Source organism: Theobroma cacao, chromosome 4 (assembly GCF_000208745.1).
Source record: "Theobroma cacao cultivar B97-61/B2 chromosome 4, Criollo_cocoa_genome_V2, whole genome shotgun sequence".
Taxonomy (NCBI): Eukaryota; Viridiplantae; Streptophyta; class Magnoliopsida; order Malvales; family Malvaceae; genus Theobroma; species Theobroma cacao.
In genome coordinates this window covers 27,886,841-28,093,642 of record NC_030853.1, presented here as the reverse complement: position 1 = coordinate 28,093,642, position 206,802 = coordinate 27,886,841, and the positions used below count along the sequence as shown (strand labels likewise).

Sequence of the window (206,802 nt, the reverse complement as noted above, 5' to 3'; positions counted from 1 at the left end):
TCGAGAATTGGAACTTGACTCTTTAGATAAAAATGTGTTACACGTACCGTAAGTTAGATTGCTTCTAGGATAAAGAAAATAGTTTGATCGCTAAAGCATGAGATGTAAGTGCTTCTTCTCAAACTCATGGACAACAAAGTGGATTGATGCATCAAAGCAACTTTCAAACCCTGAATAAATATAAGAACCTCTAGCTTGATATGTAAATCTCAAATTTTGTTTGTGTATTTATAAATTCAGACTTCCCAAATTGTGGAAAAACATTAAAAAGTTCCAATGGAAATGGACAAGCTAGGAGTGGATTGCATTGTGAGTCTGTAAGACAGACATCAGAAGAACAATTAAAGCCTCCATAACTACCACCAGGGCCATTAGATTTTGTTGTTGGGTGCAGTGCTTGCAGCTTCACAAAAACCGGTTGCTCTAGTGAGATAAGGAAAAAGATGGCACAATTTTGAAAACCTGCATATTCCAATCAAGAAATAAATGCTAACTAGAGAGTTTCATGGAGAGACAAGACTTTGAAATAGACAGGAACCTTATGATTTGATAGGCATTTTGGGAGGTGATATAATGCTTGGAGGTTTGAAAATTAGTGACCACCACATAGTTCACCACATAGTTGTCAACATGAGTGAGTGGTGAGTGTCTCTTCTGACCCATTTCTTCCTTTGTGAACTTATAATCATCTCATCACATCTACATCCACGTTTAGTTGTGTCATTAATACATATTGAATTTTTCTATTGGTTTCCCTTTCTTCGATCCCACAAAAACAAATCTGAGTATGTATAAATATTTCAAAATATAAATAAATAAAAAAATTAAAATGCTTCTACAAAACTCTTATACTGCTAATAAAGACAATGCCATGTTAATTAGACTCAAAACATTGGTTTACAACAAAAGGGGTATAACTCTTATTGACTAATTATTTTAGTGGTTAATAATTAAAATGAATTGGTCTATATAAGAATCAGATTTTTTTACTGTTTCCCACCTCAGAATCAATTTACATTACTTAAATTCTTCTGTTTTAGATTTAATTTTGTGGGTCCTCATGCAAACATTCCCTAAGTCTAGTTCTTGAGCCCAATTACCATGGCCAGTGGTTGCTAGACAGAGGAGCACTAATAAAATATTCCAAGTGGTCCATAAACATGAGAACTCATGTTAGAAGCCTATGACTCTTGGGTAATTTCTATGAATTATATTTGTTTAGAACAGTTACATGATTCAATAATAGCAGTATGAAAATCACTATTTTTTGAAAAAGGATTAAACAATAATCATTTCCTGTAACAACAGTGGCAAAACAGGGGAAAAAAAATAAAAACCTTGAAAAGAGAAACAAAAATGAATATAACATCACTTGGTCCAACATGTTTTTCTACTAATTATTACGAACTTTTCACACCAAGGGAAACAAATCGAAGATCTCTCAAAAGTGGGCTCATTAATTGTCACTACTTTGAACATCTGCATGCAATGGGCACAGTCTCATTCACATGTTGGCTTAATGCTTGAGATATCAGCACTCAACTCATGCACCAAACTATTGATTTCAACCCTTTTCTCATCTTGTTATCATTCATATATTTTTGGGTGGTGGGGGGAGGACTGGATGGCTAGTACATATAGAGCACTCAATGCACCTTTTGGTTCATGAATTTCCCTTGAAATCATTTAATGTGCATAGATTGTTAAATCTTCAAGAAGACGAATGTTGAGACCATCCAAAATTTCGCGATCCGAATACAATCCGACAAGATACGCTAAGAAAAAAAGAGATCCCTAAATTCAAATTTCGCATTGTAATCCATTAGTATCCCAGAAAATGAAGATGATTAGACAGATATTAGAGGGAGGGTACAACACAAACATGTAGTAGAATACAGGGTAGATCGTAGACATGGGAGATGCTTAAGAGGGTGTGACAGATGGTGAAGAAAGTGACATGTGAACGAAAAAGGGGTTTCGCAAGCAACAATTCGAAAATCAAAGTGCGAAACCAAACCATACCTCAAAAACGGATAAAAACCTTGGTAAAGAAAAAGCAAAGGGGGATTGGGGTCGATTCCAAGCCGAAAAAGCAGAGGGAGAACAACTGCTGCTGGCTGCCCTCCTTTGACTGCCTCGTAAATCTTACTAATAATTTGTTGAGACTTTAAGATTCACCAAGGAGGAGCTTGTCCGGGAGATGCGAAAAAGATAAAGCAAACCAAATCTTCATGCCCATTCTTTATTGTTTTTTTGACCCTTTATGTCTTATTTTACATGCAACATTTACTGCTCCATGGAATATTAATTTCTGGTATTTGAGTTACGCAATCTTACAGCTAAGCTGGCTTTTTGATGCTTTAATAATGTTAATGTTTTCAACTACCATCATATCATTTCATTTCATGTCAAATTGTCAATAAGGGTTTAATTAACTAAAAAAAAAGAATTGATGAAAAATATATGAATTATTTATGTAATTGTAAGTCGCGAACAAACCACGTTATTTTTATTGACATAAATTTAAAAAATAACTTCTTTTTTCAAATATAACTAAAAATTTAAGTAAAAGATGGATGAATGAATTTTTAGATATAAAATCAGAAACTTCATAATGTAAAATAAGTTAAGCGTGTAAATAGTAAGATATCAATTAATTTTGAGATATCCGTACTTGAATCCGATTATAAAATCTAATATACATATTCCACTTTATTTTAATTAACAATAACCTAATAAAACCTAAATTTATTTATTTAGTTAAAAAAGATGTAAATATCCGTTACAAAACTCGATTTGACCCGAATTCAATAATAAAAAATAAAATTTAATCTTTTTTTATATATTTTATTAGTAAAAATTAAATTATATAAATTGAATATAAGTTTTATATTTTAGAATAAATAATTTTATCAATTATAATACACTAAAAAATAATATAAACATTAAAATTTTTATTATCTTTAATTGATTTATCCTAAAATTATTACTTGCGCCTTATCCAAACTCATTTATAAAGTATCATAATCTTACTTAGACTAGATATACTTGTTTACATTCTACTTATTACCATCCTTAAAATAAACATTATATTCTAACTTATTAATTAAATTACATAATATATTCAAGATAATTTCCATCACCGACATACCGACACTTAAGCATCTAATGAAGAAGATTAGTAGTTGGTCATTAGTGGAAGAAATTAATTAAGTACATGTAATAGGATTACCTCATAATTTATTAATTTACAAAGAAAAAAGAAAAGATGATTGTTACTTTATAATTAATATATCCTACTTTGAACAAATCGGGAAAAAAACTGCCTAAATGTCAATGGCACAGTACTCTTTATGTGGCAAATTAAGCATGGAAAAAAAAATATCTATCATATGCAGAACCATGCATATGTCATAAAGACACCTGAACTATTATTACATATATATTAATTATTTCTATTTTTGTGTCTGTCTTCATATATCATACATATTTTGTTGTGCCCAAAGTTTCCAATGGAGGCAAGGATTCTTAAGTTTTGCAGTCCATCAATGATTTATATGGTTCAGGTGTTATTTGCATTTGATTTAAAGTCAAACTGACAATACTAAGATTCTCTTTCATGAGGTAACGTTTTTCATACTATTTTTCTCAGGCAAAAGATTTATTTGGGGAATCATGAACTGTTCAATAATGACTTTGTTGAATACATAAATTCTGTGTTTCCTTAGATACCCTATTGATGGAACTCATCTGAGAAGGGGGCTCCCTTAGCCTGCAAAATGGATGGAGATCCCAAAATCTTTGATTGCAAATGTAGGGTAGGGCTTCGCCTGGTTCAGCCATAGAGGTTTGCAAGTGCTACTTTCACAACAAAATTGGACCCATTCTTCTTTTACATGAATCACACAAAGATTCATTCAGCGAAGCTCAAGTGATGAATCCCTTGTTTATTATTCATTAAGACTTTCATGAATTTGATTTAAAATTTTTTATCTAATTCTGTAAAATATATTTCTTCTTTTATTTTTCCCAAGTTTTAAACATTGAAATTAATACGTATATGGGTATCTAATATTATCCGGTTAAATGATTATCTTTAACTAGTATATTCATTTGTACACAAACAAAGCAAATTAATGAAGAAAAGTGATACTAGTCAAATATTCCTTTTTGTCCTCCATACAATGAGGCAGGCAGAAAAAATGTGCATCCAACTTCCTCTTTCATCATGTTTTTCTTGAATCCAAAAGAAGCTGGTCTCTTAGATACCATCCTGGCATCTGGAAAGGAATAGATGGATCATCAAGCTCAAGTTGTCAATGTTAAAAAAAAAAAAAAAAAAAAGGAAAAGAAAAGAAAAAAGAATATTTCCAAAAGCAGGGTCACTTCCTTTGCCCTTTAGATATCCAAATACCAAAAACATGGCCCATTTTCCTTTGATACAAGTTTTCACTTTACAAGCCTCTTTGTATTATTCAATCTTTTACTTTTTCTCCTTATTGCTTCAAATGATTCCCAAAGAGACCCACATTAAAACAGGGCAAAACACCAAAACATGTTCTAAATTTCATAGAAAAAAAAGGGAAAAAAAAAAAAAACAAAACACATCACATCCCATTTCACGGAGGCAATTGATTTATGCTGATTAGATAACCTTTATTTGAAACAAATGGAAGTCCACTCATTATTCATGTTTAGAAAAAAAATTTGTGAGGTAGAGGCATTCTATGTGGCTCATTGCTAGTTGAAGATATAATTCTATATGTTTCTTTTTTCCTTTGACTATTTTTTTCGAAAAATTTGAGATAATTTGATAGCCGTGTGTTAATTTGGTTTCACATAAAAGGTTACATCAAAGCAGTATTTGTTTTAATATTTAATTTCACTTAATCTAAGTGTTTGTTTTGTTGACCTTTAGGTGTATTTACGTATATAATATAATTTTTGGATATACGAGGTTTTTAAACAAATTAAATAAAAAGTGATTAATTGGATAATGGGACTTTTGCTTTCATTTTCCATATTAATTGACAATTTATGTTTGATTTGGAGGTTGTTATATGTCAATTTTTTTCCATCCAAAAAAGAAAAAAAAAAAACCCACCTTGCTTCATCAAAGGTGACTAAGTTGAACCCTAAAAAACTTAATAAAGCCCTATTTAACTCCAAGTGATTTACCTTTTTTGGCAGGGGAGAGAAGGGATTAGAAACAAGTTTCAGTGGGTTATGGGACACCTGGGGCTATTCCTATTCTAGATAACCATGACCCTAGACACCTTTAAACAATCTCTTACTAATCCTTAATTGTGGGACAATTGGTCTATCATGCCAGAGAAGCCTTCACTATGAGGTTAGTGGAAGGGCTGATGAACAAGCTTTAAAGCATTTTTTTCCATTTGTGAATTGGGGATGACCCTTTTTATGGTGTCCCAACATGGAATGTTCCGCCGTCAGCTCAATAAAAAAAAAACATGCCCTTGAAAACATAGTATATGAAATTTTGATGCTAATCGATTGGCTTAGGCCCCAACAATCATGAGGCAGAGAAACAGGACAAAGGTTAACAGACAGCCCCCCTCTTTTTAATGGAGAAATGTATGTGCCAAGACTAGTCAAAATAGCGAAGCCATTTATTCTAAATCTGAGGAAGTTCAATTAGCCCATGGTTTGACTGCCTTTTTATGTTTAGATAGTTTTCAGGTTTTAGTCAAGGATTGTTGCAGGCCCGAGGGGCGAGCATGGACGGCGGAGGCTTTTGAATTAAGCATGCTTTCCCTAAGGAGAGGCTCCGCTCCCTCTCAACAAGCAGCCAAAATTTAAGAGAAAAAGGTTAAAAATCACATTAATCAATGTCATGGTCCAGTGCCAGAAAAGGAAGCTTGATATATAGCTTCTATGGACTAGGGTAGCGAAAAGAAGAAAGAACAATAACAACACCCTAAAGACGGGGGGCAGTTGCCCTTGTTCCCAAGGGCACTAGCCTAGATTGAATGGAAAAAGAGTCAGATTGGTTAACAAAATTCCCTACACCACCTCCCCATTCACCCTCTGTAATTAATCAATCTGCAGAGCCAATCTTGCACATGCTCATTGCTCCACATCTTCAAAAGTTGAGAAAAAGAAATTATTTCCGGGGAATCTTGGAAAACCTGGAGTTCTTGCAGAATCCTGAAGCTCTAAGCTACTGTATATAGGAGAAGAATGCCTTTTTGAATACACCAACACATACAAATACATTTTTCCAAGTTTTCATACCAAGAAAAGAATAAAATCCAAAAAAACAAATCAAAGAGAGAGAGAGAGAGAGAGAGAGAGAGAGAGAGAGATGAAAGAGACAGAAACAAAATGCAGTAGTAGTACTGCTACGCAACATCCCTCTTTATCTTTTTCCTTCTTTAACTGCTTTTTTACTTTGATGGAAGACCAAGAATTGGGAAGAGATTTTAGAGAAGGGAGGGAAGGGGGTACAAAGACAGCTGCCAGTGGGGGGCATACTAGATCTCTTACAACACCTTAAACACTTTGCTGACCGGGGCAGCCTTTCCCTTAACCTCACCTTGTCGTTTCAACAAACAATACATAGAATAAAACGACATTGCCACTATGCCCCCCTTGCCCCATCATGTTGGGACTGCCTTGAGATTTGAGGAACTAAAGCCTTTCAAGACTAAAGACTAAATCCCCTTCAAAATAAATTAAAAAAGACATAAAAATTACTATTCAGGAACCCAAAAAAAAAAAGGAGTAGACATTAGGGAGTCTGAGTGAGTGAGGCTTTCTCTCTCCGCTGCACTTTATTCTGTTCAAATTCGATACTTTGCTGTTTTACTGAGAACGAGGCTCTCTTTGTTTAACAAAGAAAGGGAGGGGGACTGCTTGGTCTCTTACGAGCTTTCTCTCTCTAGACTTTCATCTCTCTTTCTTTCTCTTTCTTTATGTCTGCCGCATTGTCTTGTTCTACTTCAAGAATCTCCCTTCTCATCTCACTTCCACGCATTAAAGTGCTGTCTCTATTTCTCTCTCTTTTTCTTGAGACGTTGTAGCTTCATATTTTCTGGGTTTTGGCTTCCTTCTTTGCTTTCATATACGTAGTAGCGCTAAAGAGAGGATACTAGGACAACCCCATTTCTTGTTTTCTTCTCCTTGATTCAACTTCAACCTTATTTTGAGCAAGCGAAGATAAATACATTTGCTTTTTTTAAGCTAGCTATCTGGGAACAAAGAACTCAGCTTGTTTTTACTCTAGTAAAAATTAAGCCCAGAAATTGGGGAAGGAGAGTCCTGCCTATGGGGTTCTGGTAGCAGTTTTTTTTTTTTTTTGGTGATTACAACCGAAGCTGGGAGTTTGGGGAACGGTAAAGTGTAACATTAGGAGCTGTATGAAGTAGAAGTCTAACAATGAGAGATGGGAAACCCAAGAAAAGCAAGGTTTTTTTATTTTTTTTCCTTCCTCTTTCTCTGTTTCTGGTTTTCTGTACTTAAATTTGTGGGAAAAAAACAAAAAGATTTGGAGGTTGTTAAAGTTAACTGATTAGTTTTCCTTTCTTGGGTGTTTGCTGTATTTTGGTGTAGCTCTCATGGTCCAAAAAAATGGTCAGAAAATGGTTCAATATCAAGAGCAAAACTGAGGACTTTCAAGCAGATGATCATGTTTATGGAGGTGGGTACTTGAGCCTTTTTCTGGGATTTCACAATGATTGCATAGTATTCGTCAAATACGGATATAGTTCTCAAGCTTTCATGCCAGAGAAGAAGGCTGGTTCTTTGCTGTGAAAAATGAAGGAAAGAGAATATTTTGTTGTGAAAAGAAAAGGAAAGAGAACAATCTCCCTCTATCCAATTAGAACATGCCAACTTGTCTTGGATAACTTGGTTAATCGAAGGGTTATCTTTTCCTGGATTCTGTTTATACTCAACAGTCAGATACCTTCTCCTTCCAATTTCTCATCAGCCACACAAGGCATCATTGAATATTCCGTTGCATCTTCTGTTTTTGTTTTGAACTTTTGTTCTGTTTCCTTTTTCTTTTGGGTGCAGATTTTTGCTTTGTTTCATAACTTGTATATATAACTTACTGATGTATTAACAGTGATTTTCTTTGTTTTTCAAATTTTAGGAGGTGAAGTGGAATACAGGACTAGCTTCTCAGAAAGAGAGCCATGCACGATTAAAAAGAGTAAAACAGGTTCCTTAGACCACCAGTTTTTGGGGATTTTTTTGGCTGTTTCTAAAAAGAAATTGTCCTTAGGACTTTATTATTATTATTCTTATTATTAATTTTCTAATGTGACTTTGATGTGCAGAAAAATTTAGTAAGAATACAGAGCAAAGCCGGCGAGGGAGAATGAATCTTGACCACCCTCGGATCATAGATGTCCAAAATTACAGGTATCTTTTATTTTAAAATTTCATAAAATATTATTTCATTATTTTTATTCCTTTGTGATGTATCGGTTCTAACTGCTCTTCTCTTTTCAATTGGAGCAGCATTTTTGTAGCTACATGGAATGTGGCTGGAAGATCTCCACCTAGCAATTTGAATCTAGAAGATTGGCTCCATGCTTCACCTCCCGCAGATATATATGTCCTTGGGTGTGTTTTGACAGTTTTGATCTTCATGTCTTGCTTACCAAACTCTGTTGTAGATCCATTGCTTATAGGATAATTTCTTTTTGTTTTCTTACAGGTTTCAAGAGATAGTTCCTTTGAATGCTGGGAATATTTTGGGGGCAGAAGACAATGGTCCTGCCAAAAAATGGTTGACTCTCATTAGAAAGACTCTAAATAATCTTCCTGGAACCAGTGGAGGAGGGGGGTGCTATACACCATCTCCTGTTCCTCAGCCCATTGTTGAGATGGATGCTGATTTTGAGGGGTCATCTAGGCAGAAAAATTCATCTTTCTTTCATCGCCGATCATTTCAGACAACCAGCAGCTGGAGAATGGACAATGACCCCTCGATTTCACAGCCACGACTTGACAGGCGATACAGCGTCTGTGATCGGGTAATATTTGGTCATAGGCCAAGTGACTATGACTCCAGTTATAGATGGGGTAATAGGCCTAGTGATTACTCCAGGCCCAGTGATTATTCCAGGCCTAGTGATTACTCCAGATGGGGCTCTTCAGATGATGATAATGGGATTGCAGATTCACCAAGTACTGTATTGTACTCTCCAATGTCTTATGGTGGATCAGCATCCAATGAACAAGGATATAGGATGCCTGGGCATTCAAGGTACTGCTTAGTGGCTAGTAAGCAAATGGTTGGCATATTTCTTACAATTTGGGTGAGAAGTGAATTAAGAGATCATGTTAAAAACATGAAAGTATCTTGTGTTGGCAGAGGATTGATGGGCTATCTGGGAAATAAGGTATTACTTGATTGTGTTATGGTAGTCTTTCACTTTATTTTTCATATAATTTACTTGTCTTCCCCTCAAGATCAAAACCACTTATTATTAGCCTATATGGCTTGATTTGTCAGGGTTCTATATCTGTCAGTATGTTGGTGCATCAAACAAGCTTTTGCTTCATCTGTAGTCATTTAACTTCGGGACAAAAGGAGGGTGATGAGCTAAGAAGGAACTCTGATGTCATGGAGATTCTTAAGAAGACGAGGTTTCCACGGGTTCATAATGCAGCTGATGAGAAGTCCCCTGAAACAATCCTTCAGCATGAGTAAGGCCTTTGCTAGTCTACCTTCATTTATTCTCTTTTTTTTCTTTAAATTACTTGAATGACTAAGAAATGCATAATACAAAAAATGGAATTTAAAAGTAGATCAAGAATAGATCTCAAACAACAGATAGAAATAAATTCTTTTATTATTTGATGATAAATTGAATTGGTTTATTATAACATTATTTATATTTGACTTAAAATGATTTGATTGTGCTTCAACTTCTTTTAATTGTCCATCTCCCTGCCTGACTGCTGCAATTTTAATTTTCAATGAACATATTTAACTCTAAAACTTGATAATAAAAATGGATCCATCTTGTATATGCAAAAACTATTAGTATTTTCTTGTTCTGGGTGATTGTGTTCTTCACCTGCTTTTTGTTTGCATGCACTGACTATTTATATAATAATCCAGTCGAATAATTTGGCTTGGGGATTTGAATTACCGTATTGCCCTCTCGTACCGATCTGCCAAGGCACTTGTTGAGATGCAGAACTGGAGGGCATTGTTAGAAAATGACCAGGTATGCTTTACTGTCCTGTTAAAGAACTCCGTAAGTTTCTTCACAGGTTTGAAATACACATCATAAGATTTTACTGTCAAATTTAATAAGAAAACCTTTCATTGATTATTTTCTTGGCAGTTAAGGATAGAGCAGAAAAGAGGGCGTGTTTTTGTGGGATGGAATGAAGGAAAGATTTACTTCCCACCAACATACAAGTATTCAACTAATTCAGACAGATATGCCGGGGATGAGATGCACCCAAAGGAGAAACGGCGAACTCCTGCCTGGTAAGAATTTGCTTCCTGCCTTATGTTCTTAAAGTTATAGCTTTGATGCAAAACAAAATGATAGTGTGATAAAGAAAATTGGGTTATTAAAAGTAGTTAGTCTCCCTTCTCCTGTCTCCTTTTTGGTGTTTGTTTTTTTTCTTAAATTTTAACCACTACTGACTTAATTTAACATTTTTCTACAAAGGTGTGACCGGATATTGTGGTATGGAGAAGGCCTCCACCAGTTATCTTATGTTCGTGGTGAATCTAGGTTCTCAGATCACAGACCAGTTTATGGTATATTTTGGGCTGAGGTTGAGTCAAGTCATGGCCGATTGAAGAAAAGCATGAGTTACTCTAGTTCAAGGATTGAGGTAGAGGAGCTTTTGCCATATGCGCATGGATACACAGAGCTAAATTTTTTCTGAAGGATGAGGGAATGGTTATGACCCACATTCTAAAGTATGCTCTCTCTCTCTAAGTTTACACATTCTTTGATGGTTCATAAACTTAGGCTTTAGTTGTCTTGTTTCAATATTGTCAAACTATTCTGTGAAGGAATGGTACGAATGCCTATTCTTATTTGCAAATATTTGTCTTTTCCCATTCCTAAGTGATTCCTATGGTTTACAACCAGGACTGTAAGTATCTTTTGGAGAGATTTCAACCTGCTTCTGCATATCAGCAATAATGTGCTTTCTGAGTCAATCAGGTAAATCCCTGTCGAGCTTTTTTTTTTAACATTTTTTTCTGTCTTGTGCATCAAGTTTGTCTAGGCTCCTTTGTGCTTGTGCTCCTTGGGCTTAACCATTGACTTCAATAGCTTTTAAGCAAGGAAGAGATACCCTCAACGTATCTTTCGAAAAACTGAATCAGGCCTCTAGCTTTTGGTCACTTAGCTAATGGATTATGTGAATCTATATGAAACCCAGCTCTGAAAAAGAAAATGTACCTGGCATATAGTGAAAGTGTTTGATATCTTTGTTCTCTTTCCCCATTGTAATTTTTCTCGAGAATAGCCAATGCCTTATTCTTAATTTTTAAGTAGAATTTTGGTCCCAATATGCAGGTAGGAATCTCTTTGAGGACATTCATTCTTAAGGGTGATGGAGACATTCCGTTGCCCACTAACCAAAAAAGGTTGGTCCTCCTCTCTTTTTTTCTTTACCTTTTTTATTTCTACTGTTTTTGCTACTTATGGTCTCTTCGACTAATCTTATGTCAATGTTTTCCTGATCAGGTGTAAATTTTGTAATTGATTGGTTAACTAACTCCACCCATCGACTAATTCCGCCTCCTCAATCATAACACTGTTAACTTTGCAACATACCAGTCTCAGAACAAGGCATAATTAAGTTAACTGTTTAACAAACACCCTCTTCTATGGCATCTCAAAGCTCCGTACGAGTATTGTTAATTCTTCACAATGATTAGGTACTATACTTTTCATAACTGGTGATTACTTCTTTACTTAAAAGTAAAAATTAGCTTACGTGATAATGGTAGAGCTTTTTTTGGGTTTTGCAGGCTGAACTTGCACTATCAGGAACTGCCAAAGTGGGTACTTGAAGATTGTTTTATTCATGATGATTCTTTTGTTAGTTTTAGGGAATTTTTTTGATGAGCTAAAGACAATGAAGTATGGTCAATATAATCATTAGGCTACTTACGTTTTGTTTTAAATGCAAAGAGAAGTAAAGGTTTGATGGATACTCATTACCAAAGTGATAGAGGAAATGTAAAAGAAAGAAGAACAAAAAAAAAGAGAAGAAGTTATAATAGAAACCAGGATGCTTCTTTTCTCCCACTGCTTTTGCTAATGATTTTACTGGAAAGAGGTTGTTTCCTTGATAATCTAGCAGCTGCACTGCCATTTACTTTTCTTTTTCTACTGTGGTGTGAGTAGCAAACCAGAAAAAGCAGCAGACAGTTTTGGCAGGCTTGGCAGGTTTTATGGAAGCCACGATTAAGAGACTTCTCTGTCGAAAGAGTTTTTTTTTTTATGTTCACCTTTGTCCTCTGATGCGTGCACCAGATCATTAGTTTGTTCTTACCTGTGTGGAATGCAGAGAAAGTAAAACAAGTGTGGGAATATTAGAATACGGCCTTCTTACCAAAAGAAAAAGTGGGAATATGGCTTATATAATCCCTTCAATAATACTTGTACGAAAACATGGACTCGCCTTCTTACCCTGCACGCCTTCACATTGTCCCCGGGGCAAAAGAGAAAGCTCCTGCCTCGGTCATCAAATGGAAATAGTATGCCTAGTAATAGAGGCATAACCTATATAATTGTCGTACTTTACTTTGCAAAAGCAGATTTAAGTTCCAACTTTAAATCCATAAAGCCCATAATGAGAGAATAAAATAAAGGAAGAGGGGCAAATGGTCTGCAAATGTATGTGCTCCCCATTCCAGATATGTGGTCAAAGAAGGGGGCCAAAAAAGAGTAAGAAAACAAGAGAAAGAAAAGATACGTTCAAAGCCACCAAAGCGGAACCTTATTAGTCATCACTTTGGCTGGACACAGTGCACTCAAGAATGAAGCGTTGCCTTCTGGTCTAACTCAAGCAACTTACCATCATTCCACCAGATTCTGGCCTCTGTTTCTTCAATAGAAAGCATTAATTCTATAGCTTTTTGGTGAAGCTCACTCAGCTTGGATCTTATAGTACAATTCAGATGGCTACGTGCATGACTTAGGACCATTTGGAAAATATATATAAATTACCAGAGACAAGCAAAGAGACCACAGAATGTGTTATACCTATATATTTTAGTGTGGAAAAGGACTAGCAAAACTTTTGCCTTTATTTCTCTGGCCATGGTAGACTTTCAGTTAGCTCAAAATTGTATTCTGGAGAGGACACCATATTAGCCGCCACTGATATATGCTGTCTCCCCATCATTCTGTGTAAATCTTAAGCAAAAGAGGGGGAAAAAATGAAGTGTATTAACTAGCTTTAATGGAGGGATGGATTCTTTAGGAAAGACATAATTGAAGCTTGAAACAAAGATACTTGATGATTCAAAGTTCAAAATACTTATCAATTGTCCCATTCTGACTGATATATGAAAAATCTAGGTTCGTTTTTTATGATTCAGTTATTAAAAGGTACTGATATATAATGGAAAATTAAGTCGCCTGGAATGGGAACGAAAAGGAGAGACTCATCATCCTTTTCTCTTTTTTGCTCACCCTTTTTCTTTTATCTATTCAGAGGCTCCTGGGACAGATTTGTTGTTGCCGTATAATAACTATAATTGTCACATAAAAATTCCAGTTTCTACTCCTTAAGCTGATATCTTGCTGGTGCCTCTGTTATTTGAGACTGGTCCCCAGTTTCAGGCAGGAATCACTCCAAAGAAACAATCCCTGGAAGAGTGATTGGGACATTTCTATAATACACAAATGGACACGGTTGGTCCTCTTTTTTACTTTTCTTGGTTTTGCTGTAATTCATTACACAACACCATTTTCTTGAATCTTGAATTTTTTTAGTCTAATCTGCTTATGTAAATTTCTCTGTTTGATTATGTACATTGTTCTTGGCTGCCTGCTAGGTGAACGCTTGCCAATCAAGCCTCTAATTTTCTTTTCTGTCCCAGTCGCATTAGTTTATGATAAAAGGGAATAATCTGCAGCTTTATAATTACTTATTGTTCAGCATGATGAACTGACTCAATCAAGCAGTCCCAACTGTTCATGTGCAACAATGAAGATGAAAAACCAGCATGTCTTTTAATTAAACTGAGAGGTAAACTTTGGTTCGGTGCACTGCAAATCATTGTTATAATATTCAAGCTTATGGTAAAGGATCAGAAGTCTGCAAGTCACATACTGAAAAAAAGTGGGTCCATTGCTCCTCCTTTTTCTCTGAGGTGAACAATATATTTGAAAAGAACATGACAGTTTACATATCTGACAATTACGTTGGCAAGTCATGATTTTGAGGCTCTTTTCCTTCTGAAGATATTGCTGTTCAGCTTGCATCTTTTGCTGTGTTTAAGCAACCGATTACAGTTTCTTGCTTTCCAAATCTTAAAGTATATAGCTATTAGTCTCGTTGTCCTGTTTTGCTGACTCGATTACTCTATATTTTAATCCTAGGTTGAGAAGTTAAAACATATATAATCTGCCATGGCTCAGACCATGTTATGGTTTGAATTTTTGGCTATAATCTGAAGTACCCTTTTGTGAGTGGGGAGTGAAAGCAACAATGGCTGGCAAAAGCATGTTCCTTTTTGTCTCTGCAATGCAGACCATACCAATGAATAGGTCTTATTCTTCTGCTATTAGGGAAGGTACTGCTATTCGGCTAGCAGACAAGGCTGCTAAATTTTGTCCAAGGCTCCTTTTATTTCATACAATTTCTTCTCGCTTAAAGGTATGTAAGATATATTTACTTCATCTGATACAAAACCTTACAAAGATTATAATCTCTCCAAAATCCTCTCCTCTTTTTCATGTGATGATTATGCGCACACACAAATCCCTAAAATCTCAACCAGCGTGAGCTCAGCAAGCATCTGAAAGAGTACAATGAGGTCAATAACATTAAGGCTGTTTTAAGCAAGCATGCCTTCATGAGATCATAAGTAGTGTATCTGACCTTATGTAGTTGTCTTTATGCATATCAGAAACTTTTGAAAAAGCAATACTAGTAAAACTTTTTTTTTTTTATAATTAGGAGAGGGGGAATTCGAACCCTGCTTTCTATGCAGGGGATCATGTATCAACCAATGAGCCAAATGCTCAAGTGCTAGTAAAATTTAATTAGAGTAAAGATGAAAATTACAAATGCCATGTTCCTCTATTACCGTAGGAGCTGAATGCCACAAATCCAACAGCCTTGCATCTCTGAAGTAAGCCAACAAACTTTTCTGATAACAAAATACATAGCAGCAGCAGCATTTGATCTGCCTTGAGGGTAAAATTTCTGCCTCAGAACCTCTTTGAGGGTACCATTCTTATTGGCACTTTCAAAGCCTCAGTGTCAATTCCGTCCAAAGCAGTCTGATCATCTCGGCAGTCAGGAGAGTAGAATGCGCCTAGATATCTGCATCAAACAAGTTTCATTGCAATCAGTATAAAATTCTATAATTTTTTGTGGTCCTTAAACAAATACAGAAAAAATGCTTATAATTAATGAAGCATTCCTGTCAACAGTGTGAGAGAAAACAGAGAAATAAGGTTCACTTCAATTTGTACATCTCATCTACTAGTCTCCCAACTTTTCTCACTTATGGTTAAGTAATTACAAATATATTATTCTCTCAGTAATTAACAATAGCGAAGATATAGAAGAATTGTGGTTGTTTTGATCGCCTCAGATACAGAAAGCAGCTGGCAATTTTATAAGCTGTACTTTTAGCGAGAGTTTTTGCATTTCCGGACATAAGAAGCCATGAAAAAGTTAGATTTGTTAAGTTGACTTGCTTATTAATGCGCTAGCTAGCCGGTGTTCATAGTCAGAAAGTAATGTTATCAGGTTATTTGTCTGCTGTAATCTGGGTTTGCTTAAGGTGTCTTTATATGCCAGCCTATCAGGTGCGGGCAATGGTGGTTTGTTGTTTTCACTATATGGCGTCTGTAATGTCTACCTCTGCGAATGATCTGGCTTTCTACCATTTTTTGGTGCTTAATATAATATATTAGCTGATTAAGCAAAAGAAATATATTGGACTTCCCCTAACTTTGTTGAAGCCTTTGTTCAATCAAAGGCAAGTCAAGATTGGCAGGTCTTGGAAGAGCGTTAAGAGACTGTAATGGGTATGTTATTGGTATTTTCTTCGGTTCGTTGGGTATCCAATACAACTTCGCAATACAATTGTTCGCCTCCTGCCTATTGGTAGGAACGAAAAGATTGATCCTCGAATCCGACTTCCAACATTATCTTGGGTTTGTGATGAAAAGTTAAGATCTTGAGATAAATGACACATCTTTAACAATACTGACAGCTTATGGATTCTTATTAAGGATAACGTTTTTGTAAACACATCTCGAGAAGCTGATATATATCCTCGAAGACGCTCTCACCAAGTTCGGAGTTAATATTTCAAAGATGTTCTTCACATATTGCTAATCTCTGCACACCTCGGGATGAATTGTTAGCAGGTTCCAGGTTTGTTTAAACCTGTTAAGTCTAATTTATTGGTGGAATCCCTTGATTGTTTCTGAATTAATTTGAGCTGGTTATATCTGTTCTGGCTGCTTCTGGATCTGTTGGTGGCTATGGCTTCTGGGTTTGTTAGAGCCTGCTTAGTTGTTCTGGAGACTTTGACATGACTTCCAGGCTTTATTTGAATACGCTCAAGACTGCAGTACTGATGATTGTAGCAGGTTCATGTTTCTTTGCTCGTTTCACAATTATGCTGTATCGGTCTGACTTTATCTGTCTGCTTCGAGGTGCTCTCACTCCTACATAAGAATCTGCTTCGGTTCAGCTCTGACTGTCCTCTTCTCTCTATTTCCTCTGGTGGCTGTTTTGCTGTGGTGGTTTGCTTTTTACTTTGTCTAAAACTGTTCCCTTGAAGGCTTGTTTTTGTTTGTTTCTAATCTGATATGCCCTTTGGTTGATCAGAAGCTGCACCAATCCTTGATACTCAATGAAATCTCCGGTTGACTATGCAAGGGAAGAAAAGGAATTTGTAAAACCACAAATTGTGCCAAAGTACACAGTCAAATTCAAGACACAGGAAAGGTCAATTATATATTTAAGGAGCAACAAATTAAGATGACAAGAGACACTCAAACAATCTTAAGGAATATGAAGAACATGAAAACAACCTTGAATTTTAAATTTAGGGTTTGAAAACAATCCAAAGTATTCTATATCGAAAACTGATCCTCAAGCATGAAGTAAGAAATGGAAACAGCATCATATTCCCATTTAGCAGGTATATTATTTTATATTTCTAAAACGACTTGTCTATTTTAATTTTTAATTTAATTAGGTTTTTGAGAAATTCAAACACCAAAGTGTTCTTCTTGCACAAGGAACAGGCAAGAAGAAAAACCCCAAACCCTTCATCTCTCTCTCCGGTGACCCCAACGTAAATATAATCCTCTTCCGTGGATGCTCCTTTCTCGGAACCGCCATTGCTGGCTGCTGCCCGGTGTTGCATATTCTATATAGGCATGACCCGATTAAAGAGACCCATTTTTTCTTCTTGGCTTGATGATAGAGCAAAACGTCTGAAGCCATTGCTTAAACAACTTTTAGGGTTATTTTCCTTTGAAAATGGGGTTGCTAGGATTTCTAGTGAAAAAATGTTAAAAGGAATAAAAGATCAAAGAAATTAACATTGTGTTTGGCAAGAAGGATAATTTAGAAACTACGGGTTTTTAACTTCATGGACTCTTGAAGAGAATGTTGAGACAAATGAGAGAGAAGAGATCAGCTATTTATTAGTGTTCTTATCCAAGTAGGCAATGGAATTCTCAGTTCTGGGTAAGAGTAGGATTTGGTTTACGTAGTGACTAATACAGTAACTAGCTAGAAGTTTCCCTGCCTTGTTGCATGCAGGGGTAATTTTTTTTTTTTATTGATTGTGTAAATATATCCTAATTTTTTAAAAAATTTATTATCTTTTTAATGGAAATATCATTTCCTCCTACCACTTGATCATCTCTTTAATGAAAATATCAAATTCATCAAGTATTCAAAACTAGTGCTACCACAAAAAAAAACAAGGGAAAATAATTAAGAAAAATAGCTTACTGATGTTGTTTTTTAAAAAGATTTGGATAAAGTTTCTTAAGTTAAATTTATATGGTTACTTATTGGAAATGATTACTTAAAAATTAAATTAGAAAAATTCAAACTGATTAATTGATAAACTTAGCTAAAACAAAATTTTAAATAATTTAAATAAGTTTTAATATTTTATTTTGATAAGTTTTTTTTTATATTAAAAGTATTTCCCTTTCCCCTGGTTATAATCCTACTAGTGCCTTTCTGTTTTTAGATATGTTTTAATATTTTATTTAGATGTGAAAAGTAGTGAGTTTGGGAGACTTGAAGGTGTTTTGTACACTTTGTTTTGCATTTTTTTGCATGTTCAAGTTGAAATGGCACTTCTTTTTTTCATATGAATTATTGCTGAAAATTGAGTCTTTTGAGCTATGTTCATTTGATGTATTTGGTAATTGAATATGTAGAAAGAAGAAAATATCTAGTGGCAATAATTAATTTAATTATTTCTCACCCTGAATTTAAATGCATGCTTGAGCAATTTATAAAGTCTTGATATCAAAATTCTATGTATAAAAGTTAGGATAATGTTAAATATTAGTCAATGTAGTAAATTAGGATAAAGTGTGTAAGAATTGAATAAGTAATTATTGTTAATAGGGCATTTTAAAAAGCAACCTTTAAAGATAAAAATGTTTTCAAAAATAGGTTTTTTATAGTTTTAATTATTTTTAATCAAGTTGAACAAAATTACTCTTAATAAAATCTCTTCATATTCAAGTACACATGATGTTATATGTAATATTGAAAAAATGTTATTGTTACATGTCATTAAAAAAGGTTGTTACTTTAAAAAAATATTATTGTTACATGTCATGTTGAAAAAATTATTATTATTATACGTTAAATTGAAAAAATATTGTCATTACATGTTTAAAAAGTTTTGTTACACTTTAATACTTAAAATGTTATTGTTATTTGCGAACCAAAACTTTAAATCCTCTCAACTACCTTCATTTTTTTTTATTTGACACAAATTTAAGTGTTTTTAATATGTTTTCATAAATTAAAACACAATTTTCTTTGTTTAAAATACCTGTTTCGGCTAAAAATCGAAAAAAATCTATTTGAAATCTTAGGTTTATAAATTTCAAATTCTTGAGTTTATTGGTATCTAGATTCCGAATTAATTCAATTAAAAACTACTTCAAACATATGTGATCATTTCTACCAATTTAGTTTCATCCATAAACATCTAAAAATCAAATTCCTTAAATAGCCACTCATTCCAAACGCATCAAAGCTATCATTCAGCATTCTAAAAGCGAGAGAGAGAAATTGAGAGCACAGTAGATGGATGACGAAGAAATAAATCGATAAAATTAGAGAGAGCTGTATGGTAAGAGAGAGAAATTGAAAGCATAGACAGAGATAGGAGAAATTGTGACGAATGATTTAACTTATTTGAAATAGTTTTAAGAGTATTTATTTTAGTTATGGTTAAATATAAGTAAAACAATTAATTTTATTTTGAGAGCTATTTTGAAATGAGTTATCAACATGACCATTTTTCATAATTTATCTTTAATTTTTTTATACGTCGGGAGGGAAATATCGAGAGATTAATTTACTAAAAATATATCTAAGGGCATTTTTTATCAATTTATTCCAAAATTAAAAAAAAAACAGTTACCTTTATATTTTAAGTTATTTTTAAACTCACTAGAGATTATTTTTCACAATTTTCTCCATTTAAATCGAGGAAAATAAAAAAAAAATTACGTCAAAATTTGTTCATATCATATCCTTGCAGCTCATCGCCATGCACGCCAACAGGTGTACAACATGAGCGGTAGATTCTGCAGAGTGCAGATCATTATCAACTCAATCTTAACTCGTGTTACGTCCAATCCAACTCAATGAAACGCATTCCTAATTCGCCTTAACACACACAATTCCCACTCTTTAACTCAACTAAGTTCACGCACAAGAACAAAATTAATCGAGCAGCTCTGCTGCCAAGCACCATCACTTCGCTACATCTAGTTGCAGATCCGACCAACAATTTCATGGTACCAATGCTTGTCCGGACCCTGCCCGTACCACGTGAAGGGATGTTGCGTCTCGATAGTTTCCCCATCTTAAGAAAAGGATTCAAAGTATTTGTCCTGTTAATTTGCACACTCGTCACCTTGCATGTCAATGTCTTCTACACGTAGATGGAGATTTGCATGCAAAAGCTTAGCCTCCGCCTTCTATAAATACGTTGCCTCTCTTTGCTCTTATCACCAAGAAGAAAACACAGATCAAAAGCATAGCAAATATGGTGATCAGTAAGTCTCCTTTCATAGTTTTGATCTTCTCTCTTCTCCTTTCTTTTGGGTTGCTTTGTTCCGGTGTCAGCGCCTATGGCAGAAAACAATATGAGCGTGATCCTCGACAGCAATACGAGCAATGCCAGAGGCGATGCGAGTCGGAAGCGACTGAAGAAAGGGAGCAAGAGCAGTGTGAACAACGCTGTGAAAGGGAGTACAAGGAGCAGCAGAGACAGCAAGAAGAAGAGCTTCAAAGGCAATACCAGCAATGTCAAGGGCGTTGTCAAGAGCAACAACAGGGGCAGAGAGAGCAGCAGCAGTGCCAGAGAAAATGCTGGGAGCAATATAAGGAACAAGAGAGAGGCGAGCACGAGAATTACCATAATCACAAAAAAAATAGGAGCGAAGAAGAAGAAGGGCAACAAAGAAACAATCCTTACTATTTTCCTAAAAGAAGATCATTCCAAACTCGATTCAGGGATGAAGAGGGCAACTTCAAGATCCTCCAGAGGTTTGCTGAGAACTCTCCTCCACTCAAGGGCATCAACGATTACCGCTTGGCCATGTTCGAAGCAAATCCCAACACTTTTATTCTTCCGCACCACTGTGATGCTGAGGCAATTTACTTCGTGACAAACGGTAATTCTCTTCCCTTTCGAACAAAATTTTGCGGCTTTTATCACCAAATCACCATTGATTGAAAACATAGTAAATTATTTCTGTGTCAGGAAAGGGGACAATTACGTTTGTGACTCATGAAAACAAAGAGTCCTATAATGTACAGCGTGGAACAGTAGTCAGCGTTCCTGCAGGAAGCACTGTTTACGTGGTTAGCCAAGACAACCAAGAGAAGCTAACCATAGCTGTGCTCGCCCTGCCTGTTAATTCTCCTGGCAAATATGAGGTTTTCTACTTTAACATTTATTTATTAGAAGTTTCTACATAACCTTGATGTCTTGGTTAGTCTATTGACCCTGTACTTATAATTGCTGCAGTTATTCTTCCCCGCTGGAAATAATAAACCTGAATCATATTACGGAGCCTTCAGCTATGAAGTTCTTGAGACCGTCTTCAATGTATATGGTTCTTTGACTAGCTATGAATCAATTTTTTGTTTTTACTTTCTCTTGTCTTTTACTTGTTTATTTATTTATTCATTTTTATCTTGTTTGTTAGACACAAAGAGAGAAGCTGGAGGAGATCTTGGAGGAACAGAGAGGGCAGATGAGGCAGCAGGGGCAGCAGGGTATGTTCCGGAAAGCCAAACCAGAGCAGATAAGAGCAATAAGCCAACAAGCTACTTCTCCAAGGCACAGAGGCGGGGAGAGACTTGCCATCAATCTATTGAGCCAATCGCCTGTCTACTCCAACCAAAACGGACGCTTCTTTGAGGCTTGTCCTGAGGACTTCAGTCAATTTCAGAACATGGATGTCGCTGTTTCAGCCTTCAAACTGAATCAGGTACTTAAAATCAAATGATTTTTTTCAATAATTTCATTAAAATTTTTCTCTTGTCTACTCATACGATTACTAGATTAGCTTCATGAATATAAGCTCATGAATCCTTTTGCAGGGAGCCATATTTGTGCCACACTACAATTCTAAGGCTACATTCGTGGTGTTTGTCACGGACGGATATGGGTACGCTCAAATGGCTTGCCCTCATCTCTCCAGACAGAGCCAGGGATCCCAAAGTGGAAGGCAAGACAGAAGAGAACAAGAAGAAGAGTCAGAAGAGGAGACATTTGGAGAATTCCAGCAGGTCAAAGCCCCATTGTCACCTGGTGACGTCTTTGTAGCCCCGGCAGGCCATGCAGTTACATTCTTTGCAACCAAAGACCAGCCCCTGAATGCAGTTGCGTTTGGACTCAACGCCCAGAACAACCAGAGAATTTTCCTTGCAGGTAGGCCTTTTTTTCTGAATCACAAGCAAAACACAAATGTCATCAAATTCACTGTAAAAGCCTCCGCTTATTAATTGATCAATTGGTTCTTGTTTGATTCTATAGGGAAAAAGAACTTGGTCAGACAAATGGATAGCGAGGCAAAGGAGTTATCATTTGGGGTACCATCGAAATTGGTAGATAATATATTCAACAACCCGGATGAGTCGTATTTCATGTCTTTCTCTCAACAGAGGCAGCGTGGAGATGAAAGGAGGGGCAATCCCTTGGCCTCAATTCTGGACTTTGCCCGCTTGTTCTAAGCAGCTGCTTCCACTTTTGTATCAGACATGCAGAGGCATGTAATGCAATAAATAAGTTGGCCTATGTAAAGAGGAGAGAGTTTGCTTTTGTCTTGTTCTAACCTTGTTTTTGAACTAGTAAACTTTCAATGTAATGAGAGTTGTTATCTTTCTAAGTTAATGAATAAAAGACCAGGGAATCTCCGTTTTCCTAATACAAGTTCTCCAATTATAAAACATCTTTTGTCCAACGTTCGATGGCTAGTGTCACAATGTTTAGCCAAAGTACCCGTTTAGATTGCTTAATTTTTGTAATCCTTTCTTTATGAATTAGAATTTCCTTTTTCTTTGTTCACTTGAACAAAGATGTCATACATAATGCATGAACAACTACATCAGCAATTCAATAGATGAAAGGCCTATTAGACGCAAATCATTTCATTTGGATGAGAAAGTTAATCAATTATTAAATGAAAATGCCCTTTCAATTGTAAAGAATCAAAAGTTGTGTATTTAAATGTATCCTCTGCAGGACTTTAATGCTAAGAGATTCTACAGATATAAGGGCCCATAAAAGAATATTGCTGTATTAATGGCCTTTCCAAACCTGGACAATTTCTTGAGCCAAAGACCAAAACTCTCCGCCTATAAATAAATGCACCAAAGTAAAAGCCTATTTCATATTAACTTCTCTTTCTCTTTTAACAGTTTGTTAAAAAAAAAGGAGCATGGCCAGACCCTCTGCTTCCTTGCACTTCCTTCTGGTACTCCTTATTTTCATTTCAGGTTTGTATACAAAAAAAAAAAAAAAAAGCAGTGAAAACTAAGCATTCAACTTTGTTTTTTACTCCTTGTTGATGTTGTTCTTTTTGGTTGTTGTTATGTGCAGTCAAAAACATGGTTCCAAAGGTGAATGGAGACTGTCAACTAGCTGTAAGGGGTGGTGGTTGTCCTGACAAGGATAAGTGCCTTGAAACATGCCGTCCCTGCTACCGTGGCATCGGCCAGATCACCGCCTTCTGCCGGCCTGCTGGTGGAGGGATTCCCTTTGACGAATGCGTCTGTTATCTCTCCCATGGTGCCCCTTGTAACCCACCACCTCCACCCCAATGTCCTGGTCGTCCTCCTCTTAATAGGACTATGACTCTTGTGTAAAACCTATGATTGCAACAATATTAATAAAAATTTATATAATTTGTTTAATCTCCATGCGTTCCCAAGGGTGCCAATTGTTTCTTGAGTTGGAGACTAGTTGTTTTAGGGCACTGACACCTGTCAAATTAATGCCATTAATGACTATTCAGTTTGTTTGGTAGAAAGGGTTCAATGGGTAATACTTTCCAGATGAATCTATCTTAAAAAATATCATTATTACTGTACTTTTTTACTCATAATCTATACCAACATTGTCAATACTTCATTTTCGTTTTAACTACCATGTTAAGTTTCAACCTCTGACAACCTTACTCCTTATCAAATTTAATTATCAGAACAATGATATTCAAGACAAGCTGCAAGGATTTCTTTGAAACATGCTCCTTCCAACAGCTCCCCAAATTCTTTCTTGCAGCTGTAGATGGCCAATTTCTTATTCTTCATTTTTCTCTTTATACTTCTAACATTCCATTTTTTTCAGCAGTAACTTTATTTGGTTAGAAAAATTTCTAATAATAAGCAGAGTCGGACCTCCTGGATTTATTGTTTTACATTTTCACCAGCTGAAATTCTAGTTTGTTAGCGTTATTATTGCTTCTGCTATGTGCAGACAAAGGGTATGACACCAAGGGTAAATGCAGACTGCGACCTAGCTATGAAGGGCATGTGTATCGCATAGCATTCGTTTTTCTCTCCCTGAGGAAAGCGTACAACTCTGTTCGCGGCAAAACAATTGTTTGTATTCATGGCATTAATTTGAGTGGTCACCAGGTTAAACCTTTATCAGAATGGACTGTTTCCAAGTATAATATATACTTCTGCAATATTGAAATAAATGTACGAGTATGTAACTCTAGCTAATTTTTTTTTCCCTTTGTTGATTTTAAGTTTAGGGAGACAAACTTTGAATCTTATTTAGATAGTTTAAGTTTGGGAAATTCCCTGATGCTTTAGTTCCTAATGTTACTCTTTTTTTCTCGAATGTAAACACAAATGTATGAATATGTACTTTTAACTCCTTTCAGAAATCAAGAGTACAATGAGGTGGAAAAGGATTGAAGGAAGAAGATCACTTGGTATATAGGGAGGTCATTACGTATAATAAAAAGATGATTTATACGAATCTTCCATCATTGTTGCTGCTGCAGGTGCTCTCTTTACAGGGAGAGCGCCAGCCATATCCACCAAGTATGCCTTGTTCAACCGTAGAGATTGTAAAGTTTTTCTGCAACAAATACAGATTCATTCAAGGATTAGTAATAGATATAAGCAAATGTGAAGGAACTTATGTTAAAGCATATAAAAAGAAGGTGAAATTTAAATTACCTGCAACACTCTTGTCGAAGCAATCGGTGTCACACTTCATCTCGCAGAAGGTACTGCTTCCTCCACCAGCTTGGCATTCCTTTTCGCAGTCGTGGAAAATGCGTCCTGGGCTGTGGCAGTAGGGAACCGGACGGCGGCAACAAGAACAAGGCACATGACCAACAATGCAGCTACTTTGTTCGCCATTGTCAAACAGGAGAATTTTTTGGTCGAAGTAACCTTCTTTTTTAACGGAGAAAGGGGCATTGTTAGGCCCTTAACAGCTTTCGATGGGTCATATTGGGCCGGCCACGGTCTTATAAATGACCCATGGTGGTGCGGCCCATTATGCAAGCTAAAAAGCCCAAAAATTCTTTCAATGACCAAATAGCCCTCACTCTTTTACCGAAATTCCTCATATTTCTACTTGAGAACAACTTCTTCCCCAAGACAGCTGCTACTTAGATACAGAGAACAGAGAAAATAAAAGAAAACAAAAGGAAAAACATCAAAAATCAAAGCAGAAGCAGATCAAGATAGGAATGGAGTGCGTGTTCGGTCTAGTAGGCAACGGCTTCGCCATAGTAGCGGCAGACACGTCGGCGGTTCACAGCATCCTCGTTCACAAATCCAACGAAGACAAGATCATGATCCTCGATTCTCACAAACTCATCGCCGCTAGCGGTGAATCCGGCGACAGGTTCCCCCTATCTTTTTTGAATCTCCGTATAATCTATGAATACATTTCCTTATTTTCACGTTCTAATAAAATTAAAAAAAAATTCATCAGAGTGCAATTCACGGAGTATATACAGAAAAACGTGGCTTTGTACCAGTTTCGAAACGGTATTCCCTTGACAACTGCGGCCGCCGCCAATTTCACTCGCGGTGAGCTTGCCACTGCCTTAAGGAAGGTATAAAGTTTATTCTTTTTATACAGTTTCAATTTAGGGTTTGACTGTTAATTAGGTTTTTATTAGTTTTGAAATTATAAATACTTTTACATTTCCCTTAATATTTGTTAAGTTGAAAATTTGTGGAATTTCTATAAAGCTTTTCAATTTCAATTTACTTGTTAAACTTTTAGCGGCAAAGAGGAAGATAAATCCATGTGGAACAAGAGTGTTATTTTAGAGTTGACACTGGTTAAAGGTTGACATTTTGTGTTGGAGTCGATATTAGCTATAAACTTTTTAGCTTTGCTTGATGTCTCACACGGTCATGTATATTTGAAGAACTGTTCAGCCTGTGACATTGATAACTTGTCCTGAAACCATTTTTCTAGAACAATGTCAAAATGGTTTGGTGGGTTTGATTAGAGTAAAACTTTACCAGGCTCTTAAGTATTCAAGGGTGGGTGTAGTCTATTATGATTTTATCCCCTTTTTTACCAGAATTTGTGGCAATCACTTTGCTCCGTTTACTGCATAATCCATTGTACTAGAGATAGCATTGTTAATGAGTGCTAAACTATGATGATCAAGCTGAAAGTCTTACGTGGAAAGAGGCAAACTCTTATCGTGCTTTTATTTAAAGCTGCATATGTTATAAAACTATAGCCCATTTTGAGGAGGTTCCTGGGTAATAGTAACTACTTTGCGGGACCAGTTGAGTTGAATCAAGTGCTTAGCTAAACAATAGGAAGTTCTGAACTTGCTGGGAAACCATTTTCTCTGCTTAACTAAACATTTAATGTTGAGCACTGTATTTTTTTATGATGCTTAAAGTTGTTGGATGCTGAATCACTGGAGTGGCTATCCTCTTCATTTTAATTCCCAAGTTTTGTTTGTCCATTGAGCTGTACATTTTTGGGATTTTATGTGACATATTAGAAGCATGTAAAAATGGTGTGGTTTCCCATTTTTATATGTTCTTGAATGAGATTTTTGTAAAGATATTTATTTGTCAGTGCAAAAAACAAAATACAATTAAACCTGGTATTATCTATGATTGATGTGGTTTTCGAGCTTGGTAATCAGAACATTTGCATCAAGGACATGTACTAAACAAGGCTAGGCAATTATTTCTTCAGTGTTCTGCAAGACAATCACCTGCGCTTGTTTATGCTAGAATCTTTAGAACTAGAAAGTTATAATACTGTATAAACTTAATTTAAGATTGAAAGTAGAGTTGATACTTGTATGGCATGAATCCATGACCCGCTGGTGCCTCACTTCAATTTAAATAGGATGTGGTTTCTGATGGAACATCTTGTCAAGCTTTGTGGCATTAATCCTTGTTTTTTTTGGTTTGGAAGATCATGTTAGAAAAGGGTTAAGGTTTTTCAGGTTACATGAAAATATTTCATTGCCTTTTCAGCTAGCATGATGACGCTGAGCCTATGTAATTCTTTTGCATGTCTTTGAGCCAAAAAAGAGAAAAAAAAAAAAAACCTTTTCATGTCTGAATTACTTTTATATCTGATCAGCTGCTTCGTGCTGGTGTTCAGTTCCTTATTGGTCTTTGTCGTCCTTGAATCTTGCAATGAAGAGAGTTCTTTCTTCAGTTGTCTCTATATACCTCTTACTCTTAGCAGTGAGGTTAATTTTCTGGCCTTTGAACAACCAAAATGAACTGACTAATTAATGAAGAAAAGGTAATGCAAAAGTATTTGCTCTTGAGCCTTGCTCTAGATAAGTCATCTGCTTTTACAACAATAAATTTATCCAATAAGACATGATTCAAAATTTGATCTGCAGTTTTAAGCAGTTGGCATTTGCTCTAGGTATATGTATTCTTGTTGCTTTTATAAGTACCTTTGAATGCACCTAAGATATATATCCATTCATGCATGGGACACACACTTTTTAATTCTGTTGTGTGCCATAGCAATGCCGAATTTCTTCTCCTGCTCACCTGCTTGTTCTTATTACTTCTGTTGTTAACGATAACTGATTTGGTCTTTCCAGAATCCATACTTTGTGAACATCCTTCTTGCTGGCTATGACAAAGAGACAGGCCCATCTTTGTACTATATCGACTACATTGCTACACTTCACAAGGTTGATAAGGGAGCATTTGGTTATGGATCCTATTTTTCTCTCGCTATGATGGACAGGCACTACCACAGTGGCATGACAGTGGAAGAAGCCATTGATTTAGTTGATAAATGCATAATGGAGATCAGATCAAGACTGGTTGTGGCACCACCAAACTTTGTTATCAAGATTGTCGACAAAGATGGAGCTAGGGAGTATGCCTGGCGTGAATCTGTCAAGGATGCTGAAGTTGCTTCAGCCTGACTATTTATCCTGGATTTTCTCTTCCATTCTGGGTGTTCAATTTGCATGTACTGATAGGAAACAATACGTTTGAGCAGCGAAAACTTAGTATCAAAAACTAGTTATCCACCCTCTGTTGCTTGAATCGATGACGTTCTGAAGTGCAAAAGTTTGGAAAATGTGATGATATTTTATTTTGAAGTGGAAACCATTTATGGGCAAATCTTGTATCGTGGGAGTTATTTTACTGAAATTTAACTAAAGAGCTCTGAATTAGGCATTTTAGCATCTTAATGCAGGAAGATGTGTTCCACTAGAGAAGAGAAGTTGAAAGCATATGAGCTTTTTTGAGTCTTGGCTCGTCTCCAGTTTTCCTCTAAAGTTTAGTCTGTCTTACCAAAGTTCACAAGTAGATGTGTGAAAAGGCAAATAAATGGTAGATTAAAAAAAAAAGGGATTGAACAAATCAACAGTATCAAATTCATGGGAGAGGATTCCGGTCCAAACTTCCCTGTTCTGTTTTTTCTAGCAATGGTACCCAGATGTGGTAGGAATACAAGTTTATAGTTTATTTCTTTTGTTTAAAGCTACAATCGGTACATCTCATGTTTGAGGTCGACCCAGTGTGGACGATGTAAATGCGTAGTTAATACCATGAGAGTGAAGCGAGAATGCCAACAGGATTGTCAGGTTAAACATTCTGGTTAGGCCAACGATATAAATAATTCTCTTGTTTAGAGAATTTAACTCAGGCAAGAATTTGATCCTTCAACAAACATACGAAACCTGTCAACGTTCCGTCAACTAGTGCTTCATTCATTCATTTATTAACCATTCTCCAAATACCAAAAGAGGAGGAACATTTCTTTTTCTTAAATAAGGTATTCAATGTAACCGGAATACCAAACTATAACGAATAATGCTATGTTGCCTCGACATTTTTAGCATGAAAGTTGTCAAACATTCATTTTTCGTTTTTATTCGAATAGTTTTAAAATTACAAATTTTTGCATACTTTGTCATTTCTCTTTAATTGTATATTCCTAGTAAAGAATCTAAGAGCCAAAAACAAAATCTAGTAGGGTAATAACTACGCAGAGGGGGAGCTGCGTAGGGGAAGCTCTACATCATCATCTCCCAGCCTGAACTAGAAAACCTGTTCAGCACTGACGTAGAGTGGATGTCATATTGCAAAATAGAAAAGTGCTGGCAAAGAGGCGATGGTACATGTCATATTGCCATAACATAAGCTCCCAACTTCTGCTCTTAACTGCTTGATATCTCTATCTCTCTCTCTCTCTCTCTCACACGCACACACACTCACACACGTATTTGAGTTAGCCAATAATATTGGTTTTTATGAGAGCCAAGGAAAGAAAAAGAGAGAACATGAAAGGTGAAGTTTGGCATGTGATAATATTGCCAAAAGGTTATACATGAGCAAGAAAGCTACAGCAGATCAATTGCTATTTTAGGAAAATAAATGAGTTGAATGAATTTGAGAGGTCTCATGGAGCTGATTCTTGTCAGGATCTGCTTCTAGAGATACCTGAAATTCTAGTTTAGCTGTTTCTACTGATTGTCAAGTATGGCTGGTTTTACCGCTCGAGTGTTTCAAGCTCCTGATTTGAGAATCATGGGCATCATCCCCGTTGGCCGTTTCCCACATCTTTGTGACGTTACGTTTGAATCAGGGCCAAAAAGGCTACTACTTAATTTTCAGACAAGGTCTGATATTTCTTTACATGAACAAATTCAAAAAGAAAGGAAAAGGAAAACATGGTAGTAATTTCACGCTTCTTGCTGCATTTGCAATTCAGAAAGGCAGAGTGCAAGAACAGATCATATAGGCCCCACTTGACTGGAGTCCTCCCCTCGAAATCCAAATTCATTGGATCCTTCCACATAGTAAAAACAATTGGCCCAAAGAATCAAACAAACCAAGGGGATTCAGCCACGTCAATCTCCTTCTCATGCTTGGACCAAAACTGGAATGGCTTTTTCTCTGCCACTTTGGCCTTTCATACCATATACCCTTTTGTCAAGAAAAAGAGCATATACGTATTCGCAGTTTGCAGGGTCAAACCTTCTGGTTGATGTGTCGTTATCTTCTTTTTCTTCTCACTCATTTCGTTTCCTTATATTTCTTTCCATTCCCTCTATTTTCTTTCCCACCAAACAGTAGTGTAAATGATTTCTCTTTCTTTCGATTTTGTTTAAAAAAAAATTATACAATGCCGCTAAATCCAAGGTTTTTTATGTTTCCAACAGCCCAAGAGTCCCTCAATACCCGGCATTATCTTTATCTGCATTGACCACTTTATCTTTTGTTGCCGTTTCTTTCACAGTATATTTGTTGCTTTGCTTTCTGCTGAAGTGGTTTTTTTTTTTCAAATCTCAGGGTGGGTTCTTTTTTTTTCAAATCTCAGGGTGGGTTTTTTTTTTCTTTTTTTCTCTCAGCACAAGCTTTCTTTCCTCATTGTTTTATACACTGACTCATGCTCACGTACTTCGTACATATTGAATTATATATTTGAAAAAGTTGGGTTTTTGTTTTCTGATAGATAACGGAAATCCTTGAACTTGATTATATTTCTGCTTTGATATTCCGTCTTCTTGCTAATTGTCGTTATCCTGTTTTTTTGGGTTACCTCGTTGCTGCTCATAAAGAACTCTGGTGATTGAAAAACTCTTAACTTCGTGGCTGTTTTTTTTTTTGGGATTTTTTGTTTTCTGATGATAATGGAAATGTTTAAACTTGTTTGTCTTTCCGCTTTGCCATTGTCCTGTTAATTTGTTTATTGGTTATTGCTCTTAAAAAAAAGGTTTATGCTTATAAAAACTTCAACTTTAAGGCCTTGCTTTTGCTTCAATCCTGAAGTGTACATGATTGTCATTGCTGATGATGCTGAAAATGGATTTTCATTCTTTGCAGTTGTAATGTACTTTGTTTTAAATGTATACGCCTGCTTTTGTAAGTGGCTAACGATTGTATATTCTGAATTTGATTTCAAATCAGTTTCCGGTTGGTGATGGGAATGACTGGTTACAAGTGGGATGATGAATATTCGGTCATTGGAGACAAAGGAGAAATTGATTTCATTGATTATGAGAACGATAACTCTGTGTGTAATTACAATCCACTTGAAGAGGGTCCTGTTGTAGTTTCTGCACCATTTTCTTTCATAGATGGGAAGCCTCAATCCGTCTTTGTGGGAGAAACTGCTTTTGATTCGATCACTATCAGAAACACAAGTGGTGATCCGATGGATTTGTGGACTAAAATTTATGCATCGACTCCTGAGGATTCCTTCACTCTTTCTTTGATGAAACCTCCATCAGCAAATTCTGAAGGAAATACAAGCCAAGGGTTCATTGAATTTTTTGATTTAGAGGACAGGATGATACAGCCTGGAGAGACTTTAACTATTTGGCTGTCTTGCAAAGCAAAGGAAATTGGCTTGCACACTACAGTTGTGCATTTTGATGTGGGGGGTGATAGATTAGAAAGAGTGGCCTTTCTCTTGGTCGAAGATAAGATCTCACAATCTTTGGCATCTAAGAAGCCATATTCTAGAGGTCAGAGAAAGAAGCAATTTGCTGTGGATGCATTTGTTACTGGATCACGCCCAGCAAGGGTAATGGACCGAGGTTTTAAAAACAGGCTTCCCCGCTATGACATTCCAAAGGATATCAGAGAGCTGGTTGAGAGTAAGCAGACTCCTGATGTTATTCATGCAGGTCTAACAAAGGATAATTATGCATCTTTCTTCAAACATCTTTTAATCTTGGAGGAGTTACAACTAGAGGTAACTCTAATCTTCAGTAAGAAAGAAGATTAATATTCGTGATTTGAAATTATTGTTTATTTTCTGCTGAGATTCTTCTATTTTTGTTGGCTTCAGGAAGACATGAGGGCCTATAACATGGAGAATATTAACATGAGGAAGAATGGAAAGTTTTTATCGCTTAAGGTCCCAGGGCTTGCTGAAAGAAGGCCTTCCCTTGTCCATGGAGATCATATTTTTGCTAAGCTCGCTTGTCCAGATGCAAGTGAAACAGCTAGAGTTTATCAGGTCGGTGTAAATAAAAATTACTATATGTTTCTCCTTTTAGCATTGAAGCACTTCCAGCCTCTTTGTGTGATATTTGAATGATTCTAGATGTCTGGGTACTGCCATGTCAATTAGGTCTATATGTGACTTGATGCTTAGATACTTACTTTACTCCTTTGAAGGTCAAGCATCAGGATCATTAAAAACAGAAGAGTAAGGTCTATCTTCATGTTTGATAGATAACACTGTAACACGTGTAATTCTGATACCACTCATCAACATAATCTGTTTTAACAGGAATGCATCTACCCATGACTTCTTAATACAAACTGGGTTGTCTTATTATGTGAATCTCTGTGTCTGTGTATTACGCATGTGGTATGGATTTTCTGATATTTCTCTAACCCTTTCCCTTTCCTTCAATTTCATTTTAGTCTTTAAAGTTCCCTGGCCTTTTTTTCTTTTGGAGAATCATCTGGACCTCACACTGTCACTGAATGTGGTGATTTGCAGGGTTTTATCCATAGGGTAGAAGCTGATGAAGTGTTTTTGAAGTTTGCACCAGAATTTCACTTGTCCCACGTAGATGAGAATCTTTATAATGTACAGTTCACGTATAACCGAATCAATATGCGGAGGTTATACCAAGCCATTGATGCTGCAGAAGGCTTAGAGTTAAATCTCCTTTTTCCATCTGAGTCCCCGGAAAGTAGGCTGATTGAAACCACTCCTCTGGTGCCCATATCTTGTACACTTAATGAGGAGCAGATGTGCTCAATTGAGATGATCCTTGGCTGCAAAGGAGGACCCCCTTATGTGATTTATGGGCCTCCAGGTACAGGGAAGACCATGACAGTAGTGGAGGCAATCCTCCAGCTCCACAAAACTCGAGATTGTTCTCGAATTCTTGTCTGTGCACCTTCAAATAGTGCTGCAGATTTGATACTAGAGAAACTCCTCAATGCAGAGTCTGTTGAGCTCAAAGAGAATGAAATATTCAGACTTAATGCAGCTACGCGTCCATACAATGATGTCAAGCCTGATTTTCTTCGGTTTTGCTTCTTTGATGAGCTTGTTTTCAAATGTCCTCCACTTAATGCTATCACCTGCTACAGAATCGTCATATCAACTTACATGAGTTCCTCCCTTCTCTATGCAGAAAGTGTTCCTAAAGGCCACTTCTCTCATATTTTCTTGGATGAGGCTGGTCAAGCTTCAGAGCCAGAAAGCATGGTCCCTATAGCCAACCTTTGCCAAAGAGACACAGTTGTCGTGCTTGCTGGAGACCCAATGCAATTAGGTCCAGTTATATACTCCAGAGAAGCAGAGACTCTCGGACTGGGGAAGTCGTACTTAGAAAGGCTATATGAATGTGAATTTTATTCTGAAGGGGATGAAAATTATGTAACAAAATTGGTTAGAAACTACCGTTGCGACCCAGAGATCCTATATCTCCCTTCATTGCTTTTCTACAATGGTGAATTGATCCCTTGTAAAGATTACAAAGGTTCATTCTTGAATTCAGTTAAGTTTCTTCCTAATAAGGAGTTCCCTGTCTTTTTCTTTGGCATCCAAGGCTTTGATGAGAGGGAAGGAAGTAATCCATCATGGTTCAATCGGATTGAAGCCAGCAAGGTTGTAGAGGTTGTTAAGAGTTTGACAGCAAGTGGCATTTTGGGCCAGGAAGATATTGGTGTTATAACCCCCTACAGGCAGCAAGTCCTCAAACTACAGAATGCCCTTGAGAATCTTGAAATGCCTGATATCAAGGTTGGAAGCGTTGAACAATTTCAAGGACAAGAAAGAAAAGTTATTATCATATCTACTGTCCGATCAACAGTCAAACACAATGAGTTTGACAGGACCCACTGTTTGGGATTTTTGAGCAATCCAAGAAGGTTTAATGTGGCCATTACCCGTGCAATATCTTTGCTTGTTATTATTGGGAATCCCCACATAATTTCCAAGGTATCAATTTTCACTTGAGGTTGTCATTTACTATCAAAAATGTTGCTACTCTTTTTCAACTTACCTGTGTTCAACCAAATAATGTCATTGCTGTAGAATCATCATAGGCATTTTATCATACCTACAGCCCAAAAATTCAGTTTTTTATGTTTAGCTGACTGTTTAATCTTCAATGCATGGCAGGACCCATACTGGAGCAGGCTTATATGGCGTTGTGCAGATAACAATTCTTATCAGGGCTGCGCTCTTCCTGAGAGGCAGGTGTATGTTGATGAAGTTTCAATTGAGGAGGATTGCTGGAACCATGATGAAAACACCCATGGTGAAAGTGGATGGGTTCAAGACACCATTCAAAGTGAAGTTCCCAAACCTGTTACAGATGAAGCTGAGTGGTCTGACGGTTGGAAATGAAACACTAATCCTGCACGGGTTGTTTCACTTTTTTTTGCCCATATTTTCGTGTGACCTTTTTGCCTGCTTTTGTTTGACAGTGACAAATGTGATGAATTATGTGTTCACTTCAAGTGATAATATGACATAATGGTAAAGCAAAAGTGAGATCTTCTTACACTATTACCATCTGGATTTCATAATGCTTTGCTGACAGAAAGTATTTTACAATATCAGTTTGCCGATTACAAAGTAATATATTGAATGAATTGGGAAATCTACATTACTGTCGGTCTACAACTGAATCTAGTTAAGCAGAAAAATCATCATCCCAAGTAGAAACCAACTGCTCTGCTCGTCAATCTGGGTTGTTGCAGAAGAAACAATGGCTGGTTCTGCTGATGAACTTGGTGGTGGTGGTGATCTTCCAGCAGATTCCGGGGGCGAGTATATTAAAGCAGATGAATCATTATCGGAACCTGTAGAACAATTTTCTTAATTTTTCTGCACCAATAACAGTTTAATGCTAAGGCTATAGACTTAATATACAATTGAAATCTTAACAGCTTTTGGTATCTGCCTATTTTCAGATTCTTAAGACTGGTAACAACCCTTTTCATTTCATAAAACAAGCCATGAACTGTCCTTTTAAATCTGGTCTTTTTCTCTTTTAAACAAAACCAGTAACATCTGGTCATCTATGTGTATTTCAAACAAATAATTTAGGCTTGCATTTGGTCAATTATACATGGAAAAATGAAAAAAAAAAAAAAAAGAGAGAGAGAGAGAAGAGAGTGTTGGGCTTGCTTACCAGAACTGGAAGGTTTCAGTCTCCCTGAATCTATGGTGCTAGGCAAAGGCGGCAACGCTGGTACACCTGATGCATAATCGTAATTAATAATGGCATACCATTACATTAATCAATCAAAAGATTAAAGGCCTGGAACCGTATTCATTCTAAATCAAGAACTTTATTTTGATATTTGGAGTCAAGATTACTATTTTTCTACTGAAGCAAAAGAAAAGATGATAAAGAAATCAGTGAACTAAACAATTAGGTAAAAAGAAAGAAATCAATGAATTGAATAATTGGGTAAAATGAAAAAGATGAAAACCTGAAGAGCAAAGCGAGTACAGAGAAGTGCGGTTCTTGGCCTTACAGAAAGAAGACAGTGAAGCGACCCTGGATTGGTTCAATGGGAACCCAAAGATCAACGGCTGCCGGAGGATGTAACAGAAACAGTAACTGTCGCCTGATTCGAAAGCTGAGGACCAGGCGTTGCAGCACTGTGGAGCGACAATGTCGGTCGCGTTGTTTGGCGGGGCTGACACATACGGGAGGCAGGGCGAGAAAGCCACCAGCTCCGCCACGCAGCCTGGCTGCTCAGGTGGTGGTGGCAGAGGCTGTGCCGCCACGGCAAGGAGGGTCAAGTGGAGGATCGCTATGAGGATGGTCGTAGCCATGGCATAGAGAGACAAAGAGAGAGAGAGGTTGTTAAAAATCTGTTATGCAGGAGGGCGTTTAGGTAAAATGGGAAGGAAAGTGGCGGGAATGGCCGTTAACCTTTAGCCGTTAGCCGTTAGCCGTTAGCCTTTAGGGGTCCAATAAAACATTTTGATTAATTATTTGGGAGAATTCTTTCAAAATTGAAACTCTTTTAAGGGCTTGGGCATTATTCTTCAAGCCCGGACATAGTTTGATTAACTTATTTTATTAAAAAATATTTATATTGTTATTAAAATTTAAATCTAAAATATGTTAAAAATATCAAAATATTTTTTTATTATTTTAATACGTGCAATTAAATGTGATCTACAAGAAGAAAGACTCAGGGGTGTATATTTTTGGAGTGTTAGCTTAAACAGATGTATATACATATATATATATATATATGTATATTATATGCTAATGTTCACTAGTGTAATCTGCATCTGCATGGCTTCGAAAAGCAAGATTGAAGTTTTAAGCTAATAAGATACATCCCTGAAGAGCCAAGGACAACAACAACGAAATTTGATGAGCCAACATCTTGGTTTTCTCCTTTCCATTTGATGTCCCGTTTCTCATATCAGACACGTACAATGCCGGGACTGAATTTTCAATTGAATGCGGCTTCCTTTGTTCTTCAGCGTGGTTGTTGTCCTCAGTCAAGTTCAAGGGAACCTGAATCTGATCCTGAGCTGGGGGAGCAAGAACATCTATAGAAGGCGCAGAAGGTAGAGTAAGATTTCTTTCCGGACTATCTGGTGGAAGCACCACTGGCATTGGAGCTAGAACTTCACATTAGAGAAAAAAGAAAGGAGATACGTTATGCTTAAGAAGGGAAGTGAGGTCATATCGGGAAAAGAGTATTGATATCTGACATTACCTCGACAAAGGGTCAAAGAAGGCACTGATATGTAACAATTTGACAATGGCAATGACAGTGGGGTGCTTGAAGGAGCAATAAACGATGACAACAGTGAGCACAGGCAATTATATCCGGTTTGGACGACTTGATTAAGGGCCTTGCAGCATGCAATCTCAATGGAAGAATTAATACCTTGATTGAAACACTGCCCAAGGTCTACATCCTGAACAGAGCAGCCCTGCATTTGGCTCTTAAACATCGGGGCAAGCTTGAAAAGCACAATTGCTAATAGCCAAGTAAACACCAGTGAAACTTGCAGTCCCCTTAAACCCATGGTGTAGTTGAAGAATTCTAGGTATATGTATAATGTGCCTTTTACGGGAGCAACATTGTTCCCATACTGACTTCAGCAGTACCTACCAGTTACTCCCTTTGCTATCTTTTGAAACAATGGCGAAGAAAATGCAGGGTGTTCTGTTTTTCTTTAACAGAGTGCTCTGAAAATGCCACAATCTCACAAACTTGTAATTAATTATAGGGGAAAAAAGGCTATATTTTAATGAAGTTTCCTTAGAACAGCATGCCAATTTTGATGGGTGGTCTGGTAAATCGAGATCAGTCACGCGCATTGTGAGAAGTAGGTGGGTGAATCAAACAATACTTCTCGTAACAAACTTTGAGGCTCTAATTTGATGACCAGAGCGTGAGTGAGGCATGAGAATGAACATGAATGCTGATCACGTTGATCAAGAGACACATTCAGCGTTACTGCCTTGTATGTTTGATTTCTTAGCTGATTTTACCAATCATTTATAGATTTTCTGTTTCCATTTCAAACATCAAATTAACCATTAGGCATGAAAAAATTGTCACTAGAGAGATAAACAAATCTTGTAATTTACTTATTAAGTAAAACTTACACTAATATCATTTTATTTAGGAACAATCACCCAATATAGCTGTCAAAACAATTGTGTCACTCACACCCCTAAAAGAATATACTTCTCAAACAAATGGATTAATACGTAGAAATAGGAGATATTGCCGCCTAGAAGCTCTTGAAAATCACAAATGCTAATGCGAACACCACAAGGAATGGTGAAAAACAGTAAGCGGGGTTGGCAGATGACGGGGTAAGAACAGGGCGGCTCCCTGTACTGGCTGTTGGGGCCTCAGAACCCACTGTTGAAGATGGCGGAGTTAGAGCCGGTGTGGTGTCGAATTCTGGCGCCTCGGCGGACGGTGTTGGTTCAGGCACAAGGGAACCTGTTCAGAAAAACAAACTTAACGAAATCAATATCAAACTGATAATTGGATAGGCTTTGTGGTAACTGAAATGCAATAGCTTTTACAATTGAGCTGAAAGAGCAGTTTTATTTACCCTTTGGGCTTAGAGTTGGTGAAGCTCCAGGAGACAGGGTGGGTGAAAGTGCGATTGGACCTGTCAAAGAATAACTAAACTGATAAGCACATATGGTTCAGTTTAAATTGACCTCATAAAACAAGAGAACGAACTCTGCAAATGTGCAGCTCCGGTCTGTTTGAAGTAGACTCTATTTGTCCCATATAAAATTTGAGTCAAATTAAAGCAATTTGTGATGGAATCCTATCATCATTTTGGAAAATATACCTGGAGCAGGAACAGGTACACCAGCGGCAGCTGCAAAACAAGAAAACTTTCATCTTAGTGATTTCATTCGATTAAAAGGACAAAAAATGTAGAAATGTGATCCTTAATGTTGTATAGGTTGAATATATTTCACCTTTGCATTGGACGGGGACACCAGGCATGTTACAAGCCCGGGGAAGAGAGATGGCAAGAGTTCGGTTGATTGGAATCTGGAAAGGGACACTTCCGGTCACAATGAGGCACAAACAGTCCCTGCCACCACTTGTGAGGGTCTGAAGAGACTTGCAACAATCTGCAGTTGGTGAAGTACCATTGGCAGTGCTATTCCTAAGGAAATTTATACAAGGGGTGAAGGTACTGAGCATCGATGGACTGCATGGAGTATTGATCTGGCCATAAACAGGCAACATCAATGCTGTCAAAGCTACGAACAGAACTGGTACAAGGCGGGAAGATGGCTTGGAGAAACCCATCATACTGTGGTTGGGACAGACTTTGGAGGAGTTGATTAAGAGGAACTTATGTTGGTCAAGAAAAAAACAATAGGTGATTGGATGTTGGAGTTTGGCGATGATTGGAAGGCAAAGGATGAGTGAATTTATAGATGAAGGGGTTTAGGTAAAGAGATGTGGAGGGAACGAAACAGGTGGGTTCGAAGTTGGTTTTGACGCTCAACTACCATAACCAATATTGGATTGAAACAGAGGAGATTGGTTTAGCCACGAAGTTAGTCTAATGGGAACCATTTTGACCTGAACCTGCCACGGGATGAAGTGCCAATCTTATCAATCGACAGGTCAATGAAGTCAAAAGTTACTAATCAATCAGGCCAATAGGAACCATTTGATGAATGTCCCACTGCAAGTTTTCACTGAATCTACAAAAGACGTGATAGAGAATCTTTAGTTAACTTGACGTAACCCACTATTCTTTAAGCAGTTGGCCGTCTATTGTTACTCAAACTACTTCCATTTCTTGTTTCGAGTCACCACAAATTATAGGCAATTTAATTGTTTAAGGAAGAAATTAATCTTCATTCTTTAACTCTTTCTGGATGGTTTAAACGTTTAATTTTGTTCACTACTTGAATATGATAGCAATTTTTTGTGATCGTATGAGCTACAATTCGAACCAATTAACATTGATAATTTAATTTTATCATTTTATCTAAATTTACAAATTTAACGACAAGTAATTTATAATAGCTAGCTTGCATTAAAAAAAATTAACATAGTACTTTAAAAATTGTTATATTATTTTGAAAAAAATTCAAATAAGATTTTAATTTTTTATTATGTTTAATTAAACACTTATAATTTTATTTTGAATTAAATAAACTCTTACAATTGATTAATTATTATTAATCAAAATGGCACTTATAATTCTTATGTCATATATTGTTGACATGGCATGTTAATATATGTTGATATAACATGATAACATGGTCATACCATCTACATCAACATCACCTAGACATAAAATTACAAATACCATTTTAACTACTAATAGTTAATCAAAGTTAATCATAAAAATATATTTGACTTAAAATAAAAATACATTAATTTGATAAAATAAAAATTTATTTAAAATTTCAAAAAATTTTAAAATATTATACTAAAAATTTTCATTCTATTAGGAAACACCGTCACGGTCTATGATCTTTTGTCATTAATTGACGGTAAATGAAGTTTCCCTTTTCTTATGTTTTAGTTTTATTTCCCACATTCCCCATGGTAATTTTGTTTGTATTAAACTCGGCATTCAATATATGGTGCGGTGCCTATTTTGCTTGAACACTTCCTTATAAAAATGAAGTTATCAGGACACTTGATCCATTTATCAATAAATAATGTTTTTTTTTATCTATTATCGATATCCATATCTATAATATAAATAGAAGTACGGATATGGAAACCTTTTTAATAGATAAAAATATCATATTTAGTTTTTATATTTAAAATATTTTTCTTAATTTTAATAGTAATAAATATTATAAAATTTCAATTATATATAATTGAAATATTAATTTTCTTTTATAAATAATTCAATTCAATTATAATTATGTTTGTCTATTAATTAACTTTTACATTTGAAAAATATTTAAAAGATATACACAATTATAATTGTTATTTAAAGATATATATAGTGACGTGGAATATATAATCATTTTGTGATATCCATTCTCTTTCTTCATTGGCATGTTACTCTCGACAAGTAGTTGTCGGCCAAGTGTCAAATCCTAATTAATCCTTAACGATGGTGTTAAATTTCTAGTATTAGGTTACCTGACTTCTTCAGTTAATTATCAAAAGGTCATTTTCAATTCATGCATTTGGGCCAGCGTACGCATCTTGAGTAAATACGGGCTTTAAACATATCATTTTAGCCTTTACGTATTCAATACCTCAAAACGACACATGTTACTACTTTCTTACGAGGATTATAGAGCTTACCTCAGATTGTATGTTTTAGTTTACCAACATGCCTTAATTCGAAAATTTAATACACATAATCCTAATTTACTAATTTTCTATATAAATCAGCCCCCTTCCCTGCACTAGAATCCAACCCAAACTACTCAATCTACAACTTCTGCTCAAGGTTCGTGCGGCACTTCGGCAGGCATCTGTTCTATTATAGTCAAATGGCCTCAAGGAAGATCACCCTGGGTCTAGTCCTGCTCCTGGTAGCCATGCTTTGGGCAAGAACCATGGCTCAATCAGATTGCACCAGTGTGCTAATCACCATGGCTCCATGCCTCAACTACGTGACAGGAAGCTCCTCAACCCCATCTGCTTCATGCTGCTCGCAGCTTGCTAATGTTGTTCAATCACAGCCGCAGTGCCTTTGCATGGTGCTCAACGGCGGCGGTGCGTCGCTGGGTGTGTCGATTAACCAGACACTTGCTCTAGCACTCCCTGCTCTTTGCAATGTGAAAACTCCACCCGTTAGCAAGTGCAATGGTAAAAGCCGATCGATATGTTCACTTTTTAGAAAATGTAGTACATTTTATAGTTCAGCTATGTAATTTAGAGTTTGATGCTTTAACTTTTGGGTAGCTGCTGATGGACCTGCAACCGCAATATCTCCTTCTGATTCTCCAGCGGGTTCTCCTCAAGGTTTATCAGGCGATTCAGATGACACCCCAAGCAGCGCATCAGCATCAGGTATTCTCATTGGTTCTATGCCTCTCAACATATTGATCATTCAGGCTTTAGCTAATTATATCAGCTTAAACTTTAGAGCTTCTGAGTTCAAATCTTATGTACTCTGTAAAATTAGGTCTAGCTAGGCTTCTATCTAGCACAAGGAGAAGCTAACAATAACATAAGCATAATTTGCTATTGTTAGATCCTTCCATTAACTCGAACTTAGACCAGTCCTGCTAAAAAAAAAGAGAAAAGGTTACACAAACTTTTGCTGCTAACCTATACTCTACCTTGGAAAATGCTTTCTTGGAAGCACAAAATGTGTGACTTAACAAAACCTAAGGAAAATTGATGTAAGAGCTTGGAACCACGCAAGAAATAACCTTAATAGTTTCAAAATCTCTAACTCCTTTGCTAAAACCTAAATTGTTGGTTTCAAATTTTACTAGTTTGAGGAAAAGTTTGAAACAAATTTCGACATCCACATGGAGGTCTTTGTCCATGAAGCAAACTATATCAATAGGGGTCTATTTGAAAATATAGTTCGGTTCAACTTTCACCATCACTATAAGTACATCAAAGCGGTTTCAATCATCTTTTTATTCTTTTATTGAATGGATGCAGGCGGGTCTAAAACAGTTCCAGCAACTTCCAGTGAAGTTATCATTAAGATGCCGATTCAGCTGATCCTGTTCTTGCTGCCTATAGCTTTATATGCTTCCATTTCCAGCAATTTCTAAGGCTGCTATGCGGGATATCTTCATGCTTCTATTACTGTTTATGATGCTATCTACTCGTGTTTTATTCAGCATTTCATTGTCGTTTGAACAAAAGTTTGTATGGTTTGGCTTTAATTACCTCTTATATAAAGCTTGTGTGGTTTGCTAAGTTCATGCATGAGAAATTCAAAAGGTTCTTCATGCTTCAACTGTAATGTCTTTCAATGATAAGAAACTTATCTTTTATATTTTGAGTAAATATCTTTGAATCCAGCAAACGAAAATAACTAGACCTTGGCCAGTTTTAAGCATGTTGCACATTTTATTTTTTGTTTTCTTTGATATTGGAAATCTTTGAATTTAGACAATTTTTAATAAGAGCATAATATACCTGAAAAAATTTTTAAATTGTTTAGAAAAATTTTAATAAGTCTTTATTCTTTTATTACGTTCAATTACATCCTTATATTTTTGTTTTAGATTAAATAAGTCTTTTATAAATAGTTGATTAACTGTAGTTAATCAAATCATCATTTATCATTTGATGCACGTGATGCTAACATAATGAATTAGCATGTCTAAGTAGATGGTGCTTATGTGATATGATGACATACATGATCACGTGACATTCTTATTTTTCTTATTAATGTCATGTCAATTTTATATGAGTAAAAAAATAATAAATAGTATTTTAATTAAAAACAGTCAGTCAATTGTTAATTATAAAAAATTATTTTACTAAACGTAATAAAAATAAAAAATTATTTAATTTTTTATATAAATAAAGACTTTTTTTAAAAAAATTGAAAGAAAGGAATTCAAATTTTATTTTTTAAATAGAAAATCATACATTAACTAATAGTTGAGGTGTACATCAAATATTTTTAAAAACATTATATCTTTAATAAATTTTTAGTACGATGCGGGCAAAGGATAAATTAGCTCTATTTCCATAATGTTTTCACTTTTCGTTTCTTTTAAGGGAAATACAAAAAGAGAAAAGGAAAAGAAAATTTGCAAATGCAAGATTTTCATTTTTGATTGGAGTAGGAAGAGAAGTGAACATGGCCAAGATGCCAACTAGCACTAGTTTCCAATGCCACGAAGGCACCAACAACTATCCCCCTCTTTTTACCCTTAAATAATTAGGGGACCTCCAGCAGGACCCTTAATGATTTCAAATCCTTCTCCACCCATGATTGATGGGGTCAGGAGCATCCTGCTCATGACCTAAGGATTTGGCTGGCCCAACTTCTTTTTGGAAGTCCTAGGTCTTAGCCAATGTGATCAATTCAAGCTCACGCTATAGCTTAGTTTACAGGCCAACGGGTGAGTAATTTGATCAGTTTTAAAGTGATTGAACAAAGCTAAAAAGGACAATTACGAAATAGGAATCATTTACATTGAATTAATTAGGAGTACAAAATTGACCTGTTAAGTCATATTAAAATTATGTAATCTTTCATAATTTTCTCCCACCTCTTTTTCCCATTTTTAATTCCTTAAAAGAATGGTTTTACTTCAGTTTCCAAAGCCCAATCCCACCTTGCATGTTACACACTTTCATTACGTCTATTCATTGATAAGAGAGAAGAGAAGAGGGCAGGGGGAAAAGTTAAAGAAATTGTAAGAGAGAAAATAGTTGAAGTGAAACCCAATTTTTCTCTTCTTGCCATGATAAAAGTAATAACGTGAAATCAATCCATGCACCTTGAAAATGCATCTAAACTTTCCATCGTGTCAGGTCTGCTAAAATTAACCCTTCAAACAAGCCTCCATGGAATTTAACAATGAAAATCACAAGCTCCAGAGGAATTGCCTGAACCTTTCAATCGAAATCTCCAAGGAATTTAAGCAAAAGAATAAAAAAAAAACGATAGAAAAAACCTGAACCAACGCAGGGGCACGCTGTCCTCTTTACCATGTCGATGACGACTGATTACAATTTTGTCTTTTCAATGTCTGCTCCTTGGTCCCTGAGACATGTGTCGTGTCCTAAATCATCAATGGGGGAAGTCAATTTTCTTTGGTCTGAAGCAAGAAAACAGAGTAGATGTCATTTTCAGAGGATGCCCGACCCAAACATCTAGAAGAAGCAAGCAAGCAACGACCTTCTCGAACACTCACAGTTTTGCCCAATGTCTTTTTGAACTTTGGAAGCGAATTTTTCTTCTTTTTAAAGCAGATTCAGATTCTTAAAAGAGAGTTTTACAAAGACAAATTCTGTAGAAAGGTGGAGTCAGACACACGTTATGCTTTCTTCATAGTTGGGGCTTCCAAGAGTGTTCAGGTTTGAACGTTTTAAACATCTATGCATCCTGCATCAAAGATTCATCAACAGAATATAAGGTTGGTCACCCACAAAACCGCCCTAAATAGGTTTTTTTATGCAAACCAAACAAATAGTAATAAGCCTGAAGCCTCCATCATTGAACACTTCAGAGATATAAGCTGTAGTTGACTGTTGAATCCCGTTAAAGAGTAGGAAAGTTGGTCACCCACAACTCTTTTTCCAGACTTGCTGTTATTTGTTCCTTCCACAGTCACCCTATAAAAACCAAACCAAACCATCCTGCCATCATTCCAAAGTTGCAGGAAATCAGCACAATCTTGCAGGAATTCTCAGCGATACCGTTCCAAGAGAACTAATGGCAAATGGGAAGATGGCAACATGTCTTGTCTTGGTCCTAGTAGCCATGCTTTGTGCAGGAGCTACAGCTCAGTCAAGTTGCACTAGCATATTGATCAGCCTGTCACCCTGCCTCAATTACATTACAGGGAACTCATCGACCCCATCCCAACAATGCTGCACACAGCTTGCAAATGTCGTACGTTCATCGCCACAATGCTTGTGTGAGGTCCTTAATGGTGGTGGTTCATCACTGGGGATCACCATCAACCAGACTCAAGCTTTGGCCTTACCTGGCTCATGCAATGTCCAGACTCCACCCATCAGCAGCTGTAATGGTAAGGATGCAATTAAATATTTCTTTCATATTTCAATCTTGAATAAATATCAGCAAAACTTATTGCTTAGGTTAAAAGTTCTTCAATTAAGAGGTAATTAGATTTTACTCAAAATTTTTCTGATATTCCACTAACACCGACTGCTTGTTATCAGCTGCTTCTCCAGCTCCAGCGGATTCACCTGTGGGATCACCAGAATCTGGGAGCATAATTCCTACAGGTACAAAATAGTTGTTGTCTTGTAGACTATTTCTTCCATCGCCAGGTTACTGCCTTGCTTAGGCATCTACTTTATACTGAATTTTTTCACTTACAAACAATCTCAATCAGTATGAAAACAAATGAGATATGTTCGCCCAAATCTTTTATATTTGTTCCTCAACTTTGTTCTCCTGGAGTAAATGTTTATAAAATGGGTGCAGGAGGTGGATCTAAAACCGTACCATCCACACAGGAAGATGGCTCATCAGATGGAAGCACCAACAAATTGTCACTCTCTCTTCTTATCTTCCTTCTATTGGCCACCTCATACAGTTCAATCTTCTCATCACATTGAATCTTCTCTAGTTTGCCCTACCTCTCATGACACCATCTTGTTAGTGAACATTTTATGGTATTCTTAATTTGTTACTTAGTTTCCCTTTAGTGAGGATACATGTAATATTTATACTTTTATCCCCTCCAAGGTCCATATGGTTTTGTATTGCTGAAGAGAGTTATGGCTTCTCTTCCCTTCTCAATAAAGATTCTATATGATTACTTACTGAATATATCTAATAGGGATTTATAAGCGTCTGGTACTTCTAAGCAACAAAAAGTCAAATAAACATCACAGCAAGAAGTTAATGATACATAGAAGTGAACAAAAGTTGAAGCTCAAAACATGTACAAGTCTATACACTCAGGAAAACAATATTGCAATTCTGGCACATATTGGGGTCAACCAACAGCTATAAAATAGGAGAATTGATAATCATAAGTTTGTAATTTCCTAATGCTGCTTTACCATTAACTCGCACGGAAGTATAAGGAGAAGCATCTGGAGAACCACCTTGCTCTGCATAAGTCAGTATTCCAATCAGAGAATTCCTTCTAGCAGAATTTTAAAAGGTCACAGTGATGGAAAGACCTTTGGTGTGCATTGGCACTCGATAAAAGAAAACCATTGGCCAAGAGTAACCATCTTCAATGATGTTCACTCACACAACTTAGTTCTCATATATCATCATAGTGATTCCATCTTCAATTCACACCTGTTCCAAAGAATAAATTAAGTTATGATTCAATTAAGCTATGAAAGGTTTTCACATGCTTTTAGGAAGTAATGTTTTGAAGCTAAAATTAGAAGGCTAAAAAAGACCACATCAAAGGAGAGAAATAGCAATCTAAAGAGTTCAATATGACCAAAACTTTGTCTTATGGTAACCAGACCAGATGAAAGATAATAGCAGGACAAACCCTTACACATGCTGTAGCCATATGTCCAGATATCATAAATCACTTCTCTCTAGTAATGTAGATAAAAGAGCAAGACAGGAAACAACACAATATATTTAACAACATGCCACAAGGAGATCCAGTTAAAGATGAAAAAAGGATCTAGAAACAGTCCCTTGATTTGCATAACACTTGCCGTGCATCCACCATACCTAAGCTAACAAAGCTTGAAAAGTTAAATGCCAGGGCAAGTATGAACCATGTGTAGCTTGTTCATGTTACATTTCTACACAAAAGAACAGTACCTGGACATTGGAAAGCAAAACAAAAAATCCATTTATAAATGTTTTACCTTAAAAACATTTAACCTAAATAGACCAGAAAATAACTCCACCCTAATGAATCCATCTACTTTGCCCCCAGATATCTGCCATAAATGGTTCAATCTAAAAAGTATATTTCACTATTACATTTGTTCCACAATTTACATTTATCAAAATCAAAAAGGTCAAGGGACATCCCCTGCTCTCTGCACGCATATCATCAATTGAAAACGATAATAATTCTGAAGCTGCAACCATATACTGCAGCTTGATCAGCATTGCACCCCTCACAAGAAAAAAGTATCGAGATTGCTAATTGTCATAATAAGATAATCAATATTCTTAAATACATTAACAAAATTCAAAGATACATCCAGGATGAAGGTCATAGCTCATGAACATCAAACACGTACATATAAATGTTTCCTAAAAGCTTCACAGTTCAGGAATGTGATCGTGATCGCACAAATTCTTCTAGTCTGTCCCAGACCTCCAGCGCTGCAGCCCTATCTTGGTGTCTCTTATTTTTGCTAATCTGCATAGTTGGGGCACATTGAGAAAAACAGAAGAAGAGAAATAAAGAGGATAAGAAAGAGGAAGAAGACTAGGTTCCACCAAAAGTTGCACTAAACTCATTAAGATGAAAATACCATAGCAACTGAGGAGGAAACAATCTTACCGAGATAATCTTCACATTCCATTGCTTCACAATCTTAGCAGACTCTACACTGTCATCTTCAAATCGCATAAAAAATCCAATAACTGCATAAAATTCAAGAATGAGTATTTATTTTAATCAAGAGTGCACAATAAAATAAGATAAATTCTCATCTTCCACCCACCCAAAATACTAATTCTAAAACACTGACAAGTAAAGACTACATGTTAAAACTATCAATTCTAAAACACAGAGCACAACCCCAAAACTTCATCATATCCATAATTTAATGCATTATACATATTAGACAAAATTCTCAGCTTCACATTTAACTTCTCACTCATGCTAACAAAGACCCCGCACATATTAAATAGTAAAACTCAAATAATAATCCAGCTAAAGCTCAAAAACCCCCACTTACTCTTGTTAAAAATCTCCACATGATCCTTGAAAGGCCAATCCTTGAACTGCCACTCTTTCCCCAACACAAATACTGCCACAACACGATCCCAATCTTCCGGCTTCAAAGCAGAAGGCTTATCCCTCACTTCATACGCCGTTACTACCCTATCTCTGTCCCTACTAAACTTCTTCTGCACAGTAACACACTCTGGTCTTGCCCCTTTCATCTGCTTCACTTTCACATCAGTAGGCACAAAAACCCCATCTTCCAAAAACTCCTTCACATTATAAATAGTAATCAAAGTCTGAAACGCACTCGGCACTAAAATAATAGGCACTCCTTCCCCAATTTTGCTCCCTTTCAAATGCATTTTCGGCTTCGAATCATATCCCACCATTTCATCCCCATAACTTAACCCCAATCGCCTCTCTTCAGCCCCCATTAATCTACTCTTAGCAACTAACCCATCTTTCCTCTGCTGAGACTCAAGTCTCTGCCTTTCTTCTTCCCTTTTCGTTGATGCAACAAGAACACTATAAAAATCCCTATTTTTACATTCCAGAATCCCTTCTCTATCCTTCAAAGGCTTCTCAATTGATCGAATTATTCCCATATAATCCGCAAGTTCTGTCTCTTTATCTTTAATATCGAAATGAATATCTCCAATTTCATCCAAAACAACATCATTGGTATTACCTTTGGGTTTACTGCTATCAGGATCGAACCCAGAGGGATCGGGTCGAAACTCGTCGGGGAACTTCGGTGGGTTCCAAACAATGGAATCGGAGGTGGAAACTTTTCCGGTAAGGTAATCAAGGAGGGGTTTACGGTCGGTGAAAGTGACGGCGGGGATGCGGAGAGAGAGGGAGTTGTGCATGTAATCCGTGTGCTTGAGATGGTGGTTTTGGATGTAGAAAACCAAGGTTTCGAGAGTGTAGAGGTTGCCTTGTTTGGAACGGTAGGCGGTCTCGCCGGAGCATGGGAAGGAATAGTCGGTGCCGAAGCGGAATTCGTCGTTGACTCGGACGATTTTGTCGAGCTCGCCCCGGATTGTGAAGTCGCGGAGGGCGGAGAGTGGGTCCATTGCTTTTCGAGGATTTCGATTCCAAGAAACGGAAACAGAAACAAAAGAAGGGAAATCTTTTAGAGAGCCGACGGTTTTAGCAGATACTTGTGGCGTTCAAGTGGATTTCGCAGTGATCTAAGGGAAACAAAGATCCTAGTCAGTGCTGCTGACCTCTTTTCCTCCTTTCCTGTTGGAACTTGAGGGGATATTATTTTTAAAAAAATGAGGGATTATATAATCATTATTGTTAGCTTTAATTTTTTTTATAACAAAAATAGAAATGAAATTTTTATGTTTGTATTAAATAAATATTATGAGCATCAGGCTATTATTCAAATAAAGATAATAAATTAATAATAGAGAAATATAGTGACAACTATCTTATTTCGTGTAGCTATGACTATCTTAACATCCCTTTTCCTCTAAGGATTTTAATTATTTCATACAATTGGTTGAAACCTGAAATGTTTTGCCATAGGCAGGGGCAGCTTGTCTAACTTGGCCTACAAATTTATTTACAATAATCAGGAAACAATTCATCAAATTTGAGGATCAGTAGAGACAAGGCTGAACATAACCATGTCTCTAGTTCTTCCCTTTCGGATGAAATACTTCCTTAAAACTCCTTCCTTTTGAAACCCAGCTTTCTCCAGCACCCTTTGAGACCCCACATTTTCTACATCAACCAGAGCTTCAAGTCTCTCCAAATGAGGCCATTCCACAAATATGGTCTTGGCCACCATTTTCACAGCTCTTGTTGCAATCCCTTTGCCCCAGTACTTGGATGCCAAAACATAGCCAAGTTCACCCCTGCATTTATCATTGCCTGAATTTGCTATGACTGAAATGGCACCAATCGGTCTGTTGTCAAGGCATATTGCCCTGAACCAAGGGTGAGGTAGAACTGTGTTTCTGATGAAGTTTAAGCCATCCTCTTTGTTTGTGTAAGGCTCCCAAGTGCAGAAACGAGCCACTTTCTCATCAGTAGCCCAGACCATGAAATCATCTATGTCTGAAAGATCCAATAGCCGAAGAGACAGATCGGAACATTCATCCTTGCCTTTGCTTGCATCTAATTGAACAGGACAGTTTTCTTCCATGCTTTCTTGTAACAAAATTAGTGTAGGTCTTATATGTAAAACGAAAATTTTAAGATAAGAAGCCAGCTTGGGAAGGGCGAGATGCAGATTTGCCTTGGCTATATACAACAAAAGGTAGTGGCCTTAAGAACTTGCTAGGAACCAAGGTCTGGTGGATTATTGATCCTTCCTTGGAGTGGGGGGGAAGGGCAAAGGGGTGCTTTGGATAGCCGCCCTGTTTGACTTTGTCTCGAGGCAACCAGTAAAAAACTCCTGCAAGCAAACTTCTTTTTTCTGAAAGTGACTAATGAGCCTTGGTAGGCAAAATCTAGAATATTTTCCATAGTAAATGAAATAGAAAAATAATCATAAGTTGCAATAAAGGACCAGTGGATAGCATCATCATAATACTAAATAGGACTTTCAAAATCTTTGGCTTGGCTTCAATGACCAGAAGAAAAAAATACTAGGGACCAAACCTGCTTAATTTTCCATTACTTGGGGTGGTGAGTACTGGATGCATGCATCAACTGGCAAACTTGTTTGTAACGTTTGCTTGTATTACGCCGCCCTCGGTTGACCACCTGCCGATTGAAGTAGCGCCCAAGTTTTTATCGAAAAGTGAAATCTGCGCATTGGAAAGAACTCTATTGAAGAAGGTATAGGTTTATAACAAATTACCACAAGCGTTTCTGGGTACATACTTTATTGGTGCAAAATGTTGAGAAATATGCTTAAAGTAGATATCATAAAGTGCAGATACAATTTATGTTACGCGAACTCTTGATTTCATCTTAATATATTCGTATCTGATATTTTTTAAATATTTTATTTTTATATAAATATGATATTTGAATTCTCAAAATTAACGTAAAACTTATAAAAAACGTGATATACTCATATTTGACATTTGATTCCATATTCATGTAACATAGGATGAAACCATGATTCGAATGGAAAACTATATAACAAACAGTTGCACTAAATAATGATGACTATAACCTTTACTTGTAAAAAATTGACTTACTTACCTGTTAAAAAAAGGAAGAAGAAGACTATTTTTACTTGCCTTTGAACAAGAATTCAAAGGTCCACTGATCCGGTTGGAAAGGCTAAAAGGTTTATGGGCAAATGGAATTGTGAACTGGTAGGCTAGGGTCCTCTGCTTGTATAAAATGGATGATAAAAGTGTTCCACTCGATAAGCTTAATCAACATTAGGCCAAAAACAAAAGGTTAAACTCAATTGAAGCCTTTGATACAAATACCAAGTACTAAAGTGCTCAAAAAGATCCAGAGCAACTAAGGTCCAAATATAATTATACCGATGGAAATCACGCTAAGGCCCTATGAACTATCAGATGTCGATGACTTCATGAAATGGTCGTGTGACGATAAAGTGATCAGTCGAACAAGATTGAGGTACTTCACTTCAAGAGAAGATGCATTGAGTTACTTAAAGGAAGTTGTCATTCCCCGCCCATGGTGCCGTGCTATTTGTTTGGAAGGCAAGCCAATTGGGTTCATAGCAGTCAAGCCATGTTCTGCCAATGAAAAATGCAGAGGATCAATCAGCTATGCTTTGGGCTCAAAATACTGGGGCAAAAGTATTGCCACAAAAGCTGTGAAAATGGTTGTTCCAATTGTGTTTAAGGAGTTTCCATATGTGGAGAGAGTGCAAGGTCTTGTCGATGTGGATAACAAGGCCTCACAGAGGGTATTGGAAAAGGCAGGGTTCCAAACGGAAGGTACCCTTAGGAAGTATCTCATTCTCAATGGAAAGACTTCTGATGTTTATGTATTTAGCCTATTGGTGACAGATCCAATGGCAAGTTGAAGGGTTTTGTTTGATTGTTTTCTGTACCCCATTTTCATACTACATATATTTGCATTAATTGTAATTCACAGCTTGTAAATGCAAAACCCCCTTGCCCCAGAGCTTGGAGGCTAAGAAAAAAGCAAGCCAATTTCACCTTAGATAAACAATTGTCTGGATTTGCGAGCACTGATATTAAGGTTCCCAAAGGAGAGCTAAAGGACACTCTATCAGTCCATATACAGCAGAAAATTGGCAATGCTTGCTGCAATATCAAATCAGAATTATCTATATGTTAACCAAAAAAAAGAAATCATTGAGACCTATGCTCAGCCACACAGGCCACAACTTTGATATTTCTCAGCAAAATAACTTATCTAGGGGATATTTGTATATCAATAACAAATAGCCTTTTGTTGGCAGTAAGGGAAGCTTTTTTACTCTTTTCAGCTTCAAGGTGGAGAAGCACTCATACAATGGTGGTCGAAAGTGACTCCAAGAATGCTGTCCAGTGGATTAATGCACCCGAAAAAGCCCCATGGAGGCTGAGAAAGTGGATCCTCCACATCGAGATGTTGAAAAGAAAAGTAGTCCAATGGGAGGTCCAACATATATTCAGGGAAGCCAACCAACAAGCTGACAACTTGGCGAAAACAGGGATAAGAAGGGTGGAAAACTTGCTCAACGTTCGCGAGGAGGCATCAAATAACAACTATAGAGCCTGATGAGAGCAGTTTCACTGTCCCACCCTTTCCTCCAGGTGTTGCTGCTGAGGATCTTTCTATAGGGGTGGCTACACCTTATCCTTTTTGGCTCCATGTGTTTGTCGGTTGAATAGACTTTTTGCAAAACTGGGGAACGGTTTTAATTTTTCCTGAGCCTTAGGACCTTGAGGAGGTGATTGGGTTATGCTAGTGTATTTATCTTTTGTTCAACTATGGCAGGTGTACAGGGTCTTTTTGCTGGTGTTGTTTTGATCACCTTGTTTGATGAGAAGGATTTTGTGTGGGTATACTCCTCTATCTTGTACGGGGCATAACTTGACAAAATCTTTGTAAAGAGGCGAACTATAGTTCCCTTTTATGAATACAAATGAAATTCCAAAAAAAAATAAAAATAAATAGCCTTTATAAGCATGAAATCCAAAACTATTTGTCAAACCAAAGAAAGTAATCTACCACTGTCACTTGTTTACGTCTAATCCCTTAAAGTCCGACTCTCCCATCACGAAAAAATTTCTCTCCAATGCCATTCATCTCTTTTCCCATCCAAATTCAACTTGCTAAAGGGAACAAATCTTCGCAGGTCACTTTCAGTCATACAATTCATGTCATGAAGTGGAGGAAAACTTCTAGCTAAAGGAATTCTACCGACAAAATGTAATGCTTTTTCTACTTTGTTTGGTATAGAAAATGGACTCTTTCATTGACTTGTGTGATATCTCAATTCCTGCAAAGGCCATGAGGAATGGGCACTTGGAAATTCTGGGATTTGAGGGAAGTATTAAAAGTTTGAACTAGAATCTATACATAGTTCTAGTTGCTTTCTTTAAGCTGATCTATCGCTTCCCACTGCCGCCCCTCTAATTCTTTATTTATTCAGCTTGTTTTTTGTACAGGGTCATATAAAAGTCAGGTAAGCAGATATTGACACCAAATGCTTTCAATCTGGAAGTACTAATTTTCTTTAATAAAAAAAAATCTAATGTTAGGATTAATAGAATATATTAAATATATGAGATAAAAATTGTGTTGCTCAAGGCCCAGTAAACTCCCAAATATGCCAAAACCCAGGCAATTAGAGCTACAAGTCTCTCAACTACTTTCTTTTTTTGAAAAGCAGAATTCATTCATCCAGTAACAAAGCTACATCCCAAAGGAGGAGAAAACCTCCAGAAAAAGCTGCACAATCACAAAAAATCAATTCTGCAGCAACAATACCAACTCCTGCCTTCCCCAAAAAAACAGCATATACATCCCCCATCAAACAAAAAGAGATTAGCAAACCTCAATCAAACAAAAAGAGGTGATCTTGTCAAACACAAAAACCAAAACCACCCACAGAACCAAAATTCGTACTAAAAATCAGCAAAAGAAAAGAATCTATACTGAACTCGCAAGTCAAGGTTTTCTTGTGCTGGACTCACAAGAAAATAAAGGATCTTATCCAAGTCTCTCAACTACTAATCTGTCTTCAAGCTGACCAACCAGTGTTTTGTTCCTTCATTTTTCTGTTTGTTTTCTTTTGGTATGGCATCTAACTTTGTTTTTATGTCCAACTAGAGGACATTGATTTATTTTACTTTCACTCTTCACTCGGCCCGCTCCTCTTTGTATCACTTGCTTATTCTTACAGCTGTAATTATAGAACGATCCTTCTTTTTGTACTTGATCTAGTTATTAGTTTAATTCTTCTAAATGGTTATACTATATGTTAATTATATATGTTTCTATGTACTTGGAGCTTTGGACTTGGATTCTTAGCGCCCAATCGATTGCCTGATACGAGGGTGGTTCGATGCAATGCACCAAACTCTAACATTATTTGACCAGGTTCGCGGAAGGGCATAAGAAAAGGAAGAAAAAAAATAAAAAAATAAATAGAAAGAGGCCGCGTGTAACGCACGGGCCATAGTCTAGTGTCTATTTATTTCAATCTATTTCGGGCTTTGCGAAGGATAAGACTAAACTCTTGGCCAACGCAAGAATACAGCCATCTCCAAAAGTTGCTTTTAACCATTTCAGCCTTCATTAATGGACCCATCAAGAATCTCCCTCCGTCGTTTCCTAATCTCCGACGTCGACGACTTCCTGAAATGGGCTAGTGATGATAAAGTAACCCGTTATCTCAGATGGAACACCATCACTTCCAGGGAAGAGGCCCTGTCATATCTTGAGAAGGTTGCTATACCCCAACCTTATCGTCGGTCCATATGTTTAGATGACCACTCGATCGGATACGTTTCAATCAAGCCAGGATCAGGCGATGATGAATGCAGAGCTCACCTTGGGTATGCAGTAAGTGCAGAGTACTGGGGACAAGGGATTGCTACAGCCGCGCTGAAGATGGCGGTTTCCAATGTGTTTAAAGAGTTTCCAGGCTTGGTAAGGCTTGAAGCTATTGTGTTGATAGAAAATCAGGGTTCCCAAAAGGTGTTGGAAAAGGTTGGGTTTTTGAAAGAGGGCCTGCTAAGGAAGTATGGGTTTTGCAAAGGTGAAATCAGAGTCGTGCTTGTCTACAGCTTCTTGTCAACAGATTTGATGAAGTGATTGCTCCAAGCCCAAAAAAGAAAAAAAGGTCCCTTCAAAGTTTCCGAGTTGATATTGTACTTTTGGCCACAATGAGATAACCCTCCCCACCAGCACAATTTGCAGAAGGCATTGAAATGCCTTAAGAAGGTCGCTTTGTCTCATACTTGCCTTAATTATTATGTATGTCTAACACAAAAGTAGTGCAGAAGGACCATTTGTACCATAATCTAGCACATTACATATTTACAATGTAAGGATGACCATGTATTCTCAAAGAAACATTTACAATTCATTTACTTTTTTTTCAAATGAAGAATATGCAGCGGGGTACTCCAATTTATTTCCTTGGTTCTCATTCTAGGAAATAAGAGTATGGACCATACTATTCACCCTCTGTTTTATCCGCAAAATGGTTTCTACACAGAGTTCACATATTGCATTTGATACCATAGAGAATCTTGCTTATAACATATGAACCTAAAAACATAAGAAAACTATATATAATTATTAACCATAGTTACTATTTACTTGTAAAATCTAGAGTTTCTTTTTGTAATTATCAACCCACAAGTGAGTAAAGATAAAAGCATGTAAACATATGTACTATATATCTTTGATACATCATAGAAGACAACATGATTGAGAACATTACATCTTGGTTTTTTTTTTTCCAACAAATGATGTCACCTAATTCAACATTCAAATAAAGTGATTGCTCACCTTTAGATTAGCAACAGTCCCAATTCTCTACCTCTAACAAATGACATTGTCTTTTCATACTAAGATTATTAGTGCAATCAAACTATAGTAAATTAATTAACTACATATATATTTATTGACAAAATTTAAGATTAGATAGGATGTTCAATCCAAATTAAGATAAGATGTGTCAATTTTTCAATGGATAATTAATGCCAATGAAGAAACTAAGGTAAGATGCAAATAAGAACTCACTTGTTTATTTATTTATTTTTGGTTAGTATGCTCAAGGTAGTAACAATTACACTTGTGCCATGCAGGTAAAATCATTTGTTGCGAAGATCACAAATAAACTTACCAATTGAATTAATCTCACGATGATAATTACTTAAAATGAAATATTGATAATTAATTGACAATATTTATGTTATTGTAAATATTTACCTATATATTTCATTAAAATAAAATAAAATAAAAAATCAAATTATTAAGGCCTATGTTTGAGCAAAAGGACCCAGTAACTTTTGGGTCGTCAAAACATTTGACCTAAATTTTCGATATCAACCTTCCGAAAATCAGATTTTGCCAACATCAACATCAGATGGTTATGACACACATGTGTACTGATTGAATTAAACTCTGAGGCCCCTGTGATCTTCCAATGTGGGACCACATGGCGGTTATTAGTTGCCCTTTTGATATCAGTTGTGATCACCATCCATTTCCCATAGGCCACAACACATTGTATGTATATGCAGATGAGAGACTGCCATAAAAAGGACGGCGATGATCAGTGCATGCAGTTAAATTCTGAGAACAGAAAAGGACCAAACTTGGGCTTGAGAAAAAAATCATTTTATGTTTTCCAAGGTCCCAATTAGGCCAATCAAAGTGCGCCACGTGGTATGCAGAACATGGGTGATAGAAAGAGGTGGCACACCTACCACTGCAATGGATTTTATCAGTGAACAAATTTTAAGTGACAGGAATTACCTTCACTTCGCTCCCAATTCAATCAAATATTCAAATGCTTTTAACTACAAATATCAATTAAAATGAATTAATTTAAAACTGTTATTTGCTCAGTTTTCACATTTTGGCAACCCCACAGATCTACTAATACCTTTTTGTGTTTTTGGGGTTGATAATGAGGAAATTAATAATCGTGATGAGGAGAAGGAACAGTGTTTCCTTGCTAGGTAACTTGTAGATGTACTTGCTTGGGAAAAGAACAGTGAATAAATGTGCCCTTTCATGGACAAAGACAAATCGAAACTTGCCCTTCTCTTTTCGATGCTTTTTCCAAAATTCCTACTTTGCTTCTTTAATACAATAACCCTTTTCATACCCAGCAACCCATCATTCTCTTCTCTTTCTTGTTCAATTCAATGAGTGATAATTCTTAGAAGGAAAAGGGGTTAATAATATCAGCCACATTTACATCTTTGAAGTCTCCATCAGTGCTTTTGTCATCACGAGGGGAATCCTTTCATATCCTTGTTTGTGTTTTCAATCCAACTCTTCTCTCTTTCATTTGCCTATCACATTTCACTTTCTAAGAGCTAGGGTATCTTCACCACCAACAACACTATACCCATTCTCTTCTTTTTTTTTTTTTCTTTTTTCTGGGTACTTGTATTAGGCTTTAATTGGTAGTCACTAGTCAGGGAACTTAATCAAAAGGAATGGGGTGGAATCGTTGAATGCACAATCCTAGTCGACCTTTTCACATATTGATCAAAACACTTCATTTAAGCAAACTTAATTTTTAGATGGTTTTTGTTCCAATTTTGTAGTACTATCAAGGGCTCAAGGAACTTTTAGCCTTCCTGTTGATCTTGCCTTCATCTAGTGCAATAGTTAGGGAACTACAACGACATTGGTCCCCTTCCTATTAAGAAAACATCTAAGCATGGAGGCATGCAAAATATGTGATGATTGCCGCGCAGAGAGTTTGGATAAAGCAAGACGTAATTGTCCCAAAAAGCTTAAAGGAAAGGAGAACTTGGGTGCCTAAGACAAGAATGTAATTTGGGCTCGGATATCGTTGTAGCTGGATGGATTATTACTAAATCTTTTCTGCTTCTTTCCCTTTATACCTCGATGTTCTTTCTGCAGGATAACTATATAGTTGTGATCAAAAATTTTGTCACATTACTTTTCACTTCTTTAAGGGATTTGGCCTTTTACTTAGGATACGCGGGGCCTTGCATAAGAATTAAGATACAATCATACAACAAAATTTAAGGGTTGTGTACTTGCATGGTTTTACACCAATTTCATGACCAGTTGACAATAAATTAACCCTTCCTATCTATTCTAATTAATGCATCAAAAACAGGAAATTATCTATATGTGCCTTCATACAAAAGTGAAAAACTGAATGGATTTCATCTTGATGGACTATGAAATTAAGACTGTCATTAAAGCCTAGCTAGCTATGTCTATATGCCTAAAAGGCAAATGGATGGAGTATATAGTTTTTACAATTATTTCAGAGGTCAGAAAGAAACAGCAAGAGTGTTAGTGCTAGTATAAAAGAAAAAAGAAAGCTGATGGTTAATGATTAGGGTAGGGTCACCAATCTCACTATATACTTAAAACTTATGAAAAAGGACATCTGAATAGGTTCGTGAATGGTCCTACCCACTAGGTTTTTCCATGTGAGCATTGAGGCCCCAAGGGAGCTGTGTCACCTACTTCTTTTACTAAGTTTCATTTTTGGTGAAACGTACGTGTCTTTGCATGTAAAGAATCTGTTCATCTAAGAACAGCTACAGGGTAAAACAAATTGGGGTCTCAACAAGGCGGAAGCTTTGCTCAATCATTGAACCTAAAACCCATTGCTCATGGCTGCCCTTTTCAGCTTTTCTTTTCTTTTTTGTTATGTTACTCTCCTCTCTGGGGGGGCTAGAGAGGGGTAGTATATGTACCTAGTAGAATGAAATCATGTCTTGCTTGACCTCCAGCAAGAGATCAAATAGTAGTATAGTATTAGTAGTAGTGATCCTTTTTAATAAAAATTGCATGGCATCATCATGATAGGAACAAATTTGAATCTATAGATATGTGGTTCTCCTTTTTCATTATCCTTTTGTTTGATTTGGTGAGGTCTAGTGTCCAGATTTGAGGTTCCACTACAGCTGGGATTTTTGCTTAAATTAAGTAACAGAAGACTGAGGAGTTGGGTTACTGAAATTGCCCTCTTTCGTTGGATAAGTAGCATCAACTCTAGGTTAGGAACATGATATAACTATAGAAAACCAACCATGGGTGCATGAACATTTGTTCTTAAGTGATGTCTTCTCTCTGGTCTTATCATAGCCTTTCTGTGGATTTACTTACTAAAGTTCTTCGCGCCTCTAACACTCCAGCATTAATAAATGCGACGCATTCAGGTGATCAAGTCAATGTAGGTCCCGTTGGCATGGAGCTTGATCAAGACTCGAGAGCTTTCCCATGACCCATTTTTTGGTTCAAAAGTCCTTTGAGAGGACATTTAATTAATTTCCACACGCAATTAGACAAGAAAAACCTTAAACAAAAGGAAAACATCACATTATTCACGTTCCTGCTTATGATTTGGGTAAATATGTATATATATATATATATATATATATATATATATATATATATGTCACATATTAATAATTCATACAACCTATTCTTATTTGAATTTATGAAATCTACCTATATTTCGATAACTAAAATTTAGAATGGTATAACCATTTTCTGGTCGCAAAGTCAATTTTACTCATAAAAAACCTTAATTAACAAATAAAAAAGGCAAGTATATATATGGGGTCCCTCTCTTTCAGTCTTAAACTATGGCATCGTCATAGAGATATTATCAAGATCATAAGTGCTTGCCCCTAGCTAGGGTTACATCATAAAGGAAAAGATTGATGCAATTCCCACTTGCTCCAACTATATATAGGGTTAGGTTTTTGATAACATGATGTGGACATTGTAGTCTTGCCATTTCATTTTCATCTTCTTTTTTCCTTACCATGAACATTGAAGATTATTATTATCCTTTTGATAAACATCGAAGAATATGATTACCGTAACCAGATTTTCATTTTATTTAATTAATCAATTGATAATTGAGTTACAATATATATAACATGAACGAATATTTGCAATATAGTGCTCTTATGTGGTGTTAAATGAAGTGATTATGCCCATATAATTTCTTATTATAAGTAATTGGATATATGAAAACTAGAATTAAAAATCCAAACTTCAAAACAGATATATAATTTTTATTCAATAATTATGAACGTAAAAAAAAATTTAAATTATTTTCACCAATTTTGATATATTATTCGATTTTAACTAAAAAAATTTCATTTCTATCGATACTTTTCGTGTACAATTAAATTTAAAAATTCATTAAATTTTGCTTTCGGCTTCCATTTTGTTATGTAACCATAATAATCCAAAACTTAATTACAACTTATTTCACTTAATTATTAGGGGCTCCACCTTTAACCTTCTCATTGACAAAGACATGTCCTCATTAAAAGCTTCTTCATTTTAAACAAAAAAAGCTTCAAGAAATTAGTCAAGAGATTACTCTACCGATTCATTACGAGGTCCTGAAAAGCATTTATGAATCACGTACCTGATAACTAAACTTGCTCCGATTTTATGCAACTGAAATCGATCCACAACTGTCGTATCGAATAAGAAAACAACTTGTTTCACAAGTTATACATAGTAGCAAATTAATATTAAAGAGTAATTAAGCCGATATGTTGCCCATCCTCCAAACTATACACAATTTAAATGATTGATCGTGCATAATTTTGTGAGAGATAAAGTACAAATTTTGTGTGCTATCTTTTGTAGGATCCTATAAGTTTGGCATTTTTATTTTATTTTTTCTATCTGTTTCAGATTGAGTCAATTAATTAGGACACATGAAGCTGGTTTAATTAGAATCTCAACGCATAAGGTAATGCTCTCTAAGGAGAACACTATTTTTTTTTTTGAGATTGCAAAACTATGTAATAAAACTTTTTAAGGTTTTTTTTTTTTGTAGTTGGAATAAGGGAGATTCGAAATCTACTCTTTAGGTAGGAAGTTCATGCACCAACCAATGAGCAAAATGCTCGAATGCTAATAAAACTTTTTAAAATTGTTTCATATGTTATTAGTATATTTAAATATAAGAGTAGCCCCGTATGATAAACCCTGTCGTTTCTTTAAAGCAATTAATGGTAGAAGAAAATGAGTTAAACAATATGCCACTTAGAAATAAATAATACTAGTAAATTGATCAACATTTTTTTTAAAACAAATATTAAATCTAATGATTGGATAATATATTAGAAATAAATAATACTAGCCCCCGTGAAAGAAGATTTGAATACTAGGATGGTATATTAGTAGAAATTTTAATTATAATCAAATAAGTTTCATATATATATATATATATAGATAGATATATATCACTTATTACAATTATGGAAAAAAATCAGTTGAATAAAATAATATAAAAATGAATTAAATTCACATGTAAAGAGACTTGAAGTTTCTACCTAAAAGTTCTAACGCTTTTGCTTTAAAAAAAGAAACGCGCTCATTAAGTAAATACGAGTTATAATTAATGCAATCACTATAAATGCTTTAAAAGTAATTAAATTAGCAAACCATTCTAATAATGATGATTTTGATTTGTATTAAAGTCAATTTAAGTCAATGATATATTATTTGTTAGATTCAAGAAATTATAACAAATACTAGAGACCTCATTTACTCTAACATGCACACAACAATTTTGAGCTATATCTCACTAAAAATTTAAATAGTTGCATGTTTTATAATTTTACTATATAAAAAACTGTATATTGCTTCAAAAAATGTGATTAAAATCAAAATTTATTATAGTGATGATTTGTATTTTATTATTTTATAAAAAATTAGATTTTGAACTCCGATTATTTGAATTGTAGATATATACACTTATCATAAATTCTTATTGAATAAAAGCTACTATTATAAAGAAAATAATTATTGTTTTTCCAACAATAAAAAAATTCCGACTACTCCTATAAATATAAAGATAATTAATAATAAATTTATAAATGCTTATTTCTTTTGTAAGTTAGACACATAACTTTTTTTTATATAAGAAATTAAAAAACTCGCTATACCTAAGTGAAATCACAGTGTTCATAGCAGCTGTTTTACGTACTTTGCTAGCGGCCAATATGTACGGTCCTAATCATTCGTTGAATAAATGTTCTTAGGTGGAAGATGACGCCAGCGCCTGTGGCCTAATGGATAAGGCGTCTGACTTCTAATCAGACGATTGTGGGTTCGAGTCCCACCAGGCGTGACCTGATATTTCTTTTCAATATTTTTTTTCTTTCCTAGAAGATTCACTTCAAAAGATTAATTGGGCTTCCCAAAACAAAACTGAAATTGTTATCATAAGCAGTAAAAAATCACCTCAGTTAATGTAACACTCATCAAGTTATAAAACAATGTAATCTCTTAATTCGTCATAATTTTTCATACCCATTTTAATCTTTATTTTATTTTCTTTAATAGCAAACGTCAAATTTATTCATCAATCTTCATTTTATTTTATATTTTAAGTTTGGATAAGTAGATTGCTTTTAAAACCTTCTTAATTTTGATATCACTTATCAGGTGTTTTTTTGTCAAAGTTGGAAGTTCCATGATTATTTGGTTAACTTATATATTTTATTAATGGCAAAATAATGTCACCTTAAGGATGATTGAGGCTTGGTAATATTCTATTTTTCTTTATTTTAGAAAAAGGAATCTAAAATCAAATACGTTATAAATATATACCAAAAATTTGGTAACTATCTTTTCATATATTGTTGAAGTGAAAAAAATAATAATGGGACAAGTCTACCTCTTTTTGTATAATTTCACGTAGTAATAAATGGATTTTACAACATTTATTGTTTTAATTTATTAAACATAATAAAACATATTAAGTATAGATTAGATATATCAACCTACACTAAACACAAATTTCATTTCATAACTAATTAATAAAATACAACACAAACACTGTTTTTTCATAAGTCAAATCTTGTTAACTATTGGTCGCGTTATTGGGTCATAACACAAGTTTTAGCTATAATAATAGAAAAGATCTTGGCTTAATGATTTAGACTTTATAATCAATAATAATGCACAAATATGATTGAATTTGAGACATGAAACTCCGTCAATTATCATTAATTTATTATACACATATTAGGACCAATCTCGTTCCCAAAAGTTTTCATGGAAAGCCATTTCTTCCCACAATCTTTTCTTTTCTTCTTTTTTTTTTTTTTGTTCTCCATTTGAAATTTCTCCTCCCTCTATATACACAGTACATACCACGTAGTGGCTCCTTGGCAGTCAGCCCCCCTCGCACCTGGGCTGAAACAATAGCGAAAGGGCTAAAAGTGGGGTGGCTCAAAAATTAACCAAAAACTGAAAAAAAAAAATAGGGGGGGGGGTCCAGCCTACGGCCTCGGAGTGGTTGGGTAAATCAAGGTATCCCATTAATTAAGCCTCTGGACAACCATCATTCTCTAAGGGGGTCCCTCCCAAGATTCTTCCCAATTGTGTCCCTGCCGTTAAAATCGATTCATCGTTTTCACAAGGGCGTTTCAGTAAAAACGGAATTAAAATAATTTAGCCCAGATTAATACTAAGTTGTTATTTATCAAACACGAATGCCCGATATCAGTGATGGGTGGGTCCGGGTCAGGAATCTCGAGTGTAGAACTGGGAGTTAAGTAGGACCTACTTTGAGGCCCATCCGGTGGACCTTGAGTATGATGATGATGATGGGTCCACCAGGGCGGTCCGTGATTTATTTATTATTTTCCAAATCCAAAATTGGTCCAAAAAGAAAAACTATGAAGGGCCCCACCTAGGGCACTGACGTGGGGATCAACTTAACCTGAGCTTATAGGTCAGTGTCCTTCACGTAATTTAAGTCCCAAGTGGATTTCTTATCACTACTTTGGTCAAGTTGTTCATTCGGCTAGCTCATCAAATTTCAGGCACTGTATTTTTCCAAAATTAATAATCTTTTATTAATTTAATTCCAACATTCAACAACTCTTAAGTCTTAAGCTTCAAGCCTGAAGAATCAAGACAGTATTCCAATTAAAGGACTAAAAAAAAAAGAAAGAGAAGACCCCAAACTCCAAAGCCATAAAAATGAGCCGAGCCAAGCCAAGAGCTGCAAAAACGAGTGCTGCTTTGGTTAAGCTAATAATTTACGGCTGGGCAGTCCCGTCAGCTTTCAATGCCTCGGTGCTTTTATAAATAGGCAGCCATTGATATTAACAGAGGCAGAGGAAAAGAAGAAAAAGCGAGTTTAGCAATCGAAATTCCACTGAGAAAAATCCATCAGCAGTTGTAGAAGAAAGCAGCCGAGGGTAAAAGAAAAAAAAGGAAAAGGGAAAACTGACGTGAAAAAACACATGCCATATTAGGAGACAGTGAGGGAGAGGTGGTTTTAGCCAAAAACTGCTGATTCTGATGCACACGCGTCTTTATATTCACCCCCAACAACTCCTCAATTGAACAAAAAGCTTTCTTTTTCTTTTTCTTTCTCTCTCTCTCTCTCTCTCTCACTTTCTTTTCTCTTTTTCTCTGTCTTTTCTCTGCAATTCCATGCTAATTTTTCAGCACTGATGATGGAGAAACTGCAATAGTGGGGTTTCAAATAAAAGAGCATAGAAAAAAAAAGATAAACCCAGTTAAGAAAGAGAGAGAAAAAAACTGATCACCCACAGTTCAGAATTCACTAATCTTGTTTTGTTTTCTTGTTGGGTTTTTTGTTTCTTTTATTGTAGTCCTCTTTAGGTATATTAAATTTTGTATTGTTTTTTTTTTCTTTCTTTCTTTTTGGGGGGTTGTGTGAAGGGGTTTTGTCTACATCTATTGAATCTTTTTAGTATGATATAGAAAAAACCAATTTCTTTTTTGAGAATTGGACTGCATTGAGGTGAGATAAAAGAAAGTGGAAGGTAGAAAAAAAGAAAAGGAGGAAGCAAAAGCCAAGCCCAAAAAGAAAGCTTTATTATATTATAGGAAACAAAAATACAAAACCTTCTTTCTTCTGATTCATTGCACGTCTGGTCTCTATGATGATGACCCGTGAGGGCCTCTATGCATGTCTGTTCTGAAGTCTCTCCAGATAGATTCTTACTGAGAAATTGAGGTAGCAATAGCCGAGAAATAAGGGAGATTAAAGCGAAATCTTTCTTCTTCTTTATTGTTCTTTTTTTTGTCATGGGTTTGTAATTAACTGTTCAGAAATGGAGGCCACAGAGTTGTAGCGGAGACAAGGAGAGGTGTTCCATGGGGCCTTCGGTTTTGTTTTCTGGTTTCTGGGTTTTGTAAAGATGGTGGTTTTGACTCTGTTGATATTGCCCTTGTTTTCCTCATTCGCTTATATTAACCTCAAAAGAGGAGAAAAAGAAAATTCCTTTTTTTTCTTATTTTTGAAGCTTAAAGTTGCCTTGAAAGGATAATTCTTTCAATCAACAACAGTTTCTTGGTAAAATCCCAATATTTTCAGGCGAGTCTCTCTCTTTTTCCTTTGTTAAATTGTTCTTCTCCATGTAATGCTTGGATTTTTCTTTAAAATTTTTCTTTGCCATGGTTGACAGGGCAAGAATAATACTACCAAATTTTCAATTGATGCTCTAAAAGAGATCAAGAGCAAGAATCAGAAAGCAAAGGTTTAGATTTTAATAATGGCAGACTGTGGCGCTACTCCTCCAAGTCCCACAGACAACAAGCAGCAAAAGAAGCCCACCTCATTTCCTAGGTTGTTCACTGGTTTTACTTTAAAAGCCTTTTCTGATAATACTGAGGTTGTTATGAGCCCAACTTCTATACTTGATAGCAAACCATTTTCAGCTTTCAGAAACCCATTTTGGTCTGAATCAAGCATCCCCAAAACCCCAGAACCTGAAACTAGACATAAACTTGAAACTAAAGGGGTTGGTCTTGGCATTGTTGATGCTCTCAAAGATGATGATTCTGACTCCAACTTGTCAAAATCTGTCCTGTTTGGTTCACAACTAAGGATCCAAATTCCATCTTTGCCCCCTGTTTTTTCTCCAGCAGAATCTCCTAGAACACCTCCCGAGTTTGGTATCAAGACAAGGAATTCTCAGTTGAGTTCATTTTCATCTGGCATGTCTCCTTCTCCAGTGAGGAAAAGCATTGAGACCTTGAATTCTCCTGGGGTCTTCGCTGGGAGTCTCTCAGCTACTGAGATGGAACTCTCAGAAGATTACACTTGTGTAATATCTCATGGGCCTAATCCAAGAACCACCCATATTTTTGATAATTGCATTGTTGAGAGCTGCTGTGGGGTTGTTGGGTTCTCTTCTTTGAAGAGGGAGAATGGATTTTTGGCTGATAGATCTAGTTACCAATCAGAGAGTTTTCTCAGCTTCTGTTACACTTGCAAGAAGAATCTTGGACAGGGAAAAGACATTTACATGTACAGGTTAGACTCAAGCTTTCCATTTTTGGAATTGTTTTCTGCTCTCTTCTGACATGATTACTTTTTTGGTATTACTCTATCTTCTTTTATTTTTCTCATAATTTTTTTCTGTTTTTTTCAGTTTTCAAGGTGAAAGAAAATGTTTTGATCTAGTATTTGATGAAAATTTGATCCAACTTCGATCAATTAATACCTTGAGCTTAATTTGAATTGTATTTTGCTTTTAAACAACCCTGTACTTTGTGGTTTCATTAGTCTCAGGACATATAATTTGAGCTTGGTTTTTTGTGTTAGTGGAATAATTTCAACTTTCTTAAACATCAAAGTTGCTTTTTTTTTTATCAATCCAAGTGATATCAAAATCTAGAATCTGATTGCTCTATTCTCTTTCAGAGGGGAGAAAGCATTTTGCAGCAGAGAATGCAGGTATCAAGAGATGATGCTAGAGGAAGGGATAGATAAACTGGAATCTGATGATGTCTTTGGGACTTGTTCTTGACGTTTGTTTTGATCTTCATCAGTCTTTTTCTTTCCCTTGAAGAGCTAGCCAAGAAAAAGTAAACCAACTCCACAACTTTGTTCACAGACTATCATAAAAGTATTGGTGGAAAGAAAAAAAAAAAACCAAGTACTGGATTATATATATCTTTGAGCATTTTAATCTGCTTAGATGTTTGAAATTGAACCTTGGTTTTACTCCTTACATCTCTCTCTACGGGTGGAGGGAGGGAGCAAAAGGCTCTGCTATTTGTAGAACTCATTTTCTTGCAAGTGATAATTGGGTGATTACTGTTGGGTTTCTGTCCTCGGTTTTTGGTTTTCAAAGTTGGTGGCAAATGGCAATGATGATCATGCTGATTTGTAACTTAAACGCATGTATTATCTTCGCTTATTTTTATCTACTAATCATCTTTTGATTAGGCACTAAGAGCCAATGACTTCAACTGAAGTAGATTCTTTTCTTTTCTTAAGTACGTCCTCTTTCTTCTTCTCCTGGTCATATTCATTATTCTAGCTTTTCTTTAGTGGATTATGCAGGTAGTTCTATATTTTTTTATACAACCCTGACGTAAGTCTACCATTTTCAAGGAACAGACTAGTGAATAATTCCAGGGAATAATTCTTCAGGACACCAAATTTTAAACAAATCAAATACGTAAGCTTGGTGAGCTGCCCAAGGGGACAGTTGCGTCTGGGGAATGAAGATTGCCCCTATGATTTTAAGATCTTTAACCTTATTTTAAAGTTGCTGGTTGAAACTTTTCATCAATTATGCATCATTCTCTCCTGTGAGCGGTAACATGAAGGAATGAGTTAAATGCCATTTTCTTTAAGCATAGCAGAGCAAAGACTTTAAGAAACCTGACATGCTCCCAACTTGTATGCTTTAAGTCCACATTATTCAATTCATGAGGTCAAGAATTGTAAGCTGAAAATTAATATACTCGAACTGAAAGGTAAACATCGAGATTGAAGTAACTGCTGTGAGACTACTAAAAAGAAAAGTGGCACATGCAGTTGTCAAGCTTTAGTAAAAACCTCAGCAGTCTTAAGCTAGTCAGGCTTGGTTTTGTTTGAGCCACAAACTCCATATAAATTAGTATTTGTCTCGTGATTCAGGGTATAATTTGAATCCAAATACGACTCAAAAAGCTGTTGGTTGTTTGTTGCTTTTGGGGTCTATGTGTTATTGCATCTGTAACTCAAAGAAGTAAAACTTGCTACTCAAAACTAGCATTGAGAAAGAGCATCAAAAAGGGGAGAGAAATGATCGTCGGGTCCAATTAAGGTGACCCAGGTTATCAAAATGCAGCAGGACAAAGGCAGGCAAGGGGGTCCTGGTCTGGCCTAAGCCTGCCCTGACAAAGAAGGGGTCCTGCCATGCCCGCCACAACCCTTTCACTATGGCGGATCTATTGGCTAGTAGCCATGTGCGAAAGATAGGGTTTAGGAATAGTAATAGCGGTTGGCACAGGGAGAGACCGGGCGTGAAAACAGAACAGAATTTGGGACCATTTCCACGTTAGAATCATCCCTTCTTTTTGGTTTTTCATTTTCCCTTCCACTGTTCCGTACTGTGCGCATGGTATTGGCACTGATGCTTCCGCCCTACGATATTTTATTTCGAGAGGGATATTTTGTTTTATTAGCAAAGGAAGTATTGAAAATTTATTCCTATAGTTTTAAGGATACGTTTTATTCGCGTAATGGAAGAGTATAATTTTTTTTGTGAAAATCGATAAAATTGGAATAATTATTTTATGTAATTTGATTCACGGAATGAAATAAAATAAAAATAGTTATAAGAAAAGATTAAGAATAAGAAAGGAATGGTTATTTTATTCTACCCAACCAAACATGTCATAAATTTCTTTAGACAAGAAAAAAAAAAGCTATTATGATTTATTTAAACATAAAATCTTGTTTCCAAGAGAATAATTCAAATGACAATTTCACTTAAATTTCTTTTATTGGTGACCAAAAATTATTACATTGTTAAACCCCATGAAAGTCCAGCCCAATCACGTCAGCTATAAAAACAAGCTGGCCCAAATAGTTTGAATAGTCCTTTGGGCTGAACCATAAAGTCACCCAGCTCATGCCTGGCTGCATATCAACCACATTTTCATAACTCATCTTCCTCCCCACAAAAACTTTTGGCAATAAAGGCTTGCTCCAAAGCAAATGTACACCGAACCAGACCGTTAAATGGTATTTAAATCCTCCCTAAGGACAGTTTTGTAATTTGATACACAACAATTCCTCTGAAATTTGTTGCTTTTCATTAAAAAATTAAGACAGCTTAAATTAATGGCTCCACATTCTCTTTCCTCAATCTCAATCTTACCCTCCCAAAACCTCATTTTGTCCTTCCTCTCCTCTTCTCCTCTCCCCTCTCACCATCAAAATCGCCGTCGTAAACCGATCGTTCCCGTCGCCGTCTCTCACCGCCGCAGGCTTCGCCGGAAACATCGTCGCAAAAGAAACGATATGTCCGTCACCATCCCGCTTACCTCCAGGGAAAAGGAACCGTTTTTAGATTCCAGAAATAGTAAGTTTCTTTTTCTTTTTTTCATTTCTTAAGAGAAGAAAGAAATGAAAGAGAAGAATTTGAATTTAATTTTAGTGTCTTCTTTTAGGTGCTGGAAATAGAGAAATGTTAGCGATGGAGGTGGAACAAGAGACAAGGACATCGACGAGTTCGAGGAAGAAGAACAGGTATTTCGGCGGCGGGGGCAGATTGAAATGCTTTGGCGTCGATTTGTCGCCGGACAATGTGGCGGTTGCTATGGTGTATTTCGTTCAAGGCGTCTTAGGCCTTTCGAGGCTTGCTGTTAGTTTTTACTTGAAAGATGATTTGCATCTTGATCCTGCAGAAGTATGTTTCCTTTTTTCTTGATTTTCAAGCTGTTTTTAGTGATAATTTGATATTTAGCACTTATTTTAAGTTAATTAAGGTATTTGGTTTAATTGGATAACGAAATGCATGATTTTATTATTTATATGAAATAATGATGGTAAAATAAGTATTACATTTTAGTCATTTGTTCATTTTAATCAAGTATGGTTTTGTTTTTGTTCAATTTGCTTTTGCTATATAGCAACTTACAAAGATGTTTGCTTTATGGCAGCTTTGAAAGGTGCAAATTGTTTTGATTGTTGCTTTTACAATTTGCATTTTGTTTTCTGCTTTTGGCTTGCTAAAAATTGTTAAGAAGTAAAAGCAATTAATTAAAAGTGAACAAATAACCAAAATGCAACACGTATTCTATTATAATTGTATAAAGAAACTCGTATATTTTTTTTTCCAAAAACTTGCATTTGTAATTTTGATCTTTTGTGAAATACTATTTGTTATTGTGCCCAACTTTGATTTGTTGGACTGAATTTAGTTATAAAAACAGAAATGTGGAGGATTTAAGCATTGGACTATGTGTCCCTAAAACCATAGTAAAGAATAGATGTAAACTTGAGAAGCAGGCAGCTTAAGAAGAGCATTTTAATGAGTTTTCATTGCATTTATTGCATATTTATCTTAGCATCTTTTTCAAGGACTGACAAGTTATACGTGGTTGACTAGACAGCAGTGATATCGGGTTTTTCAGCTCTGCCCTGGCTTGTTAAGCCACTTTATGGATTTATTAGGTGCGACTCTGTTAACTACCTCTTTGTGGACATCCTTGAGCATTTTGAAGTATTTATTTTGTTTCTGGATTTGTTTATAGCAACACTCTGTTTTTGCAGTGATTCAATCCCATTATTTGGTTATCGAAGAAGGTCATACTTGGTTCTATCAGGGCTTCTTGGTGCTCTCTCTTGGAGTTTGATGGCCACGTTTGTTGACAGCAAGTACAGTGCTGCATTTTGCATACTTCTTGGATCTCTTTCTGTTGCCTTTTCAGATGTTGTGAGTGTCTTCTGCTTGGCAGAATATTTTAAGTTATTCACTTGAAGATGACTGTTTCTTTCAAGGGCAGTTTAGACTTCTATGATTTCTTATAGCTGCACTGCTCTTGTGATGCATATTGCCCATGGTAATTTTGTCATGTAATGTAAGTTGGTTACATTTGAAGTCAAAACTATCGATACAACCAACATTGGAAAGAGAATTATTGCAGGATTTTCTGCCAATATTTAGCAACTTAATCATACATTGAAGTCAAGCTAAGTTGTGCTTAAGAATAAAATAGTAATTTAATCCTTTTACAAGTCTTAAGGAGCTGAGAGACTGAGACTTCCTCTGTGCATGCGATGCTCAGATGTAAAGTATATAATTCCATACAATCTTGTTTGAGCACATTCATCAAGCCAAACAGAAGATAATTTTCACAGCTTTTCAATTAGTTGGGTGTGCTTTATTTTAACAGATGCCATTTTTAGTGTATTTTCTCTCTATGGGCAACTCATACATGACTGCATGAGCATGTGCGCTTTACACTACTCTCAGAAGTTAAGTCTTAAAAATCTCTGTTCAGGTGTTCTCTTAGTCATATTTTAGTATTATGGTAGAAACTAATGCAAAGTGTAGGTTGTAGATTCCATGGTTGTGGAGAGGGCTCGTGGGGAGTCACAAAGCATGTCAGGATCTCTTCAGTCTCTATGCTGGGGATCTTCAGCTTTTGGTGGAATTGTAAGCTCCTATTTTAGTGGCTCTCTGGTGGATACTTATGGCGTAAGGTAGTTAAGGTGATTTTTTATGGATATAATTTGCAAGGACAAAAGACATTTCCAGCTAATCATGTTGTTACCAATTTAATGTCTCAGGTTTGTTTTTGGTGTCACTGCATTGCTACCACTGATAACATCTGCTGTTGCTGTTCTTGTAAAAGAACAGCGTTTGCTTGGCCCAGCAAGGGTGCAGAATGTTCTTTTGGGCAATCCTAGCTTTCTTGAAAGCTCAAGAGAGAGTATTATTCAGTTGTGGAATGCTGTCAGACAGCCCAATGTATTTCTTCCCACAGTTTTTATTTTCTTGTGGCAGGCAACACCGCAGTCGGACTCTGCCCTGTTTTACTTCACGTAAGTTCTGTTATTTTGTTTAAATTTCTTTGTTGTCACTTGATTTTTCTGTTAATTGGTTTCATATCTGCAACCAAAGGTTCTTTTCATTTCAGCACAAATAAACTTGGTTTTACCCCAGAATTTCTAGGACGTGTCAAGCTTGTTACTTCAGTTGCTTCATTGGTTGGAGTTGGACTGTATAATGGATTTCTAAAAAATGTTCCATTGCGCAAGATTTTTCTTGCCACAACAATTATTGGTACAGCTCTTGGAATGACTCAGGTTTGTGATTTGATTTTCTTTTGGTTGAAGTTGTTTAAAGATGGTTTGCATATTGTGTTTATAGGCATTTTTTATATCTTTTTTTTCTTCTTTGCTTAGGTCTTTCTTGTTACTGGATTGAACCGGCAGTTTGGAGTAAGTGATGAGTGGTTTGCAATCGGGGATTCCTTGATTCTAACTGTTCTTGGTCAGGTAATATACATTTACTTCTTCCTTTTTGCTATAATCTGTAATAGAAACGAATGGTCTCTGCCTATGGTGACCATTATCTCTAGTTGGACAGGCAGTAGTTTTGAGAATACTAGGTGAAATTGTGTGCTTTTTGAGTTACTGCCTGGTAGAAGATTTCTTTTAAGTCTTCCCTCTTTAAATAAAATTGATGTTATAGCATGAAAGGAGTTTCTTTAGGTACTGTTTCAAATGTGGCTACAACAATGTGCAGCCCTTTTCGGAAGTCTATTAACTCCAAAGTTAAAGAGTTTCTTTTACATTTTCTGGGAGGCCCTTTTCATCAATCTACTCTAGGCTTGTAATATCCAATATAGCAAGATAGTTATGATGTGATGGTCTCATGATATCTTCATAGCATTCACAGTTGCTCAACTATTTCTATTTATTTTATTTCAAGTCCTGCTGCTGATTTTGTCTGCACTTCACAATGCTGCAGGCTTCTTTCATGCCTGTTCTTGTACTTGCAGCAAAACTATGTCCAGAAGGAATGGAAGCAACACTTTTTGCGACTCTGATGTCCATATCAAATGGAGGCAGTGTCATAGGTGGTCTGATAGGTGCTGGTCTGACCCAGGTATTCGGTGTGACCAAGGATAAATTTGATAACTTAGCCACCTTGATAATCCTCTGCAATCTCAGTTCATTGTTGCCTTTGCCTCTACTTGGCCTCCTTCCTGGGGATGATTCTGACACTGTTTCTGAGGGGAATGTAGATATTGAGATGAAATCTAATTGAATACTGGCTGTTTGCGCCTCTGTGTGCAACATGTGTCTATCCTCTTCCATAAATTTCCCTCCTTTCCAAAATGTTTGAGCTTTTTGTTTGACTATAGATTACAGTTTAGAACACAGGGATGTAGAACGAGGGGGAGGGGAGAGCTCTGTACATATAACGGGACAGATTCAAAGCCCATGCTTTGCTTGATTGAAATGACTTATGACTTAAGAATTTGATTGTTCTCCGGTGATGCTACTTTCGATTACGTTGAAACAACCAATTAAGTAATTTTGATAATAAAAAAATGTAAAAACGATAAATTGTAGCATTACGACTTTTTCTCGTGATGGAGTTAATCGTCAATATGGGTAGTAGATCATTTGGTTAGCAAGCCTTATGAGTACTTATTTAGTTGTTTAAAAAAGCATATTTATAATGCATAACAAATGAAATTCCTTTCAATTTTATCAAACAAGAAGAAAATAGAAGAAGGGAAACTGTAATACATATTAAAGTGTAGCAAGTAGCTTGCCTAAGGCTGACTCAAGGCTCATCTCATGCTAGAGATGGGGATAAAGGCATAGCCAATAGCCCCATGGCGCAACAAATTGACGATAACAGTGCAATAGAAGATGTTCCAAATGCGGCAGGCCGATTTTTGTTCAGTGCACAAGGGCGGTCCTACAAAATTTTCCTTTGCCTTGTCATGTCCCCCGTGTCTGTCTGAACTTAAACCACGACCATTTTTCCTTTTTTAACCAAAAAAAAAAAAATCTAGGTCAATAGGTTGTTCTAATTTTTAATTACATTGGATAACACCGAGATAAATTATGGTAACTCAAATCTCTGTCCATGGTGTTCGCAACAGTTTTTGCCAAACACCGAGAAAACCCCACCACCAAGAACAAAAACTAGCAGTATGGATCTAACTTGATAAAAAGTTTTGAGGTTGTTCTCATGGAAATGATCAAACATTACATACCCCGCCTCCCCAGCCATAACCATTGTTCCTTACTCTTTCCTTTCCATTCATTTCGGTCGGAATGATACACCCTTGTGTTATAGAACTTGGTTGCGATATGTTGATGTTATCTGATCAAGTGAAAAGCAAGTAATTTCCCAGGATGAAAGCTAATACAACAGCTCTTGAGCCACTATCGAGTTACAGCATTTGAAAATTATTCCTAGTTTGAGCTCAAGACTGGCTCCTTTGGCTCGTTTATATTTCTGTGAATAAACCTCAGGAGCAGTTAATTTTGTGAACGAAATTTAGTTTATGGATCATGCTTGTTTACGTGCTCGCAAGCAAAACGCATTTGATGTTATCATTGAATTAATTTAGACATACATAAAGGTTTGAATCCCTATGATTCATAGGTTAGTTAGTTTAACTACATCTGTGCTGTTGGAATTCCATGTGGATGATTCGAGTGTATCTGCCAAATTATCTTACAGCAAAATGAGAATATTGGATCATGATATCATCCATCAACTTGGACGAATTGTACAAGGATAATATCAGGTAATGAATTATGCTCCTCCAAAATCAATCTATCAGAACCTTATTGATTTAAGAAATAGGGATTCTCATATTTATAAAATTCTCTGATTTGGTGTGTGAAATCTAAGCACTGAGACTCTTACAGAAACTCCTTGATTGGCCAGCTAGGCCAAAATATCAAAGTATTATATATATATATATATATATATATATATAAAGACTTCTGCAGTCTGCACTGTCCAAAATTAGAAATAACTGATGAGGCAAATCTGCTTTCCTGCATTAAATCCACTCTTCTGCTGAACTTGCAAATGAACAACATTTAACTTGCATGTTCTCAGTTCATCATTTTACACAGAGAAATAAGAGTTGGACATGGGAATTGCCAGATTAGATTCTTCAATTGCTCAATAATGGAAAAACAAGAACAGGATTCTTCATAGCTCAGACAGCAAAGACAACATCCCAAAAAGTTGGTGTTTTTTCTTTTTCTGAGATGGAAGAGAGAGTAGGAAGTTGAAATTGAAATAGTTGTTGAGGTCAGAAATGATTGAAGCTGATTTAATAACGAAAGGTCAAAATAACTAATTATAATATTGAAACAAAATGAAAACCCCACTTCATCATATACAACAAAAGCAACAGTTTCATAACCAATAATGATCACAGTTTCAGAAAAATAAACTTCAGAAAATTGTGGGTCCAAATTAATATCTATGTATTTTATTTTTCTCCTCAAAGGAATCCACAGTTTTGTGGGTGGAGAAGAACAATTGTTTTGGATCAGTCTGCTGTTTATTATAATGCTCCACGTATCCCCCCCCCCCCCCACAAAGAAAAAATGCTCCTAGTGATGTTTATTAAATTCTTTCTTATCTGAGATGCTTCTAGCTTGTATATATGTTGATGCTGTTTCTGTTTATCTCTGCTTGTTTTGGATGAAGGGATTTACTCACTTATCCAAAATAGAGAAAAGGAAATCATATTTGCTTTACCAAAATCCCTAGGACTACATATATGTATAACTTCTCTTGGCCATTGCCATGTTATTATTTGAAAGGTGAATGCTCTTGAGATGATGAAGTTAGTATTTGATTAAAACGGTTCCCAGTTATCATTAGATAATTGATAAGTGATTCTCATTATGCTTGTGGATATATTCATTATATATGATTGTGGATATATATGATCATATCTGGATGAGGCAACAATTATTACAGACAATGATAATGAAGCAAGGGTAAATCAGAGAGTACTAATGATGATTAACAAGAGCTTTAAGCACATCAGCTTATTGACAGATTTTGAATTCCCTAGCAGAAAATGATTAAAGAAAGCCAATGCTAGAAGTTCAGTTGCAAATGCCAAATGATTGATTGGGAAATGAGAGCTAGATATTGAATTAATTAGTTGGGGTTGGGGAGGGAAGGATCCTTGATTGGAAGTAAGGGCGAGAGGAATGCATGTGAATAGCCATGTGAAGGGCATTAACTTTTTTTTTAACAGACTCAACCTCCCATTAAATTTTTAGCATAACCAAACAAAGAAATCCATGTGAGAATCATTGACCCTCTCTCTGAGCCAATGGATGTAGAGCTAAAACCCAGGTAGCAAATGGTCATGCAGAACAAGGCTTAAAGACAAAATATTTTTCAAGAACGAGATATGGCTCTAATAACTAGACATCATCACAAGAAACACTACAAAATGCCATAGGAATATAAAGATTCACCCGACAAAGATTAAAACCAGGTGAATTGTTGTTTTCTTACTTTTGCAACTTTCTAAATGGCTTGGCTGGCTCCAAATGTATCTGTGAGCTGTTAAGCCGGTCTTGAATTAGATTAATTAACTCGGATGCAAGCCTTATTTGTATCTTGAAGAGTGAATGCAAATTAAGTTATAAGAAAGAAATACATTATCATGGCTACAATTCCCATCAAGATGTTTGGATTTCGGATTCCTATATAGTACAGTTAGGCCAATGAGGAACAAGTTTCCAATGAGAACACGTAGTTGTAAGATTATCTCCAACATATAGTGAATGACCACATGCCTGGTTCATGAATGTAGTTGGCTGCTATACCCAGCCAAACATGGGGAAAAAAATGAAAACAAAATTCAGAAGTAATTAAGGACATCCTTTTCTATATTTAGCTAAGCTTTATCTTCTTGTTCATACATGGTTTTGGCTAGGTATTACTCAAGGGAAACGGCTGGTGACTGCTCAAAGACATTGATTGGGAACACCATGGTGGCCATTGGAATTGCTGGACATCTACCGGGCAATTACTCGCATGTTAGGGGTGCTTGACATTGACCAAACTGAACGTGGCCAATGCCCAGATATGGCCCCAAGGGGGCCGGGCCAGGTGTGCTTCAGCCTGAGCAACCCCACATGCTCGGCCATGGCTTGTCTGTGGACCTGTAGAATAATATGGAGCACGCTCTCCTTTCTTCATTAAGGACAATATTTGACTGCAGTTTCGGAGTTCACATGGGGTCAGGACAAGGTCTAGGTACCCGATGCCTAAAGCTAACAAATGGGGTTCTCAGTCTCATCTTAAGAAAACTGGTCCAGGAAAAACCACTTTGCCTTCCATATATATATATATATATATATATATATATATATAATAAACNTATATATATATATATATATATATATATATATATATATAAAACAAAACATTTATGATGTTTAGTTAATCAGACTGTTTATCTTGGAAGAGCTTGGCAATTTGTCCTGACGTGGTTAATTTGTTGCTTGAATAAGTACTCTACTTTGAACCACCACAAAAGTTCTGCTACCAATCTTTTTGTTAGGATTGAACCTAATCAGAAAACTATCAATCTAGCAAGGTAGGTTGTTTTTACTAGCAATTAACATGTTCAACTAAAAGCCGAAAAACATGCTTGCTTGTCCCTCCTTTGAACAAAACGATTAAGCAATGACAAGATTCACTAAAGCAGGCCACAGATGCCCAGGCCTAGGCCCCTCATCCAAGCTCAAGTAAGAAGGCAATTGCTTGGGGAAAACTGGGGTGGGGGAGGGTGGGAGATCTATGGCTAAACTATGATTTGTGAAAGTTAAGCCTACAACTGATAGACATGCAAAAGAGCATTACAGAAAGATTTCATGTTGCCAATAATGTCAAATCAAATGGATCATTTGTAACCACCACATGTGTAGGATTCTTCGGACGTTGCTCATCAGCTCAATTCAAGTCTTGGTAATTGCTTAAAAACTGGCTAAACAACAGCATCATTGCTAATTGAATTTAGCATAAAAAAATGAAATTCTCTCATCCTTGACAGCATAAAAAAGTGCTTCACCTTTTGGGAATGTCCTGTCAAGTTAGTTCAGCAAAAAGAAAGAGGTCAAAGAGTGTTCATGACCCCTTTATGATTAGCGTAATAAACGTCCGTTTCCTCAACAAATCTTGGGTTATAGAGATAAAATCAATCCTTGTGATCAAAATCACGTGAGATTGAATTCTGAGGGAAGCGCATGCTCGACCTTTTCCCACATTATGTTTGCACTGATAAACCATTTAATGCCCCATTGTAGTGGATTGAATCAATCTTTCAATATCTGGGCCATCACTTGAGTGGAAATCATCCAAACAAGATCTTACAAATCCAAGCAAGTGGAGGGTAATCAAGGATTTAGGCCTATCATTTGAAACGCTTTGTCAATGTTTAAGAGTGTGATTATGCCTGTTTTAGTTGACTCTGAATCATGCATGTAAGAAACTTCTCTTTCAACTGTAAATGATAATTGCTCCCAACTTAATTGTATACTGATCTGATTTTGACATTGCTTCCATACCATAAATTTGGGCATGTTCTTGATTAAACAACAAGCTCTTTGGGGTAGTTTGCTTGGTAAGAAAGAATTATTACAACACATTCTTTTTATGAAGCTATACTGCAATATGACAGCCAACTTGGTTGGTTGCAACTACATTTAATTATGATGACCTAAATACTTTTCTTTATTTTATTCTTTTTTTGTACTGAAAATCACAAGGTGAAAAAGACTTCCACTCTCTGATTAAGGTTATGGTTTGAAGATTAATAATTGGTGTATTATGGAAAAGTTTAGCACCTTGTTTAGGGCACAAGACTTTGAAAAAACAGCTCCAGAAAGAGCTCTTTGACTGTACTTATGCAGTGTGACAGACATAGCTGAAGTCTTGAGAGGTTTCTTGGGGTTTCCCACTGATATTTCCATTGCAGTCACTCTTGCAGAAATTATGGGTACACTCCAACTAAAAAAATCATTAGGATGAATCGTTTCTTCATATAGTAACTAAATTGCCCAATTTTGGGTTCAGGGTAATTAAACTGACTAATTGTTCTTAGCCACATGTCCGAATCCGAGAAGCCTCTTGCCGAATTAAGTCAGCACGATTAGAAACTACAGTATAGGCGAAAGCAACCTTGTTCCATATAGGTGAAAGCTACCTCAAACCAACCACGAAAAATTATACATGTGAATCCTAAGAGCATCATCCGTCAATAATTGATAGTTTTCAATTTTTTTCCTTCTCTGGATTATTTAATAATTGACAGTTTCCCTTGAAATGATGCTAAGTTCATGTCAAGTGGAAAATCAAAGATGGGAAATGGGAAATGTTTCTCTTCTCAAAGATCACACACCACCATTAAGCTGCTTGAAAGCTACTACAAGCCTCTGATTTGTACTATTATCATTCTTGTATTTCTCAAGATTAATATTAAACTGTATTTATATATATATATATATATATATATATATATATATATTTGAGAATTCGATAAGCATATGTTCCATATAATGATAATGGCTCTTCATATTTAAACCAGGCAAAGAAGCTTGGATCTTGATGGTGAAGCTTTAATGACATAATGCAATCGGCAATTGCAAAGCGAATGGGGGGAAGAAAAAATTGGAGGAGATGATGTGATTGGGCAGAACACATGGAGCATATAGCATGTCAAATTTGACTACACTCAAAATGACCATACCTTCTCCATTGAAAGGGAAAAGAAAAAATTATGTTTCAAGTGTTCTAATCATGCCAAAAAGTTGTTAGCATTATTGCAAGCCAATGTAGAAAGCAAACTTCATGGTCATGTTGTCATTTTTCCTGTTAGGTCATATTCACTGACTTGTCTTTAAGGCCTAATGAAATTTATATGTTACTATCACCAATTAAGCAGGATTCTAACTGGTTCTTGATCAGATAGAAACATTCAAGTGACCATCTTTGTTAATAAAACTAAAACAACCCTTTTCCCACTTCTTTTTCTACAATGAATCCTTAGTGGGAAAGATGAGATTAATGCAAAAAAGTGAAAGAATTATGTGTAAGATGGATGAAAGGGGGAGATAGAAAAAGGATTGGTTTGTTTTATGTCATCTAGGCCTTGATAAAAACAGAAAATTTCATTAACAATTTCAATGCAAATTAACTTCACAACTGTCTGATAGATCATTGGCTGTTGAACCACCTAAGGCCAATTGGTCAATAGATTATGGAAGCAATGTTGACCTTATTGCAATAGTATGGTCGATCAGTCAAGACAATGCATGGAATTAGAATATAAACAAACAAACAAACAAACGAAAGAACAAAGCCCAAGCCCCAAGCCTCAAGCTTCAGCCAAAAGGTTCATGAGGCAGTAAATAGCCAGGTCAAGCTTTAAGCCAAGGGCTAGCCAATTCCCCTGACACCAACCGAAAGTAACTGTCAATCATACAAAAAGAAAAACTACCGTAAAAAAAAAAAACAAAGAAAAACCCACCCTGGTGGAGTTTTAAATGCTAGAAAGGGCCACGATCTTGAGGCCCCCCTCCGACCATATTGTCTCAATTTCCACTGCCCCATGTCCCTTAGAACATGGAGTAAATTATGGAAGCTTTCCCCTACTCTAAACTCCAAAGTCCTCACATCCCTCTAATCTCAGACCAACCATATAAGCTCTCATGCAAACGCCAAACATTTTCTTACACTTCTTGTACCAACAAAAACCATCAATTCCAAGGGAGAAACTAAGGCAAAAGAAAAAAGATAAGAAAGCCCACTTTCTATTTTATCATTGCAATCAAATCCAACTATAAAAGTAGCCATTCTACCAGCAGCACTTTGTTTTATCATTTTCCTGGAATCCCCTTAAAACTTGGGGAGAACAAAAACTTCCAGTCCATCCTTCTTCAACCTTGAAGCAAAAGCGAAAAAGAAAAAGGGATAAGGGAAAAAAAAAACGATATGGAAATTGAATCAGTTAGATGTGAGTGTTGTGGTTTGAAAGAAGATTGCACCCAAGATTATATCAATGATGTTAAGGCCAAATTTGATGGCAAATGGCTATGTGGGTTATGCTCAGAAGCTGTCAGAGATGAGGTGAGTAGAAGCAAGAAGCAATTTGGTGTTGAAGAAGCTGTTAAAGCTCACATGTCATTTTGTGGCAAATTCAAATCCAATCCAGCCGTTCGAGTAGCTGATGGTATGAGGCAGATGCTGAGAAGAAGGTCGGGAGACTTGGCAAATACGCGTAATTCACCTTCTTCTTCTAAGAAGTTCGCAAGATCGGCTAGCACAAAACTGTACTAATTGGCCAAAAAACAAAGGAAAGGGAGGAAAGGCCTTTACCTTAGTTGGAATAATATTGATAGCTAAGCCTTTTTCCGGCTAAGTTTTCAACTTGTCTTGTACAGGAGATGTTATTTCAATGGAGGCTTCTTCCTGTTTTTGTTTTTCTTTACCCCCACTTGATATGGTATGCATTTTTTTTCCCATCTTTTTCTTTTCCTGTTTGAAGAGACCAAAGCTTTTCAAGATCTTTAGTTTTAACTTTTTCTTATCTCCAAATAACAATGTTTCATGGAAAAAACAGTTTTGCTTTCTCTTTTCCCAATTTTCAAAACCAAAGGCTATGAGGTTCCATTTCATTTTCCCCTAATATTTTTCCTCAAGAAAATCCTAACCATGGACAGCATGAAATTATTCTAAATTTACTACTGCTTTTCCCTTTCATTTGAATGACATCTCTGTTTATGATGTTCTTCCAATATGCTGAATGTTGGAAGGTTGAAATTATAAAAAGAAAAGCGGTGGGGGTGCGGGTGGAATGGTTTTTACCTTTCCGAAAAGGTCAAATGACTTTAAACTGAAGTGGGAAGTAAGGGCAGAGTTATTGGTTTTTCTTAGCCGGGCTGATATATTATTGTCTAAAGAACAAGGAGTTTGACAGTGGAGAGTAGAGAGTTATCGGTCCTTGATCTGCAAGATATTTACCCCGACTGGCTCAGTGGATTCTCAAAGACAAAGAAAATCAGTAACAAATCTAGACTTTTTCAATATTATAATACAGCCGTAAAGGTCAACTTTCCACTACCATAGAAAGGACTAAACCAACACTATGCCATATGTTTCAATGATTTGAGCTAAATTATGGTTATTTCCCACTATTAGCAGTAGTTGATGATGAAAACTTCCTGATTCCTTTATAATAGCTGCGTAAGTACTGTTACTAAGCAATACTTAGATGCAAAGCCGTTGGATTAAGCTCGAAGCTAATCTGACTTGCATAGAAATATATATGAAACAAGTACATTTCATACGTCTTCTTGTAAGCTTTTCCTTATATTTGAAGACTTCAAGCTTGTACCATATCATTTTGGGATGTTCCATATGTTATCAACACGAGTACTCAGGAGTTGAAATAACCTGAGTTACAACTGTGGAATCTGGGGAGATCAGCTGGTAGGCCATCTGATTAAATCTTTCCCCTTTCCCTCCTTTTCAAGTTTGGTCTACCAAAAGCCAACTTTTCTGTTGCTGAACTTACCAATTCATGTTGATTAAGACAACTTTTCTATCCACTAGGCAGCAGCAGGTCCCCGCATTAGGCTATCAATGTGTACAGATGGTAACACCAACCACAACTTGTAACATCAAAAAAAAAAAAAAACTTGCACATGTTCCTTGAGAAATATGTCAGAGAAAAATCTTCAATGTCAGCGGTCCACGATCATTTGCTTAATTAATCACCAAATTTAAGCATCCTAAGCAGGCATCCTCAACCTGTTTCGGTACTAATTAATCATGTTCCATGTGATTAGTTAAATTACTTATAGATAGGTCAACCATTGTTTATTGATAATTGGTATCAGTATATTTGGTTTCTAGAGATGCCGTGTCTGATTTGAATCGTTAATGCTTATAATTTTGTGACATCTCGAATCAAATTTTAGACATGCACGAAAAGAAAAAACATATCAGTATTTTCTCACAGTTTTCAACCATAAATTATCAAGTACTTTCTGATGAAGGGATCATAAGACGGAATTGCTTATGTCCTAAGATTTGAAAGTTAGTGCTGGCATTGCAAGCATCAATCTTCAAGTAGCATCTATTGGGGCGTATCAAGTTATCTTAAGAAAGTTTCACATGAGAAACACTTGTTATGCTTGGATGATTTTGCACCGTAGAGTAATTAATAAATCAATAAATAGCAACTGCTGTAAGAGATTCCTGTAAAAAAAGCAGAAGTCACATATATTCCTGGGGAGCAATTAGAAATGGTGGTTATGGAAGAGTGACAAAGAAGCATAGGTCTTAGTCTAAACCTAAGCATCATATCCAGTTCCTCATTGACGAGCATCTCTTCCTTGGTCTGCAGCCATGTAAATATCAATAACGTGTCCGGTAGAAGGAGCTCATCTACAAAGGGGAATATCAGTCCAGAACCTTGATTCTTCATTGATAGATTGAGACTAAGATCATTACTTTTTGAAAACTATTAATCCACAATTTCCGAACGTGTTATGTGCCTTATGAATTGAAAATCGTTTTTGTTTGTTATGTCAATTAGTTTTAGAACTTGTAAATTAATGTGCATACATGGTGGAGACTATTGAACATGACTTTCTTGAGAACTTATACAGAGATTTCAACAGATGTAAAGACATGCTGTCTGATATTTATAGGCTTTCAAAACCAAATTTTAGGCATAAAAGGAACACAAACTAGCAAATAGGAAGACCTTGTGATAGCTGCTGCTACTGAGTTAGAAAGAAGATGCCAACTGCCACAGTGAAATTTGTTTTCAATTTCACAATGGGTATATGGCTATCGTTTTAGCTTATCTCATCCTAGCCGATATCCAATTGTCATTTCCTTATAAGTGTTTCCATTGATTTTTCAGCGTTTTCCCTTGTTTGGCACTCTATAATTATCTTATTGATGAGTCATTGTTTTCAGCAATGGATAACTTGAAAGTATCTAATGATAGGGCAAAGTAATGATAGTTAATGGCTTGAAAGTACTCATAGTGAGGATATGCATATGAATGTAAATATGTCATTACTTATTGGAAAAAGGTTTGCACCAAATATACACCGGGATCATACAAATCTATCGAGGGATGTACATCAAAATATACAGAGGTGTTCATCAATCTTATGAATAAGATCTCTTACAAGATAGTTCATTAATTTTCCCTCTGAAAATATCACTCTCTTCTTCTGTCTAACTACTTTGTATTTCATAGGCATCCCGTCCCCTTTTCTTGCCATTCCTGGATTAATCTTAGCATAAAACCAGTTCTACTGAAAGAATAACAACAGGACAAGAGGATATCAATGTAACACAGGTTTCTAAAATCATGTTGAGGACAACTTGTGCAGGCCCCCTGACCATGTTCTCATCCTTTCACTCCTAATAAATACAATCTCTAATCACAAACAATTCTTAATACATTTCCAATTATATATGTTATTACAGAATTTCTCTATTTAGGATCAAACAGCTGACTAAAGTCTCAAGAAAAGTCACCAATAGTCTTTACAAGAACAAAGTCCATCTTTATAATGATGGAACCTTGTCCTATCCCTGACAACAATCTCCCTCCCATACAACTTTGAGACTAACTTCATAAAGGTATGGCAGTCCTCACAAACTCTAAGATTCTTAACTATCCGAATGCATGAATCTTTTCCCCCATTAATGAGTCCATAACAAAGTGCTAACTTCTCACTATGCCATAAAACCACCTCCCTTTTCTCTTCCTCTTCTAAATCAACCAGAACACTACGGGTATTAGGAAAATAGCCAACCAGCTTCAATTGACTAATCACCTCATCCAACTTTTCATAGATCTTATCTGCCTGTTTGTGATTCCTATCTGCCATTAAAAACTCATGCACCTCATTGTTCAATTCTATCCTACTACATCCCTTCTCCTTAGATATGCCTCTTTCTTTCATTAAGTGCCTCAACTCCCCAACATCTTGCCACTTTTTCTCTTTGGCATAAATATTTGATAACAACACAAGAGCCCCATCATGATCTGGCTCCAGCTCAAGTAGCCTTTTGGCAGCAAATTCTCCTAATTCAGTCTCACCGTGAATTTGACAAGCAGCCATGAGGGATCCCCAAATGACAACATTGGGTGCTAAGGGCATTGTCTCTACAATCTCAAGAGCTTCTCTTAAGAGATTAGCACGGCCAAAGAGGTCAACCATGCAACCATAATGTTCATGTTTAGGAGCAATCTTGTGTTCATTGATCATGGATGCAAAGATTCTTTGGCCCTCGTCAACCAGCCCCGCATGGCTACAAGCATAAAGCACACCCACAAATGTAACTCCATTGGGCTCAACATGTGCCTCTTTCATTTTATGAAAGAAGCTTAGAGCATTATTGGCATCCCCATGTATGGCAAATGCATTGATCATACTGGTCCAAGATATTACATTTCTTCTAGTCATTTTCTCAAAAACCCCTCTTGCTCTTTCCAAACTTCCACATTTGGCATACATATCAATAAGAGCATTATTAATAGGCAAAGCTCCTCCAAAACCATTCTTATCAGCATATACATGTATCCATTTGGCTTTCTCTAGTACACCAAGATGCGCACAAGCTGATATAACACTCAGCATTGTCACCTGGTCAGGTCTCATTCCCAGAGATTGCAGTTCATTAAACAATCTTAGAGCTTCTTGAGGTTGATCACTCTCAGCATAACCAGATATCATCGCGCTCCAACACACCAAGTCCTTCTCTACCATTTGGTCAAAAATCAATCGAGCATCCTCAATTCGTCTATGTCTTGAATACCCAGAAACCATCGCTGTAGAAACAACCAAGTTCTTTGGTGCCATCTGATTAAACAATTTCTGAGCCATCTCCATGCAACCACAACTTGCATACATAGTCATGAGAGCACTCTGTAAATGAGAATCAACCACAAGATTTTTTTCAATAATGTAGTCGTGTATTGCCTTCCCGTGATTTAGATTCCCAACACGACCACAAGCAGAAAGAATACTGGAAAGTATAAACTTATCCACCTCAATATTAGCCCTCTTCATCTCCTCAAAAAGCTCCAATGCATCATCAAAAAGTCCACTCAGACAGTAGCTGTTAACAACTAAATTCATTAGACAAACCAGCATGGGTTTCATCACCAAAAAAAGAAAAAAGAAAAAACCTTTTTTTAATTACTTACTCCTTTTGATACTATTGTTTTTTACTTTCTCATAAATTGCTAAACGGAACAAAAACTAATACCAATAGAAAATACAACATCATATCATATTCAATTAAAAATGAATAAATAACTAAATACAGATTTAACTTAAACACAGAAATATCATACATTTCGCTATTCACAAAATTTTACAAGTATTTAATATCTAATTACTCAATAAGCAGTTTGATCCAATAGTAAGTGTAGAAAGAAATTTGAATCACCAATCACCCTTCCTCAAATTTATACCTTTGCTTAGAAAAAACTATTCTTTGGGTTTGTACTCAAAATCATTTTTTTATCTAAATCAAGGTGAACTTCAGATTAGCAAAACTCATACCCATCTATCATAATACTCCATGCAACAATATCCCGGTAAGACATTTTATCGAACACCAACCGAGCCTCCAAAACTCGCCCACATGCCAAATACATACCCACAAGACCCGTCTGCACAAACGGGTCCGAGTCAAGACCCAACTTGAATCCAAACCCATGAATCTCTTTCCCTTCAGCCAACCCCTCAACCCTCGCAACTGCTTTTAAAAGCGGAGGAAAAGTGAATCGGTCAATTTTTATTCCTTCATTCCTCAGCCTTAGGTAAACGAATAAAGCGAATTCGGGTCTGGAGCTACGGGAGAGGTGGCGTACGAAGCGAGTGGAAAGGGAAGGGAGAGGGTGAGGGAGGTGGGAAAAGATGGAGAGAGAGTAAGGGAGGGAAGGGGAGAACAGGAGGAGTTTGAGGATGAGGGTATGTGAGTGGGAGTGGTTGGAGCGGAGGATTTGGGCGTGGATTTGTTTGAGGTGGGTGAGGGAGGGGGAAGAAGAGAGGGTTTTGAGAAGGGTTTTGGGGGTTGGGAGGGATTTGAGGTTGGGGGAAACGAGAGAAATGGTGGGTTGGGGAAGCGCTGACATGTGGAAGGGGTTTTTGAGGGGTTTAAGGTTTTTGCCCTTTTTTGAAGTGAAAAGTCTTTAAGAATGTGGAGGGAAAGTTAACTAGTTAAAGTGGGTTGTGTTCCTGGAATCCTAGTCCGAGAGATGTTTGATACAGAGTTAAAAGACAAACTTCTGGGTTTTGATTTTTGGGGACTGTTACAATATGCGGGGAAAATAAACTTAAAAGATTTGCTATTTTTGGAGGAAGGCCGATGGCCCAGTAGTCTACAGGTGAGACCGTGAGAGTGAGAGGCATAACTAGAAGCTTGGAACCATAGACCTAACCCATCAACGTCACTGGGCCACGGCCCAAGAACAGGCACCAGTTTCCTTGTGTGAAGTTTCGACTCACAACTCTCGACCCTCAGTCCCTCCTCAGTCATCATCAGAGAAAAGGCGGCTGATTTTGGAGGAGAATGGGTGAAGTTTTGTTGGAGCTTGAACAAAATCTCAGGTCGGGAAAGGTACCCTTCATTTCTTTTTGTTCCTATGGCTTCTAACTCTCCATTTCCACTCACTTTTCATCTTTTAAGTATCTTTCATTTATTAATCCGGGACGCAATTTATTTGCTTTTGGGATCGATGAGAATAGAACAGGAAGACAGGTGCTTTCTTTTCAGAAATAACAATTAAACAATAGTAAAACAATAAAAATTGTTTCAAAAATTTAAATTTGTGTAGAACTGTGTCTGGTAATACTAAAAGCTTGTTGGCAGTGGCATCAGTTATTTCTGTAGCCTTATTACCTTGTAATGTGTGTTCTTTTCTTAGGAGCAATTGACCCTACAAGAGCAAGATTTTTTTCATAGATGTAAGTCCAAGGCTGTTAGGCAGTTCTCTGCTGGTGTAATTGCTGGAGGTGGGCTTGCCTGGACTGGTATTTTCGTTTTCACCGGCATTGCTGCTCATTTGTTGTATTTGAATATGCATCCATAGTTTTGGATATAGTATAGAAAGCAGAAGTCCAAAACTGATTGGGGTTGATGTATCCGGTATCTACTGGTGCTTCAAGATACTTGGTCTTTTTCTACTTTTAATATTTAGAAGATTTAGTTCTTTTGCGATGAATAATGATCTGTATAGCTATGCTTATTATTGATCTTTGTTTTTCAACGTCCATTTAGAAAGTGGCTTTCTTTAAATTTGAATTTTTGTTGCATGTTGCAGTCTAGATTCATAATTCTGGTCTTCAAAGCTTAAAGTTTCTCGTACTTTATAATCTGTGATCTCAGGAGTCAAGACTATGAACCTGATGTATTCTATATAGTGGCTTAGCTTTCGTTTGCTATAATATAGGTACCAGACCTAACAATGCTATGTTAGTGTTTAATTCTTTTTGCCCCTAGACATAATTAGAAAGGAGATTGCAACACAATTGCCTTACAGCGAATGCTTCATTAACTTTTTCAGACCAATTTTTCATTACAAGTAATATCCTAGGAACTATGCCATTGACTTCATCTTTTGTAGTTCCCGAAAATTTTGAATAAGCTCTCTTGAGTTGGCTAAGGAGTGTTTAATTTGATCATTATTCTAATTTTGAACTGCTTTTTCAAAAATGATTTCTTGTCCAAGCTTCAACTTGAACTTTGGTAAGTACCTGTCTGTAAGATGGTCTTTTTCCTGATTGTTGTCCAACAAGTTCTTTCTACTTTTTAGTAATTTGAACATTAAAATACTTATGAACATAAGTTCTCTGTTGACTCCATACTCTAGCAGTATATTTTCCCTTTAGTATTGTTGCTGCCGGTCTATTTAGATATTTTTATTCATTTTGTAAAAATTATCTCATTATCTCTCAAATCATTTTGGTAATAACCAGGTCTCTTTTTTTTCCAACTTATTCTAACCACTGTGTTGGATATTCTATTTTTAGCAGTTTCTGATAATTCCTAACCCTCTCTTGCAGCAACGTGGAAGCTGAATATGTTAGTTCGGCTAAACGTCTCAGTGGGTAACTCTCTGTGATGCACACCTACTCATGCTCACCAATAGACATGCTTAGACATGCAGAAGCACTCATTAGAACTATTGTTTATAATAACAATTGAGTCTTTACTTTATGCAGGAGCTGCCACTATATTTGGATTGTGGAGATTTGGTAGCTCACTAGAGTCGTGTGTTGACGATGTTCTTGCATTAGATGGAAGTCGGATGCAGAGAGAATTAGCAGATATGTATGTACCATTTGCTACTTTTTGATAAAATTTTCCAGTTTAAATAATGTGAAAAAAAAGAAGATGTTTTATGGGGTTCATGGACATATCAGAAACATGTTGACAAAAATGCTTGCTTGGATCCAATAAAAAGTTGACAAGCTTAACTTTCCTCGGATTTATTGTTCATGTGTTGCCTTTAAAGTTGAAATAACAGGATTTATGTCTGTCTTTTGCTTTCTGAAATTCTGGAGACTCAGAAGCTTCAGATCAAGAATAAGTGTTAATTCTACAGCTGATTAAAGAAACAAGTAAACTAAATGTCATTTTCTTGGATTTATCATTGTACATTGTCGTAGCTATGGGTGAATATTTCTTTTGCAAAACAAAAATATTTTTGGGTGTGTTGTATGCATTCTTGAAGATAATATCGGTAAATGTGTTGATTATCAGGAAGTCATCTTTTATTTTCTTCAAGTTAAGCTCAAGGTTAATGCCAAAGAGTAAACAGATATCCTGATTCAATTTTCAAAAAAAAAAGATATCCTGATTTAAGTTTTGTAACTTTTACTGTATTTGTAAATGGTCAAGGCCTAGTCTGATATTTTGTTCTGTATTATGTTCGTGGCGTCTGCTTATACATTCTACTGGTGCATGTTAGTAGTAAATATCTGTATACAGTTGCTTTTGCTTAAGTTTCCTATTCATAAGCTGAAAGTCAAATAACAGAATAGTGAAGAAATATCGGGATGATCCTTTGAAGATGCGACTTATCTCTAAACATTTCTATTCCGAGGAAGTATTTGATGATTTAACGTCAGAGCCAAGATTAAGGTGGCGTTATCGAAATTTCTATAGTGATAATATCAGTCATGATCAAGGAACTCATGATCATTCCCAGAATGACTCCCATAATGCCACCCCCAGTGATTTCCACGATAACTCTGCCAGCAAAAAGACTGATTTGAGGTCTAAGCAAATTCCTGTAAGTGCACTTAGTTTCTTTCGCATTGTCACAACATTGTTGTAAAGTTATAATGAAGTTGTACAAGAGGTGCATTTAGATGTAGAACATAGACTTCTAGACCTAGTTTTATTGCTATTGAGAACATAAATGAACTTCGTTTCTTTTCATTTGTTTTGCTTGCTAGTTATGACATTCAAAATCAATGTTAGGTGATTATCCTGTATATGCTGTCAATGCAAAGTAGGATATTCTAGGATTAACAGTTGTTTGATATCAACTCAGAATAAATTCCGAACTTCTTTTTTTCACCTTAAATAAGTTATGGAATTATCTGTCAGTTATCAGGTCTATAACTATTATAGTATGTCTCACCAAAAACAGTATTTGACAGGTTTGGGCGTGGGACAAGCTTGTTATTCTGCATGTGCGTTCCTGCTTATATTAAAATGATATTAAATTTTAGAAAAAGAAAATAACATTTTGTAATTTGCTGATCCAGCCCAATAGATCCTCTGCATAAATCCATTTATTGCCTTTCCCCAGGCCTTGCCATATTTTTCATGGGATCTGGATTCTGTTCCTTGTTTCCTGACCATCTTGTTATTTTAGGTGAACTCTGGTATCGATCTGATGGCAGACCCGCTAGATTGTGTTTTTGGTTATACGGAAACAGCAGAGGAGATTCATCACTCTAGCACCTCAAATGTGCCAAGCAGAGCACAGAGTCATGCCCATAAGAGAGCTCACCGTAGGCATCGATTGCGTCATCAGGAAGGTTCTTTGGGCTCTCATGATGAGTAATGTATATTGGGAAGGAAATCAGAGAAGAGTGTTAATATAAATTGGATTTCTACAGGATTATTTGAGGGTTTGAAAGCATGAATATTGTGAAGTGCATTTGCATCATGAAAGTCATACTGTTGACATGGAATTGATAAATAAAATGGATTGAAGGTCTCAGTATCCGTTTTAGATAATGTCTGGTTGTGTTACCTAATGCACCGGTTAAAATTTTGGGTCTGATACATATTAGAAGCAATTTAGCTATTTTCCTGAGCCTACATATCAATGGTGATTGAGGTATGCTTGGTGACATTCTGGATGACTTGCTGGGTCATAATGTTGGCAACAAGAAGGCTGATAGAGGAGTAACTAGCACCAGAACAGAGAAAATAGATGACTAGATTCCCTTCAGCCTTGAGGTTTAGCAAAAGCACCTGAGTATCAACAAGTTCAACAAACTGTTCGGTCCAGGTGGCCCTTACCTTTGGTACGGCTAGAAGTTTTTTGATTTTGTGACCTATATCACTTCCCAATGCAGGCCAGGGCCCCCTCCTCCTCGCTTCCTCAATGGCTGGCCGTTTTACTGCTACAAAAATGGAAAGGCATTAAGCGAAATCTGGCTTCGCTTGAGAATCAAATCATATCTTAGGGGATGTTAGGGTAATGTCGAACTCTCTTTATCACTAGTTTAAAGTATGCTATTCCTTCTCAACTCAACTCGACTCTGGGTGCTCCCAAATCCAGCTTAAAGCCTAAAAAACAACTTATGAATTCTAATGATGCTGTAAATGTGATTAAACTGTTAATTCCATCCATAATTATAAAACTTGAGAAACATGACATCTTTGTTGATTGTCCTGCTTTCGGAGGTTTTCTTTCTGCCCCCATCCTTTAAAAATGCTTGTTTTTGTTATAGAAGGGGCTAAAAGTCACCCATCATGGCAAAGGAAAAGAATGGGGAAAAAAGTATGCAATCTGTCACCTATGGGACCCTGCGTTTCCCCGTCCCCGTACCCTACCACACGCATTTGGCCAAAATTGAAGGGAAAGACAAAGCTTACACCAAACCAAATAAAAAATCCATATATATGTAAAAGAAAAAGATAAAAAAGGGGTTCACAATAAAACCTACAGCACATCATTTCCAGGAAGGATCATGGCACCTTCATTCCTCGTCTTTCCACGCCAAAAAGCACCTTCTTAAGTATTACGGAATGTTTGCAACACAAAGTGTTCAATTGGATTCTCAATATATTATTTGGGTGCTTTTGTCAGCATCCACGTTTTCCTTTTAGCTCAATGCTAGAATGCTCTCGGTGAACGTTTCTTCTTGTTCTATTTGATTAATTCAAGGTGGGGAAAAAATCAAGAAATTTAAGGATATTGCATTTTTTGTGCTTACAAGTTGAAACCCATTGTTCTATCCAAAGAATAATCAATCATAGAATGGGATTAGGCAAACAATTTAAGGATGATTAACACCTACTATTAGGAGTTGGGTAGGGTATTATCTTTACTAGTATTCAATGATTTGTGGATGAACAATTTGTCAATCATGGACTCCACAGTTTTAGATTTAATCCCAATTAAGCACCTACTTTCTTATAAAAGTATATTAAGATTGAGTTTTATGGAACAAAAAATTTTCTTATTTCACAAAATTTATTCGTTTTTAAATCAGAATTTAAATAAAAAAACTTTCAAATTTAAGCCGTTAGATGTTCTCCAAAACTAATTTAATCCTAATTTACATGTAACCTTCCTCTTCCATCTATAAGTTAACAAAAAAATAAAATAAAATGTCTTTTGCAAATGAGTTGATGATGCCACAAATTTATTAAACTTTCATTACACAAGGAAAAAAAAAACATAATTTTCTTAAAAATATATCATCAAATTTTTTTCTTTTTTTTAAAGTTTTATTACACAAACCCAAAGTAGTTAATGACTTGATGTTGAATTTTAGAAAAAAAAAATTATATTTTTAATTATTGATTTGTCCCCATCAATCAATTTATAGCATGAAATGAGAACTCAGAAACATTTTGCAATTAATATTTTGGACGCAATGGAATTCAATATTTGACTAGTCTTACATCAACCGGATCAAATTACTAAATATTTATTGCTAGTTATCTAATTTCAAATATACTTAGTTATTTTTTTTCTTAGATATAGACACATATTTTGATAAGTAAATTAACAATTAATTATCTGTGGTTACTCAAAAAACAAGCCAATTCATCATTAATTGGTCACACTTGACATGTAAGTACCATGCATACAATTATTGTTAGCATCCGGCAATGTATGTGCATGATGGATCTACCCTGCCACCATCATCTTTATTTTCACATACAAGCTATTAAATTTTTATGACCATCATTAAAAAAATACATATTTATTACTATTTACAGAAGAAACATTACAAAAAAATAAATTAAATTAATGAAAGAAATAAATAATTAAATTTTTATGTCATGTAGAAGCACAATTTTCCAACATGAAGTTCCACAAAAAAAAAAAAAAAAACAACTCCAATAATTAATGATGGGGTGACCACATTTAATATTCTCATAACCATCTTTAACTTTTGGTCCTTTTCTTTGTAATAATGATAGCACTCTCCAAAACAAATTGGCTAAAATCACATCAGAGGGGACCAATATTTGAACCACTATGCATACGTGATCAATCATCTTTACAAAAATTTATCTATTTTTGTACTTTAAAAATTTTCAATGTGAACCCAATAAATTTTAATTTTTTATATTATAAATTCATCTAAATATAAGAATTTAATTGAATATAATAATAAAATTTTAAATAATTATAAAATTTTTTAGATATTATATCTTTTATTTTTCAATAACCATATTATTATTATTATTATCTTCTTATGTCACCTTCCTGATTGATCAATATAAATTCTTCACAACTCTTCTTCTTCTTTCTTTTTTTTGGAACTTTTTCTTATTAAATTTAACAATATTATGAAATTTATCAAAGAAATTCATTTCATAATTGATTTCAATTCTCTTTCTTTTTTGTCTAATAATGCTAAAAATCTCTCTGTTGTCCTTCTTAATCATTAATTAATTAAATTAAAGTGTGCTCAAATAAGTTATAAAAAAGTGGTAATCAATAATACTGATAATTTAAAAAAATAAAAGAAATGGTAACCTTATAGGTAAAATTAATGGAAGTTGAGGGGCATTAACAAAGCCTTGTCTTGTTTACCTGTTCAAGTGATTCCCCTGTAGCGTTGAGCTTTCTGCACACCATAAGAAAAGGCAGAGATCATAGAATTTTCATTGACAACCTTTCTTTCACCACTCAAACAATTTTCCCATTCTTTATAGAAAGGAAAATCTAAATCACAAAATCTATTTTCCCTTTTCAACACTCAATCTCAAACAACAATTTTCAAAATCCTTCCTTCCATTCCAATTTTTCCATATCCGGTTTCCTTATCAAAATCTAAAAAAAAAAAAAAAACAAGAAAAAAGAGAAAAGGAAAGAAAGTTTTAGAGAATTGACACCATTGCTTTATGATTTCACCTTTTCCATCCCACAACTTGATCAAGATTTCGATTCCTATCCAAATTTCTTCTTCACTTTTCTTCACCAAAGCATCTTTCCTCTTAATATTAATCTTGTTCCAAGCCTTCTCCTTGCCTTCCACTTCTTCGCAATTCACCGCCAAAAGATCAATTCTTTGTGACAAAAACCAAAAACCCAAATCTCAAATACCGTCAAAAAACATAATGAGAATCCACCCATTGCCCAGGAAAAGAAACATCACTATCCAATATGAGATGAACCCAAGAACAACGAGGTCCCAAGCTGAGAGCTTGTTGAGCGGTGGGTCCCACAAAAAGCTCCGGAGGCTGCCCCACATCTTCAGCCGCGTCCTGGAACTGCCTTTCAGGTCGGATGCCGACGTGGCGGTGGAGGAAAGCCCCGACTGTTTCAAGTTCGTCGCCGAAACGGATGGGAGAATCGGCGACGTTGTGAGGGCTCATACGGTGGAAATCCATCCTGGGGTTACTAAGATTGTGATAAGGTCGAATAGTTTGGTGGATTTTAGTTTGTTGGATGATTTGGAGCTTGACATGTGGCGGTTTAGGCTGCCAGAGACGACGCGGCCGGAGCTGGCGAGTGCTGTTTATGAAGATGGGGAGCTAATTGTGACGGTGCCTAAGGGAGGCGAAGTGGAGAATTTGGAGGAAGGAGGTGGTGGAGGGGAAGCTGAAGGGAATGGGGAGATTAGAGGAGGTATGGGAAATGGTAATACTAATAATAGGCTTGTTCTTGTACAGTAAAAAAAAAAATCTCTTGCTTTGGTTTTTAATTGCATGTTATTTTGATTTTAGTTTTTGAAGGGCGTTGGTGAAGCTTAGCCTTTTCTTCTTTCTTTTTTTTTGTATGGTTACTTTTTATTAATGAATCAAATCAAGAATTGTTCTTCTCAAGCATGCTGGGCATAATGGTAATGGTAATTTCGATTTGATATTGTTTTCTTGGCATGAATTTTATGATTTTTGTTGCGGAATTTAGATGATTTCCTTGGCATGTTCTTGATGAGCTTTATTGGAGGATTTAGCTGGGCTAATAACTTTGAATAGAATAGTTGTTTTATGAGCTTGTTTTTGTATTTTAGGCTGGTTGGGGTGCATTTTGTTTTCTGAGGTCAAGAAAAGGTCTAGGATTTTGGTATGTTCATAGGAATGTACATGCTTAGCATAAGTTCTTGACTATGAGGAAAATGATCATAAACATGCTTGTGGATGTTTTTTGTTCTTATGTTTTTTCTACAGAAGTGGAATTTGACATTGACTGGTCTAAATATGTGCTTGATTGAAGGTGGGTTCTTTTCCATTTCTCATCCCATCATTGTGTGAATGGGAAGGGATGAATGGCCTTCCATAGGTGCATAGCAGAGTAGCTTCCCCAGTACCAGTGTTTTGGTTTCTTATTTTCAAAGCAATCTATTGTTTTGCCAAGAACTGATAATTTATTTTCAAAATAAAGACCAAAGATATACACAAGTTTTACTATCTTTTTGTCTTTCACATTTCCTGGTAATTAATCAAGGTGTTATATGTTAGCTGACATTCCTCGGTAAATAATTGCTTTTGAGTCTTGATCCTAGAGATTCATAGTGCTTTTACGTGTCTGCATTTTCTTTGTGTACATTCTTGGGTGAAAATCAACCTGAAACATTGTAAAGCAAAGTTATTTTTCATGTGTTGATGTTGAGAATTGGTTCTCTTCTTACTTTGTGGTTAAGAATCTATGCTTTTGGTCCACTTGGTTGGTTTAGGTAAGGCCATCGAATCTTGGACCTTAGACTTTCATTTTTTGGCCTTTTGATTTTGGTTATTTAAATATGCCGTCTAGTATATCAGGCTCATGCAAAGTAATGATAAACTACATTGTCTTATGAGGTCTTTTAGTCATTCATTTTCTTGTAATTATGATGAATCTTTTTGTTTACATCTTTCCGGTGATTCATAATGTCAAATATCCATCCTTATTGTTGCTTTATGGTTATCAGTAAAGTACATTGATTGAAATAGACAATTGGACATCTTTATCAGCTTATGTGGAAAATTTGCTTATCATATCTATTCATCTTGGTTCATACCAAAGACAGTGTCTAAGTTCAATTTTTATTGCAGTGTTCCATGTCTATGGTTGTCACTGCTTGCAGAGCCTGCATTCTCATCTTAATTTACTGCAATATTTTCCAAGAACATGACTTAGGATACATGACATCTTTCCCAAAATGAGATTAACTGTCTTTCTGGCCTCCCACAAGAGGTCGGTTCCCACTGATCAGGATATCATTTAGATGTGGGCATGCTGGTTCAGGCACCCAACTTTTAGGGTGAGAAGCTGTAGGTCCAAGGTTCAGTTTCCGTAGGTCCCCAAGCCCTTGGGATCCTGCCCATGAAATAAATAGAGAAAGAGTGGGGTTGGCGTGGGGGTGCTGAGAATGAGATTTGACCAGGGCAGGGTTGTTACTTTGCTAACCTTTAACTGCAAAACCTTTTCCTAGAAATTGAAACTCCTTTATTTGCTGTGGGAGGGGTTTCATTTGCTATCATTTTGCTTGCAATTGTGGTGTGACTAAAGCTGGATTCCTTCACAAATATTTTGATTTTAGAGAATGTCGCGTCCCCTCAGTCTCACCATATGCTTTAAACCATTATTATCATTGACGCCCACCACACTTGAAGAAACCAGACACAAGAATTTCCCCATCGTTGCTTCACTTCTTTTATATATAAATATATATAGAAAGATGCGAGAGAGGAATCCAAGTTATGAGGGTCAAAGAAATAATAATAATATAATGAATTAGTTGTCAAAGAAATCATACGATTCGTGTATCCCAATTTAACTTGGGACTAGTTGATTGTTTTAGCAAATTATTGCATTTTTCTTTATCTACTTTGTCAATGATTTATAGCACAAAGATTATTAAGATTATCAAAAGCAAGTATAAGTGTACGAGGGTCAAAGATAAAGAAGAGTAAAGAATAAAACTTTTTGAAGAGATCATTAAGAGAAAAAAGATATAATATACACAAAATTTTTAAAATTTTAGAAACTACAACCTCATAATTATGCAAAGCTCGGCCCCTGTTTATCCCTGTCTAAATTAACTTTTATCCTCTTATTAATGTCGCTCAACTCATTACAAGCTTTTTTATGCAATTTTCTTTAAATGCTTTGCGGCAAAGTCTACATCGAACTTGATACATTTATTTTAGCTTCCGCTATGCCTCTCTCCATCTGAAAATCAAAATCAGCTCCTCAGTCACTTGTTCGAGAGATATGTCCCTATTACCTTGATTGCTGCTAAAAATTGAAGAAAAATATTTTCAACAGAAATATAACTTAAACAATGACTTTTTATATCTTTTCTACCCAAATAGGACTTAGCAATTTTCTTTAATGCTCTGCCACAAAGCCTACCTTATTATATAACATTTGTAATTGTATTTGATGCTGAGTAGAATTTCAAGAAGTTGTCGAATCTGTCCTGTAGGTTTGACCGTCTGTGTATTTTTTACTGTTGCCTTTCTTTTTTTTTTGACTCTTGTCGGAATATCAAATTATGTAAGTATTAAATTAATTAGTTTACATCACTTTATCTAAGATTAATATTTTAACAAATCAATTACTAATAATAATAATAATAATAACAACAACAACAAAATCTCTACACGACAAAGTAATGACTGGCAAGCATTGGGGCAAATCATCCGCTCGCATTGCTACCGCGTGACTAACAATAGAGGCGATATAGATTGAACGTCATTTCCTTTGGAAAAATATTCAAGATCATATCTCGAGGATGGGAGTGGTATAATTTACTCTTGTAACTTGTAACAAAGTTAATCAAAGCAAACCATGAGACCTGTCGGGTTATGCGTAATTAATACCTAAATGCAACTTTCAAGATGGTTATAATGTTAAATATCTTAAACAAGATGGTCAATGCTAGAACCAGCGAAATGCAAACTTTGAATCTTCTCCATTAGAGAGAACAAAAATTCTCTGCACAAAGGCTGCTTTTGTTTCGCTGGGCCACAAATAACTCTAGTATCAAAAGGCATTATATCCAATCACAGAGCCCCCATTCTACTCATTAAAGTGAGAATGGTACGCAACTTTGTCCAGAGTCACAGGATTTTTTTGTGGCTTCTCTGACAGCGGTTCTACCAAATCATACCTAGAACAGATGAGTGATCCAACTTCCCTCTCTGCTAACAGTCAAGCTTCGCAACATATTTTCAATGAAATATACGACACTTGGAGAAAACTGATTAAACTGATAAAGCCAACAACCTTGTATGATCATATACTTGCCCTAGGGGCTGTGTTCAATTCCGATTTCTATACTGCAGTATTCCTTTAGTAACAGCCTTCACATGTCTTCTCCGAATCCTCTAGGAGGTTAGACCCACAATTCTTGGGGTGCATGGTATGACCTATTTTTGCATTATGCAACTTCACCGTCAAAGATGTAAAGGTAAGTTCAAAGGATGTGCTACAGTTCACAGCGAAATTTGGTGTACATCGGACAAATTAAGCCATTGTTATGCAAAATGATTTAGTCCTCAATTTCCAAACCAAAGTGTTCCTTCAGAGTACCTTTAGGAGTCCTTCCAAATCCATTGGACACTACTTCCATTTCCTTGAGTTTCATGACTTCTTTTTTTATCTGATCCACTCTGTTCAAGATAGCATTCAGCAATGCATCTGCTTTAGTTCCAGATGCCCGATGTGACAGTTCAGATCTCTCCTTGTCCAGTTGCTGATAAAGATTGCGAAGATAATTCTTCTGACCATAAAGCTTTTCTTCCGCAATTTTATATTCAGACTCCTGTGCCTTTCTCAGAGCCTGAAGAACCTGATCAATCTCATATTCGAGTTTTAGGTATTCACTCTGATAATCAGAAGAAATTGATTGAACTGACACTGAAAATGGTCTAATATCTAGAGAGTCCTGATGATTTGTTGGTTCAAGCTCTAAATTTCCATTATGGAAGACACCTGCAAATAAACCAAAATGATGATTTTATATCTAAGTTTTTAATGCACCATACAAGAGAGAGATGTTACAGAAATAACTATAAAAAGGTAATAAGGAAATAATAAACACAGTGAAATGCAATTACTCTTTCAGCTTACAGCTCAGCCTTTCTTCCAGACCTAGGGGACAAACTAAGAAATGTAATTTCATATCTTCAAGCTTAGATGGTTTAAATTCTCAAACTTCAATAAATCTATCCATGTTTAAATTCTGGAATTCTCTCTCCTATGTTGCTTAATATTACATGTCTGTATTTCGGTCCACCCTCAAAATACCAATCACATATCATTATATTTCTATACCATCTAAGGAAGAATTATGACTCTGATAAATATCATGAATACCCAAACGACGTGATTGAAGGCAATGGAAGGAAAAATTTTCCCACTGAAAGTCGAGTAAAAAGGGTTTAGCAATAGAATTCATATTCATATTCTTATGCACAGACAATCATCTGGATTTGCCAGGGTAATTTTCCAGAAAAACCACCGTGTGAGTGATATGCATTAACATCTAACTGATTGAAAGAAGACAAAATTACAAACAAACTGCCCATCTTACAAAGGAAAAGAGTGCGGTTATTTCTTAAACTCCTCAATTTCTAAATGTACAGCAAATATTTTGATGCAAGTTTAACATAATCAAATATTTCATGCATTACTAGCTAATGCAAAGTTGTGACTTTATTAATTTTTATATGCATGAGGCTATTCAAAAAAAAAATTTATATGCATGAGATTTACAGTTAAATTACCTGTTGAAATAGCACTTTCTTTCACTTTCCAGATATCTTCAAGAGAAGTCCCACATTTAAGCTGATGTAAATACCAAAATCTCTTACTAGTGTATTAAATAAAACCCCCAAAGTGCACAAAGAAAAATTTTTGCAAAAGCAAGAAATCTGTAAGCCTTGTAACTAGATTGTATTGGCTTTACCTTTGTGATAGCCAACTCAATACGATCCAGTAACTCCCTTGCATCGGTCTTCCCCGAACCACGTAAAATACAGAAACCAAAATTCAGAATCTTCTCAATGTCATCACAAGAATCAATGGATTCACAGGTTTTTAAAAGCATTGTCACATGTGGAACCAGTGATGTCTTTGCATCACAACGTCGGCAGTAGTACTCAGCATCCAACCCAATGCTACCTCCAACTGTCCCAGCCATGTAAGACCGAAGAGCACAGTTCAGATGAGCAACATGCCCACATATACAACCATCCACCGTTGCTTCACATTTGATATAACTATAGCCTCCATATTTCAAGTCTATAGTCTTGCTACAAAGAATACAGCAACAGTCACGGCAAAAATGAGGTTCACCACAGCAAAGATCACAAGGCAAGGGAACCAAAGAAGGGCTTTCTGCTTCAGCATATAAACTGTTGCACTTCTTATTTCCAGCCTTACAAGTCACACCATCAGACTGGGGGTCAGACACTGAAAGATCAGCTATCTCTTCAGGAGGTGGAGCAAAGAAAGTCCGTGTCACTGCATCCTCATAAAGCAGCAAAAGTTTGTTAGACAATGAAAACAAGTTCAAAGTTAAAACTAGACATCTTGAACAACTACCTTAAAATATTTGAGGACATTTTATAAGTGCTGTCTCAAGAAGAAGGCAATGTAGTAAGGATGCAGCCTTCGATAATACAAAGGGATAAAACACTAAGAGAACGAATTAAAAGCACAAGACCATTACCTATGAAATGCCATTATAAATATTCATAAGATTCGTGTTTTCAAGTTCATGGAACAAATAATAAATCATGTGGAAAAGAATACCATTAATAACTCAATGATCACACTGAAGAATATGATTGTCATACATAGAAGCTTGATTCTAATATTCAGCAGTAAGATGCTAATGGTTCACAAGAGTTATTTTGTCATCAGGGGCTAATGCTCTAAGATACATACGACGCATCTAGAATGCAGACAAGAAACTAACAGGTTAATCAGTTTAAACATAACTTTTATGAGAACATCAATCCTTTTGTTGGTCGCATTGGATATTTTCTTCGTTAATCAAAGTTAGATTAAACTATAAAAGCTGCATCCATACAATCAAAATTGTTTCAAGAATGGCTTTTAATTCCACAAAACAGTAGAACTAGAAATCAATAGCTTTTTTTTTCATTTTTCTCCTTCCTAAAACTCTTCATTTATCAAAGAACTAAAAACATGTGAAGTGACTGAAAACCTCAACCTGCACAAAGACTTAAAGCATTTCATGGTTCATAATCTAAGAAATCCAAAAAAGAAAGAATATAGAACAAAAACAGCCTTTGATTGAAACTGGAAGGAAAACATTCCTAACAAAATCCCATGATTGGTCCTTCAATACTCCCAGCACAAGGAAAGAGTAATCTTGTCAACAAGTCAAACATATACTTCAACCAAAAGGAGCTACCAAATATATCTGCGACCCAAAGATGTTGGTGAACAGTATCTTAACACTACAGTCTAAGTTGATTCAGAGAATCGTATTGTTAAGTGTAGTTTATGTCAAACAGTCAGACACAGGATTCAATGAATTTAGCACAGAACCATATATCCAACTAAAAGGCCAAATGACTTAAAGACTGATGCGGTTCATGTATATCGAGAAAGAATAACTACAACACTATACAGGTTAAAAAAAAAGCAGAAGTAAATCCAGCTACCATATAAATGAAAAAAAAACTCAAATGAGCACATGTAAACTGGAGAATAGAAAGAACAAAAGCACAATTATTGGGAGCTGACCATTTGTCAACGAATGCTTTTTAGCAGGGACTTTCCAGCTGAATGAAGCAAAAAATGCACTGATGTCTGCGCCAGGGAGTGCCGTTTGGAGAAATCGCTCAACTGAAAGCTTACTAGCCAAACCACGTTTCCTTCTAGTTGAGTTGTCAAGCTTGTGGAGGCGTTTTGGAGGGTAGAGGTATCTATCCAAGAAATGGCCAGTGATGGCAACTCTCCTCCCCACCTTCCAGCTCCATACATCACCCTTCTTAGGCCAATCCACAGGAGCATAAGGCAAGCCTACACCAGATGCCTCTGGCGAGACTGGCTTCAAATGAAGACCATTTTCCCTTTTCCTAGGCGTGCTTCTATTAGTTTCCTTAGTATTATCAAGCTCCATAAAATTCAAATTTAGCTGATAAGCAGCCAAGGGCTAGAACACCGCACTCACTGTCATTCAAAATTTTTTTGGATATGTTTAGCAATTGACAGACTACAAAACACTTCAGTTATCCCAACGCAACTAGCAAACACATCACCAAATCCATAACTCATTATCCAACTCCTATAGCAGTTGCAATTTAGTTCTTCTTGGAAAGCAAAGATTTGCCTAGCTAAATTTATAGTATTCAATTACAAAGCAAAGCTACCATTGAATTTCACATTGAACTAATCAACCGGTTCCAGAATACAGATCAATGACTCCAGTGAAGAAATAAAAGAATTCATAATCCAATGCATTATGCAAAAACTAACAAATAAATAAATCAATGTAGGTTCTTTTAGCATCCAATAAGCTATTCAAGAATCTCCTCGAACGATCCAAATTACGAGAAAGGTGTTCCGTGATTCAACATACATATGTAAGTTATTAACGTTAATTAATATCAAATTTTCATCTATTAACTCTTTGATTCAAGCGAAAAAGAGAGGGAAATGGAAGGAATAAAACGAAAAATCACCTGATTGTATTTTAAATTTCACGAGAGGGAGACGATCTCTGCATCTGCCAAAACTAAAATCATTTAAAAAAAAAAAGAGAATCAAACAATTTCGAGGTTTCAAGATAACAAAATATAAACCAAAAAAAAAGAAATCTGAGAAAAGAGAGATGACGAGCTTTCTAGGTGTAATTACAGGGAAAGAAAACAAAAAGAGTGTGAGAAATAAAATCTTTTTAACAGACTGAAGATCAAAACGAAGCCCTAGATAAACCCCAATAGGGAGTAGTGTGGGGAATCATGGACTCAGAGGCAAAATTTGTTTGCCGTCGTAGGAAAAATTTAACACATGAAGATAGAATGACTGTTTTACCCTTGTCGGGAGAGCAATTTTTTTTTTTTAACGAACGCCATTATTTTCACGCGCGAATTCTTACGAGGCTGTTAATTTTTTTTAGCACAGTTAATCTGTTATTAGTTAATCGAATCGGAAATCAACGTTAATCTAGGGTCATAAATATTTAATGGAAAGGTTAAAATTATCTGATAATCCTATTATTGGCAAAAAAATAACAGAGATTGTATTTTAAATCTGGCAAGTAAAATAAAGCATTTCATTCAAATGATAAGATAGTGATAAAATTTCTTAATAATTTGCATTGAAGACTGCATAGATACCCAATTTGCTAAAACTATTATTGCACGTTTGGTATAGAGAATAGGTATGCTATTCCTCTTCTATTTTCGGTCTTTTCCTATACCTTTATTTGGTATAAAATTGGAATACAAAATAACAATTTCATAAAAATAAAAATTCCATCAAATAGGCTAAAAGCTAGCTTTATCTATTCCCTTCTCCCCCGGTAATATCTATTCCATGAGATATGGAATAACTTTCAAATATATAATGATCAAAATACCTCTTATAATTAAAAAATATTATAACCCTAGATCTAAAAATACTTTTTTTCTCATTTTCTCTTTTATTTCTCTCTCTTCTCACATACTTTCCTCTCTCATTCTCTCTAATTAGAACTCAACACCGACGACGGCATTGGCGGAAGCGACAGCAACCGAATATGATCGAAAAGCGTCGATCTAGTCCTTTCTGACAACATTCAACTTAAATCCAGTCAGATCTGACACTCAACGGTCAGATCTGGCCTCGGGAAGCACCGGATCTGGTGCTTCCCGACCAGATCCCACGGTTGATCTAACACTCCACGGTAAGATCCAGTCATGGAGAAGCACTGATCTGGCACCGTAGTGGCTAGATCTGGCCACATGGTGCCCCAGATTGGCGTTTTGTTACATCGGTCGCCTTTTTGGAGACCGACCCATGAAAAAAAAAAGGAAAAAATAAAATAAAAAAGAATAAATTATTTGTAAATTTTAAAATATTAATATTTTATATATAATTTAAACATTATTAATATTAATATGATTAAATTATTAAAATATTAATATTTTAAACTATTAATGTTTTATTTATTAAATTATTAATATATTAAAATTTTAATGAGTATAAATAAAAATAAAATTTATTAATATTTTAATCAAAATAATATTAAATTATAAAAATATAATTAATTAAATATTAATAATTAAATTATATTAAAATATTAATATTTTAAATTATTAATTATTAATATTTTAATTAATTATAAATTATTAATATTTAAAAAATCAAATAAAAATAAATAATTATATATAATAAAGGGTATTTTTATCTTTTAATTTTCTATTCATTTCTTATTCTAAAACTATTGTTACCAATCAAATACTGTAATAAGTCATAATAATTATTCTTACTCTATTCCATTCATCATACCAAACTACGCAATACTTATTATATTATATTTTCACTTTATTTTATTCTCATGTAACAATTATTTTATTTTATTACTGTCTATTTCACGAACCAAACGTACCATTAGAGTGTGTCACAACAAACAAAACAAATGGACAAGAAACTAGCAGCCTCAACAATTGTTATAGAAATCAAAAGCATAGTCCCACGGCTATAATGTTTTAATGTTAGCAATCGTAGCAAAAAAGAAGTTTCGAGAAGATAATTTTTTTTATTAAGGAAATTGAAATTGATTAGTGAATTATACTCGAAAATTAAAGAGTGAAGCAGCTATGCAGTACAAGGAAGACTGAAGCTGTCGCATGCACATCACGAGCAGTTAAAATAATTATTTATAGGAATTTGGACTATTTGTTGATTTATTGATGTAAGTATGATTAGATGTTAGTTAATCATAGGTAGGACGTTAATTCTCTTGTATATAAAGTTTTTCGTAAACCATTTATTAGTTCAATCCACAAATAAATATTGTCAAATATTTTCTCTCTACTTCTAGAGTATTCTATTACGTTCTTTGTTTTATTTTTGAGTTTCTCTTTTCATAGAAAAATATTTCCCAGTACTTTCTCTTTGATTCCAGAGCATTCTATTGCATTCTTCAGTGTTCCTTTAATCTTTTAAAAGGAAAATCCTTTTAGAGGAGCAAACTTGACAAGTTTCATGTCTCTCTTGGTTTTCCTTCTTTTAACTTCCATTATGGAAAGGGGTTTGTTACCTGACTTTTGATTATAATTCAATTCATTTTAGTAAGCTCAGAAAGTTTTTCAACTTCACAAGTTGTTCAACAATAAGGATAGAAAATGAAGAAAGTTTCATTCGAGTTTCAGATCTTTTGTGACTATTAGAGAACTTGAGAAAAGGGTTTAGTCCATAACACAATGTATTATAGTTTAAATTTGGTCCTGATCCTTTAAACCACTCGTATCAGAACTTAATTTAATATTGTAGATCACTCCTGTATTAAAGTCTAAATTTATGGCCAAACTGAAGTTTTAGTTGGGCAAGCATGGTAAGTATGATATCCAAAAAATTAAATTTAGTATTTTAAACCAAGTATCAAAATTTAAATCTAACACCTTAGACCACTCGACCTAAGTTTAAATCTAGCACCTTAAACCACCCGGTCAAACTGAGATTTTTGTTGGGCAAGCATGGCAAGTATGTTATCCAAAAATTTGTGATAGTGATCAAATTTCAATAAATAAAGAAGAAACTAAAGCACGTAAAAATTGAAAACAAATACTTATTCATATTATGTTATTATTTTTTGTCTCTTTTTGTTTTTAAACAAATATTTATCCATTTTATGTTGTTATATTGGAATAGAATATTCATCACACAAAAGAAAAGTATTATAGTTAGAAGAGAAAATTTCAATCTATTGAATCTAATAGAAATCTTGTATTATGAAAATATACGTGTTAACAAGCAATGCATTTTCAACTACACATAAAAGAAAAGTATTATAGTTAGCAGAAAAGAAAATCTCAATTTATTGAATCTAATAAAAATCTAAAATTATAAAAATATAGGTATTAACAAGTAATACATTTTCAACTGCACGTAAAAAAAATATTATAATTATTCCTATAATATTATAATTCTAGTTTTTAAGTTAGAAAAAAGTCAGACCAAACAGGCTCTTAATCTCTTTTGTAATAATAATATGAAACGTTTCAACTTTTTCAAACCAAACAGGAAATAACTACAAAAGTAATAACAATTTTTATTTTGTCATTCACTTGTCTAATATATATTATATTTAGTTGTCAGTTTTGTACTTTTTTTGGATTAGTTTATTGTAAATTTTCAAAATATTGTTGTCGTTAATCAAAATGAGGAGTTTTCTTATTATGAAAGTTATGGATTGCGAAACTGTAAAATGAAGTATTGGAATAAAAATTTTGTATTATGAAATATTTATTTTTATAGAATAAGTTAAACGGTATATTTATATAACTAATTTTTTTTATAATCTAATTCTAATATTAGTTAATTAGAGTTAGGCAGATGAAATGCACTGTCCACCTTTGTTTTACCTTTTATGAGGATATATTTAAATGAAGGTTATTCTAGGGTAATAAATAGTTAATGGAAATGTTAAAATTATGTAAAAATCCTATCATTGGCCAAAAAAGTTAAATTAACGAAATTGTATTTTAAGTCCGATAGATATCAAAATATTTAAGCGCAAAAGGTAGACAGTACATGTCATTCAAATCCATAATAAGATAGTGGTCAGGCATCCCTGATAATTCACATTGAAAATTACACGGGGCACCTCCTGGTTGCTAAAGCTATTAAAATGTCACAACACGCAAAGCAATGCAAAAGAAAGTGGCGGTATCAGCTATTTTTCTAGAAATCAAAAGCATAGTCCCACAACTATCGTGTTTAAAATATTAGTACCGCAGCTGATAAAAAGGTTTCGGGAGGGGAAAGATAGTTCCTTTTAAAGAGAAAATCCTTTTAGAGGAGCAAACTTAGCAAGTATTTCAGCCTCACGTCTTTCTGCATTTTCCTTCTTTAGCTCCCATTCTGGCTTTCTGGCATTAGCAAGTTGGACCTCATGAACCACTTTAGGAATGGAGTTTGCCACCAACTTCTGATTATAAGTCAAATCGTCCCTATCTCTCTTCTTATGCTCTATTGTTCTAGTAAGCTCAGCGCGACGAGATTTAAGTTGTGCTATCTGATTGTCGATTTCTTCCACAGTCGATGTATTGGAATCCACTTCTGACTGCAGATGTGTTACTTGTTCTTTTAATTCGCTATACTCTTGCCTGAGTGATGTAACCTTGGCCTTATTGTCCTCGAGGGCGGTGAAGAACTTGTCTGCCTGCTCCATCACATCTCTATTTTCCAGAAAAACTTCACAAAATGATGGAATCTCTTCAATCAACTTCAACTTCACAAGTTGTTCGGCAGTAAGAGTAGGATCCTTCCGAAGTTTAGATGCTAGACTCGTGAGTTCATCAAGGTCTTTAAAGCAAATCAATGAAGGAAAATCCATATCAAGAAAGGACGAAAGTTTCCTTCGAGCTTCAAACATTTCTTCTTCAGCGGCAAAAGAATTAGGCATCAAAGGATGGGTAAATGGTTCTTCACATAGAGGCTTACCAAGCATGTCATCCAAAGAATTGAGATAGGTATCAAATTCCTCTACAAAGAAAGAAACAATATCATTTTCAGGAGAATCGTAAAAATTGAGAACAAATACTTGATCCCTTTAAAATAAATATTAATTTTCATATTCTCACCTCTTGTCTTTTCATCATCTAGAAAAGACATATCAAGACCGGCATTTGTCTCTTCATTTTCAGATGGTGCTGGGGCAGAATTTTTAAGATGTTGCCGAGTCTGTCGCCTAGGTCTGACTGATTCTGTAGTTGTCTTCTGCCTCTTTTTACTGTTGTCGGAATGACCGGAATGGGAAGTCTTCCTCTGGCTACTACGGCGAGTTTTTTTGTTACTTTCTTTTTCACCATCCTCCACTTCTATCGCTGGAGGGGGAGTGTTGGCTTCATCACACAAAAGAAAAGTATTATAGCTAAGCAATCAAGAGAAAGTAAACATAGTATAACTTAGAACACTAGGAAAACCAAATAAAAATATTATAACCTAGACTACTCCTTCAACAACTTCCCTATCTGAGATAAAAACAAGAATGAAGGGCAATAGATCAAGTTGGATTATTGCAATTTATATCAAACTTTATGCAATGAAATATGTACTAGATCTTTTTAAAGAATGTCTGCATGCCTGCATTAGATTATGTCAACTCCTCCCCATCTTCTGTAGACTTGGTTCAACAAACCTTCCCAACAGGTAATAGCGAGGAGGGAGAGAAACAGAGAGAGCAGAAGATCAGACTGTAGGGAGTATATGGTCACTTCCGCAAACATAAACATGGAAAAGGATGGAAAAATTACTAGTCTGAGCAGGCACATACATTGACAGACAGCAGGTAGCTAGACACCAATCTTAGAATTCTAATAGGGCCTTTCCAAAGCTATTAAAGCGTTATGGCAGGCAATAGAAGAACCTCTCTTTTGAAGCTCCTAGGGTGACAGTCATTACCATAATTTTTGACATAATATTCACTTTTCTGAAACAGATATAATACAGGAAAAGAGAAGTGGTAAGGATGTATAAGGTCAACTAGCAGTACTTAATATGAAATGGATTAATTCTTAATTTATAGATCTGTAAGGCCTGCATTTAACAATCTTTGACTAATATATCTGATGAGATTGCTATATTATTGGATAGTATCCATGCAACCAACTAAACTACATAAATCATCATTGTTTAGCAAAAGCAATTTCGAAAGCAATCAAAATCAATTGTTTATATTTTGGACAGAATCATATTCAATTGTATAGACATACAGTTACACAATATGGAAGCAACAAAAAAGGAACTCTTGCCTTCAAGTTTGTGCCCAAAAGAGTGAGCATCTGATAGTTAATCACTAAAGATTTGATTAATTTCAGAGTATAAACCAAAATTGAGGAAGAAGTTCTTGTGCAATAATAAGTTTTCACTGAAGATTATAATAACAAATAGTGGGGCAATGAAAGTTCCACCTAAGGTGCAGATATAATCTTGATTTCATTTACATATACTCTAAATCACAGGATGAAAGAAACAGTGGCGATACCAACCATCATCATGCTATACCCTAAATTATAACAGCTATATCATTTCAAAATGCTTACACCCAGAAGTGCCTTTAAGGATAGCAATCAGGTGGGATTATAACAGGCCAAGAGATCCCAATAGAAACACTTACTACCACCCTCTTATGACAATTACTTACCTTTAGTGGTGTTGGCAAGACAAGCCCAAGCTTCCATAACAAATGTTCCACATTATAAGCAGAGCAAAGTAAGGGAAATAAGCTCTTAGTTTGCGATATAAACATGACAAATATTAATGAAACTTACAGAAAATGCCTGGCAAAATCCAGGGAAATTTGCAAGAATTTTAAGCAGAAAGCTTACACCAATAGAAGCTTGTAAAAGGATCCCTAGACACACATGTAAAGAGAAAATGCAAAGCTAAACATGCTTAGTAAGTTTCTATATTTTAAGGCATCAGTAAAATGGCTTGTGAAGGTTTTGGCTGTGAAAAAGTCTCCAGACAAGTGTCCTCTTGGGTAGAGAATATATGTGCGTGAGCATCTGTCGATGTCTCTGTGTATTTTTCTCTGGACTACCTTCGTATTTCCATTAGTGGTGCTTTTTTCTTTCATTTCCCATGCATTTCAAACTTCTTAAGTTACTAGCATAAAATATAAAGACTTCACCCATCAGGTACCAATTCACCTCAAGTAAACCTTAATCAGTTAAGCCCATCTAATCAGGCTATGCTAACCCAATGAGATCACTCCAACTATAATTAGACACTAAAATCTTACATAAATCAAGATGCATTCTAATTTACTTCAGATGAAATAGGTTAGAAATTAAATTCCCTCACAAAATGAAAAAGGGCAGCAAGAAATAGAGAACTGTATATGTTTTTCAAACAACCTTTGGCAGGAGACTCCAAAATGGCAGGGATCTTCCAAATAAATGAGGCAAAGAATGCATCAATATCTGCATCTGGGAACTGTGATCGGAGAAAACGTTCAAGTGTTGGCTTGCTTGCAAACACTTTTGGATTATTTGGCTTTCGAAGACTTTTTGGAACAGTGAGAAATCTGTCATTGTAGAATCCAGAACTGCTGACCCTTTTACCCACTCTCCAGCTCCAAATATCACCAGGATTTGGCCAATCTATAGGGGCATATGGCAATCCTTCCCCACCAGTACAAGGTTGAACCGGCACAAGGAAATTATTCTCTTTAACTCCAGGAGCACAATCATTACTTCCATTAGGGATATCATTCCCCAAAGATTCTTCTTTTGGCTCAGATGGAATGGAAGCTGGTCCACCATAATAACTGCAATTGAGGTAAAATAGCATTCAAGCAAACATAATCATATACCATAAACTTGAGAAGATACATCTTCTAAAGTACCTTAAAATTCATATGGAATTCATTTGAACATTTGTTGAAGTTGCTATGCTCACTAATTGATATAAAAGCCATAACAACAACAAAAACATTGTTCTATAGTTGATGACTTCGGAGTGAGAATGATGGTCTATCCATGGGTTTAGAGATAGAAGGTTTTTCCGGTAGCTAATTACTATAAATGATATTTCCAATTGCAGGTAGTTTACATTATTAAAAATAGCTAAGAGTAATATGAAGTCCCTCTAGTTCGCAGCTTCGAAACAAAACAATCTGATGACGAAACAGATAAGACAATAAATTTTCCAAAGAAACATGCATCACCGTTAATTGGTAAAAAATACTGAACTAGAGATTTCCAGGCTCCCTCTACGCAAATGAACAATCACACCCCTAGGAAATAGAAGTAATAAATTCTTTAATTTACGGTAATCAGACCTTTTATTCATTACATGCAACATGTGCATTTTCAACTATTTAAAACATGAACTTCAAAAAAAAATTCTATGCAAAAATTTTCTGCATTCTAACACATTCTACTTTCCACATACTCGATTTCTCAGGATTATCAGCTTATATTCATCCCAATAGCAAACATGTAAGAAAATCAGCAAATAGAAACGAAAAAACAACAATTGCATGCGGGAAGGCATAGCAAACTTACTCCGGGAAGAGCTCCTGGCGGATATCTATGTGAGGAGGACTATCCATGTGAGGAGGGCTATCACTGTGAGGGGAAGTACCCATATGAGGAGGAGTACCCATATGGGAAGGTGAAGGAATTGACATCATTAGAACAAAATTTCCTTTTTGACTTGCAAAATTAAGGCAGCCCAAAGATGAAAGATAAAAAATTTGATCTTTTGACTCTCACTAAGAAAGAGATCTTTAATTGTGAGACATGGTAAGAAACTGAAGACAGCAAAGAGGAGAGCTTCTATTACAACACCAAAAACAAAAATTAAGTGCGTTTAACAAGTTCACAAAACTAGGATCACTGATCTGGGACTTCGAGAAATGATCCAGTAATTAACAAAAATAAATTGAAGAGAGAAAGTAAGTGCTTTATAGAACAGACCCCCAAAGTCATAAAATAATAAGCTAGTCTCGCCACTGATCCGTCACGAGGAGGAAGAATCTAACGGGGGACAGTGATGAGTGAAAAATGACTGTTGTACCCTTTCTGATTGTACTTCCCCATTTTTTGTTCGAAGGACATTGGATTCGGATGATGGGTTCTTTAACAGAAAAGAATTGATTTGTTTCATATTGGCCCACGCGTTTCTTTGGCCCGTTTTTCTCCCCACGAGCTTAAGCCGTCTTAGGACTAGGAGTATTACAATTTACTTAATTTATGTAAATTTTAGTTTCGTTTTTGGAATTCAATGGCAGTTTTGAATGCTTCTTTTTCCACTTGGATGTATTTGTTCTTTATTACCTCAGATTAAATATGCCAGGTGTAATGAATCCGATTGAATTGGTGGAATCCAAAATCTCTCTACCTGCTTGATCAGGGAAACTTTTGACACATGTCCTACGATTCTCAGGAAGCTAAAACTAAATTACTTACTACTTAATATGCCACAAGAAATTGCAGTTTAAATACGGAAAGGATCGTGTTTTGACAATCCAAGTCAGATTGCAGTAAGTTTTTGTCCATGATGAAGTTGCAGTAGTATGTTCATCGTGAGGCATTTAAGAATTTTTGGTTATGTGATAATTTCGTAATATTTTCAGGTTTTTTTGTTAATCATAAAGCACAAACACGGATAATACCTAGCGGTTATTCTCTGCTATAAAATGGCTGGCCTATCGACTCGTCCCGCAACCTCTTGGCAGATTGATCTAGGAACAGATATGTATGCTTTGCTGAACTTAATTGGAAGACAACATCAGTGAAGGAAAAGAAAAATCTATTATGGCACCATGTTTCACCAGTAACTCCATGCTCTTGCCTCTTTAGCCAAATAATACGATCCCCGGACAGACAAAAGGAAAGAAACTGATCTTGAACTACCTCGTTATCATCCACAATGATTCATCTGTCGGTAGTGATAACAAGAAAAGAAAAGGGAAATAACCACCCTGTAACCAAAATCTAACCGTTCATTGTAATCTTGATAACAGTAACTACACATAAGGCTTACGTTAACAGTTGCAAATATTGGAGGACAAGAAACATGGGGTTGAAATGTAAGCACGTGCCAATCAGCAGAAAAACATGTTTTTGGCACTCTGAATTCATTCCGGAATTGAACTCTTTTCCCCTATATGTGAACTACTCACTTGTGTCCTTTATTGATCTGGTCTGTTGAGCATTCACTCAATAAATATATATGTTTAATTTCTTACCAGAGCTCCATGTATATGCTGAATGCCATCTATCCTACCTGTTTAAAATGGTGAAGTATAATTCACTCATCAGTCAGACACGATTAATTTCTTTATGTGAATTAGTTGTTTCATCTTCTATTTTGTAATTTTTAACTTATCTTCTTGAAGTTAAAGATGTTTAGGACTTCTAAGAAAAAAGAATAGGCATTGTTGAGGGTGGAAAAAAGCAAGCTTGGAAAGAAGGAATTGCTCCAGATCATGCGAGTTAGTGAATGAAGAGGGGAATTTTAATATTCCATGGCAGCAACTCTGCTGTCACCTATCCGTAATATGGATCAAGCATCTGGGGCAGACTCTTCTTAGAGATTTCTTAATTATCTAATGATTTCCGTGCAGGTATTCTTCATGCATAATCATCAACTGTTCTGCTACCTGTAAAAACAATGAGAATAAAATCATCCTATCATTTACATCCAAAAGGATTGAATAAATAATAAGCAAAAGAACTGGAATTTTGGTTGAGCCAAACGACATGGAGAAACCAAGTTGGATAAAAGGGCATATGGTATATACCTCCTCAATGCTCCCATCCTCAATCTCTGTATTTAAAGATAGTAGCATGCTTTCATGAAGCAAATTTTCTAAATCTTCTATCTGAAGTGCTGCAAAATTAACACATAGTTCATTGTTTGTGTTCCTACGCGTATATACCTAACATCCAGCCTAAGAAATCTTCGAAATAACAATATCCATCAGAAACATGCTTAAAGAGCAGAAAAAATAACCTTTGGATTGAGAGAACCAAGAGAAGATATCAGCGGCAAGCTGTTGGGATTTCTGGAAGGAATCATGGCCACCCCATTGGTTTTGGACAGCCATTTGAAGGCCATGCCATCGGGAAAGAAGCAATGTGATTTCTTCCTGGAGATGAGAGGCAGCCTCAGGCTTTTGACGAGTAAAGGGAACGCCCGAATGGTTGTTCCCATTCAAGGATCCCATTTTCTAAGCCTCTTTTGTTCTGCTTTCTCTTCTCCTAAAGAATCCCAAAACGGTGAAAACATTTGGCTAGGGAGATTTATAGGGAGAGACTTCCTTTTGTCCCCTGGGGTTTCCTTGTTTTGTTGACAATACGAGTGCAATATAGAAAGAGCTGCGAAAAGCTGGGATCAGAGGAGAGAGAGTCGGTGAGAAAACATGACCGTCAGACAGATTTTGAACAGCCAGCTAGATTGAGCAACAGGGAAAAATGACGTTGAGCTCCCACTTTAGGTTCCAGTCTGATGCTCTCTTACGTATTTTTTCAAAAGAAATTAAGGCAATGACATAGTTTTATTGGGGAACGTCACTGGGGGTTTCACCTTAAATTTATCTGTCATGGAGATATAGAAATGAAATTTCAGAGGATGAATGAAAGACCAGGAACAAATAAGAAAAGAAATAACATACTTCAATAGTTAAATTCTAGAATAATGTTTAGTAATATTACTACAGTTCGAGGGATTTCAGTTCTATCTTTTCAAGAAATTAAAGATTCAGCCTTGTTAGGAGGGACCTCCCAGAGGAGAACGCCAACCACCATGTTCCTGCACTACATAATTAATGATAAATGCCATAATGATTAATTTTTTTGATAATGGCATAGTGAACCTAACTTCAAAAACAATCTTGTACACCATAGTGAGATCCACAAAACATTAAAACAAACCAACATTTCCACGGAAATCATCTGAAGCTGGCAACAGCTGAGATGAATACATCTCGAGTTTTACGAGCTTCTCTCTTTTCAAATCATTGAGCTCTATCTCCAATACCTCTATCTTTTTATCAATGCAGCTCAACTCGTTACAAGCTTTTCGATTCAGATAAGACTTTGCGATTTTCTTTAAATGCTCTGTCGCAAAGTCTACATTGAATTTGATGCGTTTAGCTTCAGCTATGCAGTCTCTCCATTTGAAAATCAACTCCTCAGTCACTTGTTCCAAAGATGTGTCCCCCATTTCTTGGATTGTGGCTAAAAACTGAAGCAATACATTTTCAGCAGAAAAAGAACTTAACAAAGAATTGCTTGTTATATCACCATAGGAAGTGATTATCTTTTCAAAAATAGGCTGCAAAACCAATGGAATCCTGTATCCTCGAACCTCTTGTTTCTCTCCTTGCAATAGTGTCTTGAAATCAGAATATGAAACGGTACTCCTCTCATCTCGTTCCAATTTTTCCATCAATGTTAAGCAGCAAGCAGGAGATAACTACAAAAAGTAATAGCAATTTTCATTTTGTCATATCACTTTAGATTTAACTTTTCGAACAAAAAAATAAAAATCACTTTAGATAAGATTTTATATTCTATTTGGTCGTGGTTTTTGCATTCTTTTTTAGTTTAGTTTCTTGTTATTTTTTTGTATTATTTAAGTCGAGTGGGTGGGTTTTAATATTTCAACAACAGCATTTTGTAAGGGATTCATTGTGTATTCATTTTCCTTTTTAAAGCAAGTCATAACAAAAATTAATTGGAGTCTTAATTATTCATTGTTATGTAGCACACAAGAAAGAGAATACCTGGGGGGGTGTGAGTACTTGATTTTCCTCCTGGGAGATCCCAGCATCAATCTGCACAACAGCTGAATAAGTTCTTTGGAAATAAGTTCTCGAAATTAATAAGCTCTTTGAATGTCGTTCCGCACAATCACCAAGACCAACTCCCCAAATGAATGCCAGAATATAATTGTGATCTCTTGTCTTCCTATTTTCAAACTATATTTTTCTACATATTATAGCTTTAAATTGTACAATGAAAGGTAATCGTCTCTTATTTTATAAATATTAGCTTTTCACTCTATTTTTTTTAAAAAAATATTTCATAGCTTTTTAACTATAGATGACGAAAAGCAATGACAACGAAGGGAAAGTTCTTTAATTCTACTGATAGCATCATCCTATAACAATAGTCAATAAATAAATTAATTTCTTAATCCCAATTTCCACAGTATGACCGGAGTAGAAGCATAAAGCATTTAAAATAATATGCGATCAACAGCTTCTAAATCTGTTTCGTAAAACTAATATATATCTACTTCAATTCCTTACTCCTGTAACGCCATGGTCAGATATTGCAATCTTCTTTCCAGAATGAGCCAAATAAAAGCATGTCTAGGAATGGTCTTTTTATGACCATAAAACTTTGGTCCAATGGAAGACTGTGCAAAGCATTTCTGACATGAGAATTTAACAATCAAAGAACAGGAGAATACCTGGAGGTAAGTCATTGGTTGGTTTTCCTCCAAGGAATGACTCTGAACATCATTATGCATAACAACAAGATCTCTGTAAGAAGCATCCTGCATAAGCATAACAAGGTTAAAAGCTCTCTTAAGTGTTATAAGAAAAATTAGTCATGCATTTTGAAGGGCTTGGGTAGAGATGAGCTGCTATACCATGGAAGCATTAATGATGAGTAAAGTGAGCCATCCATTCATTACTTAAAATTTACTGGAAAACAGGACTTCTAATCTATCAACATGGAGATCATTGACGAAAAATAAGTAATAACCATAGATCATCTAGTCCTAGAACGATGCTTTGTTAAATTAGGAACAACAAAAATTATTACAGTTGCAAGTCAACTATGCTTTGTCCAACAGAACTGAAATAACAGCTGGAGATTGCTTCTTTTTTTAAGCAAATAATGAAAGAAATTATACAACAACAGCCTTAAAACAAGGCATTTCAGGTCAGTGAGACGTGATACTCGTGAATTTCTCAATATAACATCTCAATAATATTTTCTATTTCTAATATATTTTAACCAATAGGAAAAATAGAGAATGCGATCAGTTCTTTACTTGCCTATTTGATATATATATTTTGCAATATGGATGGCCACAGTTTTTGGAATATATATTAAATTCACATGATAGGAGAATACCTGAGGATTAGTGGGTGATTGGTTTTCCTCCAAAATCCTTGGAGGTTGGTCCTCCACAACAACGGGAAGATCTCTGTCACTACCGAAGTCCTGCACCGGTCCATGAATACTTGGTGCCTCAGTTTCCTTTCCTTGTTCTGATGCTTGTAACATGCTTCTTAACATGTTAATCTCATCCTTCAGCTTTTCATTCTCGACCCTTTTGTTGTACCTATATTTGGCGTCATTTAGTCTCTTCCTTTCTCTTTTCTCCTCTTCACTTAGCACGGATCCTTTACGACGACCACCGCTTCCTGTTGAGTTTGTCTGAGAAACTGAAGACCGTTGATCAATCTGAGATTGGTTAATCACTTGGTTTTGTTCTAAGCCATGCAGCGGGATTACATGGCCTGCAGCTGCAGCTTGTTCACTTTGAAAACTGTTTTCTTGCTGTTGACCATCCAAGCCATCAAGCAGCGAAACTTGTTCTTCAAGTTCCTTAACATAGTCGTCCGTTGCGGATAAATACCGGACATACTGCCCGATATATACCCTTTTGGAGTTCTGGCACATGTATGTTCACTTGCACCCCGTTTAAAGTTTCCTACTAATTTATAGAACCGATCATATTGGCTGATTTGGATTTCAGTTGTTTCGCCTGGGAAATCATGCTCCTGCCAACAACGATTAATCTTCAATCTCTTCAATATAGATGAGAGAGAGCAACTACAGAAACAGACTAAGATAACGAACCAAAGAAATCAAACTTTGAGCAGCGTAAGAGAAGGGGAGAAAAAAGGACGTTGACTTTGAGAGGTAACACGTTACACACTTGTATTAGTTCTGTCCGCAACTTTGGCTGGTCGGAATGATTGCTGAAAAAATAATATTATAGTTATATATATATATATATATATATATATATATATGAAAAAATATGGATTAAAATAGGGAAAGATAATATTATAGTTATTGGCTTAAAAACACTTTATCGAATATGTGATATTGTTGAAATTATTTTTATGTATGAAAAGTTTTTATTATGAACATTAAATAGTTATAAAATATATTTAACTTTTTAAGTTTCATTTTATTATTAATTACATCACTTATTTTTTATTTTCTTTTTTTGATTTATTTTATAAAATAAATAAATAGTAAAAAAACGTAATTATTAAAAAGCAAATGCAAGTAAATTTAAATATTATGTTATTTATAAATTTTGAAATTATATAAATCTGCATTGGTGCTTCCACGTTGAAGGCTCGAAGCCTTTTTCTAGTAAATTGTAAGCATTAATGATGCTAGGTGGCATGAATGAAGCCGCCGTCATAAAGAAAAAGGGTATAGCCAGGGAAGAAGAAGAAAGAAGGAATAAAATCCAGCCAGTCGAAGAAGAAGAACCCAGTTGAAGAAAAAGATGACTCTCGATCAACAGAACAGAGGCCATTTTTCCGAATGAAGAAGAGCAAAAAATGGTAAATTAGTTTTTTTTTTTTTTTTATTTTGCTAAGTTGCAGTCTAAGATTGCATTTACATTATCTCCATTGATTATAACTTAATGATTACGATATAATGTTACATTGTATTAATTTTTTTCTTAACCAAAAGTTGCAATGCAATTTAAAAACTTACATTACAAGGACTATTGAAAAGATCCAAATGTCGTCTTAGAGATGTCAAGAAAGATTGGATCGGCAGGACTCGATCCGACAACTTAATCTTAAAGGTTGTATTTGATGTCTTACAATAATTAGTTATTATAGAGAATGTGATTGTTGCAAAGAAAACATTACATTTATGGGAATCCACATCTGATCATTTCCTTCGATGATTTTGAATCTTTGCAAAACAAAAACACAGTTTGCCAGTTCTTTTTGTCCCTCTGGGTTTCCTTGTTTTGTTGACAGTATGAATGTAAGATAGAAGGAGGCGTGAAAAGTTGGGATCAGAGACCGTCAGACAGATTTTGAATAGCCAGCTAGATTAAGCAACGGGGAAAAATGACGTTGAGCTCCCACTTCAGGTTCCAGACTCCAGTCTAATACTATCTTATGTATTTTTTTTTAAAAGAAAGAGACATGACATAGCTTCACTAGGGATTTTACCTTAAATTTATGTGTAATGGAAATATAGAATTGAAATTTCAGAGGATGAATGAAAGACCAGGAACAAAGAAGAACCGAAATAACATATTTAAAATGTTAAACTCTTCAGAGACTCATTGTTGTAAGGAGGGACTCCCCAGAGGAGATAGCCAACAGTGTTCTCACACTACATTATAATGATAAATGTCATAATGAACCCTTTTTTGGGTTGATAATGTCACAGTGAACCTAACTATAAAAACAATCTTGTACACCATGAAGTGAGATCCATAAAACATCAAAATAAGCCAACATTTCTATTGAAATCTTCTGAAGCAGCCAACAGATAAGGTGAACACGCCTCGAGCTTTTCAAACTTCTGTCTTTGTAGATCATTGAACTCTGTCTCCAATACCTCTATCCTCTTATCGATGTTATTCAAATCGTTTAAAGCTTTTCGACCCAAATAAGACTTAGCAACTTTCTTTAAATGCTCGGTCGCAAAGTCTACATTGAATTTGATGCGTTTAGCTTCAGCTATGCAATCTCTCCATCTGAAAATCAGCTCCTCAGTCACTTGTTCCAAAGTTGTGTCCCCCATTTCTTGGATTGTGGCTAAAAACTGAAGCAATACATTTTCAGCAGAAAAAGAACTTAACAAAGAATTGCTTGTGATATCACCGTAGGAAGTAACTATCTTTTCAAATATAGGCTGCAAAACCAATGGAATCCTGTATCCTCCAACTTCTTGTTTCTCCCCTTGCAATAATATCTCGAAATCAGAATATGAAACGGTACTCTTCTCATCTCGTTCCAATTTGTCCATAAATGTTAAGTAGTCAACAGCAAATAACTACAAAAAGTAATGGCAATTTTTATGTTGTCAATCACTTTAGATAAGTATTTATATTCTATTTGGTTGTTGTTTTTGCACTCTTTTTTTAGTTTAGTTTATTATTTTTTTAGTTATTTAAGTCAAGTTGGTGAATTTTAATATTTCAAACATATTGACTTAAGGGATTCATTGTGTATGTTTTTACTTTTCAAGGCAAGTCAACAACAAAAATTAGGCGGAGTCTTGGTATGTAGCACACAGGAAAGCAGAATACCTGGGGCTGAGTGAGTAATTGGTCTTCTTCCAGGGATTTCCAAGTATCATTCTGAGTGAGTAATTGGTTTTCTTCCAGGGATTTCCAAGTATCATTCTGCACAATAGCCGAAAGAGTTCTTTGAGAATAAGCTCTTTGAATGTCGTCCCAAACTTCTTTTCAGAATAAGCCTAATAAAAGCATATCCAGGAATGGTCCTTTTATGACCATAAAACTTTGGTCCATGGAAGACTCCGCAAAGCATTTCTGCCACGAGAATTTAACAATCAAATAACAGGAGAATACCTGGAGGTAATTGATTGGTTGGTTTTTTTCCAAGGATTGACTCTGAACATCATTATGCATAACAACCAAAAGATCTCTGTAAGAAGCATCCTGCATACGCATAACAAAGTTAAAAGCTCTCGTAAGTGTTATAAGAAAAGTCATGCATGTTGGAGGGCTCGGGTAGAGATGAGCTGCTCTATCATGGAAGCATTAATGATGAGTAAAGTGACCCATCCATTCATTACTTAAAGTTCCCTGGAAAACAGGATTTCTAAACTATAAACATGGAGATAATTAACGAAAATAAGTAATAACCATAGATCATCTAGTCCCACAACGATGCTTTGTTAAATCAGGACGATAACAATTATTACAGTTGCAAGTCAACTATGCTTTGTCCAACGGAACTGAAATAACAGCAAGACATTGCTGCTTTTTTTTTTTTTGAAGCAAATAAAGAAAGAAAATATACAACAGGCATTCCAGGTCAGTGAGAAGTGATACTCATGAATTTCTCAATATAACATCTCAATAATATTTTCTATTTCTAATCTATTATAACCAATAGGAAGAATAGAGAATGGTGACCATCGCAATATGAATGGCCACAGTTTTTGGAAAATTAAATTCACATGATAGGAGAATACCTGAGGATTAGTGGGTGATTCGTTTTCCTCCAAAATCCTTGAAGGTTCGTTCTCCACAACAACAGGAAGATCTCTGTCACAACCGAAGTCCTGCACCGGTCCATGAATACTTAGTGCCTCTGTTTCCTTTCCTTTTTCTGATGCTTGCAACATATTTCTTAACATGTTAATCTCATCCTTCAGCTTTTCATTCTCGACCCTTTTGTTGTACCTGTATTTGGCGTCATTCAGTCTCTTCCTTTCTCTTTTTTCCTCTTCACTTAGCACGGATGGTTTACGACGACCACCCCTTCCCGTTGAGTTTGTCTGAGAAAGTGAAGACCGCTGATCAATCTGAGATTGGTTTATCGCTTGGTATTGTTCCAAGCCATGCAGCGGGATTACATGGCCTGCAGCTGAAGCTTGTTCACTGTGAAAAGTGTTTTCTTGCTGTTGGCCATCCGAGCCATCGGGCAGCGAAATTTGTTGTTCAAGTTGCTTAACATAGTTGTCTGTTGCGGATATATACCGGACACACCGGCCGATATATACCCTTTTTTTGGGGATCTGGCACATGTATGCTCACTTGCACACAGTTTAACGTTTCCTACTAGTTTATAGAACCGATCATATTGGCTGATTTGGATTTCAGCTGATTCGCCAGGAAAATGATGCTCCTGCCAACACCGATTCTTCAATCTCTTCAAGATAGAGGAGAGAGGGCAACTACAAAGAGAAACTAAGATAACAAACCAAAGAAATCAAACTTTGAGCAGCGTAAGAGAACGAGTGAAGAGGGATTTAAGGAGAGAAAAGATGCTTAAGAACAAGGGCCATACGAGAACAAAACAGAAGAAAGAAAGGACATTGACTTTGCGCGCTAACATGTTAGACACCCTTACTAGTTCCAGCCAGAAATTTCAACTAAGGCGAGATGGTCAGGGCTTGACCAAACAACTTAAGCTCAAGTACCGTCGAACTTATCGGTTTCGATTCGTGGTGATTGTCCAATAAGAATCTTGATCGGTTTTATATTTATTTATCAATTAATTATGTTTTTCCCGACTCATTGCCATAGCATCTAATCCTTCATAATTTTACCCAAAACAGAAAAATCATGCATTTGTTAAACTAAAACCTCACAATCTTACTATTCTCCAATGGCCTTCGTCCACAAACTTACCCCTTTGATGCAGTTCATCAGGTCATAGGCTGATGTCATACGTTTACGTCACAAAGCCCCTAATAAGTTGGGCTTAAACCCAAAATCCTACCAATACATCGAAACCAAAAAGCCCAAAAAATAACGCTCTATAAATCTCCATCTTCAAAGCCTTTTGCCGCCACAATCTTCAACCATGGTCATCACACTCTCCACCACCAAAACCCATGCCATTCCTCACCGCAAACGAGCTAGGCTCCCTCTTGGTATCCGCCATCTCCACGCACTCCCTCCTCTTCGGCAGAGCCACCCATGCCCACATTCTCAAAAGTCTCCAAATCCCTTTCCCTTCTTTCCTCTCGAACCACCTTATCAACATGTACTCCAAATTCAACCTTCCCAACTCCGCGCACCTCGTCCTCTTACAAACCCCACCCGAGTCCCGTTCTGTCGTCACTTGGACGGCCCTCATTTCAGGTCACGTCCAAAACGGCCATTTCGCTTCCGCTCTCATCCATTTTTCCCACATGCGGAAAGACCTCATTTCTCCCAATGATTTCACCTTCCCTTGCGCCTTCAAGGCCTCCGCTGCGCTTCGATCACCTGTTGTGGGAAAACAACTTCATGCGCTGGCTTTGAAGTCTGCCCAGATTTTTGATTCCTTTGTTGGGTGTAGTTGCTTTGATATGTATTTGAAAACGGGGCTCAGAGGTGAAGCGAGGAACATGTTTGATGAAATGCCTGAGAGAAGCGTCGCAATGTGGAATGCGAATATTTCTAATGCGGTGCTCGACGGGAAACCTAGTATTGCGGTGGATGTTTTTATTAAGTTTAGAAGGGTTGGTGGGGAGCCTGATCCGATTACGTTTTGTGTCTTCCTTAATGCGTGTTCCGATGCTTTTTATTTGGAATTAGGGAGGCAGTTACATGGTTGTGTGATAAGAAGCGGTTTTGATGGGAATTTGTCAGTATGTAATGGGCTTGTTGATTTTTATGGGAAGTGTAAAGAGGTGGAATCTGCAAAGATGGTTTTTGATGGAATGGAGAAGAGAAATGCGGTTTCTTGGTGCTCATTGGTGTCTGCTTATGAGCAAAATTATGAGGAAGAGAATGCTTGTGAAGTGTTTTTGGCAGCAAGGAAAGAAGGGGTTGAGCCTACGGATTTTATGGTTTCGAGTGTTATCAGTGCTTGTGCAGGGATGTCAGGCCTTGAGTTCGGTAGGTCAGTTCACGGGCTTGCTGTTAAGGCTTGTGTTGAAGGGAATGCTTTTGTTGGGAGTGCACTCATTGATATGTATGGTAAATGTGGAAGCATTAAGGATGCCGAGCAAGCTTTTCATGAGATGCCTGAGAGGAATTTAGTTACTTGGAATTCAATGATAGGTGGATATGCACATCAAGGGTGTGCTGATATGGCTTTGCCATTGTTTCAAGACATGATGTCTTGTGGTGTTGTTCCAAATTATGTGACTTTGGTTTGCGTATTATCGGCTTGTAGCAGGGGAGGGGCAGTGAAGTTGGGAGTGGAGATTTTTGAATCAATGAACGAGAGGTTTCACATTGAACCAGGGGCAGAGCATTATGCTTGTGTTGTGGACTTGCTAGGGAGAGCTGGGATGGTGGAGCGTGCTTATGATTTTATAAAGAAAATGCCCATTGCTCCAACAATTTCTGTCTGGGGGGCTCTTTTAAACGCTTGTAGGGTGTATAAAAAACCAGAATTAGGGAGGATAGCTGCTTATAAACTATTTGAACTTGATCCTAAAGATTCTGGCAACCATGTGTTGCTATCTAATCTGTTTGCATCTACTGGCAGGTAAGGTCATCCCTTGAAAACCTATGATAAAGCTTAATCTTCAAGAAATTTCTGGTCATTTGGATCTTAGAATTAAAGAATTTTTAAACTTCTTTCTTTACCAGAACTTGTGTTTTTTTGTTAGCTAACTGTTCTAGAGACTAATGTAGGTGGGAAGAGGCTGATCTTGTGAGGAAGGAGATGAAGGATGTCGGAATCAAAAAGGGTGCAGGTTGCAGTTGGATCACTGTAAAGAACAAGGTCCACACCTTCCAAGCAAAGGATACTTCACATGAAATGAATTCAAAGATTCAAGAAATGTTGGCTAAACTCAGGAGAGAGATGAAATCGGCTGGCTACATTGCAGATACGAACTTCGCCCTTTATGATTTAGAGGAAGAAGAGAAAATATCAGAGGTTGGGTACCATAGCGAGAAAATTGCACTAGCCTTTGGTCTTATAGTTATACCCCCTGGAGTACCTATAAGAATCACAAAGAACCTCAGAATCTGTGGAGATTGCCATAGCGCCTTCAAGTTTATGTCAGGCATTGTTGGGAGAGAGATCATTGTGAGAGATAATAACCGATTTCATCGCTTCAGGGACGGGCAATGCTCTTGTAGAGATTATTGGTGAATAATTGATATACTCATCAATTTTTTATTTCTCATTATATTAACTTGATTCCCATTTTTTCCAGCTTAAACTATTTTCTCAAGATAGTGGGAACTAGCCATATACTTAAAGATACATACCTCACGTTATAACCATCTGTTAAGTAAGTTCACATGTCCTTTTTTTCACAGCTGAGTTTGGAAGGTGATTATGTACTTCACAATTCTTTTTCTTTTAATTTTTCATTTTTGTTAAATGATAATTATAGCTACCAAGGCATTTACTGGTTTGCCACAAGAAAATAAATATTTGTTAAAATCCAAAAAGGTACATTTGGGTTCCGTTCTATAAATATAAACGGCGCCGTTTCCTGGTAGCTAAGTAGCTACATGTATATGGAGCAGTGCCGTGTCGAATTTTAGGACATAGAAACAAAGTTTTTAAAAAAAAAAAATGGCTGTGGCAAAAGCAGCTTGCCTTAACCACATCTCCAGAGAATCCTCTGACATTAGACGTCTCGCTGATTTCTACAAAGAGGTTGTTTCTTATGGACTTATCTTTTTATCAGTAACGTTTTCATTGAGGTTTTAGCTGTTTTTATTTGTGTTTTAGATCTTTGCGTTCGAGGAGATTGAGAGCCCAAACTTCGAGTTTAAGGTAATCTGGCTGAATCTCCCGGGAGCTTTCCCTATGCACCTGATCGAAAGGAGCCCACTCACGAAACTTCCAGAAGGTCCCTACAGTGCCACTTCAGCTGTTGCTGACCCCAGCCATCTCCCCAGAGGTCATCATATTTGCTTCACGGTCTCCAATTTTGATTCCTTTGTTCAGTCTCTCAAGGTGCCCCTTTAATTCTGCGCTCTTTGTTCTGGGTCCTTTTTTCCTACTTTCGTAAATAGCATGTTGTTCTAGTAGAATTGATAAAATTTTAGATGTTCTTAAAACTTAGGACTATAAATTGGAATTGAGGGAATTGAAGGTGTCTTTTTTATATGGTTAAAGGCAAAGGAACATAAAATGAGAAGGAGATATCCTTGGTTGAGCTCTGGCGATTGCCATTAAAAAAAAGAGTCTTTTTTTATTTCAGTAGTTGCGATTATCCATTTCCTGTTGACATTATGGGATATTGGGTTAATACAGGACAAAGGTATAGAGACTTTTCAGAGGTCCCTGCCCAATGGGAAGGTCAGACAGGTCTTCTTCTTTGATCCAGATGGTGAGTTTTTTACTTTTGGTTACTACTATAGTATTTTGTTAAAGGCTTTTATTTATAGAGGATCATGTTCTGAGCATCCTGGTAAGTACACTACTATCCAAACCTCTGAAACACCCCGCGAACAAAAATCCCCTTTCGCCCTGTTTCATTTGCATGTATGTACACCACTTTGAATATCAAACTTCTGTAGTGTAAAGTGCTGGGGTGCTGATTGCTCCTAGGATGTTTACTATTTTTGTAATGGTTTGGCCTATTGGCATTTTCAGGTTCATATTTGAGAATTGAACTTTGATGTACAGGTAATGGATTGGAGGTTGCCAGTAGGGAAGATCCATAGTAATAGGTGGGGCATTTGAAGTTTATCTATATCTATGCAAAACTAATAGATCCGCCGAAGGACAATTACGTGCAACTGATCATTTCTCTTGCTTGCTGTTGTAAGGGTAATAATATCTATGAAATATCTGTGGATGTTTTTGTGTGACCTTTACAAATGCTTTTTCTTCCTTAACAATGCATCCTTTGGCATTTCACTAGTGCTTATGTTGATTGCCTGATCAAGGATGTAGTTTGGGTGTATATATCCTTTGATGGCTAATTATTAGATTATGAGCCTATAACTCAAATTCGGTGGCAGGGCTCATCTTTCTCTACGATGATGATTATAAGATAATGAAATGACTTGCTTGAAGGGATAGGAATCCCCATGTCCAATTAGTATCTCTTCGGCTACCGGGTTAACAGGCTTGGTTTTTTCAGTAGACAAGAAGGAAAACTGTGCTATGCCCTGTGGCAGTGTGAACAAAGCTTAATTTGCAAACAACTTTTTCCCAATTACTTTATTTACAGAGGACTTCATTAGCCCATTTCCCCCTTTTCTTTTTCTTGTTTCATGCAAATTAAAAGGTATAACAAAAGAAAATTAGTGTTGGCTTGGCTTTTGCATTCTAGCAGGAGATTGACGTGGTTGGGTGTCTTGGATGCTAGAAAACCGAGAACAGCTTGTCTTGTTTCTCCCTAGTTTCACGTTTCAAAGACTGAGCTGTGGTGGAAAGGATGGAAATGTACTGAAAAAAGTGATCATCTTTAGTCAATAGTTCTCTCTCCCAAAAATTCCCGTTCCTCTTATTGGAATGTGCAAAAGAAGCATATTTCCAAGATCTGCCTCTTCAAAACGGGTAATTCATTTGTTTCAAGGAAAAAAAATGTAGTAGTACTACTAGCTAAATTTCACTTTACAAGAAAGGGGGGAAATATCTGATTTATTACTATTAATTAGATAGTCAAATATCCATAATCCATGTTGTCTATCCTTCTACTATCTTTTTCCTTCATTTTTCATCTTTTTTGTTTTCTTTGTTATCCTTTTACCCACATTTTCGTTGCTTTTACTACCCTTAGCATTCCAACAACATAATACAGCCAATTAAAACAAAAAAATCTACTTGAACAAGATAAAGGTGCAGAGTAAGCATACAAGCTAGGAGATTCTATCTTTCAATTAAATAGAAAAAGCGCATTCATTATTGTCAAATATGAAACAGATAGAGATGGGGGGTAACCTTGAAGCTTAGAGTTGTTTTAAGCTTGTAGTTCTAGCCAAGGTGACTCTCCTTTGCTATGCTGTCAGACTGCCATCTGTAACAATTACCTTCCAAGTGTCTCTGATCTTTCAGACACCTCCCGAGTTCACAACATAGAACCATGCCAAATGAACCACCACGTGTACATTCACGTGTCAACATCTAGCCCAGTGTCAACGCCCCCCAAGACTCCAATACAACAGGCAATCCCCTCTATATATTCTCTGTACAGAGGTTGCCCCGAAAACACCAAAGAGTGACAAGAATCCTGACAGTACCGAATTGTATTGCTCGAAATACAGTCAAGAGCAGTGTTTTCATTGGCCGAAGATGAGCCAGGGACAGTCAAGGAGGCCTCAAGCAGGAGATCAACGTGAGAGCCAACCCATCAAATACGAAGATGTTTTTAACGGAACAGGTGAGCTCGCCAACAAGCCTATTGTACCTCAAGATGCAGCCATGATGCAGGCAGCTGAAACCGGGGTGCTAGGGTCACAATGATATCACAGACATGGCCGGAGATCAAGTCGTCAGCTTCTCTGAAACAGATGTTTCAGGCCGCCGTATAATCACAGAATCAGTTGCTGGACAGGCCTCTCTTTCTTCTTCTTAATTTCTATATTGATATGAACTTCCACTTTACTGTTACATTGCAATTTATGTTTTATGTTTTTTGTTTTGTTTTAGGTTGTTGGACAATATGTTCAAGCCACGCCAGTTCCGACAACTCAAATTGGGGTTATTCAGCAAACTGCAATAACAATAGGGGAAGCTCTTGAAGCGACGGCCCAAACAACCCGTGATAAACCTGTTGATCAAAGCGATGCGGCAGCAATTCAAGCAGCAGAGGTGAGAGCAACAGGTTCAAACGTTATAATCCCAGGTGGACTCGCAGCTACAGCTCAGTCTGCGGCGGCTCAGAATGCTTCCGTGAACCGCAATGAGGAAAAGATCCGTCTCAATGAAGTTTTAACGGTACATAATTACTTGGGGTATTTCTTCCATTGCAGAATTTCGATTAATGTTGAAGGGTTTGTATTTGAGAGTTATGAGATTTTATTTGCAGGGTGCGACTGCGAAGTTGCCAGCGGATAAGGCAGTGACAAGGCAGGATGATGAAGGAGTAGTGAGTGCAGAACTGAGAAACAATCCGAATGTAGCAACTCGTCCAGGTGCAGTAGCCGCTTCTATTGCTGCAGCTGCCAGGCTGAACGAGAACGTTAACATTTAATCACAGTTACATATATATAGTTATTATAGTCATGATGTTGGCCCGTGAAAAGTTTCGTCTGCACTTTAGCTTACAAAATGGTACATCTTTTTTGTAAAATATGAAACGAATAATGCAGAAACGTTTCCTTTTTTTGAGTCAATGCTCCTAAAATTTGCGACTTTATATGTATACCTGTCTACGCCTACATCAGGCAATAGGATATGGGAATTGCCAGGCGCCAGCAAGGAAATTTTGGGCTCAGTGAATGGTTAAGTAGATGGATTTCTAGTGGGCTAACTCCAGAAATTGGGCCCTATCTTTTAACCCGTAAGGCTCTAGGATCTTATGTTCTCGAGGGAATCTTTGCTGTCTCAGCCTCTCTTCCCCCCAACTAGACACTGCTGTTACAAGTTTCTATAAACGACTCATACATTCATACGATGTTTAAAGCTAAAACTGTCTTACCCGAATCAGTGATTGTTTCGAAAATATAATAAAACTCAAATCTATTAGATGTGGATGATTGTCAGCATAACCAAGAAATGAACTGGATCTGAAGGAGAAGAGGACAGGATCCTGATGGACGGTGCCCCCACTTCTACAGCTTGGTGGTGTACCTCCACATTTCAAGCAAAAGACCATGGAGAAACTTTGATTCAAAAAGGCAGGGAAAGCGCCCTGGTTTTTACAATTTTTTAAGATATTTGGAACTAAATGAAGTCACAAGGGGGGGACCTGGTAATTTTTCTTACTAGGAACATGAGACCTGATGCCCTCGTGAGCCCCTTTTTTCTCATTGTAAGGACAATCATGGCTCACCAAAAAAAAAAAAAGAGAGTTTCATAAGCTCCCATGCAGGGACAGAGAAGGTGACGCTGAAACCCACCCACAAAAAGCAGGCAGTTCGGTTTTCATTCACGTTTGCATAAGCTGCCACAACCTTGTCTTTCTCTGCCTATAAAGATAGGATGCTATGGTCATTTTACAATCAAAAAGCTTTTTCTAGCTATCTGCAACAAACATCGATGTGGTAAATTGGGATGAACTTTAGCATGTTGCACAATTGAAGTGTATATGGGCCACAGACTAGCAGAGATTTTGCATCAAATTGGACGGTCTGTGATGATATTTCAGATGTATCTGCTAGATATTGCTTTGACTCTGAACTAAATAAAGGAGTCAGAGTCCTGTTCGATTTTACCCCCTTGAAAACACAAATTTGGGTAGAAAAAACTTATCAGGATGACAATAGACAAAATTTCCATGGTTTAAGTTACAAGAAATTTCAGACTAATTATTGCAGAAAGCATGTGAAGCTTCTAAATAGGATGATACTGCTTTTACCATCGTGTCTGATAAACTTTCTTTGCTTCACTTTCTATCTACAATTATTTATCGCAAAAATGAATGCAATTATGAGTGCTGAAGCTGAAAGTGTGTAAGAAAGGGAATATATGTAAGATTCGAGAGCAATAGTACTCCCAACATATGTGTCCAACGAGTAATACTTGAAAGCAAGTCCCTTACCGAAAAACTTTAGAAAGTTCATATAGAAGCAAATTACTAAAGCAGTGTCTTAATGTTCACCATTGATCCAGTTTTCAACATTAGTTCACATTAATGAAACACCTAAGTTAAGCATTAGTAGGAATACAATGATTTAACAAATCTTTGCCCAATATCTATACTTGCCAAATGTCTCATACTCTAATTTAGCACCTAACAGTCAAAGGTCAAAACTAGGGAGAAGAGTACAATTCTGGCATAAGTTTGGATATCTTAAGAGTTACTCCCCCAACATGGGGAATGGTGTGTGAGCCCTTTATTGTCCGTTGAGTAGCTGTTAAGCTAGTTAGCTAGGAAAGCAAAGGTATAGGAAGGAAATTTTCGAGGTACTACGTAAAAGTAGTAAGTATCTCATTTTGTGTCATAGTATAAGCTTCAATCTTTGGTGGTCCAAACAAAACCTGAATCTCTCTCACAAAAAGAAGTACAGAAAAGAACTAGGGGGTGGGAGAAAGACGTACAAGTGATTTTCCTTTTTCTCTCCATAAAGGATAAACCTTTATGAAAATAATCAAATCTCACTTTTCACAGCTAACTTTACAGCCCTGGATGGCAGGGTAAAAATACCCTCTAGTCACATAAGACCCATCCTTTACATATGCAAAGCACAATACGCAACTGTAGCCTAATATAAACGCCAAAAAGAAAAGCTTAGCTGCCCTCCTGGCCTAGTGTTTTTTCCCTGAATAAAAACCCCAGCATCCCACCTCTTGTCGTTCTAGTTTTTATCTTCAAATCTCCCACCCATTCTCCCCTGCTTCTTCGCTGGAAAATGTCGAATATCTTCTGGAAAAACTTTCATCTCTGCTTCACGAAGCTGAAATCGGAACATGCATCTTCCATCTTACCACCATCTCCCACAAAACAAGATGAGACCACTTCATCGAGGACACTTCTCCTCAAGAACTTCAACTCCCTTTATGACATGTCTTCATCAGCCTCAACCTCCAAGTCCCTTATGACTCCCTCCACTGACGCCGACTTCCTGTCCTCCGACTCTGACTCTGACGCCGAGTCGCCCCCTGATTTCGCCACCGTATTCGCTTCCCAGCGTTTCTTCTTCTCCTCTCCAGGCCGTTCCAACTCCATCGTCGAGTCAACTGACACAAGACCAGAAGCAGAGTGTAGTACAGAGACACCGACGCTGGATGGAGGCGTTGCGGTCAAGAAATACTCGCCGGACCCTTACAAAGATTTCAGGTTTTCAATGCAAGAAATGATCGAAGCAAGAAACCTAACTGACGTGAAGGAGGACTGGGAGTTTCTGCATGAACTACTCCTTTGTTACCTTATCTTAAACCCCAAAAACACCCACAAGTTTATTGTTAGTGCTTTTGCTGATATTGTTATTAGCTTACTGTCATCATCCACGGATTCTGATAGCCATCCGAGACCCGAAAACCACCGCCGGTGATACTCTCTTTTCCTTCTCTTTTTTTCCTAGTTAGAAAAAAAAAAAAAAAACCCAACGAAAAATAATATTGGCGGTTGTTTTTGTTTTTTGGACTCTTGCATGCAAATTAATTACTTTGTCTTTGGTAAAAAAAGCATGTTGGATGCAAAAGGACAAAGAAATTAATGTCTTTGATAATTGAAGTATCAAGGAAGCATGGGATGTTGATGTCTCGAGGCATGTTGCTGTAATTTTTGTACGTTGGCTGTGTTATGTAAAAAAATTGTGTTGATTAATTAAGGCCTGAGGGCATACCAAAAAAATGGTGTAATTTCTTGTTAAGTGTTCCTCCTTGGTTGATTGGCAAATGGTGATTGATTTCTAGGGGGAGGCAAAGTTCGTTTATTGTTCTTGAGCTTGTTTGTGGTCCACATATGCATTTCGCTTGTTGGCAAGTTTTGCACACATAACCACGAGGTGACTAGCTTTATAGAGTTTGTATTTCGGACAACTCTGCTACATGTCGGGTCGTCTATTGATGATTGTTGTAATAATTAAAAGTCCAATTCTAAAGATAGTTGTGCAGTTTTGTAATTTTTCAATGTCAAATCTTGGGCACAAAAATAATTCATTAATAAAACAAAAGACAAATAATGCAGAAGCAAACAAAGTTTCCAAATGATCATGAGCTCTTGTAGAATGGTCTTCTCTACCTCCTTACGTGAACGAGGATTTTTCTGCAAGACCTGAGATTGGGTCTTAACATACCTCAAGGATGTGCCCTTTGTTGCAATGAGCTAAACCTCCCAATGCTCAAGGGCTTGAATTTATAAAGTCCAAAGTTTTGGACTGTAGTGTTAAGTAGAATATTAGCATTTAAAAGCCCTAAAAATTGAATGGAGGAGAGCAATGGATGGAATTTGTATAAAGAATATATTGAGAGAATAGAGAGGGTGGTTTGCTCTTTTACATATTTTATAGGTGATAGAAACCAGAAAGGGGACACAAAGCAAGAGGATCCAAAGAGGGATGCTAACAACTGCAATAAAAGAATGAAGTAATGCTTTAATTTTTACCATAATTAATTATTCATCATCCCTAAAGTTAGTTGGTTTAGGTAAGGTTAACACCAGACCATTTGTCCTCAAGTGTCTCCATTATTAAATATAAGTCCTATTTTAATACAAGTTCTTGAGTCTTTTGACATTTGGTGGGATGTGAGAGTACCCCAAGATTGAATGTCAAAATGTACCAATTTTATATATTAAGATAATGATATTTATTTGGAAAGACTACTTCAAATTGTACATATATTTTATATAGACTTGATAACACTTTAGCTTGTTACTGTTCAGGCAACTGAGGGAAGTGGGTAACCAATGAAGCTAAGAAGAAAAGAATTCTGATAAGAAGAGATTGATGTGAAGCCAAATGTAGAGTTCGGAGATGTAGCTATAAGCAGGTAATCCCAAATACTAAACCGTGTATGGAGAATCTTAATATTGCCTGTGGTTGTGATTTGCTAGTGAAAGACACTGTTTTGGACCAAGAGCCTGAACAGGAAAAGTGTAACATGCTTGGGAGCTTTACCTACCCAAAAGAAAAATTAACCGGCGATTCCATAAATACCCAAATGGCTTATTTTATCAGCACATTGCTTTTAGCACTAGGATAGTGGCTTTTCAGTCTCAGGATTTCCTCTAAAATCTCAAGTACTCCCCAAAGAATCTTAATTATACTATTAATTTCTCAAGAAAGAAAAGGTATATTCATAGACCAAGATGTGGTATCTTTACTTGGGTATGTCCAATATTCAAGTTTTTTGCTTCTTCCAAAATATTACAGGGACGTCAATTTCAGAAAGTGGGTCCAATACACATGAATAAGTAAACAGGAAATTGTAAATTCAATTATCCATATCTTGTTGACAAAGACTTGAGCTTTTTGGAGCAAACTCCATCTCTCATCACTCACACGAAAGTTGATGTTGTAATGTACCAAACTGTAGCTGCGGGCGTTGATTTACTGACTCTCTTGAAAATTGAAACTTGACATATCACCCATTTTTCAGAGAGTCTAGCTTGCTCCTTGTCACCTGCCAAGCAATAGAAATTATACTACAAGCAATAAGCCAGTAGTCTTTCCATCAGCCCATTCATATAAGAAATCAAATTCACGTCATGTCAGCTGATCATTTTTTATGAACTAAGTGGGTATAGGTAACAACAAATGTTACCCTGTTTGCTCCACATGGTCATATGTCAAGAGCAGTACGAGTTACTTCTCTTTTTGTATTTTTGGCATTGCAACCGATATAAGCACTGAAAAGATCAGCCCCTTTTTGAATGTTTGATTAACACCTTGGAGCAATGCCAATAGAAAAGGCGAATACCAATAAAACTTGATATGACCTGTTGATATCAAATAATTGCAAAATAATGCAAAGAGAGATCACTGAGAAAACAGACTGATGAAACACAAATCCAAACGAAAATGGTTGTCAGGCTATGCAATGGCTTGAGGCTCTCAATCAACTCTCTAAACTGATTTCTTGGACCTAGAGATCTTTTCTTTGGGCCCCATTGGACCCTGCTGCGCACTAGCTTGAACTTTAAACAGCAGAAGCAAAGCAGCCCCACTTACATATAATATTATATATATATTATAAAGCAGGTTTAATAGTAGATTGTGTTGCAAGTTTAAAACATGTGAAAGACAGAGAAAACAGCTAGCTTTGGGGAGTTGATGAAATGGGGTTGTTTAATTTTTCTTACTTCAAAAATGTAGTGCCAAGGATTCATTCTGTCAAAAATTGTTTGCACATGGAGATCTGCTGCTTGTTATCTTGTTGATAAGTTACTATTTGGGCTCCTGTTTCATGGGTTTTTCTTTCTCGGGAATTGGATTTTTTTTTCAAGTTTGTTGATTTGAATACCATTTGCTGTTGACCATGGAATAGACATTGCCTCTTGTTTGCAAACGGCATTGAACAGTGCACACTTGCACGCCAGACTTTTTAAATCCATTTGCTCATTGTTTTGACCTGAATGGACATCAACCTTCACATAAAATATGGAGTTCGGATTTGGATCTTCTTAGACATTGCAAAGTGTTATGATTGATTGTTCACTGTTTCAAGAAGCTTGCTCATTGGGCATATGCCAATCTCTAGAAATTTAAAAGGCATATCCTATCGTCAAGGCCTTGGTATAGCACTACGCTGTGGAACTGCAGTTTTCACATAGTTTCAGCAAAATAAAACAAATAAATAAATAGGTAAGATAAGAAACATGCATGGGATTTATATGGAGCTCAAAGAGATCCCATTTTCATAAATGGAACGGTTTTAGATTATATAACTACGTAAAATCTTGTGGGCTTGGACTTGTTCTAACCAGTTTGGACTTAAAGCTTTCTGTAAGCTTGCCCCTAGGCCCATATATTTTTATAAAATTAAATTGACATAAGTTTTTGCTGATATAATGTCTTAAAAACTCTTAAATTATTCAATAGAATTTAAATAAGTTTTTATACTTTTATTACATTTAATCAAACTCTTATACTTTTATTTTGAATCAAATAAACTTTTATATTTTTATTTAAATTAAATAAACTATTATGACTAATAATTAATATAATCAAAACGCCATTTATCTATCTCTAACATCTGACGCTAACGTGGCATACTAATATATCATAATTAATAATTATATGCTATGTTGATATAATATAATTGATGATGATATGATTTGATAATTTAGCATTATAACATGATCACATTGTATTTTTCACCATCGACATCAATGTCATGTCAATGTAGTGTGAATATAAAATAACAACTAGCATTTTAATTAATGACAATTAGTTAATAATTAGTCATAAAGATTTATTGAACCTCAAATAAAAATACAAAGACTGATTGAACATAATAAAAAGATAAAAGTTTATTTGAGTTTTCTTAAATAGCTTAGGGGCTTATTTGAGTATTATATCAAACTTATTCTTTTCTAGTTTTATAATATTCTTAAATTTAATTTAATTTAAATTAAAATTAAGTAAAGATAACATTATGTAATTCTAGGTCAAAATTTTTTGTCCAGTCCTGGCCTGTCGGCAATAGTTTTTTATTTTTATTCAATTTCTTACCACCAAGGAGAAATTTCCAATCATTTTTATGTTATATATGGGCTCTGTAGTTTTTTTGGCATGAAGTTCTCAAGTATTTTTGCTGATCTCTCTTACCCTCACAATGTAAAAACAAAAGGAAGTTATCCTTAATTTATCGAGTATCTATGCAGGTAGTCAACATTTTTTACAAGGTTAACAATGGAGAAAAAGTGTCTACAGCAAACAGAGTCAAGCTACTGTCAGATGGAAGTAAGACCCTCATTTCCTTTCCTATCTTCCATTTGCAGAACGCTCCATTGTTTTAAAACTAGAGCAGAGGAGTTAAAATTACTCCTCTTACAAGGCATTTAGCTTGCAACTAAGTGAAAGTTAAACTTCCCTCTGCAGTTGTGACAACTATCCTTTCCCATACCATAATCTCTAGTAAGGGATAGTTTCCAGCAACTCTTGAATGAAATTTAGGAATTTAATTGGGATTGCAAAACGGTATTTGAAAATCCCCAGGCACACAAAAAAGGATATATATATATTGTAATGATACAATTGGCAAGAAACCTTTTAATCAAAGTTGACTGTTGCATGTCTACCTGATAACTAGGGTGACATTTTGCTGAAATCTCAGTCATTATGAAGGATATCCAACATGTTCTTCTTAGAGAAGCTATATGCTTTTCCATCATGATGAGCTTTTAACTTTTGGAAACTTCTCTTATGTTTTGTCTTCTAATGCCAAAGGTCCACAAATAACTGAAGATAAACAAACACTTCAACTTGCTGTTAATGCTAACCCACCAAGTTAAAAAGATACATTACAAAGCAGCCCTTGTTTACAGATAAATGAACTGATTGCAGCCTCTAGCAAACATCGGAAATTCAGCTTACAAGAAGGGTAGTAAAGCCACGCAATCAGCTCTCCTTCTCGAGGTCTGCCTGTTTTGCAAGGGAGTCTGCCTCACTAGCTTTCCTGTCCGAAACAAATGAACAGTACGCACATCATGTAACAATTTCGGCATATTAGTGATGTCTTCGAAGATATTGGCACAAGAACAATGAAGAGTAACTGGGCATTTAACCAAGAGATAACCTTTAATGAGTCACTTTCAATAATTAATCTATTGGATTTTAAGGAATTGTTCTTTCTGAGGGAAAATACAAAATACGATGGCATAAAACTTCCTGTAAGGCAACCATATGTAGAAATTAAAGTAAAGAAACAAGTGTTAAAACAAGAAGCAATTGGTTTGTGAGCAAGCTGACAAATATGTAACCACTATTGGTTTAGTACTGCTTCTTCTATATTAAACAAAATTAACAAAAGAAGAAAAGAAAACCTAAGTGATTGAACCCTAGTTCACAACATACTGTGAAAATATAATTGCATTCATTGGCCTAAAAGCTCATTTCCGATTGAACTAGGGTAATTAATGTTTTATTGGCAAAAGCATGCATACCCTGAATTAGTGAAGAAAATGATGATTAAAAATTACCTCAAATCAAGTGGACCGTAGAGATCCTTTTTTGGTTTTATCCCAGAAATGATCTTCAACATTTGGAGGCCTCTGCCAAAAGCTTCATTAAATAGGATCCTTGTCTGCATGGACTGGACTCCAGGCATTAGTGACAAAAATGCCACAGGGGCCATTACAATAACCCCAAACAATATGTCATATATCCGAGCTATCGAAACCACCAAATCCCAAAGTCTACTAGGCTGAAGAAGTGGTCGAAATACTTGAGCAATCGATATAAGTCCCCAACCAGTGGGCAAAGTTGCCAATAGACCGGTGAAAATATCACCAAATTTGAAGACTGTAAACTGAAGCAGGGCAATGATAAAAAGTATCCCAAACACAATCACCAGGAACTGAGCCAGCCGGCAATATATATGTTTCTTTGCCTCATGTTTCTTCCGAATAAATGACAATACCAGATAAACTCCACATGCCACAACAAAGTAGATCCAAGACAACAAATAAACATAAATACTCTTACTATGGGCAGCAATACCAAGATGGTATACGATCCCATATTGGAAAAAGAAGAAACGAAGGTCTAAAATAATCTCCAACAGCTTTCCAAAAAGGCTGGTTGTCCTTAAATGGTCTTGTTCCTCGTACCACCATCTCTCCCAGCTCTGTTCAGCCTTTGCAAACACGCTACCTTGGTGCCAAATCCATTTCATAAAATCATCAAAGTCCTTTACAGTCTTGAACCAATCAAAACCAGAAGGGTTGAACACGAAGGGGGCCATTATCCAGGAGAGAACTAGAAACCAACATGTCATTGCCATGTCTATGTAAAAAAATGTGTTCTTGGCTACTACTGGGACATATAATGCATAGACTATAAGAATCAAGCCAAGCTCAATAGCCTTTATAAAATGGCTGCGTGAAAACAATCTGTAATTTTCAGCAAAACTTGTGTGATGCACAACAAAACCACGCCCGGTTGCTTGATACTTTGCGCCCCCATGAAGGATGGTCCGACCAAAGAAATGAGCACGGGTTCCCATCGAGAATGTATAGAAAACAATTGAAAGCTGGAGCTGCATCATCAATAATTCCCAAACGGCTCCAAGAAAACCGTGCTCAAGGGAACTTTCTATTATCATTGGAAGAGTAGTCAACAGACCAAATTGCACAAGGACTTCCTGATTTAACACGGCACCAAGTGCTTTTCTGATGTTTTGGTCATTACGTAGGTCAGAATCCTGAACACCACCTAGGGCCAGATAAAGCTGACCCCATAGAAATACATAGACTGTAAGGATGACCATTGTTGTATTGAAAAAATATCCTACTGTAGTGTGAAAGAATGATAACATCCGGAAAAAGTCCAGTCTTTGACCCAACCTGTAGACGTCTCGGCTGAGAACCTGTTCACCGTTCCCACCAGCTATCTTGGCTTCAAACATGGATATTTGATTCATCCCAAGATCTCTTCCTTTGCCGACCTGTATGTATTCGTGGTGTGTGACACAGCCTCCTCGCAAAGTACAATTGAAGCCAGCAAAAATGTCCTCACTAATATTATTCACTTTTGAAGCTTTACTAATGCCACCACGAGTGATGAACCAAAACCTATCAAAGACATCTGGATGGCCGTAATGCATTCGAATTTTCAGAGGGTTTGCCAAGAGACGCTGCACTAAGGTAACGAAACTTGTCTCTTGAGATGACATAAACCAAGCAAGTGACGAAACAGAACCACTAAAAATGTGTTCCCTAACCCCCAAGATGGTGGGCTTCCGGATACCATGGTAGTGCCTGAATTCTTCCAATAGATTTCGCATTTTAAGTGCGTCCTCAAAACAGTTGTCTTGGTTCATATCAATTGTTTGAAGAGCATCACCACGGGTGAAGATAAGAGCATGGTTTTGATTCTCTGGTTTGCCCTCGCCAAGCTGGAATGGGCCAGGCAATTTGACACGATAAATTTCCACTGCCCTCTGTAATTGCTGATCGTACTTGAAAAGGACAGAGTAATACTCCTTCTTGTCCCTCCTTGTTGAAATCTCATCAACATAGGCAATTCGAAGGGATTCATTGTTTCTCAGTAGGTTCATGATTTCCTCAGCATTATGTTCCCCATATTTCTGACAGGAAACCACATGTGTGTATTTCATTAAAGTAATCGTACACTCATCGCCTTGGAACAGATTTAAGGAGCTACGTCTGCCTAAATTCGTAGAAGAAGATGAGCTTTGGGAGTTGAAACCATCGAAACATTTATCCATGTCAATTAAATCAATATCTAATCTAATGTCCATCTCAGATGCTGAATCAAGATAAGCTAGCAACTTTAGAGCTCGATGATAGTAAGCCATTCCCCTCACAGTTCGTGCAAGAGTCTGGCCTCTATATGATGCCCAAAGCATCAGATCTCTCAACTTGGTTGTCCATATTTCATCATCCCTTTCCATTCCCTCTCGGCGCATTCTTTCCATGAAATTTTTCCACTCATCATCATAAATAGTTTGTAAATAATACAAGATAGAAACCCCATCTTCATTCTCAATTTGGAGTTGTTCTTTGCCGTACAAGACTTCTTCATTGTAGTAAGGGGTGAGAACACTAAATGCCATCATCCTATTCACAAGGGGAGCACGAGGCATATTCGTAAAGAGTGAGTTGCTAAAGAAGGCTAGTCGACGTCTTGCCTCAAGATTAATTGGAAAGTTCTGCATTAAATCCTTGGTGGTAAGAATCGTATGCAAACGCCTTACCTGACTATACAAGTGCTTATCACTAAAATCGGGCAACTCAACCGCATTTTCAAATAGCAGTCCCACCACGGCAGCTGGATTCTGAGGGGCCAACCGCATTTGCCTCAGCTCGTTTGTGCTCAGCTTTACGCGGAAAAAATCATGAATGACAATTCCATAAAGGACCTGCAAAGTATTTACCACCTGGCTCTCATCCTTATTGGGTTCCAGCAATAGATCGACAAGTTTTATCAACTTGGTATGAATCTGAGGCAGTGCAATCATTTTGAACACCTGAGTGAACTTCCCAGCCCTAATGACCTCATCAATTTCTCGAAACAAGTAGTCCAGAATATTGTGCTCCCCAGGGCTGATCTTAACGATTTTAAGCATCAAGTACTTGAGAGAATCATAAGTTTCAATCACAGCACAACGCCTGTATTCATTCTTGGATATTTTACTCCAGAGATGCGCATCAGGAGCGTCCGGCAATTCTTTTGCTTGCCTAAGAGCAAGTTGCAACTCGTTGCATAGCAAAAAACATGGCCACCGTATAACCCTGACGTCCCAACAATTAGGGGGCAACTCTAATAGCTGAAACTCTTGGTCAGATATGATATCTTCTTTCCTAAAAGTGGTAACTATAACATTCCATATCAGTGCAAATCTGGTAGCCTCAACCTGGCTTGATTCGATCTTCTTGTAAAGCCGCCCGAGTCCATATCTCAGCTTCAACCGTTGAATGGAATCCTTTAACATTTTTTTCAAGGTTTCCCTACTATTAAATGGCAGCTCCGGTACCATCAGATTGAATTGAATTGCAGAAGCGAAGAATTGAAACCTCAACCTCAACTGCTTTATATTTCTAATCTCACCCAAGTGCTGGAACAACCCCACCGCAGTCCCCACAAACGGAGAATAGATTGAGTACCAAATCTGAGTATCGATCAAATAAATCAACACCACAGGCATCCACAACAAACCAAGAACCAACTTGTTGCTGTTATGGAAAAACTCACTCCACTCATATTCCGCATTATGAAAATCCAACAACTGTTTTGTGGTGGTAATCACTGGTTTAATCTGCAGGAAATAACTAAATGAAAATTTTGTAGCTAAGACCACGACCCAGAAGAGAATATACGTAACATTGACAAGTAGCCCTTCCCTCAATCCTTGGCCGACAAAACTATCTGTCTCAAACCACCAGGATACCAGGTAAAATATTTTCCAATTCTTGTCTTCAATAAAGCTCCTAATGAATGGAAGAAAGAACAAATCCAATGCCAGCAGTTCTGGTAACCCATAAAGAAATGCAAGCCAAAGGAAAAAGATAACCCGGTTGTTAACCTCGCCAGACCATTGACCATCCTTGTTCCTCTCTCTCCAAATCCTTCCATAAGAAATCACAAAGGCATAAACCCACGCCGTAGCAACCACAATCTTTAGGACCATCCTGATTCCGAGCCCCAACGTCTCTTTCGAAACACGACTGTACTCCGACATTGCTTCCAGTAAAGCGTGCAAAAACCTCATTCCACTCCAAGTGATAAACAGTGTCAAAAGTTTGATCTCAACATATTTGTCATACAACGCCTCCCATGGATACCCCTTCTCCTCCCAGGCCACGATAACCGCAGCCTGAAGGAACAGCAGCAGCATCACCCACAGCCTGTCAAAGCTTCTGTACAGACTCAAGAAGGACCTTTGTTCTACAAACCCAGTTTTCTTTATACGTTTTCTTGCGCTGGAAGTAACAAAAAATTCGCTGTTCACATTAATTGGCCACTTCAGCTTCTTAAAACACCTGTTGCTCCAAAAGTACTCATTCAAATCGTCATAATTCCTCCACGAACTATGCGGTGCAGTTCCATTCTTGCTTCTCTCCACCTCACCCTTAATTGTTTCGTACATCGGCTTCACAACGCAGTTTAAAAACGCGTTTTCTCCTGATGTTGATGGCATCACTGGCAAGCCTGTATTTTCATCGATTTCATTTCGTAGAATCTTATTTAGTTCCATGGCCATGTGATGAAATATGTAACAGATGCATTCGGGCATGAACCGCAAATTCGCAGATTCGCCCCATATCAATAAATACAGCCCTACGTAAAGTAACTCTGTACGAGGATCAGAGTTAGACCTGGAGCTATTGGGGATGCAGACGTTAGGTTTTATCCAAAGATAAGAGCACCATTTAGTGTAGTTTTCAAGCAACTTCCGGCGAAACTTACGGAGGACCTTGGTATCGAGGACGTCACATACCGTGGGAGGAGGAGAGAGGCGTATCTGAGCGTTGGCGAGGTGGAGGACTAGGTGTTCCCTTTGGTTCTTGACATTATCGCGTTGGAAGCCAAAGAAGAGACCCAGCCAGTCGAGGAGGTCCATGGAAGAGTGCCACTGGCCGCAGGATGGCTTGCGGAGGTTGCTGTCGTCGCTTAAAGCTGATATGGCGGCGCGAACCTCGGGGTATCGGAGGGAGGGATGGTTGCTTTGAAGATTTTGAACGGGTATGATGTTGTAAGTTTCGTCATCAGGCGTGGAGGAACCCGAACCTGGAAACATGGAAATGGAAACAGGCTAAGAGAAACTGGAAAGCCGAGAATTGGGCGAGAATGAGATAGAGAAAGCGGGCAGAATGTTTGGTGAGAGTGGAAGTCAATGGAAGGCTTCTTCTCTTTTCTTTCCTTTTTTTTTTTTTTTTTTCTTTCATTTTGTTTCTTTTCCTCGAGGTTTCTTTTTAATAAATATTTCGGTGACTCATTCCTCTGGGGATTGGTAATGTGTTGGGATTTGGGAACAACTTTGTGAGAAAAATTTTCTCTAGATTTAATCAATTTACCATGGTGGCTTGAAATTCAAGTGTTGCAATACACATATATAAATGGAAATTTGATGTATTATGAAATATCATATGTCAATACTATTTCGTTAACTGGACAACCCATCATTACGTTAAATGTTGAACAAAACTTTGCTTCACATTCAATTTTATTATAAAGTATATTATTACGTTAAAAGTAATCGAGCCTACTTCTTTACTCGGAGATGACTGGCAAGCCTTTTTATGGTGTTGGTTTGGGCCTTTCGGGATTTTGGTTCCTTCTTTTTAAGATTTGCTTTCTTTTCCCCCTAATATTGTAACCTTTTTTTTTTTCTCATCACCCTATACTTTATGTTTAACACTGTAACTTTTCCTACCATTTACTAGTATTACTTTATATGTAAATTTTATTCTTATTTCTCAAATCCTTTTCACATTTTTTTAATATAAAAATTTCAGTTATTTGAGACTAAAGGCTCGTTCAAAGTGGCTTTCCATACTTATTTAACAACATTAGAAGGAAATCACCTAATTAAATTTCATATATAATTTTTGCAAATAGGTGAGAAAATTTCGATTGAAAAATACTTCTTTGTTTCACTATTTTAGTACTTTTGTATATACCAAGGTGATAATATTTTTCCAATTAATTTCATATAAAATCAAATTAAAATACTTAATTATTGCAGATGCTACAAGGACTCATTCAAAGGCTTTCTGACATATCTATTAGTAAGAGTCAAAGTCTTCAACTACCCTTTGCAGCTATTTAGTAGTAAATGGCCCCAGCTGATCATTATGGTCTTCGGCCTTTTTGCTTGAGTGCTTCATCATGTTTCTTTCCATTCACACAGTCTGTAATATATATATATATATTAACATGTGCACTCCAAGTTAAAGGCGAGCCTTAATCAGTTTAAAGATTAAGAGTATACTCTATTTAATTATTTCATAAATCTACAATTCAAAATCGATCATTAATAATGTATTTTTAAGTAAGTATCATTACTATTATTATTATTAAAACATATCTCAAAAATATATTTTATATGTAAAAATATTATTACCTAAAAAAATACTCTCTTTAAATTCGAAATAAACCATTGAATCATCGAGATAAGTTAGTTTCAATTATTTTCTTTTTTTTATTATAATTCAATTGATATTAAATTTTTTACAAAAGTTCGCTTAATTTAATTTTTTACAAAAATATTAAAACCGAACCAAAAAATTACTCACCACTTCTTCGAGCTATAGGCTGACAGAAACTCTTTTTCTTCTTTAAAAAGGGCCATGTGCCACAACAAATTGGGCCACTACCCTTCAGGATTCAGCCCACTAACCCAATTTCCTCACCCAACGACAATCGAAAAAATCCCCATTAATTTATCCAAAAACACAGCGTCAGCCTTCAGTCACTCACCCGGCGTGAAATGGCGGTGTTGCTGCAATTCCCAGTCTTATCTTCAACAAAAGCAGCTGCTCCTTCTCCAACCTCCGCACAATCGAAACCGGCACGTGTCACTCTCCGCCAGTTCTTATTCCCTTCCAAAACCAGACCTTTTCTCAAAATCAGCGGCGACCAAAACAAAAACCGATTCCTTCCCGTCAAAGCCGTCGAAGAAAGCAATGAGAGCGTGGAAGAGCCAGAGATCACCGCAAAGGAAGCGGAAGCAGCAACTTCGGCGAATGAAGACGCCGAGTTGAGCGAGATAGGAGCGGAGATAAAGAAGGCGATGAAGGAGAGAGAGGGGAACACTAATCTTGCAGGCGGAGTGGCGGAGGAGATAAAGGAAATCGAGTGGCCCGCGTTTGCGAAAGTCTTGGGGACCACCGGCGTTGTGCTAGGGGTTATCGCTGGGTCTAGTGTCGTTTTGCTTACTGTTAATGCCGTTTTAGCTGAGCTTTCTGATCGGGTTTTCGCCGGTAAAGGTGTCCAAGATTTCTTCAGCTGATGATAGTAATTGGAATGGAAACTATTTTTATTTAATTATTCCTTGCAGTTTCTTATTTCTGCTAGTTTACGCCAAAAAAATGAACGAAATGGGGTGAACAAGAACTCGAATAAACTTGCTGAATACTTATTTGCAGCACAATCCATAAGAGAAGTTTAATGTTGCAATGGGTCTCAAATCCTTGTTACAACATCAAAATTCCTAGTCTTTGTCGAGAACACTAGCAGATAGTCTCATGGCTCAAAAGTCATGCTCTCTGCCTCCTCTCTTACAGATTCAAACAGCACCGAGGACAAATACCTTTCCCCAAAGCTCGGAAATATCGCCTGCATAAATTTATACATCAGATCAGAGCAATTCATAGTGGGAGAGAGATGTTCTAATCTAATTCATCAAGTTGAAGATAGTAAGTACAGTGCAGATATTGCTTTTCAGGTCTAACAACAAGACCCAAAGTTTTGTCTACTAGGTTTCTTTTTTTAAGTTAGTCGGGGAACAAGTGAACTTACAACAATAAGTTTTCCAGCATTCTCGGGTCTCTTTGCTATTTTAATTGCAGCTGCGGTGGCGGCGCCCGATGATATTCCCACCTGTGACAGATGCTTCCACAGTTAGCTAAGTGCGGAAAGGCAATGTTCTATAAATCCAAGCTTAGAGATTTTGAAAGATTTAGAACTTACAAGTAAACCTTCCTTCAGTGCAAGAAGCTTTGCAGTTTCAATAGCTTCAGCACTTGATATCTGCAAATTTTACAACAATCATAGGAATGGACGACAATTGTGGTTTATTATTATTTTTTTTTTTTGAAGAGGGACAATTGTGGTTTATTAATAGTGTCACTATACTAAGCTTCCATAATCAGGACAAGAATATATATATATATATATATAAACCAAGTAACATTTAATCTTTTTAATCACTAGTTTAGAAGACAAACTTTACAAGAAGAACCAATAATTATGCATAATTAACATTTCGGCCTTACTTGAACGACTTCATCAATGATATTGACTTCCAAAACACCAGGTACGAAACCAGCACCTATTCCTTGGATCTTATGCGGGCCTTGATATCGATACATAAGCATGAAGCAACCAACAGTCAGCAAACCAATAGTTTTTTTGTTTATGGTAAACTCTTAGAGACGGCCAAACAATAAATTTAAGGAGAGAATACTCATGGTGTACAATCCATAGTCATAGCCGTGGTCCATGCCCAGTGTGCGTAAGATATAGAGGAATTACTCAATGACTTACATGAACATCTTTCTTTCAAAATGTAACAAAGTTCGTGGAGTACACCACAACCCTTCCATTCTCCCATTTTATACTTATGCCAAAGGAAAAGCTGTTATGGTTCACCTTATGACTAATTTTCAATCGTTTTGTAGAAAGATGCAAACTGCAAGTACATTATATGCAAGGATGACTATTTGTAACTTACCAGGCTTTCCTCCAGAGAGAACAGGACTTTCAACCGGTTCAATACCATAAAGCTATCATACACAACAAGGAAACTAGTGACAAAGTTGATTGTATGGGGGACAAGATATTAGAAACAGATTATCTCTTGCTTGACCACTATATTTGTATATCCTAATAGACCAATTTAACAGTGAATTAGTTGTACAAATAAAAGATGCCACTTACTTTTATGTTGGGGTTCTGCTCTTTCAGATATTTGCCTGCCCCTGTTATGGTACCACCAGTACCTATGCCAGAAACAAGTGCATCAATTTTACCTCCCGAACCTTTCCATATCTCTGGTCCAGTAGTCTCATAGTGTATCTATACCAACAACAGCATATGTTAATCGACTTTCCCAACCAACAATCGGATGCATTAAACTATTGTTTCAGAGAAGTACCTTTGGGTTGGCAGGGTTTTCAAACTGCTGGAGCATGTAGGCATTAGGTGTCTTAGCCAATATCTCCTCTGCCTTCTGCACAGCACCTTTCATGCCCTTAGCAGGATCCGTGAGAACCAACTCAGCCCCAAATGCTCGGAGAATGATCCTTCTCTCAAGACTCATTGAAGCAGGCATTGTAATGATAAGCCTGTATCTCTTGGCAGCAGCCATAAATGCTAGCCCTATCCCAGTGTTTCCACTTGTAGGTTCAATGAGGACACTCTTCAGCCACCATTCATGAAATAAAGTTAGATCACGAAATGAAAGGGCATTTTAGTTGAAGCATTCTGCCTTCAGGAACAAACTCATAAAATTTTTGTTTAACTTAAAGAATAATCAACCATCCCACAGGCAATTAAGGCCAATTATGATTATTTTTTTTTTTTTGAAAATTAAGCATTTCATTCATCAACAAGGGAAGAGCAATCCAGGCATTACAAAAGGATCACACAGCAGAGGTTTCCCATCCATACTCAATACAAAATAACCCTTTCCAACCATGATTAATAATGCACATATTTCTTATAAGTAATAACTCAGAGGCTAAATTTCCTATTAGTTCACAAGAAAAGGTACTAACCTGTCCCGGGGTAATAAGGCCCTTTGCCTCAGCATCAGTGATCATGGCATAACCAATCCTGCACCATCAGAAAACAACTGCTAAGTTTTTGCAACAATTAACAGAACACAGAAATTTAGATATGAACATGAAGTATATCGGGGAAACTCAGATAGCTCGACATGACAAGCACAATAACCTTAGAAGCAATGAACCAAAAGGAATCTTTAAAAAGTTACCTGTCTTTGACACTAGAACAGGGTTCCATTATCTCAAGCTTAGCAGCAATGCGAGCAACACAACCATCCACCACATTGTTCAGATATACCAATGGAGTTTTACCAATCAACTTTACACACAATATTTAAACCAAAAGAAAAATGGACAACAGTAAGTCAATCAGTCGTATTAAAAGAAAACACCCAAATCAAAACGAAGGCCCCTCCTAAGAAAAGAAAAGAGAAAAAAAGCTTACTTCAGTGACATCTTTGGCAATCCCAACACTCTCATGCGCCATCTTCCAGATAACTGACATGAAGATAAACCCGCCACATAAAATAAGTTAAAAAGTTCGTCTTGTGCAGATTTCAAAGAGTAAAGGGTAAAAGTATAATTGCATTTTTATTAAACAAAAATGTGAGAAAAAATAAATAAATTTTGATTTTTCCTTTCCGTCACTCAATTTTATTGGCACCCGAACAGAGAATTTTTTATCTATGAGAACAAACCCAATCAACCTTCAATAATTCCCCTTCGAAATCCGCAAAAATAAGAGTATGAAAAATGGATTTTGATGAAATGGGAATGTGATTAACAGTTAACAAACAGAGGATTGGGGGAAAGAAATCACCTTTGACAATTGACTCCGTCGCTGTAGAACGTAGACTCAAATGGGTTCTATGTAGGGAATAGAAGTCAAAATAATTACATAAAAAATATGTTCAATGAATTCAAAGTTTTCATCCAATAACAAAACGGAGTGTCGTTAGTGTCAGAATCAGCTGCTGAGAAAGCGTCCAAGCGATATAGATGAGATAGGGAATGGAGTGTTTTTGAATCTAACCTGTTTTAAGGATCAATTCACTGTGAAGTTAAATGCAACCAATTTTGGAAAATGGCTCTTTTTGGTTATATAATTAATCTTTCTTATATTTTCTAGAACCATTTATACGTTGGAATATCGAGATTTACGTGTAAAAGGATCTTCCCTTGATTTCACTCCACTGACTTTATGTATCATCCAACCTTTACCAGTACTTGACACTTGTAAAAGCATCCAAGGTGGCCTCAACGAGGGAAACGAATTGGGCAAAAACCTTATCCTATCTACAACCACAAACTCCTCCCCAACGCTCAAAAGGGCTTCTCCTCGTTGTCCTTAACAGAAAGGAACAATGGCGACCCTTCATTTCACTCCATCCCCCTCCTTCATTCTCAACAAACCAAGACCCACCACACTTGCTACCTCCCAGCTCAACCCCAGAGCCCGCCATGGCTTTCTCAGATTCTCAACTGTCATTGCAAGGTCTTACAAAGTGGTGATAGAGCATGAGGGTCAATCCACAGAGCTAGAGGTAGAGCCCGATGAAACCATTCTATCCAAGGCATTGGACTCTGGCTTGTTTGTGCCACATGACTGTAAGCTTGGGGTGTGCATGACTTGCCCTGCTAAGCTCTTAAGCGGCGAGGTGGATCAGAGTGATGGCATGCTTAGTGATGATGTTATGGAGCGTGGATTTGCACTGCTGTGTGCAGCTTATCCAAGATCAGATTGCCATATCAAGACAATTCCTGAGGAAGAACTGCTGTCATTGCAGTTAGCAACAGCTAATGATTGAATTGTTGGTTGTGCTTGCTTTTTCGGTCACTAAAAGGTTTGTGTACGTTCGAGACTATCCTTGTTCTAGAATGAGTTGGTGTTAGCTTATTGGATACTTTTAGAGGTAAAATTCGACTGGAAATTTATGTTTGTCGGTCCCTAATCATGACAAGACAGTACTAGGATTATCTCATCAACTAGCATTGTAATATTCCTTGAAAAAAATTAATTTGCATCATTCACTCATCGTCCATTCAAATTCATTATAATGATTATAACCGAGATTATTGTGAAGGAGGTGAATGATCCCCAATTGATCCTCCATTGTTGGATTCTTTATGAATATAACAAGTGCAGTGGATTGAGACACAATCTGATGATATTTCAGCACTAAGTATTATTCAAATCTAAAGTATTAGATGGTATTAGATAAGGAAAAAAAAGATGAGATTGTACAGAAAATTCTACTTTGGCAACGAAGTTGCAGTCCCCAACATCTTGGAAAACTAAATTAGAAACCTTTCGAAGATGCAGCTGCTACATCAACTAACCCGCAAATAACCAAATATGTGAGAAGCCAGGCAGCTTTTTTTCTTTTGCACTCTACTTTGCAATCCAGAAGACAGAGGAGGAAACACCCATTTCATTACAATATGAGTAGCAATGATCACTTCTCCTTTTTGTCGGCAGAAATCTATTAGAAGTTACTGCTACCCCGAAGAGAAAGAACAAGCAACTGCTTGCTATGATCTGACATTGCAGCATCAGGGCAGTGATTTCATACAATCAATGTAACAGTTTAGTATGTAGTCAAGATATAATCAAGTGGACTTGATAAGAGAACCAAGACAACCAAATAGATGGTTTTAAGTTGTAGATGCCTGCGCTGCTGTTTTGGTTCTTCTTTGTTTAAGCTTAACCTTCACATTTACACCGTTATCAATTATAGACTGAAGAACAAACTGAAGCTTCCCCTCTAATCTGTCCCCTTTCCTTGGTGTGTAAATCACATCATGGATATCATCATCCAATGCCCTCTGAGCTAAAATTTCTCCAACAGCAGCACAAGCGGATGCATTTCTAGTCGAACCTAAATCAAATTTCATATCCTTAGAAATAGAATGCGCTACAGCAACAACCTTGCTAGTCGCCCGGTGGATGATACAGGCACGAACAGATGCTTTTGATATATAAATGTCCAGGCAAAAGGGTTCATGGTAAGGACCCGTAAGTTGATTAAAAGTAGGAGACCTAACCTTCTTTTTCTCAACAGAGCAACCCTCCACTTTGTCAAGAATATTACTAACACTTCTATTTCTAACAACTTCAAGCGTTTTAACATTTGACTTGTCATTCCTTTTGCTTTCTTTAGGATCATCCTTCTTCTTTAAAGACTCCTTTTCGCTTTCTTTACGATCACCCTTATTCTTGGAACCTTTCTTCCTGTGAAAGTCATAAGCATACTCCTCGAACTCTTTGGAACCACGGTCGATTTTATAAAAAAGGTTACCCCGAATTCTCATATTATCAATGTCATCAAAGTCTTGACCATCTTCAATTGTAGTAGAAGCATTAGCTACCCTTTGATCAACTGCTTCCATAAAGGGTCTTGTTTCTATTTCCCTATCAAATCCTTTATAGGCATGAACTAAACCCGATGAAACTTGCCAGGTTTCATCGTCCACAAGCTCAATATCATAACGACCCAAGTGAGAAGAGTTATCATTTAACAAAGGAGAAAGATGAATCCTACTGGAGTAGTTTGTTGATGGGATTGGCTTGATATCCTCGTTACAGGCAATTGGAGGGACCCTTGAGCAAAAATTACGGAGTCTTGCAAGGCAACCAGAATTCCCAATTGATGGGAACGCAATGGCTTTTCTAAGCAAATGTAACGTCATTCTGGATTGGGGTTGTTAGTTGGCGGCAAAGGAGCGAAATTGGCAGGACCGAAGAAGCTTTCAGTGGCAAATCATCAAAAAGATGGTATACCACGAAGATTCGCCTCTTCCGTAACCATCAAAAAATGAAGTTGATGGTTGGCGGTGGCTTTTAATGAGTGGAAAGCCTACTTTTACTTCAAGAAGCAATCTCCTAAGCTCCCAAACCAGATGCGTCTATCATCTATGGGTGCAGCACACGGAAGGGAGAAATGAGAAAAGCTGAAGTGAAGAAAAGACCGTTTGCAGTACCCATTGAAAATTTATAGTCGTGCTTCAGGCCTTAGATCCGGGTCAACCAAACACTTGATTTTAAGGGATGGGGGCCCTTAGGGAGAGGTGGTTTTGTTCAATTCTGGGCCATTTCAAAATATTCGGATCTTTTTCCATACATTCAGGGCCTTTCAAGGTTTTATAAATGGTAATGGTAGCATATAAAAAGATTTAGTATTAGAATCCAAAGCTTACAATCGCAGATAAATGGGTTTTCTACGTGCTAAGTCGTACCTAGGCATATTGTCAAGAGCTTAAATTCCTCCAAAAATACTCAAGACAAATAGAGAACGCTTCCCCACCAAAACCTCCCCCACCCCACTCTCTGTTTCACTTAGCCAGTTGTGTTGGTGTGCAACCCTAGCCCACCTACAACAATGGTCATGGAGAGACATCTTAAGGCTGTACAACGAGCTGGACACTATATTTTAGGTTGCCAAATAAAATTTTTGAGACCTAAAGTCCCCACGACAATCAATCTTTCCTTTAAAAAGAATAGGTATGCTCAAACGGAATCCAACACCATCTTCTAATGATTAAACCACCTTTTGAAAGAAAGAAAATTGAAATTACCAAACCGCCAAAAAGATTCCCCAGATGGCATTTGGTTCTATTTGAACGCAAGTAAAAAACATGGATGTAAAGACTCAGATAAACAGAAGTACATCTTTCTACAACTAATCCTACATGGTTGTCTTGAGTTTAGACATTGTTATGCTTCCATCGTGATTACTTCACAATCACCTAGTACTAAAGTTTAATCAACATTAGAAATACAGCTTCTCACCACGGCAAAGTAAGAAGAAGAACAGTTTTAATTAACACACAGACATCGCTACCATTAAAACGGTTAGTGATTACAAACAAACCATTTTAGAAAGAAACTTAGATTGGTCGGTAGTCATCATATCAGTGGTTACCATCTCCAGAGTAGTCATTGTCTATCGGTAGTAAGCCTGCTGATAAGCTGGTGCCAAACCATTGCCATAACCCCCATATGCAGGATAGTTCATGGGAGCACCAGGGTAAGAACCAGAAAGGGGAGGAGGCGCTGCTTCTGGTGAATAAGCATAGGGATTGGTCGGTGGGCTCCTGCTTCCATACATGGCAGGTGGGGATGGGTATGCTGGGACTGCTGCAGGGTATTGAGTGTGTGAAGGAGACCTAACAAATGTAGGAGGTGCAGGAAAGGATGAGACATATGCATTCATCAAACGGCCAGCTTTAGCTGGAGGCATAGGACCGCCATTACTAGCCCGCGTTCGCTTATTAGCAGGGACTGCAGCTGCCTTCCTCTTCTCAGTCTTGGTCTTCTCTAGCTGTTCAAGGCGTTTCTTGAGGTTTTCAGGTGGAAACTCAGCCTCAAGTTTGTACTCTTCAATGCACTTGATGACAGCCCGAAGTGCTGATTGCTCCTTGCGTGCAGCAAGTTGCTGCAAATATCAAGAATAAACATTATTTGTTAATTGTAATATAACTGCTACAAATGAAGAAAAATTTAAAAGAAAGGCATAGACAAGCAATGAAACTCATCGACCTATTTGTCAATAGAATACTACCTATTCATGATATTTAGCATGAACTAGGAGATAAAAAGGAAGGCAAAGAATTTTAATCCAGCCAAAATCTCACATCCCCATTCCCCGTCCCAGAAGAGAAACATAAAATGGCAATAACATTTACCCATATTAGGCATGCTTTATCAAAAACATCTCAGTTTAATTTACTTCCACAAATATGCAAATATATGACTGCAATGAGACAAAATGAATTCAAGTATTCTTACAGCAAACCCCAGGAGTGAAACCTGGCATCAAACATCTAATCAAGAAAAGATAGGATAATTCAAAATCAGATATAGTAAGAATTAAACAAATAAATGATCACTATGAGTAAATAGGGGAATACCGCAGCCCGGCCGGCATTACTGGGATCTTCTAAAATAGAAGACGCAGCTTTCTTTGCATCCCTCAGGAAAGCTTTGAGCAGGGGTACAGGAGGGAACTTGTCTACAAGGCCAACTTCATAAGTGAAATGAACTGCATCAAGCTGCTGTCCCTTACTGACCAATTCTTCAATCATGTCTGTAGTGGAGAATTAAATGCATTAGAAACTCAATTTTACAATTGTACCTTAATGGAATGATTTTGAGCACAAATGGTAAAAACCCATAAGAGAGCTTCCAAAAACACAACAGTCCAGTATAAGCAATGTTTTTCGATGAAATGTTGACCATGTTTATGGATTAAATGGTGATATAGACATTAAAAAAGACAATGAATCTTTACTTGTTAGAATTATGCAAGCTACATCTGTTTGGCTACAATACCTACACCTTGGAATTCACTCTTTACCCAGTACTAAACTAACACAACCCTTGGCTTTAACGAACAACTTGATATATATCAGATCCTATGAACATATAGCTTCACTGATCTTAACATAAAGTTCTAGTATCTTGTTCTATTTAAACCACAAAAACCAGCAGGTACACTCTTCACAACATGCAGCCCACATGTCCCTAAATGGTAAAAGTGCATCAAGATATAAGTTCTTTAAATGGTTCCACTAAAGACATACCGTATACTTTCCAAAAACACCAAGTAACAAACACGAACCATCTCCAAAGCATGTTGGCTTACAAAAGAAAAAGCACATGCTTACCAACAAGTTAAGGCAACATGCAACAGCTAATTAACATCCTAGGTTACAAGTCACTTAATTATGCTAGTCAACTATTGCTCCAACTCTTAATTCTTGCACGAGTACCCATGTCCAGCAAATATCTGACAGACATGCATATGGAGTTTTCACTCCTCCCTAAATATAAGGAAAAACTTTGAAAGAAATTGAACATATCCCATGTCAGACACATGCCTGTATCTAACACTGAGTCTCGAATATAAGCAACATAACTCATGAAATACCCTAAAAATCTTATCTTTACAACTCTTAAGTTCATTCTGAAAGTTTTGACACCAAGATCAAATTAATCAGACAATATAATCACTTTCAAAACACCATCACAATGAAACATAACCATCGACTCCTAGAATACTGTAATAAGCTGCAACAAGTTTGAAACTCCATGATAGTACTCACTAACAGAAAATAAGAACATTAAAAAAAAAAGTAATTTCATCTCAACAAAAGAAATCAAATACCAGGCATTTTGTCACCGAGGCCAAGCGAAACGGCAAGTTTAGGCATTTGTTTCCTCCAGGCAGAACCAACAACAAGCTTCCTATAAAGCTCCAGATCCTCTTTCTTAACAATCCCAAACGTAACCAAATGTTGCAGAAAAGTATGAACATCCGGAGTCTTCACATTCTCAATCCCTCCTCTCTCTTCAAGGCTCTTTTTCCACGTCTCTGCGATTTCTTTTGCCTTCTCCTTCACACTCGGCGTAACCAGCATCCTCGACTTTCCGATCACCGGATCAACCACCACCGGAATCAAGCTTTCCAGAATTAAAACACAAGCCCATCCTAAATCATTTCCTCTCTCATTCCCTCTTTTATCCACCGGAAATACCTCCGATATCGCCTCCATAACGAACCTGGCCGGATCAACACATTCTGATAAAGCTGCCGGAATTTTCTCCCTTAGCAAGTCAATTTCTTTCTTTTTGCCAGTCACGAAGTTCCAGAACTCTTTAGCTTCCATTTTTAAGCACGTTGATTTTAGGAGTTGCAAAAGACCGTCCCCGTCGTCGACCTCGCCATCAGGATTGTCTTCAACGTCGTCGCTAAGGGTTTTCAGGGCGGCTTTTGTGTGGAACTCGACTCGGTCGAGTGCGATCTTCACGCTGTCCTCGATGCTGTGTTCGCGCTTCTTGAGTGAGTCGAGTGAGGCCTTGGTTTCCGAGTCTAGTGTTTCAATTTTGCGTTTTAAGGCCTCCGATTGTCTCACCAGGTTTTGCTCGAGTGAGTTGATGTGATCGGAGAGTTCTTTCCAGAGGAGAGTGCAGCTCGTCATCAGAGACGTTTGACGCTGGAACTCGTCGAAACTCGGATGAGTTAACTCTGTCAACTCGCCCGGATCGGGGATCGACCCCATGGTTGGTGAACTTCTCTGTCTTTCTTTAACTCGTTCGGTGACTCAGTAATCCCAAAGGAAGGAAATGAAAGAAAGAAAAGAGGAGAGAGATTAGAAACCCTAAAAACGGAGGAACACAGGAAGATAAAAAGCTTCGGCAGATGCTGGCGTGGATCTTTCAGAATACGACACGTGTAACGGCGACTAGATATTGCAGGTAATGGTGGTCTCTATCTTAGACCGGGGGTGTGTACGATAACAAGTGCGCACTACAGGGTGCTGGAGCTAAAGTGCACGAGCGGGTGAAGGTGCGTAGGATATGGACAAGGGGGGTGTTTGATTGGTGTTAAAAGACAAGTGGTGGAGTGCTTTCCCGGAAACCGAAGTCAGACCAGAAAAGAAAAAGAAAAGCAAACAGGGAAGAAAGAGAGAGGGGGATGGGAGGCACAAGCTGGGAAAAGTAAAGGGGAGGTGGGCCAGTGGGGAGGGAACTGAGCATACCCACATGGGAAGAGTCAGAAAAAGTAAAGACAAATTGTTATAGGAAGGAAAATAAAAATAGAAAAACTATTCAAGATAAATGGGAAAATAGAGAAGGAAGTCTGTGGTGAAGTCTGAGAATGGGAACAGCGGCACGCGCGTTCGTTTGTTAAAAAGGACAAATGACATCAAAGATTGTTTGGGATGACAGGAGACGAGATCACCTTCCCTAGCCGATGAAGATGGGTAAACTTGGGGTCCATTCTTGGGTGGTGGGACCCTTTCTGAGGGCTGTATGCTTTTGACACGTGAGCATGAGGGCCCAATGATGGTGTTTCACAAATGGGTGGGAATTAAATATGGGAGGGAGGGTAGGTAGTTGGTTCCCCCATTTGGCTTTTTCATGTGGGAGGGCTGGAAAAATTTTTGAACCTTGGGTTGAGCTTTGGTGATAAGGTTGGGAAAGTCAACAATGCTGATCTTGGTTTCAATTTCAAATTCAAATGTTTGATAACATGGAAAAAAATAAGCATAATTTTGGATTTTGATGATATGTTGTATTTAGAATTAATCATTTTCAATATTTAAATTCTAATACGGAATTTTTTATTCAAAACCCAAAAAATAAAAATAAAGTTGTGGAGTAACATTTTGTACGTGCATTAAAATTGAAAAAAGCTGGGCCTTCATTGCGGCGGTGGCATGTGTGACAAAAATAAGAATTTGTTAAGGTTCATAAATGGGACTTGAAATGCATTATGCAAGGTGGGTCTATGGATATAAAGTTGTTAATGTTAGGAGGTCTGAATTATTATATATATATATATATATATTATGTCATGCACAATTGCCCATGAATTGGACAAGAAAGATTCCACAGGGACAATACTTTGGAAAAAGACATAGTGATTGTTCTTCAAAATACTACTAATTGCGTGTTGGGATACCACACACCCATCATTCTTTTGTTCACTAACGATACAGCCTATAAAAGTTGGGGTAACACCAACAACACCAAGAGCCATCCCCCCCTCTACCTACGGCTACAATGGCAGAGAGGGGTATCCCACTTTGAAGCTCTCTCATTCGCACCACAGATTCTCAATCCAAATCAATCCTCCCGCCCACCCACCCCATTTTGTCAAGATTTTTGTCATTAGTATTAAACATCTTGTTTCTTTTTTAAGTTGACATAAATTACATTATAGATGCATGAATCCCCCAACGACGTGACTAGATGGAAAGCTACTAATCATGTGATTCGATGACCAATATTACATGGGTTATCGTTCACAATAATCATTACAGAGACTGGAGCTTTGCATTTGCATACATTAATATTGAGTTATCAACTCTTTACGTTAATAAAAGGATCCTATGATCCAAATACAGCTCATTATCTACAAGCCAATCCACCCAAAAGCGACTTGGCATTGAATCCTTTGCCCTTTAGTCTCCCTGGTTTGCATTATTGGTTTCCCCTAATTAAATCAGACAAGAATGGAGGCCAACGCAAGGGCAAACGTGAGCACAATGAATGCAAAAGACGGAATGGAGAGTACAATTACATGTGTTATTAAAGGTGACCACGTGATCTTTAGGACAGGCTTTTCCTTTCCTAACACAAAGTTTCGCCCAAGGATAGGCTCCCACAACAACCAAAATCACACAACTGATTTGGAATATCAGAACATAGACTAACGGATGCCAATTTGGACCCACAACAAAATATGCAGACAAGATATTTTTATCTCAAGACTTTGCTAACTCACAGTCCAAGATCAAAAGCCTCTATATTTCTTTGGAGATGATATGATTTGAAAATTCTAAGCGTCAGAAATGTTGTTACATTTTCGACCAAGCAGAGGGCAGCCAACTCAAAACCAAATAGTGTCATCAACTCCGTAACAAAGGCGCAAATCATTTACCAACACCATGAAATGACAAAATCTATGGACCAGTTATTCACAAACTAATTGACTATGATTAAATACATTATAGTACTTTGCAATGTTAGCCAGAAGCTACTACCTGGGTCCTTTATGCTCTCTCCGACTCTCAATCACAACCCTCTTCCTCATGTCAAAATCAACCTTGTCCAGATCAGCAACTGTTCCAAGATAGCCATAAAAGATCCTCTTTTTTTCTCCAGTCCTCTCATCCACCTTCACTAGACTGGGATTTTTTTCATCATCCTTGCCTAACGTCAAGGGCTGTACATGGGACCAACCCTTGCGGCCACGGTTTTCCTTCTCAAAGTATTCAGCAAGCCTGACAGCATCCTTCAGGCCTGACTGATCACCAGCAAACTTGACCACTGTAATACCCAGATGACCTTCTCTACCATACATGGACTTTGACTTGCCACTTCCAAATCCAAGATCTGAAAGCACAAGCATCAGAGTAAAATGAAATATGGCATTATAAATTAACTTGTTCAAACTTTTTAAGTGCATGGTGAAGCTCCTTAGGACTATCATATGTCCAGGGTTGATATATTGATACATTTTTGCAAGATACTAGGAATAATGATATTGATCCCCCCAATAGTCACAGAAAGCATCTTCCAAGATCACCAGTGGACAATTCATACATACAACCATGCTCCAGTAACACACTGTTTTTTCTGCGAACATAAGACCCCTCAAAAAGTTTGGCTCTCATAGTGGCTGCGGACAAGATGCGGAAACACTCACATGGTACAAGTCAAAACATAAACAGACTGGCTAAATTATTGAAATCGGTCAACTAAAATAAAGAATCAAGAGGTCAAGAATCCACTGTCCCTGGCTGGCACCAAACAGTAACACAAAGACATGCACACATCCAGCCATCCACCTATTTCATTCTAGAACTTGAATTCCAATAGGTCAAAAAATAGTTCCCAAAAAGATGAACATAAGAAACAAATTTACCCATAATGAGTAGTACGATGGAATATAGCCAAATGATAAGATATACAGTAATCCAGACTCAAAACTCAAGGAGATCAGATAGAAAACTATATATAACTTAACAGAGTAAAAGACAGGTTTGTGAACCACAACAAAGAAGTTTAAAAAAATGTGACAAAAGAAAGAGTCCTGTCCATAAAGGCCACCTGTAGAATATGACCACATATGCACAGGGATAGACCATGGAAATTCTAGAAAGAAAGATCTAAGCATGCAAAGATTTTAATGGATAATTATCAGTGAGACAGATGCCTACCAAAGGGCTAGTGAACCATATGAAAGGAAACATATCAGTGTAAACAATTTTAAGTTCTTTCTATGATTAATGACTAATTATCCCAAATATGATCCTTACTACTAATGGTACTTCATAATATTGCAACCAAACAAGAACATAATAAATGGACATTACTGAGGTCTGACCGTGTGCTTCTGTGAAACCTTCTTTATGGGCCCATGTCTGTGGTGCATAGTGGGCTTTCCCAATGCCCACTCATCCTCCTCCCACCAAACAAAAATTGTAGTAATTACACAATTACCAACAAAAAGAAAATACAATATATTCCCTGCCACTCCCAAAGACAAAACAAACTTCTGAACACCATCACTGCTGCAGGCTACTCAAACTCACTCCAAAATTCAATCAAACACACTTGACTTGAGAATTATTATCCGCAAAAATTAATGAACATCGTGAAGAAATCATGAACCTTCAGTATTGGAAAAACTTATAGGGCATTTTCTCCTACATTTTGCTAAAGTAGTAAACTAAAATGGATATCATTTGCAGCTGTTCAAGGATCATTCAAGAATAGAAAAGCTAAAAATTGTCTATAATGGGAACCTGGCGTTCTCTAGTGCCCCACTTTCTCTAAGCATTTTTCCCGAAAAGATAAAGGCATGTTGCTGAGATCAAACTCTTTTTGTCCCCTTAAGCATCATCCTAGCATTGTTTCCAGTAAATACATAAACAAAAATCCACAAATCTAAAATCATCAATTCAATTGTTACTAACCAAACAAGACTAAAACTGGTATAGCCTGACTAGCAACACAAAACCTGCAGCTTAAGTACTCATGTACAGGTTTAAGTAGACTATGATTAGCAACAGTGCCTGTAACAAGGAACTATAACCAATATAGAAATATGCACACATCAAGCAATCAAAAACAAGCTAAACTACAGTCAACATCATCTAGAAGCTCTCAAGAGAACAAGTATATTTGGAAATATGAAATCCTCCAATCCAACCATGACAAAACTATGGCTCTTCCTCAGACTGCCATATATTCCTCTCAACACAATTAAACAGCATTCATGCATTTTGACAAGTAAATCTCCTAACACCCTCATAATCTTTGCATCAAAGCCAAACAAGACCACCAACATCAAAGCAAAGCTATGAAATGACAAACCAAAAGCAAATGTGACCGGATAGTGATTGGGTCTGACTGCACTATATTTCAAGAGAAAAGTAACTTGTCACACATATTTGGATGCTGTCCCTTTGGTACTGATACTTACCACCCTACAATCACAAGAACTTAAATAGCATATATACAAGGACAAAAAATTTTAAAGATGGAATTCAAGAATTTTCAAAATTGATAAAATATATGACATTAAAAATTGCAACTTACTTTTGAGTACAGAAAAAGATGTTCAGAATCAATGCTCTAAAAACTACAATCATTAAACTGTAACACATAAATAGCAAAAAGGCACAAAAGCTAAAATAGGATGAAGAAGAAATTAAACCATAACATTAATGCAGCAAACAAGTATGTAAATAGAAGTAAATAAGACATATTAGTTTGGGAACAGGTTTCAGGGACATTAAAGTTTTAGAGCTCGAGGCAAAAGGCTGTTCAATGACATAAAATTTTTTATCTTTTCGTAGGAAAATATTGATACTGAGACGGGATAAACTGTATCTTGAACTTGATGCACATAATTAACCATCAAAGATGCCTATATAACAAATATATCTAAACTCAATGAAATGCTATAAAATAAATAACTATACTTGCCTACAAATAACATAGAAGTGTGCATAAATAAACTTTGCATCATGTTATAATAAGCACAAAAGCCAAGTTGGCCTGGAGGCGAGCACAATTGAGGTGGAGCCAATCATGTCAGGGTTTTAAACCCCCTTGCTTACCATTTTAAGTAAATTTCACCTACACACAGAATGAGAGGAAGCCAAGCTAGTTTCTTCAAACAAGATGGTTACACCAGGTTATACATTCAATAGGCAGGTCAAAAAGGTTCAAGGATTTTTATCAAAACCGGTCTTTTGATCTGGACTGGAATTAGGACCAATTTGAGGACTATCTGATGCCTAGTCCAGCCCAATTCTAATATCGTTAGGTAAGCATAAACCCATAGAGCAATCATTAGCTAAATCTTTGAGAGAAAATTGCCTCAAGCTTCAGACCCATAGGACTAGCTTGGCAGGAAGGTTTCTCCTAACTTGATATTAATCCAGTGACAAAATGTGGACCCACTTAAAGATCAGATCAAGCAGAACTTTGCCCATCACCAAGTCCATGTCACACAAAAATGCGCAGATCGCATCAGGTCAGAGACACAAAAAGTAACACTTAACCAATATTGGTTAGAGAGAATTTAGAGCATCAACCCAAGAGGGAGAGAAAACTAAGACCTTAAAAAGTGCTATTAAAGGTTCAGGATTGGCCATAGTAACCATTCAAGCGAGAAACAATGAAGGCTAAGCACGAGCATGATCCCACAATTGGGGATAACATACATTCATGTCATTCTTATTATTAAAAGGATCAAATGAAGGCAAAACGAAGGAACCAACATGTGCAAATTGCAGTCTCAATTTTCACCAAATTTGATAGTATGAACCCCTCCCTTAGTTATTACTTTGTACGTTGGTTGCTTTCCTAGGTTGCTAGATAGATAGCTTCATGAGTTGGAAGAGTCTCAAAATGACGCTACTCAAAGCTTCTCGAGGTCAACAAAGATAGAAAAATTGTGCAGTATCCCCAAAAGCTTGTGTTATAACAAAATGGAATTGGACTAATCCAATGAGGAATCTGACTAATGACAAATTACAACCAGTCTATGCACTATAAAAACATAATTCAAAACTTATATGGCAAGAAAAGAGGAACTAATTAGATAAAAAGGATTTCCTAAACAAATCACTAACCACAATGCAAAACGCCAATAACAATAAAGAATAATGGGACGCATTATACCTCTTAGTTTGCTATCCATTGCTTTGTTTCCCAAACCCTCCATGCGCCCATCTTTACTCTTTCCTGTAATTGTATTATGCACTATCACCACAGGAGGCCACATAATCAAATCCTCTTGGTTTGCAGCTGCTTCGTCTGCAGGTAAGAACCGATAGACCTTTGAATTATCAGGAGGCTTTGAGTAGTTCCATCCCATTAATACACAGAGAGCCTTGTGTAAGCCTAAGTGATCCACACGCAAGTCAGCATTATCTGAGTAGTATGTGTGCATTATCAGACCATGCATATCAGGGAAGTCTTTAGAGGACCTGTAATTTTGCATATCAAGCGCATTGAAGAATAACAATTCAGGTTTTCCTCTCAGACATCACATGAATTAGCCTATAAGATTGAACTAGGGCAATGAACAAAAGATATTCACCAGCTTGACAATAAGTTGAACACATGAAAAAGGCAGAAGTAATGTGCATGGCATAAAGCCAATATATTGGAGACTTTCAGAATAGGTAGACTGTAAGCATCAATTGAAAAACTTGCCCTAAGAGCAAATTTGCACAGTGGATTATAATGAACCTATTCCATATGATAGCATTTCCAAGGAACACTTGCCTTCTTTGTAAATCATTGGAAATCATGGTATCGTCATCACCCAAAATAATCATTTGTCACAGGGTTTAGGGAAGGGGATGGATTGCAGTGTGATGTAAATGGGGCTCCCAAATAAGCACCAATTAAGACATAAATTCAGGATTCAAAAGTCGTAGCTTTAACAAAAATCCTGAGAAAAGATAGATAGACAACATATAATACATAGTTTTTGAAAAAACATAAAGCTACAACAGGATGTCAGATCTTAAAATCAGCTCAGACCTTACACTACAGACTTGCAACAGTTGAATGAAGACCAAAGTTTCTCTTTCATGCAGGAGAAGAATATCAAAGAAAAAACAAGCATATGAGGTGAATATTTGGTTCCTCCAATATGAAACACATATACTACAATCTTTATACACCAAGATTTTCACTCTCTAATTCATGATAAGAGAAAATTTTGAGGTCCCCATGTACACTGCTATAAGCAATACAAACAGAAAGATGACTCAATAACTTCTCAAAGCATGGAAGCTAAAATCAAAGACAATCCCAATTCTATTTTACAAAAACACACATGCTCTACATGCATGCCTGCATGTAGACATGCATATTAACTTACTAAGCAGATAAAACAAAGAACACTAAAATACAGATGAGATTACAGCCAAACTCAAACAAATCATTATCACCCAAAGGGCCACACATGGCAAATTAGTCAAGTCACTAGAATAAAAAGAATTCTCAAAAATTTAATAGCCGAACTGCTGCATGCAAGTTAAAGGCAAGAAAAACCAAGTAATAGACTACTTTCAGTACTTTAACTTACACTTAAGAGTTTGTATAGGCAGTAGGTCCTTCAGCCATTCAATAGGGAACTTTTAGGCTTTTCATTTCAGTTTTACTCAAAATTCAACTTATATCAACTATCAAATGAATGATTACAATAAATTTCCACTAGCAGGCCAACCCGGCCATGTCATACAGGTAAGAAATTATTAGTACCACGCAGCAGAAAATATTGGCCATAAACAAATAACAAAAAAGGCCAAAGGCACTGACCTCTACCAGGAATATCCAGATAGAAGTCTACAATAATCTATGATAATTATAACATGCTCTTATAAAAAATTATAATTATAACACGCATAATATGCAATTTGGCTGCAACTTACAATAATCTGTGATAATTATAACATGCTCCTATAAAAAAAAAAAGATAACTATAATATGCATTAAAATGCAATTTGGCTGCAACCTACAAAATTGTGATAAAAACAACTTGAAAAGGGATCTTTTACCCCCTTGTTTCCCTAAATCAACAGTGCACCTGCTCACTACTCAACAACTGTGACAGCGAAACTGCAAATAATCAGAGGCTCATGAACAACAAATGCCAATCCAAAAATTTAATTATGATATGTTATTGAAAAAGAAGGGAAATCTAATACTAAAACACATAACCAAATATTAACAAGCAACCATACAGGACCAATGGAGACCACCAACAGGAAAAAGAAATGCTATAATACAACAATATACCAAAAAATTATCTCCAAGACATATTTACCCTAGCATGGATAAATAAACTGATATAAGTATGTACCACTCTGAACACGGTTGTATTGAAGCACTACATAGAGAAACAATTATCTGTTACCACCTACCCTTCATTCTGTAAATAATTATGCCATCAAGTCATTTAAATTCCCAATTATGAAAAATCATCAACACAACAAATTGATGGCAAATTGTGCACCCAATCTTGCTAGCAAAAGAGAGCCACATTTCACTTTTATGATAAACAAGTAGGCTGACTTGGGTGCTTGATAAACAACCTCAAAAGGATTGCCACATGGGAAGCACTGCTCTAAACCAGTTGGTAAATGCAAGCAGCCAAACGTAACTAAGCATGTGCAAAGCAAACAAGCAGAAACATTATAGCAAATCCAAGATTTAAGTTTTAGCTAAATGGTTCAAATAGCAGAACCTTAACCTGAAACCCTAGTAATGTTAGATTGTTGAGAATTTGTCAGGCCACCATTTATAAAAGGAAGACAACTCGGAAGTCAGCATTGCCTCACCACACCAAATTTAACAATTACTTTAAATACTATCCATAAGCCATCTACTTCTTCAGAATTTATTATTAAAACTCTAGGTTAATCATTTATAATAGTGTATGCTATAACATCTAGCAAAAGGAAGACAAGGTCGTTTTCTACCCACACATAACCTGAAACACTAACAACCAAAAAATATTCTCAATTCTACAAACACATAGGCAGCAACATCAAACACCCTCTGAGCCAACCATGATTTCAAGTGCAATGTGCCCATGACACAAACCAAATGTCACACAAGCCAACTGAACACAAAGTCAAGACAGAAGGCAAGGCATCGACATCCTTATGTCCATATCAACTACTCCGTCTAAACTATTAGCAGAGCATCCAATACATACAACACCCTTGCCTCAAACATTAAAATGTTAAACAGGCAACACAAGTAAATCTAACTAGTATTACCACACATTACAGAAGAACCAAAACACCTAACCAGAGTTCTATTTTGCTTTCGAATCATATGCAAGGAAAACAATAACATGGAATTCAAAATGCAAAAAAAATTCAAAAAGTTAATTCCAAGTCAGAACCAAACCTAAATTTATCATCAAACCTGCCACAAGCCAAGCATTGAAGCCGCCCTTGTTTCCCATCCTCCAAGTAATTCTTTTTCTGCGCCGCATTCTCAAAAACCGCCTTCACAAAGTGCAAAAACGCCTTCTTTAGCGCGTTTTGATCAACTTCCAAATGCTTATTGTTAAACCCCAAATTATTATTTTCAAAACCTCCACCAACTCTCATATATTTGGCCGCTCTCATTTCCTCATTCCGAAACGGGCTACTGGTTCCAGCCAGGCGGTCCGGCCAGCCCGGCCCTGAAGAGTAGACTTTCGCGTTCGGGTGCCCGTGCCTTTGCCTCGCAAATTCTTCCTTCTTCTCCTCTCTTAGATCCTTTTCTTCTTCGCCGTACTTTCTCTTAAACAGGCCGGGTCCTTCCCCCGGCCCATTCCAATAATCACGATTATCGCGGAATCCCAATGGTGGGCTACCGAAGTCGGGAGGTACGAGTAAGGGACGGGTCGGAAATTCCTGGTAATCGGACGGGAGAGCGAAGTAGGAGCGGACACTGCCGTCGTAGAGGACGATTGTCCGACGCTCCAGCATGTGAAATCCGTACGCCGGTGGTGGCGGGGGGCCAAGGGCGGCGGGGTCTGGAAAGGGGATGGGAGGAAGGGCTGGATTTGGGTCGGATTGGGATTTGTTTTGGGTGGCGGGGCTTGGGGATGGGCCGGTCTTGGGAGAAGGTTTGGGCTTGGTGGAGGAGGGGTTTTTGTTGGGGATGGAAGAGGACGATTCCCAGCGAGATTTGCGGTGGTTGTTGGAGGAGGAGGATGGTTGTTTTGGCGGGTTCGGACCAGCCATCCTCGGAAATTCAGTTGAATCTAGGGATTTTGCTTTCGTTTTTCGTTTTTAAGGTTTGGGTGCATTTGGGAGAAGAGAGGAAGAAACTGTTCGAAGATGCAGCTTAGTTTATGTAGGACGGAACAGAGAAGGATGTTACCCCATTTTTTCCCTTTTTTGTTTTTTTTTGGCTTTTAAAGATATATAAAAATGAAAAAGACAAGATTCTTCATTCTCGTACTATTTTTCTCTCTTCGAAAATAAGTTTAAAAACAAAAAAACAATTAAGCTCCATTGAAAGCCAATAAATTTAATTTATAACCCAAAATAATCCCTTTGATTATTTATATTCTAGTAAAATCATCTGTCTTTTGAAACAAAAGTGAGAAACTAAGTAAAATGAAAATATATATAATTCACATTGAAACAAAATAAAACAATTATTATATTACTTACAATGAATGGAATATTGCCTATAATAAAAACAGCGTTAAGTACAAGGAGAATGAATGTAAAGCTCGTATGTCCTTTACGTGAAATGGAAGAGGAAATCAGCTTCCATTGTCTATGCACATGCAATTTCGCAAAAACAATATGGATTACATCAAGGTGGGAATTTAAGGATATTCATAATCATAGTTTCTTGACTATTAAATGAATTTTGTTATTGATAGATAAAATAATACAAATAAAAATTAAAGAGATTATTAGTATTTTCTATATGTTATAAAAGGCATGGAATAACGTAGTTTTTAAGTGAAAAAAAAAGGTACTCACGAGTAGTGATTGAGTTAAATCTTAATATGAAACAATAATTTAAAAATGTAAATATGTTCACAAGAATCAATGAACTTGAAACGATGACTGTTGTGTGTAAATGAAGGAAGTCCATTGGCATCAAAGTTAATGTTGATGCTGTCATTTTTAAATTTAACAAGATAATGAAAGTTGGTGTAAGCTTCATAATCAAAAATAACTATGATATTGTGGTGCTTGTTGGGTAGAACGTCTATTCACGGGAACCGTCTATTCTTGAAGTCAAGTCGAAGGGGCTTCATCTTGAGCATTGTTTATATGCGATCAGCAACAGTTAAGCCTAGATGACGCTGAGATGGATTGCCAACAAGTTGTCAAATGGGTGGGTGACAAGTGCGGTATAGGCAGATTAGTCAGATAGTTGAGGATTGCTGCATATTAATGGAGAAGTCTCATTGTAAACAAATTAATTATTATTCAAAGGATGCAAATTGGACGGCTCACACAATTGCACATTATGCTAAACGTACTCAAGAGGATATTTTATTATGGAATAATTGCATGGAGTTGCCTTCTAGTGTTAGTCAAGTTAAGTGTCAGGATGAGTAATAGATTTGTGTTTTGTTGATGTTAATTGGGTTAAGATGAGTGTATATTGGGTAGGGTACTCTTTTTTTTCTTCTTCTGAGTTTTGTCCCACTAAATTTTATTATAAGAAGGTTTTTAATGAGACTTTCTCAATATGCAATGGGTATGTGTGAATTTAGCATCATGGGAGTATTATGAATTGTGATACTGATAATTTATCAGGTACTTTAAATCAGGGGTAAAGAAAAATGACAAGGTCAATCACCATATTTTTTGCTGTCCAGGTTAATAGCGGAACGTCCTCGGGCCCATTCCATCTCCTTTCTCCTCTGTATTCTGTCCTGGACACTGACGATAAGGAGGCCTGGCCTGGGCCTTGAGAACGGTCGTGGAGGCCTATCAAACTGATTTTCTTCAGCCCAGTAGACTAGTAGTAAATTTGGCATGGAACTGCGAAATTAAGTGAAAGGACAAACGTATCCCTGAATCTTTGTCCAAAGTCCAAGCTGTTTCCCGTCCTGCCTCCGTTTGTTTGGATAAAAATTGTCTGGGACTGCAACTCTGCAAGAAAGAAGTTAAAGGTGGAGATTGTTGCAGCAGGTAATAGCTTAATGCCATGGAAGTTGCTTGCAATAACTAATTAACTTGTTGAAAATGGGTTTTCTTTGTTACATGTGTTTCTTAACATCTGTGCTGTTGCTCCCCCCTGAAGTTTACGTGATTGTATTAGCTTTTCCCAGCCAGTTTAATCTTCATTTATTCATATTTTTGGGGGTTAAGAGGTATTGGTACTCATATTTGCATTTCAATATTCAATAAATCAGTCAAATTTGGATAATTATACTTCTATTTCAAAAGAATATTAGTAAGAATTTGAGAAATTTGGGTTGTTTGCTATGAAGGCGAATGCTTTGTACAGGCCAAGAGGCTGCTGCCGTTTTGTAGAATGCAAGGGATATAGGTACTCAAATTGGATAGAGATACAAGAAAGAATGGCTCTTAATCCTGCAGCAAAGATATGTGTCCCTACTGTTTCCAATACAATGGAGACGGTCTCGAGACCTGAAAATGAATGTAAGCAACAATTTTCTAGAACTCGTTTTCCTGGTATAGTTATATGATAGCTAATTTCTATATATGTTTCTCATTTTTTAAACTGTTGGCTACTTTCATTGTATTAATAGTATATGTTCTTCCTATCTCATATCTTAGGACTCGAAACCAGATTTATGCATTTCCTATAAATAGTCCTTAAATGGAGCTTTATATGGCTTCCAATCCTGATGAAGTTGTTCTGTTTTCTGCATACATAACAGGTAAACTTCAATTCAGGTATCATGTTGTTAATCCATGTAAAGAAGCTTTGTCAAGTCGTCGTCTTGTAATAGCGCGTACCAGTGCATCTTTGCTTACTGTTCTCACCTTCAACTGTGGCTTAACTCCATTGCCAGTATGGGCTGAACCAGATGACGAGAAGCAAGACGTTCAAGGAGCTGTAGGGGCCATCAAATCGCTGTTCGATCCTAACGAGAAAACAAAGTCTGGAAAAGTGTTGCCCAAGGCTTACTTAAAGTCAGCCAGAGAAGTTGTGAAAACACTACGTGAATCACTGAAGGAGGATCCAAAGGATATCGTTAAATTTAGACGGACTGCAGATTCTGCAAAAGAATCAATTCGAGACTATTTGAGCAATTGGAAGGGACAAGATAAAGTGGCTCGTGAGGTATGTATCCTTGCCTGAATTGTTTTAAAGCACCAGATTGCCTTTGGTCGTTTTCACTGATGGTTTTTTATAATCCTGTACATCACAGAAATCATACGTTGAGCTGGAGAAAGCAATCAGATCTTTGGCCAGTTTCTACTCGAAGGCAGGTCCATCTGCTCCATTACCGGAAGAGATTAAGAACGAAATATTGAATGATTTAAGCACAGCTGAAGAATTTCTGTAGTGCAGCAGCATGTCGGAGATGGTGTATGCATAAACCTCACGAATTCAAACCAGTTGAAATGAGAACGACATCTATTTCGGTTGTTTTCTTTTGTTGTTCTAATTCTTTATTTAATAGAAAATTAGCTGTGGAATTCAAATTATATGGACTTAGCATGTGGAATCTTACAAGCAGCTGTGGAGGACTTGGCCAAAAAGATGAGTATATAGGAATAATTGCATGCTCTCCTGATTGCCATCTCAACTCCTGCTCTTTAAATTGTAGTGACAAAGGGTTGGGATGGTTTAGATATTGTAGACGAATAGAAAATCTCAATCCTTAAGTCAGAAGTATTTAGTTAGAGCTGAGAAATAAACGAAAAACACATTGGTGGAATTGTCTACCCCTTTTGTTGTGATAGCCAACTTGAAAAGGGAGTGCATGTGATGAAGGTAACATGGGAATGTCTATATAAGCATGTAATGGGAAAAAGAATGTCTTTATAAGCAACATGTCCGCCTCATGAACAAGGAAGAGCGAAGCTATCAGCACATTGGTTCTTACATCTAAACAGCAAAGTTGAAAATCCTGACTTGAAGTAAGGACTCAGGCCAGCATAACACCAGTTCATTGCAAATTAGACAAAGCATTCTTTATCTTCATGACATTCAAAGAAGGGATCCCATTAACATGAGTAGCACATGAAAAATATCAACAGAACTAAAGGAGGTCCAAAGGGAAAAAAATCAACTGACTAGAGCCCAAATTTATCTTACATTGCATAACAGTTTATTGTCAACGAATAGACCGTTTGGAACAGGTTTTCATGTTCCCAGTGCAGATGAAAAACCAAAAGGGCAACTCTTTGTACCTCACAGCTTCTACTTCTGAGGTGCCCATCACCAGAATAGCACACACTATCAAACTTGATGATTTCCAGCTGTGCTTCACTAAAATGGTGCTCTGTTTTAGTGCTCTTAACATATCTTCACAAGCACAAATGAAAATGAACATCAAGGTGCTATTTTAATAAAGTATGCTCGAAGACAATGGGATCAACGACATCACGTGACCATCATATGACTTAACCTATCTTCTGCATGATGCTCAAGAACAATCAAGATCGTGATAGAACCCCTTTTGAGCTGCATAGAACAAATGTTTCACAACTTTAGGACGGAAAGCACATATGAACCATGAAGTGAGATGTGAAAATAAAAATATAAATTAAAGAAAACAGAGGGAATCCCTTCAAGCCAGAAATTTACTATTGAAATAAATGAGACGTGCACTATACGATTATGTAACACATACAATCAATGTGACACAACTACCTTAATTGTTCAAAGTCTCAATAATCAACTTTAGAGGACAAAAATGTATATAAGGGAAAAAACCAGCATTTGATCGATCAATGCAATCTTAATTAAACAGGACAACATCAAACCTTGGTATAGCCCCAAGACGACGTGGATCATACTCTGTTGCCATCCGAAGAGCCCTGGCAAAAGCCTTAAAGGTTGCCTCAATAATATGATGTGAATTTTTTCCTGCAAGCTGTATACAGCCAATTTGAAATATTATGTCAAAAACCTAGTGGTAAAGATGAAAAGCAAGATAACTAAAGGCTTTAAGGCTGATTTTGTTAAGCAAGAATAATTCACATATGTGGCTCAAGCTCAACTACCTATGAGAATTTTAAAAAGTACTATGAAAGTGCAGTCAATGTGCTGAAAAGAACTTGTATAAGCATCAATATTAAATAGTAACAAGAGTTCAATTATTTCAAAGAAAGTTTGGATGGTTTAATAATAATATATTAAATTTAGGTAGCTCTCAATATTCCTACCTGTCGTATGTGTAGTGTCATGCCAGAAGTATTCACCAAAGACTGGAAAAAATGCTCCACCAACTGTGAATAGTAATGTGCTAGTGAAATTTAGCATATAAAATATTTGAAAAAGCAGTATGAAGGAAGCGAACTTAAGAAACCAATCTAAAATGTTAAAAGCTGGTTGGCAACTTTCCTCCATAGTCAACCACAAAAACTGACATTGTTGGACCAGAACAAAAAAACCAAAGTGGAATACCTGAGTGTCATACGTCCCAACTCTCGCAGTGGGAATGTTCAAATCATAACTTAAATGTGGTCGGCCGGATAAATCCTAGGATGAACGATATAAGATTTAGTATAATATATAAATTTGAAGATTTACTAGGAAACATGTTTCCTAAAAAATTACCTTCAGATGAAGTACAATAATTTGAAAATTAACTTTTCATCAAGCCTTAGGACTTTGCTAATCCTAACATTTTTTAAGTCCACTGCAGCGTTTTCTTGTAAAGCTAGCAGTTTCAAGAAAATTTTCAGGCATCAAAGCCTATTATCAAGGAAATATCTAGGATTTATAATACAAATTGATGCTCTTGAGTTTCAATAGTACCATAAGTTCATGCTTAAGAAAAACCATGTATTTCATACCAGTGAAACATGTATTAATGCTTCATCAAGAGGAGCTGAAAAATCACCAAACCGGTTAATTCCTTTTCTGTCCCCAAGTGCTTGAAGCAATGCCTGAAGAAGACAGACAACTCATAAATTCACAAAGCATGCATAGACAAGGAAATACAAATCAAAATATTGAACCGGCAAAGCAGAAATGAAGCACAGTGACATCCCTTTGCATATAAACTAATACATTATTTTGCAGAAAACATTTACAAACATATAATAGGAAAAGCTTCAATGCTCAATTAATATGAAAAGAGATAACTTTTTTGGTGATTAAGTTGATGGAGGGAGCAGTTGAAGTCTTGACCTTCTTAGAGTTAATGTGATTACAATGCAAAAAGGTATAAATTTTCGTTCTTCCTAGATACATTCAGTGATAAAATTCATGTAAATCATAGATTTTTCCTTTAAAAAAAAAAGAATTCACCGTTCCAAGAGCAAGGGCAACATCTTCATTGGTGTGATGATCATCAATATGAATGTCACCAGTAGCCTTGACGTGCACATCGAACAAACCATGAGACGCTAGTTGCTAAAATAATAAAAAAGCCACCTAAAATCAGTTACCACTTTACTGCCCAGTAGAACAACAAATTCACACCAAAAAGAAAAAAATATACATATAAACAACCATACATCCAACATATGATCAAGAAAGGGAATGCTAGTACTAGAATTAGCAACCCCAGTGCCATCCAAGTTTATCTTAACGCACACATTCGTCTCTTTCGTCACCCTCTTCACCTCTCCAATCCGACCTAACCAAAAAAAAAGGTCAAACCCCAGATGAAAGAGATGAGATAAAGCAAAAAACAAAAGTGATCTTTTTAGTATTTAGGATTTGGGGTTTTTCTTTACCTGGTTCGGATGAAGGGGAGCCGTTGTTTTGGGGAAGAGAGGGACAAGAAAGTATTGACTGGGAATTATTATTCATGTGTTTCAAAGTGAAAGGGGAGAGTGACCGTTGATAAGGGAGAAGAGGGATTAAGAGAGGTCTAAAAGGAATTCTGGACTTGGATTTTATTGCGGCGGCGGCGGCGGCGGCGGCGGAGCTGTTTAGGAGGCGAGAAGGAACTGAAAGCTCCATTTGTGGATTCTTTGAGAGGAAAGAGAGTGAGAAGGGAAAACAAAATGTCCAGATCGAGAATAGAGACGACGCCGTATTAATCTTGAAGTATCGCTCTGACTTTTTTAGAGCGAAAATCTAATATTTAAAAAGGTCAAAAATAGTATGTATGACAAGAAAAAAATATTAAAAATTTTGTTATAAAATAAATAATAGAAACATGAACAAAAGAGAGATATTGAGAGATGAAAAATAACTGTGATATAAATGAGGGTGGGTTGATCCTCTGTTTATAATTGAAGCCCTTTAAAAATCAATAGCTATTACAATCTTTTATTAAAATACATCTTATCTTTTATTTATAGTTTAAGCACCTTATAGTATAATGGCTATCACAATCTCATATTAAGATATATCTTTAAAATATATTATTTTTTTGATAAATCTCACATTATCAGTTAGACAATATCTACATGTAGATGAATCTTGAAATATTTAGAATGTGGATAATATATTTATCATTTATCAAATTTATTCTAATTTGAATTGATCTAATATGGTGTGATATGTCGATATTTCATAACACTCCCCTTGTATGGAACACTACTGTGGTGGCTTAATTGGATGTACTATTACTGCCTTGTTAAAAACTTTAAGCCATAAAAACTCAATGGAACAAAAAATCAGACAAAAGGGAAAGAGTACAATGTACTAAGTGCATAATTGCTTCCCTCAATTGAGCTCTATTATCACTTTCAGGGTTTATTGCTTCTGGGATTTACCACTTTTAGGGTAATTGATACTTTGCCACTTTAGCGGCAAATCAATCTTTCATCGCATTTTAATGTCATATACTGATTTTTCAAATGTCGACATTGGTAATGACTTGATAAAAATATCTACAAGATTATTGGTGGAGCGACTTTGTTTAACGTCTACTTGTCAACTTTCTTAGAGTTCGTGAGTATAGAAAAATTTTGACGATATATGCTTGGTCCTATTACCTTTAATAGATTCTCTCATGACTTGTACAACACAAATAGCATTATCTTCATAAATTATGGTGGGAGAATTTGTAACTATGTTAAACAATAAGAATTATTAATATGCATTATAACGGATCTCAACCAAACACACTCTCTTCTAGCTTCATATAAAGTGACAATTTCAAAGTGGTTGAAGGATGTAGCTATTGGCGTTTGCTTAGTAGAGCGCCAAGAAATGGCAATGCCGTTATAACAAAATAAATAATCGATTTGAGAGCGAGTTTTGTGCAGATCAGCTTTATATCCTGTATCAGCATATCCAACTAAACCAGAGTTAGTGAAATCATTGGAATAATATAATCCTAAATCTATGGTTCCTCAGAGATAACGGAAGATATGTTAATCACATTCCAGTGTCTCCGAGTTGGCTTAAAACTAAAACGTGCCAACAAATTTATTGCAAAAGTAATATCCAATCTCACACATTTTGCCCAATACATCAAAGCCCCAATTGCATTGAGATATGATACTTCATGATCAAATATCTCCTCATTAAGTTATCTAGAATGAAACAGGCCTTTTCGGGGATTAAGAGACCTCACAACCATATGGGTGCTCAATAGGTGAGTTGTGTCTATGTTAAAACGTTTAAGAAATCTCTCAATGTAGGCTGATTGATGGATAAGTATTCCATTTGCTTTGTGCCCAAGCTCTAGACCAAGATAAAGTTTGATTTTACCTAAATCTTTAATTTCAAACTCTTTTTTCCAATATTCAGCAATTTTAGATTATTCTTTTGAAGTTCCAATAAAATTCATATTGTCGACACAAATTGCTACCATAGCAATTTCGGTTTTCAATTTCTTAATAAACACGCATGGCAAATATGATCATTTTTGTACTCTTCCTTAATTAAATACTCGTTTAAGCATTGATGCCACATGCGATTGAATTGCTTTAACCCATATAAAGATCTTTGCAACTTTATTGAGAAAAAGTTGCGAGAAGTGTATGCTTCAGGCATTTTGAATCCCTTGAGAATTTTTATATAAATATCGGAGTCTAATGAACTATATAGATTTGTCATTACAACGTCCATAAGATGCATTTTCAGTTTTTTAGAAACAGCTAGGCTAAAAAAGAAACGAAAGGTAATCATATCCATCACAGATGAATACATTTCATCATAATCAATCTAAGGTCTCTGAGAGAAGCCTTAAACTACAAGTTAGGCTTTATACCTCACAACCTCATTTTTCTCATTTCGTTTTTAAACAAAGACCACTTGTATCAAACAAGCCTTACATTTACAGGTTTAAAGACCTCTCGTTTAGGTAAAGAAGCCAATTCAACCTAAATTACTTTCTCCCACTTAGCCAATCTTGCCTTTGACGACATTCGATAATTGATCGTGGTTCATAATCTCATGAGCGATTGAGAGTGCTAAAAATTCATCCAAGATTATCTTATTCCAATCCTTAATCTCATTACAATATGTAATAGAGATCTCAATATTCCTAGTGTAGTAATCTTTTCATGGATTCATGCCTCTTCAAAGGCAATAAGCTCTTTTGGAGTAAGCTTAATACTAGGCTCTTTTGGAATGGATTCCTGATTCCTCCCCTTTTATTTTTGAGGGATAGTGTTTTTTTATTTTATCGGTTTCTACGTTTCAAGTGTGAGCCATTTTGATCCATTGTAGCTTGTCCTTAAGGAACAACAATCCAAGCTGGAGCATTCATAGCCGGAATATGAGACTTTGTGACATTGCTAGTATCATTAAATACGTCAAGAAGTCTATTGGCAATAGCTTATAAATGGATTATAGTTGCACTTCATTTTCACATTTAGGAGTTCTTTGGTTTAAATGGGATAGATTTTTCTTATTCTAAGAGAAATCCTCAATTGGTTTCTACTTCTTAACCATGGAAGCTTTAAGTATCTCAATTGATGGAAACACTGTCTCATTAAAATGACAATCCATGAATCTAATGGTAAAAAAATCACCCATCGTTGGTTCCAAGAACCTAATAATAGACAGTGAATTAAACTTAATGTAAATGCCCAAACGACATTGGAAACCCATTTTAGTCCTTTTTGGCAGTGCTATAGGTACCTGTACAGTGCAACCAAAGGTGCGTAAAGGTGAAATATCTGGTTCATAGCCTAAAACCAACTATATGAAAGATTGTAAGAGGCTAGCAGTGGGGCGTAATCTAATTAATGCCACCAGCATGCAAAACAACATAACCCCATGCTGAAAAGTTGAGCTTTATCCTCAATAAAAGAGTACTAGCAATCATTTGGATGCATTTAATTAGGGATTCTACCAATCCGTTCTAAGTATGAATATGTGGAACCGAATGCTCAACCTCGATTCCTAGTAAAGCACAATATGTATTAAAGCTCTTTGACCTAAATTCACCTGCATTATCCATCTTTATACTCTTGATTGGATAATCAAGGAAGTGTGTCTAGAGCTTTATAATTTGTTCAAATAAACATGCAAAGGTGACGTTGCACATAGATAACAAGCAAACATGGGACCATTTGTACAATATGTCCACCAATACCATAAAATATCATAATAGCTCACTTGCTGGCTATATTGGTTTATAAATATCACATTGAATTCTTTACAAGAATAAAAGGAATTCAAGATCAACCTTTGTTATATAAGGTTTAGTAATGAGCTTTCCTTATGAATAAATTTCACAAGTATAATCTTTGGACAACAAAACATTTTTATCCTTTAAAGGGTATCCTTTATTGTATTATCATACGCATCATCATAACTTTCTAGTGACCTAGGCGATCATGCCAAAGTTCAGTCTCATCACGATTTACCATTAGGATTTACCAGTCTCTAAGACATGGTAACATAGGATTCAACAATTCTAATAATGACACAATACAATCCTATGGATAAAGCTTCCAGCTTCTCATGGATGGTTTTCTACCCCATCTTATAAGAGGTGATGTAGATATATTCCTTATTTTGCTTATAAATTGTCTCAAGATGGTATCCATTACGGTGTACATTTTTTAAGTTAAGTAGATTTCTCTTCAATCTACTGTTTAACAATGCATTCACGATATGCAATGTGGTGCCATTGGACAAAACAATTGTGACATTCCTAGAGCCATCAATAATCTCAACGAGACCTGACATTGTATGGACATTTACCTTTCATAATGTCACACTGGAGAAAAAGTGTTTGCCACAAAATATGGTATGTGTCGTTGCACTATCAAGTAAATAAACATCTTCCTTTTTCTCAATAGTACCCATTTGCACTTGTATTGACAACTCCTTTGGTGATCATGCTGGAAAAGAAATAATAGAAACAGGAAGAAAAGAGGGATATTGAGAAAATACTCTTTAAGTATTACTGAAACAATGCTTGGAATGAAAAATAACTGTGATACAAATAAGAGTAAAGTGACTTTCTATTTATAGTTGAAGCATAACTATCACAACTCCTACTAAAATATATCTTTAAATTAAATTATCTTCTTGACAAATCTCACATTATTACCTAGATAATATCCATATGTAGATGAATTTTGAAATATTTATAATGTAGATAATACATTTATTATTTATTAGATTCACTCTAATTTAAATTGATCTAATGTGGTGTAATAGGCCCATATTTCATAACAAATTATACTATTTTTACGTATTTAATTATTTGATTTTGGTTTGAATTTATCTAATGCATCTTTGTATAATTTGGTTAAGAAGGTTAGTTTTTTGTCTTTTTCTTTTAGTTGGAATTTATTCTTATATTATTATTTTCTTTTAAGTGATAATGATCTTTCAATATTTTAACTCAAGCAAAAAGATATTATAGTACAATTTTTTTTAAAAAAAATGAACTAGTTATGTAATCGAATTTAAAAGTTTAAAAAAAGTGAGATGCTAATTAAATTTCAATGGAGGGAAAAAAATTAAATCTTTTCTTAAACTTGTGGTAATTACATAATACAACCAAAAAGTTAAGGATTTCATTAGGGGCAGCTGTCCCCATTGCAAATCCGACTCTGATCACACACATTATGCTCCTTACAAGTGCGAGAAATATCTTCACCGGGCACATCCAATGCTGATGATTTATTTTCCATGTTTAGTGCACCAGGATTTGTGCTTTTACCAGAGATTAATGATTTCTCAGAGGAAGCAGAGTCCGCTGACTTGTCCCCACACTCCGACTCTGCATGTGTTGTTTCCTCAACTGAGACTCCAACTTCAACTTCATCAGAAACAGCTACATTATCAACTGCTTCAACAAGTCTCGTATGGCTTCCTTTAGAAGACGCGATGTTATCTTCATCCGGCGAATCTGATGCTATTTTCTTTTCCATCGCTAGAGTGCCCTGACTTCCATCAGAAACAACAAGAGATTTTCCAACAGGAGATTCACCTAGTTTGTCCCCTGATCGAGAATTGGTACAAATAGTCTCTTCAGCTGTGAGCTTAGTTTTCACATCAGAAGCAGCAGCAACATTGTAACCTGCATGGGCAGCATCCAAATCACCGTCTTCACAGGACTGAGTATTTTTATCGATAGGGGAGTCTGATACTGCTTTATTTCCCATGTCTATTGCACTATAGTCCATAGAGGAGGTATCAGGATTTTTGCTGTCAGAAGCAGATTCAGCTGTCTTGTCCCCTGACCTTGAATCAGTGCATATGGTCCCATCCTCAGAGGCTGGAACTTTAGATTCAATAACAAAACCTACTGCACAGGTATCATCCATACCCTCTGTACAAGACCGAGTATTATCTTCGGCAGGAGAATCCTGTCCTGCCTTATTATCCACCTCAAGTGCATCATGGCTTGAGCTCGTGTTAACATCACATTTGGTATCTGACGCAGATTCATTCCTCTTCTCCCCTGTTTGATAACTACTAAGGGTAGTTTCCTCAACTGAAACAGAAACATTAGGCTCCAGGGATGCATCCAAGGAACCACTAGTTCCACAAGTATCATTGATAGAAACGTTTGGACATTGGGAATCTGAATCTGCAGCAACAATTTCACCATTTATCCTACTAGTATGATGCAAACCACCATCATCACATTCTTGATGATCGCCAGAAGAGGAACCGGGTTTCGATTCGTTAGCCACCTCCGGTGTCATACACTGGTTAGATCCTGATTCAGTTTGCTTCGCACCTACAGGGACAAATTTGAGAAGTTAAAGCACAGTAAATAAACATGAGAAAACAATGGCAACAATTGCATTAACTAAAACCTGTGACAGCAGTCGAGTTCGCCTTTGTGTTTTCTTGCTCCAATAGAAGCTTCTGCAACATATCTATACCAGGGAAGACTAGCATATTCATGAACCTCATTTCCTGCTTAAGTGATTCCTCTAGAGGAGTGAAACCAAAAACTGCAGTCCATGTATGTGTAAGTTCTGAAATTGCAGGGATGACTAGTTTCTCAACCTTGAGAGAGCAGAGAGCCTTCAGACAAGAAAAGAATAAACTAAATTAATGATGCAAGGATCAACACAAGTAAACAAAAAGGGCAACAGGAAATATATATACATACACACACACACACATATATATATGTACAGAGAGACACACCCACACAAACATACATATATGGATTACTCCTCACAGCTTACCGACTCAATAGCACAGAAAAGCCGACGGCACATCCCTTGACGCCTGTATATATGGCGAGTCCCAATGAATGGCATCTCTGCTAGCTGAGTTCCATGGAACCTACATAGGGCAGTAGGACATCAAATTGGTAAGCATTTATCTGAATGATAATCCAGATGTATTCATCAATCCCCCCAACTAGTAATATCTACTCCAAGAAGCCAGGTGCTTGTCTTTGTTAGGTGATTCTGGTTTTCACTATATTTGTCTTAAATTTTTGTTCACCCAACCAAAGTAAAAAACAGGAACGGGGAACAGGTGAAGCACATAAATGCCAAAATGTTATATACCTGATAGATGCTGCAGAAATTATTTCATCACCTCTCTCCAGAATAGCAGTATAGAAGCCGCTATAGTTCAGTCGATTGAAGTTGGACCTTTTAAGATAAAAGTAGCAAATAGCAAACAGTTAGATATTTGATGTTTGACCAAAAATAAAAAGACCATAATTATTACAATCTGTATAATCCAGGAAAGGAACAAACTACAGCAGAATGCCCAAGATCTGATCCAAGCAGAAGAAGGGATAGAAATATTAGCCTGAGTCATAACAGATGTAATTCTACACTGAAAAAGTAAAACATAGTTGAAACACCACTCAAATAGTTAATTCATCCATCATATCCTTTTAGAAAAATGTTATAATATATAAAAATACTGCTTACTATCACTATCACATGGTTCTCTGAAAGCATATCCATAGCCTGACAAGAAATGCAATAAGAAAATAAAAAAAGTGCATGCAAGCATGAAAGAGCTCAAACAGCATATTTAAAGGTTCTAGTCATCCAAACTTGCGAATGCATGCTGTGTTCATACTAATATATCAAAAAAAATCCAAAAAACATAGTGGGAAAATTCGAAGAAGATCACAGGAAAAAGTTTACAAAAATTCATTTCCCAAATTAGAATGAGACTCCAATAAACTACATGAAGAAACAAAATAATTAAAGCGCAATCTGCTACACAAGCACCATTAAGGAAAAAATTAATAAAACCAACACCATTTCAAATTTAAATCTAGCATCCAAAATGCTTACCCACAATTATAAAGGACATTATTTATTAAGTTGATCCCACTCCTCCTGTCAACAATGGGTAAAAAGCATTCATCCATAACAGTCAGCGCAACAGCTAGTTTAGAATTGCATTCCACCCTTTGTGGAAGCCCTCTGGCAGTTGTGTCTGAATCTGCACCTGTTCTTCGAACAAGAGACCATGAAAATCCTGCTTCTAGTTCATGTTTGACCCCAAGATACTTCTGTAGATGCTCAAAGATCTGTAGGCACAACGAAAACATATCTGAACACACCTTCACAATAAGACAATAAAAGCAGACAAGAACTAGAACAAGCCCCTTAGAAGCAAGTAGTAAAAAGATAAAAAACTAAGAAATTCATGATGCGTCAAATCATATGAAACAAAACCTCATAAAACAAATTCCTGTATCAAATGATGACATAAGATTAACATTTATTACACACCTTCAAAACAACAGTTCAGCTTTAAACAATATTATAATAAAAAAGCAAGCACCGCATGCAAACATTCTGGCTTCTCTATAATGTGATGTAAGATATATAAAAGGCATGATTGCTTCTCTGATAATAGTTTTCCTAACTTGATTTACATATAATCATGATATGAAGCATTAAAATGACAACACAAGAACAGCACATTACCTCTCCGCATCCCTGCCCACAAAAAGGAAGAACTAAACTATTGGAATCATTATGAACCTCATCTGTCACTTTGATGCATGATTTGTGGTCTACAAAAGTGAAAATTTAATCATAATCTTATCGAAAAGAAATCAAGGAGAGGAAACCAAGGCAGCAGCTTCAAACTTCAAAGAATTGAAAACACCAAAAACAAGAGAATAAGTACATTTTTTCTCACACAGGCTGCATGCGAGAAGCACACAATCAGTTACATCATCATCTTGAGCAACGTCACTTCCATCACCACAAAATTTGCATATGCAATTTGGACAGTACCAATCGCCCGGTGGTAGAAACTGTAAAAGTTCATATATAGAAAAGCTAAGTTATGCTAAGTTGGTGTGCAACTACTAAGCAGTACGAGTCAACAAGTCAACAAGAGCAAAATGGTCAAAAAAAGAAAATTTTCTACCAGGAGAACAAAATAATAAAACTTGCAAATACTGTGAGCTGGATAAGATTTTTTCCCCTTCATCTTCTGAAAGACAATTAAATACCAATGCTCTTCAGATCATCAAAATATATGCTAGAACGAGTTTATATATGTAACAATACAACTAAGCTGAAATAGCACAAGCATTTAAGGAAGCAGCATTAAGCCAGTGACAAACATTTGTTGCATAAAGATCCAAAACACTGCAGATACCAACTCAGTCAACGGGTCTTAAGAACAGTCAGCCAGGAGGAAAGATTCAGAAAAAGGTGTGTCTTCTGAAAGTTATACAAGAAAAGAGACATATGCCTTCACTTGTCACCTAAATTACATGTCCAACACCCATCAAAGGAAGTTTAAGAACGCCCTTAATTTTTGTTAGGCACTAAAAAGGTTTAGGAATCCCTAACCATAAACTCAATAGCTATAACCTTCAAAATGAACATAAATATCTGCTTAAAGGAATAAATTGTATTACCTAGCAACATATTTAGATCTAACTCTGGTCATTAACTCCATCCAAGTAACATAGTCGCTATTTCTCAAAAGGGAGCAAGAAGAGGGCTGGGCTTGGGCCAGGGGCAGGGAGCAAAAGAAAAACAAATGACCCATGTAAACTCAAGAAACCAAGATCTGAAAACTGGAGTTTTGTTGCTCCATAAGTATACACTAAATTCTTAATACTTACAGAAATCTCTTCAACTCCAAGGCCTGCATTACCTCTATTTAAAATAGAATTGACCCAGAAGTTTAGAGTAATAGTAGGAGTAAAAAGAAAGCAAACAGGAGAGATTGACCACCGCTGTCAATGTAAAACATTATATAGCAGGTGCGAAAATTATACAGAAGTACCTCTATATTTAGGCAACTCTGATGAAATGTTGAAGGACAACTGTCACAACATATCAGATCTCCACCATCTCCGCAAATGCCACAAGTATCATCATTGGGGTCATCACCATCAATGTCCACAGAATGGAAACCAATCTGCTCAGACTCCTCTTGTCTGTTCCATGCATCTATTTGGCACTGAAGGAGAGAAACACCAGAGTCCAAATATATATTCTGAAATGGTTGGCGCAATTTGCTTCCAGCATGAATCTCAAATTTTGAAACTGTGAGGATTTTACTGCAACAACCACAATGGATACCATCCCTTGTGATCCAGCCCTCTAGCATCACTTTTGTTCGCCTACGGTTCATATATTGCACTTTTTGGCTCAACTGCACTGCTCCGGAATCAATCAGCCAGGAAAGCAGTGTTCTTTTCCCAGAATACGGAACAAAGCCATCACTCTCTGAACTCAGACCCGCATTAGAACCACGAACCAACAAAGTACATCTGCCATGTTTTCTACTTTTTCTTCCATGAACAAGATGGGAATTGGATATAGAGGATGGTTTTTCATAGCTATCATGCACATGGAGAGAGCTTTGACCCTTTGAGTTTGCACTGAAGGCACCATTTTCATTCATCCTACATTTTGATGACTTACCCTGCTTAATGAAAGAACTTAGTTTCTCTTCATGACTCAAGCTATCCATACTCTCATCTTCATGCCTGGTACTTGAAGATTTCCAGGCTACAGCTTCTTGTGCATTCTCACTGTCACTGTCATCTCTTCGCTTCTTTTTCATATCCCTTTCCATCTTCTTTCGTGTTTTCCTTGTTAATTGGCTGAGTACTTCATCTGATAATGGGGTAAATGCAGAACCATCACCACCAGGTTTGCCCTCATCTTCCTCATCTAGCTGCTTTAGAAGTGCATCATATGCCTTGATGATAGACCAGTAAGCAGTTCCAGCAGGATTGATGTACACTGCATCCAAGTAGTCCCTGTTCCTCCTTGGTCTATAATCTATTGTCCAGCCTGCATCCTGAAGCATCCCCCTTATTCGTTCACGTAATTTTTGTTTTTCTGTGCCACATCCACGTCTAACTTTTCCTTCTTTGATTCTGCTAGGCAGAAGCTGCTCAGCCTGAGTTTTTTCCTCTTGACTACTTACCCTCTTTGTAGAGTTAGAAGCTTCCATATTCTTTGGTTGAAGCTTCAAAGATGCATCACTATCTTCTGAATCCCAGTCAGAGACCTTATTCTTCTTAGTTGATGGAGTCTTTAGCAAATTCGGTTTCTTTTTCTCGTTTCTACTAAGTGAAGCACGCTTCTCAAGAACTTCTGTCTCTGAGTACAAGGATGGACGGACATGCAAGTTCCTTCTAACTGTATCACCAATCCTTGAACCACTCCGGGCTTCCTCAACTTCCAAGTGATCAAAATTTTTCAAAGGCTCACCCACCTTCTTTTTCTTGTTCACCATTACCTTCAAAACACCATTTTTCCCCTGAACCCTAATGGGTTCATCCGAATCAGCCATATACCTCTCCCTCAACGAGAAATGCAGCCGATCACCATCCCTACTTTTCCTGAACCTGTTCCTATCATCATGGTCACCCCTACTCATCCCACCACTCTTATCAAAATACATATTTTTCTTCTTCTCAAGAAAAACATGCCTGCTTGGACCACTCTCATATTCTCTCTCAATACTCCTCCTAACTGCAGCGGGCATTGAACCCAACAGTCTCCGACTTCCAACCTCTTCTCTACCATAATCAAATTGGTTTCTCCTCATAATCATCTCCTCATCAAGTCCATCATACTCATTAAAGTCAAACACATCTAACCTATTCCTCTTACTGTCACTCAAATCCTCCCCATTCCTACCAATCAAACCTTCCTCACTCCGCCTTATCCTCTCCTCCCTATTCCTCTTCCTACCAATTTCACTTTCTTCATAAACAGCTAAACCATTACAAACTTGAATCGTATCAGGCCCAACCCTCCTTCGTGGTGGCATTACAAGCTCATCGCTAGAACCCGAATCACTCATAATCATCCTAGGCCTCTTCTTCTCTTTTTTAGACTCGTAAATCTTTCGGGTCCCTATGGACCCGGCCCCACCAGAACCATCCCCTTTCTTTCTCACAATCAAACATCCCGATTGGCTCCTATTTTTCACCACAATCCCCGAATGCTCACCAGATCTCATTCGCTCTTCCATCAAAACCAAACCAAAAACCCTAAATTCCTATTCTTTTCCTCAATTTCATCACAAATTCAAAACAAAACCCATTAAAAACAACATAAGAAACCCTAAATCTCTCTCATCCACCAGATCTGTAGCGAAAAATTCCCAGAGCAAAGAAAATGAAAACCAAAACCAATAAAAATTTTTAAAAAAAAAACCTTCAGATTTCTAAACGAGATAATAGCTTTGGCGAAGAATGATACCTTGCCGTAGAGAAAACGCGAATCGTTATTAGTGGCAATTCACCGGTGATCGCTGACGTAATTTACCGGCGAAGAACACGAGAAGAGAAAAAGAGAGAAACAAATAGATGGTGTGTGAGAGAGGAAGAGAGAGACATACAAACTTCGGCTTTGGATTATAAAATAGAAAAACCAAAGCCGTTTTGAAATTATTAATTATTAGTACTATTTATTTTCTTTTTCTTTTTTCACGTTGGTTTTTTCTTTTTTGGCTCCATTGATTAATTAATCTCGTCAGCCTTTTTCCCTCCAAATCTTGCGGTTACAAGGAACGGGGTAGGACGATCCGGCATCGTTTCGATCGTGCCACGTCAGATGGGGCACACGATTTCGGTGTCGTTTGCTTACGCGGCAGTCTCTCGTTAGCCTTGAGGGCAGTGGTTGTTTTTACCGTTTGACTGAGCCGTTTTTTTATCTATTTTTTAAAGTTTCAATCAACGGAAAATCTGAAAGAGGATTAACGTGAAACGTGAAGTGCAATCGCGAGGGAGAGCGCGTGAAGCGAGAGCGGGTGGGATGAGACAATGGAATCTTATTGCGGATTTAGGTGAAGTATGACCGTGATGAAATCAGGATGCTTTGGTTCGGGAATTTTAATAGCGGTTTTGGTGAAAACAAGATTTGGCTTTTTACCCTTTCTGGGGCTGGGGTTCAAAACTTTAAACTCTCTCGGGCCTTTTAAGCTTTTAACCCCCCTGGATTGACAGCCTAAAAGTTACTGTTTCAAACCTTATCCATAATCTATTCGAGGAGCAGTGTCAGCCCTGAATTATTTCTCTCATCAGTCCCTAATTACAGATCATTTGTTATTGACATTCGTGGAATCTATCCAATAGTACATTTACCAAGAGGTAGAGTAAATTTTGGGAGTGTGTGGCGCATTGACCTTAGAGTCAAATCAGATGCCATTATTGTATTCAAATTATAATCCCCTTTTGTATTTTTTATAGTTTGATTGAATCTGTTTTACAGTCAAATTTCTCTATTTTTCCAAATATTATATTGTATATAATTTGAGGGTTTTGAATGTCTAAAGACAGCGATTAAGATAATTCTATGACGGAAAATTTTTACATTAAATATCACAATTGATGATTATTGTAGTCAACACTCATTAGCGTAATCTTCAGATAGAGTGAGGAAAAAACAAAAGAGAGACACTGGTAACTACGTACTATGACACTCCATTTTCGGTGAAGGCGGCAGCGTGCTGTTAGTACAGTTGGGAACAGTTTTTGGGTGTTGTACAAGGACGATTAATGGTATAAAGTCAAAAAGTAAGGCTGAAGAAACAAAATCGTAGTAGAAAACGCTTACAATCTGGTATTTATTGCTGTCTCATCAATTTGCCAAATGAACCACGTTTTCGATAACTGTTTTCCATTTTTTTTTTTTTATGAAATTCATGTCTCAAATTGATTAAATAAAATGAAAAAGCACTCGTACTATGTAAAGTTTCTTTCTTTTTTATGGAAAATGCCAGGGCGTGGATGGTCGTGGTCCCCACGTCGTCGTCGATTGGATTTTGCATTCGCAATGGTACTACAAAAGGCCAAAAAGAAGCTATTAATTAATTTGGGGCCTTTTATTTTCTCCTTTGTTGGAAATAATTTTTAAATATTAAAACAGAATCTCCGTTATCTTTATGGAATTTCTAATTCCGTATTAGGAAAAAAACAGAATCTAGCCTTCTTCTTTTGGCAAAAAACCAAACCAACATATATATATTAGGCAAATTGGTGACCTTCCTTTTGTTTTTTTCTTTTCCCCTTTCTTAAGAAAAAGAGTCGATATATTGGTAAGTGCAAAAACCACAATGCATCAAGCCAGAAGGCATATGAACTAGTCCAGATGCAAATTTGACCCCAAAAAAACTCCTTGCAGAACAAATCTCCATAGGAACGGGTATGGTAGGTGCAGAATACAAAATTTAAATGGATACTAAAAATGGAAAGGAACTCGGCATTTCATTCGAAGTTCAGTAGCTAACAAAAAGAAATAGAGGTAAATGACTAGGGGATTGATTGTATTGCTGCAAGAAACTAGCTCATAATCTATGATGATAAGATCTTACTTCTTCTTGGCAGCATCTCCAGCCTTGGTCTGCAGCCGCACAAAGTAACAGCAGTTAGATGCAGTCATAAATAATAGGAAAAAAAAAAAAGGAAATCGGATAAGAACAGTTGAAAGGAAACAGCCTAGTTACCTTCTTTACACCTCTGATCTTCTTGGCCCTGTTTTTCCTTTCCTTCATCTGCTTTCTAGACTTTTCAACCTTGGTATCTAGTCCATTCTATTTTCAGAAGAAGAAAGAACTTCAGTATCAATGCACAAGGCAGATATTTGCATTAGCACATGCATTCACTTGTGTAAGTGCAAAAGGGACGAGCAAGAAAAGAGAGAAGGTTGCAAAAATTGATAACACTCTTTTCTATTATTAAAGTTCAAGCTATTATTTTCATTTGTTGCGTTGTGCTGAAGCCAAAAGCATGAAATAGAATCCACTGCTCACCGGCTAGTAAACTTCTCCCTCTGACAATAATGAGCACAGCACTTTATACAAGGTAACGACTTCACGATGTAGGTAATACAGCTTGTTTGGATGACTTTTCTATACTCATTTATAAATTATGATCGCCATTTGAAGGACAAACACCAATCTGTGAGATCATAAGTAGCCTTAAGCTAGAAGCCAAAATAACCATGTTCCAATAACAGAGTTATGTCATCCATCTACAATGAATTCTTGGTTAATCTAGACTTCAGGAACAAAACTACGAAGATGATAAACCTAATTAATCTAAGTTAGCATCAGAAAAGACAAACCTTAACAAAGATTTTCAAGCTTGCCAACACTAGACTATTCAACCTAACATCCTATAAACCATCAGCTAGACTAAGGGACATCATCAGCATTCGCTGAGAATCACAACATGAACAGTTTGTGGTTCTTCCAAAATGTTCTTGACCAAATTGTCCTGCAAACAGATAAATGCCTTGCTTCTTCCACTTAAGTTCTTAATACCAGCTATCTTATCCCTCACAGAACCAACTAGATAACCACAACAATGCTGGGAAACCACATACCAATGAACAATTGGGCACTTATATTACTCAAACTCTCAACAGTCACAATGCAAAAGAACAAGAAACGTAGGAACTATTACTTTACACTTTTATTGATAAGCAAAATATTGCTGTCCCTCTTATGATAGTCCATATTCTAAGGCATATTTGAAAGAATGATTCACACTTATGATACCAATTCTTGTCATTCCTACAACCAGTAAGAATCTAATTTTCTGCAAAGAATAACCTAAACTATGGTAGCCCAATACTAAAAGTTCTAAACTGAATACAGTTTTTGCAATTGAGTGTAATTAGCTCGATCTTTTGAAGTCCTAAACTATTTATTTGGCAAGATAAAACAGCACCAAGTAATTATTGCCTAGATTAATCAAAAGCCACAGTAATATAAAGAAATCAAAATGATGAACAAAAAAATATTCATCTAAAATATCATACTTAATCTGAAACAGAGATCATGACAAGAGTAGTGATTACCCTGATTAGACGGTACTTAGGCTCATACTTCTTTGCATTCTCAACCGAGTCATAAATAAGCCCAAACCCAGTAGACTTTCCTCCTCCAAAGTGAGTACGGAATTTGAAAACGAAAATTGAATTTGGGTCTTTCACTTCATACATCCTAGCCAGTTTCTCCTTAAGCTCAGCCTACATTCCGGTTCCAACTAAAACCAGTTAATAGAGTAGCCAGAAAAAAATCACATTTAAACCTTAAACAAACAAATAAGACATCAAAATACCTTTGAAACATTAGGTCTTCCAGGATGCAAAACATCTATAACCTGCGCCCAGAATTTTTTTAAAAAAAGGACAGATATTTTTCAGTTTTCATCAAAAACCCATTTATTCAAAAGTCTTTCTTTTCCAGTTCTATCTATATTTTCTCATAACCAAACACAGAAGTAATCAATGTAAGGGAAAATATAACAAATAAATAAAAGCTAAACTTATCATAAGGAAATTAAAAAAGAAAAATAAACCCACGAATTGTTTCCTTGAAAGGAGCCTGTTGGTCATGAACTTCCTCGTCCTTATGGTAACAGCCTTGTCCGCCATCGCTCTGCAATCACAACCCAAAGAAGAAGCCTAAATATACGTGTATATATATATATACGTATTGCATGAAGATTCATTACAGGGAGGAGAGACTTACTTTGGTTGAGGTTCTTCTCCGAAGTTACTCTTTTGGTTTGAGGCTGGTGGGGGATTTTAGTGAGGGCGCCGGCGCGGAAGCTGATATGAGAGCAATTAGTAGTAACTAGGGTTTTTGGTAAATGAAGGGAAATATTTTCAATTATGTTTGGTTGCTTGGAGAATTGCGTTCTTGGTTGGACCAGGATTGTCCAACTCCACGTCATGAAACTTTTATAACCGATCTCCCTCTTTTTAATTTTTTCTTTTCTTTTCTTTAGGTTATACTTTCTTTTTATAATTTTTTTTTATTTTTTTTTAAATTATGTGTTTTATTGAATTGCCGAGTAGAACCGTGGATCTCTGGCTAAGCCAATCAGATTGCTTAACCTGTCATGTGCATCAACACTCTATACATACAAAAGCAAAGCAGGACAGTACAAAATGCCGATCCTGTTACACAAAATTGGTGCAACATAAAATTCAAGAACATCAACAACAGCAGGAACATCAGTCCCTGCATAGGCATTAACATGGGCTGCCAAAACACAAACGCACAAAACCAAGTAAAAGAAAAAAGAATTAATTACACATAAAAGTTTCTAAACTTATAAGTTGGTATTAACATAGCATAAGATTTTTCTCACATTTAAAACTTTTATTTTAATATATAGATTTGATATATTTTATAAATAATTTACTACTTCTATTACATCTAGGATTCATTTTAAAAAATTGGTCAACTCATTGTTGTGGCATTCCAAAAAACAGTGACCAAAAATGTGAGTTGTTTTGGGGTTTGGACCATGAGAAATTATACAAGTGGGATCCTCAGAAAGCTCTATCTTGCGTGCAGAGAGAGATCCCATGCTATGCCCAATGGGCATAGGAAGTGAACTTGGTTTACTTACCAAAGAATCATCTACTTGCAAGGCCCTTCCAATTGGCAGAGATGAACTATTAAAGCTGGTGGTTCTATCCTCTGAAGTAAAACTTCTGGCACTCAAATTGGAGTTTTTGGTTGAGGCCATAAACGAAAAGGAAGCAGCTGGAATCTGTTTTGGGTTCTAATGGCACTTCCACAATTCCAAAGACAAGACTAGAATCCCCTGAGTTGGTGTTGGGTTTTCTGGTTTGGAAAAGTTGTGAAATTATGTAGTTCTTAGGCAGAGAATTACCAAGGAATTCATTGGAATACCTTGTGGAGTAAGGAAATTTAGTCTTCAGCTGTGGTCCGAAAAATTATATTCTTTCTCTTTGGAGAATCAAGGTCTTCACCATATGATCTAATTCATAATCATTTTGGAATGTTGATTTAGGAGACATAACACTAAGGGCACGTTTGGTTCGCGAAATAGATAAGAATAGAATAAAATAAATATTACGTAGTTTGATATGATGAATAAAATAGAATATGAATAATTATTATTACTTATTACAATGTTTGGTTAGTAGCAATAACTTTAAAATAAAAAAAGAATAGAAAGTAAAAAAATAAAAATATATTTTATTATATATATAATTATTTATTTTTAATTTATATTTTAAATATTAATAATTTATAATTAATTAAAATATTAATAATTAATAATTTAAATATCAATATTTTACTATAATTTAATTATTAATATTTTATTAATAATATTTTATTTATAATTTAATATTATTATGATTAAAATATTAATAATTTTTTATTTTTTATACTCATTAAAAATTTAATATATTAATAATTTAATAAATAAAATATTAATATTTTAAAATTTTAAAATTTTAAAATTTTAATTATATTAATATTGATAATGTTTAAATTATATATAAAATATTAATATTTTAAATTTTACAAATAATTTTTTTTTATTTCTTTTTTTTTCTTTATGGGCCGATCGCAGGAAAGGCGACCGATGTAATAAAACGTCGATTTGGCGCATCAGGTGGCTAGATTTGGCCACTACGGTGCCAGATCGGTGCTTTCCCGCGGCTGGATCTGGCCATGGAGTGTCAGATCTAACCGTGGGATCTGATCAGGAAGCACCAGATCTGGTGCTTCTCGCGACCAGATTTGGTCGTTGAGTGCCAAATCTGACTGGATGTCAGTTGAATCTTGTCGAAAAAGATTAGATCGACGTTTTTCGATCATATTCGATAGTGAAATCGTCGTCTCGTCACTGCTGCCGCCATCGCCACCAACGTCATCTCCGGTGTTGAGTGCCAATTAGAGAGAGAATGAGAGAGGAAAGAATGTGAGAAGAGAGAGAAAGAATAAGGGAAAATGAAAAGAAAAAAAAGTATTTATAAGTCTAGGATTGTAATATTTTTAAGTTATAAGGGTAATTTTAATCTTATTATATTTTAGAGCCATTCCCTCAGTCATGGAATAGCAAAACTCATGGAGAAGCTCGAGTGTAATTATGCGTGAGTTTTGCCTCATTTTAAAAAATAGTTATTACTAAATAATAGCTATTTTTTATGGCATTGCTGTACCAAACGGAAGTAGAGCAAAACCATGAGAATAGAAGCTATTCTCTGTACCAAACGTGCAGTAAATGGGTTGCTAAAATTTGCAAAAACTCTCAACTCAAGAGGAGAAGTAGGGCTCCGAAGCGTATCAGGATCTGAAGAACCCTTAGTGCTAAAACCAACAAGGAAACCAGGACTATTGAAAAGTGAGCTGCTAATATGCCTTCAACCTATTGTATCAGACTGAAAATAGGACTCTGAATCAGGATCAGCCATCACATTACCATCCATTGGACTTGCCGATGAACTATGCTTTCTTACACTGCATTATCTATAAACGTCAATCCTCTAGCAAGAAAACCGGTAATTTCTTATATACTTTGCTACAATAAAGAAATATTCTAAAATATTTCAACTAATTTGTTATGGAAAAAACAGAGTTTATTTTAGTTACCTTCCAAAGCTTTTGATCATCCTTAAACTGATGAAAATTGACTTACAGTTTCGAGAAAAAAATTACCGAGTATTTATAAAATATGTATTTATAATTTATAATACTTTTTCTTTTCTATTGAAAAAGAAGGATTTTAAAACATGTATTTATAATTTATTATTGGACCAAATACTTAAATATAGAGATGAGATATACAAAAGAAGCATGCCAATTGAAATCCGCGCTGAGAAAATTGAAAAAGTGAGTAAAGGGCGAGTAATCCTGATAAAAAGATCCCCTTCGTTAACGATGGGATGCCATAATGACTTGTTCCAAGGCAAGCAACTTTGCGTTGCATTACATCTACATGGAAGTTTCCAAGTTCAAGCAACTTGCCGCCTTACATGGGGGCTGGCTATGCCCTTTTAAAAACCAATGGCATGTAAGAAAACGGGGTCTTTTTATGGTATTTAACTATTTATATATAAGCTACCCGAAAGCCCAAAACCCACTGCATTAAGCTTTCTCGCTTGCATAGAAAAAGCTCCATCTTCTTCTATCAGATTTACTAACTCCATCATTCTCACCCCAAAACAGCAATTGATTTTGCTCCATGAAGGTTTTAAAGAGTTCTGTAAAACTTTCACTTCTTGCTGTTATTGTAGCCGTATTAATATCCCACAACCTATATGCAGCCTCTGCAGCTTCTGGTGGTCGAATGGGCGGATCTTCTTTCTCTTCAGGGAGTTCACCTTCTTCGCGCCGGCATGATTATCACCATCATCATTCATCTAGTGTTTATGGGCTCTACGACTCCCATCCTAGATTTTCCATGAACGCCAATCAAGGGAATGGTTCTAAATCGGCTGCTGGTGCTTATGTAATGCTAACCATTTTTATGGGAGCAGCTTCATACTTGGTATACCTTAACTTTGTGGAAGGTGGAACAAGTATTCTACAAATTCAGGTAAGGCTCCACTTCCTTGCTTTAGTATCATTTGTTTATCAATAAAATTTGTTCTTTTTTATTGTACCAAACTCACAGCTATTCGTTCACATGCTTTCTCTTACTAGCTATGGAAATATTACTAGTATTCAATTAGAGTCTACAACAGAGCTTTAGCAACATGAATCGATTGCTTTTCTAACCCTTTAAGGCAGTGGATAGAAATGATCATGAAACCTTGCTGCTATCAAAAGTTACCCTCAGTTGATAATCATATTATGAAGTTTACCTTTCAAGGATAGTATAGGCTAGACTCTCGGTGCTTTCTATAAGAAATTTTCATGTTTATGAATGTGACAGCTTTCCACTATACAAGTGAAAAGATACCAGAGGAATCACAACTGTCCAATTGGGCTGTCCCATGTTAGTTGTTGGGCACAAAACAATGAGACGGTCCTGATTTCCCATGAACCTTTCCCGCTTAGAACTCCAAAGTCCCTCTCTGTAGTTCAGCTCTATAAATCCACCCAAGCTCTATTCTTTCTCTTACAAGAAAAATCTTTCACTACAATTGCATTCAAGTTCACAGCAAAACCTTTAAAACTTGTCATCGTTTTCGCTCTGTTCCTCTGCTTCATGTATGTCTCCTATGCTTCTTCCTCTAGTGGTGCCATGGGTAGTAACTATGACAGTGGTGAGGGTTCTGAAAGTGCAATTGTATGTGATGTTGAGCCAATAATTTTGATATTGCTCTGGGTTTCTTTCGGGGTAGTTACGGGTGTTACTCTTCTGCATTGCATTTTCAAGGGGGGAGATACCTTCCTTATGCTTCAGCCTTCAGGTACATCGTCAGGTTCTGACTTGTGGTTTGTTTCACCCCTGGATATTATTTTAGTCTGTGTGGCTCTCTTGATGAATTTCCATTTTGTGTTTGGTACTTGAGAAAGTTCAAAAAGCAAAAAGGCAGGATTTTATTTTATTTTTCTTATATTTTGCTTATTTATGACATGCGACCTTATAGGGAGTACTGGATTTACACTAGTAAAGTTTCTTCACCTTTTATTCAGGTTGGCTTATCTGCAAAAGCTCGTTCTTTGCAAAGAGAACTGACTGAAATTGCCACCACAACAGACACTTCTACAGCAAATGGCTGGCAACTGATATTGGAAGGTAATTTTTGGGATTTTGTACACTTTTGAGTTGTATTAATTCTAGTGTTTCAGTTTTATCTCCTTTACTTCCCCTGCTTCTTCAAACAACACAAAAATTCTCATGGCAGCATAATTGATTGTCTGTTCTTTCTTCTCTGCTGCCTATCTTATTACCATTATAATCCAGGGTAGAACACTAAAATGTGCTCAAGAATCAGATGCAATTCACAAACACTTGAAATGCCAACTTCCTAGTAGTTGAAGTCAGCTTCATATCAAAGTATCTAATTCTCTTGTTTTGATTCCAGAAACAACATCATCACTGCTTCGCCATCCAGATTACTATCTTTATGGTTATTCGTTTGTAAGTCCATCTTGCATATTGCTGTCTCATTTGATGGTTCCTTTGTATTGTTTTTCATATCATATCACAATGATTTATTTCACACTTCAATTGAGCATAAAATTTTATGGTATCATTTCCATTTAAGTGCGTGTTTCAGTAGTAGATTGTAAGTAGGGTAAATTGCAATATTTGGTTCCTTGTGCACTGGAAAGATGTTCAATTAATAAGCCTCGATAATGTTGTATTGTTGAGTATTATTTTGATGAAACAGTCGCCTTTATTCTACTGAATTACAATATTATTCTGACGATTTTCCGCAAAGGTAACTCGCTGTTGGACCATTGGAGGCGCTGAACAGCACTTTAAACGACTTTCCAAGGAAGAAAGGCAGAAATTTGACGTAGAGTCACTGGTAAACATCAACAATTTTAAAAGGACAAGAGCTGTTGCTCCAAAAGCTGACAAGGTTAACAAGGACTGCATAGTGGTACGCATTCCATGGTTATTTTCTGCCATTTCATCATGAAAATTTTTAGTTATAAGTTTAACAGACCGCCTCATGAGGACTTCTTTGACCTGTATTCATCTCATCAAGCTTCTTCAATACATATATCATTCACACAGGTAACAGTACTGGTGGCCGTGCAAGGTGCACACAACCTGCCAACTATCAGGACAACTGACGATGTGAAGGAGGCCTTGCAATCTTTGGGAGAAATCTGTTCTAGCAAAACTAAGGTAAGAGATTCTTCACTTGCCATTCTAGCTTATTCATTCATATTTGATGTCTAATATGTACTAATTTCTATCTTTCTTTTAGGGTGTAGAGGTACTCTGGACCCCTCAAGATGAGACTGATTCTTTGTCAGTTGAGGAATTGCTTGAAAATTACCCGCAGTTAAGGAGAATATGATGACTGCTACAGATCTCATCTGTGTAGATGTAGTTCGATGCGTACTGGTTTTAATCCATAAATACTGCAATGCTTGAAGAACGAACACTCAAGTCTCAATGTCTTCCTTGTAGTGTTCTACTAAATTAGAATTTACTACTGAACACTGGCATATATAGGGACTCAAGTGTGGGAAATTTACTCATCTAATTAAGTTCTTCCTATAAAAATTTCTTCCAAAAAATGCTGATGCTGATAACTTTTGTTTTCCCCGTTATTTGGAGTTCTTTTGACGTTACCAACCAAAGTAGCCAGCATGAGCATGCCATGGTGTCAAATTTTATGGTGAAAAAACCCAGATTTTCTTCTTCAACATTTATTTTATGATGAAAAAAAGAAAGGGACTGCAAATCCAAGTGTTTCTTCATTAATCAACATCACTAGGATCCCACCTAGATGCTGGCACAAGTTTTGACGGTGCCATCTACATTGATTACAGACTCAAGAAAGCTCACACCATCAAAATGTGTTTGCCAGAACAATGGGTATAAACCAGAGACTTTTGCAAGAAGTGTCAGCAATGGTGAGTTATCCTCTCAAATATTTTTGATATGTTCAATAGGCTTAATTATCAATGACAAATCAAAAAGCTGATAGTTAACTTGAGATTACAAAGCCATTTGAACAACTCAGATGCTAAGGTTTTCATAATATGAAAAAGCAGAAAAAAAAACATGAAAACCTGCTGGCAATACCAATCTGAGTTACGAAAGAGAGCAATTTTGCAACAGGGAAAGGCGAGCAATTTTTGTTAGTGATGCGATGCCTTGATGATGTTGGCCAGGTGTATTTTACCATCGTTCCTAGCAGGTTTGCCTGGCAAACAGGCAAGTTTCCAAGAAAATGAAGGGGAAGTAGCGGCCTTGTAGGGAATGGCTATGCCCTTTTAAAAAACCAATGGCATGTGAAACGGCCTTTTATGGTATATACCACTACCCAAAAGGCCAAAACCTACCGCCCTAAGTTTATTCTCTAACAGAAAAAGTTCCATCTACTTGCCTCACATTCTCTGAATCCAATTTTTGCTCTTATTGTAGCCTTAATAGTTCATGCCATAGGCATCATCATCACCATCATCATTCAAGTAGAGTTTTATGACCACAATTCTCGGCCTAGTTTTTACAAAGAATGCCATGAAGAGACTGGAACTAGTATTTGCACCATTTCTACATGTAAAGCAAAATATAAGCAGGATATCCATCAAACCAAAGTAACCCAGCTTACAACCCTTGAAAATATTGCTTTGTTTTTTTTTTTTTTAAACTTTTCTACATTTGAATGGATCAGGTTTGTTTCAAAAATATTGCAAACATATAAGGAGAAAATAGCATGAAGATTGATTGCACATGTGCTACAACAATATAAATATAAAAATTGGTTGTTGCCTCTTGACTAACGTTTGGATCCAGAACTTTCTTTCACCTTTAGAAAAAATGGGTTTGCTGACACTATCTTCGATGATCTCACCCTTCCATTATTCAAAGAAAGCTTGCTCTTAGTGGATGTTTTTTTTCCAAGAAAATGTAGAGAAGCTACCTAGGACATGCCCACTTGAACAACCCACAAGTCCAGGTATTATCACTATAAATAGTGAAAGCGACTATCCATTTTGCATCACCTTCTTTCAGACCCATCCCTAAGTCTTGGCTCAAAATAGCATACTAGCTCCTTGCAGTCCACCTTATGGCTTTAATCAATATCATTCTAGCTTCGAAACGGCGACATCGAAGGGGTCGTTCTGGATCTTCCTTCTCTGCTACCAGGTCGATATGGTCATCACCATCACCATCATCATCATCATCATCATCACAGCACTCAAACTATTTTGATGAATGGCCTGCTGATTGTCAAATAATGATCTTGGTAGCGGTTGCTTCATATTCTTACTTGCTATATCTTTCAATTTTTGGATAAACTTTCTTCCTACAAACTATGGTACGGGTTAAAAATCTCCAAATTCTGTATAGATTTCCCCCTTTCTCTTAGGCTTTCGAGGTGCTGTTGACTGGACGCAATACTTCAATGCTTGAAGTTGAAACATTGGCTACTATGTATGGAACAGGCAGCTTCCCTTGTATATAGTTTGTATTTTTACCTTAACTTCAATAAATTTATGGATCAGTCTTCTTCCTGTAAATGAGTTTCTTTTACAGCTATTCTTAGCTAGTAATATCGTTCTTAGTAAACCATTAAACCTAACTACTATCAAAAGTTAACAATCACTTTTTGTTAAGTTTCATGGAAATTTCACAGTGATAGAATTTTTATTTTTTTATTTCGATTTGAAAAACGAGATATTCCAATTCAACTTGTTGAATATGGAAATATATGTACTAGTTATTATATTAAAAGTTTGGATATAATTTGCACTTTTTCATATAAAGAAAAAAAAAACTCTTTATTAATCATAATTTACCAAATAACTTAAATAAGCTTTTTTTTTAAAATAATTCTATATTTTTACAATTACGATGCCATAATGCTCTCTTAAAAATTAAACACTAGTTATTTATATATATTTTTTATTTGGTATCTTTGCCACTCTTAACTCCAATAAATAAGCGAAGGGTGAAAACAGAATATTATGGAAACTTTTTTCAATTATAACAATTTTTTCCTACCTTTACAATTACATGGTATTTGATTTGAGACTTGAGAGGTAATTGATATATATGTGTGTTTAGATTTATAGCAAAATTGACAGTTCTACTGTACCAAATACCCTTTAGTTATACATGCACTTGATCACTCTTCAAAGTCTAATGTTTATGTTTTCTTGATGATTTTCCCATCCTTAATTTGTCCATTCCTATTTTTCTTTCTGTCTTACAGCAGGTTGCATGTTCTGCCAAAGCGAGCTTGGTTCAAAGAGAATTGATCACAACTGCCAAAACTACAAACACTTGTACTATACCAATTTGTTGGAAATTCTTGGTCAGTTGAAACCCATGCTTTTATACTTTTCTGTTGTGGCAAGAAGAAAATTTTCATTTGTACCCGTTTCTTCTGTTTAATTATTTGTTTTTCTTCTTTTATTTTAACAAATAGCAACCTGATTATCATTGCTGCACCATTCAGCTTACTACCGTTATGGCATTCATCTGCAAGTCAAGCTCAATATCCTTACTTTGATGCTCTCCAACGTCGAAAATGTCGCAAATGTTCAAATAAAAAGACCATTCTTTCCCAGTGCTGATAAAATTTGAAGCAAGGATTACATAGTGGTGTGCTTCATATTTTGTTTCTTCTTTTTCATGATGATTGTATTGCAGTATTATTTCTTCCCTGAAAGAAGTAAACTAGCTCGATGGCATGAATGAGTATTGATTTGATTGTGCTTCTCTCTGCTTGCTTTCTTTGAACTCTGTTCTCATCGTCTCACTATAAGCCCGTTACATACTTTTTCGTGAAGGCATTGAATTCTGTGACATCAGTTCCAGCAAAACTATGGTATGGAAATTAAGGACTGAACATTTTCACGTAGATATCCTGGATGTTCAAGCTTTCTTATTTTGGTGAAAGTGTGCCAGGGTAGCGATTCCAAACCAGCAGGGGACTTAAATTTGGTGCATAGCCTGTTATTTGATGAAGCAAACTCTTATGAAGAAGTAGGCTGGATTTTACGATTTGAATTTAGTCAGTCCACTCCAAGCCCGGTCTTTCGCAAAGAAGTCACCTATGAACATCGGCCGAAGCATATCTTTCATGGTCTCTCGGCCATTGAAGACGTTACGTTTGGTTTGGGGCATCACGACTTGGGCTTTGCCCAACTATGAAACATATTTGACTTTGTTGTCAGAACTCAGAACCCCAAAGTTTTTTCTTTTTGTTGAGCCGAAGTACAGAGGTCACAATAACCCCAAGGTTAACGTCTTTATTTGGGGCTTCAATCAATGGGAATTTGCACCCTTCCAACAGCATATTTCCCGCAACGACTTGCAATTTTCTTCGTCAAGAAAACAGTAAAAGTTTTAATCTTTCTAATAAATAACGTCTCCTTTGAGTTGTCAGCGCCTTTATGGCATCAACTGGATTGACATTTGGAAGACTGATATCTTCCAAGGAAACACAACTATACAGAGAGTATTACACTCCAAATTAGGTGCAGAAAGGCACTCTAAAAAGTCGTTGGCAGGGGCACATGTGACAAAGTGGAGGCTGTGACTGTCAATGATGAAGACAGAAGCAAGGCAACATTCAATGCAAGGTTTAAAAGTAATGATTATGTAATCCCATATTTATGTACGAAAGATTTCACTTTTTCCCTGCTTTTCTTGTTGTAAAATTCAACAACGGAAGGTTTGTTTGCAAGGGGAGTCATAAAGGAATCTGTATACGTGTGAGATAATAAAGCACTTTTCCATGACCTAACTTTTTCTACTTTTATTGGTCTCGTGAGCAGCTGGGATGCAAAGCATTAAGTTCCTGAAAGTTACAGTTTACAATGTTCATTACTATATACCAAAATGTTCAATTTACAATGTTTTCGAGCTAAATTTGAATATTTCATTGTTCTGGGATCCTAAATTATATGTACATTTCAGACACAATCATCCGAAAGCTGCAGTTCAAGTTGCGGTGTGTCCTCAACTTATGTGAGCATGCAGAATACTTGCACCCCAGGCCGGGAAACTTGTGGCTTGTGGCTGTATATAGTCTGCATGAGCCTCATACCATTTAAATATCTAACCAAGTTGGCAAGTGGTGCACGCAGATTATCACATGGCGCCGCAGTTAGGTTGGTGACATATACTTGTTGAGCCATAAAAACCATCAAACTTCTTGGGACCATCCTACTTTTTGTTCTCATAAAAAATGACCACAGTCGTGCAATGGTCTACTTTAGAAAAAGAGAAAAATACAAAAAAACAGCTAGGGCCTGCGGGATGGCAATGGACTTCATAGGTGATCTGTCATCTGTGTGCAGGGCATTAGGAGCTATGAGACTTTAAAACTTTATTTGCATGGGCAGGGAGTTGAAAACTGTGGAGGGAATGTGGATATAGATCCTAGCTACAGCAGACATATTTTAATGTTAAATGTACATTGGCATGGACGGTTGGAAAAATGCCCTCCTCAGCATCATTCTTTGAAGACATGACAGATCCTAAGCACTTGCAATCCTCTATGTGTCTCTCTCTCACAGACAATACATCAATGAGGACAAGAGGATCCCCCTTCTGCTTGGTTTAGATAAATTTGGTGAACCTTTCATACTTTAATGTAAGTGGGGTAATGTACAATAGCTTGATTTTCATTCACTCAAGTGATCCGTCTTGGACACCTTACAAGATGTGAATAGTTAGATCTCCCTCTGAATAACAAATTTCGTTTGCCTTCACTTTTACTTATAGAGTGAGTCAGCCTGTAAATGATTTGAGGGTGTGGTGTTCGAATCTGGTGAACATAATTAGAGAATTTCGCACCTCACACATCTACAGCATCAACTGGAAGGGAAGATGCCCTGTAAAGAGGGTGTGGAAGCAAGGCTCCTGTGTAGAAATTCTTGGTAGTGGCTACTGTCTCAGGGTTATAAGAACCACTAATTGCCTCAGAAATTTGGTCTCCTTGGCTTGCAAAACTGGCACATTTTTTCTCAGCATCAATAGAAAAATAAAAAGTAAGATGCTTCCCCGAGGGTAATGATTTCAGGAGAGGTCCATTGCTTTCTCTCTTAGGAGATGCCAAAATTGAAGACATTGAAGCTTTGGTATCTTTGTCGTTCTCCAAGTCATTAAAACTTTGAGTCAAGCTTTGAGATCTCAGTCTGACCCCTAATTGTTGGTCTCTAAGCTCCCTCAACTGCATCTGATACTTTGCTTTTAGCCATCTTAGTTCTTGTCTAATCTCATTCTCATAATCATCCAAGAAACCAGAATCCACTGAATGGTATGCAGAGAAAGAGTTCCTAGCATTGGAATCACTTTGACTATCTATGCTTATAATTCTCTCCTCCTTTCCATAAATTGACTGGTCCGAAGTCTCATTTGCCTCATCGCAGTGGATATCCTTGGGACCTGATGAACTTAGTTCTGGTCCTTCTCGCTGAGCCCAAATGTCAGCATAGTGGATGCCATTTGATCGGTGTAATGAAGCATTTGCACCTTCTGAAACACATTGCTCTGGCCCTTCAACTTGGTATGTGATCTCTTCAAAACGGCCATGGATAGCAGTACATCCGTGTTTCGAGCACTGAAGAACTTGCAGGTTCTTGGCACCTGCACTACTTGATGATACATAACCTGAGATATAGCCATTTGAAGAACAATTTTGACAAAAACTTGAACTCAAGCATTGTGAATTTTCATCTATGCCTGATCCCCTCTTCCACTCTGGTACTAAGGAAGCAATTTCACCATCAATCATATCTGCTATTTTAGTGACATCTTGGTCATTAATATCAAGCTCAGAAACCATTTCCGTTGCAACACTTAATGCTGTATCAGACTCAATGTCAAATGGGAAGTAGATGTTTCGAAAGCAACCTGCAATAAGAATTAAATTTTGTAACACTAATGCAGAACAGAAGCAAAAGAATATAACTAAACCTGGACTTGAAAAAGCACAAGAGAATCGAAATTTATGACTCTGTAGTCCAACAGGAATCTAGAGAATTATTCTCTATTTCAGTTAATCATGATAAAGATAGAATATTTAGAAAACCAAATAGGAATATTGGAAGGAGATAGTTCAGAACTCCAACCTTCTTTATCTGCAATTCTGAGTCTCAAAAAGATGCCATCATCTTCTCTCCACTTGCCTTTGATAGTAAGATCAACATCTCCCAAATGTCCATCTTCTTGACTAGTGAAGAGATCAATTTCACTTGTTTCAAATTCAAGTGAATTGTAACCCAAACCATTCTCAGGTCCATAACCAAGATAGTTGGTGTAGCTGTTGAATAAAGAGCTGTTGTTACTATGGTTAATATCATAAAGAGGTTGTCTCACTAGAGGTCCTGCATCATAGTAGTCTCTTTGGTATTCTATTGGTCTCAAGTCAGATCCACAATCATCAAGTTGGAGAAAAGGGTCTCTCAGAAGCTCCCTGGCAGGAAGCCTACGGGATACAGTTGCTAAACATTTTTCAACAAATTGTCTAACCTCAGGATCCTTTACTTTGTACAGAGCTTCTGGCTTTTTTCCCTATATCAAAGATAAAACATTTCAAATCAAGTGCTAGAGACGAGTGAATCCAATAAGGCAAAATTTTGAGAGCCTATAGTTCTTACTGAAACAACTTTCTTATAGATCTGAGCAGGATGTGTGCATTCACTGTATGGATATTCAAAAGTAACCATTTCCAAGATGCACATCCCAAAAGAATATATGTCAACTAATTCATTATATTCCTCTTCATACACCTCTGGAGCCATGAACTCAGGTGTTCCTGAGTACAATAACGGAGAGAAGGTATTATTCGAAAATTAAGTCTATTATACAAGAAATGATGCCATACAAAGCACCAATAAACAATTATACAAAGGAGAAGAATTTGCAATTTTTCTTTAACATACCAACACAACGAGCAGCATGTGATTTACGGAGGATTGCAGCCAGGCCAAGATCACCAATTTTGACCTCCCCTTGATTTCCATTAACAAAAATGTTATCACACTTGAGGTCTCTGTGAATGACAGGGGGGTCATGGCTATGTAGATACAGAAGCCCTCTCAAAATCTGTCTACACCAATGCTTCACAGCTCTAATATTTACTCTTCTATGTTTTAGCCTATACCTTTACGAAAACATGAAAGTTAAGGACAACCTCACAAAAAAAGAAAAGAAAAGAAAAGCTAATTCGAAGACTCATATAACCAAAACAGACAGAAAAAAAAGAATAGGATTGACAGAATTCTATGAGACTACATAATGCTTACTGTCTGAGAGTACCAGAGGTGAACATTTCTGTGACAAAGTTGATGTTTCTTTTAGCAGGATCAACCCAAGAAGTGTAGAACTTCATGATGTTTTCATGTTTCAAGGTTTTCAGGAGGTGGATTTCACAGTACAACCTCTCGAGATCCTCAGAACTTTGCAGGAAATCATGAAGCTTCACCTGATTCCATGCTACCTCAATTCCTTCGTACTCATCAAAAGCCTTATAACTGAAAAATTAAGCAAACCAAAACACACCATCCTATTAACCAACAACATCTATATATTAAATCATGAATTTACAAGAAATAGAAGCAAGAGAGAATTAATACACTGTCTTTGAGGCACCTTTGCCAAGAATTTCATTATACTGCCAAAAAAAATATGGGACTCAGAATCAAAACTTTAAATTCTCAGAAAAAAAAAACCAATGAAGAAAAACAAATGTAGAAAGCAAAAACCAAAGGTTTGCCAAAAAGGGTGTTTAGTTATTTAATAACTTACCCTTCCATATCTTCCAGTAGGATCAACTTCAACAAACTGAGAATAATCAGGTTCCAAGCTTGGACACCCATCCATTTCTTGTTCAAAGCTTGTTTCACCATTCATTCCTACTTTCGGAGTTTCAACAATGCTTTTAAAGGAGAGGGAAAGAGGATGAATCACTCAAAAAATAATAATTAAACTGGGAAAAGAAAGGAAAGGAAACTAATGATTATTTCTTTTTCTTTTTTTAGTTTTAAGTTTCGTTGTTTATTTATGAGTGTGAAGAAGAAGCGACGCAGAGGAAAAAAAGAAAAAAGAGAAATTACAAATAAGGGCAACGGACCCACAATTATTATTCTTTAATACCTATCAAACTATATTATTTATCCAAAAGGAAATAAAACTTTTAAAATTGTTAAAAAAGAAAATCAAAAGTACCATTTTATCCTCGGGCTGGCCGGATATGGTCAGACGAGGCCGTTTTCGGCCTCATCAAGCCGGATTGTTGCCTGACTGAGCTAGATCGAGCTGGTGGCTGCCGGCACCTCTCACTCTCTCTCTCTTTCCTCTGCTAAGGCTGGTTGAAAGTTGAAAATTCGACTTAAAATTAAGGGTAAAATTGGTAATTTAATTTTTAAAAGTTTAATAATAAAATATACTTTCTTATGATAAAAAAATTAATAATAATTAAGAATTCATTGCCCCTAATGGTAATTCCCCAGAAAAGAAAGGAGGGTTACGTCGAAGGGACCAGAGTTAAGGTCAATTGCCAACTAACTACTAATGGACAACGAGGCAAAGATTTCACAAGGCTTGCCTTGGGCCAGGTTGCCCCCACTTATTACAGAACCTGACAAAAACCAAAACGTCTCTTAATGTTCCTTTCTATCTGATCACGAGCTGTAAAAAAACACAGCCCCTCCCTCAACCCCGAGTCAGTCTTCTCTATCCTTTCTTTCTCTCTCTTCTAAGCCTTGCAACAGCTTGCAATACCTGGACCAACCAACATTTTTTTTATTTTTTTATTTATATTTTTTTTTTGTGGTTTTTGTAGGTCAAGTGGATTTATTGGGATTTTTGCTTTGTTTGAAAAAAAATAAAAAAAGCAAACATGATATTTGCGTCATGAAAATCTCGTGATGGCTTTTTGATTCGAGGATGGTACTTTGTGTGCATGTAGTTTTCTTTTTAATTTATTTATATTTGTTCAAAACTGAAAAAATAAATAAAAAATAAAAAGCAAGCATGCGGGCTGGGCCACTACCCAGTGGCTGTACCCGAAAAGGATTTAATTCATCAATTCACACTCTTGAATGCTTCTTTTGTTATTTTCTGCGGAGAGCATTGAACCTTGTACCAAAAAGTTCCTACCCTTAACTACCTAATCTTAACTTCCATTTTCTTGGTATATTTACTAATAATAATGTCATTAAATAGTAACCATCTAATTTCAAGTGAAAATTATGAAAATTCATATGGCTATAGAAAAATTATTCCATATAGTTAGCTAATCAATTTTCACTCAAAATTAATCTCACGATGAACATGACATAATCAATCCTTTTATTTTGAACATATCAAATCATTTACATGATGTTGCAAATTTTTTCTTTTCTTTTTTTTTTACATTTAAGGTTTAAGAAAATTTACCAAAGAGAATAAATATTCGAATTTTAAACATCAAGTTCCCTTAAAAATATAAATAATTTGTTAAACTAAATCTAAATTGTTCTGTATAAATTCATTAATTCTAAAGAATGACAATAAAAAAAAAGTAAATTTTAGACTTAGCAGCTCATGCACTCTCCTTATTTAGAAAAAGTTAGGTAAGGTAAACATACTTTAGCCATTTTTCTTGTTGAAAATTTAGAACGTTTGTCCCTTGTTAACCAAACAAAGAAGCAAAAAGGGGTTTTATTATTACTAATTGCTTTTATTTATTGGTTGCTTGTAGCTTCAATCGTACTCTTCAAATAGTTTGTGGTCGGTGGATATATATATATATATATATACTTTTCTTACACTGAACAGTTTTTTTATACGGATGAAATAGGGTAAAAATAATTGTAGTTCAGGTTTAATCATGAAAAATGGGTCAAA

At 36.4% G+C, this 206,802-nt stretch overlaps 42 protein-coding genes, 2 long non-coding RNA genes and 1 other non-coding gene across 60 annotated transcripts; 24 read left to right on the top strand and 21 right to left on the bottom strand.

Annotated features, from left to right (window-relative positions):
• Positions 6,757 to 12,279, top strand: LOC18603026 (type IV inositol polyphosphate 5-phosphatase 7). 3 transcript variants are annotated; one of them, XM_007034755.2, is made up of 14 exons: positions 6,757 to 7,428; positions 7,573 to 7,660; positions 8,117 to 8,176; positions 8,304 to 8,388; positions 8,488 to 8,592; positions 8,687 to 9,374; positions 9,488 to 9,681; positions 10,100 to 10,208; positions 10,329 to 10,477; positions 10,665 to 10,921; positions 11,097 to 11,171; positions 11,529 to 11,599; positions 11,700 to 11,893; positions 11,987 to 12,279. In XM_007034755.2, the coding sequence occupies exons 1-10, from the start codon at positions 7,399 to 7,401 to the stop codon at positions 10,885 to 10,887; spliced, it is 1,731 nt and encodes a 576-aa protein (XP_007034817.2). In that variant the 5' UTR covers positions 6,757 to 7,398; the 3' UTR covers positions 10,888 to 10,921; positions 11,097 to 11,171; positions 11,529 to 11,599; positions 11,700 to 11,893; positions 11,987 to 12,279. The 3 variants fall into 3 exon arrangements, with proteins under 3 accessions (XP_007034817.2, XP_007034818.2, XP_007034814.2); XM_007034752.2 differs by having other exon boundaries at positions 6,758 to 7,428; positions 8,117 to 8,185; XM_007034756.2 differs by lacking the exons at positions 11,529 to 11,599; positions 11,700 to 11,893; positions 11,987 to 12,279 and adding an exon at positions 11,283 to 11,320 and having other exon boundaries at positions 8,117 to 8,185.
• On the top strand, positions 20,449 to 22,882 carry LOC18603024 (vicilin). The gene is made up of 6 exons (XM_007034750.2): positions 20,449 to 21,110; positions 21,200 to 21,375; positions 21,467 to 21,547; positions 21,648 to 21,932; positions 22,045 to 22,375; positions 22,481 to 22,882. The coding sequence occupies exons 1-6, from the start codon at positions 20,480 to 20,482 to the stop codon at positions 22,675 to 22,677; spliced, it is 1,701 nt and encodes a 566-aa protein (XP_007034812.2). The 5' UTR covers positions 20,449 to 20,479; the 3' UTR covers positions 22,678 to 22,882.
• LOC18603023 lies at positions 23,356 to 23,877 on the top strand. The gene is made up of 2 exons (XM_007034749.2): positions 23,356 to 23,442; positions 23,546 to 23,877. The coding sequence occupies exons 1-2, from the start codon at positions 23,385 to 23,387 to the stop codon at positions 23,809 to 23,811; spliced, it is 324 nt and encodes a 107-aa protein (XP_007034811.1). The 5' UTR covers positions 23,356 to 23,384; the 3' UTR covers positions 23,812 to 23,877.
• Positions 25,553 to 28,590, top strand: LOC18603022 (proteasome subunit beta type-2-A). Its single transcript, XM_007034748.2, has 3 exons — positions 25,553 to 25,816; positions 25,907 to 26,030; positions 28,026 to 28,590. The coding sequence occupies exons 1-3, from the start codon at positions 25,659 to 25,661 to the stop codon at positions 28,356 to 28,358; spliced, it is 615 nt and encodes a 204-aa protein (XP_007034810.1). The 5' UTR covers positions 25,553 to 25,658; the 3' UTR covers positions 28,359 to 28,590.
• On the top strand, positions 30,792 to 34,930 carry LOC18603021 (probable RNA helicase SDE3). Of its 2 annotated transcripts, XM_018119155.1 has the most exons (5): positions 30,792 to 31,014; positions 31,357 to 32,146; positions 32,243 to 32,413; positions 32,906 to 34,360; positions 34,544 to 34,930. In XM_018119155.1, the coding sequence occupies exons 2-5, from the start codon at positions 31,370 to 31,372 to the stop codon at positions 34,769 to 34,771; spliced, it is 2,631 nt and encodes an 876-aa protein (XP_017974644.1). In that variant the 5' UTR covers positions 30,792 to 31,014; positions 31,357 to 31,369; the 3' UTR covers positions 34,772 to 34,930. The 2 variants fall into 2 exon arrangements, with proteins under 2 accessions (XP_017974644.1, XP_017974643.1); XM_018119154.1 differs by having other exon boundaries at positions 30,792 to 32,146.
• On the bottom strand, positions 34,942 to 36,214 carry LOC18603020 (non-specific lipid-transfer protein C6). Its single transcript, XM_007034746.2, has 3 exons — positions 35,866 to 36,214; positions 35,562 to 35,627; positions 34,942 to 35,229 (listed from the first exon to the last, which is right to left on the bottom strand). The coding sequence occupies exons 1-3, from the start codon at positions 36,212 to 36,214 to the stop codon at positions 35,057 to 35,059; spliced, it is 588 nt and encodes a 195-aa protein (XP_007034808.2). The 3' UTR covers positions 34,942 to 35,056.
• On the bottom strand, positions 36,668 to 37,801 carry LOC18603019. The gene is made up of 2 exons (XM_018119187.1): positions 37,120 to 37,801; positions 36,668 to 37,027 (listed from the first exon to the last, which is right to left on the bottom strand). Exons 1-2 carry the CDS (start codon positions 37,433 to 37,435, stop codon positions 36,714 to 36,716), a joined length of 630 nt encoding a protein of 209 aa, XP_017974676.1. The 5' UTR covers positions 37,436 to 37,801; the 3' UTR covers positions 36,668 to 36,713.
• On the bottom strand, positions 37,983 to 39,295 carry LOC18603018 (non-specific lipid-transfer protein-like protein At2g13820). Its single transcript, XM_007034744.2, has 4 exons — positions 38,865 to 39,295; positions 38,732 to 38,761; positions 38,483 to 38,542; positions 37,983 to 38,367 (listed from the first exon to the last, which is right to left on the bottom strand). Exons 1-4 carry the CDS (start codon positions 39,205 to 39,207, stop codon positions 38,150 to 38,152), a joined length of 651 nt encoding a protein of 216 aa, XP_007034806.2. The 5' UTR covers positions 39,208 to 39,295; the 3' UTR covers positions 37,983 to 38,149.
• On the top strand, positions 41,222 to 42,858 carry LOC18603017 (non-specific lipid-transfer protein-like protein At2g13820). Of its 2 annotated transcripts, none has more exons than XM_007034743.2 (3): positions 41,222 to 41,694; positions 41,836 to 41,898; positions 42,505 to 42,858. In XM_007034743.2, the coding sequence occupies exons 1-3, from the start codon at positions 41,376 to 41,378 to the stop codon at positions 42,618 to 42,620; spliced, it is 498 nt and encodes a 165-aa protein (XP_007034805.1). In that variant the 5' UTR covers positions 41,222 to 41,375; the 3' UTR covers positions 42,621 to 42,858. The 2 variants fall into 2 exon arrangements, with proteins under 2 accessions (XP_007034805.1, XP_007034804.1); XM_007034742.2 differs by having other exon boundaries at positions 41,224 to 41,694; positions 41,791 to 41,898.
• Positions 44,248 to 44,811, bottom strand: LOC108661647. The gene is made up of 2 exons (XR_001927399.1): positions 44,727 to 44,811; positions 44,248 to 44,630 (listed from the first exon to the last, which is right to left on the bottom strand). It is a non-coding gene; the product is annotated as an uncharacterized LOC108661647 (long non-coding RNA).
• Positions 44,630 to 46,329, top strand: LOC18603016 (non-specific lipid-transfer protein-like protein At2g13820). Its single transcript, XM_007034740.2, has 3 exons — positions 44,630 to 45,566; positions 45,721 to 45,786; positions 45,989 to 46,329. The coding sequence occupies exons 1-3, from the start codon at positions 45,248 to 45,250 to the stop codon at positions 46,120 to 46,122; spliced, it is 519 nt and encodes a 172-aa protein (XP_007034802.1). The 5' UTR covers positions 44,630 to 45,247; the 3' UTR covers positions 46,123 to 46,329.
• On the bottom strand, positions 46,426 to 49,682 carry LOC18603015 (protein CDC73 homolog). The gene is made up of 4 exons (XM_007034739.2): positions 48,406 to 49,682; positions 48,006 to 48,088; positions 47,740 to 47,861; positions 46,426 to 46,819 (listed from the first exon to the last, which is right to left on the bottom strand). Exons 1-3 carry the CDS (start codon positions 49,469 to 49,471, stop codon positions 47,769 to 47,771), a joined length of 1,242 nt encoding a protein of 413 aa, XP_007034801.1. The 5' UTR covers positions 49,472 to 49,682; the 3' UTR covers positions 46,426 to 46,819; positions 47,740 to 47,768.
• LOC18603014 (uncharacterized N-acetyltransferase p20) lies at positions 49,782 to 50,799 on the bottom strand. Its single transcript, XM_018119189.1, has one exon. The coding sequence runs from the start codon at positions 50,551 to 50,553 to the stop codon at positions 49,993 to 49,995; it is 561 nt and encodes a 186-aa protein (XP_017974678.1). The 5' UTR covers positions 50,554 to 50,799; the 3' UTR covers positions 49,782 to 49,992.
• LOC18603013 (uncharacterized N-acetyltransferase YoaA) lies at positions 51,515 to 52,490 on the top strand. Its single transcript, XM_018119190.1, has one exon. It carries the CDS (start codon positions 51,859 to 51,861, stop codon positions 52,366 to 52,368), a length of 510 nt encoding a protein of 169 aa, XP_017974679.1. The 5' UTR covers positions 51,515 to 51,858; the 3' UTR covers positions 52,369 to 52,490.
• Positions 54,894 to 55,907, top strand: LOC18603012 (uncharacterized N-acetyltransferase YoaA). The gene has a single exon (XM_007034734.2). It carries the CDS (start codon positions 55,101 to 55,103, stop codon positions 55,614 to 55,616), a length of 516 nt encoding a protein of 171 aa, XP_007034796.2. The 5' UTR covers positions 54,894 to 55,100; the 3' UTR covers positions 55,617 to 55,907.
• TRNAR-UCU lies at positions 62,571 to 62,643 on the top strand. The gene has a single exon. It is a non-coding gene; the product is annotated as a tRNA-Arg (tRNA).
• On the top strand, positions 64,641 to 67,733 carry LOC18603011 (protein MARD1). Its single transcript, XM_007034732.2, has 3 exons — positions 64,641 to 65,874; positions 65,966 to 66,816; positions 67,207 to 67,733. The coding sequence occupies exons 2-3, from the start codon at positions 66,053 to 66,055 to the stop codon at positions 67,310 to 67,312; spliced, it is 870 nt and encodes a 289-aa protein (XP_007034794.1). The 5' UTR covers positions 64,641 to 65,874; positions 65,966 to 66,052; the 3' UTR covers positions 67,313 to 67,733.
• Positions 69,448 to 73,788, top strand: LOC18603010 (folate-biopterin transporter 1, chloroplastic). 2 transcript variants are annotated; one of them, XM_007034728.2, is made up of 9 exons: positions 69,448 to 69,865; positions 69,941 to 70,192; positions 70,895 to 70,959; positions 71,059 to 71,221; positions 71,843 to 71,991; positions 72,079 to 72,333; positions 72,429 to 72,597; positions 72,697 to 72,789; positions 73,265 to 73,788. In XM_007034728.2, exons 2-9 carry the CDS (start codon positions 69,971 to 69,973, stop codon positions 73,562 to 73,564), a joined length of 1,416 nt encoding a protein of 471 aa, XP_007034790.1. In that variant the 5' UTR covers positions 69,448 to 69,865; positions 69,941 to 69,970; the 3' UTR covers positions 73,565 to 73,788. The 2 variants fall into 2 exon arrangements, with proteins under 2 accessions (XP_007034790.1, XP_007034789.2); XM_007034727.2 differs by having other exon boundaries at positions 69,456 to 69,865; positions 69,954 to 70,192.
• LOC18603009 lies at positions 80,886 to 81,800 on the top strand. Its single transcript, XM_007034726.2, has one exon. The coding sequence runs from the start codon at positions 81,305 to 81,307 to the stop codon at positions 81,647 to 81,649; it is 345 nt and encodes a 114-aa protein (XP_007034788.1). The 5' UTR covers positions 80,886 to 81,304; the 3' UTR covers positions 81,650 to 81,800.
• On the bottom strand, positions 84,381 to 87,778 carry LOC18603007 (pentatricopeptide repeat-containing protein At4g14820). 2 transcript variants are annotated; one of them, XM_018119158.1, is made up of 3 exons: positions 86,914 to 87,778; positions 86,395 to 86,464; positions 84,381 to 86,271 (listed from the first exon to the last, which is right to left on the bottom strand). In XM_018119158.1, exons 1-3 carry the CDS (start codon positions 87,486 to 87,488, stop codon positions 84,871 to 84,873), a joined length of 2,046 nt encoding a protein of 681 aa, XP_017974647.1. In that variant the 5' UTR covers positions 87,489 to 87,778; the 3' UTR covers positions 84,381 to 84,870. The 2 variants fall into 2 exon arrangements, with proteins under 2 accessions (XP_017974647.1, XP_007034786.2); XM_007034724.2 differs by having other exon boundaries at positions 84,381 to 86,464.
• LOC18603006 lies at positions 87,855 to 91,609 on the top strand. Of its 2 annotated transcripts, none has more exons than XM_007034721.2 (6): positions 87,855 to 87,973; positions 88,281 to 88,386; positions 89,419 to 89,463; positions 89,578 to 89,686; positions 90,395 to 90,650; positions 91,242 to 91,609. In XM_007034721.2, exons 1-6 carry the CDS (start codon positions 87,926 to 87,928, stop codon positions 91,431 to 91,433), a joined length of 756 nt encoding a protein of 251 aa, XP_007034783.2. In that variant the 5' UTR covers positions 87,855 to 87,925; the 3' UTR covers positions 91,434 to 91,609. The 2 variants fall into 2 exon arrangements, with proteins under 2 accessions (XP_007034783.2, XP_007034784.2); XM_007034722.2 differs by having other exon boundaries at positions 87,856 to 87,973; positions 88,281 to 88,368.
• LOC18603005 lies at positions 94,637 to 95,928 on the top strand. Its single transcript, XM_007034720.2, has one exon. It carries the CDS (start codon positions 94,967 to 94,969, stop codon positions 95,738 to 95,740), a length of 774 nt encoding a protein of 257 aa, XP_007034782.2. The 5' UTR covers positions 94,637 to 94,966; the 3' UTR covers positions 95,741 to 95,928.
• LOC18603004 (protein OBERON 2) lies at positions 98,775 to 104,027 on the bottom strand. 2 transcript variants are annotated; one of them, XM_007034719.2, is made up of 5 exons: positions 103,715 to 104,027; positions 102,774 to 103,202; positions 100,963 to 101,519; positions 100,781 to 100,841; positions 98,775 to 99,986 (listed from the first exon to the last, which is right to left on the bottom strand). In XM_007034719.2, exons 2-5 carry the CDS (start codon positions 103,150 to 103,152, stop codon positions 99,544 to 99,546), a joined length of 1,440 nt encoding a protein of 479 aa, XP_007034781.2. In that variant the 5' UTR covers positions 103,153 to 103,202; positions 103,715 to 104,027; the 3' UTR covers positions 98,775 to 99,543. The 2 variants fall into 2 exon arrangements, with proteins under 2 accessions (XP_007034781.2, XP_017974660.1); XM_018119171.1 differs by having other exon boundaries at positions 102,774 to 104,027.
• On the bottom strand, positions 107,747 to 112,755 carry LOC18603003 (DNA ligase 1). Its single transcript, XM_018119169.1, has 4 exons — positions 112,253 to 112,755; positions 111,101 to 111,513; positions 108,824 to 109,084; positions 107,747 to 108,725 (listed from the first exon to the last, which is right to left on the bottom strand). The coding sequence occupies exons 1-4, from the start codon at positions 112,378 to 112,380 to the stop codon at positions 108,016 to 108,018; spliced, it is 1,512 nt and encodes a 503-aa protein (XP_017974658.1). The 5' UTR covers positions 112,381 to 112,755; the 3' UTR covers positions 107,747 to 108,015.
• LOC18603002 (pre-rRNA-processing protein TSR2 homolog) lies at positions 113,351 to 115,003 on the bottom strand. 2 transcript variants are annotated; one of them, XR_001927397.1, is made up of 4 exons: positions 114,708 to 115,003; positions 114,496 to 114,584; positions 114,242 to 114,354; positions 113,351 to 113,630 (listed from the first exon to the last, which is right to left on the bottom strand). XR_001927397.1 is itself a non-coding variant. In XM_007034717.2 (3 exons), the coding sequence occupies exons 1-3, from the start codon at positions 114,919 to 114,921 to the stop codon at positions 114,301 to 114,303; spliced, it is 357 nt and encodes a 118-aa protein (XP_007034779.1). In that variant the 5' UTR covers positions 114,922 to 115,002; the 3' UTR covers positions 113,637 to 114,300. The 2 variants fall into 2 exon arrangements, 1 of the variants encoding a protein (XP_007034779.1); XM_007034717.2 differs by lacking the exon at positions 113,351 to 113,630 and having other exon boundaries at positions 113,637 to 114,354; positions 114,708 to 115,002.
• Positions 115,349 to 118,674, bottom strand: LOC18603001. The gene is made up of 5 exons (XM_018119174.1): positions 118,659 to 118,674; positions 117,848 to 118,500; positions 117,174 to 117,260; positions 116,482 to 116,532; positions 115,349 to 116,171 (listed from the first exon to the last, which is right to left on the bottom strand). The coding sequence occupies exons 2-5, from the start codon at positions 118,397 to 118,399 to the stop codon at positions 115,617 to 115,619; spliced, it is 1,245 nt and encodes a 414-aa protein (XP_017974663.1). The 5' UTR covers positions 118,400 to 118,500; positions 118,659 to 118,674; the 3' UTR covers positions 115,349 to 115,616.
• LOC18603000 lies at positions 120,022 to 122,955 on the bottom strand. 2 transcript variants are annotated; one of them, XM_007034714.2, is made up of 5 exons: positions 122,755 to 122,955; positions 121,937 to 122,654; positions 121,308 to 121,397; positions 121,023 to 121,118; positions 120,022 to 120,766 (listed from the first exon to the last, which is right to left on the bottom strand). In XM_007034714.2, the coding sequence occupies exons 2-5, from the start codon at positions 122,489 to 122,491 to the stop codon at positions 120,212 to 120,214; spliced, it is 1,296 nt and encodes a 431-aa protein (XP_007034776.2). In that variant the 5' UTR covers positions 122,492 to 122,654; positions 122,755 to 122,955; the 3' UTR covers positions 120,022 to 120,211. The 2 variants fall into 2 exon arrangements, with proteins under 2 accessions (XP_007034776.2, XP_017974661.1); XM_018119172.1 differs by having other exon boundaries at positions 121,937 to 122,955.
• On the top strand, positions 123,269 to 125,578 carry LOC18602999 (pentatricopeptide repeat-containing protein At4g14850). The gene is made up of 2 exons (XM_018119161.1): positions 123,269 to 124,893; positions 125,043 to 125,578. The coding sequence occupies exons 1-2, from the start codon at positions 123,305 to 123,307 to the stop codon at positions 125,506 to 125,508; spliced, it is 2,055 nt and encodes a 684-aa protein (XP_017974650.1). The 5' UTR covers positions 123,269 to 123,304; the 3' UTR covers positions 125,509 to 125,578.
• On the top strand, positions 125,876 to 127,394 carry LOC18602998 (lactoylglutathione lyase). Of its 2 annotated transcripts, none has more exons than XM_007034709.2 (4): positions 125,876 to 126,024; positions 126,100 to 126,327; positions 126,628 to 126,703; positions 126,970 to 127,356. In XM_007034709.2, exons 1-4 carry the CDS (start codon positions 125,941 to 125,943, stop codon positions 126,993 to 126,995), a joined length of 414 nt encoding a protein of 137 aa, XP_007034771.1. In that variant the 5' UTR covers positions 125,876 to 125,940; the 3' UTR covers positions 126,996 to 127,356. The 2 variants fall into 2 exon arrangements, with proteins under 2 accessions (XP_007034771.1, XP_007034770.1); XM_007034708.2 differs by having other exon boundaries at positions 125,882 to 126,024; positions 127,003 to 127,394.
• Positions 127,485 to 129,680, top strand: LOC18602997 (late embryogenesis abundant protein D-34). The gene is given in 4 exon segments (XM_018119192.1): positions 127,485 to 128,778; positions 128,780 to 128,878; positions 128,974 to 129,261; positions 129,353 to 129,680. Coding segments are annotated over 4 exon segments (714 nt in total). The 5' UTR covers positions 127,485 to 128,616; the 3' UTR covers positions 129,518 to 129,680.
• Positions 131,679 to 133,052, top strand: LOC18602996 (transcription repressor OFP12). Its single transcript, XM_007034705.2, has one exon. It carries the CDS (start codon positions 131,838 to 131,840, stop codon positions 132,477 to 132,479), a length of 642 nt encoding a protein of 213 aa, XP_007034767.2. The 5' UTR covers positions 131,679 to 131,837; the 3' UTR covers positions 132,480 to 133,052.
• On the bottom strand, positions 137,076 to 143,515 carry LOC18602995 (callose synthase 12). The gene is made up of 2 exons (XM_018119150.1): positions 138,074 to 143,515; positions 137,076 to 137,550 (listed from the first exon to the last, which is right to left on the bottom strand). Exons 1-2 carry the CDS (start codon positions 143,353 to 143,355, stop codon positions 137,493 to 137,495), a joined length of 5,340 nt encoding a protein of 1,779 aa, XP_017974639.1. The 5' UTR covers positions 143,356 to 143,515; the 3' UTR covers positions 137,076 to 137,492.
• On the top strand, positions 144,854 to 145,692 carry LOC18602994 (preprotein translocase subunit SECE1). The gene has a single exon (XM_007034703.2). The coding sequence runs from the start codon at positions 145,048 to 145,050 to the stop codon at positions 145,567 to 145,569; it is 522 nt and encodes a 173-aa protein (XP_007034765.2). The 5' UTR covers positions 144,854 to 145,047; the 3' UTR covers positions 145,570 to 145,692.
• On the bottom strand, positions 145,659 to 149,167 carry LOC18602993 (cysteine synthase). Of its 2 annotated transcripts, none has more exons than XM_007034702.2 (11): positions 148,887 to 149,167; positions 148,512 to 148,564; positions 148,276 to 148,385; positions 148,058 to 148,115; positions 147,436 to 147,699; positions 147,219 to 147,356; positions 147,013 to 147,064; positions 146,555 to 146,634; positions 146,250 to 146,309; positions 146,079 to 146,159; positions 145,659 to 145,895 (listed from the first exon to the last, which is right to left on the bottom strand). In XM_007034702.2, the coding sequence occupies exons 2-11, from the start codon at positions 148,551 to 148,553 to the stop codon at positions 145,803 to 145,805; spliced, it is 978 nt and encodes a 325-aa protein (XP_007034764.1). In that variant the 5' UTR covers positions 148,554 to 148,564; positions 148,887 to 149,167; the 3' UTR covers positions 145,659 to 145,802. The 2 variants fall into 2 exon arrangements, with proteins under 2 accessions (XP_007034764.1, XP_017974671.1); XM_018119182.1 differs by lacking the exon at positions 148,887 to 149,167 and adding an exon at positions 148,774 to 148,796.
• LOC18602992 (ferredoxin-1) lies at positions 149,312 to 150,149 on the top strand. The gene has a single exon (XM_007034701.2). It carries the CDS (start codon positions 149,431 to 149,433, stop codon positions 149,872 to 149,874), a length of 444 nt encoding a protein of 147 aa, XP_007034763.2. The 5' UTR covers positions 149,312 to 149,430; the 3' UTR covers positions 149,875 to 150,149.
• LOC18602991 lies at positions 150,230 to 152,569 on the bottom strand. Its single transcript, XM_007034700.2, has one exon. The coding sequence runs from the start codon at positions 151,754 to 151,756 to the stop codon at positions 150,722 to 150,724; it is 1,035 nt and encodes a 344-aa protein (XP_007034762.2). The 5' UTR covers positions 151,757 to 152,569; the 3' UTR covers positions 150,230 to 150,721.
• Positions 152,658 to 156,510, bottom strand: LOC18602990 (FRIGIDA-like protein 4a). Its single transcript, XM_007034698.2, has 3 exons — positions 155,233 to 156,510; positions 153,977 to 154,152; positions 152,658 to 153,501 (listed from the first exon to the last, which is right to left on the bottom strand). Exons 1-3 carry the CDS (start codon positions 156,125 to 156,127, stop codon positions 153,010 to 153,012), a joined length of 1,563 nt encoding a protein of 520 aa, XP_007034760.2. The 5' UTR covers positions 156,128 to 156,510; the 3' UTR covers positions 152,658 to 153,009.
• Positions 158,364 to 167,008, bottom strand: LOC18602989. 2 transcript variants are annotated; one of them, XM_007034697.2, is made up of 3 exons: positions 166,026 to 167,008; positions 162,774 to 163,081; positions 158,364 to 158,969 (listed from the first exon to the last, which is right to left on the bottom strand). In XM_007034697.2, exons 1-3 carry the CDS (start codon positions 166,850 to 166,852, stop codon positions 158,614 to 158,616), a joined length of 1,491 nt encoding a protein of 496 aa, XP_007034759.1. In that variant the 5' UTR covers positions 166,853 to 167,008; the 3' UTR covers positions 158,364 to 158,613. The 2 variants fall into 2 exon arrangements, with proteins under 2 accessions (XP_007034759.1, XP_017974659.1); XM_018119170.1 differs by having other exon boundaries at positions 158,497 to 158,969; positions 166,044 to 167,008.
• Positions 168,663 to 170,506, top strand: LOC18602988 (photosystem II D1 precursor processing protein PSB27-H2, chloroplastic). Of its 2 annotated transcripts, none has more exons than XM_018119188.1 (4): positions 168,663 to 168,775; positions 169,095 to 169,249; positions 169,492 to 169,898; positions 169,987 to 170,506. In XM_018119188.1, the coding sequence occupies exons 2-4, from the start codon at positions 169,168 to 169,170 to the stop codon at positions 170,122 to 170,124; spliced, it is 627 nt and encodes a 208-aa protein (XP_017974677.1). In that variant the 5' UTR covers positions 168,663 to 168,775; positions 169,095 to 169,167; the 3' UTR covers positions 170,125 to 170,506. The 2 variants fall into 2 exon arrangements, with proteins under 2 accessions (XP_017974677.1, XP_007034758.2); XM_007034696.2 differs by having other exon boundaries at positions 169,078 to 169,249.
• On the bottom strand, positions 170,683 to 173,811 carry LOC18602987 (imidazoleglycerol-phosphate dehydratase). Its single transcript, XM_018119185.1, has 8 exons — positions 173,474 to 173,811; positions 173,252 to 173,373; positions 173,043 to 173,147; positions 172,586 to 172,678; positions 172,194 to 172,268; positions 171,953 to 172,015; positions 171,551 to 171,660; positions 170,683 to 171,248 (listed from the first exon to the last, which is right to left on the bottom strand). The coding sequence occupies exons 1-8, from the start codon at positions 173,700 to 173,702 to the stop codon at positions 171,221 to 171,223; spliced, it is 825 nt and encodes a 274-aa protein (XP_017974674.1). The 5' UTR covers positions 173,703 to 173,811; the 3' UTR covers positions 170,683 to 171,220.
• On the bottom strand, positions 178,608 to 185,981 carry LOC18602986. The gene is made up of 9 exons (XM_007034694.2): positions 185,798 to 185,981; positions 183,357 to 185,683; positions 182,238 to 182,367; positions 182,033 to 182,121; positions 181,391 to 181,629; positions 180,641 to 180,727; positions 180,311 to 180,410; positions 179,930 to 180,143; positions 178,608 to 179,850 (listed from the first exon to the last, which is right to left on the bottom strand). The coding sequence occupies exons 2-9, from the start codon at positions 185,565 to 185,567 to the stop codon at positions 178,682 to 178,684; spliced, it is 4,239 nt and encodes a 1,412-aa protein (XP_007034756.2). The 5' UTR covers positions 185,568 to 185,683; positions 185,798 to 185,981; the 3' UTR covers positions 178,608 to 178,681.
• On the bottom strand, positions 187,671 to 190,193 carry LOC18602985 (40S ribosomal protein S24-1). Of its 2 annotated transcripts, XM_018119191.1 has the most exons (6): positions 190,077 to 190,193; positions 189,908 to 189,983; positions 189,664 to 189,705; positions 189,401 to 189,571; positions 188,043 to 188,129; positions 187,671 to 187,939 (listed from the first exon to the last, which is right to left on the bottom strand). In XM_018119191.1, exons 2-6 carry the CDS (start codon positions 189,977 to 189,979, stop codon positions 187,907 to 187,909), a joined length of 405 nt encoding a protein of 134 aa, XP_017974680.1. In that variant the 5' UTR covers positions 189,980 to 189,983; positions 190,077 to 190,193; the 3' UTR covers positions 187,671 to 187,906. The 2 variants fall into 2 exon arrangements, with proteins under 2 accessions (XP_017974680.1, XP_007034755.1); XM_007034693.2 differs by lacking the exon at positions 189,664 to 189,705.
• LOC18602984 lies at positions 193,428 to 196,538 on the top strand. The gene is made up of 6 exons (XM_018119184.1): positions 193,428 to 193,911; positions 194,958 to 195,060; positions 195,350 to 195,405; positions 195,710 to 195,874; positions 196,012 to 196,125; positions 196,208 to 196,538. The coding sequence occupies exons 1-6, from the start codon at positions 193,558 to 193,560 to the stop codon at positions 196,298 to 196,300; spliced, it is 885 nt and encodes a 294-aa protein (XP_017974673.1). The 5' UTR covers positions 193,428 to 193,557; the 3' UTR covers positions 196,301 to 196,538.
• Positions 199,044 to 199,682, top strand: LOC18602982. Its single transcript, XR_001927400.1, has 2 exons — positions 199,044 to 199,273; positions 199,418 to 199,682. It is a non-coding gene; the product is annotated as an uncharacterized LOC18602982 (long non-coding RNA).
• Positions 201,399 to 204,933, bottom strand: LOC18602980 (probable serine/threonine-protein kinase WNK9). Its single transcript, XM_007034686.2, has 7 exons — positions 204,721 to 204,933; positions 204,549 to 204,586; positions 204,219 to 204,446; positions 203,856 to 204,076; positions 203,571 to 203,728; positions 203,043 to 203,484; positions 201,399 to 202,824 (listed from the first exon to the last, which is right to left on the bottom strand). The coding sequence occupies exons 1-7, from the start codon at positions 204,823 to 204,825 to the stop codon at positions 201,767 to 201,769; spliced, it is 2,250 nt and encodes a 749-aa protein (XP_007034748.2). The 5' UTR covers positions 204,826 to 204,933; the 3' UTR covers positions 201,399 to 201,766.

What these genes read in the sequence shown, in the direction of transcription:
- LOC18603026 (XM_007034752.2), top strand. Translation starts at nt 7,399, where the DNA reads ATGAGAGATGGGAAACCCAAGAAAAGCAAG. An exon ending in TGGGCTATCTGGGAAATAAG is followed by an intron (nt 9,375 to 9,487) that starts GTATTACTTGAT and finishes TTGATTTGTCAG; the next exon opens with GGTTCTATATCTGTCAGTAT. An exon ending in AAACGGCGAACTCCTGCCTG is followed by an intron (nt 10,478 to 10,664) that starts GTAAGAATTTGC and finishes TTTTCTACAAAG; the next exon opens with GTGTGACCGGATATTGTGGT.
- LOC18603024 (XM_007034750.2), top strand. Translation starts at nt 20,480, where the DNA reads ATGGTGATCAGTAAGTCTCCTTTCATAGTTTTGATCTTCTCTCTTCTC. An exon ending in AATTTACTTCGTGACAAACG is followed by an intron (nt 21,111 to 21,199) that starts GTAATTCTCTTC and finishes TTTCTGTGTCAG; the next exon opens with GAAAGGGGACAATTACGTTT. An exon ending in CAGCCTTCAAACTGAATCAG is followed by an intron (nt 21,933 to 22,044) that starts GTACTTAAAATC and finishes ATCCTTTTGCAG; the next exon opens with GGAGCCATATTTGTGCCACA.
- LOC18603023 (XM_007034749.2), top strand. Translation starts at nt 23,385, where the DNA reads ATGGCCAGACCCTCTGCTTCCTTGCACTTCCTTCTGGTACTCCTTATT. An exon ending in ACTCCTTATTTTCATTTCAG is followed by an intron (nt 23,443 to 23,545) that starts GTTTGTATACAA and finishes TGTTATGTGCAG; the next exon opens with TCAAAAACATGGTTCCAAAG.
- LOC18603022 (XM_007034748.2), top strand. Translation starts at nt 25,659, where the DNA reads ATGGAGTGCGTGTTCGGTCTAGTAGGCAACGGCTTCGCCATAGTAGCG. An exon ending in AGCGGTGAATCCGGCGACAG is followed by an intron (nt 25,817 to 25,906) that starts GTTCCCCCTATC and finishes AAAATTCATCAG; the next exon opens with AGTGCAATTCACGGAGTATA. An exon ending in TTGCCACTGCCTTAAGGAAG is followed by an intron (nt 26,031 to 28,025) that starts GTATAAAGTTTA and finishes TGGTCTTTCCAG; the next exon opens with AATCCATACTTTGTGAACAT.
- LOC18603021 (XM_018119155.1), top strand. Translation starts at nt 31,370, where the DNA reads ATGGGAATGACTGGTTACAAGTGGGATGATGAATATTCGGTCATTGGA. An exon ending in AAACAGCTAGAGTTTATCAG is followed by an intron (nt 32,414 to 32,905) that starts GTCGGTGTAAAT and finishes GGTGATTTGCAG; the next exon opens with GGTTTTATCCATAGGGTAGA. An exon ending in ATCCCCACATAATTTCCAAG is followed by an intron (nt 34,361 to 34,543) that starts GTATCAATTTTC and finishes AATGCATGGCAG; the next exon opens with GACCCATACTGGAGCAGGCT.
- LOC18603020 (XM_007034746.2), bottom strand. Translation starts at nt 36,214, where the DNA reads ATGGCTACGACCATCCTCATAGCGATCCTCCACTTGACCCTCCTTGCC. An exon ending in GTACTCGCTTTGCTCTTCAG is followed by an intron (nt 35,628 to 35,865) that starts GTTTTCATCTTT and finishes ATTATGCATCAG; the next exon opens with GTGTACCAGCGTTGCCGCCT. An exon ending in ACTGAAACCTTCCAGTTCTG is followed by an intron (nt 35,230 to 35,561) that starts GTAAGCAAGCCC and finishes ATTGTTCTACAG; the next exon opens with GTTCCGATAATGATTCATCT.
- LOC18603019 (XM_018119187.1), bottom strand. Translation starts at nt 37,435, where the DNA reads ATGGGTTTAAGGGGACTGCAAGTTTCACTGGTGTTTACTTGGCTATTA. An exon ending in TTCTTTGACCCTTTGTCGAG is followed by an intron (nt 37,028 to 37,119) that starts GTAATGTCAGAT and finishes TCTAATGTGAAG; the next exon opens with TTCTAGCTCCAATGCCAGTG.
- LOC18603018 (XM_007034744.2), bottom strand. Translation starts at nt 39,207, where the DNA reads ATGATGGGTTTCTCCAAGCCATCTTCCCGCCTTGTACCAGTTCTGTTC. An exon ending in TGTCCCCGTCCAATGCAAAG is followed by an intron (nt 38,762 to 38,864) that starts GTGAAATATATT and finishes CTTGTTTTGCAG; the next exon opens with CTGCCGCTGGTGTACCTGTT. An exon ending in TGTACCTGTTCCTGCTCCAG is followed by an intron (nt 38,543 to 38,731) that starts GTATATTTTCCA and finishes ATTCTTTGACAG; the next exon opens with GTCCAATCGCACTTTCACCC.
- LOC18603017 (XM_007034742.2), top strand. Translation starts at nt 41,376, where the DNA reads ATGGCCTCAAGGAAGATCACCCTGGGTCTAGTCCTGCTCCTGGTAGCC. An exon ending in ACCCGTTAGCAAGTGCAATG is followed by an intron (nt 41,695 to 41,790) that starts GTAAAAGCCGAT and finishes ACTTTTGGGTAG; the next exon opens with CTGCTGATGGACCTGCAACC. An exon ending in AAGCAGCGCATCAGCATCAG is followed by an intron (nt 41,899 to 42,504) that starts GTATTCTCATTG and finishes GAATGGATGCAG; the next exon opens with GCGGGTCTAAAACAGTTCCA.
- LOC18603016 (XM_007034740.2), top strand. Translation starts at nt 45,248, where the DNA reads ATGGCAAATGGGAAGATGGCAACATGTCTTGTCTTGGTCCTAGTAGCC. An exon ending in ACCCATCAGCAGCTGTAATG is followed by an intron (nt 45,567 to 45,720) that starts GTAAGGATGCAA and finishes GCTTGTTATCAG; the next exon opens with CTGCTTCTCCAGCTCCAGCG. An exon ending in TGGGAGCATAATTCCTACAG is followed by an intron (nt 45,787 to 45,988) that starts GTACAAAATAGT and finishes AAATGGGTGCAG; the next exon opens with GAGGTGGATCTAAAACCGTA.
- LOC18603015 (XM_007034739.2), bottom strand. Translation starts at nt 49,471, where the DNA reads ATGGACCCACTCTCCGCCCTCCGCGACTTCACAATCCGGGGCGAGCTC. An exon ending in TGTGGAGATTTTTAACAAGA is followed by an intron (nt 48,089 to 48,405) that starts GTAAGTGGGGGT and finishes AATTTTATGCAG; the next exon opens with TTATTGGATTTTTTATGCGA. An exon ending in GGAATGTGAAGATTATCTCG is followed by an intron (nt 47,862 to 48,005) that starts GTAAGATTGTTT and finishes CCAACTATGCAG; the next exon opens with ATTAGCAAAAATAAGAGACA.
- LOC18603014 (XM_018119189.1), bottom strand. Translation starts at nt 50,553, where the DNA reads ATGGAAGAAAACTGTCCTGTTCAATTAGATGCAAGCAAAGGCAAGGAT.
- LOC18603013 (XM_018119190.1), top strand. Translation starts at nt 51,859, where the DNA reads ATGGAAATCACGCTAAGGCCCTATGAACTATCAGATGTCGATGACTTC.
- LOC18603012 (XM_007034734.2), top strand. Translation starts at nt 55,101, where the DNA reads ATGGACCCATCAAGAATCTCCCTCCGTCGTTTCCTAATCTCCGACGTC.
- LOC18603011 (XM_007034732.2), top strand. Translation starts at nt 66,053, where the DNA reads ATGGCAGACTGTGGCGCTACTCCTCCAAGTCCCACAGACAACAAGCAG. An exon ending in AAAGACATTTACATGTACAG is followed by an intron (nt 66,817 to 67,206) that starts GTTAGACTCAAG and finishes ATTCTCTTTCAG; the next exon opens with AGGGGAGAAAGCATTTTGCA.
- LOC18603010 (XM_007034727.2), top strand. Translation starts at nt 69,625, where the DNA reads ATGGCTCCACATTCTCTTTCCTCAATCTCAATCTTACCCTCCCAAAAC. An exon ending in TGCATCTTGATCCTGCAGAA is followed by an intron (nt 70,193 to 70,894) that starts GTATGTTTCCTT and finishes GTGGTTGACTAG; the next exon opens with ACAGCAGTGATATCGGGTTT. An exon ending in CCACTTTATGGATTTATTAG is followed by an intron (nt 70,960 to 71,058) that starts GTGCGACTCTGT and finishes CTGTTTTTGCAG; the next exon opens with TGATTCAATCCCATTATTTG.
- LOC18603009 (XM_007034726.2), top strand. Translation starts at nt 81,305, where the DNA reads ATGGAAATTGAATCAGTTAGATGTGAGTGTTGTGGTTTGAAAGAAGAT.
- LOC18603007 (XM_007034724.2), bottom strand. Translation starts at nt 87,488, where the DNA reads ATGTCAGCGCTTCCCCAACCCACCATTTCTCTCGTTTCCCCCAACCTC. An exon ending in TGGAGTATTATGATAGATGG is followed by an intron (nt 86,465 to 86,913) that starts GTATGAGTTTTG and finishes AGTTGTTAACAG; the next exon opens with CTACTGTCTGAGTGGACTTT.
- LOC18603006 (XM_007034721.2), top strand. Translation starts at nt 87,926, where the DNA reads ATGGGTGAAGTTTTGTTGGAGCTTGAACAAAATCTCAGGTCGGGAAAG. An exon ending in AAAATCTCAGGTCGGGAAAG is followed by an intron (nt 87,974 to 88,280) that starts GTACCCTTCATT and finishes TTCTTTTCTTAG; the next exon opens with GAGCAATTGACCCTACAAGA. An exon ending in AGGTGGGCTTGCCTGGACTG is followed by an intron (nt 88,387 to 89,418) that starts GTATTTTCGTTT and finishes CCTCTCTTGCAG; the next exon opens with CAACGTGGAAGCTGAATATG.
- LOC18603005 (XM_007034720.2), top strand. Translation starts at nt 94,967, where the DNA reads ATGATTTCACCTTTTCCATCCCACAACTTGATCAAGATTTCGATTCCT.
- LOC18603004 (XM_018119171.1), bottom strand. Translation starts at nt 103,152, where the DNA reads ATGGAGCTTGATAATACTAAGGAAACTAATAGAAGCACGCCTAGGAAA. An exon ending in TTGAGTTGGCTATCACAAAG is followed by an intron (nt 100,842 to 100,962) that starts GTAAAGCCAATA and finishes TATTTACATCAG; the next exon opens with CTTAAATGTGGGACTTCTCT. An exon ending in AGAAAGTGCTATTTCAACAG is followed by an intron (nt 99,987 to 100,780) that starts GTAATTTAACTG and finishes GTTTATTTGCAG; the next exon opens with GTGTCTTCCATAATGGAAAT.
- LOC18603003 (XM_018119169.1), bottom strand. Translation starts at nt 112,380, where the DNA reads ATGATGTCAATTCCTTCACCTTCCCATATGGGTACTCCTCCTCATATG. An exon ending in TTTGGAGTCTCCTGCCAAAG is followed by an intron (nt 109,085 to 111,100) that starts GTTGTTTGAAAA and finishes TGTGTGATGAAG; the next exon opens with CCAACACTCCCCCTCCAGCG. An exon ending in AGATGATGAAAAGACAAGAG is followed by an intron (nt 108,726 to 108,823) that starts GTGAGAATATGA and finishes CTTTCTTTGTAG; the next exon opens with AGGAATTTGATACCTATCTC.
- LOC18603002 (XM_007034717.2), bottom strand. Translation starts at nt 114,921, where the DNA reads ATGGGATCCTTGAATGGGAACAACCATTCGGGCGTTCCCTTTACTCGT. An exon ending in TTGGTTCTCTCAATCCAAAG is followed by an intron (nt 114,585 to 114,707) that starts GTTATTTTTTCT and finishes TTAATTTTGCAG; the next exon opens with CACTTCAGATAGAAGATTTA. An exon ending in AGGATGGGAGCATTGAGGAG is followed by an intron (nt 114,355 to 114,495) that starts GTATATACCATA and finishes TTGTTTTTACAG; the next exon opens with GTAGCAGAACAGTTGATGAT.
- LOC18603001 (XM_018119174.1), bottom strand. Translation starts at nt 118,399, where the DNA reads ATGTGCCAGAACTCCAAAAGGGTATATATCGGGCAGTATGTCCGGTAT. An exon ending in AACCAATGACTTACCTCCAG is followed by an intron (nt 116,533 to 117,173) that starts GTATTCTCCTGT and finishes GCTGTTGTGCAG; the next exon opens with ATTGATGCTGGGATCTCCCA. An exon ending in AAGTACTCACACCCCCCCAG is followed by an intron (nt 116,172 to 116,481) that starts GTATTCTCTTTC and finishes TACTTTTTGTAG; the next exon opens with TTATCTCCTGCTTGCTGCTT.
- LOC18603000 (XM_018119172.1), bottom strand. Translation starts at nt 122,491, where the DNA reads ATGTGCCAGATCCCCAAAAAAAGGGTATATATCGGCCGGTGTGTCCGG. An exon ending in AATCACCCACTAATCCTCAG is followed by an intron (nt 121,398 to 121,936) that starts GTATTCTCCTAT and finishes ATGCGTATGCAG; the next exon opens with GATGCTTCTTACAGAGATCT. An exon ending in AACCAATCAATTACCTCCAG is followed by an intron (nt 121,119 to 121,307) that starts GTATTCTCCTGT and finishes GCTATTGTGCAG; the next exon opens with AATGATACTTGGAAATCCCT.
- LOC18602999 (XM_018119161.1), top strand. Translation starts at nt 123,305, where the DNA reads ATGCCATTCCTCACCGCAAACGAGCTAGGCTCCCTCTTGGTATCCGCC. An exon ending in CTGTTTGCATCTACTGGCAG is followed by an intron (nt 124,894 to 125,042) that starts GTAAGGTCATCC and finishes AGACTAATGTAG; the next exon opens with GTGGGAAGAGGCTGATCTTG.
- LOC18602998 (XM_007034708.2), top strand. Translation starts at nt 125,941, where the DNA reads ATGGCTGTGGCAAAAGCAGCTTGCCTTAACCACATCTCCAGAGAATCC. An exon ending in TCGCTGATTTCTACAAAGAG is followed by an intron (nt 126,025 to 126,099) that starts GTTGTTTCTTAT and finishes TTTGTGTTTTAG; the next exon opens with ATCTTTGCGTTCGAGGAGAT. An exon ending in CCTTTGTTCAGTCTCTCAAG is followed by an intron (nt 126,328 to 126,627) that starts GTGCCCCTTTAA and finishes GGGTTAATACAG; the next exon opens with GACAAAGGTATAGAGACTTT.
- LOC18602996 (XM_007034705.2), top strand. Translation starts at nt 131,838, where the DNA reads ATGTCGAATATCTTCTGGAAAAACTTTCATCTCTGCTTCACGAAGCTG.
- LOC18602995 (XM_018119150.1), bottom strand. Translation starts at nt 143,355, where the DNA reads ATGTTTCCAGGTTCGGGTTCCTCCACGCCTGATGACGAAACTTACAAC. An exon ending in TACGGTCCACTTGATTTGAG is followed by an intron (nt 137,551 to 138,073) that starts GTAATTTTTAAT and finishes TGTTTCGGACAG; the next exon opens with GAAAGCTAGTGAGGCAGACT.
- LOC18602994 (XM_007034703.2), top strand. Translation starts at nt 145,048, where the DNA reads ATGGCGGTGTTGCTGCAATTCCCAGTCTTATCTTCAACAAAAGCAGCT.
- LOC18602993 (XM_007034702.2), bottom strand. Translation starts at nt 148,553, where the DNA reads ATGGCGCATGAGAGTGTTGGGATTGCCAAAGATGTCACTGAA. An exon ending in AAAACCCTGCCAACCCAAAG is followed by an intron (nt 147,357 to 147,435) that starts GTACTTCTCTGA and finishes TTGTTGGTATAG; the next exon opens with ATACACTATGAGACTACTGG. An exon ending in CACTGAAGGAAGGTTTACTT is followed by an intron (nt 146,160 to 146,249) that starts GTAAGTTCTAAA and finishes CATCTGTCACAG; the next exon opens with GTGGGAATATCATCGGGCGC.
- LOC18602992 (XM_007034701.2), top strand. Translation starts at nt 149,431, where the DNA reads ATGGCGACCCTTCATTTCACTCCATCCCCCTCCTTCATTCTCAACAAA.
- LOC18602991 (XM_007034700.2), bottom strand. Translation starts at nt 151,756, where the DNA reads ATGACGTTACATTTGCTTAGAAAAGCCATTGCGTTCCCATCAATTGGG.
- LOC18602990 (XM_007034698.2), bottom strand. Translation starts at nt 156,127, where the DNA reads ATGGGGTCGATCCCCGATCCGGGCGAGTTGACAGAGTTAACTCATCCG. An exon ending in CCTCGGTGACAAAATGCCTG is followed by an intron (nt 154,153 to 155,232) that starts GTATTTGATTTC and finishes TCTCCACTACAG; the next exon opens with ACATGATTGAAGAATTGGTC. An exon ending in GTAATGCCGGCCGGGCTGCG is followed by an intron (nt 153,502 to 153,976) that starts GTATTCCCCTAT and finishes TGATATTTGCAG; the next exon opens with CAACTTGCTGCACGCAAGGA.
- LOC18602989 (XM_007034697.2), bottom strand. Translation starts at nt 166,852, where the DNA reads ATGGCTGGTCCGAACCCGCCAAAACAACCATCCTCCTCCTCCAACAAC. An exon ending in AGGTTTGATGATAAATTTAG is followed by an intron (nt 163,082 to 166,025) that starts GTTTGGTTCTGA and finishes GCAAAATTACAG; the next exon opens with GTCCTCTAAAGACTTCCCTG. An exon ending in AATGGATAGCAAACTAAGAG is followed by an intron (nt 158,970 to 162,773) that starts GTATAATGCGTC and finishes TTGTGCTTTCAG; the next exon opens with ATCTTGGATTTGGAAGTGGC.
- LOC18602988 (XM_018119188.1), top strand. Translation starts at nt 169,168, where the DNA reads ATGGCTCTTAATCCTGCAGCAAAGATATGTGTCCCTACTGTTTCCAAT. An exon ending in CTCGAGACCTGAAAATGAAT is followed by an intron (nt 169,250 to 169,491) that starts GTAAGCAACAAT and finishes CATACATAACAG; the next exon opens with GTAAACTTCAATTCAGGTAT. An exon ending in AAGATAAAGTGGCTCGTGAG is followed by an intron (nt 169,899 to 169,986) that starts GTATGTATCCTT and finishes TGTACATCACAG; the next exon opens with AAATCATACGTTGAGCTGGA.
- LOC18602987 (XM_018119185.1), bottom strand. Translation starts at nt 173,702, where the DNA reads ATGGAGCTTTCAGTTCCTTCTCGCCTCCTAAACAGCTCCGCCGCCGCC. An exon ending in TTGCCCTTGCTCTTGGAACG is followed by an intron (nt 172,679 to 173,042) that starts GTGAATTCTTTT and finishes TGTCTTCTTCAG; the next exon opens with GCATTGCTTCAAGCACTTGG. An exon ending in TTGGGACGTATGACACTCAG is followed by an intron (nt 172,016 to 172,193) that starts GTATTCCACTTT and finishes TACTATTCACAG; the next exon opens with TTGGTGGAGCATTTTTTCCA.
- LOC18602986 (XM_007034694.2), bottom strand. Translation starts at nt 185,567, where the DNA reads ATGGAAGAGCGAATGAGATCTGGTGAGCATTCGGGGATTGTGGTGAAA. An exon ending in AGAGTTGCCTAAATATAGAG is followed by an intron (nt 182,368 to 183,356) that starts GTACTTCTGTAT and finishes GAACTTTTACAG; the next exon opens with TTTCTACCACCGGGCGATTG. An exon ending in GAACTCGACTGCTGTCACAG is followed by an intron (nt 179,851 to 179,929) that starts GTTTTAGTTAAT and finishes TTGTCCCTGTAG; the next exon opens with GTGCGAAGCAAACTGAATCA.
- LOC18602985 (XM_018119191.1), bottom strand. Translation starts at nt 189,979, where the DNA reads ATGGCGGACAAGGCTGTTACCATAAGGACGAGGAAGTTCATGACCAAC. An exon ending in CTAAGTACCGTCTAATCAGG is followed by an intron (nt 188,130 to 189,400) that starts GTAATCACTACT and finishes TTCTGAAAATAG; the next exon opens with AATGGACTAGATACCAAGGT. An exon ending in AGATCAGAGGTGTAAAGAAG is followed by an intron (nt 187,940 to 188,042) that starts GTAACTAGGCTG and finishes GTGCGGCTGCAG; the next exon opens with ACCAAGGCTGGAGATGCTGC.
- LOC18602984 (XM_018119184.1), top strand. Translation starts at nt 193,558, where the DNA reads ATGAAGGTTTTAAAGAGTTCTGTAAAACTTTCACTTCTTGCTGTTATT. An exon ending in CAAGTATTCTACAAATTCAG is followed by an intron (nt 193,912 to 194,957) that starts GTAAGGCTCCAC and finishes CCTTTTATTCAG; the next exon opens with GTTGGCTTATCTGCAAAAGC. An exon ending in CTGGCAACTGATATTGGAAG is followed by an intron (nt 195,061 to 195,349) that starts GTAATTTTTGGG and finishes TTTTGATTCCAG; the next exon opens with AAACAACATCATCACTGCTT.
- LOC18602980 (XM_007034686.2), bottom strand. Translation starts at nt 204,825, where the DNA reads ATGAATGGTGAAACAAGCTTTGAACAAGAAATGGATGGGTGTCCAAGC. An exon ending in CTACTGGAAGATATGGAAGG is followed by an intron (nt 204,587 to 204,720) that starts GTAAGTTATTAA and finishes TTTTTTTGGCAG; the next exon opens with TATAATGAAATTCTTGGCAA. An exon ending in AAAGGTGCCTCAAAGACAGT is followed by an intron (nt 204,447 to 204,548) that starts GTATTAATTCTC and finishes TTAATTTTTCAG; the next exon opens with TTATAAGGCTTTTGATGAGT.